The sequence below is a fragment of the Ciconia boyciana genome, chromosome 6, assembly GCF_034638445.1.
Source record: "Ciconia boyciana chromosome 6, ASM3463844v1, whole genome shotgun sequence".
NCBI classification, from domain to species: Eukaryota; Metazoa; Chordata; class Aves; order Ciconiiformes; family Ciconiidae; genus Ciconia; species Ciconia boyciana.
In genome coordinates this window covers 33,671,022-33,887,014 of record NC_132939.1, presented here as the reverse complement: position 1 = coordinate 33,887,014, position 215,993 = coordinate 33,671,022, and the positions used below count along the sequence as shown (strand labels likewise).

Below are 215,993 nucleotides of genomic sequence, written 5' to 3'. Positions count from 1 at the left end.
GACGGGCAGCAGCTTCTGGTAATTCTTCAGCCCATTTTGCTAATCTATAAAGGCTTAGCCAAACTGGATAAGTTTTTAAAAATCTTTGCAACTTGGTGGTTTATCCAAACCAAACGGGCATCTCCTTGCATGTGCTCCAGTAAGGTGGCTGGGACGGGGCCCCACTCGTGCCCCACACCAGTACCGGGCAGGCGGAAAAGGGGAAGCCCGGCCGCCGGGGATGCCCCGCTGTGGCATGGCTGCTGAGTCGGCCTTCAGTGCTGGTCTGTTCCCCATTTCGCTCAGCAAATCCTTTACGCCCTCCTGCAGAGAGCACCTCCCCAGAAACCAGCAAAACCTCCCCGGGGGAGGCAAATCTGTAGCCCAGGAGCTTTATTTCCCGGTCAAACACAAGAAATGCCAGCCCACGGTTCGGGATCCCCGTCCCACACGGATGCCTGCCAAGCCCCATGGGGCTGGAGGCACCCGCACGGTTTTCCCCCACCGGCACACGGTGCCTGCAGCAGGCGACGTGGCCATGGCGGTGGGTGACTTGCGGGAGGACGGGGCAGGCGGGCGGGTTCATGGTCCCCACCGCTCCCCTGGGACGTGCCGCGTCCCGTGTCGAGCACCAGGAGACGCAACGCAGGGTGCAGCGTGTTACTGGCCTGAGGAAGGGTTCGATGACTAATTAGCTCTTTTCCACTTCTGCTGTCAGTGATACATGTGTCTCCCCAAATGTACTGTAGTTGCTGAAAACATTTCTGAAATAAAATGCCACTGAAAAGGGAACTGTAAAATCCTGCGCCTCACTCTGAAGGTGTGGGTTTTTTTCTCTGAGAAGAGGCTATGGAAAAATAGTACTATCTTACAAAACAGAACTGCGCCTTTGCATATTTAGCTTTGGATCTGCTGGTATTAGAGACAAAGTCGCATTTTATTACTTTTTATTTCTTCTAGCCCTGCAGCACCAACACAGACAAGCCATGTAATGAACTGCAGAATCTTTTCTTTCTTGAGCACCAGAAGTGATTTTTTTTTTTACTGTATACTGGTTCACCCCTAACTTTGCTAACACACCGTAAGCCATATATAGCATTTTGTAGCTTCATAAAACTTGCAATTTTTTTTTTATTCAGGTGTACTGCTTTCCAGAGTTAATCTCTATGGACTTTAATTAAATTTGTGTGGCCTGCTGTTGATTTCATCCTCTTAAATTTTGCGGGACCTTGCCATATGAGTTTGTACATAATTGTTTTTCAGTGCAGACCTGTGCTTGAAATCCGCTACTGCCTGCAATGTTCTGGTGCCTGGGAAGGAAGGAAGCGCTCCAGAGCTGCAGGTCCCCAGTGGGAACACAAAAGGGTTAACTGGCTGCTGCCTGCAGAGACTATTTCATGGGACTCTTCAGATCTCAAATGCTGAGAAGGGACATGAAACAATAATCCCTTAGAGAACATGCTAAATAATTCAAGGCTAGTTAAAAAAACCCAACAAAATAAATAAAAACAACTTTAAAATATTTTGTTGTAACAGTTTGGCCTTTCTTAATATAGCTTGGAGGAGCAGGCTATCTGGCTGCTTTCCGAAAGTCCTTGTTATGGTATTTAATGAACCCTAGGGATCATTACGCTATAAATATGCATCATGTTTACAGAGATGCATTGGGCAAGCTATTACAATGCTAGAGGTTAAAAGTCATTTCCATGGATTCCCAACCAAGATGAACTCATCCACACCCCTGAGGTGAATAGTATTTAAACCTGTGTTTGTATAAAGAAGGCAGTCAGGCTTTCCAGCACCTGGAAAATGGGCAGGCTTATCTGTTAGTTCGTTCGGCTTTTGTATGTAAAATTGTCTGCAGGAGCAGCAATCGATAGTCAGTGTCCTCTCCGTCTCAGGGCTAGTCGCTGCTGGCCAACATCTCCTCCGCTTGCAGGCAGCAGCAGCCCTGCAGCTGGGGGGAAGCCCAGCCCAGAGCTCCCCCTCCGCGCTGGGGGGCCAGGCTGGGAGCAGCAGCCATCTCAGCATGTGTCTTCTGGGGGAACCCTTCGGCTGGTTCCCCTCAAACCACCGGGACCTGCCAGCCAGAGCCGGGCAAAAGTGGTAAATACACCGTTAAGACCCATTTTTAAACTGCTGCTTGGCTTAACTAAACTAATACCCAAGCAATGGAATATTCTAATAGTACCTGAATTAAGCAGGATATTTTTAACACATATACGCGTATATAAACACACACACCCACCCACGGAAATATAGCTGGGGTGACTCTGTTAAGTTTTCTGAGAAAAGGACTGTGGGTTGAGACCAAATGCGGAAAACATTACCCAGAAAGTGTTGGAGAAGGAAGGAACAAAAAACCCCTACGCCTCACGTGCAGTAAAAGTGGCTGCTACGTCCGTCGCAGACACACACAAACAGGAACAGTTTCCCCGGTCGTGCCTCGGAGAGACCGCCAGAGAGAAACACGGTGCCTCGCAAGACTGAAAAAAAAATGCAGTGGGATTTCAGACAAGAACCCAATAATCTCGTATCAACCTGCTGCAGCAGACCAGGGCAAACGCTAACTGCTAACGGCCAGCAGACCAGGGCAACAAACAACCCTGCGGAGAGAAAGTCGGGTTTTAACCATTGCAAGCGCTCAGGCCACCTCATTTAAAAGCTGTACCGTGCAGTATAATAGCTACAAAGTTCAGACTGCTTTTCCTCCCTGGCAGAACAAGTTGCTTCTTGCTTCCACCTTCTTCCTATTTCCGCATAGCCCACAGGCACACCGGAGTGCCTTTGGTTCGGAAAGCAGAGCATTCCTTCTCAGCGTCAAAGGGGCACAGAGAGCATGTGGCGATCGCTTCACACACACACACCGAGGTGCATTTCTTGCTAGCGGCTTCCAGAGCTGCCTATGCGGCTACTTGCCCCTGCCTGCTCTGCTCATCAGCACACAGAGGTGTGTACAGCCATTAAACTAACATTACATCACCTGGGATGCTGGAAGTCGGCTGCCCAGTTCCTCGCACGGGGGATGCAAGGCTCCGCCAAGCTCCTTGGGCGTTACTTTTCTTTCTTCCTTATTTCATGGGTTTGTTTTTTTTTTTCCCCCCTCTTTCAGTATTTGCTTCCAAGAAGGGATTAGGTGTGATGGGTGTGGGGTGGATTGCACCGGCACTGCTGTGCGAAAGAAAGGGATCCATCCGTAGGAAAGACGTGGGTTGTTTATTAGCAGCTTGCATGACTCCAGAAATCCCGAAGCAATATCCTGGACACCAGCAGCACAATGACTGCGCAGAATTACCCTCCACGAAATGGCAGAGCAGACCCAGCTTCGGGCATTACCGTGGCTCCGAGGACACTTCATTTCATGTCTCCGATGGAAAGCTTTTGTAAAAAGTCAAGTACCCACATGGGATTAGAATAATAATAATCATCTCTTGCACTTCAGTATAAAAAATAGGGTGTGAAATCAAGCGGCTGATCAGTGGCCACAACTATTACCACACCGAGTCCTCAGCTGCTTTATTCCATTCAACAAACGAAAATATTTTGATGCAGGCCCTACAACACCAGGAACATAGTGCTTCGTCTTGCTTTTACCCACAGGAAAAGCGGAACGTCAACAAAACCAGCATTTTTCTGTCAAAGACCTGTGGAAACTGCTTGCCCGGGCGGAGAGAGGTGCTACAGGAAACCCGGCCAGCCCCCAGCCCCGAGCCGTGCCTGGAGCAGAGCGCAGCTCGCCCTTGCAAGCTGGGGAGCTCTGCAGTGCTCACGGGAGGAAATAGCTGCAAAAGCTCCTTTTTATCACTGTACTCAGCAGCTGCGCCTCCAAGTACATAGCTCTGACCTATTTCACCAGCTACCTGCACCAGTTCTACACCAGTGTCAGCCCAGTGACGTCATTGGGATTACTCCACCCCTGCATTAGATAAAACTCAGGCCCAAAGAAGATTCACTGGGGAGGAAGATGCTCTTTTGACATATTTCCTACCCCAGCCACCCTTGCAGGAGACCAAACTCAGTTTTTACTACATGTTTGTTCATTTTATACATCAAAGTATTTGTCTTTTGGGAGCTCTCAGCACCAAGCCAGGGTACTGCTCCTCAGTGTGTGTTTCCTGCCTCTCCTACTAAGAGATCCCAGTCAACTACTGACTGAGTTGCAAGGACTGATGTACCTAAGTGACACGAACACCGGTGCAAGTGCACTGGATTAAGGGCTGCTGGGGTGAGAAGGGGGTGCCGGAGAGGCCAGGGAGCCCCGCCGGCAGCAGGGTCAGTGGCTTGGCTGCAGCACCGCGTGGCCATCGTGCCTTGTCCCTTCCTGGTCAGTCCAGAGATGAAGCAGGGTATAGCTCCCAGGAGATGGAGCAGGGGGGAACACACCCAAAGCCTTTCTTGTTGGTGCTGTGTTGTATCATCTTTCCTGCTTTCGCCTCCTAATTGAGCTATTTTCTTTGTTTTCTCTGTTTCGTTTTCTTTCATCTGCTTTTCCTGCTTGTTACTCTCACGCCCTAACCTCTTCTTTCTGCTCTGGATATTCTCTTTCCTTCTGACCCTCTAGATCCTTTGCAGCTCCTTTACTCCCCTGCATCTCTCCCTGTGCTTCCTGCCACGACCAAGGTCACACATGTCCTTTTCCTTCTAAACTCACTCTGTTCCCCTGTCTTCCGTTTTTCACTGCTTCAGAATTTCCTCCATTCAAGTCTCCCATTTGTCAGTGGGCGTAAGGATCTTCAGCCAGCCCTTTCGCTACTAGCTTAGGGGATGCTGGAAGCCAAGCCAGCAGAGCCTCTGGAGCACATTAAATGAAGCAGAAGGTGAGATTGGAAAGATGGCCAGAAGCAGAGCGAGCGTGTGGTGTCAGATCAGGGAGATAAAACCTTTTATTTTAACTGATACGGCTGCCAACAGCAATCCGGTCCACTGCTGCCAGCAGGTAGGTGTGCCACCATGCCTCAGCAGGCAAGCCAAGGGATTTTCATACCTCCTGCAGTGAGGATCCAGATAGGCTGTACAGGCAGTTTAAACCTAAAGCCATCATTGCTGTTGACTACCCCTTACATAAAGCTATGCTTAGAGCTCAGTAAGATTGCAAAACCAAGCTCCTATATTTAGAAAAAGCCAGGCTTATGCTACTGGTGAAACCTTAACTGGTGAGTCCCTGCCAAGCACACGTTACAGCGCTTTCTTGCCCAAGACCCCACAGGAAGCCTGTTGCAGAGCGGTGCCCCGGGACACAGGACAAGGCCGTGGGGGCTGCAGAGAGCCCTTCTGCCCTCACCTCCCATCCTGCACTTCAAACGAGGCGGGCGTCTTGCAGAGCAAGTAGTATGTGAGCACGTAATTACAGACTGTGCCATAATGCATGCTCACAAAAGAGCTGAATTAAGGCTGAACAGGCAGTTACAAGCACCATTACATCATTAGACTAATCTCTCCTTGGCTGGCCGTGAAGGACCTCATCCTGTTCCCACTGAAGCCAAAAGACCATACCTCTATCGAGTTGAGTGGAAGCTGGCTTGGGCTCGCCCCAAGGCTCATTCATTGCTGTTAGCTGCTAGTTGAGGCTGTACCCTTGAACACATTAAACTTTTCATGCATAACTCATACACCACACCTAACACACTTTCATTCAAGTAGAGACTTCAGCCCGGGTGCTGTGGGTGGTGGAGTGTGAGGGGAACTTGCTCTGCCGCCACGCTCGCCCTACCTGTTCAGCCTGTTGAGTTGTTCATCGCCCTCAGCGGCTGCTCACAGCTGAGCAGGAGGTGGAGAAAGGCTGCTCCTGCCCTGCACAGCCCGCAGCCCAAGCACTCCGGCCACAGCAAGCTGATTAAGTCTGTTTTCCCACCCTGGTGCGTACGTGAGAGCGGGGCAGGGGCGGCTGGGCAGTCGGAGCTGGGCTGCGGTGGCAGGTACACCCTTCCCTGCACCCACCAAGCCGTGCCTCCCAGTACAGCCAGCAGCCCCCGAGCAGCCGGGGGACAGCAGGGGTTGAAGGGAGACGTGCACCGCCTCAGCATCATGTCGCAAGGCCAGTGCCGTGCTCCTTCGGGCTAAACGGCTGCTGCGCTGTGGGTTAAGACTCCCAGAGCAGATCTCCTTACCTTTACCACTTCCCCAACCTATCTGGCTCTCCTTGCAGGACACTTGCCTAAATACATGCATTTTTTTTCCACTTCTGCGTCCTTCATTTTAACCCCGAAGTGTGATTTTTGATAAGGGGCTGAATGTCTCAGATCTACAGAGGACCCTCCAGTGGGGGATAGCCTAAAGGCGAGCAACCGTCCCATGTGAACGCGTGTTAACCTCAACCCTCTTGTTTGTTTCTTCCAAATATTGCACGCAGTCATTGGAATTTTCCTTCACAGCAACCTCACAGGTGGCCTTTTTATCACCTCAGGAGACCTCTTGCCATTTCTGACATCTCTGCCCCTGTGGCTTCCCGTGTTGCTGATTTTAGAGTTGCACACATCAAAGTGATGAAGACACACCTCACTCTGGGGACAGAGCAGCATTATCACTCCACAAAAAATCATGTGCAAACTGCCCAGTTCAGCCACTGCCCTTGAGAAACGAATTATTCCTCAATCTGACAGACTGAGTATGCTTTTCCTGTTATTTCATCTAATGTTTTCCTTTGTTTAATTTAAACTGATCTGGTTTAGCTCTCTTTTCTTGTATTGTATGAAAGAACTCCCATCGTCGTCTTCTGTTTATCCATGAAGGAATGGATGAGGTCATTTTATGTTACTCTTCATACCATCATTTTGAAAGATGAATGCAAGTGTTTGTGGATCTGCATTTTACACATGCAGAAGACAAGGGGAAAGGGACAAATAAAAAACAAATACAAGAAACTGAAAGGAAAAGGAGTGGAAAGGGCAAAAGAGAAACTCAAATTAAAAATAGATGAAGCATACGTACACATGTGTGCAAGTTCATGTACACCGGCATGCTCTTGCCGTCACCCGAGAAGCCTGGTATTAAGGCAGTTGTTCAGCTGTTTCTAATACATAGCATAGAAAAACTCTAGCTGGAGAAACATTTTGTTTTAACAGTGAGTCATCCATGAGAAAAATGTGGGTGTAGTTTTCAGGGAAGGGGCTGGGGAAGGTTTTATGAACTCTAATTTTGCAAACCCCCATATAGGAAGATGCATGAAGTTGATCAAGACACAAAGCGTGTCCCTCCCTCCCTCCCAGACATGACGGAGGGTAATCAGCTCCCATTGAGAGCCTGATTGCACCACTTGCCTTGTGCTGGATCTGTCCTGCCCTCCAGGGACCCCCTGGAGAGGGGCGGTGGGAAAGCTCTGGGTTGCCCCCACCAGGGTAGCCCCAGGCACGGCCACCGCTGGTACCAGCCTTGGGCAATACCTAAGGCAAGGACCAACTTGTATCTGCCCTCACCTTGGACGCTGCTGATCACCTGGGATGTTTTCCGACACTTCCCTGACCAAGTTTTTATACAGATCTGACACATCAGTGCTTATGCTCATGTTTTACCTAAGCATCAGCTGGTCTTGAGGGCCAGACTTCTGCTGTTGGATAGATGACTTTGAATCTGGAGTAATTCAGATTTACTTTGGTGTCAATGAGACCTGGTCAATGAGACCAGGCCCCCAGGCCTGAGGGTTTCCTTCCAGCCCCTTCATCAGCACAAGTACCAAACACATACCATGAGCCATTATCCCAGCACATCTGTAGGCAGAGGCTGGGAACTGTAAACACCTTGTCAGGTTGTGAAATCCCCATTGATTCTCCCAGAGTGTAAACACCATGGGAAGAAAGGTGGCTACTGCCTGGGAGTGACAGCCTGAAGATCAGGCTTTCTCCCTTGGCTATCCTGTAGCCTTTCTATGGGAGTTTAAATTCAGATGTCCTGGTTTTCTCAACAATTACCCAGAGTGACTAATAGAGACCAGTCTTCCCGGGAAGAGCCGAACAGTATTCATGGGTGCTGCACAGAGCACTCTTGACGTTAACATTTTTCTGGTGGGCAAACCTGCTAAGACCCAGAGTTACCTTACTGTTAATTATTCCTTCGTGTGATTCAAGGAGGCACAGCCAAGAATAGCAGCAAAGTGAGCTGCAGCCCACTTACCAGGACATAAAGCATAATGGTAAACTCTATGAGAGCGTCAAATCGCCTTCTGGGGAGAAGGTAAGGGCTCCGTTCCTTGGGCTAATTAAAAAAGGACTGACTGACAGGCACCGCCACCAATATTTTGTAGGCAACGATGCTTTTTGGCTTGTTTAAGATGGAGTATCTGGCTTAACGAAGGGGAGGGTGACTCCTGTAACTCTGTTATACCCGTGTGACTGTAGAGAAATGCTTTTTACTCTAATTACATTATTCCTTATATACACCAGGGTTAGTGGGAGAGAATTTGTCTCTGAGTCTTTTCCATCTGTTAAGTTCCATGGTTTATGATTCACTTCAGAAAAACAAGGGTGGTTGAAAAAAAAAGTTGTTTTCAGCTGTGTGGTGATGAAATACAGTAACTGAAAATGCTGTGGGTTTTGAGGTTGGATTTTGTGATTAAAATATTGTTAGGTTCAGGATAGGATTGGTTGGTAAAATGAGTTACAGTAAGACATTGTGCTTTCACCTCTAGAAAGCTGAGTTCAAGCCCTGTTTAAGATCACAAAACCAGTAAGTAGTTCAGGATGATTAACAGTTTCTGAACGGGCGTGAGGCAGGACAGGAACAGCCGGGGGCTGGGAAGGTCCGGTTTGATTCCCACCACCCACGCCACTGCTTTGGGGCCCCAGCCTCAAGCAGAGGAGGGCACCGCAGGCAAAGGAGACCTCTCCTGGTGTGGAGATAAGGGGGGCAAAGATCAACATTACAGGAGATGCTGTGGGTCTGGATGAGGGCTGTGCAGCTATGTGGCCGTGGCAGGTGCCACATGAAGCACATGCCCTGCACAGGCCACCCACGCCAACGGTAGAGGCTTGATCCTGTTTTGTCCCGGCCACCTCGGACAGCCTATGACAAGCAGGCATGGCCCTGCTACTTCTGAAAAACAGTGCAACATCAGAGGCTCTTGGGCATTTCTTCCTACCTGAGGTATCCAGTTCAACCCTTAAAGCAATGACGTTCCTCAAGACCATTTTGCAATTTGTTTACGTTAAGCATCACAAGCTGCTGATTCAAACAGCCAAGTTGCAGCAGAAACACTGCCAGGAACCCTCTTGAGTTCATTTTCCCCACACGCTTTCAGTTTTAGCCTATCTTAACAAGACGTGTACTCTCATCAAATACGCAGCTTACATGCATGCAGGCCAGACAGCTGTAATGGGCTTCAGCGCCTTCCGAACTGCTAAACGGAAAGCAGTGCAGCAAGCAGATTTGCAGCTCTGCTGTGGAGCTGCCAAGGCCAACCCACTAGCCAAGTACCACTTGCACTTGAAATAAAGCATAGATAGGGTGTAAGTGGTGCATCGGTTCTGGTCTGGTGCTCTGCAGTTACTCTAAGTGCAGTTAGTGTGGTTACTGTTAGCAGAGGGTTACAGATCTACCCACGAGTTAATAGCTGTGTTCAGATCTTCTTATCTAGTTATCTGGAAATAAAACTGAGCTTTTTAAATAACATATTATTGGGTATTTTCTGTTACTTCTGGGATTTTGTAAAGTACTGTCGCAGGGTTTTCTTGGTTGGTTTTTTCTTCCATAATTTCAGTGATTCCTAGAATGAAACAAGAATCTGATCCAATTTGAACTTTAGTACCCTTTTGTACTAAAAAGTTTTCTTTGAGCACTCAAAGATACTCCCTCAGTTGCTAAAGTTTATCTGTAAGCTTGGCTTACACAGGGAGTTACAAACCCATTCAAAACCACAACATGCTTCCAAAGTGCTTTAGGGAGCTGGGTATTATTTGATCCATTTTTTTGGACTGGTCCCCACAGCTGCGTAGAGCGAAGCCTGGCTCTAGCCCTGTCTCCCTTACGGTAACCACCAGCCCACAGCACCATTCATAGGAACTTCTCTCAGCTCGGCTTAGCTAGTCAGTGGTGCAGAGGAACTGTAGTTATTTACTTTTTCTTGAGTAAAGAAAAACCTATCCAAGGCTCTGGATAACCCAAAACGCAATTAACGAATCCATTCAATTTCTGCAATAAGAAAATACTGGGTTCAGTAGGACACCAGTCAGGTGGCACTGCCAGAAACCCCTTTCAGTCCTCCCCTCGTCCTGGGGAGCAGGCTCATTTCCCCCACAAAACTTCAGGCTCTCCAAAATTTGGCTTTAGGAGTAGCCCTGGAAAACCAGCAAATTCAGACCAGTCCTGGCAGAGGCAGGGGCTTCCAGCATCCCAGCGTGTCCCGGTGCCCCTAAAACAGAGACCTTCTCTTTTCTAGCAAGGGGGCTCCAGTGCAGAAACTCCTGCTGCGAGCTGCTGTGACAGTATGGAGAGGGAGAGTCAGACGCTCATTAAAGCCAATTGTGGGCCATTCAGTTTTTTATAGAAAGCAACCAACACCCAAAACTGCACCCAGGAACCCGTGAGCCATCAGAATACATCCTGGAGGGACATGGGCATCATGCGCTCCCAAGGAGATGAGCCCTTGAACAAATGCATCGCTGTGCATCTGCAGTAGCCGCCATCTCCAAGAGAGTTTAAGATGTGACCTCAGGAAGGAGCATTGCAGCAGCCTCAATCTGCCATCTCGGGAAATGTGGCTAACGCCCTGTCGAAGGGCAGCGTTGCAGAACTGCGGCATCACACGGCCCTTTCCACCAGAAAAGTTCCCAGAGTGTCATTCACTAGACTTTTGCATCACTTTTCCTTGCACTCTCCCAGGTTAAGTCAGTGTTTTCCCAGCACTCTCCATGGGATAACATTGCACAACTCCAGGGAGGCTTAAAGCACTCTTGGGAAGCACCCAGGCTTGGCCACTGGCAGATGAGGATTCTCAGATTAGACAGCCTGTTGGTCTAATCCAGTACATCCTTGCCTCCGTTCAGGGCAGAAGCCCCACTTTCCTCCCAAATATCATCGGCTTGAAATGGAAAAGAAAGGTGGAGCGTGCATGACTGCTGAGGTAGCACAGCCCACTCACCCTGCCAAAAGATACGGTGTCCCCGGCAGTGCCGCGACGCCTCCCTGCCCCGGCAGCAGAGAAACAAAATAAGCGGTGAGAGGAAGCGTGGTTACAAACACCCAGGACGCCCTGTTCCCGACGGCCTGGCTGGCGTTGAGGGACGGATGGCGAGAGCAGCCTGTGGGAACGGGGTGTGCTGTGGCAGGCGGGTGTCCCGCACCCTGCTGCCAGGCCCCACCTGGCACTGACGCAAGGAGCAGCGTCCCTGACAGACACAACCAGCTCCTCCAGGCCGTCCTCCTGCCTGCTGACGGGGGACCGACGGCCAGGCCCAGCTCGGCACGCCCCTCTCCCTTCCCGCCTCTGCTCGGTGTGTCCTGGGGGCTGCCACCGCCCTGGGTGGCCTCCAGTCATCTGCGACACCTCTGCGAGGTGAGCCAGGCCTGCAAAGGCGCTTCTTTGTGCCCCGGGGCACAGAGCGGCACACCTCCCAAAACCCTGACGTAGGGAGAAGCGGGGTGATGACTGAGGTGTCACCGGTTCCTTCCATTACAGACGGGCGTAGGCACGGCACCATCATGGTGACACTTCTCCCAGCGCTTGCAGCTAAAATGATCTCCAGTGTGCAGGTCAGGGATGCGTTTCCCACAAGGGAAAACTGGCAGGGGCCATGATATTCCCCCCCCCCCCATTTTGAAAGCGGGAGTGGGGACCAGACCACAATGAGGTGGGTGTATCTGCACTGAGGGCTCCCAGTAATCTCTGTTTATCGCTTTGCTGCCAGACACAAGGTACAATTCCTATTATAGCTCTCATTTCTATGCCCCTTTGTTTAATTTAAGTGCATCAATGCAACCTCACATCACAGGCATGTGACTGAAAACCTCTAATTGGTGCTGAGTCAGAGAGAGCAGCTCAGCAGTAACTCAGCACTTAGGATCCTGGCACCACTGGATCCTGTCACGGCACAAAAGCCAGGACAAACTCCAGCACTGAAGCATTACATGCAGTCGTTGGAGCCACATCCACCCATCGCACTGCAATTCCGAGCGACATGGAAATTTTGCAGCAAACGTCCTGGCGATTCCTGGTGCGCGTGGATGGCGTGGGCAGGGAAGGACACGGAGGGTGGGAAGGAGGCAGGTGCTGCAGGCGGCCGTGACTCACCTGCACGGATCCCACACAGCTGCTGGGCCACCTGCGTGAGGAGGGCTGCGCTACGGCCATGCCTACCGGCTCCCATGTGCAGGGCTAACAAAAGCAGAAAAGCTCCCTTCAAGGGAAAGGGCCGGCATTCAGGCAGGACTCACACTTCTTTCTCCCAGTATGCAACTGGTGTCAAGAAAAAAATTCCTTTACACTTTTTAAACTCACACTTTTTAAACTCATATTTTTTAATTTTTTTTTCGCTTGAGAATACCTCAAGGGAAATTCTGAATACCTCCCTGTTTGGGTTCATTGGTATTTATATCTGAGCTACAGTAGCAGAGCTGTGTGAATAATTGATTAATGTTCCAGGCAGATCTCAAATAAAAAGAATTGAGTTTCCTCATCGAATGGAACCTGCTTTTTTCCCCCAAACAGTAATTCTCTATTCAGGAAAGCACCCAATGCTTAATCCGTTTTCCCCCAAGAGGGTTGTTTCATTTAGAAATTATTAAAATGTAACCAAACTATTTCAAAAAATCATTTTAAAATGAAACCCAGCATTTAGATAGTGCTGCACCTAAGTACGGCAACGGTTTTGAGCATTTTCTGCTAAAGCTATTTGCAAATACAATACCTTTTTGCTGGCCTGAAGTAGCACAGAATCGATTCTCTACACAAAGTAATGTGCCCAGCGCTACTTGAGATTGTTCTCTAGGTACAACATTATTCAGGTAACAGTCAGGAAAAAGGCCTGCTTGACGTCGGTGGAAGCAGAAGAGCTTTGTTTGCTCAGCGCTTCACCGCGCTGACTTTCCTCCTCTTGTCAATGCAGCTCCTTCGGAGGGCCTGGCGAGGCAGGAGCGTGAAGGGGAATTCAGTTTCCATGACTCATCCATTCCTGGGCTGCTGCGGAGACAGCCAGCAAGTGGTCAATCGGTGGCAATTGTCATGGGGAGCTGGTGATGTGGATGCTCAGACCATCAGCATATTTCACAAGAGCCATTCAAAGGCACTTCCTCCTCAGGAAAGCAGGACCAGAAACTCTCTCTAAACCTGAAAAAGTCCTCCTGTATTTCTTACCAAACCCCCATCTCAACCACCTTCCACTGTGTTGTTTATTTAACAGTTATTGCTTTATAATAGTTTTAGCAATAATGAGAGTAAATCAACCAAACCACTAACTGAATAATATAGCAGGGCCAGGTAAGTGTCAGCGATGTATACATCGGGCAGAGAAAAACCAAGTGTGCTTCAGAGGAGGAATACTTTAGAGGAGAAGACATTTTAAAATTATTCCGTCTTCTCATCAAGTCTTTCTGTAAGCCTTCCCCCTGTGGCACATTGCATTCTCAGTGCTCCTTAAAGTTCACAAAGACCAAGAAATCTGTTCAACAAAATAGAGAATAGCAGTACGCCTCAAAAAACACTTTAAGGTCCCTACACTTGTTCTGGGAGGCTTCCCACAGGTCCCACGACACAGCCGGATTTATCTACTGCTCTATCTGAAGGGGCAACTCTTATTTCCACCAGACCTTTTTTCCAGCCCTTCACTTGAGCCAGGCCTTCACTGCATCAGTAAAAAAATTTCTCTTTTTTTTTCTTTCATCGGGCAGTTTTCAATCCTTTGGCAGCAGAAAAGACTTATAGCAGTTTAAAGGGTCAAATATTCAGAGCATCTCTTCCTTGAAGTTCCAGCTTTACTTTTTGGGGTGGCTAGGAGAGGTCTTTGATAAGCTTCAGCTGACTTCTGTGTTATACTTGTATTCAGGAGCACGAAAAAAACAGACATATGCCAGGTAATTCCCATGCACATATCCTCAGCACACTGCATCCTGTGGCAACAACAAAACCTTTACACATTGCCGAAGTAGCTCACACTCGTAATCTGGCTGGTTAGTCACACCGTCCGCACGGCTGCTGGAGATATGCAGGCGTGCTGGGAGGGTAAGAAACCAGCAGTTTATGAGTGCAGCGAGAGCATGGTGAGGATGCAATTACTGTGCTGGAAGGCGGAGGCCTCTTTTGCAAGCCAGCTCCCCTCGGGCTCGCAGGCGGTGGCCTGCCCGCAGCTCTTCAGACCAGCCCGAGTCCTGCCTCCTGCGCTGCCTGTCCTGAGCATCTGGGGCCGGGGGAGAGGGTACCAAACAAGCATCCACCAGACACGTCAGCTTGACCCAGTCTTTTCAGCTGTTCTCTCAGGGGATTCACTTTGTTCTGGCAGATACACAGGGAGGACCGGGGGTACGGTGCAGGTCCCTGCGGCCAGAGTCGCTGTGCCACCTCGCTTTCCCGTGCAAGGGCAGGGGATGTGGCATCAGCAGAGAGCTTGGCCTTCGTGGCAGCTCCCGACTCCCGCCACCCCTCCACAGCCCACCCTCTCCCGTTCCCCACGCCCATGCAGCAGATGCGGACAGCTGAAAAGCCGGCAGAGCAGGGTGGGGAGAGGGGAAGGCGGGGAAGGCGTGCTCCCCCCGGGTCACGGCACGGCAGCGCGGCCCACCGTGCCGTGCATCGCCCCGGGGAGCTGGGTGCGGGGTCTGAATGGGGGCTGTAAAAGGACACTTAGCATCCATGTGCTGGATGGCCCTCCTCTTGTTGCTATGCATGCATTCAGCGTTTAAATCCGGCTTCATTTCCCTCTGAAAGCTTGCATTGCAGTTAAAAAAAGGCCCAAACACTAAAAGCAGGGGTTTTTTAAGAACAATTTAGTAGTACAGCAAACTCCAAGCAGGAGTAGGCTCACTTGTGCTAGGTGCTGTACAAATACAAAGGCAGTTCCCGAATGAATATGGCCCCATATGATCGTCTTTTGTCCAAGACGTAAAGCGGCAGCTCTGAAAGGCTGGTAATCTTTTTCCATGGTGCTATCCAGGTCTGAAATAAGTGGGGTGTGGTAAATCCATGCTGACGTAAATGAGAGAAGGTGTTTTGAAGAACCCAGGACAGGGAGAGCAAATTAAAACCAGAGCAGTCTGGTGAATATTGCACAAGAAAAGCTTACTCTCTTTTCTGTTTCTTATTTTTGTGACTGCAGAAATTCCCCTCATCTTCAATGAGAGAAAGGAGGCCAGGGGGCCAGAGCCAGCACGCTTTGCCATGGTGAACCAGCAGTAACCAGTGACTGTGACTGTGAACCAGCCATCCTGAAGCTTAGGAACTGGAGATTCGGAGCTCCAGCTGGATCAACATATGGCCCCTGTCTCTGATAGGGATGAACCCAAACCTCACAGCCACACACAACTGTATCTGGGTCAGCTGGGAATGGGACTCTGCACCAAATCACCAGTGGCACTGCTTCACCAGTGGCACCGCTTCTCTCTCCTCCAGGCAATGACAGTGGTTTGGTTTGGCCTTTTTTTTCCCCGCTCTCAAAGCTGCAGAAAGCTGTGAAGCAGACTTTTTCCACTTGCTGAGGACAAAAACCTCCTCTGCTTGCTGCATTCGTTTGCTAAATAGCATGATAGCCTGTGAGAAACATTCTGAAAAAGTTGTTTGGGCTTGATTTTTATATTCTTCTTCCTCTAGCAAAGTGCCTGCAGGTTCAGTACAAACAGATCAACACAGTCAAGCACAGCTTGTAGCCTAGCTACATACTTCAGCCTTTGCTCTGAACTACTGAGGTTTTGGATGATGTCAGTCTGGTCTCCTGAGGGCTGCTGTTGTCATCAGATAGTGAGGTCGATAAGGCACATGTTATGATGAGGCATGCTGTTGGGTTTAACCATAGTATCGTGCATGAAGTAGCCAAGAAAGCGGTGCATTTCCTGGTACAGTGCCTTGATAAGGCTCTCGCTGCTTCATAGGTATTTCCACCACACTGTCCTCTATGTTCAGCATGCAACAGATTGCTGACAACCTGAAAAGCCAAACAGTGGCAGGGTTAAAAAATCCAGTTCCTCTATCAAAAACATGTTTTTTACGGACTTTTTGTTTATTTTCCTGATCTCAATTTTGCCTTCTTTTTTTTTTTTTTTTTCTTTTTATTTAACCTTTTACAAAGCGGGTAAAAGCAGTATCCAAAACAGCTGTTCAGAGCTGGACAAAGTACAGTCAGTGTGGAGCAGGATTTTTCCCAGTCCCTCATCTAGCACTCCCCCACTGGATTTGGGAAGCACCTGAAATCTAGCACAGCCTGTGAGCTAGGGGCCCTTGGCTGGATTTGAAGGCTCCAGCCCCCACCAGCCCTTGCTTCCATGCTGCTCAGATGCTCAGTCCTGAATTGCGGTTTCTTCCTCTCTTCCTGGTTTACTTTATATTGAATAGTATGATTTGCTTTACTAGCAGACCAAATGATAACAGTTCAGGACCAGTTCTATGTGTCAGAGAGCACTGAAAAGGAGTTTGTACATTGCCTTTACCTGGAGCTGGACTGGATTTTACTTTTCTTAGCATTCATGTTTCTTGTTTACTTTTTGTATTTCACTTAGATGGAGCAGGGGAACAGGCTGGATCCCCGGTCACCCTTCACTGCCAGCCAGGAGAAAGAGTCATGGCAGTCCTAATCCTACCAGTGGGACCACACAGAACAGATGTGTAAAAATTGAAGTAATCCACAATTCTGCCAGCTCTGGCCTTTTCACAGGTAATCTCTATGTACCGGAAAAAGGGGAATAATGTACTTTTTCAAAATCCTAATTATACGAATTATCATCTTGAACCCCACTGTCTACCAGTTTTTAATGAAGAAAGAGCCCGTTTCACTACCTAAATAAATCCTCTAGGACCCAGTGGGGAAGTATAGTGCCTGTGTGTTAATGCGGTAGCAAAATCCTGACCTGGCAAAGGCATGATCTGTGCTGTCTGTAAGAGCCATAAAAGCCCACGGCCTTAGCAGTGAGGAGGAGAGGTCGGGTAGGACGGTACTTACAGCAATGCAAGGGCGTTGGGGTTTTTTCCATCCCTCAAAGGAGATGAACTCAGCATACCCTTTGAACTTCTTCAGGCCTTTTAGAAAGTAACTCATTACGAGCTTTTCAGCACATGAAGGATATGAGGTCCTAGCCCTGCAAAGCACAAGGGAGGCAAAGCCGGAGAAGGGCACCTTGCAGGAGCAGAGCTCCTCATTTCAGCAGGCTGGAGGAGCTTGATGGGCTTCCAGCTTGCCTCCTGACATGGTCCCACCAGTCTCTGACTCTTAGTAGAGCTGGCAACCTACAGGGCCAGGAGACAAGTGGCTTGTCTACACGTCGGGGGAAATTTAAATCCTTTGGTCTAGCCAGAGGGAGAGACAGCACACATCCCACTGCTCCGTCTCTCCCCGCAGGAAGGTGCAGGCAGAGGTGCCCCCAGACAGTGAGCAGCGTGTTACAGCCCTCGACTCAGGGAGTGGGTGCTAAGCACAGTGGGTGGAGAGCAGGGCTGCAGGCAGGAGGAGGAAGCACAACTAGGAAGCGAAACAAGCATCTGATCCTCGTTTGCCAGCAGTCTGCTCCTGCTGCATGCTGGTTAGGCTAGCCTCAGCAAACGGGCAGCATTTGCTCTGCCCCAGCTGCCCCTCGCTGCTTCCGCTTCCAGAGCCCCCTCGGCGGCAGGATGGCCACGGCGGGCTGCAAGGTCTTTTCTGCCAGAGGCAGCGACAAGCGCGGTGGGGGCAAAGGGCCTTTTCTCTCCCATGTGAAGCCAGTGGCCTCCTGCTGAGGGCCGGCCCCATGCAGCCGCTGCGCCCAGCCCTCTTCTGCCCACAGCGGCACTGCCTGCTCCAGAGCTCAAACCCAGTCCAGACAGGCTGCTGCCTGTCGCACCTTTTGAAGCCCATCTTGTGTTCGCTGTTGCCCGCAGTGCTACAGAGAAAGCATCGAGTGCGCTTTGTATCCGAACCAAAACCACCATCTCACACCCTCCGACTTCGCCCACTTACACCTCATGCCCTCCTCCGCTCACTTTCCTGGCGTGTTCAAGGCTTAATTGCTTGTGGGACACAGGGTTATGGTCTTATCAGCCCAAGTGGTTTTGATTGCTAATCATGTTACTTGTGATGACATAGTCATACATTGAATAAGAAAAAATTAGTGGAAGAGGAGATAAAGGTGACCTAGTAAGCATGCTGTGGGTCAACCATCTTTTTACACCAATTTTGATAAGGCCTCTTATAAAGATTGTTGGAGGAAATAAATAGCATGACCCAAAGGGCTAAGCTTTTTATGGACAATAAACCAGTGACATGATAGGAAACAGCATTACAGGTTGCCCCTCCCTCTTGGAGTCAGGAGTAAGAAGGATCCAAGAATCTGTACCATCCCGTCCAACACGCTGACAGAAATATAGTGCAGGTACCATTGCTGGAAAAGTGTCTATCTGATATTGCTGGTTGTCCAGCTCATCTGCTCCTTATGGGTATTTAGATTCATAGTTTCTGTTTTTAGCAACTAAAATAAGATTTTATTGTGTTTTTTTTTCTTTGGATACATTAGGCATCTAATTTGTCCTCTTTCTTTACCACAGTTGGAAACCAGATTCTCATTGCTGAAACCCTAACACAGGTCAAGAGCGATTCATAAAACCAGCCAGCCTGCCTTTCAGCTGCCAGATAAGACAGATGTTAGAGAAAATATTTTACTTGCAGTACACCCAGAGGTGATCCAACATCCCTGAAAGAGGATTGTCACTGCTTTGTCAAGGAGCCTCCTTTTCAGGGCAGAACTTGACTCTAAAATATTAGTGACGTGGTGGCCACTGGTGAGGGACGCTGGACGATTTAGTTGATTTAAATAACTTGACAGAGTTATTCAGAACGGTGAAGCGGCACACAGTGAAAGGCTTGCTGTACTTTTCTATACTGACCAACACTAGGAAACCAGGCAAGCCAGCTGCTGATACAAAAGGGAGATGAACATTTCTGACGAACAAGAAGGGACTGTTTCTTTTCCCACTGCATGTTGGCCCGTTGGAAATGAGCTGATCAGGGAGGTCACAGGGCCAAACTCTACAGCTGAATTTTTTTAAGGCTGGGTAATTTTATGACCACTGTTAAGCGCTGTAATTTATGTAAACCAAGATAATGATAAGTGGAAACAAATCAACTCATGTTTCAAAGCTTATGTTCCCCAGGGACAGGGATGAGCGTCTCTCCTTCAGGAAGGAAAACCAAAGGGCAGGAGCACGGCTTCCTCTGTGCGCACTGGAGGGGGCCCCGGGCTCCTCCAGCCTGACAGTGGGGCGACCGCCCAAGGATCCTGAGTGCTGTGGAGCACAGTGCTAATACCAGAGCTAGATATTATGCATATTCATACATGCAACCCAGTGGGGATAAAGTCCCAAGAACCAGGCACCCACCACCGTCAGGCTGTGTGAGGGGAGCCAGGACATCCCACAGTAACGGAGCAGTGCCCTGGTTGGCAGCACAATGCTGTGGCAAGAGGTCGAAGTCTGTATCCCGTTGTACTCCTAACAGAACCACTGTAATCTGATACAGCACTTTTCTCCTGTCGTCATCACAGATTAGGCCAGGAAGGTTGAATTTGCCTCCACAAGAACCAGAGGCAGGACAGCATCAGTGAGAGCAGAACCAGGCTGAAAATGAAACTCCAGGGTGGGTTTAGGACATCCAGTTTTTGAGCAGGCATGGGAAGAGAGGAGTGGAAAGGTTTGGAAAAGCAGATCCCGTGGGAACAGGCTGGGGAAGAGCGTAGCTGGCAGAAAAGCTGAAAGGCGAAACCACACGTGCTGTTCTGCAGGGACTTCACCTGGAAGTTGGGCTCCAGTCTCGTTAACCAAAGGGGATGGGACACGAAGTTAATGGCCACAAACCCCTGTAGGAGACATTCAGGTTAGGTATTAGGCTGCATATAGAGAGGTTAAAATAGCCTGAGCGTTGAAACTCCCTGACCAGGGAATGCTGTGGACGCATCGGCGCTGGAGACGTTCAAGGCTATTGCTAGACAACTCTCTGTGCCTGAGAGGTGGTGTGGGGATAATGAGATCAGTTCTGTCATCGTTAAGAGTGAAGGTCTGGATGACTCACTAGAAGTCCCTGCCAACCTGGATGATACACTGATAACCCCACGGGCCGCCCACCTCTGGCCTCCATCACGAGACCGCTGGCCTCCCCCAGCTGCCTGCCCTCAAGTTCTTAGAAACTGTGCACTTTTGAAACAAAATTTTCAAATGTTTTGAAAACATCTCCAATTCTCTTTTCATCCACATTGAAAATGTTTTTCTGGTCAGAAAAGTGCCAGAAGAAGGAAAATATCTTGGTCAGCAGATTCAGTCTATGAATCCAAAGCCACATTACCCAAACTTAGAGGAAAATGATTTTAGGGAGCCTCCCCTAGCTGTTTTGGCTGGGCACTCTCAAGAGGGGGTGAATTAGGTTTGTTCTTGGCTTTTCAATCCCATGATAAATTTGTAAGTCTAATCATGGGGAAAATGTGCTTATTTGTAAACACGGCACAGAAGATCTGAGGCCGAGAGAAAACAAACAGGGAGCCTCTTTGCGCATTTTCAGCGCTGTTCCTTTTCCAAGCAAAAGTGCACCTTTTACGCTCTGATGTTTGCCTTGAACAAAACCTGTCCTCATTTCTTGTGACTGCAACTTCTTAGTAAACCAGGACTTTGCTAGTGCCCAAAAGCCGTGGCAGCATCTCCAGAGCTGTGAAATGCAGAATATTCTCTCCATGTAGCTGTGATCAAGGTAAATCACGATGGCTCCCACAGAAGACTGCTCAAGAAATCTCTTTATAGCAAACACAGCAAGAGCTTCAAGAAATAACTTCACTGGCGTTTGTTCCATATTGCTTAATATCTCCTTAGGGGCCGTGGCTACCATCCCAAACAACATTTCTATGGCTTGCGTGGCTACATCCTTTTCCTGTGAATCAACGTTGGCATCTGCTCATCCAGAGTATTCAGGAGAAATATTTGCTGTTGCCTGGAGACTAAGACAGGAGAAAAAGTATCAGGAGTCCTAAATTATTTTTGCAGCTCTTTCTCTGATACTGTGCCACTGCCAGACAATCCCCTTCACTTAGCAGTTGTATATCTAACGGGGTTTTAAAACCTGTGGAATAGGTACAGTTATATTTGCCAAGTGCCCGAAAATACCTGTAAAGTCCTCCCAGGCCCACGCGTGAAAGGCATCATGTAGAAGTACAAAGTGCGTCTACTACATAGGCCAAGCGGACTCCATCCGTCGTCGTCAGCATCGTCATCACTTGCACCTTCTGTCCTCTCTGGGAGGGAGATAAACCCCGCAGAGACAAAACGACTCCACTGAAAAACGTCCAACCGGTTCATTTGCCAACCGGTGTTGTGGTAGCACCAGAGGTACTGCAAAGATACCATACCTATGGCTTTGCCTCTGCCCAGCTGGTGTGGAAGGACTTTAAATACACAGAGAAATGCTGAACCCTGAAATGTTTCCACCGACCCCAGTTGTTAAAACTTTTCACATCACACCGACAACTGCTCACATATGTGGGGGATGAGGAAACTTCCTTCCACCCAGAGGTGCAAGAAAACTCTGGAGCCGGCAGTCACGTGCTCCACACAGCCTTACAACCCGCAGGATCCTGCATGGAAAAATTTCACTTCCATGTGTTGACTAAGTTAATGTGGTGGGGATAGTGGGCGGACATAAAATGAAACTATGAAAAGAGATTAATTTGCAGCTGGAGCCCAGGCAGGGAGAACTCTGGTCCTCTGTTTGCTCAGAAAACGGCAGCTTTGACCAAAACCCGGTCAAAAAGAAGAGGTTCAGGCAGTGGTAGTAAAAAAAAAAAAAAAAAAAAAAATCAAAACCGGCGGAAAAAAAGCAGCAAAAGTTAAGCAAAGCCTCTCTGGAAATTAAGATGTGGAATTCAAAACATTTGCAGTATAATAAACCCAGGCGAGCCCATAAAGCTGCACCAGCCAAAAGGAGCTCTGTTCTGCCTACGAGGAAAGGCGAAGCGGCATCGCGCCTGGCAGCAGCCGCCCCGCAGCCCCGCTTCCTCCCCGCCTCATTGCAGAGCTGTCTTGCTCACTGCCCTCGGCTATGTTTAACGCGGCGTCTGTTTCCACTCTAACCCCTTCAGTTTGGAGGGGGAGGATATAAATCAGCTGCGGAGCTGCCCACAGGGCTTAGTCACAGCAGGTATTGGTTCAGGGTGTCTTAGAGGAACTTTTTTTTTTCTTTTCGCTGGAAGTATTCTAGGGAATAAGCATCGGCTTTGTGAGGAACAGGCGTTGCTTAACAGGCCACAGAGTCTCCAAACAAAGGACATTTTACATCACCGCGCAGAATCATCTTCTAACATTTGGGGCTGAACTCAGCCTCGAGCGCGAGGGCTGTTCCACGAGTTCCCAGCAGACGCTTGCAGCGTCCCCGCTGAGCCAGTCTCGCCGTCCCTCCTGGTGTTCCCAGCCCCAGAGAGACCCTCTGCGATGGGTGTCACCCCTTCCTCCCAGCTGAACTCCTTCCCAGCCCTAGTTTTGCTGGTTTTCCTCCTGTTTGTGGCTGGTTCATACTCCGCAAACTGCTTCTGCTATGGGCTCCTCCTGACCCCTCTTCTGTGGGGCCCAGGTAAGGAAGGCACCATTCTTCACTCTTAATTTTTTTTGCCTGTTTCCACTTCTCTCACCACGCTTCTGCCTGTCACCAGAGCACCTGGTCACTCATCACACCACCTCCCCACAGCAGAACTGCCTCCCCGGCGCCACTGCAAGGTACAGGACCACACGTCTTGATGTTTGCCTGTTGTTACGTAGGGCATGAGGAGCCTCCCTCAAGCACAAGCCCCTCGCTCCCTCCCAGGCAGGTATTGGGGCTGTGCTTTTGTGTCAGTGCCGCCTCTGGACATGTCTGCAGCCTCCAGCCCCCACAACACCTCCAGCACTGAAGCCAGGAGCCTCTTTGCTCACACAGTGATGGCTGCGCCTTCTCCCAAAGCCTCTTTCTCCAGACTCAAGCACATGCTAGCTTTCCCCAACGCGGGCCACACAAATTGCAGCAATTAGCAAGTGTAAAGGGCATGCTGTGGTTTTTGCATATATTACTGCATCTTAATACTCATTCATATCCTTGGGCATAGTCACCAGATAGTATCCAGCAGGCTACATTATCCAGACCTTCACCTCAATGCCGCTGCTCCTGAGCCCCGCAGGAGAGACCCAGTTCAATAGCCTCCATGCATCCAAACACCATTAGTTAAGAAGTCTTCAGACCCGAGACAGCATGGCTTCTCTCTCACCCTTGCTATCCCCATGCTGTGTGGACTTGATCGCTAGCTCTTGCCTTGCTCCCCATCTCTAACTGACCCATCATTTCCTGCCACCTCCCCTCTGCTGTGCAAGGCCTGGCAGAGCCCGGTCTTCCCTATGTGATTTGCAACAGCAGTTCCAAGGCCCATTCTCAGACCATTGCCCTCCCTGCACAGGAACTGTACAGACTGAAAATTTGAGCCAGCTTGTAACAGTCCTCCAGGCATATTTCTACTGTGGTCCACTTCTCCAAGTTCTTTCCCTCTCTGCCTCCCAATTTAATGACTATGCTGCTGAGGCAAATTCTGTCAGGACCAGGAACTTGGAGCATTTCAGGGTTCTTTTCAAATGGTATTTTTGTTACCTGCAATCTGGCACACCATGCCTATGTAACAAGTGACGCTAAACAAAGATTGGCCAAAACTAGATAGTAAAGTTCCCAACTGCCTTTAAAAACAACAACAACAAAGACAATAACAAATAAACCCTTTGCAGCCCTCACCTACAGAGAAGTTTGGGAAATGAGGCGGCCTCTGTTTCTACAGCCCCAGATTGCAGAACTGAAAATGTTTTGGTACAAAAGCCGCATCTAGCCCATAGCAAGGGAGTAGCCAGTACAGGTGCTGGGACACGTACAGCTGTGGTACGAATTAGGAAGGAGGGAGGCAGCTACTGGAGTGGGATTGGAGCCACCTGGAGCTCTGCAGATCAAAGTCATCACGTTACTCCTTACCAAGAGGCAACTGGCACAGCCAGCCATACACGCTGGCTGTAATTTCCAAAGACAGCTAGACATGTTGAAGGTGGATAGCACTAGAGTCGCCGGACTTCGAAGCCAAAAAATAAGTGACAGCTAATGCCTGCAGCCCAGAGGCATGGACCCAGTTTTCTTACAAGGAGCCCACAGCAAGCATCCATGACTATAACAAAAAGTACGTGAGGAACAGCAAGAGCCACCATAGGCGCCCCCTGCCCCACAGTAAGAGCTGTAAGTGCAACCTGTGAAGTGGACCAAGGCACGCTCTGCCATGCCATCTTACATGGGACAACAGGTATCTTGTCCTTGTGAGTGCTTCTCTCTGCCCTGGCACACCAGGCATGTCAGGAGTAATGGCACGGTGCACAGGCCAGCCCTTTCCTGGCCACTCTGAGAGTCCCGTGCACTAAATCAATGAACCAGAGCATGGAGGAGCCCTCAAGTCAGAGCAATGTGTATCTCAAAACCATCATGCCAGGAAAGGCTATTTACCTTTCTGAGCTTTGGCTAGGCTATTACCAACCATGGCGACCTGCTAGGGGACACAGATGCTAACCCTAACGAGAAACAGCATGGACAACTCATCCATGGTAAATCCAAGGAAGGAGGAGTCCCTCCAGACTAGTTGCTGCCATATGCCCAAGCTGCAATGAATGCTAACGGTAGCGGATCAGGCAAATCCCTGCATTGCTGGAGGCTCTTGCGTGCTCTCTCTCTCTCTCTTACAAACTATTACAGAAAGTAAACTTCTGCTGCGGCCTGTTCTGCTCTTCTCTATCCCCTGCATGACCTAGCTAAAGGTTAGTTTCAAAAACCAAACCACTGAGTGATAGAGCATTTATCATTAATAAACTCACAGGAGAAAAACAGTGCTGACTTCCCAGAACCAGTGCAGTAGAAGGACAAGGGAAGTACACAACTTCTGGGAGCGAAGACCTACTTTTAGCACAGCTTCCCAGTTGTTTGCCATACCAATAGCACCGTGCAACTAATACAGCTATTTTCTTCATCAATTATTAACTGGGCAAAGACTATTTGTTTGAAGAGCTGCACAGAAAGTCCAGAGAGGAAGTGAGCAGTTTCAAGCTCCACATGCACGCCCTGCGATAGGCTTGGGATCCTCTCCAGATCAGATGTGCCTCACTCTTCAGGGGCCAACGGCTTGACTTCCAGCAGCGAGGAAGGAGGCAGGCCTGGGTGCTTGCTGCAGCTGGGCACTGGTCTTCCAGGCAGAAGCCTCTCTCTCATGTGGGCCCCATCGCCTTTGTGCCCAGGGGCAAGGCTGCAGTCAGCAGAAGGTATCTGAAGGCTGTTGAGCAGTACCAGGGCTGCGCCCGAGGCTCTTCTCTCAGGGATCAGCACACAGACCGCACCGCGTGCTAGTTACGTCAGCATCTGCCGAGCAAACTCCCCATACAGCTTTTGTACTGTTCATGGGAACCAGCTTCTACCAGCCATGCTCCTCTTCCACCATCTTTCCTCTACCTCACCTTTATTGCCAGACCACACAAGAAAGCGTGTTGCACAAAGCCATCAGCAGGGAAGGTATGTCGGTGTAAGCCTTGAGGTATCCTGCAGCTTTTGTTTGGCAGGAACTTTTTCAACATGAATTAGGAAACGTCTCTCCTGAACACTAAGGCATGTCAAGACAGCTGAAAGATCAGTGGTTCAGCAGCAATATTCCACCCCCAATTTGGAAGAGAGCTGGAACAGTTTCAGATGAAGAGCGCCAAGCTTACTCCAGAGAGCTCAAAGGTGAAAACACAAGACTTACACCATGAGCAGCACTAGCAAAGAAGTGTCCCTAAACAAAACCCCTGACTTCAGAAGTTTCTGGGATTGCTGACTGGTACTTCAAGGGGTATGAGGGCTTGAATGCAACAGCAGGGCAATCTGCATGTACACCAAGACTTTGCTGGGGATCCATGTTCCTCTCCCATGCAAAACACCAAACAGCTGCTCTGCCAAAGCAGACCAGTACCACTAACAAGCCAGGCCTGAGATTTGGGAAATCTGTACCACTTTAACAGCCCACTTTAGCCTCACTCAAAACACACATAGGCCCTCCTTGAGGGCGAAGAAGCTGTGCAGGAACACAGGGCACATAGGGAACAAAAGCCAATCCAAGGTTTAAGCTACACTGATAAGAAAGAAGTTTGCAGGAACAGACCAAGCGACTCAAGATGGGAGAACTCTGTAAGAGACTGAGAGGGTGAGAGGCCACCAGGGTAGGTCACATCAGGTACCTGCTGCCATTTATCTGTGCACCCATGCGCTTGCAGGGCTGACCCATGGAATCAGTGAGGAATGATGGAGGGATGCCTGAGCACACGGTGAGCACCTCAAGGGTCAAGAGGAGGGAAGTATCTGCATTTGAGTGGTTGTCTAAAACTAGCCCCTCGATTTTTGCAAGTAAAACCAGCTCCACTGTCAGTTTCTTGAAAAAACGTGGGGTTTATTGATTCAAACTGCAAACAGTCGTTACAAAAGATTCTCTTTTAAATAAACTCACACAAAGAGGAAGAAAAAGCAATGTAGTGAACAGTAACGGGAAAAAAAAAAATTACATTCATTATTCTCTTTGTGCCAGTCCCATTCACCTTGGCAAGGAAAACTCCAAACTTGGAATACAGAAACGCAAAGACAAACTGTATTTGGAATGTCTTCAGATAGGCACTTTGAGCCCAAGGCTTTTCTCCTTGAAGAATCTATACAAAAAAGAGGAAGAAAAAAGTCTTCCTTCCACGCTGTCTTGCAACAGAGCTCAGGTATGTACATTCTAAAGCCCAGGTAGGCAAGACCCAGGGGAGGGGAAGAGGAGAAGAGGAGGAAAGGCAAAGAAGCACATTAACTCAATTTGCAGTCCAACACAAAAAAAAAAAGGGGGGGGAATTCTAAAATAAATAATCCAAACACAGTTTTTGCATTTTTTTAAATTAATTTTTCATTTTTTAAAATAAAATAACCAAAAAAGTGTAAAGTTACAAAAAATGTCATTGTAGTATAATATATTAAACTGTGGGGAAAAAAGGAAAAAAGACACTTCACAATCTTAAGATTAATATGGAAGATCATAATTTAAACATAAAAGAATATATTCTATGGATTCATCATCCCGATAAATATGAACAAAATTAACAAAAAAGCATAGGTTTCGGCAATAAATACGTTTTGATAAGTTAAATAAGCTTTTTTTATATTGTTGTGCAGTGACAAGCAAAATTTGCCCTCCAATTTCTGAAAAGTTATACAAAATTAAAAACCCGGAAAAAAAATAATAAAAAGCTTGGCGTGAGTGCTCTAAGATAGGTCTAAAGTACTCTAGAGCAAAACCATTAAAGCTATGTCTACTGGAACTTTGTTTACACGAACTTGTGTGTGTGTGGAATGACTTCTGTCAGCCCCACCCCCTCTATTTCTTTATTTGTTTTAAGATGTCACATGAATACACGGGGAACTTTTAGCACCAAAATCAAGTCTCTCATAGTCCATCTGGTTTTTGTTTTGTTTTCTTCCTCCCAGTCGAAGTCCCACTCATGTTACAATCTTTGTCCGTTCTCAGCTTTTCTTCCCGCAGACCTGAGCAGATCCAGGCAAGATTAGTCTTTAAGGGGAGGGGAGAAAGAGGACTGGATGTTAACGCTTGCCCACATGCCTGCAGCCTAGCGGAAACTGGCCAGCCGGGAAGGGGCTGGGAGAGGGCGATGCAGTACATGGCCAGTGGAGGGAGCTGGATCCGGACATTTCCTGCACATCTGGAAGTGCACAAGAGCTGCTGGTGCCCTCTGCAGCTGGAGAGGTAATACAGTCACAGTGAAAGTGTTTAAAGGCACTAATTTTGTAAACGTTATTGCTTTTCATCGTAATTTGGCACTTAAGGTTTAAGCCAGTGGGTCTACGGCAGGCAGGTGGACATGTTAACATCCAGCTCGGACTACTGGGGACAGGGTGGGGGGGAGTTCAGCTTAACATTGTAATAGAGGTGGGGGGGAGCAAGAGGAAACCCCAGATTAGTCGTCGGAGATGGAGAGTCTGCTGAAGATGGGAAGACGTCTTGAGGTGTCCAGGATAGGGGAATCTGAGCCGCTGTGGCTGCTGCTGGAGCTGCTCAGATAGCCCTCCTGGTCAGAGAGGGAGTCCTGAGGACTGGGCGGCGAGTCAAACATGTTGGGGGACTCGGACATGGGCCTGAACAAGAAGGTGGTGGTGGAGCTCCCGCTGGGCACCTGCACCCCCATGCTGGGGGCAAAGAGACTGACCAGCTCCTGGCTGGAGAAGGTGAAGGGGTTGCTGGCGCAGTCAGGCAAGGTGGGGGAGCCCAGCAGGTCGTCCGCGCTCAGCATGGGCGGCGGGGTGATGGAAGTGGGGCTGTCCAGCAGCCCGCTGGCAGCAGTGCTGGGGAAGCCGGCAAAGCTGAAGCTGTGCTGCAGGCGGGGTCTGTCGGTGACGGCGGGCTCCCGGCTCCCCGCCACGGCACGGCGCTCCTCCGCGTTGTGGATGAAGTGGCAGCGCGGCCCGTAGGGGCAGAAGCCGATGGTGTGGAAAGTGCGGCAGAGCTCGGTCTTGTACTTGGGGTGGCGGGTGAGGCTCCGCAGCTCGTGGATGCCGTGAGCGAACTGGCACTTGTCGCCGTACTTGCAGGCGCCGTTCTCCTCGAAGGGGCGGCACAGCTCCGTCTTGTAGCGGCTGGAGTTGACCTGTCCCCCGGGCTGCTTCTGCTGCAGCAGGCGCTCGCCGCCCTCGGAGAAGGAGCGGTCCCGGAAGCGGCTTTCCCGGGGGCCCAGCATGGGAGCCGGCTCCCCTTTCAGGCTGCTGAGGAGCTGGTTCTGGTGAAACTTGGAGTTGGGCAGGGTGACAGAGTGCCTCCTAGGGAAACCCCCGCCGGCCGGGGTGCCCACCGCCTTCCTGTCCAGCAGGCACCCGCCGACACCCGAGGGGCTGTAATTCAACATCTTGTTGCTCTGCGGGGAGAAAGCAAGGGCCGGTCACTGCCACCGCCTCCTCCGGCGTCCCCACGCAGCCCCGGGGGCCTCCCGCGGCACGGCACGGCACAGCGCGGCGCCCCGCCGCCTACCGCCTGCGAGCAGGGCGGCCCGGGGAGCGGCGGCCGCCCTGCCCCGACGGGCCCCCCTCCGCAGCAACCGCGGCTTCAGCCCCTTTCGCCGCTCCACCCGAGCACCCCGGGCCGCCCCTCCCCGTCCCCCCGCGCAGCCGTCGCGGAGGGAAGTAACGAAGCGAGCCAAGCGCCAGACGCGGGGGAGCCGCTGGCTACATCCGAAAAAACTCCGAGGCCGGAGCCCTTTTCTGGGAAAGCCCCCCGGGGGACAGCGGCGAGCGGGAAGGGCAGCGCGCAGCGCTGGCGCCCGCCCCACCGCTCCCCCCGCAGCGCGGCGGCGGCTCCCGCCCAGGCCCCGCCGCCCCGCTTCCCCCTCCGCGAAGCTGGGCGAGGGGCGGCCGAGCCCCGCGGGGAGGCAGCCCGCCCGCCCGCCCGGCCCCGCGGCGGCAGCAGCGCCGCCGCCCGCCGCGCCGCGCCCGGGCGTGTTGCAGCGCGGCGGCCCCGGGGGCAGGGGAAGGGTCCGGCCCCCCCCCGCCCGGCGCCGCGGCTCAGCCCGCCGAGAGCGCGGGGTGGTGCCCCGCGTCCTCCCCTCCTCCGGAGCGGCCGAGGCGGGAAGCGCGGGCGGCGGTGGCGGAGACCCCGCGCCCCGGGACGGGGCGGCCGCGCTCGGCCCCCGCCCTGCGCCCTCCGGCCCCGGCGCCAGACTCGCTCCCGACCAGAAAACGAGGAGCCGAAAAACCCAAACACGAAGCCCCAGGAGCGGAAGAGCCGCGAGGCCGGAGGAGCAGCCCCCTTACCTTGCATAAAACTTCGCTCAGGTCGAAGATGGTGGGCGACACCAGGGCTGTGGACATCTTCGGCGAGCGAGGGGGGAAGCGGGTGGGGCAGCGGCACACAGACACGAGGAGTCACGGCGTGGGTCAGGCACAGCCTCCAGCGCCCCGGCTCGCAGCCGCCCCCCGCCGCTACCGCCGCTGCTGATACCGCCGCTGCTGATGCCGCCACCAGCCCGGCCGCCGCGCCCGCTCGCCGCTTCCAGCGGGCTCGGGGAAGGCTCAACTTATAAAGTTTCGGACTTACCCCGGGAGGAGGAGCCGGCGGCGGGAGGAAGGGGAGGAGGAGGAGGAGGGCAGGGTGATTGACACCGCGACTGAATCACCCGGGCGGGCAGGCCCAGAAAAACTTTCGGGAGGAAGAAGGGGGGGAGGGAAGGGCGGGGGAAGAAAGGAAAAAAAAAAAAGAAAGAAAGGGGGGGAAAAAAAGGCGGCCGGGGGCTGGCTGCCCTCCCCCGCTGCGGAGGAGGCAGTTGTGCGGGCTGCCGCGCGCCTCTGCGCGCCTGTGTGCGCGCCTCTGCGAGCGCGTGTGCGCGCGTGTAGCGCGGGGCCCGGCGCGGGGCGGGCGCGCTCACCCCTGCCTGCGCGCGGCGGGGGCCGCGTGCGGGGCCGGGCCGGAGCGGCAGCGGGAGCGCGAGCGGGAGCGGGAGCAGGGCCCGGGCCCGCCCCGCAGCTCCCCGGTGCGCCGTTCCGCCGCGCCGCTGCAGCCCCGGTGCAATGAAAGCCCCGGCGCCTGTGAGCCCTGCAGGCAGGGGCGGCCGGGCGGCAGCCGAGCCCTGCGCCGGGTTTCACAACTCGCAGGACTCCTCTCCGGCTGCGGCCAGCTGGGTCCGTCCACTCGGATTTAAATTGGCTGGGTCCATCTCGGCGCGGCCGCTCGCTCTCGCGTTTTTGCAGGCTGACTGTCTCTGTGTTGATTCACGTCGCCCCCCGCCCCCAGCCTTGCTCCTTTTTTCCAATTTTTATTGAAACCTGGCAGGCTCTGCGAGGGGAAATAGCTCACATCCACATTAATTTAAATTGTTAAAGCATGGGTTTGCCCTTTAAAAGGGTGTTTGATAAATTCTGCCTTTTCTCCCTGTATAGTCCTCTTCCAGTGCCCAGAACTCGAAATTGTAAAACTGAAAAAAAAAACCCAACCAACCACGTCTCCGAGCAAATAATCTGTTCCAGATTTTAGTAGGCAAAGTATGATTCATACTGATATCGATATGGCGGGGAGGAGGGGGGAGGACGGCGGCAGTTTCTGTGTTAAAAAAAAAAAAGCAAAACACTTCAAGGCTTGGGTGCCTCAGCGTGAAACCTGCTGCCCCTAAACCTTTAGCCCCAGCTGAGGCAAGGCTCGCCCTAACTATAACTTTAGTGGGTGTTTCATCTAAGGCCAAGCGACGGCATCTGGGCCCTCTCCCCCGCGCAGGCGGGCGAGGGGGGGCCCTGCCTCGCCGCCACAGACTTTTCCTCCTGCCCCGCGCTCCGGCTTGGCTGGGAGAAAAGAACCCCCTGCCTTGGGCAGCACAACGCCCACCCAAGCGGCCATCGCACAGAAAACTTCAAACAAATGATCCACTTCCTCTGCTGTTTGCTTTAGAGTCGCAGGATCTGGACTTTGAGCTGGCGGCTGATCTTTTTCCCCTCCTTCGGTCTTCAAGAACGGCCAAAACAACCAACCGAGAGGAACGCCCACAGGCTCCGGCTATTCCAGATTTCTTCTTTTTTTTATATTATTATTATTTACTTAAGGAGAGCAATCGGGTTCCTCGAATATCCTTCTCTTTCTAGTTTCTTTTTTTTTTTCCTTGCCTTGGCCAGAAGCGAGGAGTAACCGGGGGAGAGACCAGCCTATTCTTTTCTGTAGTTGTTTACTCATTCTGTAGATGGTGCTTGTTCCCAGGGCTCTGAGCCTCTCTATAATTAAACCCATTTTAATTGTTAGGTTAGAAACGTCATTTCGGGGACTTTCCAAGAGTTGCCGAGAAAGCCAGCCGAGATAACTATTTCACTACTGAGTCGTTCCCAGCCCGGTTTTCGCCCCGGTTCCTCCCCGTCGGCCGGCCACAGCACGAAGCTGAGTGGAGGGCTCAGTGCGGGAGAGCAGGGAGCCCAGGGCCGGCAGCCGCACCACCAGCACAGCTGCCTGCCCCTGCCGCTTTTTGCATTATTCACTTGCCCCGTGTGCATTTGTTTTGGAAACTTGGGGTTTAAGGTTGCACACTTCCACGGATCGAGCGGTGAAGGCTGAAGCCGAGAAGGAATTTTTTTCCAGTGATTTAGCTTGGCAAACCCCGACGCCATGGTGGTCTGCTTTGCATTGGCTGCGCACATGCTCAGATCAGGAATTTAGCTGCTCACCCCACCTCGTGGCTAAAAGTCAGAGCCCTCCAGGCCAGAGGGGGAATTTGTGTGGGCATGAATTCACACCGAGCGGAGGAATGAAAAAATCGGAGCCTTGCACCTCCCGCCAGAGCCATGCCAGAACTTTGATAGATGCAAATTAATAAAGATAGATAGGTAAACGAGTAAATGAAAGTCAATTATTAAAGAAGATTACTGAAAAAGTGAATGAATGCAGTGCCATGCTCACTAGCCTTCTCGTGTGGGTCAATCCTTCCAGGCCCAGCACATTCCAGTTGGGATACTACAGCTGGGCCCGGGAAGCAGGAACAAATGCCCAGGACTTCCAGAGCCCTTCCCAAATCTGTCCTCAGCGCAGGAGCAGCTTCTGGAGCATTCTCGTTCCCTGGTTCTGATGCAAGGAGATGCTAAACTTGGCTCAAAATACAGAGGGATAAGAGTCTTCATCAGACCTGTGCACACATTTAACGGAGGAATTAAGAACTGCTTTCCCGAATGAGAGCTGAAACGGGCTGGAATGGCCAGAAAACAGGGAAGAAGCAGGGGGCAGCGAATTAAATGATAAAGGCAGGAGGTTTAAAAGAGCAGTTTTTCCGATTGTGTGCATGTATAAAACTGTGGGCTCGTTGGCACATGATGCTGTGGAGGTCAAAAGTATAAACGGGGTCAAAAAAGCAATTCGACAAATTTATGGAGGAAAAGTCCCTGGAGCTTTACTAAAGGCAAAGGCAGACTTCCACAGCACGTTGCTGGACAATGCACAGCAAAAGTAGCACTCTCTCATTCCCCCGTTTTTCCCCCTAAGCATTGGCTGCTCTTGGAGGTAAGAGGAAGGCCACAACAGACCATTCATCTGACCCAGTTCAGTTATTTTTACATAGTTAGGGTCTACTTTTATGCTTTATACTCTGTCTAACCCTGATGGGCTTGGAGGTGCACCTCGCAAACTTGGGATTAGCTGTGCAACGTCAGATTGTTTGGGCCAGGCAGGAGGAGGTCAGCCCTGGGAAGTACAAGTCAGCTATCTCGTCCCTGAGCCGCTGGGCACGGTTTCACATGCTGGCCTCTGCTAAAGGCTGGAGAACAGCCTCGTGGGGTGGCTGCACTCCTTGCCCAGTTTAACTCCCTGTCAGGGTAATACGAGGTTACTCTGAGCAGTGAGTATAAACTGAATCCAAGTGCCAGCTTTGCCACAAATATATGTGGTGATGTTACAGCTCCCGTAGCAACAGAAGAAGATTGCTATCTTAAGACACCTCCACTTATCTTCACCTGGAGCCGTTCGGCAATAGGAAGCCTGCAGGTCTGCTTGCGTCAGAGTTACTGAGCAAGAACGTGAGTGTAAAAAAGCCTGAATTGTTGAAAGCAAGGCGGGGGGTGGTGGTGGTGGTTTGGTTTGCTCCCCCTCCGACCACCCAGTTCCCAAAGGTGCAAGCTAGGAAAGGGAAGTGCTTTCATCGCGAGCAAGGCTTTCCCTTGTGAGTTTCGGATGAGTTAGGCATTTCGCTCCCCCTGAAGATGGGAATCTTCAGGTAAATAGATGTGTCTTTTCTGCAGCAGTGCTCCGATGTACGGAGGCTGGGGACGGAGGAAGGACAAACCGCCTGCCTTTATTTCTGCTGGGGGTGTAAAATGAGCCGAGGCTTTCTGCAGTCGCTCTTCTATTCATCTCTTTTGGGTCTGGTGCTATTTTTGTTGGCTGTGCCCCCGGAGGTGGAGGTGTGGAAGTGCCTTTCTGCTGGTCTCTGCAAGCGGGTGTAGATGTTTCCTCCGCTCCAGGCACCTCCTCAGACGCTGTGGCCTTTCGGGGGAGTAGGCGGATGTCAGCATGGCCATTCCCTGCCTGTCCCTAACTTTTTAATCCTTCCTTTTGTTTTGGCCTTGTGCTCCTTCCATGGAACATCTCTGGGTAGCCACTGGGAGGTGTGAATGGCTCGGGATGGAAACCACAGCTTGTAGGTGCGCCCTCTGCCAGGCTTTTCTGGCACCCGAGGAAGCCCGGCCTCTGCCTGCTCCCGAGCGAACGGGATATTACCAGCTGCTCGGTGAGAAAACAAATTCGCAGAGATACAGGAAAGTGTGTTAAGGTGGTGGGAAGCAGCAGGAGTGAGATTCCTGGCAGCTCGGGTATGTAAACATTCATAAAATAGAGAGTGTGTGCATGTGTGTACTTTGTGGTGACAGGAAACCCAAGAAGCTAGCTCCATTATTTTTGCTGGAATTGGTAGCAACGGTGCCAGACAAATATTACAAGCCCTTAATCCTCCTGACTTTACACCTGTGAATGACCTGAAGACCATCCAAGGCGATCTAAATTACGGAACATCTTTATTAATTAGTAATGGGGCTTGGGATCTGATTTGCTTGTTCATAAAGAGGGTTTTCTGTTTCTCAGTAGCTCGGATGCTGGGCCACCTCTGGGGGAAGTGAGGGGAGGGGCAGACAGGAGGTGGAGGTAGTGTGTGGCCTCTTCTGAAAGTGTCACATGGATGTGACTAGCCTGCCACAAATTTAGCACTGGTGGCACTGACAAGGTACTGCAGTGGAAAAAAGCAGAGGTGTCTTTTTAGCAGATGCAGGGTAAGGAAGTTGGCTGAACTTAATGGATCTAAGTTATAATTTCCAGTGGAAATACTAATGCAATTAATATGTTTCCACATAGCAGGACAGCAGGCCCGTTAGCACGGGCTAGTGTTTAGCTGTTTGTCACGGCTGCTCAGGCGGCTGGCCCAGCCACGTCCCAGGGTCCGTCCAGCTGCACCCAGACACGTGCAGCCTGTGCTGGGGGTGGGAGCAGGGTTGAGGCACAAACCAGTGTGGAAAATAATAGGTTTGAGGGGCTGGAGGAAAGGAGCATCACCAGGACCAGCTGCTGCATGGTTGTGGAAAGTGAAGTTACCTGAAGAGGAACCTCTGCCCCTGGCTGGGGTGCGGGGTCACTGCACCCTGGCTCCCTGTCAGGGCACCCACCAGCCTGCCCGGGGTCTGCACACCCTGTCCAGACACAGGGCACAGAGCTGGAAAGCCCAGCAGCCCCCTCCCGCAGCACCGCAGGCCTCCCTGCCGCCCACTTGCTGCTGGCACCCACTGCCTCCTGCATAGAAACCTCCCTCTTCATATTGGGGTTTGCCCATTCTCAGTGAAGTTGCAAACCCTTTAGGGCAAGGAGCAAGTCTCATCTGATCTCTCCTCCCTGAGCGAGCTGCAACTGTGTGGAGCTGGAGAAGGGATTTCCATCCTGCTGGTGCAGTAACGGGAGCTGAGAAAGCACCCCAGCCTGGCTACAGCAAGGTGAGGGATGGAGCAAGAGATGTTTCGCACCACCGGTGCAGGAGAGCCGTGAAGCAGCTGTCAGGGAGACCAGTGTGCCATCCCGCTGGGGGTCCCCGGAACAGCACCCTGTCCCCCTCCCTGTGGGGAGCCCACCCGCGTGGGACAGCCTGCGCAGCCGCGTGCCGGCACCCTCTTTCCTCCGGGCCGGAGCCGGGCACGTGGCAGTCCCCGGGTCCCTAGCATCCCTGCTGGGCCCAAACTCAGGAGCTGATTATGGTGTACAGCAAGGGCACAGCTTCAGAGAGGTACCTTTAACCTGGCCTAGTCTGCACAGAGCCCTGTGCCTGCCAGGGCAGAGAGAAGTCAAATACCTGTCACATAAATTAATTGTTGTTCAGGTTAAGGGAAGTGCCAGAAGCTTTAAAGAGGCTGTTGGCAGTTTCCAGAAAAAAAAGCAAGTGACACCTGCTGCACATCAAAACAGCAATTGCCCTTGTATTGATAGGGTGGTTAGCACATGAAACAGAAGTGATCGGGGACATGGAAAGGCACAGATCTCAGAAACCAGCACAAATTCCACATTTTTTTCAAATCCTGCTTCCACGGTCCCAAGCCCATACACAGCAGGGCAATAACGCAGCACAGCGATTTCTGTTGGCCTCTGCCTGTTTCCAGCTGGAGCAGCCCCGGCCGCTGATTTATTCAGCAGACATCAACCGGTGGAATGTTTCCATGATTTTTCCCTCCAAAAGAATGTGCTAGGACTAAATGCTTTCACCTTTCTTTTTTTTAAGGAGAAGGTCTAAAACTACTTGGGAGCCTCTCGGATCGTGACATTTGTCTGACATGCGATACTGGTCTCAGAAGGTGCTGCTTGCTGTGCTGGTGGCAGCTCACCTCCAATAGGCCCAGCTATAACCCTCTGAAAAATACCATTTTGGCCCTTCGCGGTGGAACTTGTCATAACCTTGTTTCCAAACACATGGGTTGCACTCCACACATCTTACAGCTCCATGAGATATTTGCATCAGGGAGGAAGCTTGCTTTCCCGCCTATCCCGTCCCATCAAAACACACTTTTAGCACCAGGCAGGAAGCCAAGGTCAAGCCTCCTTTTCTTTTTCTTTTTTTCTGTTCCCCCTGCCTGCTCTGAATACATTGTGATATAGACTTCAGTTCCACTATTATATCTTTTCCCACAAGACCGTTGCCTCATTCAGACCACAGCGGGGAACATGCTTTCATCTCTGCCAGCTAGGCATGGCTGGAGCATCCCATGCCCGTAGGAGCTGTGCAGGGAGGACACGGAGGCGAGGCTTTGCAGATTCTCATGCACGGAGGACGAAGGGGTTTGGTCAGGTCCAAATCTGGGAGGGCATTTCCAGGAAGCCTCTCCCACTGCCTCCTTTGTCAGGCCCATAGGTAGCGAAGGACGTCGATGAGGATGGGATTCCTCTCACTGGATTTTAGGTGCCTAAAAGTTAGGTGTCTAAACCTAATTAGTCGGACAGCCTTCCTGCATAGTCAATGGAGACAAATAGGCACCTCTAGTGTGTGATTCATCTCACCTATCTTGAACATTTATCTTGAGAAGGGCTGACTCACTCAGCAGCCAAGGGCTCGCTTCTCTTCTGTGACTGTAAAGGCAGATCAGCAACTTGCTGAGGATTTGACAACTAAATTTTGGATGTCCCAAGTTAGGCAAGGTGAGTCCTACCCCCAGCTGCAGCAGCGGCTGTGGGAAGCATCATCACTGTGCTCCGGCTTCGGCACCCCCCCGCCAATTTCCCTCAGAGGGTCCTTTACCAGCCCTCCCCAAGCAGGGCTGTCCAAATCACATTATCAGTCCTTATCACATTATCAGACCAAGTTAAATATTTATAAAGCACCTGGGGGCATGGTCCATGTCTTTCTCGTGTTTGTGTATTCCCTCGAGGAGCGAAGCAAAGCCTTTCTCGTGTTTGTATATCCCCTCGAGGAGCGAAGCCCCCGTGCTGGTTGCAACCCTTTGCGGACTGGTGCAATACGGCACCGTGGGTCCCTGCGCCAATCTGCAGGTCTTGACGAAATGCAGTTGGGAACACAAAAAGAGCTCACGGACATTGGGAAATAAGCAGGAGTGAATCATAAGAGTCAGGAGAAGCTACTAACGTGTGGGAAAAAGGCAAATGTGCTACCTCGGCACAAACATATAATAAGGAAGTATGTAATAATAATTATTGTTATTGTAATATGGTCTGGGTGAGCATTTGGGAAAAAGATATCTAATAACCGACAAGCGACGTGGCTCAGTTTGTTTTGATCTGAAATTCAAACAATGGTTGTGTTTATAAGGCAATAATACTCAGGGCACAGAGCACTGGCACTGCACCAACTATGCACTCCCCAAGTCGGGTTTATATAGGTCATGCCAAACAAATAATAGTGTTCTTCAATATAATTACTGATTAATTATGGAGAGAGAATGTAATTGAGTCTGTTTGGTTTTCAGGGAGGCGTTAGATATGGTAAATTCATACATTTGAACTTGGATTGGGAAGGCTTTGTGCGTTCGCCTAGCTCTGCTGCTCCGGGAGTCGGCAGTAAAATTCCCGCTGCAGCCTGCCCCGGCAGCACGGCACCCTGCTGGCTTCAGCAGGCACTGGTGCTCCCGCCGCCCTCTGCGGACTCTCTTAGCGCCCTTTGAAACACTTCACAGGTAGACTGGGAAACTAAACTACTGCTAGACTGAGACCCGGATCCAAACGTGCTGGACCTGGCATTTAGCTCAGGCAATTGGACCCACCCCATCAGCTGCCTTTGATCCCAGGGGCACCGCAGCCCCTCCACTTCTGAGCCTTCTGGTCTGTGCCCCGCTTCTGGATGTGTCTCTTTACACACGTTATTCCACTGTTATTTCAGGGGAAAGCGGCAAAAGCCAGAGGACAGGATGGCCCGGCAGTGCTCACCAGCTCCTTGGCCCGATGCTCACACTTGGGCACGGGGTAGTTCAACGGCGGTGTCCTCATCCTGGGAAGACATCTGTGGGGTTGGGCAGTGGTGGGGCCATGCTGCCACCCACCATGGTGAGGGGGTGCGACCACCACTCGGGGTATCAAAGGAGAAGAGCCAGGCTCAGCTGGTGTGAGGGAGCACCGGGGGGGCTGCTCTGGGGGCTTTTGGACAGCTTTCCCACATGGCCTTGCCCGGGGTGTGGGGAACTGGCATTTCGGCTGCAGAGCTCTGCTTTCCCCAGAAAGACCTGGGTAGCCCTGCACCAGTCTGAGGTGTTTCCCGCTGGCCTCTGCCCTGTACAGGCCCCGCACATGGGGATGGATGATGGTGCCCGCTGTGGCATCCTCAACACCTGGCATAGCTGCCAGTACCGGTGACGGGGCTTTGCTCTGCGTGGCACCTGGACCCAAGGGTTTTGCCCAGGAAAACACAACGCGTTGTGGCACAGCCATGGAGTCAGCACCCCTCATCTCCATCACCGGCCCTGCTGCTGCTCCCCACAGTGCAAAGGGCAGACCCCCAGTGTCATCCCTCCCGCCCCGCTCTGGGGAGCAGCTGCATTTTTAAAAAAGACCAGGCTGGGCACAGCATGAGGCTTCTAGGAAAAAGGGGGCCGTGCCAGCCGCACCGGTGGACCAGCACCCAGTGGAGAGAGCACTGATGGAGCACTATTTTGCAAAGATAAATCATGCCCCACTGGTCAGTTGACTTCTGTGAGCTTCTGAAAAAGCTGATCAGGAACAAGTAGAGACTACAGTAAATACATGCCCTGGTTTCAGCTGGGATAGAGTTAATTTTCTTCCTAGTAGCTGGTATAGTACCATGTTTTGGATTTAGGATGAGAATAATGTTGAGAACACACTGATGTTTTAGTTGTTGCTGAGCAGTGCTTACACTAAGTAAGTCAAGAACTTTTCAACTTCTCATACCGCCCTGCCAGCGAGGAGGCTGGGGGTGCCCAAGGAGCTGGGAGGGAACACAGCCAAGACAGCTGACCCCAACTGGCCAAGGGGATATTCCATAGCATATGACGCCATGCTGAACAAAAAACCTCGGGGGAGTTGGCCAGGGGGGCGCGGCTGCTGCTCGGGAACTGGCGGGGCATCGGTCAGCAGGTGGTGAGCAATTGCATTGTGCATCACTTGTATTGTATATTCTTCTATCATTATTATTATTTTCCCTTCCTTTTCTGTCTTATAAAATTGTCTTTATCTCAACCCACAAGTTTTACCTTTTTTCCAATTCTCTCCCCCATCCCACCAGGGGAAGTGAGCGAACGGCTGTGTGGTGTTTAGCTGCCTGCCGAGTTAAACCACAACAGTCCTTTTTGGCGCCCAATGTGGGGCTTGAAGGGTTGAGATAATGACAGATCTGACCAGAGCGTGTTAAAACAAATTTGTTATAAACATTCATTATATTAGGTTAATAGTTGCTGGTCATAATGTTGATTTATGTGCTCTCAGAGTTGTTGTGCTTGTCCTCGGGGTTGTGTTATGTAACACCTCACTTGCAGTATATGCTCCCTGTTGTGCTGTTTATCATCTCTGGGGGCTGGATTGAGGTTATCATTTTGCTGTACTTTGTAACACTGGCTTATGATCTGATAAAATCACTGGTCATGAGACTAATCTGGTATTTGTACTCAGCATTGCCATCACCTCCATACTTTAGGAACCATCTCTCGGAAATTATTAGTAAATACACTCTTTACCTTTTCTCCTCAGAGAGCCAATCTATAGGGGAGACAAAGCGGGGATGCTTTCCCCTGTTCCTTCACCTTCCCCTTCTTTTCCAGGCTAGTTACAACAGCTCTTGAGAATTTTGAATATCCTTGGGATGTTCAAACCAGCATGTTCCTATTGCTGTGTCTCCTGAATGTGTTTCAGGTCTTGTTTAAGGTTAAACAACTATTGAAGAATACCACCCAGAGATCTACCCAAGCCTGGATAGTTATGAGTGGCAGGGTGTGTGGGATAGTATGGGCAAGTACCTAGGGCAGTGGGCACCTCCAGTGTTTTGGAACTTCACCCCGAACAAGTGCAGAATCCTGAAAAACTACTAAAGTATTTGGAAGAAGTACGCTGTCACCCTGGCAGCTCCAGAGAGACACAAATCACTGCAACGTGCTGGGGCCTGGCCCATGCCTACCGAGCCCTGCTCAACACTATTCGGAACCCTCAAGGGGAAGAGAAGGTCTCTGGATCTGACGACAAAATGACAGGCACTGCGGCTACTCCAACCCTGGCGACAGGCACTGTGGCTGAACCAGAGAACCAACCCGTGCCGGTATCAGTTGCCCCTATACACAAGAAGAAATATTGGATGTGAAAGTCAGCTCGTTTAGTAAGGGAAGAAGCTCCTACTAAGAAGGGGAAGGAGGAAGAAGTTGATGAGGCAGGCTACTCCAAAGTAGGGCCAGAGAAGAGGAGGAGGAAGAGGCAGAACTCATAAACGAGGCAGTAACCACCTGATCCCTATCCAGCTATATCCCATACCTGTGAGATATGTGAAAAGATTTCAGCCTTTGTCCAGGCAGGCACACGGTCACCTGGCTGCTCCCATGCTGGGATAATGGGCCAGGAGCCTGGAATTAGAGGGTAGGGAAGCCAAGCAGATGAGATCCCTTTCTAGGGAAGGGGGCATTGACAAAGCAATTGGAAAAGGGGCACAAGCCCTCAGCCTCTGGAGGCGACTCTTGTCAGGTGTGAAGGAAAGGTATCCCTTCAAGGAAGAGGTTATATGTCACGCAAGCAAGTGGACCACCATGGAGAGACGTATCCAGTACTTGAGGGAATTAGCCATGATGGAGGTGATTTATGATAACCTGGACAACAAGCAGTTACCCAAAGACCCAGATGAAGTCAGGTGCACATGACCCATGTGGCGGAAGTTTGTATGGAGCGCAGCCATCGTCATATGCCAACTCATTGGCAGTAATGACCTGGAAAGACAGAGAAGGACAAACGGTGGATGAATTGGCTAGCCAACTCCGGCAATACGAAGAAAGTCTCTCTTCCTCCCTCTGAGCCTGCATCTCAGATGTGGAGAAACTGTCCCGGGAGTTCCAGCAATTCAAAGAGGATATGCCCTACTCCCCACCTGTACGGACCAGTATCTCAGCTATTAGGAGTCAGCATTCCTCTGTTGAAGAGAGAGGATATAGAGGGTACACACCACGGGGCACCCTGTGGTTTTACCTGCATGACCATGGAGAGGACATGAGGAAGTGGGATGGAAAATCTACCTCGACCCTAGAGGCACGGGTATGTGAGTTACAAGGAAAAACAATTACACAAGGGGGTTCTTCCAGGAAAATTGCTGCTCCAGTTTCCAGTGAGCAGTTCCCCAGACAGAGCAGAAGAGCTGATCCTACTTCCGATTTTAATAAAGGGAGTTCTGCTTCGCATTTACAAGAAGTGGGTAACGAACACTATGACCAGGACTAGAGGGCCCCTGCCTCCAGCCAGTGTGGATTACTTGTTTTACTGGACTTGTGGATTACTAGTTTTACTGGACTTGTTTTACTGAACTTGTGGATCACTAGTTTTACTGGACTGTGTGGATTCGATGTGGATTCGATCAGACCCACAGGAGTATAAGGCTCTAGTAGATGCCGGTGCAGTGTACCCTAATGCCATCAAGCTATAAAGGGGCAGAACCCACCTGTATTTCTGGGGTGACAGGGGGATCCCAACAGCTGACTGTATTGGAGGCCGAAGTGAGCCTAACCGGGAATGAGTGGCAGAAGCACCCCACTGTGACTGGCCCGGAGGCTCTGTGCATCCTTGGCATAGACTGCCTCAGGAGAGGGTATTTCAAGGACCCAAAAGGGTACTGGTGGGCTTTTGGTATAGCTGCCTTGGAGACGGAGGAAATTAACAGCTGTCCACCTCGCCCGGTCTCTCAAAGGACCCTTCTGTTGTGGGGTTGCTGAGGGTCAAAGAACAACAGGTGCCGATCACCACCGCAACGGTGCACTGGCGGCAATATTGCACCGAGACTCCCTGATTCCCATCCATAAACTGATTCATCGACTGGAGAGCCAAGGAGTGATCAGTAAGACTCGCTCACCCTTTAACAGGCCCATATGGCCAGTGCAAAAGTCTAAAAGTCTAATGGAGAGTGTAGACTAACAGTAGACGATTGTGGCCTGAATGAAGTCACGCTGCCGCTGAGTGCTGCCGTGCCAGACGTGCTGGAACTTCAATATGAACTGGAGTCAAAGGCAGCCAAGTGGTATGCCACAATTGATCTTGCTAATGCATTTTTCTCAATCCCTTTGGGAGCAGAGTGCAGGCCACAGTTTGCTTTCACTTGGAGGAATGTCCAGTACACCTGGAATCAACTGCCCCAGGGGTGGAAACACAGCCCCAGCATTTGCCATGGACTGATCCAGCCAGCACTGGAACAGAGCGAGGCTCCAGAACACCTGCAATATATGGATGACATCGTGTGGGGCAACACAGCAGAAGAAGTTTTTGAGAAAGGGAAGAAAATAGTCCAAACCCTTCTGGAAGCTGGTTTTGCCATAAAACAAAGTAAGGTCAAGGGACCTGCACAGGAGATCCAGTTTTGAGGAATAAAATGGCAAGATGGGCGTCATCAGATCCCAATGCATGTGATCAACAAAATAACAACTATACCTCCACCAACTAGCAAAAAGGAAGCACAAGCTTTCTTAGACATTGTGGGTTTTTGGAGAATGCATATTCCAAATTACAGTCTGATTGTAAGCCCTTTCTATCAAGTGACCTGGAAGAAAAACAATTTCAAATGGTCCCCTGAACAATGACAAGCCTTTGAATAAATTAAGCAGGAGATAGCTCATGCCGCAGCTCTTGGGCCAGTCCGGGCAGGACAAGATGTTTAGAATGTGCTCTACACCGCAGCGGGGGAGAATGGCCCTACCTGGAGCCTCTGGCAGAAAGCACCAGGGGAGACTCAAGGTCAGCCCCTAGGGTTTTGGAGTCAGGGATACAGAGGATCTGAAGCCTGCTATACTCCAACTGAGAAAGAGATATTGGCAGCATATAAAGGAGTTCAAGCTGCTTCAGAAGTGGTTGGTACTGAAGCACAGCTCCTCCTGGCACCCTGACTGCCGGTGCTGGGCTGGATGTTCAAAGGGAGGGTCCCCTCTACACATCACGCAACTGATGCTACGTGGGATAAGTGGGTCGCATTGATCACATAATGGGCTTGAACAGGAAACCCCAGATGCCCAGGAATTTTGGAAGTGATCATGGACTGGCCAGAAGGCAAAGATTTCGGAATATTGCCAGAGGAGGAGGTGACACACGCTGAAGAGGCCCCACTGTATAATAAACTACCAGAAAATGAGAAGCAATATGCCCTGTTCACTGATGGGTCCTGTCGTCTTGTGGGAAAGCACCGGAGGTGGAAGGCTGCTGTATGGAGTCCTATATGACAAGTCACAGAAACTGCTGAAGGAGAAGGTGAATCGAGTCAGTTTGCAGAGGTGAAAGCCATCCAGCTGGCTTTAGACACTGCTGATTGAGAAAAATGGCCAGTACTTTATCTCTATACTGACTCATGGATGGTGGCAAATGCCTTGTTGGGGTGGTTATGGCAATGGAAGCAGAGCAACTGGCAGTGCAGAGGCAAACACATCTGGGCTGCCGCATTGTGGCAAAATATTGCTGCCTGGGTAGAGAACCTGGTTGTAAAAGTACATTACGTAGATGCTCATGTACCCAAGGGTCAGGCCGCTGAAGAACATCAAAACAACCAGCAGGTGGATCAGGCTGCTCAGATTGAAGTGGCTCAGGTGGATCTGGACTGGCAACATAAGGGTGAATTATTTATAGCTTGGTGGGCCCATGGCACCTCAGGCCATCAAGGAAGAGATGCAACATATAGATGGGCTCGTGATTGAGGGGTGGACTTGACCATGGACACTATTGCACAAGTTATCCATGAATGTGAAACATGCACTGCAGTCAAGCAAGCCAAGTGGTTAAAGCCTCTGTGGTATGGAGGACGATGGCTGAAATATAAATATGGGGATGCCTGGCAGATCGATTATATCGCACTCCCACAAACCTGGCAAGGCAAGCGCCATGTGCTTACAATGGTGGAGGGAACCACCGGATGGCTGGAAACATATCCCATACCCCATGCCACCGCCCGGAACACTATCCTGGGCCTTGAAAAACAGGTCTTATGGTGACATGGCACTCCAGAAAGAACTGAGTCAGACAACGGGACTCATTTCCAAAGCAACCTTGTAGACACCTGGGCCAAAGAGCATGGCATTTGAGTGGGTATATCACATCCCCTATCATGCACCAGCCTCTGGGAAAAATCAAATGATACAATGGACTGTTAAAGACTACACTGAGAGCAATGGGTGGTGGGACGTTCAAACATTGGGATACACATTTAGCAAAAGCCACCTGATTAGTCAACACTAGGGGATCTGCCAGTTGAGCTGGCCCTGTGCCATCAAAAGTTTTCCATACAGTAGAAGGGGATAAAGTCCCTGTCATGCACATAAAAAATATGCTGGGGAAGACAGTCTGGGTTATTCCTGCCTCGGGCAAAGGCAAACCCATCTGTGGGATTGCTTTTGCTCAAGGACCTGGGTGCACTTGGTGGATAATGCGGAAGAATGGGGAAGTCCAATTTGTACCTCAAGGGGATTTCATTTTGGGTGAGAATAGCTGATGATTTGAATTGTATGATGTTAATTGCTATATAAGATTGTATATCGTCACTACTATGGTTGCTATATGCCATAGCAATGGTATTACAGTAAGAATCACCCAAATTACTGAAGAATGAATTTTGATGAAACCGAGCAAAGTGTAGCGATGATAAAAACAGACAAGTGCAGTGGTGATGGAACCAGAACTGCCTTCAGCATGCAACAATCCAACACCACACACCATCTCTCCTGCCCTGAAGGACTGTTATAATAGATGGAGTCCAAATTAATGGACTAAATGAATTCAATGGACATTTTAGAGGGATGGCCCATAGTCTAAGGGAATGATATCTATGTGTATATATCAAAAAACAGGAAAGGTGGTGGTGATAATTGGGATGTATTGGAAAGTGTGAGACCTGGGCATGATGTACATGATATAGAATAAGGGGTGGATATTGTCCTGGTTTCAGCTGGGATAGAGTCAATTTTTTCCTAGTAGCTGGTATACTGCTGTGTTTTGGATTTAGGATGAGAATAATGTTGAGAACACACTGATGTTTTAGTTGTTGCTGAGCAGTGCTTACACTAAGTCAAGAAATTTTCAGCTTCCAATACTGCCCTGCCAGTGCGGAGGCTGGAGGTGCACAAGAAGCTGGGAGGCGGCACAGCCAGGACAGCTGACCCCAACTGGCCAAAGGGCTGTTCCATACCATATGACATGGTGCCGAACAAAAAAACTGGAGGGGAGTTGGCTGGGGGATCATGGCCGCTGCTCGGCAACTGGCGGGATATCGGTCAGCAGGTGGTGAGCAGTTGCATTGTGCATCACTTGTATTGTATATTCTTCTATCATTATTATTATTTTCCCTTCCTTTTCTGTCCTATTAAATTGTCTTTATCTCAACCCACGAGTTTTACCTTTTTTCTGGTTGTGTCCCCCATCCCACTGCGGGATGGCTGTGTGGTGTTCAGCTGCCTGCTGGGTTAAACCACAACAATATATGCTTTCAAAAGGTTTTTTGATAAAGACCTTTCCAAGAATGAAACAAACTTGGGCAGCCATGGTATGAAAAGTCCCGTCATGGATTGTAAATTGAGTCAGAGCTGATAGGAGGGGGAAAAATCCATTAAAAGTAAATGGCAGTGTTCCAGCGGGGGAAGAAAAGCTTACTGGGGTGGGAAGGGGTGGTGGGGCCACGCCTGGAGGAGGTGAAAGCAGCCCTCCGAATACCATTTCAAAAAACCAGAAATGGGGGAAGAGGGATAACAAGGCAACAGCATTTGCTGCCAACAGAGAACCATGTATTATAACTGCAAGCAAGGCTCAGCAGGGCTAGGAGGAACTCCAGAAGCTTCTAACTAAACTCGGAAATGAAACCACAATGACAGAGAAAGTTCAGTGCACACCAATGCCAAAGCTAGCTGTTTCAGAAGAAATTGGGCAAGCCTCTCTCTCTGAATTAGAAGTTGTCTTGCGGGGTCAGCAGTGGGCGTGGGCAATGCCTGTTCAAGCATTGCATGTGAAAGACCTGCACCATAGGTCAGCATGAAAAATATGTCATTGTATAACCTGGTCACACATCATAGTCCATGTCCGCTTGCCCACTTTGAAGCAGGACCTAAAGAAACATTGTAAGACGGACCATGCTGAGTCAAGATCAAAAGTCCACCAAAGGCAGCATGGAAGGACAGAAACGGGATCAAAGGCAGAGCTGGGTGGGGGACTTTTTTTGTGAAGGGAGATTGGGGAGTATAATATTATTTCATTTGCACCAGGGAAGCAGAGGGCTACAAAACAATGGTTCCCTTTAGTAACAACTGGCTGATGCTTACGGTTTATTTGTGCCGCGCAAGTTGAAAAGAAAGATGTAAAGGTGCTTTTAAAAATAGTTGCAAGGGAAGTTTGTGCTTTGCCACTGGTCTGCCTCACAGTACTGTTCCCGGCTGGATGCGATCTGCTGATAAGCTCGTACCTGGCCTGAACTCAGCTCTGCGTGCCAAGCGACCCGTAGCAGTGTACCTGCTCTGGCTGGATCGCCAAGACCCACTTTCGCAGAGGCTGGATGCAACTGCCTTGTGGGCAACATCCAGCCCTGGGCAGCAGCTGGCGAAGCCCAGCCTGTGCACTGAAAGCCTGCTCAGCATCAGCGTCCAGCTGTCACGGAGGGGGACCGCACAGCGGGGACCAACGCAGTCCCTGGCAGGGTGTGGTGACACCAAGACCCATGCAACAAGAAACGGAAGGGGGGTGTGTGTGTAAATAATTTACTAGTATGACCTAAATGCTACCAGGCCTTTGTTTATTTTTATGAAGTCAGTAAAGAACCATGCAGATTCTGAGACTGGAGTTTGGGGACCAGAGGCTGAGAGGTGACACAGAGCAAAGGCATCTGACCCCTCCGTGCGGGAAGGCAGCTGGGCTGGGAGCGGAACACTGCCTTCCGAGTTTCCAACTTTTCCTGCATACAGAAAGCTTTGCGGAGAAATGAGAGAGGGAGAAATGCCACAAATCTACAAGTGGCTGTCCCAGAGAGGTGGGAGCTTCACCACACACTCTGTGGAAGGACCAAGGAGGGGAGATCGTTTGCTGGATGATGCCTGTCACGTATTTCAAGCAGGGTTTCTTGCTGCCCGCAGCTGCCAGTGCTGCACTGGGGCCCTGGGTCCATGGAGAAGCAGGCTTTTGGCTGAGAAACAAAAGTGAAGCCGGGACTAATTGGCATCAAAGAAGAGTTAATCATGCTCCTCATGAGAGCAGAGACGTTGGGCCCGGTGTCTGGGCTGCCTTACAGTACAGGTAGTGAGCGCTGATGGGATGCCACGATGCCCTGCTCCACGGCACAGTTTCCTGGATGTTGCCAAGATCTTGGAGATCGACAGCAGGGCGCTTCCTCCTTACAAATCCTTTGCTTTCTGTAAGGGGATAAGAGGTGTTGCACACGTGTGAGACATTGATTGCTGGCTACTGGAGTTGTGAGAAGAGGAAGGCTACTGCTCCTACTTGCTCCTACTTTTTTTTTCTTTAACACTCTGCTCCATAGATCGTGTGGTTATAAGAGAATCTCATTTTTCAGTTAAGAAAAGCATGCTTTTCCTGCTAGCTAGTGCAGAGGAAAACATGAAAACTCTGGAGTATGAGCCAAAGACTAAAGAGTCAAAAGGCAAACACACAGAATTCAACATTATTGGTTTTAATTTTTTAAATTATGTTTTTTAGGTGACTGACAATATTTTGGAACCCGACTCTCAAACATTTGGGATTAGCTCTCCTAGAAAGGAGAGGACGTTGCCCTCTAGTGCCACTTGGGAAATGCCAAGATCCCAGCCCACAGCTCTGCGGGGGAGGTATTACTTGGCAAGTACCTAGAGCTTAATCAGAAGTTTGGGACCACCTTTGGGGAGATCAGGGAGAAAAGCAGATCGGTCTTTTCTCTTTCAGCTCTCCTGCGTGTGGCCGGTCCAGCTGGATAATAGGTCCAGCAGTAACTCCTAGCAGCAGGATACTCTCACCTTCAATGGCTACCTGACGTCCTGTGTGAAATCAGAGTTCAGCCAATGATACAGGCACTTCTTAGTGGACAAGTATCCACACAATGTAATTTCTGCAGTAAGTGGTGTCTTCGTGTCTGCCATGACCATTCTCCCTGCCAGCCCAGCAGAGAGGATTGAAATTACCCGGAAACAAATTTCTCCATCAACGTGTCCTTCCAGCTGAGGCTTTGCACTGCCCTGCAGTAACAGCACATGCACAACCTGTGCCGCTTTGTTTCCTGCTGCAGTTTATCTGTGGATGGACCGTTGCTGTCTCTGGGCCTACAGAGTGAGCATTGTTAGACATATTAAAAATTAAAAAAAAAAAAAAAAAAAAAGTCTTCTGACTCCAAAATTCACTGCCTTTCAGTTTGTCTACATCTAGCTGAGAAATTGTACCCACTAATTGTTACTGAAGTTTGCAGTTGGTTGACCCACCAGTACAGTGCTGGGATGCTGGGTGGAGTTGTGCAGCTCCTCCCAAGTTCAGATGTGTTCAAGATGTGCAGCTCAGAGATGACCAGTGTGTCACCCTAATATCATTGATGGATCAAAACGCCACAGATTCAAGCTGTGGTGGATATGACAGTGTCTGTTGCAAATGCAGCTGTTGAAAATGCAAACCAGAATATCTCAGTGCCACTGAAATGGTGAAGACCCATTGAGGAGCAGGCGTGGGGGTGGTGGATGGCAAAGGCTCTTCTGGTGAGCCTGTTCAAAAGAACAAGTCTGCTCACAAAGGGAGGGTCCCACGGTCACCTCCAACAGTATAAGCAGAATGAAAAGCAGCAGCAGCAAAAGCCAGTAATGCACCAAAAGCTAAGTGTCGAGGCTAAATCAGGCCAAAAACCATCTGTGCTGGTGAATGAATATGCCAATCTAAGCCACATTTCCTGAAGCAGTTGAACCCCCAGCCACAAAGCTCGTCCCAGGAAGAAGGGCTGTTGCAATGACGATGCTATGGAGGCAGATAACCCTACCTCATAGCTGAGCTGTATACGGTTATGGCCAGTTCGCATTTGTGAAGTGCATGCTTTTCCATCTCTCCTTAGTACCAGAAAAAGCAAAAACCAGGTGTTTCTGTGCGTGTGTGCACTGGTGAGCGCATGTACTAGACTAGGAAGAGCGTGTGTGTGTTTGTGCTGGCTTAAGGAATTGTGTACCTGCATGAGAGCAAGTGCTAGTGAACATGTGAACGAGACACTGAGTGGCCATCATGCAGCTGCGTGTGAGCATCCTAGACCGCAGAAGAAACGGCGTGCGCCGGGAGAGGGTGCGGATTACGCAAGGGCAGGAAGGGCTGCGCGAGTGCTCGCGTATGCAAGCCGTGGGGAGCGTGGCCTGTGCCAGCGGGAGGGCGGAGGAGCAGCGGCATGCACACAAGCACCCACGCGCACGGGAAGGGAGGCGAGCGCCAGCGCAGGACAGCGCGCAGGGCACCGTGGTGCTGGAGGGGAGATGCAGGAAGGCTTTTTCCCAACTGTTTGTGCCACACGGTTTTGCTCAGCAAAGAGTTAATGTGGTGAAGAAGAGTCTAGAAGGGCTCCTGCCAGCTATAAACAGAGCGATCAGCATACACAGGATGTGGCAAGCAGCTAAAGGCGTCCCGTTATTAACTTCACTTTTATTTCAAGGGGATTCACTTCTCTGTTCTGTTTCCCATTTGGGAAGTGAAACCTAAGATCATGGTACCATTAAAAAAAAATTGGTCACAGCTCATTTGTTTTTCTACTTTATTCTTTCTTGTCTCTTAAAAAGTTACTTTGCTTTTCCTTGAACGGAATTTATTGAAATTGCTGGTAACACATTAAGCCTTCACTCTCTGTTTCTCTCCTGAGGAATTATCTCATTTGCTCTCACTTGAAACTGTTGACTCTGAGGGGAGTGTTTACACCTCATGGCGTGCTCACAGTATGGTGCAACCCGGAGCAGAGGGAACAACGCGGGTTCCTCCGAAGCACAGCCAGAGCCGGCCTGTGCACTGCTCACAAGGTGCTTTGTAAACACTTATTCATTCTTGCACACATGCTCCCTTCCCTCCCCCATCAGGTGAGGAAATATTATTGTCACCATTTCACAGATGGAAGAAGTGAAGGCAGATAGGTTTGGTGACTCACCCGCAGCCGCTGAGGCAGATCTAGAGCTGAGGTGTTAAGCTCCCAGCCACCCAGTTTAACCCAGCAGGTCACGTTCCCACCCAGGGCTGACATTATAGGTAGTGCCAGCTCCATCTACCTGCCACCCACTTGTCCTGGGAAGCAGTAACACTCATCTCCACGTTTGCAGAATGAGATCAGATTGCTGTGGCTTACTCCATGTGATGGTGTCATCAGAGCGTGATATATTATTATGATATCATGATGTTGTTATGCCTGAAACTAACGCAAGGCCACGCACGGAACAGAGGTAGGCAGCTGAAAATCAGCGACCGTGTGCTCCTCAACCACATCACACACACACACCCCCTGTACCAGGGTGTTGGTTGATCCCACCACGCTGCAAGGATCTGCAAACGATCTGCATGCTGGGCAGGGTCCCCCCGCCTTCTCTGTTGGGGCCTGGGTTCATTTCTGCCCCATACAGTCCCCGTGCAAATGACTGAGGTAGGAAAGATGGCTCCGTGAGGCAGTAGAAGGAAAATGTTTGCCTCTCCAGTGGAAATGGCTTTCAAAGCACATGGTCAGTAGATAAAGATCATGGTCCCAGTTCCCCGGTGAGGCTGGTTGTTTTTGCGTGCTGAGCACTCACTGGAAACCAAGCCCCCGAAAAGTGGTTCAACACAAGCGCTCGGGAAACGGAGCCTTCAGTGTCTCATCACGACTGAACATCCAGGGCCACATGTTGCCACTGTTTGCTTCTGCTTTGCTATTTAAAATCCTTGCCGATATTGTTATCCTCTCCCACACAGAATCAAGAACAACAACAGCAACAATAAAAAAACCCCGCTGCTTATCATCTTCGTTTGCTTTTCACACTGTTTACACAGGGCATGATTTCACTCATGCCCAACTCATCGCAGACGAGTCAGATTACTCAGTTCCACTTTCCGAGACAGGTTCGTCTGGCTGGCTGCTTCTCAGGCCCCGCAGGATGCTGCTGCAACCAGCATCGTGCTACTGGAGGGGAGGTTAGCTTTCTTGTGCTGTGCGAATCTTAACTTTCGTTTTTAAATAAAACACTTGGTATTTTCTTCTTTTGAATATAACCTTTGTAACAGGTCATTCCAATGAAGCTGGTGTTGCTTTTTGTCTTGCCACGTGCAAAACTTGTTTGCATTGCCACAATGAAGTTTGCAGAAAGATCTTCCTTGATTTCTGTGAGGTTTGGACCCATCTCTCAGGGGCTGTTACTGCACCTGTTGAGAGCAACAGCAAAACGCCCACTAATTTCAAGATGTGAGAGATCAGGGTCTCAGAAGTACTTGAGAGTGGGAAGGGAATGCGTCTGAGTGCCTGGACTGTTCAAAGTTCTCCCTACATTTCTTCCTCCCATGGTGTGTGGTTTTGGGGCGCGCTGAGACTTTACAGTTGTAGGGAAATGGAGAGGCAGAAGAGTCTTGAGCATCTAGAAGGAAGATGGCTCGCTCTTCTTCCTCTGGCCCTCCTTTAGGGACTAAGTGCCACCCAAACTGTGCCAGGGACCTGGGTTGTAGAGGGTCACGACAACACCTTTCCGGGCAGTTCTCTCTGGAGTTGAGGTTTCCTTTCCGTACTGGGGGTTAAAAGGGAGTTTTCAGGACGTGGAGGAAGGCAGAGCGGCCAGCGCTGTGACCAGCGGCAGGAGAGCGTGGGCTGGTGTGTGGAAGAGCCTCGAGTCAGCACCTTTCGTCCACAGAAACAGAAGACCCTCTGTTGTTGAACTGGCAGAGAGTTAATCTCGTAGTTAAAATATTACTGGGCTCTACCTGCTCTTATCCTTCCACAGTGCAAGGGGCAAGGGGCTTAGCAGGTCAACTGGCTGGTACCTGACAGCAACCAAAGGGACCTGGTCAAGGCCCAGAATTTGACCTGTGCCTCCTTGGTTGGAACCTTTTCCACAGTTCATGTCATTCTTTTATAGCCCTTGTTCATGCTTCAGTGTGTTTTGTGCTAAACAGAATAAAGTGAAAACCCTGCGGAGAAGAAAGCCCAAGCCAAAGCTAGGTATGTTCAGCGCGGGCTCCATCAGCTGTCCTGCAGTAACCCAAGGGTGCACAGAGTGCTCATGAGGGCAGCCTCAGTATCACTGGCTGGTAAATGAAAGTCGAGTCCTTAGAACAGTGCCAAACACAGTGCCTAAATTTCAGGAGTCCCTGATGGGGAAGACAGCTGTGCCAGCTGTGAGAGACAAATAAAACGACTAGTTGAGAAGGAGTCACTAATTCAGAGCAAAAGCCTAGGCAATACCCCGCCGCCTTCTCCTACAAGGCATATAGCCAACACCCCGTGGCACTAGTAATCAGAGCCCTGGGTAGCACGGGGCTTGTTTGCTGCTGGCATTGCCACTGTGCCTACCCTAGTCACAGATCTCTGCTCCCAGACCTAAGCCACCAAGACTGCAAGTTACAGTTCTGCTGGCCGAAACCTTTCTAAATGGGAATAGGGAGCGATCCTTGCTATCTCTACAGGTCCCAGCTCGGCAATGCATGCTACACCCATTCATCTAAATGCAGAATTAGTTCTGAAACTAATGATAAGGCTTTAAATGCCGTCACACAGCTAATTTATTTCCCCACTGTCCCAAAGTGCCTCCCAGGTGCTGAAAAGCTTAGCTGCCAAAATCGCCATAGCCTCTGCTGACAGCCTCAGCGACGCAGCTCTGCATTGCATCATCTTTCCTATTCGTGGCGGCCCCCGGTGCTTTCAACCATTAACGTCCTCAGCCTCAGAACCCCCAGTGCTTTCAACCATTAATGTCCTCAGCCTGAGAACCCCCAGCAGCGGTGGGGCAGCCGTTCTCGCCCTGACGCAGCTGAGAGGACCAGAGGGCCGTGAGGAGAAGCGACTTCTCCCTGCTCGCAGGGGAAGTGGGTGCTGGAGCACTACCCTCAGCTGATGCCTCCCGTCTTTCATGCGTGTCTTCCCGCCTCAGAGCAACGTGCTTTGCCATGATGTCAGTGGAGTTACACAAGTGCAAACTAGGCGTGAGCTCACACTACAACACATTGGTTGTGCTGAAGGCACAAGGTCATCCCACCCTTGGGAAGGAGAGGGAGGGCACGGGTGTATATATGCACACATGAGCACACCTCGGTTGCTGTGTATAAACACACGTGTACACACGGAGCTTCCATTTGGAGATGTGCCCCACGTGGCACGTGTCTGTGCAGGCAGAAAAACATCACTGCCCCAGTTCCTGCAGCAGAATTGTTTTTGTTTTTCTCTCTCGGGTTCTGGAGTTACTTCTGGTTTGCAAAAATAGCACTGCTCGAGGCAGCCTTCCTGATAGGTGGAATAGTTTCCCCTTGAGAAGAAACTGGTGGAAATCCCCTCTCTTGAGACATTTTTAACTTTGCCAGAAAAACGTACGATGGGAGTGACTACTCTAACTAGTGAGCTGACTGGGATGAGCTAATGGGTTTTTCCATGTCTGCTGTTTGGTTCCAGGGATTTCCATGAATTGCTGTCAGGACAGAAGAAGGCAACAGATTGCAACTGTGGGATCTGCTGTTTCAGCTCCGCTGACACGTCATTCCCTCAGGACACCCAGTGACCTGGTTAATCTAGTTCTTTGCTTCTGACTTCTCCTCGTAAATGATTTATCAACTGGCGTGGATCCCTGTTTGCTTAAGGAGGCGTGTGACGACCTCTAGCAGACCGGCTGCACAAAGCTACGGCCCGCGTTTGGCACCTGGCTGCTGGTCCCAGCTCGTGACCCTTGGCACGGGGAGCAGAAGGACAGGGCTCCAGCGGAGCCCGGTGGCAAGGGCTGATGCAGGGAACTGTGGGTAGTGTTTACATGGCTCGGCGGAGAGCGCCGGTGACTAAGCCGTCAGCTCGTCAGCGTGGGCGCTTGCAGGCCTGCCTCGGCCTGTCCTGACCCCCAAAATATGGAGGTCCTGACTGGGCGGCCGGCCGCTGTGTTCGCTGTATACAGGCTGTAGGGTGCAAGTCATGGGAAGCATCAGCTGTGCCAGAGCCAGCCTTCGGGTCCGTGTGCTCCAGAGAAAAAACAACGTGAACGTCCACCACCTTGTCCATCCTCACAAAGTAGCATCAGTGGCAGTGACACCGGTGTCTGAACCAGACGCAGCTCTGGAGGTCTTCATCATGCACGCACATAGGTCAATACGTGCGTCACCGCACACGGAACACTGCTGCTAAAAAAGAAGATGGTACGGATCTAAACTCAAGCACTCAAGCCAGGGAGGTGAGGGACGATCCTGCAAGCTTTACATCCTGCCTTTGTACGTGAGGCTAAAGGAGCATGGAAGGAGATCAGATACCACAAATTGGGCACCCCCCTGAAAAATTGTCTACGGGCAGCTCCCTGCCTTCCCTCCAGGCCAGTTATTGCTGCTTCCTGCTCTGATTGTTTCAAATCCGGTTATCTTGAGTTATGCCTGTTCTGACAAATACGGTGCAGCAGAGGGGAGGTCCTGTTCCCGTCGATGCTGTATGCATGCCGCAGATCGCAGAGATTAGCATGGGAGGAATAGCTCAGATGAGCTGCTTGAGGCAGGTATTGGGAAGCTTACAACAGAGCTGTGTAACGATTAGAAATATGAAACTGTTTAACAAAATCTTCATTTTGGAAGATACGGGGCCATGCTGAATTTCCAGATGGCTGGAGGCTGCTTCACAGGGGCAGCACCCAGCAGCAAGGGAAGCTGAGGAAGCCGACTCCAGCAGCGGCCGTGGCAGCCCCGCTCCCAAGAAGCACAGTGTCACACCACCCGAGGGCCACACATCATCTGGGAGGCCGGCTCAGGCTGTGGCAAGGAACCTGCAGCCACATGTAGGCAGAAGCATGGGGTGTGTTTTCTTCTCGCATAAGGGTGGATCTGGAGCAGCTTTCAGCTTCCCGGGACCGGAGAGGTGGTTTTGTTCATAGCCCAAGAGGTACAGCTCCTTTTTGGGGCACATCGCAAGCTTCCTTTCCTTGTGCCTCAACAGGAACCCCTCTGTTCACGCACCACGTGCTCCCACTCTGCACCTTGTACAGCACGCCAGCATCACAGAAGGACAGACAGCTGGTGGGATGTGTGAGGGCTAATACCACCTCACCAGGAGCAGCCATAGCTACCCTGTGGCTCAAAATCCAAACCCATGTCCCCAAGAATGTATTCAGTCTAGGCTGAGCCCACACATCCTATGATATCCTAGTCGTAGTTGCAGAGCAGAGAGGCGGGACAGGGAAAGAAAAGAAGGCTAGCAAGTTATCCCAAAATCATATTTCCAACATTTTAATATGGGTGGATGTATTTTAGGTATAACCTTCAATGTGAATTCTCAGGTGCTGGTAGATTTATATATGGGTAACTCGGGGTTCAGGCTTAGTTTCAAGCCCAAACTCACTGAGTGTTCACACCACCTCTTCTGTACACAGTCTTGCTCTCCAAACAGCAGAGAAGAGCCCGATCTATGTAGAAACCATGTCCTTACCTGCCGCACAAGTACTCCTGGCTCAAACCTCTTGGCTTTGCAAACTCAAACACGTTTACTGAGGACAGCACAGATGTAGAGCAATGCAAGTGCAAAACTCCCCAAAAGCATTCCCCGGTCCCTAGGGTGCTGAAACAAGACCCGAGTTTTCTCATTGACCTCTTTTGTGGCAGGTGCACAGATTTAGCAACGGCACATTACAAAGAGCACCCAGAAACTCTTTGGCAGAGCAAGGGCTGGAACCTGCCTGCTTCCTCTCATCTCCAGTCTCCCAGGTTGGGGGAGAGATTGCTTCCAGGTGCCTGGCTTTGTTCTGGTCCTGGCAATGGAAGGCCATTTTCTGGTCCCTTCTCTGTCTATTAAAAGGAGTTTTAATTTGCATTTTTGACCACAACCAAACAGATATTTTCATTGAGCTGTTCACGCAGAAACCATTTTATTGAGCTGTTCTGGTTTTGGTGTGCTAAAATCACCCAGCTGGCAGAGCACTTCAGTGCAAGACAGAAAAGTCACATACCTCTCAGTTGGGTCTTACCACGGGAGATCCTGCTGGGATGCTCCGGTCAAGGCTACAGCTACCTGCTGTGTAGTCAAGGCATCCTCCTTTACCACCACTGTTCTGGGAAGACTGGCTCAGAGTTCAGAGGCAGCTGATCCCAGTGTCTAATCCGGGTCCACTGCTGATGAAGTTCACATTAAATCTACTGGCAAGATCTAACAAGACTGCATGCAGAAGGGCAGAGTTATGGATGAATAGAAGTGAAGGGAATAATAACCTGCTTTTCTTGGACCTGGTCCAGTATTCACTAAAGGGATTTCCATGAGCATTAGTAGGATTCAAATCAGACCATACATTTCTTGCAAATTTTCTTCTGCTTTATTAAAGCGGACCCCCCCCCAACTAAAAAACTATTCTAAAAGTTGTTTCCCCTTTTTCTTATGTATTTATTCTGCTTTCTGCTCCTTTCTGGCACTGGGAAGAGTATATCCCACCTCTGACAAGACCGTGATCTGACAACTGCCCGTAACGTGAGAAGTGGATTCCTGAGCCCCCCAGCTTTGCTGGCCGTGAAGAACGACTGACTCGGCCCTGCTCCACTTCAAGGCTTGAACCTTGTACTGGGCACCAGCACGACAGAATTACACAGCGAGAGGATGTTCTTCCTATCTTATGATCACCTCCACAAACTATCAATTAAAAAATGTCACATTTCTGTACCCTGTGGATGTCATCTGCCTTATTTGCGCACTTTGTTCGTGCAGGGTTGTGACACACGCTTCCCGCAAGTCGTCTAGGGAGTATTACAGGTATCGAGGCACTTAAAGATGCCGGCAGAGTGCCTAATTGGATTTCAAAAGGCACTGCTCCTGCCGCCTTTTGATTTCAGTGCAGGTTGGACATGTAAACCCCAGTTCCTGTCTCGAGGTACCAAACACCTTTAAAGTCCGGTTGACAGCCTCAGTCCCCTCTTAGACTACAGCACTTAGCTCTCAGGGTGTTGCAAGGATGGAAGAAGTAATGGCTATGAGTTCTCAGGAAATACAGAAATGGGGTCAACTAAGTAACTTTTAAGTCAATTAGAAAGACAGTCTATTAACACTTTCTGCTAATACCCAGCTTTGATAGATTCCCATGATTCCGACTGCCAGCATCTCCATTCACACAAGGAAATATTTATGACCCTGCTCCCTCAAAAGGCTGGTTTATCTTATTTAAAAAAGAGAGAGCATGAAGATACATCCATCAACATAAGGGACATTAACTCTCCCTTTTTGTCCCCATGCTTAAAAAAGAAAAGAAGCATTCAGACCTTAAAGTGGAAAGTGAATCACACAGAGTGGCTGTGGATGGGAGCCGTTAAATGCCTGGCTGCATTTTTTTATTGAAACAATAAAGCAATTTACTGTACAAATAGCTTTGGCAAAGTGGGGTTTAGGTTCTGTCGAAGTTCACAGCCCTGTATCCCTAAAGGTCAAGTACAGCAGCAAAGCCTTTGACCCTTCTGAGCACTGAGGAGGCACTGGCTCTTACCCCAGGAGAGCTGCTGGCACATCAGGCAAAGCACACATCAAATGTGCGCAAGCGTGAGGCCTAAAGGAGCTACCGCATCTCTGCTTTGATTTCCGTGCAACTTCGGAAATGTCAGGACCAATTCCCCGGTAACAATTCCCGGTCCATTCCAGGCAAGGGCGAAGTCCAGAGGGAGGCAAATCCATAGTCCTCATTTTGAACAAGAAGAGAGAAAAAGCAAATCCAGTTTGTTTTCAATGCAGTCTTGGCTGCCCGTAGGTTTTGGTCTGAACTACTAAAGTCTGAGGCCTGTCTTTATGTCCCATTTTTGAAAGAAAGGCGTTTCTGTATTTTTCAGCATTTTGGTGTGTGAGCAATAGGGCTGCCATCTAGAGGCCAAAGTGACTTTCCAGCACATTCCCTTGGACAGCAATGACACTGGCCATAACCAGCTCCTCTTGCTACCTCCTTATAAAGGATTTCTCATTTCTAAATAAAATTGCTATAGTGCAAAGTACTTCTCCATCCACATCTCTCATTCAAGAATAGCATATCCTGCCTTAATCAATCCAGCTTAAGAATGGGCTATATACATAATGAATGTATCCACCATAGGTATGAAGGACAGTATGAAACATGAGCTATAAAGCAGAGCTTTGCAGAGATATTTGAGGGGCTCTCGGGAGCTCTAGGCTTCTGGCAGTGGTATTAAATGTGTGCTTTTGAAAGAGTTATAGCAGGGAGACTCGAGTATGGGACAGGACTTTGTGTTGCCTTCCTAGTCACATCAAGCTCTATAGCCACAGAGTGAGCATGATTTTCATCTGCTCATCCCATTGCTACTCTTCACTACTGCCAGGCTTGGGAAGAGTTTGCTCTGGAAATGCCCGAGAACTGCATCTTTGTTGGTTCCGAATGTGCTTTTCTCCCACCTCTACAGCAATCTCATTCCTCTCTGACAACAAGCGGTGGGACCAGGTCTACTGAGACCAGCAGCAAGCTCTGGCTACCTAGGCCTGGACACCGCCCTTCCCAACCTGTCCCTGACCTGAATACTGCAAGTCAAACTGATCCAAACTCCCAGCAACTGGAACCAGTCTGAAACTTGTCTTGGGGGTTACAGCCTGTACAGAAAAGTCACATCTCAGCTCACGCTCCTTCCCCGTGGCTGCTCCGCTGCCTTGATGCCTAATCTTCTCTCTAGTCTGGCTTAGGAATGGCCTCTCGCCGTGCGTTTCCCTACAGCAGGCATGGGAGTCATTTAATACTGCTAAATGTTAAAAGGAACCAGGCAGAGGACATTCATGGCAACCTATTGCTCTCCACAATGCCCCATGCTAATTTGAGGTGTGTTAAACCCTTCCACCTCCCACACACCTCGAGCAGCCGAGCAGGTCGAAGTGGAGCAGGAAAGTGAGGGTTGCACGGCAATACTCCGACCTTGCAGCTGGAGAGCCCCGATCAAATGCCCTTGCACAGCACTTCAGTTTTGCTTGCACACCGCCTGCCCTGTGCCCTGCACCCGCTGCATTGCAAAATCCCCCATTGATGTGACTAAGAGTCACGCTCTGCAGCCTCAGCTTCGGTTTCTACCTCTCACAGCCTTGAAATGGAGACAGGGAAGTGTCAGACGCTTTCTGTTCTCCTTACCTAGGACTCTCTGACCATGGGTGTTTTTGAGTCCAAGGAGCTGGAGGGACCTTTCAGTCAATACTATCGCATGAGTGGCTAAATAAAAACAGATCTCAACCCAGTCGGCCCTGCTTACATCAAGGAAAGGGGAAGCAGCCGTTGACTCCAGCAAGCGCTAGCAAAGTTCTGCAAGAGGTGGCTAAAAATAGGGCTGCCCCCTACAACAGTTCCGTCCTGCCTTTGACACACTCGCAGCTTTCACATCCCATCGGCCTCGCTGTTTCCTTGTCGCGGGCTTGCCTCATGCCCCAGCGTCACAGAGCAGCCCTTCCTGCCTGCAGACAGCCTCAGGAGCTTTGAAGTGCGGGCAGCTCCCTCCCACCTTGGTGTAAGCGGTCACTTCCCCTGCCCTCTTTACGTGTATTTCAGTTGCAGATGAGAAGTTGGGCAAGCCTCCAGTGACCGTCTCGCCCTAAGAAGACACTAAAAGTCCCAGAGATAGTGAAGACTGGAAAAGCTTTCCACAGTGGCGTGTTTTCCCAGTAAATGAAATGATGGAAAGTGTTTGCTTGAATACCCTGGGATAGCATTCCCAAACACTGCCTTTTGATTTTGGTGCTTATTCTTGGAGAACTGGTAGCTGAAAATGGCCTGAACCTGCTTCTTGGAGTAAAAAGGAAAACAAGTGAACCCAGGATGTAGAGGAGGGGATGTGAAGGGGAACTCTTCTGTGTGCTCTGAGGCTCAGGGCTGAGCTGTCCTTGCCTCTGGAGCCAGGGAGGTGGCTGTTAGCAGGCAAATGATACCGTGTGGATGTCGGATGATAGCACGTGGAAGATGGAGGTGCGTTAGCAACGTACTGTAGGAAGAGCAAGAGCGTTACCAGTTCTGCCAGTGCTGTTCGTGAGAACAGAGCTCAGAGCAGATGGCCATCATCACTGTTAAGCTAAGGAGAAAGAAATGAAGTGTGTTAACCCAGATGCAACGGAGACTGTTGAAAATGGCCTGTGCTGTTTGCCCAGGGTTTTCCAAATCCTGGGAAAGTAATGCCGGTGGGAAGTTGGGCTGATTGGGAGCTCATTAGCGTTTCTGTCTTCTCTGGTACCGGGTACCTGTTAGCAGGTACCAGGAAGGACAAGGCAGCACATGCTGGACTCCTGGTAAAAACAAATAGGATCAGGGAAATACAAGACCAGGGCTTTGCCGCCTTCTCTGGACCACAAAACGATTAAGCAACCTACTGCCTTGTTGCCACACTGCAGGAGCAGGGGTCCAGGCAGTCTGGGAGCTGATCCACTCCTCCAGGAGTTTCGAGTCTGGCTGTTCCGGCCTCAAGTTCTCAAGCAGAGGGATCTGGTCTTGAAAGAGAAACACTTCAGAGCCCCCAATTCTGCTCCTAGGTACCAGGGGTGAATCAAGAAAGCCAGTTGAGTCCCCTTGCTGTAAAAGGACTGATGATGAGGGAGAGCTGGGCCCCTTCTCTAGAGATGGGGGATGCTCTCTTGGGGTAGCCTCTATGGAGCCCTGAGGTTGGCAGAGGACTGGAGTGTGGAGAGGCTGCCTCGGGGAGTTGGCTTGGTAAGTGCCAGAGGTCTCTGGAGTGGACCACACCTGGGGAAAGAGCCCGCAGCCAGCCCGCAGGACAGCCTCCGGGGAATAATAGCCCTCTTACAAGAGGGCTACTTCAGGGCACTGGGTGGTAAAACATAGCAGAAAAGCAATCCACTCAGAAGTCACACCCAGACAGCAAGAAATTTTCTCCAGACCAAGCCAAAAGCTATTTCCTGAAGCCTCTTTGTCACCAGACTCCTTTGGAGGAGTGGCAAAGTTCAGTGTACACCTAACGCTGGCTAGAACCAGGGCCATGGCAGGAGAAGGGTGCAGCCCCAGTTCTGGGTAGCTCCTGTGGGTACACGTGGGGAGGGGAGGGGAGGGGAGGAGGATGCTGGGGGTGGGGATGGCTGGTTCCTCAGCAGACAGTTTTGTATTTCTCAGTCTAGTGCAGAAGAGAAACATTTGTAAGCTCTCACTACTTCTAAGCCTTGCTAACCACTCTCCTCTCAAGACTAGCCTGTGAAGATTTCCTGGGTGGTTGGTTTGTGGTTTTTACCGTTGCAATTTAGTATCTGGATCTTAATTCAACCTCTCCATCTCCCTCCCCTGCCCCGCCAGTGGTCACAAAGGCAGGCCCAAGGGCCCCTGGTGAAGCTGTGCCCCCGTGTCCTTCAGAAGCTGTTGTGGGGATCTGGGCAGCTACCCCGGGGCCGCAGCTGGGCTGGAGAAACAGGGCCGCAGCCCTTCGGGTCAGTCCCCACGGTGGCCCTCATGACAGAGGGACTTCAAGGGCTCGAGGCAGTGCCAGGGAGTCAGAGGGACGGGACGCAGGATACCTGTGTGCACAGACACGGCTTACAGCAGGTCCTCTGAGCGAGGTGCACATGGCTCAGCTCCTCGGTTGATTTTTGAGCCCCCCCTCCCCGCTCCCCCACCTCTTCCTTCCGCTCCCCTGGCAGGTGAGCGTGCCGGAAACCACGCGAGGGGAGGAAGACAGAGTTTCCAGCGCTCTAGTCAGGGCTGTTGTTATGGTTTGTTTGTGTGTGCGCGCGCGCGTGTGGTTTTTTCCACAAAGGCGAGGGTTTGGCTCAGCGGCGCTATTTTAAGCCGGATTTCGCACGGCTCCCCGAGAAGGGGCACGTCCGCGCGGCGGGGTTACGGCGCCACCTGGCGGGGCGCGGCCAGCCCGCGGCGGGAGCGGGGCGGCGCCGCTGCCGGCGGCCGGCACGGAGGGGCTGCCCGGCGGCGGCGGCGGCACTCGCCGTGCGCTGGCCCTCGGCAAGAGCCCTCAGAGAGCTGAACGCTCTTTGAAAGCACAGCCTGCTGCCGTGCCGCGAAGCGTCCTGGGCCGTGCTTGCTTCACGTGAAGTTCTGATGCTAAAGCTTCCCTCTGTGAGTGCATCGCAGCTGGCACGCTGAGACCGAATTGCCTGTACGCTGGACAAACCCCACTGTTACTAAACCGCACCGTCATGGTGAAGAAGCGTGCGGGGCAGCTTTAGACCCAAGTCCAAGACAGCACTGGCTGCTGCGTAATATCACAACACCTTCCCTGTGAGTACAAGCATAAACCACTCTCACCACTCTCTTTTTCCACATACAGCTACTACTGCTGTTCGGGTAGTATAGGCAAATGTAGGGTAGGAAAGTGCGCAGCACAGGCTTGCAAGGTCTTAGCCGAGCTAAGTAAATTCACTCACAGTTTGCAAGGTGTTCGTTGAGAGATTTGGGTCTCAAAAGTTATATACTGAGTATCATCCATTCTCCCTGGGAAATACAGCATAGCGTGATCATTTTGGTGTTCAGGGATAAGAGATACGAGCTACTGGACTAAAAGAAGTTCAGGAGGCTATGTACAATGAGCAGATGTGGATTTTAGACCATCCAAGTGCCAGAACTGGGGAAAGGTAAAGCAAATTGAAACAAATGGAGGGCAGGTCTGGGCAGAAAGCTTGCAGCAAGCATTTTGGCAAACCTGGAAGACCAGTCTACATGATCAGCAGCGTTCTTGTACAGTGCTAGAAATAGGCTGTGACAATTTGGAAGAAAAGAACAAGGAAGCTTTTTAAACACATAAGAAAACTTGGTTTTTTGAGCACATAACTTTTCAGTTAGGCATTCACAGGAACTGGCAGCGATGCGGAGAACATGGCAATGGCCACGTGTGTAAGAAAGAGCAGAGCTGCTTGCTTATACTTTTTGTTAAAGAGCTAGTGTGATCTGAAGCTTTACTGGGAAAAAGACATAGAAGGAACAAAGCCAAGTGCAATCAAAAGCAACGCTTCAGGCTGAAGCACTAGATGTTGGGTTTAACTCCAGCTCTGGTAAATTCCGTCTTTGGCCAGAGGCATGGAAGGGCGAGGCTGTCTACAGAGGCCAGATACTGATTCTCTGGTGGTCGGTACCAGCAGGATGGCAGATTGCCCATGGCCTAGGCAGGCACCATCTGCTGCCCCTTTTGGAGAGCTCTGGCTGGTGGCTGGAATGCTGCTCGCCTGGACTCCTGATGTCCCGAGGCACTTAGAAAAATCCCAACCAGAAGTCATGGTGGTGAGTGGGGCCTAGACCCACAGTCCCTTTCACCGAGTTTGAGGAATAATTCTTTCACCTGTAGATGTGAAATGCAAAGATTTCATCCAGTTTTGTCTCTTTCCCTGTATATCTTTTCCTTAATTTCCTTTCCTGTCATTGCAGTGCCAGCATCTGCTGCAACACCTCCACCCTATCCCCAGCTAAAATCTGGCTCAAATTTTAATATCAGTTTGGGGTACCTCTGCTTTCAAGGCTCTACAGTGGGAACATTTTCAGATTTTAATGACTTCAGCTATACCAATGGGTGCTCATTTCCTTTAAAAGCGTGACCTGCTACATCTTACCTCTATGAACCACAAAGTAATATCGATGGACCTCTCAGGCACAAGGAGAAATCAGTTGCCTTAGAATGCCAGAGAGGTGGCTGTTGGGTAAAACAAACCCAGTGTCCATGTAGGATCCTGCTGAACCTCATCTCAGGGTCTCCAGTGATGTATCACATCTACATACACACATACAGAGCAGTTCTTGGTCTGAACTGAAACATCCACTGCAAGCATATTGATCTAGATCTTTCCAGCTCAACCTGCCACTGCTAAATGCCCACACAGTGCACGGGTTTTCTAGAGTGGAAAAGGAGATAACAGGGAGAGAAGACATTCATCACTGGTTACAGGGAAAAGCCATCACACAACACAAAAGTATCATTCATTACCAGTGAAACTCTGTCTTTTATTTTAAGCCCTGCATTAATCTTGAAGAGCAGGTTTTACCATATACTCTTCTCTCCCTCATCACTCCCTCATGGTCCTAGGCCCAGCAAATCAATAGTAGTGATTGTCCTTTGAACATCTTGAGACTACCCAGACATACAGAGCTGCCATTAGCTAGTATTTCACTACATATAATTTGGCCTTGTTTCTAACCCAGGCCCCCAGCCTGTTAACCCTTGCACTTTCCTCTTGGTGCTGACTCTATCCAAGGCCTGAATGGCTCCCTTATGTGGAGTCAGTGTTTCTGCAGTATCCCCTCCTTTAAGCTGACACGCATAGAGCACTCTGCTTGTGCTGCTCCCCCAGCTATAGCCCTCTGCCAGGCATAACCGTTAGCTAATCAGCATTTTTGTCCTAGTCGATCACCCCCAGGTGAAAGGCTAACAACTCTCTTGCAGGTTTGCAAAGAGAGGGGGTGGAGGGATAACTGATTGCAGGGCTGGTAAAATGGGAAATGTGCCCTCAGGTACTGTACACACAGAGCATTTAGTCTTCCAGCAAACAATGGCTAAGGAGGGGGAATGAAGGAAACAGACTGGAAATTACATGCTTCCAAAACCCGAGTAAGAAAACTAAAGCCACTTAGGAACTGTACAGCGCTCAGCTCTACAATTAGGGTGCAGCAGGAGGAGCAGGCAGAGCTGAGAACGTCCCGCTTCAGAACCCATCATCCTTGACCCTCTCTGCTAGAGCAATGGCAGAGCACTGCGGGTACAGATCCCGGGGTATTTCTTCCTACTCGGAAGCACACTGCTACTTCACCTAATTTTTGAAAGAGAAACTTTTTCTCTCCCGAGAGGAACCCAAACCCTTCCGAGCCCCTTTCATGGCTCCACAGGCCACGAACAAGGACAGCCACTAGATGGCACGAGTCAGAGCTGAGCCTGCCCCTGAGGAATCCTGGCCTCCGCCGCGGGCACATTCCTCCTCCTGACCTCTCTTTTTGCAACCGCAGGTGAACACCCCCACCACTTGCTTTCCTTTTCTCATCTGTAAAGCGGAGATGTGATGTGGCCAAGTATAATAAAGTTTATCTTCACAAACTGCTGGGATACCCTTGGATGAAGAGCCCTCTGTTAAGTTGACAAAAATGTAATTAGTAATAAAGAAATGCCATAAACGTCACAGAAAATACACTCTTATTTTTAGGGTGGGATGTAGCCAGTTGCCGAAATGCAACTAATTGCAGTGCTCAACTTCCAGCTGAACCCTGTGCTGCAAGCAGTTGCATGCTGTAGCATAAGGCTTCCCCTGGGAGGAAAATGCCCTCTGGTAAGAGAAGCACAAGAAATCCTGGACGGAAGGAGAGTGACAGTGGTTTGGAGACTGACTGCTCGGAGAACAGAATGGGAGGATAAAGTCACGAAAAATAGGATACCTGTGTTTGTGAGGGAGGCAAACTGAAGGATCACAGGGGAGTTATACCCCAGGTTGTAATTCCACTTCCTCCCTCCTAGAGAGGACTTTTGGAAAAAGCAGTATTGCAGGAGACCCAAAGCACCCACTTCTGGAGGTGGCTTCTGGAGGATCAGATGCTGATCAGGATCCTCCTCCAGCTTCTGGAGGACCAGAGCTGGCACAAGACAAGGGGCAGGCACAGGGATGGTAGCTTGTCTTGCCAGCAGCAAGCTGCTAGATTGTCCTAGCCATATTGCCCAACTGCACCCCCAAGGTTCAAGTGGAACCTTTGAATCTAATATAAATGTAACATTTGTATCGTCTTATGTCACCTCCATTTGCTGAGGAGGAATTTGTGAAAACTGCTCTTCAAGGATCAGGTTAGCAGAATAAGGGTAGGAGTAATGACAGATTTACTTGTAGATGCATCGTGACTTCAGAGCTTTGTTCCTTTCAGCTTTGCAGGGTGGGGAGCAGCAGCTTTCTGCCAGTTGGAAGGGATGATTCCCAGCTCTCTCATGGAAAGTGTCAGATGTTGGAACATGCTGCCTGTAAAAGATATGACTTTAATACATTAAAGAAGTCTATTTACGGTTATTTTAAAGTGGAGCTTACATTCCTGCACTCTGTAAAGTTGGAACTAAGGCACCTGATGCAGATAAGTAATTTGTTCCAATGCAGTCTAAAAATGTTATATTTTTAAAATAATCTGGTTTCTGAAATACATTAATAGTTCAGCCAAATTTCAGACTATAATGTGTTCCCTAAAGAGTCTACCAAGCAAGCCTATGTCTGCTAATCAAGATGCCTACCTGACTCGTAGATACTGTCTTCTCACAGGAGCACAGGTACGACTTTAGTTTTCATTAGACCTTTTGCTCTTCAGCAGAACACCAAATATTTTTAAGCAAAACAAACAAGCACACCTGTTCCCCAACTTTATCTCAAGATCACCTGCTGGTGGAAACCTCTAAATTTGAACTGTTGTCATGAGTATAAAGGTTGTATTCCCTTCTGTGGTCTATCTATACCACTCTGTAACACTGAAACTGCCACCTGTCAAAACAAACCTCCCTCTTGTCCTTTTCTTCCCTTCACAGCTTCTATCTACCCCAGTCTCTCTTCTTCCCTCTCAAGACTTTTCTACACTTGCTGACCACCAAGCAAGTATTTTATTCAGGCTGCTGAACCATCCTTTTAAACCCTCTGCACCAACTCATATGCCCTAAAACTACAAATTCCAGATTGGGTTTGCTCCAAGCTGAGGTCAGACATGACCAACTTAGAGTGGCACAATGAGTTATCCTTCATCAAAGCAATTAATGAAGTGTACAGAGTTGTAGCTCATTTTACATGCCAGGTAAGGTCAAAACTTCCTAGTTTCAGGGTTTACCCCAATGAAAAATGTAGTTTTAATTTCCAACTCTACCATGTGCCAAACAGAACTGTGCTGCTCTGAAACCTACTCAAAATTGTTAGGACTTCCGGATATGATAGTATTGAGGTTTGGTTTGGGGTGTTTTTTTTTCCTAAAGGCAAAAAAAAAAAAAAAATCCAATCTGCTATTCATAGTCTGTCTGTCCTCTTTAAAAAAAAAAGAAAAAAAATGTGGTGACACAGCAGGAAATGGGGGGGAGGGGGTAATCAGACCACCCTTCCGCCTTCTCCCCCACGTACATTTTAAGGGCTTAAGCTTTTCTGACAAGGAAAAAGCCATGGAAAAAAAAGTCACGTGCACAATAAATAAAAATTTGGGCTTCAAAATCCATTATTTCTGCAAACACTGAAATTAATACACCAAAAGAACCAACTAAGAGCTGAGTAACCAGGCACTCAACCTCTCCTTTAAGAAAACTGTTTTTAGCTGCTGAAGATTCCTATCTTTACCCTTCAAATAAATATTGAGAAAGCTGCCAAGTTCACATCTACCATAAACAAATCTTTCCCCAGAGAAAGATCAGATTTAATATTCGTAGTATTTCAAAAGCTCACCTTTTCGTCACCTAAACACCTTTGTATATCTCAGGGGAACAAAGAGCCACTGCTTGCCACCTTGAAAAACATGTAAAAAAATTAGCGAGAGGTCTATTTCCGTCTTGTCACATTGCACTGGTAACACCACCCTACAATCTGCAGTCCTTAGTTACCTGTTCTAGATTTAGAAACCAGTACTAGAGTTAACTTGTACACAGCTGGGTTGGCAAAGGTGTTGAAACCACTATGATGCCAGCACAGAAAAGAAATACTGTCATAGGTGTTTCTACACTAAACCTTTATCAGTTCAATCACACAATTTAAAATAAGTTTAAAAAATGTACTTCTAACCAGTATTAATAGCAACACAAATCTATGGGTAGACTGGGCTTTGGGTTCAGAAATAAGCTGTATGTATTCATGGTTGCAATCACAAAAACGATTATAAACTTGCTTACAACCTCAAGGTGTTTGGAGGGAAGGGGAGGCTGGTTTTTTGGTCTATATTCATCTTACTGTTGCCACCGCTGACTGAATCAACAGAAAATTATGGAAGGGAAATGACATTATTGTACAATAAAGAATCAAGAATTAATAAAATTCACAAGATCTACATTAGCTCTATATTTAAACAATTTGCAAGGTAAGCATGCTGCAGTCAGAAGCATTCAAGATCTCTGATACTGCACTTGCCAATCTCAAAGGTACTAGGCTAGGCAGTGGACATTTTTGGGAGTTTTTTCGTAGCATAACAAATTTACTAAAGCAAGCAACACTGACATTTAACTCAGCTGAGCAGACCCCAGCCTTCCCAACAGAGTCCTATCTAGTAAGATTCCTCTGCAAAGTGATTTCTATTTGTTCCTTGTGTTCTTTCTGAACTGCTAGCATATTCAGATCACATTAAGCCAAACACGCAAAGAACATGATTAGCAGTAACCTGCTCTAGAAAGGGCATCAGCCTTTAAGCCTCAGTTGCACAGAAGTCGTGTGGGCCGCATAAGAGTCTCTGGAACCGTATTTCAAAAGTGACAAACGATTTTAGCTATGGGAAGATTCCAACACCTATGGCCATTTGGTTGTTGGTTCTTCTGTTGAACTGGTGGACGAGGAGGTGTCACACAGATCTGTCTGCAAGGACTGCAGAAAGACTACCACTTGCCATCCATTCAAACAGCCATTGATGGCTATGACAGTAAAATCCTATCCTGCCCTCCTATTAGTCAGCATCTGGTTACTTACGTGTCATAACTGGTTTCTAGCTTACATTCTGCTTGCTTCCATATGGGTACACCTTCAAATAAACTTCCTTGTGATTATGTTTGCAAGATTGTAGGAAGTGAACAACATCAACAGTAACATTACTAAACAAAACTGCAAAGTAAGCCAGAAAAAGGTTTTATTTTATTAGGAATGGTACATTTAAACACATGTAAGCCTTTGGGATTAATTTACATATTTTTCCGAAAATGTTTCCCTTCTTTAATGATACAGAAGTTAAAAAAAAATCATCTAATTCCAAATTATAAGAACGAACAGTATCTGCAGCGGAAATTTCTATTAATCAAAACAACTGTGCATTCAGGAGATTTAAAGAAATTATCCTCTTTACGCTTTAACATGATTAACTTTTCCTGTCACAACTGACTACACTTTTCCTGGGATTTTTTTCTGCTGTCATTACTAAAATAACCTTCCTTTCCATCAAGACTATTGCTAGTCATACACACATTATTCGGTATCATACTTTTGGGTATGAAAGCTATGTCACTTTTATAAACATCAAAAACATGGACATGCATATTGACATTTCTGTGCAGTTTTATGGAGTCACCTGTCAAATAAGGCCTCTACATACAATACCACATACTAGTGAATTACTGGAAAATTATTATAATGGATCCCCAATAATCCTGACATCTGGATGGTACATCTCATTTTAACAGGAAATTCCAGCTTTCATTACTGCTTAACATTGCATTGATTCACTATCCAAATGAGCAATATTCAACTGACCGATGTGTATTCCTGAAAGTCTGTTGCAAATTAAGCATATTATCAAGGTCATTTAAAGCTGGAACTTAAACAGCTTGTTAAGCCAAGCAACAGGGAAAACTCTAAACTAAATTCAGCTGGTCCATTCATCCTCACACAGAAAAGTAGCCACAGAACCTTAAGGGAATAAAATCTACTTCCTGTTCTCGGACTTAATACCAAGGACAAAAGCTAACGTAGTATTTTGGAAGTCAAAGGCCTTGAAGGTGGAGGGGAAAGTGGGGGGCAAGAGAGGGAGAAAGCAGCGTATTGTCTCATCCCATTACCTCAGCATTATATGTACATAATATATCTATGATAGAAATGTTTACTAATAGCAGGGGAAAAAAAAATAAAAAATACTTCCCACTCCAGACTTCACTGAAAGGAGAAAGCTGACAGCCCCTCCTCACAGAGATGGCCTATTTGATGACAGGCACTTTGGCAATGTAAGAGGAGGTTACCCTTTCATCATGTTAACACTCCCCCTCCCAGTTCTCATGTATAATTTGTCTCAAGTCTTCAAGAAACTTGAATCAAATTAAATGCATTAATACATCTCTAAGAGCAGGTTAACTACGGCTATGACCAGAGCTGGACCTAGAACGAGATTTTCTTTTAGAAGAAGAGGGAGATGGGGAAGAAGCTAGCAAGCTGGAGCGGTGGCTTTTCTGGGAGTAACTCTTTTTAGGTGTACGACTGCGAGAACGAGACCGGGATCGAGATCGGGACCGGGATCGAGAGCGAGACCTAGACCTGGACCTTGATCTGGACCTGGACCTGGACCGGCTGTCCGATCTGGAAGATCCTGTAGATCTGGACCTGCTGCGAGATCTTGAGTAACTCCTTGATCGAGATCTGCTTCTAAGAGAAACACAATTAAACGCTGTAGTCTTACTTCCTACTAAATTTAAAATACTCAATTTAAATTCTCAACTATTTTGTATGCACAGCATATCCATCTGAACATCTGAATGTGCTACGCACAGCATTCAGTTATTTCAGAGTGCTGCTAGATTTCTGTTATGCTCCATCACAACAATATCTTCTTAGGCCAAGGCTAGCAGGAACTGCTGGCCTTGACATTCTCTGCTAGCTTGGCAAAATATGAACTGCCTAATAAAAGATGTCTTCTCCCTGCCCCCACCGGGAGGAGACAAACAAATTTTTTGCCATTTATCAAGAAAAGCACAGAAATGAAAATTCATACGTGTAGTATTTATTCTCTCTAGAAATGCCCATGTAAATTAGTTAGGGTTTCTTTCAAGATGCTAAAAAAGTCTCTAAAGGCATGGAACACCAGCACACTTTAAGGCCTGAGAGTTTAACACCTTCTCTAAGTTATGCATCCCTTTTTTCATGAAAGAAATGGATTTATTTTTAAGAGATAATGAAAGAGCTGCAGCTAACGTTTTTTTAATAACTAAATGGCAGACCTGCTTTGGGAATAATGCAAGCAAGCTATCTCTTTTTATTTTATTCTCATGAAAATGGTGGCTTTCACAACTATTTGGGAGACATTTCACAGGACTGTGAAGCAGCTTTCCATTAAATTAAAAGGCTTTTAATACCAAAATGCATAGGTTTTTTTCAAAGTCCTTTAATTTAAATATCGTTTTATCTTTTTTAAAAAAAATTTCCTTACTCTCATACAAAAGTGTTCTATTTACCCTGTTTTCAGCAAGTTAGTTCTTATCTAAATCTGTTTACACTGCTAGAACGTGGTTCTGTGCGGTGATATTTAGCTTGGGGCCAAAGAATTAGATAATAAAACTTTGGCATCAATACTACCCAAATCCATGCCCTCAGCAGAATTGTATCAGGTCAGGTGACATACCTATGCCTTCTATGATCTTCAGTCAGTTTAATTCTGCGTCCATTCAGCTCAGTGCCATCCAATTTTTCCAGTGCACTCTTCATATCACTGTAAGATGCAAATTCCACAACCCTGTATACCATCAGGAAAAAAAGAAGAAGTTTCAGAGAAACTGAAAAAGCAAGGAGAACAAGTTTGGACCTTTTTCAATCTGTTGATTCACAGCTTGATGTTTTATCTTCTGAAAGCTAATTTTTAACTTGGTTAACAGGAAAATATGACACTAACAGTCCTAGCCATCCATACCTTTCACATCTTCTTAAACATTACCAGAACTCTCATCTGCAAAGAGATGGAGAAAATCCAGGAAGCTACACAAACCTGCACCAGCTGAGGAATTATCTTTCAGTCCTCCACTAAACTGCATTCTAAAGCTGTCCAAGAAACAAAATAAAACTTGCAGACTCTCCTGCCCTACTTAGATTTTTAACAGTGAAGAGAAAAATCCCCTCTTTTTTTTTTTTTAATTTGTTTTCCTCTCAAAAAAAGTCTAAGTTGCATTTGCTTGCAGTGGCCCTAGAGCACTGTTTTGCCAGCACAGACGCTCTATTCATACTTCCCTCTCTCCTGCTTTCTCTTGCAGGTCCTTTGTAGTCTGCAAAATTAAGAATGGAGAGCAGGCAGCTAGGTATTCCCTATGGAGATTGGTTATGTTCATTTCCCATGACTTTGACTGTTGAACCACTGCAAAGCAGCCACAGACAGGAGGTATTTTAGCCTCAGGAGTCAGATCATAAATGATTATACATAAATAACCCTATGTCAAAGACAGCAGAACTCAACTGTTGAAAGATATTCTCCCTTCCCCTTCTGCTTTGACACATTGTTTTCACAGTAGAGAGTAGAGACTGAGTTCAATACCACTTCTGAACTCCGACTTACTGACAGTTTGTGTTTTGTTTTTTTAAATTGGAGAAATTTCAGCATCTAATCCACACCATAGATTCATGTTTCATTTCTTTTCTATTACAAGGATAATCTTGCCTTTAACAGTTTCAGTTATCATACAGATTTAGACACAAAATGAACTTACCCTTCATTCCTGTTGTTTCTGTGTGCATCCACATAGGTCACCTCCCCTGCCTTTCTCATGACATCTTTCAAGTCCTGCAGCAAAAGTTAATGTTTTAGCCTTAAATAGGACACAAATGAGTCAGCTAGCAGTAAGTAATACCCTCCTAAAACTTCCTCTGCTAAAACTGCTTAATGCTTTTATATTCTTATATATAAATACATACAATTTAGAAAAAAGTTTCTGAAACAGCCTATGTAATAGCAGCTACATATAGAAAGGATCCCTCATTTTTACAACTACAGTGAATAAAATATTGCTTTTAAAATAATCCTGCATCCCAAAACCAGATGTTATGAAAACACAACGCAATACTTAAACATATGCACTGAAATCAGAACTATAACAGATGAAAAGCAACGTAGTATTAAATGCAAATTTTCATGACTAACACCCCAGTTAAATGACAATCCAATATACGTAGACAAATTCATTCTATATGCTCACCTCCCCCAACTTCACAGCAAAATTAAAAGCAAAGAGGTGTAATTACTACATAATGAATAATTTTACAAAGGGAAAAAATTCTTATATTTCACTTGAATATCTGTCACACTACAGTGCCACGTCAATAGACACCCTTGTATTTAACTTAATGGAGGCTAAACACGCAGGCACGGTAAAATTACTTGCTCAGCAATAGGATAAAGTACAAACAAATAATGTAAAAGGTCACTAAAAAGCTAAACATTTGTATAAGTTAAAGCAGTACTTTTAACCAAATAGTATCTGGTATTTTATAATCCCAGACTACTTACCGCAACATGCCACAAGTGGCAGATGATATAAGAAGGTACCTTAAGCAAAGAGTTGCTTGTCCAATACCTAGCTGGCCAAGAGGAACTCTCTTACATGAGAAAGGCAGAGTGATGGCTCATAGCAATATGCTTCACGGAGGTACCAGAGGCCCTGAAAGCACTGGACATAGTCTCCAGTCTCCAGAAGTGGCTAAAGAACCCGAGGATGATCTGTGCTAGCCAATCGAGATCAAACCCAGGCAAACCAAGATCTAGATCGCCAAAAAACAGGAGTGTCATAGGAACCAAAAGGAAAATTCAGAACAGGCCAAACCCTAGAATTTCAGCCACTAGAAAACCCCCAAATCTTTGGTTCTTTTTCCTCCACACAAGAAAAATGAGGGTTAACCAAATCAAGGTTGTTAGAAGAGGTTCAAAATGTACTTGGTTAGAAATGTGCTTAAAAAGAAAAGACTACAAAACAAAAAGCCAAGAAAAACTTTAGAACATTTGCCACAGAGTATAAGAAGGTTTAGTTTTATCTCATCTTTTAATTAAAATTCAATAATTTTATTTTAAAACCTGGCATATGCAAACTAGTAGTTATTTTCCTTGTTTCACATGTGCTTATCACAAAGAAACCTTAATAACAAATGAAAAATGGGCCCTACAGCACCATTAAAAGTAGTATTTCAACATCAGTATGTTTATCCCAATTTAGAGATGAAGAACAACATTTTGGCTCTGCTCAAGTCAATGAGAGCTTAACCAGATCAGGACTGGTAAGGCAAAAGGAAGTTAGAAAATGTTAGCCTACATAATTATTTTCTCATTTAATAACTTTAGGCTTTAAAATAGAGGCCTCCACAGACTTGCCACACTATACGCTGAATCCTAAGGATCATAATGAAATATCATTTCTAATAGTAATGTCAACATGATTAAGATGCCAACATTATTGCTCACAAGTGAGTAAGTGTGCATGTGTTAGAAAGACTCAGAGTATTTGCTATTATTAGGGGAATGTTTTAAAGTTATCTGGTTTTACTTAACCAGTGGAACAGTCAAATTTTATCCTAAGTTTACTGTGCTGGTTCACCTTAAACAGCACAAGAATACCCTGTTGACCTTAGCAGCAAAGGAAAATAAGGTGTAGGACAACCATAAACAGGAAAAACAGATATTAAAAATTACATCTTGATGTAACACAGATCTGCTTTTCCCAACTGCTTGAAAATTCACAGATACTGAAAAACTAATGAGGGTGGTTGCGAAGCTCTGAACATGCAGAAATATATGCTTGCTAAAATAAGGAGAATTCTGACAGTTTGTCTACTACTTAGATATGAGATTATCTATTAACAATAAAGTCAACAATTTGAGGAAACTGATCTGAATACAAATTTTATCTGTGGTTTGTTTTTAAATATCCCAACACAGTAACTTTTAAAGGAGACAGAAGTTCTCAAAGCATGGGGATCTGCGCACACCAAAGATGAAATCATGCGCATAAGTTTTAAAGCAAGGTTCCATATCAATTGTGCTTGCTAGAAGCTCAGGGATTAGAAAGAAAGAATAATGCCACTACTGTTAATGTATTAGCTATTTTAATCTGTTGTGTAAGTAGCATAGTTAAAAGAAGTTAAAACACTATAGTCAGTATCAAAGCAGTACAGCTTCAAAACTAAATGAGGCTTGCATATGGATGTTAGCTTCAAATGATTTCTATTTAGGCAGGTATCAAGAAGTAAAGTATCTTATGCTAACTTATCATATATTTAAGAAAGTCATTAAAACATTTAATTAGAATCCTAAAGATTCATCAGTATGAAATCTGAATTGGGTGGGCTTCAGTCTAAAATGGTAAGTACACATAAAGCCATTATAAATATTCACAAGAAACAATTTTTTTTTTCAAGTTATGAATTTAACACCAAACAGCATTATAGGATTTACTCCCCTCAACGCTCCATTCTAGCTTACTACTCTGCTCCCTACTGTTGTTTCCAAGCACTGTGTTTTATAACAGTCTCTTCATATACATAACTGCATAGCATACCCAGAGGATATTTAGATGAAATCCACTTGCTCATCACATCAACTCAGAAGTTGTTTTCTTAGTTATTCAATAATTAACACAACTGTACAATTATGAACCTTTTGAACCTGTCATGCAGAAGATAAACAAACCTAGTTCAACCGTTTATCTGCATGGACTGTACCCAAGCTCTTATGAAACACATTAGTGGAGCTCCAGGCAAGCCAAACAGCCTCCTCATGCGGATTTAGCTGCAAGACCAAGGCTTTGAACATTCAACATGTTCTACTGCATCTTTCAGTACCCTAATTAAAGTCCCTTTATTCAAAGAATATAAAGGTTAATGAACAAGACTAAACTCCACTATTCACTTACCTTTTGTAAATAGCATCTGTTGCTATGCCCTTAAAAAGTAAACTTTCTATAGACTGTATATTACACAGAACACAACTAAAGGAATTTATTATATGGTTATTCTGTTAAAAGCCAGCTAAAAATTAGCAAAACATTAGCAAGGGGTGGGGAAAAAAAAAAAGAAAGGTGGTAAGAAAGCTTCAAAAGACCATTACTGAAAGTTTGGGGGTTTTTAATAATATCTACAGTAAGCATACTTTACACAGTAACTTTCTTATGATTCCCTTTATTAATGACATATTACCAGACTTCTCAATCATGCATCATGTCACAAAAATATTTTGCAAAACATAAGAAAAGACCATAAATTTCACTCAAAACAAAGGCATGCACTTCCAGGTATAACAATACAAAAGGATGACGTGGTTTGAATGGATGCTATGCTTAAATAATTTCGAAACAATCTAGAGTCTTCAGAAGTTTTATGAGTTGGTAAACACAAGTAAGCAAGAATCAGTTCCCAAAACTACAAAATCTAGTTATAGAACTATTTGCACAGCTGTGAAACAAAAGACTTCTTTAAGTGTCTGAATGCTAATTTTTAGCAATCACTGAAGCTTTTTTGCTTATTTTTTATTCAGGTTAAATATTTATGATGGCTTTATTAAGAAATTAGGCTGAGAGCAGTCTATTTACAGGTTAGGAAAATAAGGTGTAAAAAAAGAAGATAAGATGTTAACTCACCTGCCAGCTGATACGGGACGATAGGTTTTCAACTATGATCCTGTGTTCAGTACGAACAGGAGGTCCGTACCGGCTAGAAGAGTTCAGAGGAAAAGAAAAAAAGGAAAAAGTCTCCAGTGTAAGGAATTTAGAACTTAAGAAATCTGATGTTTTCTATAGTTTGCTGAGAGATTTAAGTATTTTCCTTGTTGCTGGACTGTAGATTTGATTCTCCCTAATCAATATATTTAAGAGTCCACTACAAGAAGAGAGCTGCTACGAGGGGATTAAAAAGGATTTTGATGAAGAACTTTATACCAAGGCAGTCAATATAGCTGCCATTTTTTCCAGATACACCGAAATAAGTGCCTAGTAGAATGACAATAATGTAAAGAAAATTAGTTTAATTTTGGTATTTGACAGGCTTGGCTCACACATATGGTTTTGGAGGATATTCATGTAAAGGGTAATTTATTTTATGTTTTTTGGTTGGTAGGATAAATTCTGCTTTATGTCAGGGAGATAGAAGGCACAATTTAAAGGCATCTTAGGTCACGCTTCTAAATTCCAAATCACTTATTAATATTTATAAATGCCACCATGACCTATATTAGATATTTTTGTGGGTAGAAATATTCTTATTTTAGTAAAACGAGAGCTAAATAACTGGTTGCTCTGAAATAACTGTGGCAGTTTACAGTTCCTGAATGAAAGTCAATGTTTTTTACTTAACCAAAAAGTAAAGACCCTCTCAAAAATGAAAGTGTGGCTTGAAAATGTTCATACAGAAGAGTAAGACATCTGGAAAGAACACTGCCCTTGCAGGTCATTTATGTTGCCAATCCTAGTCATTCTGAATCCAAAGGGATCTGAGAACTATGGAAAAAGGTATGCCAGCCTTTTGACAAGTAATGCAGGATTCTAACAATGGCACTACTTTGTATTACTACAAAAAGATTCAAGAACACTGACCTTAGAGAAAATTATTCTCATCTTCTCCTATAGAAACATAATCCTAAATTGTGCGTATTGATTTGTACACTGAAGCATAGGCAATTTCATTTCAGTGCATACCTCAAAGTGTCCCAATTTTTTTCAGAACATCCAGATCTTCCAGGCATTTAAACAGAGGTCCCAGAGTCCCAAAACTGGCAGGCTGAGTCTCATTTTTCCATTATTGCAAACCGCAGTCTCTTCCTGTCTGGCATCGGCAGTCTGACGTCATGAACATGACTACAACGTCAGATGCCCACGACCTTCAATCACACTTCCTACTTTTAAAGTCCACTTTTAGCCTGGACCTCGGACCAATTCTACCGCATCAAGGTTACTGCCACTAAAGAAAAAATAATCTAATTAGCATACTTGCATATGCAAATTAGATGCTCCAGACACTGGTTTGTAACTGGCAGCAATTCTGACTTTGAAACAAACGCAGAGGTTTATGTCAGTTTAGTCTTCATCTTTCTTCCAAACTCTACTCTGCATAGGCCACAGCTATAAATGTTTCGACAGAGTAAATTATACCATACATATTTTACTTCACACAGGCAGAGATAAAGTACAAAGATGTAATGTGTAGTTGTTTGGTGGAATATATGCAAATCTGCAGAACTTCCACAAACTCCACTGCAAGCTGTCGCAAGGTTCACCACTGGCTCAAATTATTGAAAGTGAACAACTCCACAAATACTGTATGTCCACTACAGGTAATCTAGATATGAGCTACGTCCTCTTTTTCAGATTCCATTGTTGGACAGAGGCTCTCCTTCAGCAAGGCACCTGCTCAGTCAGCAAACTTAGTTAACTGGTATTTAAACACTTTTGCACACACCAGTGTCTTGTGCCCTAGCACTGTTTCTCAAATACAGTTCCTCTTGTACGCTGTGCTGAAGTAAGCATTTTGATAACCATACAACTGGAAATGTGAAAGCTTGGTTAGACAGTAAATACCTTGAACTATTGCCCTACAATAATCCTACTTAGCCTGTAAGCTCAGTTTAATGACAAAAGCCTCAATAGGGAAGCTCTGGCATTTTTCTTGATTTAGTCTTAAAAACAGCCAATCCAACTGCAGCATTACTCCTTCACATCATTTACACAACAGCAGGAAGCAAGACCAATGTAGTGCCTACAACATGGAGAGGGAGCATTTCATAACAGGTTTGTGAACCTCTGCGAGCCAGTTAAACTGCTTTAAAATCCACATTCTCCTCAGCCAGAGGAGGTAAATAATAGTAATGGACCTCCAAGGTTTGAGAACATAAAACTTCTTTTGTGAAGCTATACAAGGAAACAGAGCTGGAACCCTAACTCCAACCACAAGAAGAAAACAGTATTTCAGTACAGTTCTTCAGTTACTCTGTTTGTAGGAAACAAGAGTCCAGACCACCTACCTAGATCCACTCTGCGACTGGTAATAACTGAACCGTTGTGGGAATCTGCCCCTTCCTCTTCGGGCTCGAGCATGCTCAATTGTAACCCTTATGATAGGAACAAAACAAAACAAGCAAACAAAACATAAAACACAAACTTTAAGTATTTGACACTGACTTAAATCTTTTGCAACTGGAAGCACATGTGCACAAACAAGAATTATCTTGCCGTTGCAAGCAATGATTTATAACACGGCCACTGGCACTTCTTAAAGAGCCAGAACAGTGGTATTCTCTTGTCTCATTCATCTCCCTCAGACTTTCATGACAATTGTCATGGGTCTGTAATTCAGACTGAAACAATTAAAACTGCTCAACCAGAGCCCAAGAGTAATCACAGAAGGAAAAGAGTACCAAAATGTAATAATAACCTAATGACCTAAACCCAACTTCCATAATCAGAAAAGAAGTTGATGATAGCCTCTCATCATTTGGAGTGTTGCCCTTCAGTTTGCAACAATGTGGACTACAGTCAAGGTATGTTACAGTAATTTTTATTTTGAAGTCAACAGACAGATAAATAGCAAAAAGATAAGTTCAATTCACTTTTACTAATATTTCTAGTGACAAGACCTTGAGTTAGCTTTGAAGGAGAAGTAAATGCAAGTGGAGACAAGTCAGCCCTGCTCCAAACCACCCCTCCTCCTGTCCCAAATTATCTTTGCCTTCCATAAGACTGTAGCCAGGATCCCAATGAATCTCTTTAGCTGAAGTTATGGAAGGTGTAGCCCACCACAGAGCCACAAGAAACAGGTGTCAGAGCACAAGCTAATGCACTGTATTTGGATGCAAAGCACTTTTGCTGCTCTCAAGGGAAATTATGGTATCAAGCTTACCTTTCGTCACACAACTCTTTACCATTTAGTTCATAAATTGCATCATCAGCATCCCTGTGGTCTTCAAATTCCTAGAAAGAAAATAGGAATAAAGAAGTATTTTCCCTCATAGTATATTCAAATGCTAGGAAACATGTTTTCTTTATAAATTTTACATTTCTGAAGCAAGTATCAGCCAGAACTTCGAACAAGGAAGTGGATTCCTAGTACATTTATGACTGAAAAGCCAAGATGTTCCCGTTCATGACCATTTCTTCTCCCTCCACCCCGCAAACTCCTTTTGCCTTCCTCGGTTGTTTCAGTATAACTATTTGCAGGACCTATATAAAATAAATTAATTAAATGACCTGGTTTATTACAGAAATATCTAAAATACTTTTTGTGAGAGAGGCGGGGGGATTACTTCAACACATACAGTTTAAAACACAGCCCTACATACAAAGAAATCCTATGTAACAGCACAAGCTGATGAACTGCAACCAAAAGCAGGAGCGCTGTGTGCTCCCAAAACCCTTTTAAGAGTGCTGGGGCTCATTCAATTCTTACTGAATTGGCAAAGAAAGAGTGAAGCAGAAAAAAAGCCCTTCTGATTTTTTTCTGAGCGAATTCGGCTCACTAGCCTGGCAAAAAGGTGCCTGTGTTAAAAGAGTGAGAAACATAAGCCCCTTTTCAGCACTGGCCACCTGTGGGTCTGGATCAGCTATAATATGCAATTCCATATACTGTTGCAACGGAATCTGTCACTTTGCTTTTGGCAGCAATGCTGCTTTAGTCAGCCTGAGTAGCCTCTGCCCACTATCCAGCCCACTGATTCTTGGCAAAAGATGTTTGTACAGCTCTGCAGGAAACTAGGTCAAGAAACCTATCCAGATGAAAAAAAGCACACTTTGTGCAGGAGGTGGGGTGAAAAAGACAGTGTTATTTTTCAACTAGATCAGCTTCCCAGGTAGGTTCATTATGTGGCTGAACAACTGTGGTAACACCATGTAAGGCAAAGGGAGAAAGGAAAGAAATAAAGCAGTGAGAACAAGCAGCTGGGTAGGGACTGCTTGAACCAAGAGCGTGCATGGAGGAAAAAAAAAAGTGGAACTGCAGCTTGAAAGCAATGAACAACAGAGAAGAACCCTCTTGAGTTGAAGAAAGCATTTGCGTAACTATAAACAGTTTTTCAGAAGCGATACTGGCTTAAGCAATCTTCCCCCCTCTGCACTGAAATGTGTTTCACTACGAAGTGAAACATCACACATCTTGCATGATGATGCAAAGATTATCTTGAGGAAATTCATTTAGGCCCAGCATTTAAGAGTATCAATAGTTAGGACCTACAACTCCCATGATTTCAGCTAGTTTCTAACAAACTGAATGACTGCGAGTCTATCTAGCTTTATATACTAGCTTTATGGTGTGAAGTTTGAAAACATTCTGCACTGAAATCTACAGAATTTAAGTAAATTTAATCAGGTTTCAAAAATCAAGCAATGATTTCAATCAAGCACAATGAAACGTGCTTTTAATACTACAACAATGTTAAATCAGAATCGCTTGGTTTTGTAAGAGGTTTTATAAATAGATTTTAAATAACCGAAAGCAAAGATGAACTGACAGCCCATCACAAGTGAGGTACTGCAAAGGATACTACTATTCAGTGTATTTATATCTGGATGACAGGACTGAGTGCACCCTCACCAATTTTGTAGCCAACACCAAAGTGGAAGGAGAAATAGATATACCAGAAGGAAAAACCATCACACAGAGAGACCTTGACAGGCTGAAAGATAAGGCCAACAACAATCGCAAGTTTTAGCAAAAGATAAATGTGAAGTCCTGCACCTGGGATAGAATAATCCCAAGCAGCAGAACAGGCTGGGGTTTCCGTGGCTGGCGTGTAGCTCTGCTGAAAAGGACATGGAAATCCTTGTGGAGAGTCAGCTAAGCGTGAGTCAGCAGTGTGGCCTTGCCACAATGAAAGCAAACCACGTCCTGGGCTGCATCAGTAAGAGTACAGCCAGCAGACCAAGGGGTAGGATTATTCTACCCTACTTGGCATTTGTTAAGCCACACCTGGAACACTGTGTCCAGTTTTGGCCCCTCCAGCTCAAGACAGACACTGAAAAATTGGAGTGGGACCAGCAAAGGGCCACCAAAACTGATCAGAAGGTTGGAGAACAAAGAAAGGTTGAGAGCGCCGTGTTTGTTCAGCCTGAAGAAAAGGCAGCTCAAAGGGGATCTAGTCAGAGTCTTCCAATACCTAAAACACGGTTAGAGAGATGATGGAAATGCTTTCCTCATGTGGGTGCACCGTGATGGGACGACAGGCAAAGGGGGGGAAGTTTTGTTCAGATGTAAGGAAAAAATTCTTCATCATGAGAACAATTAAATTTTTTAGACAGACTTATGCGACGATTACTCAAGCTTATTAGTGAGCTTTGAAAAGAAAATGCTTCTGCCTAGGAACTGGAGAAAAGAGGAAGGATGGTTGGCTGGCTGACTCACGTACAGGAGTTGAACAGAAGTTGTTCCTGAATGAGTCAACAGCCCTGCCCAGGAAAAGAAGAGGAATGCTCACAGAAAGGTGATTGAGAAATAGCAGCAATTGGAAAGGACACACTAAATAAACTCAGGCTCACATCTAGATGGGCCATTTACCTCCCGACTTTAAGAGGCAGGTATTTACCCACTGGCAGTCAACGAGGAGTAGCTCATACTGCAGGGCAATCAGGAACCGGCACATGCAGGAGTCAAGAAGTAATACTCGTATGAAACTAAAGTAGGCAAAGCCTGTTTTTTTGTTCTTTTCCCATAGCTTCACTCAAGGGATTGATCTGGGCAGAACGAATGGCATTCAAGCTTGCCATAGTGCAAGGGCAGTATCAACCTTTCCAGTTTGAACTCAGTGCTGCAGAACAGCTAATTCTCAGTTCTCAGGAGATCATAGTTAAGAAACAGGCCAATCCTGAGTCAACTTGGGAACCTGTAAAGCTGTAAAAATTTGGACAACAGTTTAGGAGCATAGAGCTCTAGAAAGCAGTGGTAGGAAACTAAGATCCAATGAACTGTGTATTTAATTTCATAGTCTGACAGACACATACACCCTGTGACCACATATTGATAGCAAATGTGCCTAACTTTAGCTGCACAAGAGTTAAAAGCTGTGCTGGTTAAATCCAACAGTAAGCACCTATTACACCCGTTGTCTTAGCCAACTACTTTGCTTTTATGTCAGGCCATTATTTAGAGATACGACCAAGCAGACTAGAAGCAGTGAGAGAGGAACATGAGTGACTCTGTATAAACTTTTCTCCAGGTCAAGACTTTGTCAAGTTTTGTAATGTCATAACAGGATATTTATACTGTCTTCAGAAATAAGGGAGAAAATTTAAATCCATGGAAGACTATGATCAGACAATGCATTTAATATAGCTAGAATATTACCAAGATTTTGAGCAAAATCTGGCCAAACCCAGGTAAAACCGTAATCCCAACATCTGAAAAGCAGTCTGAAATGTATACTATTTTCCATTTCCCATTGGAACTATCATGTTCTTAAGCATCTTCCCTTCCTTGACATCAGCCTAGCAAGGCTAGTACCTGCAAGCAAGAGAAAGAAAAATAAGGTACTACTTACCACAAATCCAAATCCATTTTTAAGATGGATTTCTCGTATGCGTCCATATCCTTTGAAGAATTTCTCCACATCCCGTTCCCGAGCACGTGAGCTTAAGTGTCCAACAAAGACACGGCAGCCACTCATCTTAAGGTTGATGCTAAGAAAAAAACCAGCACTGTTTATCAGATTAACAAACTTAAAATAGGGTGACTAAGATCACTTTTACATCTCAGAAATCTTGGTTAAATGGGATTTGATTTTATCATCCTCCAGGTATATATGTTAAAGACCCAATTCTTCTCTATAGTCAGAGAAGTGAGAAAATCCTGTCTTACTGAATTCTAGCAGAACCTACACAGAACTCCCAGCTTTGTCCTTTTTAGTCATACAACTTAAAGACTTCTTGTATCTGAAACAAATGTTTTTGTTTGTTGCTGCACTAATAATGCTTTTGTACCACAGAGCATGAAAAAACCCACTCTATAAGCTCCAAGATTAATTTGCTGGGCTAGCAACAGTTTAAAAAAAAAGAAAAAAGAACAAAACTGTTATGCTAATCATTGGAATAACGACATAAAACATTCTCAAACGTTTGCTTTCACCTGAAAGGATTGCTGCAATAGAAGTTATATAAGCATCCGAAAGATAAATGGTAGTAATCAAATTATTTCGATTTGCACTAACCATAAAATATCTTATTTTAACAGTCTATCAAGTTATGAAGAAGAAACATTTTGTTATTATGAGATTTCAACAACGGCAAAAACAAAGACTATTTCAGATATTCAGATTTTCAAAACCATCTACTGATCCAGGATACATAATTTGAGATCTTTATTTTAGGGAAGCTCCATTGTTTACCTCGAGTATGTCACTTTTTCAGTTTATGTGATCTAGAAATTTTTAAGTTCTTGTGACTGGAAAATATTAATTATTTGGCTCAGCTTTCCATCATACAAAAAACAAGGAATCCAAGCCCTAAGGAGTGGAAATACAATGTGATCTTATATTACAAGACTGGACTGTAAAGCAGACAGAGGAAACAGACAACATATCACGTTAGCTGTGAAAGTAGTTCAAGACAATTTGGATGCAGTACTTTGAATCTGCGTGATTTACCTTCTGTGTTAATACCCATTAGGTTTCTATTGATTAGCGTCTTCACTCGGGCTCACTGTGCCACCAGAGAAGTACCAGAACTTTGGAAGACAAGGTGTAGAGTTTCGTACGGGGTGAGGGGTAGAAGTGTGACAGCACTTACTTCGCCTAAACTGTCCCCGAACCACCAACCTGAGGTGACAGCTATTTAGTCACGTGAAAAGTTCCGTGCTTCTCCTACAAGGGCCTACGTTGCCCTTTGTAACCATTCCCTCCTTTGTGCCCACACTTGCATTTTTATGCCCACATGGAAATCCAGCTCAGAGGACTGATTCACCTCCCTTCCAGAGTAGCTAGTCTTCCGACAGACTGTTTTCCCGATGCACCCTTACCACACAAACACTAGCAAGGCCAGCAGTGGGTATTAAGGGAAAGACAGCCCTTTGCAGAGGAAGGACAGACTTACATAACTATGTGCTTTAAAACACGGTAAGAACAGTCACTCTGGCAACATTACTCATTTTGGGTGATTTGACAGATTAAAACGACTGCATAACTGCTGTTCATTACTTTTAGTTCTTAGTTCTAGAAAAACAAGGTGGGGAGGAGAGAGGAATAACAGAAGGAAATGAACATGGGGTGGATGGAACTGACTGCCTGAGAGTACCACAGATACAGCTAAAGCGTGCAAACTACCTGTTCATGCATTATTTACTCAAACATCAGGGAGCACAATGGATTTGAGATCTGTATCGACACCTGCAAGTCGCAGCGCTTCACACGTTGTTCCTAGCACAATGCAACCGCGTTTGCTCACTAGTGGCTCACAAGATCAAACATGCTGGCCTAAAAGCACTCGGGAAGCACGGGACCGCAGCAAAAGACCATCTGCTTGTTCGCCTTTTTAAAAAGTCGAGACGGGACAGGGCTGCGCTAGACTCGCCGCCTCCCCAAGGCAGGAGGACCCTCTCCTTGGGTTCACCGCCACCGAGGCGTCGGCCCACCCAGTGGCGATCGCCCCTCCCGCTCTTCGCGGCGGACGCGAAAGCTTTACACTCACCTTCAAGCCCCGACGGCTCCCAGCCATCCCTCCGAGCACAACAGCCGGGATCAGCCCTCCCCTCCGCAAAGCCGCGGGGCAGCGATGAAGCGCGGCGGCCCCCCGGCCCGCTGCCGTCGCGCCTCGATCACCCAACCGCCAGCGGCCCCCCGCCGAGCGCCCGGGCCAGCGGCGCTGCGCGGCGCCAGCGAGGCCTCCGAGAGCAGCTTCCTCCCCCTCAGCCCGGCGCCGCCACAAGGAAGGCCGGGCCCGTCCCCGCCCCGCAGCAGGGCCCGGCTGCACCAAGTCTGCTCGCAACTCGACCTTCCCCCGGCCCTCCCGCCACCGAGCGAGCCAAGGAGGGGCAGCCGCTCACCGTCGCCGAGCGCTGAGTCCTGCGGGCCGTGAGGAAACCACTCTTCCCGGCCGCGGCGGCAATGGCTGCCTTGTTCCTCCGAGAGACCAACACCGCCGCGCGCCCCCAACGGATGCTGCGCAACCGCCAACGCCCGACTCCAACTCCCGGCGTGCCGCGCGGCAGCCCCCGGCCGCGCCCCGCTCCCGGGGCGGCACCGTTGCACGCTGGGAGGTGTAGGCGCTGGGGCCGGTCCGGCGGCTCCGGGCCCCGGGCCCTGCAGCCGCTGGGCTCGGACAGCTCGTTTGAACAGGCGTTGTGGGGGAGCTTTGTGGGGATGGGGGTTCCCGAGGGGGCGGCTTCTCGCCGGGAGGAGAGGGGTGCCGGAGGGGTGCAGCGGGTGGGGGCAGGCTGCGGCCCTGTCAGGGCGAGCTGCGAGGCCGGGGCCCTTGGGTCAGGCAGAGGCCGAGGGGCCTCCGGCCACGACCAGGCCCAGGCTGCGGGGTAGGAACGCGCCGGCAGCCAGCGCTTGCCGTGGAGCACCCTAAGGTAAATCACATTCCTTTCCCGATGAAGCGATGCTGTGCCTGTGCACCCTTGGCAACCTGCTGCCGTCCCCCGGCCATTCTACTTCCTGCTGAACTAACTGCCTGTGACTTTTGACCAAGACATGGCAAAAAAGACGGGTATCTACTCTGGTTGACATGTGGAGGAGCAAAGGCACACGTCCAAAGAGTTCATCGAAGTGTTACACATTAGCTCAGCAACTACAGTTCTCCTGCCAACAAAAGTTGGCTGCGGCCCGCCCCTAACTACCACCTTCTCCTCTTCGGCACACAAAATTACGCTGCTTTGGGTAAGACCGCAGTACTGTTACTGTCGCTGACACCAGGGGGAAACCTTGGGTGGGGAAAAGTGTCTAGTGAAGATACAGGCTTGTATGGAGGTGCTAGGCAGAAGCAGTTTTTCCATGCGTATACCTGCAGCACGCTGCTTTTCTGGTTTATCAATGCCTGAGATGTATTCATTTTATGGAATTCTTACAACGTAATTCATGACAGTTCACCGTATGATGATCAAGATAAAAATTGTTATCTGTTTCTTCAGTATAGCATAGCTTGTTAAATCTTCACCATCCCGATGCTTACAATATAGCTACAGTTTGTTTTGCCCATTTTTTCCCCTCATCTGATAGCATCATGTCTGGATTTCCTGATTTAACTTGGAGTAAATATCTAAGTTACGTTTATGGCGTCGTATGTTAAATTCAGGCATCATTCAAATTTCTTGCCCTCTAATTATTCTTTAGGATGGAGATAACCTATACGTTCAACATCCATAATAAACAGAATCATTTAGGTAGGAAGGGACCCCTTGACATCACCTGGTCCAACCTCCCAAGGTTGCCCAGGACCATGTCCAGTCAGCTTTTTAATATCTCCACAGATGGAGGCTCCACAACCTCTCTGGACAACCCGATCCAGTGTTTGACCACCCTTACAGTAAAAAAGTGTTTTCTTGTGTTCAGATGAAATGTCATGGTTTTTAATTGTCAGTGGATGCTACTGAGAAGAGTCTGGCTCCCCCCTCTTCATTTCCTCCCATCAGGTATTTATACACATTCAGCCTTCTCCGAGCTGAACAGTCCCAGCTCTCTCAGCCTCTTCTTATATGAGAGATGCTCCCAGTCCCACAGTCATCTTTGTGGCCCTGTGCTGGACTCGCTCCAGTAAATCCATATCTCTTTTGTAGTGGGGAGCCCAGCAGAGGACACAACGCTCCAGGTGTGGCCTCACCAGTGCTGAGTAAGAGGGGAAGGACCACCTCCCTTAACCTTCCAGCAACACTCTGCCTAATGCAGCCCAGGATGTTGTTGGCTTTTGCCGCAAGGCAACTGATGTGAACTCTTTTTGTTAAGAATGGAGTAATGTGACAGCTTAACAAAGCTAACTGTGGTTGAAAAAGAAAAAGTGGGTAGCTGTAGCTGGGGCAAGTATATCTTACAACTTTGAACACAATGTTCAGTTGTAAGGCTGTTTTACTTCTTTATTTGATAAGACTGTCCAGGACACTCAAAATGGCAGCCCTGTGACTCTTTCTATGCAAATTCTGCGTAGGTGGCAGAGCTGGACTATTACTGGAGTAGCACCAGAGTGTGTGCCTGTGTGCCTGTGTGCTTGAATTGCTGTGTAAGAAGCTCAGAAGCAGAAAAAACCTCCTTAGGTGGCAGCCTTGGAATGGTATGGGAGTAATAGGGATTTGAGTTACTGGCAATAATGAAGGTAAGTCATGCCAGAAGCCCAATTAAAGCTTTTTCGGTTTTATCCTGCATCTCTGCAGCTTCTGGGGTTGTATAAGTGGGGAAGAAAGCGGCTGTGCATCTGGAATGCAGCTCTGGCTGCTCTGGTGGTGCCTAAGCCAGGCTGGAGTCCTGCTTTCCCTTTCTTGGTTGTGGACACTCGGCATGGATGGTAAAAGGCATGAAATATATCATTAGAAGAATCTGCAGTGTTGCCTCTAGTGTGTGGGTAGCGTTTCTGGAAGCTATTATGTGCAAAATCAAATTTCATAATAAAGCTGTATTTTAGTTTCCTCATTATTTTGGTTGCACAAAAAGATCGGTCTCTCAGAAGACCATCTGAAAGCCCCCTGGGAACTATTAGCATCCACACCTACAAATGTAAACAGATACTCAGCTGGAATCAGGATACTTAAATACACAATCTCTTTATTGCTGAGGTAAATGAACTGCTTTCTTGCTTCCCTGAAGAAGACATTTTATTTTCTCTGTGGCAGAAAGCAGGATGCTGTGGTTCCGTACCACAGATTAGAGATTATGCCCTATTCAAGTAAGAAGTAGCAGGAGAGAAATTCTTCATGAAAGTGATGGTGGTGGTGTTTGAATGTGCTTAATAATAAAGAAGGTATAAAATGCTTTCCTAACTCTGCAGTTTAAAGTAGTCCTTGGTGTTAGGCAAATCTGTACAACGAAAGCCACAGGGTTCATACAAAAAGCCACAAGAGCAATTAAGGAACTGGGGGGAATGGTCTGGGAAAAGGTTTGAAATAGTTGTAGGATGACTGTGGCACTTAGACTGGAATGCGACAGAGCTGGGCTCAGTTCTCTGCTCCACCACGGACCCTCCCCTGCCCCGAGGACCGTAGGCAAATCGCTTCTGGCTGGAGACAATAACCACTCAGTTGCGTTCACTGCAGCACCTAACTCGGAGGTGCCAGCCACCCAGAAGGAATCCAAGACCTAGAGCTAGGTCCCCACTCTCCCTGCACAGGGCACAGGGGAAGGTAGACATCTGCTGACCAAAAATATCCATGTGCTAGTGAGTGAGTGAGGAGCTGCTAGGAAGCGGTGGCGAGAGATGTAGGTCTTAACATCCTGCCCCTGCTCAGCACATATGCACCTGCCTGCAGCTGGGAAACCAAAGCCTTGTTCCACTTGGGATCCACAGCTCAGAGTTGTCTCAAAGAAAAGTGCCAACATCTGTTTCTAGCAAGGACTAACTGGGACTTGCTCTTTTCTTTAGCTGTCGAAAGGCATGTGAGACCAACACCTACGTTTTGTAAAATGGCCTATTGTTTAAAATACCCATCACTCTGGAGGCTTGGGTCCGGTGTCTTCCTCAGACTGAAGATTCAGGCTCCCACCCGCCACAGAGTGCCCTAACCACAGTGTGAGCCTGCGACGGTGGAGAAGGGAGGCTCCTCTCATTGAAGCCCTGCCACTATGGAGCAGACAATGGAGGGAGAGCAAGCGTAAGGGCAGACCTAATGGTTGGGGTGCTGGGAGAGGCATCCTAGGGCCTGTTTCCCACCCTGAGGCTTTGTTCTGTATTTTATCCTTTGACTGTTTGTCGTGGTTTAACCCCAGTCGGACCACACAGCTGCTCGCTCACCCTCCCCCACCCTGGTGGGATGGGGGAGAGAATCTGAAGAGCAAAAGTAAGAAAACTCCTGAGTTGAGGTAAGAACAGTTTAATAATTGAAATAAAATAAAATAATAATAATTTAAAAATTGCAATGAAAAGGAAAATAACTAGAGAGAGAGGAACAAAACCCAGGAAAAACAAGTAATGCAACCGCTCACCACCCACCAACCGATGTCCATCCCATCCCCAAGCAGCAATCGCTGCCCCCCGGCCAACTCCCCCCAGTTTCTATACTGAGCATGACATCATATGGTATGGAATAGCCCTTTGGCCAGCTGGGGTCAGCTGTCCTGGCTGTGCCCCCTCCCAGCTTCTTGTGCACCTGGCAGAGCATGGGAAGCTGAAAAGTCCTTGACTTAGTGTAAGCACTGCTCAGCAACAACTAAAACATCAGTGTGTTGTCAACATTATTCTCATATTAAATCCAAAACACAGCACTGTACCAGCTACTAGGAAGAAAACTAACTCTATCCCAGCTGAAACCAGGACACTGTTTAATAGAAAATACCTAAAAAATGCCTCCATCAAGGACTGAAATGCAGCATTCCTTCTGCAAACTGATTGCCTAAACCATGAGGATATGGGTTCACACTTTTTCTCCAATTGCTTGGGTGCTTATTCTTTATTTCACAGAGACAGATGGAGTGAGGCTGGGAAGATTCTTCCTGGCCCAGCCTATTAGGTTTCCTGCTGGTTAGGGTGTAGTGCTGGGAGGTGGGGATCCCCTGAGGAAGGATGAAGCGTTGAACTTGTGTTACTCTCCTTATGTGAAGATATTTTAGGCAATTAGGCTCTTACGGAGCAAATGGGTGGCAAACCCACCCGGAGGCCTTGCAAAGAAAGCAGCCAGTCTTGCTGGTCAGTACTGCTCTTTGTGCACGGCGTGAGGTTTGCAGCCCCCAGTGATGCGGGGTGTTTGCGAGGGGAAAGCTCGGGCCCTGATGGGGCCTCTCACAGGGGACCAGGTGTCCAGTTGTTTCAATGGCCTGTTCCAGGCCTGCCCCGAAGCAGAAATGTAGGCGTGCAGAGAAGGCTTAGGTGCAACAGGGAAAAGCCTAGTGAGCAATACCTCCAGATCTGGGCAGCAGCCGAACAGAGACTGTTTGGATCACAACTGTAAATATAGGCTTCGCATTTCTACCTTCTAGTGAGATCTAGCCCTTTTTCTCCATGTGCCGCCTTCATCTGCACGGTGGGAATAAGACTAGATGTTTCCCACAGCAGTAGTGAGAGATTATGTTTTTCTAGACAGTATGAGGATTGGGGTCACTGAGGTATTGCGATAGCTAGAGGGTCTTCTCGATGTTTTGCTTAAATGCTTGCTAGGTCACTAGGATGAGAACTACTGACAAATAGCAAAAAGGTGTAAACAAACTTGCTGAGAAGAGGTAAGACAGGGATGGGATGTAGTGCAGTTTCTACCAACATATTTTCATGCATGTATGTCCCAGGAATCAAAGCAGAGAACAAAACTGAGACACTATTTCCTGACTGTCCTGTGGTGTCCAAAGACAGGGCAGGAATCCGTTTTAATATTTTATTGGTGAGATGTATAGTCTAAAGTGGCTGTAAGTCTTCAGAATATAGAAAAGATTAATTTTCTTCTTGCATTTTCAGTGGATTTAAATTGCTGAGATTTAAATTTACCTAAAATAGCCTTACAGAGCATCCTTACCTGTACAAGAGCTAATTCATCCAACTTTATCCCTCGCAATGGCTGACTTTTCTACTGACTGCAGCACTGAAAACATTTTCTCAGTGCATGCTGGGGAATGTTCTGATTACCTGTTTGTCTCATGATGTGCCCTATACTTTGTTAATCTAGGTTTATTATGCTAAGACTTTCCCAGCAGCTTAGAGCTAATGCAGTGGATTTTAAGGGTTTACACAGCAGCAACTCTTTCAGTAGCCAGAGTCACCTCGGCAGTTTGGTTAATTCAACAGGATTAAGCTTTCTTAGTACTTGGCTGCTACGGGGGTAGGGAGAATCTGTCCTACCCCAGCATCTGTAGTGCATGTAATGTCATACAAATAATTTTCTTGTTATGGTCTGAAAATCATACCAGCATTCTGGTTCCTTAACAAAGTCATTTTAGTTCGGGCTGTTCCTTCTCCCAGCCGTTACAGTCACCCTCTCTTTATTCCTTGCCCTCTCCATTATTTCCCTGATAAAACCAGTCAGTCTGATTCGGCTGGATGGATCCTCTGTGGATGTATGAATACTTCTTTGAAACCAAGTTCATTCAAGGTTGCAGACCAGTTTCCTTTCATTGTCTTCTGAGACTCCTGGCTCTGCTCCTCCGCTCCAAAAGCAGATGCTGGCAGCACTAAAGACACGCAACAGTCACAAGATAGATTTGAGAGGCTTTTGGAAATGTGGTTGACATTCTGGCAGGCAAGACAGCCCCATGTTGTCTGAGTACTGATGTGCTTTTTGCCCCTGTGCTGTCAGGCAGTCATGCAGGGGCAGGTACCGAGATCTCAGCAGCCAAAGATGTCAACAGCCATGAAAGGGAAATGGTTAATTTCCTGGCAAAGCATTATTTCAGTTTCTGTGGCTGAAAATATTGAATATGGCAGACTGATGAAAACAGTTCATCCCTGAATGAGAGATGTGAGCTTGAAGCGGATTGTCCGCTTCTTCTGTTCTTGGCAGGGGAAGGGGCAGTCACTGAGCTGCAAACAGCTGCTTCCAGAAACGAATTTCATCAAGGCTGATGTCAGGACTTGGCTAAAGAATGGCATGTTAGCTGCAAAACCATGAGCCTAATACAAAAAGCTGCTTTCAAATTTCAGCATACTAACTGCCACAGGCTGTTAGGCCACACGATTGCAAGATACATCTTGTGCTGCATATGAGGAAGGTGAACGTGTTGCAGCATCCGAGTGCTCCTCCTTGGGTGGGGTGGGAATGGGGAGGCCGTATCTAATGCCTAGAGGGAAAGACCAGGTCACGTAAGCTCTAGCCAGTTTGTCAAAGGCCATGCCACCTAAGCAGAAGAAATACCAGTACATGTGCCTAAAATTTTAGACACACTTACTGCCTATATTTTGAACTCTATTCAGCTACTCAGAAGCACAGGTGAGGCCTTTCTGGTGCTGTTAACACCTCAACTTCACCAAAGGATGCAGTGCTGTGGTGCCAATAGAGCAACACTAGCAAGGCTGAAGCCCACACACTGCCAACAATTTGTGGTGTGAGCAGGGATGAGCCGCCTGTTTTCCTTCTGTCTCGTAAAACCATGAATACTTACACCCTGCTGGGGTTTTGTGTGAAACCTGGTCACAGAGTGCAACACTACCACAGCTCTGTAAAAGGTTGTTGTAAAGACTTCTGGAATCTCCAAGCATGGACTTGCAGAGCGCCGTCACTGGGATCATTCCAAATAATTTGGCTCCATTCTCAGAGTGGTAGCAGACCTGGGCCCAAGGTGACGGCCCAAGATGCACCTATGCTCTTTTCCCAGCCCTATTTCAAAATAACACGGGTCTTTTCTCCAGACAGTGGTCATTTAATACCCCAATGGATATTCCCACCGCCCCCTGGTATTACTGTTTAAATAAATAAATAAATAAAGTATGCATTAAAAAAAGTGTATCATTACATCTTCTGGGAACGGGTACAACCCACAGAGAACCTCAATTTATTTGGCAGTGCAAATGTCCTTTTCCAGGTGCAGCAAACCAAGGACAGGGCAGCTACTGTAGAAGAGGGTTATCAAAGCAAGGGCAATGGGTGCTCTGAGGCAAATTTCAATATAGATTATCTGCTCATGCCCGTAGTCATGTCTCCACTGTTTTAGTTTTCAAACAGATAACCTATGTTATGTACATTAAAACACGGTAATGGAATCAGTACTCTGTATCTTTGAAGAGGACAGTCTCATTTGTAGCAACATAGTAGTGACGTAGCTGAAAATGGGCCTGTAGAGGAGCTTGCAAGTGGATTAAATACTGATGCGGCTGCAAGTCCTACATTACTGACAATCCATATTGACCCTGCCAGGCTTCTCAGTATCATGGGCTACAACACAGGAAACTCAGCTTCACCTCAACTCCAGCACTCATTAACAACGCAACTATAGGGAATTTATGTGAACTGCCTCTGCTTCAGCCTTTGAAGACAAACTATGGAGAGTAGAGTCTGGCCTTGTCTATGTACGAAGCTAAATGGCACTCACTTGCGTACCCTCTGCAAACACATTATCCAGCCTACAGGAAAATGCAGGTCTTGGTAACTCCTGGAAGAAGTGTGGTAGCAGACATTAGCATCCCCTCTCCCAAATACAGTATGCAGATACTGTCAGGTTGGGATACATCACAACACGCTGCTGTGATTTTTATTGTGTCCTACTCAAGGTCAGGAATAAACCAGAAAGCTGTGCTGAACCCCAGCCCACCATGTACAATGGCCTCCTCAGGACTTGGCTCTGCCCTCAAGAACAGAGGTCAATGCTACTGAGAGCTGCAGGAACTCTTTGTGAATCTGTGCATGAATTCTCTGCTCCTGCAGTCATTACTCAAAATAAAAACTGCCTTTGGGACTAGAGACAGCAGTATATAGTTATACCTAAAAACCACTCACTTGAAACATGTCATGAAGCAGTAATGTAGTTTTTTTGCTCCTAACTCCATGTTTCTTAAAAAAAGTTGTGGGAGGGCAGGAAATGCACCTGTAACATGAGATGGCTGGGAAGGGATTAGTTGCTTCCCTTTGCTGATTTTCAGGCACATGCGTGTGTGTGTATACTTTATGACTCATTAAAGGTCCCAAAGGAGTTGTTCTGAAGGCTGGTTTCTTTCAGATGTCCAATACAAAGGTGATCTTGAGGGCTCTGGAAGAATTTCTAATGTCAGAAGATGTGATATCAAGAGCAGTGAGATATTCAATGCTGAGCATGGAACAGTGGAGGAATTTTTTATAGATGGTTCAAAATACAGTGGTTGTTTGCACTGGTCTAGTAACTAATTCTGTGCTGGTTTTTAAGGAGTAACAAGAATATTGTTCCTAGAGATGTGGGTGTATCAGGGATGGTTAAAAATTATGAAAGACATTAATTTGAAGTAGTAAGAAAGCTGTGAAAATTCCAACATCATTCAACGAGAATGAAAAGGTTAAGGGGGAAAGGAAGCTTACCTTTCAAGTATCGTAATTTCAATTTAAAAACCATGAATTTTGGATTCTCTTCGTCATGTTTGTGTTTCAACTAAATAGGATGAAACAATTTTACTATACAAATGAATAAAGTCTAGATTTGTTATCACAAGAAATTTTTAATATGGTTTGTGACAAGCAATATCAAAGTTATCAACTCTCAAGCTTCATGTTCTGAAACCAGACAACTCTCAGCAACAAAAAAAGTTGTGCACTGATAAACATAGGAGGCATATTGTATTTTTTAATTAAATATGAAAACATGAGCTGTGTACATTATTTTTTTCCCTAGAAAACACAGCAATTTCAAAAGTTTATCATAAAATATTTTCATGAAATGAGTGAACCAGCAAACACATGCACTTGTGTGCCTTCCCCCCTCCCAAGATAAACGTGATAAAGGAGACATACGCAAATGTAAAAGTTAACAGAACAAGTGGTGTTTTGTTGTTGTTTGGTTCTTTTTGGAAAGGATGGAATGTAACATTGTGCTCGACTTTCTATGTCACAACAAAAAATATTTGGTGCGATATTTTAACATTTTAAGTTTCAATCTGGTGGAGAAAAATACCTTTTTCTATAATAAAATATGTCTGTTCTTTTTAAAACTTAACTTTTTTGCACAAAATAATTTTGTAAACTGTCATTTCAAGGGCAAGGTAGGCGGTGCCATGTCAATATCCTCCCCCCCACTTAAAAATGTGATCTGTTATCTGAAGCAAAACAGGGAAACACAAAAAAGAGCGGAGCAGAGGCTGCTTTGCAAAGAGAAAGAAGGGCGTGTCGGACGGGGGAGAGGGGAGGGAGCGTGTGGTGGGACAGATAAAAGTTAAAGGTCACTTTCACCGTAGAGTGCCGTGGAGAAGGACATGTAGTCCAGGGCACCGGGTACAGCATCACGGCCATTGTAGGGTGCCATTCTAGCAATGCAATATTCAGCCTGATCAGGAGGCAGTTCCCGCCGTAATTCATCCACAGTGATGTAGTTCTGCAATGAGGACAAACGATAAGGCGATGGTTACTTCCAGAAAACTGACCTTCCTCAGAGGGACAACCACCCCCTGTCCTCCCAGGGCAGCAGACAACAGTCAGGGACAGGACCCCAGCAACTAGACTCGTACTGCACACCCACACAGGGAGCTCTCTGCGCATATGCCTTGGGAGGAAATGCAGTCACTCCCTACCATTTGGACAAGAAAATGGTTTTTACAACTGAGAGAAAGATTATTTTTGCAGGAGAGATGCTGGCACACCTAAAGAAAAGACCTAGGGGTAAGTCAGCTAAGTTGTTCGTGTAAGACTGTGTCTTCCCGTTGACAGTGGAGGTCCTGCTGAAAGCAAATGGGAGGAAGCAGAAATTTCATTTGGATCCTGTCCCTCACAGGCACAGGGTAACAGCTGCTTGTGCTGCTTGGGAGTTGCTGTTCCCTCTCTTCAGACTAAGGAAAGGAGCCATCCCCACTAGCTCTGGTTGGTGGCACCAATGCAGACAGCAGACAAGCAAACACTTTGTATTGCTTCCACAGTTCCCCCAACAATCCTTGCCTTTCACAGCAGACATTTTTAGTAAGCAAGCAAAACTTCTTATGTAAATTTGGCTTCTGGAGACTCACTGAGCTGAGCTGAGGTAGCTTGGCTTCTTTCCATGCAGTAAGTAACAATAGCTGCCTGTTTGCTAACCAGTATGTTGTCTTTAGCTAACTGACTCATGGGCATCTGCAGTCGTCTGAATAATGGTTCAGGTTTCACACCATCTCTCCCTCTCCTGTGACTTTTCATTCCCCCCGCCTTTCAGTTTAATGATTGGAGTGAGTAAGAGGTATTTTTCTTCATAATGAAATACTGTCTGATTCATGTTATAGTCACTAGAGCATATTAAATACTCACAAATATACTTAATGTACTGTACAGAGTAAAAGAGTTAATAAGTGATACTGCATCCAAAAGTACCTATTTATTCAGTGATTAGCTTATCTGAATAATGTGGAATTTTCAGGCAATAGGACTGGCTTTAGTCAGGTACATGCCTAAAGGATGGATATCATGGGTTTCTACATTACAGATTATGAAAAGATTATTAGTGAAACATGGAAACCAGTACTGGATTTAAGGGTAACTCATTACAATCTGAGAAATGGTATCCCACATTTCAAGTGAGATGAATAAAATCATTAGCAAATATAGAGATATATTAATATTGCATGTACATATTATTTGTTCAATTACATAAAAGATTAGTGGGGAATGTTATATAAGAAAACTAAGATTACATAATTTTATCAGCTTGTTCCACTGATGATGCAAATTTAGAAAATTAATACTTTTAGTATCATCCTGTGAGTTTTCCTACTTTCAACCAATTTCTATGATTAAAAGATTCTCTTCTTGCAGCATATCCTCAATGAAAGTCTACTACTAATTGTATAACAACTGATAGTGACACATGTATATCTGAGAAAGATCATCTCAAGTTTACAGCTGTCACTAATTAATAGTTTTTCAAGACTAATCAAGAACCATCTATTGAATTTGTTAATACATTTTAAAATAACAAATCACAACCAAGCTCTTAATTAAATTTTTAAAGCAAGAGTGGGCAGCCAAGTTCTGACTGACAGCTGAACAGGACTTTCAAGTGCCTTGGCAGGCTGCTCATTAACCCACACTTTAGCCCTGCACTCCTCCAGCACTGCACAATGTTCCTGTGAAAATACCCTCCACGCTACAGAGTGCTTCCCTCAACACTTTCTCTCGGAGACCAGAGAGAAAAAGGAAAGCAGGAGCAATGCAGATGCAGGAAAGGAAGGTGGGGAGCCTGACCTTATCTCCAGCCAGGATCTTGAAGGAAGCCATAACCTGGTCAGCAGTATCTGTATCTGCTGTTTCCCGGGACATGAAGTCGATGAAGGCCTGGAACGTCACTACACCCAAGCGGTTAGGGTCGACAATGCTCATGATGCGGGCAAACTCTGCCTCTCCCTGGAGAACAAGACAGTCATGTAAGCCTGGACATTTAGGCAGCAGTGCTATGAAAGTGGGGAGAAACTGTTCAGCAGCATATCCCACAGCTAGAAAAACAAAGCCAAATAGAAACCACTACTGTGTTTTTTATCAGGTTATTCTTTTTTACCTTGCTGTTAGGTACAAATGCTTCCCACTCATTTGTCCTTTGGAATAAAATAATTCTCAGCTGTGCTCTAGGATAACATCCAGCTCCACCTAGCTCTAGGACAATGCTCCTATCAGGGAACAATATCACACAGACTTCAGGGGAAGATGCAAATTTCTCTGTAATACATGTCATGCTAGACGGCTGTAGCAATATTTGAAGATCTGCGTTCATCAAATCCTTTTACTTTCATTTACTAAAAGAGAACTTTTACAGTTCTTTTCAGCTGCCAGAACAGAAACCACCAGAAGAAATGTCTCTGGGGTCTTTAATAGTGTCTGGTTCATCTTAACAAGACAGACTTTGGAAAGAAGGACTTGCATATCTGGAGTGGCCCAGGGAAGTAGCCTTTACAGCAAACATCCTACAGAGAAGTTTGCTACAGAAGCCAAAACCTTGTAGTGTAGTTTTCTGCCCCCCCCCCCCCCCTTTTTTTTTTCCCCATATAAACAGAAGAGCATCTATTCTCATCTCTGGGACTCCTTCCTCCCCAGGTAAGGAGGAAGGGAGAGCAGAGCCGAGTATTCTCCTGGGAACAGGCTCTTCAAACACATCTAGAACAGTATACCTTCAAGAGTAATTAAGGTATCTAATCAAATGTTACTGCACCTTGGCACGCTACACTGAAGAGTCTGTATGTATACTGGGCTGATGAGTAAGATGAAGAAACACTGCTTTGCCTGACATCAGCAGCAAATATACTGAGAGTACAGCTGAATATTTTTGCACTATGCTCTTCTGCCCTTTGATGAGCATCAGTCTTTGGTGAAGCTCTTCCTGTTAGTTATCGTGCCTCTCAAGGTGCCACATGTTACTGTTCTGAATATGCAGGTACCCTGGTGAGGGAAAAGCTTACAGGGAGGATGACTGGAACTTGAACTTACTTACATGTACAGGAAGAGAGATGTGAAATAAATGGTAGGAATGAGTGGAGCAGCGTTTGAGTGTATTCAGAAATCAGGTCATGTATACTTCCAGATGAGTTCAACTGATACTTAGGGCTGGGGAGGTTGTGTGTGCTGTGCAGAGTGCAGGTACCGATACAAGGAAGTTGAATGTTTCTTCCACTTGTAGCTACACAGTTTGATAAATATAATTCTTATTCGAAATACACAGGAATTAGACAATGATTTCAATTTTTTTTACCTTCAGCTACTGCTGAGAGACAAGAATTTTACATATACAACTAATACTAGATTTAACATCCGTTACTGATAGTCCTGGAAAATACGACTGTATTTACCTTGATTCACTACACATTCTCCCTTTATTTTTGATGGTGCCTACAAGAATCACTTTGAACAGAGTGAGAGGGCTCTACATTACCATATTGTAACCCATGGAGATAAGGCAGGCTCGGAAATCTTCACAATCCATCATACCAGTCTTCTTCTACAGGGAATGATGCAAAGACGGAAAAAGCCAAGAGAGAAAAGGCAGACCAGTCCAGGGAGAAATGAACCCACAGGAGACATTACAAAGAATGAGTTTCAGGGGGGAGGAGATGGAAGGAAGGATTTACAGGACAATGAAAAATAATAGAAGAAAGGTAGTTTGTGAAAACATGAAGAAGCAAAGGTGTTTTTGGAATAGTTTACACACAAGGAACATATTGATGATGAAAAAAAGGAATGAAGATATCAAGCAAGACAGATTGAGGGATGGACAAGAAAAGGAGCATTAAGTGACACAGAAGTAAATGGAATAGTTTGAAGACATAAAAGGAATGCTCCCAAGACAAACAATTAGGGAATTAAGAAGGAATAGATACCAAAGTACATTTAGAGAGGAAGTAGTATAGAAAAGTGACGTATATATAGCCAAACACAAGAACAGGAATGACAGATGGATTAAGACAAACAAGAAAAGAAAGGAAAAAACTGTTATTTTTTCACAGTTTAACATCTGGCTGTGTTCACCACTAGCATTCAGTACCTGTGCATCGTTTCCAATATCGTAACCCAAGCTGATGAGACAGGCTTTGAATTCCTCAGGGCCAAGTGTGCCGGAGTGGTCCTGGTTATGCGGTGTGCCAGGCAGCAGGACATGCAGTGCCAGTGGGGTGACGGTGTGGGGCAGAAGGAAGGGAGACACAGAGGAGATCAAAGGGAGGTGGAAGGACAACAAACAGGTGCACCATGCAGTGGGTGAGGAGAGAGGGAGAGGAAGAATGACATGCAGATAGAAAGACAGGGAAGAAAAATAAAAAGTGCACAACATTAGATATCACAATGACATTTCAGGATGTGCTAAAAATGCTCTTGGAACAGTTCCTTCTCAGAGAGCTCGTCACATCTTGAGAGCATTTGAATGACAAAAACAGTTGATGCTCAGAAGCCTCAAGATCTCCATCTCCCAAGTGAATTACTTGCGTCACTGCTTGTTATCCATAGTGCCAGAAGCCCTGTGTTTCACTAGTAACCTGGAGTGCAGGTAAGCAGGCAGAGGCAGAGGGAAGCATTGCCTTAATCTTCCAGTCAAAAGTCCCACTAAAGGAGTAGGTGAGGGCAGGTATGTTTGGCAACACACCCAAGGAAGCTTAGCTGTCAGGGCATCCCAGGAACAGACAAGGAAAAACAGCTGAAGCTCAGGGGAGCAGTGTTACGGCTGTATTTATGAGACCTCCACGTGAGGTGGAGCTTTGACTGGTAAAGCTATTTCAAGTGCTCAGCTCTGCAAACAGCACTGCTGTACAGCACAGCACAACACAGCTTGGCAGCTGCTCTTCCCTTTGCTCATTTCCCACTCCCCCCGTGTTTGGATGCACCCATTAAGCTATACACAAGCTACCACAGGAACTGAGAATCCACATCCACCCTGCAGAATTTTAGCTCAGGACAGCCCCCAAGCACTGAAGAGCTCCTGCCTGCCGCCACCATCTCTGGCCAGATCAAGAAAGCTACAGACAGGATGGTGGGGCCAATTCCAAGCGACTTTCCTCAAAAAATCAGCTTTTAAAGTCAGCATTAAGCCTTCATAAATCAAATACACAGTTGAAGATGGGAAACCCATGTTCTCTCTGCATTATCGTTCAGAATGTTGTGGAGGAAGGGGCAAACGATATGAAGGTCAAAATATAAAATCTGCAGGGCTTTATGGGTCCCTCTGCTAAGAAAAGAAGTGATGGTTTTTGTTTTTCTTAGGCAGCTAGAGAAGGGCTGCAATAGCCAGTGTTCAGCAATCTGAAAGCGTTGCCAATCTCTGAGGGCAGGCTGCAGCCCTGTTCTCTGGAGACCTTGCTGGTGCAGCAAGTGGTGAAGAGCAACCTATATTTGCATCACTGACTCAGTATCTCTGCAGGCTGCTCATGGATTTCCAGACAACATTGAAGGGGTTGATAATGGAGCCGGTTTCAGGCTTGGGCTGCTGCTGTCTCTGCTTCCCTGCATGACACCTTTGTGATTCAGGTTGTAGACGGAAGAGCTGCAGACAGGCTGGCAAATTGAGGGTCGGGGAATTTCCTTTAAGGAATTCCTTTCTTATTCACCCATTAGTGCCTTGGCATGTATTTCCACAGTAAGGCAAGGCAGTCTTTACATCAGGGTTTATCTACGTCATGCAGTGCTGTGGTGTGTATAAATCCTCCTGTTTGCTCCATACAAGAGCAATGCTGGTTTCTTCAATACACGTTTATGTGATGGTATGTCAGTGTGGAGGACAGTTGCTCCAAAGAATTTTATAAATCAAGACAATAATCTGCTCTCTGGAGAAGATGAGGTAAAAGTCTCATTTCCTAAATAAGCCTTCAAATTTTTCCATACTTTAGCTTTATCAGGAAACTTAGCAGTTTCTTGTGAAGATATACTTCTCCCAGCCTAATGATTGCTTAGCAGTCTTCACAGGAATGACTGCTCTGCAGGAGTGGTGTTTTTAAGAATGAAACATCTTCTATCGATCTAGTTTTACCACAGTGACTGTTTTTTATTGCACTGTCCAGTCTACATGGAAGCTTGCAGGTTACCAAGCTGCACTCAGCACTGACTTACCCTGTCGAAATGGTTGAAAGAAGCCCGGAACTCATTCATCTGTTCCTGGCTGATTCCTTTGGCATCACGGGTCAGAATCTGGTTTTCCACTTCGTTGATGGTTCTAGCAATTGTTGTTAGTAACTGTTCCCAGCCCACTCGGATATGCTGGAAAAAGAGGACAGGACAATTTTTAAATTAACAAGTAGCTCTTCTGCCCCTGAGGCCAGTGGATCGAATGTGCCACTTGTTGCAAATTCCTGGTGGCCAAGGCAGGAGAAGTCCATTTGCTCAGAAAAGCTTCCTTCTCATCTGCAGTGTGAGCCAACCAGATGTTTAAAATCTGAAATCTGACTGAAAAGAACATTGAAGAGGCCAATTCCTGATCTTAAGAAAGTCTTGGTCCTATTGCAAAGTTCCTTTGCCTTGTCAGAGCAACGTATTGGGGGCCTTTAACACAAATGAGAATCAAACCCAGTGCTTCTAGGACTTAGTTGGGCAGAAAACTCTCCTTACCAAGAAAATAAATAAACCATAGTCCTTGGAAGACACTGGTGCTCCACTGCCTCTTGCTCTTGCTTAATGGAGAGCTGGCCAGAAACCAAAAGACAGATTTCAAAGCCCGACTGTGTTCTGCTGGACTCATGTTGAACTCAGATTGCTTCCAAGAAACCTCATGTTGTCAACAGAAAGCCAGACTCCGATTTTAAAAAGCTTTTGTTGGACTTTTTTTCTTCTGCCAGGCTGTGGCAGCTCAAAATCACCAGCACTCCCCTGGTCTTTCTAATCCCAGCTAATAGGCTGCCACAATCGGGTGGCAGGAGACATGAGATGAGCCAATTTTTCAAGCAATACTGTTGATCTCATTCAGGTTATTTGTATTGTCTATATTTGGAAGGACATTGGAATGGGTTGGCATGAAGTACAGCAAGGCAAAAAAAAAAATTCAGTGACATGTTGTTGCATGCTTGGCCACATTGTCAAGCTCTCAATTTTCCTGAGAACCATAACATGTTGCCAGAGCTAGATGCGGCTGATGCTAACTGGCTACAGCAGATGAGGCTGTGTTATCTGCTGCCAAAACTTTTACCTCCATGGTGTAGTTGGTGTGCTTGTTGTCAAAGATAAGCGCTTCCTGGATCTGTTGGTGGTCTCCTTCCAACTGGTCAATCTTTGGTTTGTAATTCACAATGCTTTTTTCATACTGCCGCAAGTGGTTGAGCTGGTCCTCCAGGGTCCCATGCATCTCTATTGAAATGCGGCCAATCTCCTGCATTAGCAAAGCCAAAGGAGTTAGACCCCCATTGGAAGGACAAGCCTCAACATGCTTGACATTTATTGCAGCTATTTCACGCTCACGCTCACGCAGGATGATGATTTAAAAAAAAAAAAATCTAATGGAGCAGTTACTTTAAATGAGCTGAGACAGTGTCAGCAAAAATTTTAGCAGAGCTCTGAACATTTTCCAAGTGAGGTGAGTCACATGAGATGTGTCTAATACAAGGATACAAAAAAAAAAGGAAACTGCAGCCATAAACTAGTAATGTACCAAGCCCAATCTTTTTCTGATGCACTGTCTGCCACTAACTTAGTCCCTTCATACAGACATATTTCTGTAATTGCTCTCTTCTTTACAGCTCCTGCCATCAGTAGTAGCTTCATATTTTTCTATTTCATCAACTCCAATTCCTTTAACTCAAATCTTACCTAAAGAGAGATGATCTCCCTTAAAAATATGTCTCCTCTGCTGATGTTTGATATGCTAATTGTATTTATTTTGTCACGTGTATCAAGACCATTGCTGTGAAAGCAGTTACACAAAATATGCTTCTGATGTAGGGGCTTTAACTTGCTGCATGTAAACACAACTCTATTAAAATACCAGCGTTCCCCATTTTAAGTCACGTTTTTTATCTCGGTACTAAAGAGTTAGGGGAAGAAAAGTACAAGCACTTCAGTAACTGATACCAATCTTGGGATTCTCCATATTTTCTATGAAAGTTTCTCTTGCTGTAATCTGAAGGAAGAATGACCATGACAGTGATCAAGAAAGACCAAGGATAAGAATATCAGTGAAGATCACGGAGGAAAACAGACTGTTCCAAAATGAGCAAAGCACTACCTCCATCTTGGTCTGGATCCAGGGTCCAATGACATTGGCCTGTGCACCAAACTGTTTACGAAGTCGTTCATTTTGCTGCTGGCGAGCGTGTTCTTCCATCAGGGCTTGATCCCTTCTGGGAACCAGTTGCCGCACCTACAGCAAAGAGTGACAAAGTGTGCAGTTTATACATACAAAGGCACATGTATAGTAAATGTAGAAATTTTGCCGCAAGGAAGGGAGGAGTGGGTGTTTGCACTGAAAACAAGCAGTCATATGGTTTAGGACACAGTGGGAAGGCTCATGGAACGCGAATCCTATCTGCTGTAGGATGCATGCCACAAACTCATCTCAGGCCATGAAAGACCAGAAGACGTTTCCATTCACTACTTGGGTTTTTGGTGACTCATGTTAACCAAATTGCAGGACCCTGTTCAGATCTCACTTTGGTGATCTCGTTTGGTAGTAAGAACCATCAGCACAGCTGGCATAGAGAGTAGCTGCTCTTTTAGGATTACAGCAAGGGAAGGCTATTTGGCTGCAGAGATAAAACATCTGAAGGGTTGAACGGTGAAAAAGGATACCGACTCACGTGCCATACTTACTTGCTTGTCGGGTCAACTGAGGACTGAAAACCTCAAAGCTTTTAATTTAGCATCTTTCTTTATAAAAATAGCAAGTAAAAGGGATCTGACACCCCTTAGGTATTAATATGAAAGATCTCTTCCACTTTCCAAGCACATAAGCAATTGAGCCGAAAACAAATGACAAAAAAAAAGCAAGCTCAGCCATAAGCGTGAGAGGGTAACTGAAGAGTAAATAATCCACTTCCTGGGGCTCCAGTGATTGAGCAGCAGCGTCCTCCCACACTAACTTGCAAGGCTGGAAAAAACTCACATGTTCCCATTTGCCATTGATCTCGTGTGGGGTGATCGTAGTGTAAGGATTCGTTCCTGCCATGTTGACGTGGTATGTCTGGACAATCTTTGAGACTTCATTGTGGATTCCCAGGATGGCCTGTCGCTCCTTGTCGGCATCTGGCAAAGTAGCTTTGAACTGTTCGTGGGCTGTGGTCAATCCCTGCAGAAGGAAGGCAGCAGCAAAGGGAGGGTAAGAGCATTAGTCACTGAATAGCCTCTTCAGCAAATGTATCCCTAGAGAAGTGACTGCAAAAGCTTGCATATTCCCAGGATACAAAGCAGGCTACTCTTTTCAGGTTCTCTCAGCATCACTAAACAGGCTGTTTTAAGTAGTTAAATGACGTGAAGTCTTGTTTTCCCTCCATTTCTGTCCCATGTTGACCAGTGACAGACATCACATCCCAAAAAATGGTGAAATAATTCTGGCTCATAATTTAGGGGGATTTCTCCAACACTGCTCAGTGACTGCCTGTCAGCCCCTTTGGGAAGAAGATCTGACTACTAGTATTACTTTAAAGCAGTCATGTCTCACTAGTGTAAATGCGCCATGTTTTTCCTCTCCCACTAGGTATGTACTAGTTCTATACCTAAGATAACTCCAGATGAATAATATGTGTCAGATTCAGTCTGCTCAAAGTCAGTTAGAACTAGATGAAGGTCTTCCAGCCAACAGTAAACTTGCATAGGCAACACATGCTCCTGCTGCTGAAAACCAGCTCCTTCTCCCTGAACACAACAGGCCCTTTCTGTTCCCCATCTTGCTGCGGTGCCCAGATTGTGCTCCAAGGACCGATGGTGGGGGCACGCTTGCTGGTAGTTTGCGGACAGCTGACCAGCCTATTGGTCCGGGCTCATCTCCCACTGCTTCTACAGGCCTTTAAGGTACTTCATCCCAGAAGCCTGGAAGATCAAGACTAGGGAAGCAAACGCAGGGAAAGAGGCAGCAAAACAAATGGGGGACAGAGGGGCATGTGCAGGGATAATCAAGGGAACAGTGTGGACAGAAGAGGGAATGAAAGTAAACTGCATGGCTGACCACTCTTACAACATACACGCTGTAACTACTTTTTGTAAAATTGCCTCCTTACATGGTGACTTGTTACTTTGCAGCTGCTGCAGTGGCCAGAGAGATGTAATGCAAGTCTGGGGGGCTGGGAAAGACACTGCAAACAGTCACAAAGAGATGATGGAAGTGTTTAAATGCTGTTCAGGTTTGTTCTGCATTATGAAAGACTTAAAGAATCCCTTTGCTCAGGAGGGAAGGGTAGAAGAAACAAGTAGCAACTCAGTAACAGAGCTGGTACCCGGCTAGGGCTATTTCACTACCCCTTGGCCCCCCTGGCTGCCTCGTGTCCCCTGTAGGTCTCCCATTCACTCCCTCACTGATGGTCACGTTGCTGTCAGCCATTCCTGCAAAGAGCTGACTGGGATTCTTTTCATGAGCCCATCAAGCAGGAGAAATAGAAGTCCCCACTGCAACCCAGGGAAGAGTAATTCCTGCTCTCAAGGTCTGAAAATTAGCTGTAGATACCTCAAGTTGCTTTCGTAACGCCCTTTCAGAAGGGGGAAAACTGAGATACTGTCTCTCTTATCTTGCAGGAGGCAAGAAGACTTTTTCTTCAAATGGTCATCCAAAGCAGACAATTCCGATTTTTCTTGTGCTCAGCAGCGAAACGCAGCTGGCAGCTCAACAACTGCTCTCACGGCACATCCTATCACATGGGACCAAATGACCTGGACATGACATTACAGAGGACAACTGATCTGCAGAACCTGTGAGCAGCACTAAGCTTTGCTCCTGGGGTTAAAAAAAAAAACCCACAAGACCCTGAAAGATTCTCTCAATTTCCAGGCTTTCATTAATAAGACTCTGGAGTTACACTGAAAAATCCACTTTCAGTTCTTTGTGTCCAGCTAGGATGGTGTTAGCAAGTTTCATATCTATTCAGACCCAGTTTTTTGGAGGAAATCAAGGAAAAACATACTCTTTTTTGTTTCTCTTGCTAAGGCTCACTCATTAGACCAGAAGCACCAAAACATGACCTGCAAATTTGGCACCACTAGGAATCCAGGAGACCCCTGACTTCTCTCTATTCCAGCCTGACTGGTGCAAATGACAGCTCTGTACCTGGATCTCCTCAATGGTGTGAACAATGAACGTGTCCTGAAGGTCCTCCATGGCCCCTTCCATCCAGTTATTGAAAGGGGCAGCTCGTTTGGCATATTCCAGGTACAACTGGTCAATTGTTTCCAGTAGCTTCTCTGTCCTCTGGGCATGCACAAAAAAAGAAAGAAAATCAGGAAAGATGGTTAGAGAAGAATAATCATATAGATATATGGGTTGTCTGAGCTGCTTCTTCCTGTCAGACCTCCTTGGTGCTCCCAGGACAGCACTACAGTAAAAGTCTCTGCTGTTAAGAGATTATACACAGTATGGATTTTTTCTTCTGAGGGAAAAATTTGAGGTCCTTTGAAATAAAACAAAACAAAGTCTTTTCAAGCAGAATTAAATCCAAAACACAGAAAAGTAGAAATAAATCAATAGCCTGAGCAAACAAAGAGCACCATAATTGGGCTGTAAGGGGAAAAGCAGGCTAAATATACTGAAATGTAGCCCTTGTTTACAGTCCGGGCTGCTCTAGGAGTGCACAAAAGAGCTGAAATTGGTTGTTCATGCCCACTGCAGCTTGCTTCCCACAAACGACCTACCCACGTAATCCCAAAGGTCCAACTTGTAACATCTCACCTCCAAGGCTTCTCTACGTTTCTGGGTTAGGGCACCCAGATTATCCCACTGATCACAGATCTTCTGGCACCTGGCATTGACACTGGGAGAGTCATAATAGTCCAGCTCACTATAAGGGGTGGGGAAAAAAAAAAGGACAAGTAGTCAAATAAAGACCTTTTGGAGGAGAAAGAGAAGCCCATTAGAAATCTTTATCAGCCTTGGGGTCAGATTCAGACAATGAGCTTATGGTCTCTGCAAGTAAAGCGAGCCAGGAAGACAGCAGTATCTAGTTTTGGAGACACTGTATGTTATGGTACATCAAACAGCACAGAACAGGAAGAAAAACAACCACCACCCAAGGCTGCCTGCCTGATAGGAATAACTTGGCACTGGGGGAAACGAGTATAGACTTTTGCTCAAACTGGGAATAAGCAGATTATGAGCACAGCAATATGCTCATCTATTCTGCTTGAGAACATCACGCAGGCTAACTACATGGGTCTTGTACATCAGGATGGGCAGCAAAGATTTTATTATGAATGCAAAGAAACTGCTTAAGATTGTTCTAAGAGTTGCATAGTACGGGTGGCAAGGAATAGCTACATTACGCAATCCATTCATTTATTTAGGACAATCCCAGAATTACAGTGTAGGTTTCTCTCCTATATGCCTGATGAAGTGCTTTGCTGAGATCTCTATAGGTTGGCACTCATGGAAGATGGGCTGGTAAGAACATGGCTGGGGAAGGGAGAACACGGGGGTAAGCTGAAGCTTGTGGTCTTGTATTTCTTTGTGCTCTTGGTTCTGCACACAGTCAAAGAGGGAGAAACCTGCAGGCAGAGGGAGACCAGCCAAGATGGGAAGTGTCAGCCTCAAAAGAGAAAGTAGAATAACTCACTGGGCTACTGAGTGGCCCTGGGCCATCTGATGAGCATTTCTCTAGGCAGTAATGCAGGCTTAAACAGTTTCCTCTTGTCTCCCCTAGCCTTGTTTCTTCCCACTATTGTATTGCCCTCTTGAGGTGTGTAGGCACAACTGTTGGTGGAGTCTTGTGGTAAACTAGTCAGGAAACTGATTTGGGCTAAAAATAACTTCTTTACTGGGTTTTAAATCCAGATCAGTTCTTTGATCTACTTTGCTGCAGTGCCAGCACTGCAGATGAAAGAACTGCTTCTGAAAGCCTGACTTGTAACACACCCATGCTGGACTGCTACTGCTGGGGAGGGGAACGTGCCATGCCCCCAAACATGCCTGGCATGGGCAGCTGCAGTGACTTCCTTCAGACCCTCTCCATCTCCCTGGCAGTGTATCTCTGGGGGAGAAAAGAGTTCAGCCATGGCTTTTCAGGGCATGGCCTCTTTGCTGATGGCTTTTGGAAGGATGGCAGAGCCTGCTGTTCTCACGCTTTGGAAGAAATCACCTCTCCCCCAGCTTAGGGCCCAGCCTTCCCTGTTGCTCTTAGAGCTGCAGCTGCTTTGGCTGGCGTGTAGCATGTACTTTGGAAGTGGCAGGTCAGCTAATGCTTGTTGACTAGCCAGCCTCAGTTTTTATCTTACTGACATGGAGGATTGCCTTGAACCCTCCTCCCGTTCCAAGGTCAATCCTCCAGTGGACAAGGGAGCAATTCTGTAAATCTGTGTTGTTAAATGGTCTTGATCCAATAATCCTGATTTTTTAGAGAAAACCAGTCCTTCAGCCCAAGAGTACTGATCTTAGCCCAGACACTAACTTGAGGCCAGGGTGATATATAAATATTTTTAAAATAGGAAACAAAGTCAAAGCCAAGTTGTTCAGAATGCTTTGCAAAGGAAACATGCAGGGTTTCAAAATCTCTCTCCCTGTGCTGCAGAGGTCAGCTCTTTACCTGCCTGCTATCCCTAGCAATCAACCTCCCGCCCTGAGGAGACCCCATTTCTCCTGGTTACCCGAGTCACTCGTAACTGCAGGAAAAGGAGTGGAGGTGAAGGTTTCCAAGCCAGGGGAAGCAGGGAGGGAGCTGAGTTGCTGTGAGGATGCCCTGGAGCAATCGCTGACCAGAGTGCACATGGTGCAGTGCTCTTGGGGCAAAGCACCCAAGGTGACAGCAGAGGCCACGATGGGCTCAAGCATCAGCAGATTTTTTTCCTGCCAGAATAAGGAGGATTTTTTGATAACAGAAAGCAAACTGAGAGCCTGCTATCCTCTGCTGTTTCCTTCTGTTCCTGGAAAAGTATGACGGTGTTACAACTCTGAAACCTAGCAGGTACCAGTGGCAGGTCAGACTCTTTAGGAAAGGGTTCACAGCAGCATAACAAGCTAGAAGAGGATGGAAACTTGGCTTGGGAGTATAGTTCTGCCGCCCCCTCATCAGCACCCACGACTCATCCATTTTCTGGCCTGCTCTTCTGGTGCGTCCGGATACTGGAGAGCAGTATCCTAGATACTGTTTGGAAACACTGGGACTTCCCAGCATTTTTGTATTGGGATTGATTTACAGCTCTCCAGAGGACAGAGGGCAAAGCTGATTAAGCCTCCCTGGCCCCAAGGATGGGTGGGACGTGCGCCGGGGTGCCGTACTTCAGCTCTTGTGCAATAGCAGCAATCTGTTCCACGCGGTCCTGGTGTGCAGCCAGGTCGCTCTCAAAGGCCTCGTGTTTCTTCAGCAGGGCCTTTATCTCCGAGAGGGTAGCAGTTTCGTAATCCTTCTGCTGCAGCATTGCTTCCTTACCTGGGGAGGGAGCCAAAGGACAGGAGAATGAAGGACAGGACCCAATGCCCCCAAAGATAGCTCCTCGCCACCGAGGCAGCCCTGGAGGCCCTCAAAAGGGCATTTGCCCCACTCCAGACACCCTGCCCGAGGCTTACCCTCACACATGCTGGCCTAGAGATGCACAATCCTCACTTTCACACCACGGAGTGTGAGTTTGCCATTAATAACAGAGAAAGGCACATAGTGCAGCTCAAGCCAGTGCTGTCACAGTTTATACTGGACTCATCTCAGTATGTGCAAACTGGGCTATGCTCGTCCTGTAAATGCCAACTGTAGCATTTACTGTATGGTAACTTTTCGTCTGCTCTGTAGTTCTTTTCTATCCAAAGTCCTCACTTTGCAACAGTTATGGAATACCAATGTGGCCACATGATGTAGCAGAACAGAGATCAAGCTGATTTTCATGCATTATTTTCTAATAAAATAAGAAATTAACCTAGCATTCTCGAGAGGAAAATCTCATGGAAGGACCTGTGCATGATCCATCTTTTCCTCCCTGCATAACGGACAGCACTATGTCAGGCAACATGAAGCGTGTAGGCTGGCATTACCATCTGTCCAGGACTCATGAATGGATGCCTTCTGCCGGAACTTCTCTGCCAGGTGATCCAGCCTCTCTAGCCTCCGGATCTCATTCAACAACCACTCCTCATAGCCCTTCTCAGCCTGCTCTAGGCCACCCCAGGCATTGTTTATATCCTAGAGACAGGAGCATGAGAAGAAAAGGCAGGTTAGAAGACTTGGGGGAAGATGTATGTCAGCATTAGTCTCCATGAGCTACATGGCTCCAATTGGTTGGAGGGAGTGGATGTGGGCTTTTAATCTCACAGGGTTACGCAGACAGGTCAGGAAGATGAAGTGCCAGACTTAAGATAAGCAGGACTAGCAGTGTCAGGATATACCTGTCTGCACGAGAGTCCCTCTCGAAACACTTCCCCACATGAAACTTCAACAAAACCCAACCATTTTTCAATTACCAAAAATGAGAGGCACCCAGACATCTCCTCATAAAGACATGCAACTTGTGAAGAGCCTCAGAGTCTGGTTTAGATACAGGGAAACAATGACTGCTTGATCCTCTCTTATTATGGTCTCGCTGAACTATATTCTGTAGGGTTCCTACCACAGAGTAGCTCACTCTGAAGGTGGGCATGCTCTGCCCACCCATGGGCAGAAAAGGAGTCCCAATTTTTAGGCATGGTTGGGGTATATATGAGCAGTTACCCCCAACTCACCGAGACCATTTTCCCTTCTGAAGGCATGAAGGCTGGCCTGTTGCTGAGCCGCAGCTTGGTCTGCAAGGTGTTGAAATTGATCTCAAGTTGGCACTTCTCTTGGACCTTGGGGGGCTTGTGCAGGCGGCGGTAGTCCCGAAAGTCCTCCAGTTTCTGCTGCATGGCTTGCATGGTGTTCTCTGGGGCCCGGTTCTCCAGCCAGGGGATGGTGCGACGGATCCACTCCAGCAGCTGGAAAGAGCAATGACAAGAAGCCTTGAACTGAAAATTGTGTTAAAACTACAGGTGTGGCTCTGATCTCATTAGGGACCATTTACTTTTGTGTTTGCTGTCAGAAAGATTCTGCCACCAGCAGGGCTTGTAAAGAAAAGTTTGCCAGTTTTTTTGCAAGTACTTTATTTTTTTTTAATGTGCAGCCCATTCCTGACCACACTAAGTAGTACTGCTTGTTGCAGTACTGCCAATCCAACATGCTTAAGGCATAGCTTTTGCACAATCAGGACCAAACTATGTCCTCAGATTACGCTAAAGCCTTAGAGTTTTGCTGGACTGTTGCATAACTAAAGGATGCTGTAAGTCATATTATCTCCAGAAGGGCCTGACAGGAGGAATCAAGTTCTTGCCTCCCGTTACACTTTTCCCACTCTAGCTTCCTTGAAGTCAGTGTTGCTCTTTGAATAGCCCTGTTTAGCAAACCTATTTGGGGAGCTGGCAAAATGCTAATGCAATGGTCAGTCTATAGTGTGAGTGGAGTAGTGTCCTATGCTTTTCAGACCAGGCTGAAACCAGGCTCGTGGGCTATGTTTGCCCTTCTGTTCTTCATCTTCCCTTCCCTACTTATCTTCCACAAACACACGCCAGTCCACATTTGGTCACTTCTGTAGTTTCACAGCTGTCAGTCTGTCAGCCTTCTCAGTTAACCAAAGCAGCCTCCAGCTTGTATCTTACACAGATTCTTTCAAACTATCAGCAAATATGTATTTCTTTCCTCAGTTATCTCTAACTTCCATTCTCTCTGATCCAATTCCTGACTTCTGCAGTAGATCGGCATACAATTTGTATGAAAGATGTTATGAAGTTGTATAGTCCTGAGGAATGCAAGTTAAACCAGCTTGATTCTTTTCCTTTAATTTTAGCATTTCTGCGGCTGCTCTTAATAAACGGAGAAACTCAAAGCTGCTCTATGGAAGCTTTCTGTTTTAAAGTAGATTGCTCTTGCCTTTAAGGTAAGTTCAATCTTTCATTTTTCTCAAGCTAGAAGAGGGGAAAAAAAAAAAAAAAAAGAATTTTCCAGGGAAACATGGGCCAATAGAATTCCCCAAGATTAGCTCTTAGCATTAAATGCAATTCCTTTCCACATACCACCACCCAGAAACCAACAGCACCATGGACACCTACATCACTGGCCAGTTTTTCGTAGTCTTCCATGAGCTGTTCATTTTCTTGGTTGACTGCCAGCACCTTGCAGATACGATTTGCTGCTGTCTCCGCCTGACGAAGAGAAGAAAACAGAAAAAGGGAAAAGTGTGAAAAAAACCCCCAACAAACAAAAACCCAAAGCTTGCAGCTTAGCTTCCTGCTACGTACCTGCAGGTCAAGTCTCCTACCTTTGGCTCTAGCAACCTGTCTGCGCTTCAAAACATCTGTCCTGACCTCTTTGCTTTCCATCAGACTTTCTATAATAATGTAATTTTCCCTTCTGAGGTGAATACGTTCCTTCAGAGATTCTCAGCTCTACTGATCCCACCCTATGTGTTGTGAGACAACCACATTTCTATGCCTTTTCTGAAGCTCCTCCTAGGAGAGGGCCCTGTTGTTTGCTTCCTAACAGAGGGACCCCGGCTGCCTCTTTACAAAGACAGGGGGTTTCTGCCACCACCTCCACTTCCCTCACCAGCATTCACAGCTGCAACACCAGTAACTTGAGTGGCGTCAAGCTGATGAGACTCTCTACATGCTTTTACCCCAGGAAAGAACTACCTAAACAGAGTTAATCCATAGACTGGACTTTGGAAAATTCCTAATTTTGTTTGGAAGACAAAGTGGTAGATGCTCCTCTTAACCTTAAATTCTGCCCAGCAGAGCTGTCTTTCAGCTTTCTCTGTATTTCTGGCACTCATTACAGGGCCACCTCCTCCAGCATCTTGCCGCATGACACCTACCGTGTATTCAGGGTCTCATGATCCAGCTGAGAAGAGGATTCCCCCCCCCCCCCCCTTTCTGGGTACCCTTTCTGCTTACTCTTCCAAAACAAGTCTCACCAAAAAAGAACCTGTTGTTACTATTTTGTTCCCCCCCCCCCATTGTGAGATGAAAACCTTGTTCTCTGCAGGGAGCTGAACACGTTAAAACATGAATTTGGAACAAAGTAAGGATCAGAAAAATCCCACCTATGAACTCAGGAGCAGCCAGTCTGCCCTGGGGTGCCATACATGCATTTGGCATGGGGAACATACAGCAGGCTGATCCTTGCACAGCATATATCTGTGGATATCAGCTCCCTTTATCATTATCATGGTGGGTGCCATGCCACAAAGCCTTGGAGGATGTGCCCCTGTGATGGGTGTCAAGGGATTGCTCAGCACCCTCTTACCACAGTACAGCAATCGCCATGGTGCCTGGGGAAGGTGCTAGAGCTACCCACAGGACCCCTATGGAGTAGTCCTCCTTACAGAGGCTAAGTGGAGATGAAGAGAAGAAGGCACATGCCAACACTACAACAGGCCAATTGCAAATGCTGTGTCCTGCCTTAAAACCATGTATGGGACTGATGCCAAAAGAAGTTTTGCTGAGCTTATAGCTGGCAAGTTTCAACCTTCTTCTATTTTTAAAAGGCCTTTTATTATCTGTTTATTCAATCTCCAAGGCCATTTGAGAAAAATCCTCTAATTTTTGCAGCTGATGCAAGGCAGCAAGAATAGCAATAAAGTCATAGGCTATACAGTCATGTATGGGTTGCCAAGGTCCTTGGGGATCTGGCAATCTTATTCATTTGTAAGAAGCTGTAAAAACGTATATTCGGTCATCTGTCCCTTCACTAAAGCAGGCCAGCTAGCAGATACACAGATATTAACTAATTTAAAACACATAAGAGGGACCTGTACAGGAGAAAGCAATTTCACTTTAAAAAAAAAAAAAATCTGTAAAAAGTGCAAACGATGGTTACATGTAGGAAAGCTTGTACTTTGATCAGTTTTTAACTGAAGTTTGTACTTTAATGGAATGCTTTTTGATATCCAGAGAAAACTTTATAGACATGGGACAAAATAGTATGTGAAAAAGATGTTGCCAGAGCCCTACCATGATGTGCCTAGTGACTGCAGAGAACTGGTGGTGCCAAATGTTTATCTCAATCATTCCAGGAGAGGAGCTCCCTGCAAACTCTTAACTTTCTTCTTTTTACACCCCAGGAGCTCAGTGCAGCAGCAGCCAGCTGTGCAGGAGGGACCCCATTTCACAGAGGCATATTTACATGTATCCAACAATAGATTTCCTCCAGCTGCCCAAGTTTTTAAATATGTGTGTGTATATATGTGTGTTGAACATCTGTCCAAACACAAAAGCCCTCTGAATGTCAGCAATTACGACATTATTTGTATTATCCTAATGGCTGAAGTGTAGAGCCTTTCTCTCCCCTACCAGTACTTGCTTCCCAATGGTTCTTGCCTACTCCAGACTGCTCTATGCAACAGTGTGCTGCTGCTGCTGCAGCAGGAAAGGCTCTGTGGCCACTGTCACCATTAACGTCATGAGCAACATGTTACACTGACTTGCTCTGAGCAAGGTAAGACAAAAGGATCCCAGTGCTTTCAGGTAACCTCCGCAAATACCCCCCACACTGCTGCTAATGAGCTGATCTGTGGTGACGGCAACCTCAGTGAAACACTTTCAGGTAAAAGAAGAGTGACACGCTAAGATGTTCACATGAGGCCAAGGCAGCTCCCCCTACACCTTCATTAGTGGAGTGGAAAAAGACATTTTGGCTTCCCCACACTACTAAAGGCATTGATGTATTTAGGGTGCTCACGCTGGCTCCAAACAAGCCAGGATGCCCACAAGGCATGGAGCAGCACTGAGAAGATGCATACCTGTATTCTCAGAGAACCTGTGTGAGCTGATCAGCTTCAGGGCAGCATCATGCTGACACTTTATACTACTTGCACTCAGAGACTGTGGGGAGGGCAAGCCCAGGGCATTCTGCTTGATACCACACTGCTGTGTGATACGCATTTTGGTGGACTCAAAAGAGAAATCTGCATAGGCAAAGTAGCAGTAATTTCTCTGCCTTTTGTCTTTTCTGTACTTCTCAACCCCGACTTGGGCTGCTTAGGATGGAAGTGGAGTTAGCTGTCTCTCTAGCTCATGGATCCAGGTCTCTTTGCTGAGGAGGATCCTAAAGGAAGGCATTCCCACAGTGTGCTATGTAGGAAAGATGCCTGCCTGTTGCTGTCCTCTTGCCTCAGAGGACCACTCCAGAATACTGTATGCCAAACACAATCTCTTAATAAAATGGTAAAATGTTAATTAGAAAGTTTCACCCCAGAAATCAAGTTTACAAAATATTAAGCCAACCAGTAGTTGCATGCATTTAGTGTGAAAGTCAGAAGCGGTTAGAAAACAAGCAAACCAACCAAAGCAAGTATATCTACAAATATATATATATATATATATATGTATAAAAATGGCATAAAGAAAAAGCAGCCATCTACACACACGTCAGGCTGGGGACCCTGTACCTTCAAAGGCTCAGTATAAGAGAGTGAAAGAAGCAGAAAGCGGCTCATGGGACTTCCCCTTCAGGACTGGTGGCAGTAATGAAAAATCTGAATGAAAAACGGAGCGATATCACAGTAAGTCACCTAACCGTGCACAAGGCGGCAACACATTACAATCTGGGCTGGGGCTTGTACTCAGTAATCACTTTGCATTTGCCCGGGGGTTTGAATCTGTGTCACTCAGCAGCTGGCTAATGTATGGCTAGGGCAGCTCCAAAAAGGAGCTGTGCCTCTCCTGCCAGGGCACAGTTGAGTTGCTGGCCCATCACCACTGCTAAAAAAATTAATAAATTATTAAATCTTTCCTCTTCCCTATAAGCCAGTTAGACTACATGGGACTGAAGCTTTAATAACTGAGAAGCTCCATCTCTAGTTCTTGCCTCAGCTACTTGGTTCAGGTCCTGAAGCAGTAAAAGGTTGTTTTCAGTTATCTCAGGAGACCTAGCATCCACCTAAATTGCTTATGAGAGCATGGGTCCTGCTGAGCAGGTTTCCAAATCGTGGAATGGGTGCAGAGAGAAGACAAAGGGATTGGTGAGGGGCACAGCTGCTCCTGCAGCAGGCCACAACCCTCCTCATATTGTGGTTTGCTGTTTCCTTAATCTGTAGTTCTTCGGGTTAAGCAGACAGCATGGAGCAGTCCCTCAGGGGCACCTGGCAAACAGCAGGCCTTATCACCAGGCTGGCATGAGTTCTGAGATTACAGTCTTCCTGGGCAAGTATCAGCTGGCTGGCGCTTGCAGCCTGGTCTGAAGGGTTCTGAACTATTCACAAAGCAGGATCCTAGCAGAAAAGTCATGACTACACAAATTATGCCAAACGGGCAAGTCTACTGCACTGCTGTGGGACATATTCCCACTTCCTTGGAAACAAGATAGTATCACGTAATTTACATGAAACAGGGCAGAGAACAAAAAGCTTGAACTAAAGAGCTGCTCCCTGGACCCTACTGCCTGCGTTTGCCCTCCGAGAGCCAGCATCAGCATGGTATCTGCATCAACGCTGTGAGCATCAGCATTGCTTTGTACAAAAGAGATGGGCTCTTCCTGGAGTCAAGTTAGCCCTCAAGCTGGGCAACACATGGCCTGTGTCTCAAATAGAAAAGGCCTAGTGAGAGAAAGAAGTTGAGGCTGGGGGAAACAGGGAGATTTTACATCTGTTCATAACATGAAGAATGCAGTCTTGAACTTCAGATTTTATTGTTCCAAAGCCTACAATCTGAAATTAGCAGTGATCTTGTGGATAAGCTGCAGCCCAGCCAGGCTATGGCATGGGAAGAAAGGATGGACCTTTTACTTCTATTCAAAAGACTGCAGGGAAATTGCTGTTTTGGAGGAAGTTTGCCCAAAGGCAAACTGTGACTATTTGGTTCCTCTGAGGACAAATGTCCCAATGCCAGGCAAAGAGATTCTGGAGTAAAGAGGAAGCATAAGAAGAAGGACTGCAGTTATGGAAATGGGCAAAGCAGAGGAAAGAAATAAAACATACAGGTGGTTTGGGAAACAGAGGAGAATGACCAGGGTGAAGCAAGGAATGGAGAAGCGTGTGAGTTTGGGAAAGCTCTAGGCCTGGTAGGAATGGACTTTGTGGCTGGAGCACAAAAGTGCTATGTAACCAGCTCACAGGTGATTCAGCCTAGGAAGAGGCCACTGACCTAGCAGGGGCTGAGTGTGGAAGGCAGGACGGCAGCCCAAGGGGGACAGGCTGCGATTTCCTGGAGTAGGCTGATTTGGCTGTGGTACTTCTGGAGGCACATCGCCTGGCCAGGATGATGCCCACTAGTCACTGAAAGGGTACTGACTCTGTCAGAGTAGACATTCATTCATCTTTCGATGCCAGCTTTACCTAAATGCTTTCTCCACCGCTGGGGCGTGAAACTGGAGGGAAGGAGGAGCTCAAGTCTGTCTGAAAGGACATTTACATCAGTTCTCCAGCAAGACTACAGATGGCACATCCAAGCGCATCACTGGATGCGTTGGGCTTCCCTGCAAACGCCCTGGGGTGGATGGGGGGTCTGGCGCGTTCCTCGGTGGAGAGGAGCGGTGGGCAGGGCAGGGAGCGGGGAGGGGGTTGTTAGCGGTAAAGTCTCACCTTCTGTGCCCCTGAGAAGGCGTGGTAGTAACATGAGACATAGGTCATTATGGCCTTCTCATCCGGCCTTAGCGTGCCTATAATATCTGTGCAGAGAAGGAAAAGAGGTTGAAAGGATAAAGTAAGAAGCAGCACATAGAATAAAACAAAACAGTCATGGGTGGCGTGAGAGAGGGGGAGAAAACTTCCCATCATGCATTGCAGGACAGGCCAAACAGATTTCCATGCGGAGAGCTGGGAATTCGGATCAGAAGGTGGCTAGCAGTGTTGGCTTGTGGCTCAAAGCGGCACCCCTCCCTCCCACCTCCCCAGTACAGGGGGATCCCGAGCTGAGGATCTGGGCTCTGCACCTTCACAGCTGTGGTCCGGGGGCCTGGCCCAAGGATGCAAATAGGCTGTTTGGAGGTTTGGACGCCCGCACTCAAGGCCTTTCTGTACGCCGAGGAGCTAGAGATCAGAGCCTTCCTACGCAGTGCGCTTCCTACACTCTATCTGCTCTGCTGCAACATGCACTGCCTGTTCCTACGGCATTGAAGTACAGGCGGCTGCTTGGTTTTGGCGAGAGATGTTTACAAGGTTTCACCCACAAAATGTTTTCCTTAAGTGACTCCATTACCAACAGGAAAATGGCCAAGACAGACACAGCAAGGACTCAACTGCCCGATTTCCAGCACGGTGGGTGAGAAAAGAGGAAAAAAAGAAACAAACGAAAAAAAACAGGCATCTCAGTCATGATAAACAATGCTCTGTTTGCAAAATCACCACAGAAATACTCGTTAGACATGCTTTGTAAGCCCCAGGTGAACTGGGGCTGAATTTGTGGCACAACTTGAGAAAGCAGCAGGTTCAGACCTTGGAGCAAGGGTGCAGGAACCTGCAGCATACATAAGGTGAAAGACAAAGCTTTGGGTATTCATTGAGCCCTCCATAAAACCACTAAGTCAGCTCTGTTTATCCGTCTTTGAAAAAGGAAAAAAAAAAGTGAATAAGTATCAGCATTGTTTCCAGTGGGGGCAGGCTGCAGTGTCCTGCTGAGCAGAGCATCTATGTGGTGGTCTCCAACTTTGTGAGACCAAGTATCCTAGCCAGATTTCCCAGGAGCAGGGGGTGCAGGTCCTTGGCCATCAGGGCAGCAGTTCAGAAGGCAAATAGAGAAGGCAGTGCTTCCCACTCCCTCGGATTTGTGTGCGTGCCAAGGTGCTGGCATAGGTAAGTGCCACTGGAAGTATCACTGACTATAGGGAAATGGGACTCCTGGCTCCCTTGCCCCATGTATTGTGTCTGGGGCACCACTTTGAACCAACAGCCAACTCTACCAAGAACATAATAATAAAGATGCCCGTAGCTAGAGAGGAGAGAGAGAAAGAAAAAAAGGTTTGGACATTAGCAACGGCACCAGGTGTGCTCTGTGGAGGGAGCTTGGGATCCTGCGATACCTTCTGGGCTCCTGAGAAGGCGTGGTAGAAGCTAGAAACATAGGTCATGATGGCTTTCTCGTCAGGACGGGCAGTTCCAACAATGTCTGTCAAAAAAAACCTCACGTTAAGAGCATAATCAACTGATGGGAGGAAAGCAAAGGAGAAGGAGAACCACAACTGTCCAGGAGGTCTGCTGGGGTATATGCTTGTCATAGCAACTCCACAAGGCTTCCCAGCATTCCCCAGAAGACGTGTGTGTCTCAGAAGCCAGGATCACCCTCCTGGTTCCCCTCCCTCATGACAAAATTGCTTCCAGGGTCTGGCCAGGCTCATGCAGCCATATGTCAGCATGTCTCAGCACTTCCTCATCCTGAGAACACTACTGTGAACGGTGGGTTGAATCAATCCAAGCTGGAAGCAGGTTGACATGGCTTTTATAGACATATTATACTGCAATTCCTCCACGCAGTTCTTCAGGAAAGATCCTTTCTCCCTTCCTTTCCATGCCCCCATCCTCCATTTCAACACAATGATGGCTTGAATTTCAAAAGGCCCTTTCATTAGTTTCAGGGGAAACTCAACACCTCCAGAGATCAGAATTAATGGTGTGGAGGAATGCACATTAGCTCCACTCCATGAGGGAGGAGAGTGATCAGGAAAGAGCAATGAGAGCTCCTGCAAGGGGCCCTCTTCATCACTGCTAGCTTTGCTGAAATCTGAGGCTAGATCCACTTATTTTGGAGGTGGCTTTATTTCCTACAGAATGGCAGGAAGCACTTGAATCTACTCCAGAAACCTCATGATTTTTTTTGTGACCTCAGCATGATGAATGCAGGGAAAAGCAAGACTCATCCCTGGGGATGGGAAATACTACCTAAGAATAAGAACATCCTAGTTACCCAAATACAGGTTCACTGGGTTCAGCTGTCCTGTTCCCACCTTTCCCCCTTGTTCCTCTCACTCCCTTATTTAACAAAAGCCTTTAACTGCTTCTCCTTTCCAAATCAAGCCTGAAATACAGCTTCTACCATTGAAACCAGCTGGCTTCAGGCAAACAGCCAACAACCAGTGAACTATTTCGGGCTGTTGTTTGTACTCCAGAGTTACAGTCTTCAAAGTCTATTGCTAAGCTGGTCCTGACAAGGCTCTGAAAAGTAATCCTTGCTGTCCCAGTGGCCTCAGGGAAGCAGTCAGTAGCAAAAGCACGTCTGAACAACATGGATCTCTGCCTTGGTCTCCAGACCGAGTCAGTGAGGGATCTTCATGCCCAACACCTCTGAGTAGTCAAGAAGCAGTTTATAATACTAATATCATGCCCCAAACTGGAAGATTGCCAGCAATGTCAGAAAGAGCCCAGAAAAAAAACCAAACCCAAAACATTCTGAAGCAAAAGGAATGCAGTCCTACACCATACATTCACTCAGTATTAAGCCCGATTCTTGAAAGGGAACACTTCAGTCAGCAGTGGGCATAGCCAGGTGTTACTCATCTCTACCTAGTGCATCAGCCCCAGGTTAAGATCTCCACACCAGACTCAGGGGCACAGGAGGAAGAGGGAAGCAGAACATGTGATTCATTATTCCATTGTAACTTTTTCCCTATACATTTAGTACATGGTGATGGAGGGAGCATTCAGAGGTTACCGAATTCTTGTACAATACAAGTCCACCTAGAAGAAGTGGGAAATTTCTTGAGAAAAAGCAAGTTAAAAGCCACTGGATTCTACTTTACCTTCTGCATCCAGCATCTTGGGAATATCCAGATATTTCTCAGCCACATCAAAAGCTGTGTTTAGATTAGTGAGAGGATCATCCTGGGAAAGAAACAGAGCCAGAGCATCAGCATCAACTTGTAACAAGGTACACAGCATTTCTCTCAAAACAGAGCTATTGTGCTTGGTTTGGTTCAGGTAACTGCTGTCCAGCCAAAATTATGTGTGAATCCTCATGTAGCAGGATGAAATAATAAGCTTCCTTTTGAAAGCAGAGCCTGGAGACTCATGATATGATAATTAACATACAATCTATGCACTTGCAACAAGAAGGAATAATATATTTTGTCTTGAACCTAGTTTAAAGTAAAGTTAGCTTCACACCACACTGATAGTAAACGGCCATATCTCACATTTATATCTCATGCTTATATTAAGTTTGCAACTTTCATTTTAAAGAGCTGCAGAGCAGTGTATCTGTTAGAACATCTAAGCAATACTAAAATAGTAACAACATCTGCAATGGGTGCTGTCCTTAGCTAGCGTACAGTTTGTTGAACACCAGTTGAGTGGGAGGAAGAGAAATGTTTTAACAAATCTCTACAAAATAAATATATATAAAAGTACCCATTTTGTCTGAATATTGCTTTTCCTCCTAGGTGCTGCACAGGACTTGTAATTTCCTTAGTACATTTCTATTCCTCTATACATAAACCTTCTGCTGTGGCAGGATGCACTTCAGATACAGACATCAATACACAGTAATCAAATCCTAAACAAAGTTAAATGTGACTTATCACATCATGAGTCATATCACAAAGGTAACTAGATTTTAAAGAGCCACACAAGAGAATATGAAACGCAGATGTCACTGGAAATGAAAGACCTCTGCAAATTGTTTGAATCATTCAAACATAATAATCAACAACAAGACACCTACCAACCTGTAGAAGACCCTCATACAAGCCTGATTCCTATATTCCTGTATATCCATGATACTTATTCTGAAGGATCAATCAACTTTCACGGATGACAAACGACATTTGCGCTATCAGTTTCTACTGTTGAGACAGGTGGCTTCTGCTGGAGGAAGGGTTGTGCATAAACTGCTAGTGTTTAGTCACCACATTTGCTAAGTGTCTTTCAGGAGAGAGGAAGGATGGGGTGGTACTGTTCATATTGTTATTTGTGCCACTCACACTGAGACCCACCTTAAAAATTAGGAAATAAGGAGCATAATTATTTCACCTTCTTTCTAGAGTGGCCTCCATGTTCTGTTTCTTTTCTATTTGAGATCATGTGCCTTTGCTTATTGCACTGACTTGGAAGATTAAGCTGTGCCTGAACTCTAATCAACAGGCAGTTTCCTTTGAACCCACCCAGCATGAAAGACGAAGCTAGGCAGGCTTGGGCAGACAGGGTATGGGCACACAGAAAAGTTCCTTTCTGGCACTGGTCATTATTTAGCCCTCGGATTACAGCCTTCATGAAATTAGGAAACTGAGCTATTCTGAAAAGCAGTTTCCTGCAGCATTTCCCTAGGAATTAATGCATGTATTAGGTTGGCATCCCATATCAGCATCATATTCCTTTGGGTGAATGTCTCCATTAGACAGCAATGTTTCACCTACCAAAGTAAATCACACACAGAGGCCATCAAAACAGACGTGACCAGTGATCTGTATTTAGTCCACTGGGACAAATCAATATTAAGCGAGGAAATGTTGCATGGGCACGCTCTGATGAAACCAGCAGCTGTCACACATGGTAACAGGCCCCCATTTCAGTGTCAAATAGTACTTCATCCCTATATAATACACTTTCAGTGGTGACCACATCAGATATATCTGTATCTGCCTCTTCAGAGTTTAACAGCAGTGCAAGCAGGGGATTTTTACTAATCCTCCAGCCACAAGGAACGACCCTATGCCATGGAATTAGAGGCTGGTACCATTTCAACTTCAGCCTACTTGTCTCCTGTGCCTGCTGTGGAGAAACCTCTATGAACCCAAAGTGTAACCAAAAGCCTTATTTGAGGAGGTGAGACTAGCTGGTATAAAACATACCTTGTTCACTATGTGTAGACAGGACCTTAGCTCCATTTAGGAAAGAAAAGTAACAGCCTTTCTTTCACTCAAGTGCAGGAGCATCCAGAAATGCCAAGTGGCAGCTCCCTTGCCAGTTTTCCCCTAGCCCATGTGCCATTTTCTACTTCTGTAGAAACGTCCCCACTGTGTACCAAATTTCAGGCTATGCTGACCATGACCACCATGGCATTGCTAATGCCCTGACAGAGTGTTTAGTGTTAACACAGACCCTTCCTTAGCACAGACCCATCTGAATGAGCTGCCTGAAGATCTGTCAGCTTCTCCTGGAGGAAAGGGAGGAGGCAAACTCCCTGCAGATAGCTTTCCTATCAGTTTGCAAGTAACAACACCAGGAGCAACGTTGCCAAAGGTTAAAAAGAAATTTTAAGCTGGAAGTTGGGAGAGGTTTCCTGATGGGAAAACTTACTGGGCTTGGGCACTCCCAAAGGAAGGGCTGGAAGTCTTAACATGCGGGAAACTGGAGAGTCACCTAGATGAAGCTAGCAGAATTCTGCTTCATATGTAAGAAAGATGTGTGGTCACATAGTCTCTTGGGAAATGAAGGTAAAGATAGGTAGCTTGCTTTCAGTAGCACTAAGTCCAAGACTAGCTCTGAGATGAGTAGAGAGCTAAACCTGAGCAAGACCCTGTTCCCTGTGGGAAAAGCTTCAGCCTTCATGGACAGCAGAGCTGCTTGTCACAAAGATGATGCTTCTTTGTGCAAGAGACAGGGCTTCCCTGGGGGTTTGTCCAAGACTACAACAGGGTCTTGAGCCCTATGAAATTCCTCCAAACTCAACCGCTTTCAGTTCCATCCCATCATACACCAGCTAATCATTATTTCAAATCACCTGTTTCAGTTGACTCTCATGAAAAGGGATAAAGTAGTAAAGACTGGCCTGTCAGCTCCAAGCCTTACAGTGCAGCACTGCAGCACCACAGCTGCAGGCATACTTTAGGGATCCAAAGGCAGCAGAGCAAGCAAAAACCAAGTCACCTGTCCCCTGATTCCTTCCACAGCTGAAACACTGACCCCAGAAGAGCACTGATCCAGATGAGCTTCTGCAGAGGTGCCTTGGTTCCCACTCTGCTTACGTGAAGATAGAAATGGCAGAGACACGAAGAGGAGCAGTAACTTGCCAGGCTCTAGCTGGGCCAACCGCAAGGAAAGCGATGGTTTTACGATGGAGGAATTACATTGTTTTAATGGTGGCAGACAGCAAACCTGCCTTAAACAGATGCCCACCTGGCACGTTCTCTGCTTTTGCTGACTAAAGACTACCGGGGCTCCTCCTCTTTCACCACAACCCTAACTCACACGGGGAGTCCTTCCTTCTCCAGCTACTTCCAAGTCCTTGCAGCACACAAGGTTGCCATGGCAATTATTGCAGTGTGACATAAAAAAATATTCTATTAACTAGCAATCAGGAAAGGAGATGGAGGGGGAGCAAAATCGAGAGAGAGCAAGCACTTACTATATCTGCCAGAGTTGAAGACACTAGGAAAGAAATCCAACTGGTACAACTCATGTTTTCAGGAATATCTGTAACAAGTGCATCCAACACAGCAGTACACAGACCACGTTTCTATATGGACTGTGGTATATGAGGGGGTGTCTGAGCCACCAGTCAACCATAGTACTTGATAAAAAGATCTTAGATGTGGCTCACAGTTGAGCTACAGTTGGCGGTAAAAGGAGGAAGGGAAACCCCATCTTCTGCATATCCCTCACATGCAGACCATGAGCTGAATCTCAAGATATTATCTACAGTGAGCTGAATAATAGCAGACAGACCTGCACTGAATAGAAACCATCCAACCAAATAAGTAGCTGTGGTGTCAGGGAATCACTGACACCAAGCTGGGTGGACTTGCACCTTTTATTTTGGGGCCTGGACTATACAAGCAACTTCAGCTAGGCAAGTAGGCAGAAAAGAATTGTGCTTGCTCCACTAGCTTGCTAGACTAGGAAAAACATCTAGGAACGGGAACTTAATACAAAACTGTGCTGACAAAAGTAGTTGCTAACTTTTGGGAAGAAGACATGCAGCTACCTTCTGCTAGCATACACTGCCAATACAGGGTCTGTAGCATAGACACAGCCTCTGTGAAGGAGCAGAAAACACTAAAACTGCACAAGAATGTTGCCCAAAAAGAACGTACAGTGCAGACCTCTTGGCAGCTTGGACTGATGTTCACCTCTCTATCTTATACATATGTGTGTGTCTGTACACAGAAACACACACAACATTGCCAAAGGCACACACAACTGAGATGCCACTAGTCACTCCCTGGAGCTGGACCTCTAATCTACTATCCACTGCGATGGCTGCTTCTCAGCAGCCTTTCTCATGTCTTTCTCTGCAAGATAATTCCCCTGCAGAGCCAGGGATGATTCAAAATGTTGGGGTTGGTTGGTGTGTTTGTTCGCTTGTTTTTGAGGGAAGGGGGAGAGGGGAAGTAGGCTCCAAGGAGAAGGCTCCAAGGGCAAGAATCAGCTGAATTGAGCCAAAGGGAGGAGAAAGAAGTGATAAAGGAGGAAACAAGTGACGGAAATAGTCCAGGCAAATACTGTGTTTAGGAAGGTGCCATGTTTATACATTCTACAAATGGATTTCAAAGATCTAGCATAAAAAAGGCAACTTCCCTTCAGTACACATCAACTGCCAGAGCTAAAGGCTAGGCTCTGAGATAAATTCTTCCCAGCTATTTGCTCAAGATTTCAGCTATGGTAGAGTTCTCAAACATGCATTTAATCTCACGCCTTTAGAGTAATCAAGGCAGAACAACAATAAAAATGATACAGAAAGAGTCAGAAGACTGCAGGAGGGCAGAGGGAACCTGATGAAGGATGGGATCAAAGGCAACTGGAGAACAACAGATGCTGGTTCCCTTTAACCTTGCTCCAAGGAGGACAAATCCCTTCCCATCTACATTGATTTTGGCTAGGACAATCACCCTCTCTTTCATCTTAAAAAGCCTGCAGGCAATATGACCAAATAACTTTCTTTCCCTCACTCTCATTTCACTTGTGTTTGGCTTAGGGCTTTGTTGATAATGGAGAGCACTGTACCATTTACCCGGCTGGGTTTGTCAGATGCACATTGCTTAGCTGTTTTTATTTTCCCAAGATCAGTCACTGAAAATGTAGCTCTAATAATTCCTTTTTTTATTGCTGCTGTTTATGTAAACAGGTACAGTCTCTCCTCACTGTTTATTCACCATGTGCTGACTCCAGACACTAAAACTGATCAGATAATTTAATTGACTGCTCTGCAAGACAGTAAAGATCTAAAAGGTTATTGAAAAGCAGATCAAGCATTGTACAATTCATTGCCTCAAGGATGCAGCTAATTTGATTAACTCATTTACATATTGCCTATTTGCACAATGATCCAAGAGCCCAGGTCTATTAGTGATGGTCTTCTATTTTTATTTCCCTAGCTAACATCGAGCACGTACGCACTTTATAACACACAGCCTGTGAGATCCGATGGTCAAATAAACTTTGTGTATTAGCCCCAGTAACGACACATGAATTATGCTCTTGGTGACATTTCACTCCACGTGTGCACAGATATAGTGAAAATGGATTTCACCAGACTGCAGGAATGCCAGTAGGATGAGAACCCAGTTTGGTCTTCCATCGCCATGCTGGGTCAAGACACTGCTGGCAGCACAAACCACTGAACACTTATTCTCATCATCCACTTCGCAATCTTGTCTCCAAGACACACAGGAAGCAAACTCTGGAGCAGCTAGATATCATGCTACAAGTGGCAACTTTTAAAGTAAAATTGAGTGTTGTGGCAAATGCGTTTCTGGCACCTGATACCTACATGCTAGGAGAAGCCCAATACTGCAGATGGCTCAGTGCTAAGCTGGAAGCATGTGACAAACGTCCAGTAGGGGCACACAGACCTCTCAATGAGCTTTTGCACTTGAACACCAGGTAACCGGTTTCTATCCAACTCTCCACAGAAATGTTAAGTCTGATTTGACTTGCTAGTCTATGACATTAGCACAGAACTAGTCTCACATTTGGTGTTAATGAATTTGTCAGCTTTTGCTCATCAGCTGGGATTGGGGCACATGTGTCTCATGTAAGGTAGTCTGAAAGCAGGGAAAGTCAAGCAGGAAGCTCATTAAGTTCACGCTTCACTAAGAAGCCTGAATGTACTGATTCATTCCTCCTTCCTCTCCCCCAATCCTGCAACTGCCAGCTCGTGCTGAAGTTCTCCAATTATGTTTATCAAGCTAATTCTTCTCCCTCTCTACTTCCAAGGAGCCAAGCATCTGGTCTGACAAACAAATTGAATTGTACCTTTCGTAGCTTCCCGTAGTCAATGAGCTCTGGACGGTGTCTATGAATTAAAGCGCAGAAACCGAGGCCGTCTTTCCAACTACGAGAGAGACAGAAGAGAGCACAATGAACAGTGCTCAGCAAAGGAGACACACAGTGATGGGCATGAGCATGAGGGAAGGCACCAAGGCAGCAGGACGACTAATTCTGGTTCAGTTACTAGCTAACAGTGCTTCTGTAAGTGCTGGGAAGGAGACACATCTTGTACCTGCATGGGACTGCAATAAAGATTCCTTTCAACCCCTATGAAAATCCACTGTGATTAGGACTTGCCCTTTGCATTGCCACCTCCTTTTTGCCAGTTCTCTGTGCATGTCCTGTGGAACACGCAAGGACAGGTGTAGAGCTCAGGATTGAAAAAAGGTGTAGATACAAACCCTAAAGGAGGAACAAGTGCATGCCTTAGGGAAAAGGCAGATGCTCATAGCTATCTCCACTATAGTACCGGCTAGCGTGGATGGCACTTAAGCTCTCAAAAAAGTGCTTTACATTTATATGGTTTATACAGCTCTCAAAAATGTGCTTGAAAAAGCAGTATTATGCAGAATCTTCACTGGAACATCTGCCAGTTCAGAAATATTAAGAGCAGAGCAAGAAAACCCCTCATCCCTTCCCAACTCTGCCATACTACAAAGTTTCTGGTGCAGCCCTTATTTCATGGCTCCTAAAGTGTTCTGAGTTTTCACAGAGCAAAAGCTGTCTTGCTTAGCCCGTGGCACATATGCTGCTCTCAGAGGACTTAATGCTCTGAATAACTTTACAAAAGCAGCAATTGTAACCAGAATGAGGAATTGGGATATAGGTACTTGGATCCTCTTATAACCTCTGTCTTTAATTTCCTAGGCATCTCTCTGGTCTACGCTGTTACTGTGTAATGTGCATCTGCATTGCCTTGGGAGGCCTGCCAGGAACATCGCTGAATATACTAAGAGACATATGAAAATAACACAGATTGTAAAGCTAAGTTCTTGCCTGTAACTCACCTGATATGGAAGTTCTGGATGTTTACATTTTTGTAGGGGGCTGTCTTCCTCTGACACCATAACAAAAGTCCTTCTTTAGCAGATGTCTCTAGAGAAAGCAAGCAAGCACACCAATTAACTAATTTGGTTAGAAAGCAGAAGTCTCTGGAGCATATGCTAGAAAAACATGACCAACTCCTCTTTGGTAGAGACAGCACTGAATTGTGCTTTATTTAAATTCACTTGTCAGAAAATTCCTTGTTTGGAAGAGTCTTTTGGGATAGTTTTGTTACTATTATTTTCTTAATGAGGTTCTGTAATAAGGAGATAGCTTTTCAGGATTAGAGAGGAGAGTTTTGTAGGACTTGTAAGAGACAGGTCTATTTTTAGTGCTAGTCCCTGAATCAGCCTGCAAGAAATGCAATAGATTCCAACACCAAAGTTGGTTTTCAGGCTTAGCCATCCTTCTGAGCTGCTCTTAAAATCTCTTACAAGAAGATGTGAAAAACTCTTCTCAGTATACCTGAACCTGGCCAGAAATGTCAGTGAGATGACAGGGCAGCTTGGGAAGGGCTGCTCCCTAGAATCTTTCAGTGACTTACCTAAGAGCACATTCTGGGCCTTTTAAGTGGCAAAACCATTTAGTTACCCCAGTTGTTCATTGTTGAACAGTGTCTGGAAAGAACTAAGATTTACCTTCCACTGAGATATCCTGAATGGCAAAACGAAGGATAATGGTCCAGATCATTCCAAGAGTCATTTTAACATTGCCATCCACGATTTCTAGGGACAAAAAAAAGGAGAAAGAGAAGGAATGGAAGGCATGAAGTTGCAAGTGTAAATCCTATTAAAACAGGAGCATTGGGGAGCATTCCCTTTTGCAGATGGGAGAATTGGAATTCCAGCTGAAAAGTGATCTTCCCACCTCCCCAGATGCTCTGTGGGTACAGCACAGTCTTGCCCAGTAGTACCCAATAATCAGACTGGTTCTCTTGCAGTATAATACTGAGTGTAAAACAGACACCGATGATCCAAAAGACCAGGAATAAGAACCAATTTAGATCAGTGTAATTCCCCACGGAGCCTAAAAACACCTTGTTCAGGTTTAATTCCTATCCCTTAGAAGCCATATAAGCCAAACTGGGAAAAAGAAAAGCCTTCCTCCCTTACTCTGATATGTCTTCTCCAAGTCACCTATACAACTGCCCCAGCGTAATTATACCAGAAGAACCAGTGAGACTTCCCAGTCCAGATGAGCTCTGACAGCTGGCTTTGTCGTGTGAACAAGATACAACCAAGAAAACCAAGAAACATCAACATTTTAATTTCAAACAAGCCTAAATGCTCGTTGTTTCAAACAAGCCTGAATACACCAGACTGCCTGTATAGGACTTCTTTCAGTCATCTAATTGCCAAAAGACACAACAGAGCATTCCTCAAAGTACATGCATCTTGCTTGAAGAGGAAGCAAAGACTCATGCTGACCAGCCTGAGCAGACCATAACATAAACTAAGATGTTAAGCAGATTGTGCTTTATTGCTCATTGGACTCTGCAATATAAATCTGCAAGGGGTCAACAACTTGGAGGGTTTAGAAAGCGACTGCTTGCATGTGTGAGGTATGATCTGTTTAGGATGGGGGATCAAGGTTCTGGGGGGGAGGCACTGGGGGAATAGTGGCCCAGAAAGGGGCTTCCACCATGTATAGATTAGCGCCAAACAGTCCAAATGGTGAGCATCTGGGTCTCAAGTGCTGATCCTCAGCATCTACAAAAATTCCACACAGACTATATATACACATTATAAAATTTACAGCCTTCACTTTTTTGGATAGTGAAACTAGCCAAGCTGCTTTCTCCTACTCATTCTCTGGCAGGTTCCTGCATGGCAGAAGGATCTTTCACAAACAACTGACAAGTTACAAGAGTATTTTCAGTAAGAAAAGGGTTAGAATTAACCTACTGTTTGGAGGTAGAATAATTCAAGTCCTAACAAGGCTGCCAGAAACCATTTTTGTAATACTGTAGACACCTCTGTGTCACTGCTTCCATAAAGCTGCCCAGCAGTAACACATCATGCTCTGGGGCAAGTAGAAATTTGCAGTGTAGGCAACTGCCACCTGTCTGGATCCTGTCACAAAAGTGACAATATTTGAAATTTTCCTTTTAAGCCATTAAAAAAAGTTTTTCCTCTTATGAAAAATTTTCAAAATGTGAACCTCAGTGTATTCAAAACCAACAGACAAGTAGCATGCACCCCAAACACGTTGTTTCAGAAACCGTGTCCATCCGGTCCAAGGTCCTGAAAGCTTGTGATTTAGCGATACGTGGTGCAACTTCCAGTGTTAATTAGAAGGATAATCTCTGATGTGCCTTGACATACATCTGCATAAGGGATTTACAGATTTAAAAGATAGAAAATAAGACACACCACCTTGTTCTACTGCAGTACACCCCTGGGTCCACTCCTTCCTGCACTTAAGAGTACACACAGATATCTTGGTGGGGCATCAGTTTGCCCAGAATTAAATAGCCAACAACTTTTCACTGCAGTACAAAAGAACTACAATTATTGTTGCTGGCATGAAAAAAACCTATGTTTGCCTGTTGACAGTTTTCTCACAAATGAATTTTTTACAGATATTTCGGGGTCAGGGGGTTGTCCGCCAGGCTGGTGTAAGGAAGTGTCATGTGATGGCAAGTATATCCAGTTCTGCACTTTTTGCATTCTCCACCCCTCCAATAAGGCACCACAATCAACTTAAAGGAAAATCCTTACTATTGTTACAAATACCTGAGACACTACAGCTAAAATATGAAAGAAACCATCCGTGTTTTCAGCTTGTTTGTTTTGTTCATGTGACAGATCTTTGTGGGGATTTTAAAAAAGCAAAAAACCCCAATGCTTGTAAAAACCACAGCAGTTGGCAGGAGGACCCTAGGGTATATTTAAGATCTGAAACTAAATTGAGCTTTTTATTTTAATGGACTAGATTAAAATCTGATGGCAATGCTTTAATGTTGAAAATGCTTTATGAACACTAATAAATCAATCAGTGAGCTGAAACAGGTAATTAATATTACTGTTCCATGGATTTTAATTGGAAAAAAAGGTCAAGATACTTACATAAAACCAGATGGCGTTAAGTTGCTAATGTGGCATTAGAACTCAGCACTATGCTCTGGTCACATTCTCAAATTCCAGTTTTATAAAGTTAGCTGGTGGAGTTAAGGTGGAAAGCATCTCTTCTCCCCCAGCCCTCTTCATTGCATTACTCATTTAAAAAGGAAGATGTGTGCTCCCTGTTCCCATGTCTGATTCTTCCTTAGCAGTGCACCAAAGCAAAGGTGCTCTGGAAGAAGCCCAGAATATTTCCACCACTTCATCTCTACACATCATTTTACTTTTTCTTGACACAGAGAAAACCCACCACCTACCAAGCAGATACTGATGTCAGTGAGATTAGTGAGCGATCTATCCTGGGATGCAGATTTAACCAACCATACCATCCCCAGTCCTATTTTTTAATTATTTTAAATAGAGTTAACAAAACTGTTATTATTTGTTAGAAGCAGGCAAGCATTTTTCATTTCTAGAGCTAAAAAACTTCTCCTGGCAACCTGGTTACAAAGTCAGCCAGCCTGATTAGAAAGGCCATATGCTCTTTGGCCCTCACTCACTCGGTTTTCTACCCCTACATTCCTCAATGCCAACCTTCTTTTCCTTTAAGATCCCTTCAGCGCCCTTCAGCTGCTGCCAATCTCTTTCTAATATAGTGGAATATGGCCAAGAAACAAAAGTGAAAAACATGGTTGCAAAACAGGTTTGCATGAAGCCTTCTGCTTCCTGGTGATGAAGAGAAAGAAACTCCACAGGAATTGTTAAAAAGTTGAACGTAACACTACAAAGCTAGAACAATTTAGTGCTTGATTAAAGATACCGTGTTTGTTCCCTGCTTATACAGTAAGGAGTAAGCGGAGTAAGGCTCAGTAATGTGAGAGCAGTTCATATATTAAAAGGCTAATAATCAGACAGTATCTTCTGCCTGACTGTGCTTTCCAAGTGCTCCTCCTTGGCAGGACCTCTGCAAGCGTTGTCTGCACTTCCTCCACCACCAGCAGCTGTTCTCTGAACAGCAGCAGCAAGTACATGTTATTAATGTGATTTACATTCAGCCTGGGGGTGGATCAGTTGCTGGCTAAAGCTGATGAGGCATCTGCATCCACTGGAAGGAAATTTTTTGCACCAGTGAATATGCTTCCACCAAGCTCCCATTATTGTACCAAATACCACGAACAAAATATGCAAAAACTGCAGTACTCTTACCCATTTGTTCGACAGACAATTAAGGGCCTGACAAATATTCAGTCCTTAGGAGCAAGACTGGCTGGCTACAAAGATGTGGCTTTTAAAATGCCACCACCTTTTTTAAATGCACGAACTCAATTTGAAAAATGCAAAAATGATTAAGCTTACTTTTCTACCCTGGCCTGGGTATTTAAAAGCAGAATCAATGCTACAGAAACTGTTATCCCCCCTAGCTACTTCTGAGTTGCCTCTGGCAACAGCACAGCCTCTGGTTACCCCATGGAGAGAGGGAGTTGCAGGGGATGAACAACTGGCAGGGTAGCGTTATGATCTGGGAATTGGAGACATAGAGCAACAATGGTGACATAAAATAAAGGCTGCTCTGCATTTTGTTTATCCTAACAAAAGCCAAATAAAGCAGGACGAGCATCCGTGCCCCTGTCTTCAGAAAGCGTGTTGCTAATGATGGTCCAGCCAGATTTAGGACAGGTGGCTGGCATTGATGATGGGGGTGTACATCTCAGCTCCCTAATAGTAAGCGGGCAGGAGATAGGGACAAATATACTGCTATGTTTCACTCGCTGACATGGAGAGACCTTATTTTCCCCCTCTTTCCACTGTCAAATGTATGCTTGCTCTGCCTGCTGCTTCAGTAGGTGTTTTGCTCAGATGGGACTTATGCAATTGGTGAAATCTCTAAGCTTTATTTCTCCTTTCACTTGCGCAGGTGAGACTAAGGATCAGTTCATCCAAAGTTATCTTTATGCTGAACTGAGCCACATCTACCTAAGAAAGCAGCAGCTTCCTATGCAGATTAGAGGTGCAATTAAAACAGTCTTAAGGTCACATACTTGACCTATTCAATCTGTTAAATCCCAGGAGCACTTGACACCAGTATGGAATCTATTACAGCAAAAGAAGGCTCCTGAGGTGTCAGATGACAGCGAAATTTAAAAGCAGATGAAAAACCGTTTGGAAGCTGCACCAGGCCAGAGCCTTCCTTGATCCAGATTTACACAGATCTACTGTATGCCACAACTGCTTTGATCCTATGGACTCTGGCTAAACAAAGATGTTTAGAATCACCTTGAATTGTTACAGTCAAAGATGGTTGTAAAAAGCAGCTCTTAACCCTCATTGCTTATTCTGTTTGCTTAGTTCACCCTCCGTTTAACATGGACATGGAATATGTCCTGCACTCATGCTGTGTGTAGGAAGTCCTCTTTCACTGGTTCTCACTCACTGGGACATGGCTGCAGAGCTTCACTTCTAAACAGCAGAGAGGGATCTTTATTTGATGAAATGAGATAAATGCCATGAAAACATTTTTGCTGGCTTTAACTCTGATTAAACACAAGGTTTCACAAGGCTTAAGCCAACCTGAGAGTCTCCTTGGGATTCTTTCTGGAGCTTATTTTTTAACCACAAAAAAAAAAGTTAAAGCCAGGACATTGATGGCCAATGCCATTTGTGTAATGTATACAGAGAACTACAGCTGGGCTGCAGACCCTTCACACAGGACCCTGCTGCCCAGCAGATACCCAGAGATGGAGCAAGCCACCTGGAGGTGAGGAGTGTGCTGCCCTAGCCAGTACCACCGCACTGTTGCTTTCCCCGGGAGGAAAGCCACCTGGAAAACTTCCTAGATCAGTCCAACCTGACTGAGGCATTTACAGCTCATTTTCTTGGTGCAGTGGTATGACTGCCTCATTGGCTTTTATCTTCTACTTTGCTGCTGCATGATGTCTTCTTAAAGTCTGAAAGCAAGCCCTTAAAATTCATGCTCCAGGAAGGTTTATAATCCCTTCCATGGATACAGTTACTGCTGTGCTGTTCAAAGTAAAAGTCCATTTTTATAGCTGATATGTAATTTACTGTACACCAAGCATCTGGATGGACTGGGCAGAAGCCCCTGCAGCAAGTTATGTTTCCTGGTGACAACCAGAGTGGCCTGGGCTTGGTCTGGGTGCACGGACAGGCGCTGGGGTGGGGGAGCCCATGCTGTGATCACACTTCCATGACCTGAGCTGGCATCACAGCATCGGCCCAAACTCTCTGTATAAAAATCAAAGCTAACTTTGGTCTAAACTTTAGTGCCATGCTACCTTTGGTAGTATAAAGAAACCCATATGGGTTCAACATGTAGCTGCATGGGCATCAGGACAAAGGAGAGCCAGAATGTTTGGCAGGGGAGGACAGGATCACCGTTCAGACTGATATCAATCATGACTTCTGTCACAAAATGGCACCTCACAGCCTCTTTCTGAACAGGGTGACTTCTGTGAATCCATACTGAATAACTGGGCCCTGAAGATCTTGAGTCACAGACCGTTCTACTTGCCAATGATTTCTAAGTGCTGTGAGGGTACAGTCACAGCTGATTCAGGAGCAGAGATCAAAAAAGAAAAATCCAGTGGAAGGAGAAGAAAAGGCAAACTACTGCCAGGGAGAGCAGAACCAGAAAAAAAAAAAAAGGGAATAGAGCAGGAAGGTTTTACACATGCTCTAGACTCCCAGAAGGATCCAAATATCTGTCTGAGATCCAAATGACAGCAGGAGCTGTCATAAGGCAGAAGACCTCTTACTCCAGGTCAAACTTCCAGTTTGAAAAGGGTCCCATATAGATATGGACTACTGTATCAGACACTGGATGCTCATCAGTCTTTTTTGGAAGGACCCAAAATGACCTTAGATATGCATTTGTGCTAAAGACTAAACAGTACTCAGGGCCAGCAACACCCTCAGGTTGCTCCTGTGGGAAAAGCTGAGAAAACTGAAGAAAAGTTTTGCATGCAAAATATCAATATCATTGAGCCATTCATCTCTTGTATATTGCTCTTAAATACCAAACACAATAAAGAAGTGTCTACAATGTCCCTTGACACTAGTTTTAAATTATTCCAAAGTCTCCATAAAGGTAAAGCAGTACGTTGAGGTAAAGGTATCAGTGAGGCAAACATAAGCACCTGCAGCAGCTGAGGTATTCTGCCTGATCTGACACAGAACAAGTGGACCATAGGATGGGCACATGTCTTGGAGATGTCCCCAAGAGCATGCCTGAAAGGCCAAAACTGGGGACAGCATGCTGACACTGCTCTGACCTCCTGGGTTAAGAACAGGCAGGGCTCAGCCCTGCAGCCCCACGACTCTCCCGGAGGAGGAATGCTCATCCAGAACTGTATCACGGGCTCATTTCCTGGCTCTGTCATGAGTTTCCCTGGAGAAACCACATATTTCCATCTGTAAGATGGAGATAACAAACTTGTCTCATTTTCTGTGGTCACTGTAAAGACAAACCTAGAAATACCACAGAAGCAGAGTGTCTCCACAGCAACAGTGACAACATGAGTCCATAGGCAGGACGCACACACAGGTCCAGAGCAGAGGAAAACAAGTGTCGTGAAAACACAATCCGGATAAGATGACAAGTTGTTAGGGTTTATAAAAGAGCAAACTATGTTACTAACCTGCAAGCCCTTCTAGTCTTGGGTGACATATCTGCAAAACACCCACCATCTTTGCTGAAAAAAAAAAAAAATCCTACACAACTCCCTGCTGTCTGCATGATCCGCAAGTTCATCTTGAGGGCATCCCTGGTGCTGCCCACAATGGTCTCTACACAACAATACACAGGCTTCCAGCCAGAGCACCCAGCCTGCTGGGATGCACAACAAGAAGCCTGGAAGCCCTGAAAATTTGAGCCTCTGGGGTCCTTGACCTGTGCTGGGGGCTGCACTTGGCTTTGACCCATGGGATGTCCTACAGCAATAGGGGATCCTTCCCAGCAGCTCTTCCACAAGGTAAATACAAGTAGCTGCTGTTCTTCAATTGAGACTTTTCTTAATTTGAGAAAGAAACATCCCAATTAATTTGTTTCTGCCACTGCTCAATGTTTTCCTTAACTCATGAGAACCAGGAGAAAAGCAGGAGGACCTGACCAATAAGCCCAAGTGGGAATCAGGTTTGGCAGCTTGGTGTGAAGGTAGGATTTAAATCCAGAGTGAAGGCCTAATATAACCCTTTTTTTCCTCCATGGCTTATTCTACAAGGACATGGTAGGACTAGGGAGGCACAAAGGGAAATGACATGCAGCAGTGAGAGAAAGGCAACGGCTAAGCACAGCTCGGGGCCAGACAAATCAGGTGGTTTCTTTACCTTCTGCTCCAATAGATACTAGTTTGACTCCTTTGCTGGCAATGAAATCCAAGGCCTTGTTCACGTTGGATATTTTGTGCACTCGCATTTTGCCTCTTTCAGGCTTAGCCAAACGTTCACCTAATAAGAAAAGAGGAAAAAAAAAGCATTAGAAAACACTTCTGAACCCTTTCTTCCCTGGTGCGTGTTTCCCCATGCTGGTGGCTCCCGCTGCTCAGCCAGGCAGAGGGTAGACCTCCCTGCACCCTTTCTCGACAGTGAATGTGGGACAGCCACACTCACTGTTAAGTACCCCCTGAAAGAATCAGACAGAAAAGCATATTTTTTTTGCATCTCAGATAATTAAATAACAGAGGAACTGTCAGCATTGAGTCCTTTCCATAGCAGGTTTGTATCAGAGGTGAAAAGGTCCTTCAAAACCACACTGAGCTAGGCAGTGGAACTAACCTCCGTACCATTAATCGCAGGTAACGATGCCGGGAAATAGCACAAACTTCCCTCCCCCACGAAGACAGGTGAGGAGCTCCCCTCCAGCATTTACAACACCCAATCTACAAAGCGAATCTCTCCTTCTTGGAAATCCCTACAGTCAAATATGAGGGTGATCTTGTATCTTGCCTTTTCTTTTCCCCAGCCAGAATACAGACCTTGCACCTCTCTAGTCTCTGCACTGAATGGCCACAACTGCCTGTATCAGGTAATAAAATCACTTCTTTGGCAAGTGGCCTTATAACTGTAAGGACTGTCATCTCAACTCCTTTCCATGACATGTCTGACATATTTCTAACTCTATGCAATGGTCTTTATACAGTGGTATGCATTTTAGATGTTTATAATGAGGCAGAGAGAGGGAAGCAGCGTAGCTCCGAGGTGAGGGCAGGTAAATCTCTGACAGAAATGAGACTTGGGGCAAACGCCAGCTCCTGACAGGAACAAAGCTGGAAGATTTGGAAAAGCACTTTCTTGACCTTATTTATTTGAAAGAGTTGCATTAAGTACAGGCATGCCCTTCTTGATAGGCTGCCTGTAACTATGCTCACAGTTTACTTTTACTAACACTAACCCAAAACACAGAGTAAGCAAAATTAAAGCTTGGACAGAAAAGTGGAATTTTCAAAGGAACCTCTGCTAGAAATATAATTAGACAGGACATCAGGAACCACCTGTATGTGACACACAACACCTAAAAATTAGCAGAACAGCCACTTTCAGATCACAAGCTCCAGAATACAAAAAAGATCTAAACAAAATGCAAGCAGGTTTTGCACTTTGGAAAAAAAGTTATGAGATAATTAAAAAGAGATCAAATGGGCAAGTCTAGGCAAGTAATTACTCATCTGACCTATTCAGTTCCAAAAGTCTCCTGCTATATCTTGAACCTGAATATTTAAGTCAATGTGAGCTGACTCAAAACCTTTATTTGAGGCTTATGGGTGAGAAAGAAAAGTACTTTTTAAAGAACTCTTTTTCATACTAAAACTGGATGGCTTGTTTCCTAACAAAGGAGTGAGGAAAAGCTAAAAGGGAGAAAAATAGATTATCTCCACAGCCATGCCCTAACAAAGAAGAAAAGTCTGGAAATGAAAATCCTTTCAGTCACTACTGTAGGCTGGTGTCATTAGCTCTCAAGCTTAAGGATAAAACCAGATTCACTTTCAAAATGAAACACTGATGTCTGACAATTTAAGTAAAAAGATGTATTTATGGTACTACTCCCATCGTAGGATTAAAAAAATCTCTTTTGCTTTAATGGAGCCTCAAGTACACGTCATGGTACGTTGCCTTCTTTTTCCATTTGGATAATGCTAGTCATTCTAAATAAAAGTAGAAGCATTTTTTGTGACAGTTCCACAATGACATTTTTACATGTAGTTTCACAATAGACTTAAGCAGACTTATACTGCCAAATGTCAACAAATGGGTTGAGCCAGCTAAAAAATAACCATTTTCTTCAGCTGATGTGACTGTAAACTAGCCTTGCAAAAAGAAAAATAAAGAGAAGAGATTAGGTTTCTGTTGGAACAGCAAGCCGATCCAGTTCACCTTGTGGCCGCATGATGTGCATTGCCAACACAAGGGAGAGCATCTGAACTGCTCTCCCTGGGGCTGGGGAGAGCAGAATTGTTCCCTCTGACAGCAATGCAATCCTCAAGCAGTTGATGGTGATTGCAAAACTGCAGTCTTCCTCTCTCAAATACCACACTAGGATATTTGGTTTAGAATAATTTTTTCTGGGAACTTAAAAAGTCCCAAAACCCAATGGCTTCAGACTTGGACTTTATTACAAATTCAGATTTCCAGAGAAAAGCTTCATCTGGTTCCATGCCGTACATTATTAATGATGTAGACTGTTAAAAGGGAAGCCTGCTAGAAATATGTTCTACTTTCAGCTATTTGCATCATTGCTTTATTTCTCAGTACTTCTCCCAGCTGAGACAATGAAAACGGTCTACTCACTTCCATTCTCTGATTCTCATGTACTAGCCCAAGGCTGTACTTTAAAAGCCAAACAATGCAAGGAAGTGTTGGCTTAGAAGTTGTTTACAGCAAATTTGTTTAGGAAAAATTTCAATTAGTCATTCCTTCCGTTTGGAGGGGAAAAAAAGCCTTATAACTTTATTTTAAAAGTACTAAACATGAGCTTAGCCTTTTTCACTCTTGTAGTATTATTTTTAAAATGGCTTTGTCAGGGGAAGGAAACACATGTGGTGAAAAATGAAAGTGTATCTTTTGGGGCAATTTGTAGGGGGGGCCTAACTGTTCCTTCGCACCACAGAGGACAATGGCAAAGGACTCGCAATGAGTAAGTCCCAGGACTGTCCATGGAGCTTCCCCCACTGCACAGTGGCTGGGGGACCGAGGGGCTCTGGCTGGGCTGGAAAGGCATCCATCAGCAGCACAACTCACCACCAGAAGGTAGAAGACTGAGAAACTGAGGTGCTCTCCTCTTGCAGAGCATCACTACTTCCCATGCTTTGGGAAGTCGCGTCGGATGGGAGAACTGCTTCCTACCTGTTCTAGCTGCCTGGCAGCAACATGTCCCCAAGGACACACAAGAGGGTCTGCCCTGAAGCAGGTCTCCCATAGCCCCAGTGGTGCAGTCCCTCTCCCACCCTAGGGTCTCCAGCAGCTTCCCTGATGCAGCTTCCATTCCCAGCACAGCAGCAGCCACCACTGCAGCAGGGGCAGAGGGAGATAGCACTCCCGCACTCCCACACACCCCAGCCGGGCAGCTAGGTGGAGGAGGGGCTCAGCTCCGCACGGCTCTCAGCCAGCCCAGCCCAGCGCTCTCATGGCTGAAGGCTCTTATGGCCATCACCCTCTGGGTTAGGGGAAAAGATCAGCCTGCCACAGAGCAACCCTGCCCACGCCAAATTCCCGTCAGCAGCTCTGCAGTCCCCCAAAATACGGGAAGAGGAAGGTGTGGAGTGAGCCAAGAGCTGAAAGGAAAGGCCAGAAGCTGGAACTGGAGGGCTAAGAGCCATCCGGAGACTCACCCTTTTGGCAGGCGATCAGTGGGAACCGTGACAGGAACATACAGGCAAGCCCTTGCCAACCAGCAGGAGACTCCTTACCCCCATGTGGCTCCTGGGCTGGGCTGCTGCTTCCCCAACTATGGGCCAAAGGGGCTACTAGTGGGGCCAGCAGCTGGAAGGAGGCTCCGTAAGAGCAGCAGGGCTCACAACTGGAAAGGGAGCTGCCAATGATGGAAATGAAATGGGAAAAACACAACTGTACTAAATTTCTCTCCTCTATTGCCACTGTACCTAGTAGAACTGCACTTCTAGCTTCTGCTGCCTCTAAGGAAAGGATGCTCAGTACTTAGTGTGTGAAGGACCATGGCCTCTGGTGGGATGCAGCCCACTGCTGCTCCCCATGCCTTTGCTGGCTGGTCATCCAGCAGCAGGCTGCGGGCACAGAGCCGCTTTGCAGCAGATGGGGAAATGCCATGCCCACACCACCAGTGTGCTCAGAAACTGTTAGCTTCTTCCCAAACTGAGGAAGGTCCGAGAGGCCCTGCTGGTGAGCTCCCAAAGGGAGAACAGGAGAGGAAGAATGGGAGATGAGGCAAGGAAATTAAGCAGTGTGAGATATGAGACCCCCTGCTTTAGCACTGAGCCTCATCCGCCCTCCCCTGTTCGTGCTTCTCTCCCCTGTCTTCCAGTTCAGCAATTAGAAACTAAGCCCCAGCTTCCAGGCTGCAGCCTCTCCTCTGCAAAGGAACATAAATACAGGAAAAACTAATAGGACTCTGCTACCTTGTTTCTTACAGGCACGGCAGAAGCAATGTACTTGCTGCAAAAGCTCTGGTAATATTTTGAACTCTGACCCCTCCAAACCACCAGCATGGGCAAAAACCCTGAAGTTTTATCCTATATTCATAAATTCTGAAAAACGCATATACTGATAGCATCTTTGCAGGAGCTGGGGAAGCGGAAGGAAAAAGGACAGAGAGAAGGCAGTCTGAGTGCTTCTATCATGGCAATTTTATTGGAAAATGTACCAAGAAGGTCAGGCGTACAAGTCACTGGGTTGCTACTACTGGCTATCAAAAGCCATCAAAAGAAAAGTGTGTGACCGTACAACCCCAGTTTCATACATCCAATCTTATCCCCCCTCGATGCCTCCCACAATACTTTACTAAGGTATTTATTTCATCAGCACATCAATAGGGATTACTGCTTATATGAAATAATCCCTGGGAGATATCTGTCAAGTAGTGGGACATTTGTGATGGAGTGAAAACAAATCTGACCTAACGTGTTCATGCCACTGTTTTTATTTCAGACTGGTTTTTCTGGGATTTTGCTTTTCTTTGGGATTTTTTTTTCCCCTGAAGGCTTGAGCACTGAGCTCAGATTGAAACTAGAATGGAAAAACTTCAGTCATAGCTGAAACTGAACGACATAGAAGATTTACTGGTTTGACTCCTCTCTTCCAATAACTTCTATCCTATTCCCACTGTCATGTGGCTTTGGTATGATTTGCCAGTGCAGCATTCCCACACTCTTCCCAGAGCTGCTTTGTCAGCCCTGCCAAGCAGTAAGAGCCGTTGCCTGAGCCTTCACAGGAGGCTGTGCATTCCTGACAGGCAGAGGAAAGCAGAGAGGCAGGAGCAGGAATGCAATGGGAAGCCTGCACAGGCCATGAGGCTTGGAGTACATTCCAAAAGCACATTAATGGTCACTGCTGGAGACAAGATATTCATTAGGGAGAAATTTGTTCTGAATCAGAAAGCAGCTGTTCTTATATTCCAGCAAAATCTGCAGCATTACAGCCCTTGCTGTCCCTATTCTGCAAGAAAGGGGGAGAACAGATTTCAGAACGGAGATGCTCAGAACACTCGAGAGCACCACACAGAACCTCTCTCACCTGAAATGACTTCCAGAAGTAACATGAGTTTAAGACCATCCCTGAAATCTTCCTCTATGTTCTCAATCTGTGTCCCAGCCTTGCGGAGGTGAGAATTACACCATGCTGTAAATGTCTAAAACACAGGAAAGAAAGACAGAAAGAAAAAAAAAAAAAGAGCAGTCAGTAATCTTCCCAGAAGCCAAACAACAGTTCAGAACCAAAGCAGTGCTGCTAGGTACCATGACACAGATTCAAATGCTGGTTAGGTTATCGTCTTTCCACCCATTGTCCTTGTGGAGCACAAGCATTAGTACCTAAATATTCAAAGAAGTTGCAGGGTGTTCCCATGACAGAGGGAGTCTGAGAGAGACAGTCACTTCACAGCTCCAGCATGTCTGATTTTCTGGAGAGGCCCCTACATTTTGTGTTTGGTTTAGAATACCTTGAAACGGATTTTAAGGCATGCTAGGTGCTCAGAGTGCTAGGGACTCCAGTAGTACTAGATGACACCTCTTATCATAATATGAAGGAGAACGGACAACAGTATTCCAGATCTTCTCATCTCTAGACAGGTGCTTGAGCAAAAAAAGGACCATTCTTCTACAGCCAACTGCCTCTGGTCTACTCCATCCCCAGCAAACACTGCAGCCCTTAGACAGACATGGAGGGACAGCGTGCTGAGCCCCTCAGCCACATAAACCACATCCCAGTAGTGTCTATCCTGCTGACCCCGTTCTCTACGACTTGCTGCTAAGCAGACCTCCCTCCCCTGCGTGACTGTCCCACCTTCCCTCCCCCCTCACGTGGAGGAGTAAATGCTTTCTGAATAATGATGCTGTCACCTGTCTCAGCAGAAGCGCAGGTCCTAGAAAGGATAAAAGTAAGCATTACTTAGCAACACTACTGTCTAGCACAATCCCAAACTCCCACTGTTTGAGAGCCTCTGGCAGAAGGATCATTGCAGCCACTTCAATGATAGAAATCACAGCCACTCTGTAATTAGTGATACTATGCACCACCACTGGAGCAATAATATGAGTTTGAAGTACAGGAAGGACTGAGGTCCAAAATACAACACAGCCAGTGGCATTCAGGCTAAACAAAACTCTTTTTGGAAATGCCTTCTGACCTCAAGTGGTCAGGATAAGAGGATCTCTCATATGAGAGAAATGAATTTCACCACAACTGATGACAAGACACATTTTCTGTGGTTGCCATCTGTCAGCCCATGTTCTGAACAATGGGCATGTGGGGCACTGACGGGGAAGAGACCATCTCATCCCAGAGATGTAATAGTAGGGATTATCTCAAAAGAGCACCACGTGAACAGGTCTGAAAGAGAAAAGTGCTAACATTTGACGGTCAAAACACAAGAAGCAAATATAAAACACCTCAGACACCTCAGTGTGGCATGGTCTTAAATTGGCAAATCAAAGAGCCCAACCTGGAGATGCAGCTGCTCCCATTTGTTTGACACAAAATAATGTTTTAAGAGTAAATGGTAGCAACTAGTTCTTTTAAGGCAGACAAGTTTGTCCAAGTGCTAATGAATGCGTTTCACAGTGTTTGAATAGGACACCAAGTAAACCCTTTCCTTTGTACAAACTGACAACCCCTCAATCACTCTTTAAATAGAAGGGTAAGGTTACTCAAAAAATGAGCGGCTCCAAAAGCTCAGTGCTACCACAAGGAAAGGAGGTCTTTCTTCCCTCCCTCTCCCAGATGTGCTCCGAGAGCCAATTCAACTCACTGACCCAGCAAAGAACTATTTACTTTCTTTGGTAAGGCTAGTCTTCTGCTCAGTCAGTGCATGGAGGCAGTTCAGCAGAGTCTAACAAGCCTCTGCAAGAGAAAATTGGGCATATGTGGGCCAAGCAGGAGGGTGGAGTGGACCACAGCAGTCATGCCATCTTAGGCTGTTGGGGAACCACAGCAGAAAAGACTCAAATGATACTGAAGCATGGCATGCCAAAAATTTAGAAATGCTTCACCGCTACTTACACCATGCACAGGATTTCAAAAGAAAGATTACCCCAAATGGCAAAGAGCACCAGGGCTTGTTCTTATTTGTCTGGAAGCTGGGCTTCCTTGACTAACCTGCTCGCATTCATGCTTACACAACTACAAATAGCGTAGCAGAATCTTTCATTGGAAAAAGCCTCGCTCAACAGCTGCTGAGCTTCCCACTGCTGTGTTCTGGCCTTGCTCTGCACCGGGGCTGTGGGATGGAGCAGGATAACAGCACAGCTGTAAATACTTTCATGGCAATGGCCCTTTGGACAGATGCATGTATTGTGAAAGTCTGGGATCTCTTTTTTCAAGATGGCCTGGTTTCCTTCCAGATTTGGAAGCTTTAAAAAAAAAGTCATTAAGCACCTTTTATTGCTTTTTATTGTTATTCCCCCGAGAAATAAAAGTGGGTTGGTTTTGTTTTGGTTTTGTTTTTTTTTCCAAATAAGAGTGATTATATTTGAAAACGGGCCCTGTATCCTGAAGTACATCTTTTTGGCACTGCTTTCTTCATTCCACTGCCTGCGTTGTGCTATGTGAGAAGAGGTTCATTTGTTTGGCTCCCTTTTGCAGCCAGGCTCCTTCACGCCTCCAGAGGGGCAAATGAGAGCAGAGATGCTTTCAAATGCTAAAACATCATCACATATCAAAGTATGAGAGCACGTTATGTCAGGAAGGTTGTGGGTGCCCATGAACCTCCTTCTCATATTTGGAAAACAAAGCAAGACACCTAGTCTTGCTTTGACTGGTGACTTGTCTTGCTTTGACGCAGGTGACTGGCCCTGTGTCACATTACAAAATCCATGTTGAACTGTGGAGGAAGCCTGAGATATAACTCACAGGCCACCAGACTGCGCTTTTATTTCTTGTATGACTTCTTGCAAAACAAAACTGAAATGGCTTTAATCAGCGCAAAGCAGATCAGAAAGTTCTGCTTTAAATCACAGATAATCCCAGTATAGCTGAACTGGGCATCTCTTCGCACATTTTGAGGATGGAAGAGGGTGACCGGGTCTACATTTCTAAGAAACACAGATTAAATTAAAAGCAAACCATAAATCTTCTAAACTTTGCATTATTATAAAGCCTGGCAGGATAACCAGATCAGTGAGAGTATTTTTATTGCTGCAAGAGTCACCCAAGGCTTGGTGGAAAAGTCCCAGAGCCAGCACTCCAACTTCTCTGCTGGAGCCATCTCCACCACATCACAGCCTCAGACATGCTGAAGTGACACGACTCTGCAAAACGTTGCCATTAGCCATCAGTGGCAGAGCTGATGCCTCAGCTCCTCAAGTACACAGACCATGAAGGGTTAATAGACAGAGCACACAGTTCCCACTAGACAACTCCCAGCTGTGCAGACATTTTCTCAAGGCACCCTTCAGGTCCTACATGAACTCCAGTAAGCATAATACCATAAGGAGCACAACAGCATATGGGAACAGCAACAACTAGCAGCCCAGTGTGGATGCATTAGGCCATTTTACAAGAAAGCAGGATTGTGCTTTTAATAATTGCAATGGGATTTACAAACTATATTCTTCACAAACCAACACAGAGCAACATCCATCAAAACATAATAATCAGAAAACAGCTTTATGTTGCATTTGCTGCATATACTGCACAGGAGTAAAATTATCTTCTTACTTCAAAGTAGTAAATTGGGAGGAGATTTGACAGACAGATAGGAGAAGGCTGGAGAAATGTGGCAGAAAAGTCAGGGAGACCAAGAGAAGAAGGGAGAGCTGAAATTTTTGCTGTCCGCTGGGTCTTGCAGTCCTGGCAGTCTTGTTTGGAGCCATTTTTACTGACTTGGCTTCACGCATCTGCACAGGATCCTTTTTGTTATTCTAGGAAACCTACTGAAACCACCCACTCGCCCCATCCACCTTCTGGGCAACGCAGCCGCTCCTCCCCACGCCCTGAGTCACAGCTAGCAGTGGCAATCAGCTCAGGGCGGCCGGTAAGCTCTGCTGTGCTGCCTGTCACCAGCAAACAAGCTTGCAAAAGCTGAAAGGGCTGCTGAGAGCAGCCAGCCATCTTTCTGGCACAGGCCCAGCCCTGGGAGCAGCCAGACAAAAAAAACCCCAAACAAAACAAAACCAAAAAACCAGCTGTGTTTGCTGGGGTGAGGTGAGGTGCACCCCAGATCGGAGGGCACTGCCAGGTGGGAAGCACAGTCTCCTCAGTTGTGAGCTCAAACTACTGCTCTGAGGCAGCAGATGTGCTTTCTTGCTGCCTGCAGACACAGAAGCCTGGAGATTCTTCTCGCGCTTACCTCTAACTCCCTGTCCTAAAGATGAGGAAACAAATACTCTGTTAATCTTGAGGCTTACAGAGATTTCACAGAGCTGGAAAACTACTTACTGTTAAATAGCAGCACAAAACCATACCATCAACTGGATTTTCTTCATACAAATCTCACACTATAAGTTTTCTATGGTAACTGCACAAGAGGTGCAAACAGAGCACCTCTGTGTGTTTCTTGGCCCTTGGATCCTTCCATACGTTGTACTCTTAATTTCATTTTTGGACACGACAGATAGCCAGGACCCCCCTGCAGGTCTGCCTCTTGTTCAGTGTTCACAATGGAGGATGCTTGATGAAGGAGCGCATGTGCGTTTGCATGTATATGCATGCATTTCTCATGCACCTCCTGCTCCCATCTAGCTACGATTTGTAGCTTCCTTTTTTTAAGCCCCCAGCTTCATCAGTAAGATCCCTGACACTGAGATCAACTCCTACTATTTGTGTGCTGGGTGCTGTACAAACAATAGGGCCTTCATATTCTACCACAATATAACCTGTCAGATAGTAAAAAGAATAACAAATGTTACTAAAGGCAAGCAAATATAATTAACTGTTCTGCTGCCTCAGCATACGAGGCAGGTTTACTGCTGGGTAACCTCTACAAGCTTACCTGCATACCTATTTTAACAGGCACGCACACCCTTTTTCTGACATGACATGAAAAGTCCCTACTTCTTCAAAGTTCACTGTATTAGCCCTTGCCCAGGTATGAGTTAACTAAAAACAACAGCCAGGTGATTGCCAGAGGTCCTGCAGCCAAAGCTCTAATGAGATCCTACCTTCAGCTAGCTACTTCCAGATATCTCCCAGTCCTGCCAACTGCAAACCCACCTTTGGTTCTCCCTGTGTTACACATGCATGCACACACACACTCTCTGGTACTCTTTGCACTTCCCAAACTTTTGCTTTTGTTCCTGAAAGCCAATAACCTTTCCTCTTCACACTATCCTTTCCAAATTCAGTACCTTTCTGGTACCAAAGTGGCCCAGGCAACATTCCTGAAACCTGGGGAAGCAGGACAGTAAGTCAACATTTTTAAGTTTAAAGAATGCTTCTGCCTGGAAAGCAGCAGTGCTGTGACACTGCTGAGAGTGGATCTAGAGAGCTCTTTGCTGCAAGAAAACAGTCATAAGGCACTTCAGCCACTGAGCAATTTTAGCAATGTAAATGTCAAAGCTACCACAACCACATAAATGACAGATATTAAAAAAAATAAATGGGCAGTTTTATCTCTTTGTGGCTGCGACAGTGACATTCCAGCTTTATCTGACCTTTCCAGATGCTCTTTACTTCTCTCCTTTCTAAATCACTCTTCCATGTAGCCCTGCTTTCCATGGGTGAGTGTAAGCTTTCTGACACAGCCAAGAGACTGCCATATTTGTGTAACAGCCCCGGAGAAGCTGTAACTGAGCCAGAGCAGTGCTGCTTGCCTCCTTTCTGACAGGAGAAAGGTCTGGCTTAAGAAACCAGAGAAAGAATTCACTGGAGCACTGCCTCTCCAGAACACCACCACCATGCTCAAAGGGAGGCAGTGTTCATGGCCACCAAGGCACCCCCCTTCCTTGTGTTTATGCTGGGGCATGAATTTTAAGCAAGTATTTCAACACAGCTCTGCTGTTAAGATGTGTCCACAAAGGTTTGGCTCCTGTTAAGAAGGGGATGGAGCTGCTAGCACACAAATCTCAGCCTAGTAGCACAGTTTCATGCTGTCCACACATGTGCTCTGCAAAGTGAGGTCTTGAACAGGCTGAAAGCTACGGGTGCTAGCCCAGGCTTTCTTCCAGTGTTGTAGGGGAAATGACAGGAAGACTCCCTTTCCAGCCACCAGAAAAGAAAGCAGGATATTCAAACAATACATCGTGCACAGCTGGAAAACAAAATCAATTTACCCAGCTGCAAGTGCTGCTCTTCTGCTAGTGGTGTGTTCAGAGGAGTGCACCTGGGCTTCTGACTGCACAGCCAAGGCTGCATTCCCTGCCTGGCCTAAAAGCAAACTCTCCATGGCGCCTGCTTACTACACCACCATACATTACAGGACTGCCGAGATACACCTCCTAATTCTTGCAACAAATTCTACAGCTGATTCCACGCTGCAAGGAATTTTATTTAAATGAAATTATCTGGAACAATGACTGAGGCACTCAACTAGTAACAACTAATCATTTATTAAGAGCAGGCAGAAAACTGCTGCACACACGGGTTTTTTAAGCAATAGAGTTACTAATAAAGCAGTTCCAGCTGCCCCAAAATGGGATCCTTTCCATCTTGGTAGTCTGGGAGCTGAATATACTGTATCAAGGAAGGAGGATGCTAACCCACAGTCACCACAAAGCTCTCTCTCTCTTGCTTCTTGAAAAGACAGACTAAGCCATCATTAGCTTATTAATCAGAAGGTTTTGGACTGAAAGGCTGGGCAAGCCATGAAACAAATCTCAACCATCCAGTCCAAGTTTCCCTGCACTCAGCACTAATTCATTACCAGCATTAACCCCCTGGGTCTGACGTGATTTTCCCCTTCCTGGTGCTATTGCTCTCCAACAGTTTCTGTGGCGCCCCTCCTCTGAATCCTCCTTTCACACCTTAAAGCACTTGGAATAATTGCTGGGGTCTCGTGGGTGGCTGCTTGTCACCCTCCCCACACTCAATACAGACTCAAAAGACAGGCTTGGTTGCAGCTTCTTTTCCTACCCAAGGCTGTGGTATAAGCTGACAAGGAGGTGCTCAGTTAATTAGGGAGTAATTACAAAGTAATCCTGGATCCTGTCAACACCTTGGCACAAGAAAGGCCAGGGCTGGACAAGACAGATGACACCAACACCCAGTTTTCTTCACTAGGGCTGTTGAAAGGGCCCTTCATGAAGTACAACTGTGATCAGATAAGCCAAAACACAGTCTCTTGGCCCACTGAATAGTTTCTGTGCCCACAGGCTGCAAGTGACAGAAGCTTTATACACATATGTATTAGTGGTTTTCAGCTGCAACGGAGAAAGTGCAGCCCTACAGCCCTCACCTCTGTATACTACACTTTTTGGGTTTACTCCTTGGTGTACTTGGATGTCTGCTAGGATGCCCCAAAATACTCAAATGGCTGTCCTCTCCCCACAGAGGAGCTCTAGGGGTCGGAGATCCTCTACACAAACCTCATCGCAAGCCCAGGGAGCCACCCAAAGTGCCTTTTGTTTGAACTGGAATTAAGAGATCAGCCACCATTTGCCATACCCTCCAATTTCATCTTCTGACCTGAAATACCTCCACTGCGCGTTGCTTTGCATTTGAAGCCACCTAACAATTTTTAAAAGAAGAAAGGCATTTGATAAACCCTTTCAGCATTTACTCTCTGAGCCCATTCTCCAGGACACAGGGGTGGTTCAAAGAGCTTGGTTTGTGTTGAAGAGTTACACTATCACCAGCTGACCTCTGAAGAATTACAGGTGTGATGGTCAATGAGACCAATGATGCACAATGAAGAGCTTTGCTTTCCAATGGAGTTGGCCAATTCTCTTAGAAAGGCCGAAGGAATTGAATAGATATTCAGAAGGAATCATTACAGACACTCGCAGTGCCATTTCACCATCTCCACAAAAGGAGTTTAGTACCATTGGCATCAGTAGTAATGTCCTGTTCTAGTTTAATTGTAGCCACTGAGTTCCAAGTGCGGCTGAAAGAAAAAATATAGCCCATGATGCTTCTGAAGTACTACGTCCTGAAAATGGGAGGTATCATTACATTGTACTGTGTTACAAGCATCCACCTAAAGAATCATTTGGTGGCTGCGTAAAGAGTTACTGAAGGTGAAAAGGAAGACTGTAAGTTTACTTGCATTTCCCAACTCCAGGGCACAGCCCCTGCAACTTGGAAAAACAGAGCTCAGTCACTGCTTCTTAGCCACTTCCCAAAACCTGTCTCTGCAGCTCAGGATGAGAACAACACTACAGCAGTAAGAGCCCGAGCCCCAGCCCTAACTGTAACTGCGTAAGCCAGGCTAGATCCCACTGGGAACATGAAGTTCACCACCAAAGACTCTCCTTGTCCAGAGGACCTAGGAACCATTGCATAGGGCAAAAAAACCCCTCCTGACAATCAATTAATCCTTTTGGACAATGGCAATGAATCAGCACATCACTTGCAAGAAGCCCAAGTAAATTCAGTGTAGGAGTTTTCATTTTTGCTCAGTGGAATACAGTTCTCACCGTCTTGCACAATTTTTAATTCTCCTCTCCTGGAAGACAGGACAAAAAAAAAAGCTGGAGTCCCTTCCACACTGCTTTTCCACTGGCATGGTATTAACTGCTTTGGAGTCAGAACAATCTCTTATTAGCTAACAGGCTAAAGTGGCGAGGGCAGAAATCTCAATCCAGCGCACTTCCTGTCCAACACAGGGTAAATATTTGTTCTTCTCTACATTTGTGCCTCTGGAGCCTTTGACTCCATTTCTGCTACAGAGCTGCACCATTTCAGGAAGAATCTGCTTCTGGCATTTGAAAGCTACTAACCATTAAATCAATGAGTCGGCTGGCATTTCAGATCAGTAAAGTACAAGCTCTCTTTATTCCAGAGTTACCAGGGAGCACTAATAGCTAGGAACTTACAAGAAGTCTTCAGACATGCAAAAACCATGCAAAAAAACTGTATAAGGAGATCAACCAGCTAGAAGTATGGTCTTTTAGAGTTTATTGTGAAGGTCAGACTAGCAAGGCTCTTCCTTATGCTCTTCTCTCTCCTGTGAAATCAGCTCATAAATGTCAACTTGCTTCAAGCTCTCTCATAACAAAAATTAAACAGAGCTTGTCTCTGCACTTTATATGCTGAGCTTCCAAAATGCTTTATAGCATTTAAAGATATACTGGAGAAAATAATTTTACTGAGCACTAGGATGCAACTATTCATAGACTGAAAAGTGGCAACAAACCACCGAAAGCCACTGTTCAATTCAGGGAGGCTGAACTCCAACTGTCCAGCGCAGGATTGGGCCAGGACACCAGAATGAAAACCTTCACGAGCAGCCTTATGTCCCTGATGGCAGGCCTGCACTTTACATCTCATCGCCCAAAGTCTCTCAGAGGGTTTATCCAGGCCCAGTACTGATTTCATGGTGAGATGTCACCCACTCGGTCCCAGGAAAAGGCTGGGGGGGCAGATGGCAAACACCTCGCACTAACACAAATTGGGATGTGTGGATCCGCTCTAGCCATGGCTTGCCTGAGAGCATAGGAGAAGGGTATGGGATTTCTTTCAACTAGAAACAGGGCAGGGAAGCGCTCTTCCCTCAGTGGATTCACATTGCTCCATAGGCAGATGTAAATACAACTGCTGAGCTCAAGATTTGTCTTGTGCTTCTGCTCTCATGGGGTGGGATGGGGGGGCTATCAGTTTATACTAAGTCCACAAAGCCAGCAGTGCAAGAGCTGATCTGGCTGAAAGCGCCCTTCTGCAGTGTCAGTTCAGAGACATTTGGGACTACCCAGAGCCCTCGTGTCCATCTCACATGCTGCTGCCCTAAGGGGCTGCTTCCTCCAGCTTCCTGGGAGGACTCCCAGGTGTTGCTTTTTCTGTGGCTCTTCTTTGGCTGTTTACTTTGCTGATGAAGGGGAAGGCAGAAGAGGAAGTTACAGCTTCATTTATCCAGGCCTTCTATATACAGAGCTAAGTAAACAGGTTGAATAATTGAAACAACGTATTTGCCTACAGCTCTGTATGGATGCTACAAAATTAGCACAAAGCGTTGCTCTGGGCTTTTCAGGCTACAGAACTTTAGTGACTCTGCAGCTCTGGAAGGCAGAAAAACCTGAAATAAGGTTTTCTAAGGGATGATGGCAAATGTTCTGGCTAAAAGAACCTATAGCTGCATTTCTAGTGAGAAAGGGATTCCAAAGCAGCGTATGGCATGAAGCCTGAGAGCTCCCTGACAAAGAGCAAGGAATCAGAAATGATACCTGTATCCAACAGTTTCTGAAGACTACATGGCATGGATGTACTATGTATTTGGGCTTCACTCCCATCACTGGTGACACAAACTCTTTGCTACAATGTACAGGAAGAAAACAGATTTTTGGATACAACCGTCCCCTTGGCCACCATCACTGTCCCTGACAACATGCTGTCAATGCTGAGTTCTCATGCTCATTTGCAGCTGTGAAATGCATCACTCAGCTCAAGAGGATTCTCCTTTTGAACAAGGTCTGCAATTGTTAAGATCATTCACTTGATATGGGATTTTCCAAAATTAAGAAAATAGCTCCTGGGACAAGATGACTGTGATGCACATGTACTACCAAAGAAGTAAGGGCCATGAAGATTGGTAGGGACCTTACTGTGCTAGGGACTACACAGACACGGGGTGAAAAGCTGCTCTGTGCTCCAAAGCACTTTCAATATGAGACTCAGAGATGAGACAGTGCATCTCAGAACAACGAGGCAGCGTTAGTCAGGGAGCTTGGCAGTGGCCTCAGCACACCCACAACCTACCTCTTCCCGTTCTTTACCAAGATCATAGTAAACTAAAGAGAGATTTAATCCAAAAAAGACTGACCCTATCTGAAAAAAAGCTACAAACAGTTTACAATCCCTACAAGCTACATAACTGCGTCTGAACAGCAGCCTCCTATGCAAGACTGCAGGACTCATCCCCTCACACTCTCCAGTGTTTGGTGTCGTCATGCTATGTTTTGGTGCCATCACCTTGTTCTCAAAAGCTACATCCTGCTGCTTGGTGCAATTTGGTCCATGCAGTTGGTGCTGCTACCCTAACTGGAGGGGAAACAACAAAACTCTGGTTGTCTATAGCAGATTACCCCTAAGCGACAGAGGCAGCACAAACAAGAGCAAGAAAGCATTTGTTTCAAAATGTAATGAGTAGAGATTTGGCATCAGGGGCTGATAGAGGTGAGAGCTGACATCTCACAGCAGAGAGATAAGAAGAATGGGAGAGGCGACATGGGGCCTTGAAAACAAAGACAGGTACCTCATTTAACAAGGTGAAGAAAGGGGTGCTACTGGAGAGACATGAACTGAAAGGCACATTTATAAGTGATGGGTGACAAAAATTATTGCTGCAGCTGTTTGGGTGAGTGTGATTGGATTGCTTCATGGAGGTCAGAAAAAAAGGATGTTGCAGTTACTCAGACATAAGATAATTGAGAGCCTGTGTGGGAGCTGTACGGGAGATCCATCAGCCATTCTGGAGGGAAATGAAATGTCAGGAAATGAAAGGTAGGGAACGTCACATCTATTGTTGGATGAAAGGATTTAACTGATCTGGGTGTAGGCAAGATATTGAATGTTTACATAAAGGCACTGCAAAAAAAGTCCCACCGCTATCCCACGCAAGCAGTAAATGTCTTCTAAAAGGCAAAATATGGAACTGAGCCTCGGGAACTCTGAACAGGGACCACCCAGGCGCCCTCTCTCCCTCCCACCTCCACCCCTGTGACACAGGCCAACAGAGAGACCGTGAAAAGGTGGAGCTGCTCCTCTATCTACCCCTAAGTAGATGTGCTCCTTTCATTCACACAGAGCAGCAGGAGTTGTCACTTTTTACTGCTGTTACCTCTGTGAAGCCAGCACAGGTAATCGGGATGGTGCTGAGATCTGCACCTTCTCATGTATGAAGAGAAGTAGGTCCTTACTGTGGTACAAGCTTGCCAGTTTGCCCGCTACGTGTCTCATTGAACCTGCAGGCCTTCAACAGTGCACAGACAAGCAGCATCAGGATGATCAGATCCTCAGTGAACTACTGTGAGTTGACCACACACATCTCTCCATCCAGGCTGTAACTCTCAGGTGGGTGCACACGTTTGCACAGCTGTAGGTTCAACAGTATTTTCACCTACAGTTTAAATACCCAGCATAGGAAACAGCTAAGAACAACACAAATTCATATGTATCAGTGTCTGTGTGTCCTGTGGTTGTGGGGAAGGGTATTTATTAAGGTAATGGTCATATTTAAAATTGAATTGCATCGTGACTTATTTTTAATTGGATAACGAAAGTGCTAAAGCTACTGTGGGTGGTGACATTATGAAGATGGTCTTTTCTGGGATCTTAAGACATATTCCTTTCTGAGGCATGAATGTGTCATCTAAGAGCTAGGATAAAACAGGATTTAAACTGTCTACACTAGCACTGAGTAGCAAGCTATTTCTCAGTGTGCATCACAGCCCAAGGAGTGGTCTAGTTAGCGAGCATCCTCATGGGCCCTAAGCATGCCACTGCAAGTTTCTAACACCACCTTACCACCACATGCACTGCAAGCGATGGGATCTCATACCTTCACCCAGCATATATAGCCCTGACTGGTACTGAGGTGTACTTTGAGGGATCTGTGCCAAGACTGTGGGTACACCTGGACAGCACAGTAAGAGCCAGCATAGAGGTGTCCGAGTATCTGAGCCAAGGTACCAGAAACAGCAGTGGTAGGAAAACACAGCTTGACAAGGGCTATGCAATGTAGGAGCCGTACCAGGGGTCCAGGGCACAGGCCTATGTAGCAAGCATAGGAACTAAGGCTCAGTACTGCAGCGGAGCAAAGAAGCAGGGGAGGTCTGGTCAGGTCTTCCCAGCATATGTGTTCAGACCAGGATGGAGATCTTAAAGCAAAGTAAGAAAAAAGGCAGTGGAAGATTAAAAATTATGATGGAGATAATTACAGCAGGAGCTTTGTTCCAGACTGCTCTGGTTCAATGTTTCAGAAACCCCAAGACAGCAGCAACTGCATTAAGAGAGATGGAGGCAATGCTGGCTCACCCAAGATAATACCTAGCTGAGGACAGCACAGCACTTCTCTGCTTCCCCCAGTTTGCTGTCTTTGCTCCAACCTCATGCTCCTTTGCCCTGCCTATGGCCTCCAAGACTCCAGACTGGGAATCTAAGCAGAATATGACGTAACTTTAAGGGGACGTAGTCTTTAAAGGCTTTCTTGATCTCATGACCAAAACCTCATATTTTTATCTATTTTGACCTTAATTATTTTGTCTTGAAGCTGTTTATGCAGTTTATCAAAACAAGAAACTCTCTCTATAAGAAGTCAGATGTGGGACTGATACCAAAGATTAAAAGGGAAAGAGAAACATTCAAGTGTTTGTTTTTTTTTTTTTCCTTTGATCTTTTATTCAACCTGAACCACTAGCAAAGGCAGGTTCAGTTCTTGGTAGCACAGTAGCTATGAGCTAGTATCTATTGGTATAATTTATTCTTTAAAAATCTTGTGCTATGGTTTTACAGTCTAATTTTCCAAAACTTTTATGAAAAGGAAAAAAGGAAGTGAGGCTTAAAGACACATGCACCAGGAATCTGAAAAACTGTGGGAGGGCGTTGAGCCTGTTAGAGTAGATGCGCTAGGTAAAGCCTGGGAAACACAGTTAGCAAATTTTCTGGACTTGACCCAAAGGCTACCAAGGAGAATGTTTCCACTGACTGCAAAAGGTTGGGATCAGGCCCTGTGCTGCAGGGGTCAGTGGCAGAATGACAGAAAAAGTCTGGTGACTCCAACCAAGTCCAAAGGAGCCATAAGGAGCTGCTGCATTATTTAAAAGAAGACATGCAGAACACTTTGCCAGATGCTAATAGGAAAAATTTGATCTCTTTTTAAACCTAGCAGCAAGATTTTCACTGTCCTGATGACAGGAAAACCTTTGGGAACATAGGGGGAAACACACCGCAGAAAGAACTAGGAGGAAAACACTGCTACCAGCCAGTTCAGCCAATTAGGAAACGTTTGCTGTTTCTACTTTTCCACCTCAAAGAGCTAGAGGCTTCAAACAACGCTCTCCGAGAGATGTTGAGGGGACACCGGGGAGGCAAGTCCCAGAATCGTTTGCCCTGGGCAAACAGACATCCCCATTGACTGGCAAGGGCTTGGGGACCAGCCCAGGACCACCTTCTGTAAAAGTCACATTCTGCTCCTCAGTCACCCTCTGGAAAGATGCAACAAGCCCAAATGTAACCTAGATTAGTAACACCACACTACTGTATCTGGCTGGGGAAATTAACTCAGCATGCGGGGCAGTCAGGAAAGCATATGAATAATCTGAAGGTAGGAGCTGGAGCTGTAGCAACTCCAATGCCTGAGGACAGAGAGTGATTTAAGCCCTAGCCACAGACACGTTCACATTCTTGCATTTGCTCATTTCTAGGAGATGAGGTCAAAGAGCTCACCACAGGAGAGGACAGATGATGTAAACTGGATGCTGAGTGCCAGGACTAGGTTGGTTTGTTTTTTTTTTTTTTTTTTCACTGTGCTCTGCACATACCCAGAGTCTTTCCATTTATAGGAAAGGCCTTTGGTATAAAAGGTGCATTCTTCAGTGAGCCAGAGGAGGAGGCATCATACTGGGTATAAAAATGTTAGCACTGTTTCCAAAGCTCAGCAATCCCAGTTAAGGGATGAGAGGAAAAAAACCCAATGTTTTCCCTCTCGAAGGAGGAGCTTTCAGGTGGGCAGAGGACTGGAAGAGAGATGAGAGGAGAAAAATCAGGTATTTTCCTCAAGGAAAATGAATACACCTCTGAGTTAATGGTGTCTTAGCTATTTTCAATAAAAACAGCTAGATATCAATTTTTTTTTACCAGCTTTAGGCTGGAAGAAAGAGGATTGGGACAATTCTTATTTGCCATGCCAAATGTCCCAAGATGCTGTGCATTAATGCAAATATTGTCTTGGGAAAGAAAGAAGATGGAAGAAGAGTAAAATCCCACCAGAAACAAAGTTAAAATTCTTTTTTTTTTTTTTAGACATTTCTACATTATTTAATTTAAATTGTTAGGATATTCCCTTCCTTTCTGTAGCTCCATTTCAACCCTAACCATAGTCCCAGCTATCTTCTTACTAAATAGTGAGTGTTCCCAATTGATAGCTGCAATTTCACCTTTTTTAGAAAAGTGAGCGAGTTTCAGGATAGCTCTGACAATTTGAGATATTGGCTAGAGTGAATCAGAAACATCTTTTCGCTGCTCTACAGAAAAGGACCTGTTTTCAACAAGGGTGCATACAAGAGAAATACTTTTGTCACGAGTTGGAGGACTTTGCTTCAGCAGTGGAGTTGTGATGTCTTTCAGGAGCCATAGTTCAGATGCCTCATGCTCCCATTTTCTTCTACCGTGCAGGAATTCATTTAAAGGCATCTTCCACAATAAGCTACCAAGTAGGGTGGTACTTTACTTTACAGGAGTCTGACGGGTGCAAATCATGGGAAATGCAATTCCCTTTGGAAACCACCTCATAGACACAGTTGTGCTGCATATCCAAATGTATTTTGCAGAAGGGAAATGAAACTGTCCAAAATATTGGGATTTGGGGATTTCCAGTATTTGGCGTTTTTGTTGGGGGGGGGGGGGGGGACACGACACGGGGACGGGACGGGGGACATGACACCAAACCACAAACACCAAAACCCAAAACCAAAGTCACCCCAGTATTGCTTTTCCCCCATGGAAAACACACTTTTCACTAAAAAAAAAGCTGTAATACTACAGTTAAGAGTATACACAGTTTTAGTCAAAGAACATTTCTAACAGTTTGAGGACTGGCCCTTTGCAGTAATTGCTGAACATCTCCCCAGGTACCAGTGTTTCCCAAAGCATCATCAAGAGAACAGGGCGCGCGCACACACACACAGTGCTGCCAGTTTTGCCATCAACTGTGCAGTTCCTAAGTGTAGAAAAGGTATTTTCTCCCCCCTGCTAGCAGGTTGCCCCCAGGAGGACAGTCACTGGGAAATGAACACAGCAGTTCGAAAGACAGTGGTTGGCTGGAAGAGGATGGCAGAGAGGCAAGGGTAGGGTTTAACTTTTCATTCATCTGTAGGAAGATGCATTCAGTTATAAAGGGTGTCTGGTAGTTGAGGGGAACTGATTTGAATGGGATCAGGCAAAGATTAATTATTACTTGCCTTTGCTGCTGTTTAAAGAGAAGGCATGATAAAAATTCCGAGATGAGAACTGCTTCTGACTCGTCCTGGGACAGGAGGAGGAAAAAGGGGAGGTGGGGACTATTTTTGTGTTTTCTTAGATAAGGGAAATTGTAAAAATAGCTAGGGGAAGAGTTTATTTGTGTTATGAGCTTTAATCTCAGTCTGGCGGTGGTGGCAACAGGCTTTGGTCCAGCAGCAGCTGAGAGAATGACCGACTGTATGAAAAATTTGTATTATACATGAACATAAATCCAGAATTTTCCATTCCTCTTTCTTCTGCCGGGAAGCATATGGCATCTATTCTCAAAAGTTTCAAATAGCAGACGCTGAAATTATCACTAGCCCTGTGGGCTAGGAATTACTTTTTCACAGCTCTAGGTCTAAAAAATGTGTACTTTATCTTTGATCATGATGAACTCTTGCAATACATTTATATTATTACTGAACTCAGGAGAATTTTTAACCTCCCCGCCTACCAAACAGAGCACAGGAGCTCGCTGCTGAGTCCAACAATTGTACTTTTACAGCATACGTGACTGGAGGTGCAGTCAGTCCTCAAGGAGGTACACTGCAGGATGCACAAGCTACCGGTGGAAGGGAGCATTTGCATCTGCTACCACAGACCTGTTCAAAGCACTACCTGTGCAAAGCTCTACTACTTTCTGACAAGTAGCTTGCTCCACTAATGCTACTATGTTCAGGTTTCCTTTTGGCACCCGGCTCTGCTGAAACTGCTCAGAGACCACAAACCACACTTTAATAAAGAAAACACACACACACACAGAAGAGAAATTCCACAACTAAAACCCAGCCATCCTTCTGTTCTTTCCACCTCCCACGCGGAACTTCAACCTTGCCTTTAGAACAAGTCAGAAGTGACCAGCTCTGTTCAAAGCATTAAAGCAGCCAGGACACAGATGCATCAGCAATTTCATAGTCTTTGTAAGTAGCCACTGGTCATATGTCCACATAAACTCATAATCAGGGGACTACTGCCTCCATTTCTAGGCTGAGCAAAGTGGGAAGCAGCCAGGACAGCAAGCATTGTTGGAAGAGTCCTGGAAGACAGAGCGCTGTGCTCAGACACCTCGGACCCAACAGGGCACCCCTCCGCTCTGCTCAACAGCCAAGATGGGATTAGTTAAGGAGGCCAAAGGGAGGACATGGGGGTAGCTGCAAGGCATACCCTGAGCTCAGAGTCCCCCAGAAACGAACAGCTTGAGCACCCCCCCTCACTACGTATCGGAGAGCTTCACTGTAAACACACCCTCTACTGAAGCAGAGAGCAGTAATATAAACCAGATGCTGTAGGGAATTTTTTCCCTCTTCGCCTGCACTAAATTTAAATACTGAGCTCTTCTTTTGCCAATTCGTTCTTAAAGGGCCTGTGTGCCGCCCTTCATCTCTAGCCCGCTTGTCTGAATTTAACGGAGAACTCCGCAGCTTTCCACGCGCTGCGACCACCCTGGGAAGCACATGTTCTTGAAGCCTTGAAGGCTGAGACCTGGCTTTCTAACTGCTCTGCCAGGAGCCCTCACAGCTCCTCTGCCCATTCACCTGGGCATGAAGGGAATCTTGCAGGTGAAGTCATGGCATAAAAGCACTGCTTGTTGCTCTGGCCGCATAAATGCTAATGGATTAATACAGTGCCATCCATTCACTTGGGTTCTTCCAAGCTAATGGAGGAAGGAAGGGAGAGGTGCCATGGAAGATACACTTCCGAAGCTGGGCGTCGCATTGTAGCGCACACTGCCTACTTAATCAACAGGACACATCAGCACATTTCAGCGTTGTGCCATGCCTACAGCTAAATTTAGGAGAGGATTTCTGGGCTCAAGACTTGCAAAGCTGCAAGAGCAAAAGAGTTAAAGGCAGCCTGACATGCGATAGGCTGCTGAACACTGCGGTACACCGGGCTAATTGCACACCATCCAGTGCAGCAGAAGCACACAAGCAGCAGTGTAATTGCACACTGGGTGACAGTGTTTCCCAAAAGCTGTTTTTCCAGCTTTAACAAGTGGGTAGGCTCAAAAAAACTTCAGACATAGTTTTTAAGACAACTCTACCCTGCCCCACTGCTGAACATTGCTACTCCACTAAGAGATGCAGCAAGGGGAGCACGTGCCTGAACCACAGCTGCTCCACCTCTAGGTCCAAAGTCTTCTTTCAAACCAGGTTTGAGCCCTAGAAAAGAGTTTCCCCAGCTTTGAAGTATATCCTACTCCAGGTCTTTATACTTTGAAGAGAGATGTGGTACAGTCAACACAGGAGCTTAATTCCCACCTCATGTATGACCAAGAATTGCACTTAGCTTTCAAAAATTGTACCAGACCTGATCAACACAAAGAAAGTCCCACCAAGAAGCTAGTTTAATTGTGGTGCCAAGAGCAATCCACTAGCCTTCTATGCAAGGTGACCAAAATGAGTATCCCATCACAGGCCTTGTCCCCCAGGCAGAGTAATGGAAATCCATTACTTAAGGACATACAGGTCTCATTGCAAAGGGCAGGAGAGGACAACACCCTAGGAGTACTGCTCCTCCAGACAACGGGCTCCACCTGCATTACCACCATCACACTCAAATGGGTCCGCTACCATAGTACAGCTGAACTGACTGCACCTGCCACAGGCATTAAGTCAACCTAAAGCCTAGAGAAAGCTTTAAGTGATCATAGCTAACCATTAAAATGGCATCAAATTTAAACACCATTGAGGCTGTGTCCCCATCCCCCCTCCCCTTTGTTGGGCTATCAAATCCCACAGCTGCTTTGGTTATCAGCAGGGCTTTTTTTCCAGGAAGGTGCCTTAGCCTCCTAGCACCACTAAGCATTGGCTGTCCTTGGCAACTCAAACAAATCACTAGTAACGTAACAGGCAACATGCCATTCTTGAAAGATGCAAAATAATGCTAGTGCACCCTTTCCTATGTACTGTTGTATTAAATTTCTATTTGGTTTTGGCTTTTCTTGAAAATTAATGCCTCACCCCCAAAGCCAAATATTAACATATTTATTCTTCGATAACAAGCCAATCAGTAAGCAGCAGAACTAACAAAGTCTGGCTTCCTACACTGCTCCGGTAGTGCTCGCTGGTGTCTAATAAGGAACAAACCTATTTGCCTTGTCCCATCCTGCCACATCTCCAGAAACTAGCATGCAGTTTGTACCTTTCTTCTCTGTTGCCCAACTTATGACTTATTTTCCCTGACTTTGCTGTTATCACATCATTGACCCTTCGAAGGCAAATAGTCATAGGGCAAGAGGGATATTCTTTCCTGGAATATAAACTAGCTAGAAGAGGGAAAATGAAAGCATGAAGTGGCCAGTCTCCAACATGAACTAAGCGGGGGGATTACCCAACATTTCATACAAGCACAAATATCACCTGATGTAATTATTAGTGATAGAGAAAAATAAGATGATCAGTCAGGTGAAAAATATTTTGGTTTATAAAGCCTAGCTGTGAAGAACTAATTTAATCAAAGGCAGGTGAGTAACACAATGACAAATAAAAGTCACTGGTGATAAATCCTCAAGGATTCACTTGTATTGGAACTACTCAAACATCTTACTGGATCCTAAATTAATTCAAAATAAACTGGGAGAAAACAGGGAAGAGCCCTGAACAGCTCACCAACTCATCTGCTTAATGCACAGCAATACCCTAGAAGCGAGACTGCAAGTACAGGTGAGGAAGGAATGGGATGAACAACAATTATGGACATTACAATAACAGCACACTGCTCCGTGCTGCGCCTGCACGCAGAGCACAGTGGGGCCCTGAACCTGCACAACCAGAGAGCAAGACCAAAACATTTTTGTAAGCAAACTCCTTAAATCATCTGAGATGTTCAATTTACTTCTGCTTTACAGTTCAGTAGGAAAGAGCAGAATATAATTATGCAGCAATTGTTCCATACATCTACAGCAGATTTTATGTAGAGTTTGACTTAGGTGAAGGTCAGATCAATATTATGTCACTTACAGCTGGTTTGTTTAGCTTTTTTTAAGGCAATACAAAGTAAATCTTCCCTTTCCTGCCCCTCCCTTGCCACTCTTGAAAAAGACATTGTCAAGGTACAGAAATAATTGTTGAAATCTAGACTTTCTGTGGACATTATGGTTGCATATTAACTACCAGTGAGAAATGCCACCGACAACAGCAGCTCTGAGGGTAGCATGGGGAGGTGCCCTTCTCATACACAGAAGTGAAACCATTCAAAGGACGGGGTGCTTTTTACCTTGCGTACTGCAAGTTTTGAAATAGCCTTACAAAGATAGTCATTTTGGGTGGATAACAGAATTGGGCTGCTTCAAAAAGCAGTGCTTCAGCACCCCCTATAAAACAGGGCATCAAAAACACTGTGAACCATCACAACACATTATTTGCCTAAACTGAGTATGCATGCAATCATATCTCTAACCCATATCCTTCCTGAGCTTTTTTTTTTTTCTCATCTTTCTCATAAGCTCTGATCTCATCTGAAATGTATGTTATTTTAGTTACAAGGTCCCCAACTTGCATACGTTGCTCTCCAAACTCTCAGATGTGGCTCCTGACCACAGGAAACAATCTGTGGTCTAGCCTGTCAGGAAGAACAAAGTACAAGAATGCCCACTGCTTTATACTTGCACACAGGTAGCTGGAACCACTAATTTTACCTAGAAACTCTCCAGGACATGGACTCATCTTGTTTTCTGTGATGCATGAAACACTCTGCCGCACAAATTAATGGCCAGTAAACCTGTGCACTTAATGGCTTTCAAAATAGGGGGCACCCATTAAAGAACACAGAGGTGCTCTACAGCAGTGGTCCCAAGCTACCACAGAAGTCTGTCACCCTGGGGCCCTGACACAGCAGAATGGGTTTTTTTCCCTAGGGACAAGGGAAACATCTAACCCCATATAATTCCTGAATGGCATTTGTAAAAACAAAACAAAAAACACAAACAAACAAAAAAAACCCCCAAAACAAAAAACAAACACAAAACAAAAAAAGCCACCACCACACAAAAAACCAAACCAAACCCAACCCCAAAAAAATCTGTTTCTCTGGTAAGTGGCATGGGATTTGCTCAACCCAGGAGCATGATAAAATTCCAGGCAGTTTTGAGCTTTCTATGGCAATTTTGGAAAAGCCTATGGGCCTAAGCAATGTGCCATCAGTAGACTGAAGCTGAACTCATCGAGATGCTCCCCATGACCAGCAATAGGAAAGGAGTTCCCACAGGACCAGAGCACCATCCTGGGTTTCTGTCATCCCACGATCTTTGAAGTCCTTTACCAGTACTGCAATTTAGGCTACATGGGATTTTTTTCAATCCTGGAAAAATCACTTTGAGGACCCGCAGAGTATAATTTGCACATGTGGTACAATGCACAAGCACCACAAAGTTGTGCTTTCCATATCCATACTCTCAGCCATTGTCTCTGTTTCTGAGCAGGCTCTTTTGGCAGCGCCCACTCAGTATACCCCGAAGCAGATATAGATGGATGCCTGCTCAGCAGCCTTAGTTACCAGAGCTGGTCTCTCAACTCTCACCCCTGCTTCCTGACACAAGTCAGCTGATTTCTTATATTAGCAGATAACACCTGCCAAGTTCCCCGCTTGGTGAACAGAGACAAAGCTACACTGAGGAAGCCCATATATTCACAGGGTGCAAGCATGGCCAGCTTGCTTGCAGGGCAGAGCACGCTCTCGCTGACGGGGAAGGCAGCAGGGTGGCAATCCCCTCGTCTTCTGGACAGGCCAGCACCCAGTGCTGCCCCACCAGAACAGGGGGATTGAGATGGGCACGCAGCACACGCTGTCCTGAGGAGGCTGGCAGAGATGAGTCACCACTGCAGAGGTATGTGGGAGGCAGCAGAGCCACTGGAGTGGGGTGGGGGGACACCCTCATTTAGGGACAGGGCACCAAGCCGTATTGGGGGAGAGGGGCAGCCTGTGCTGGGCCAACGGGCTGCTCTGCTGAGCACACAGGCCAGAGCTGGAAGAAAGAGAGGAGACTGCTACCAAAGAGGCACAAGCCACAGGGAGAAGCCAGTGCAGCATCACTGGTAATCAGGGGATAGAGACAGCCTGGGTCTCACATGCACCGCAAAGGCCCTGGCAGCCACACAGGACCAGGGACAGGCCTGGCCCCAGCAGCAGGCCTGCGTACATCCTCCCATCTGCTTCTTGCGAGACACCATTTGCTTTCCACCAACTGCACAGCCTTTGGAAAAGCAGATGTATCCAAGGAGCACTTTTTTTTTAAAACAGGTTTTTTTTATTAGTTGCAAGGAAGAGCAAGTCAGTAACAACAGCACAGGCTTCCCCAATATCTGCCAGCAGCACCTGCCTCTTCCAGCAGCCGTGGAGAATCCCCAGGGCCTGTTTCACACTGTGCTCGTCAGCACAGCTATGAAGGAGACACAGGATATACCGGGTACAGCAGCTACAGCACTACGTCTGTAACAGAGCAACACACACCCCTTGGGTAGCTTGGGTGTCTGAAACCCCACAGGTTCATCAGAGCAATGAGGTTGAAGAGGGTCCCACTCCTGATGTGAAGGATAAAATGAGGTCTCTGCCCAGGGAGAGGCAAATGATTGACACAAGACATTTCACTTGAAGGTAGGATGAGGTAGCGGGGACTCTACCTTTACTTGGGAGCTACCATGGCTTGCAACAAAGAGGATTCCTGGTAACAAAGGACACAAAACCCATACAGAGCAGCCACAATGACAGAACTGCAAGTCCAAAGCACAGCAAGTGGCACCGATGCTCATACCAGAGCTGCTGCGACCCATCACAGTGAGGGACATCCTCTCCGGTGTCCTCCTAGTGCAAGAGACAGAACTTGCAGGAATATCTTGGATTCAAGCGGGAAGAAAATTTCAGAAAAAGATAACACCTTGCTGAAAATGTTTTCCTGTGAGGCTCTTCTGGTTAAAATGTGGAAGCTCTCATTTTGGAGAACTTCCACTTGAGCCATGTTGTCACCCTAGCAAAACACTGATTCCCCCCTGCCACATGCTATACATTTGGAACAGGCAAGGAAAAAAGGGCAGGTACTTAGGAGACAGTGCCCTGGTTCCAGCTGAGCCCTGGCCTGGAAGGGCAATGAAAGCACTATAAAACCTTACTGCAATGCTGGGATACTGGGAAAAACAAAACCTTCGCCCCAAGACTGGGCAAGTAGCCTGGGCAGACAGCTACTAAGCTGTACCCTGACTCCTCCTTACATAACTTTTAAATCTATTTTTGCATAGAATTTAATAATCAACTAAAAAGGAGTCCATAAGACATGTGTCAAGCACCCTCTTCACAGATAACCCATTAGAAAGGCTCCTGCACACTCTGAGGCATATCTTGTCCCAGTTCAAGGTAGGTTTCTTTTGCCTTTAATCATTTCTCCCATGAATAAGTAACACCTAATGAAAGTGCTCTTAACCTGACAGTGTTTGTATTCTGATACCCAACTGCTACTCATATGCCTCTCCTAAGACAGTCCCTTGTTAGAGATTACAGTAGCAAGGGCAGGAGATGTGTGGAAGCAGACATTGCCTAACATAAGTACTTAAAGCAGTTGTTTAGCTTAGTACCAATTTCTTATTTCAGACTTTAGGCGTAAAGACTGCTGGATTAGCTCCCTTCATGGAGTCTCTTAAACAGTGTTCTCTATAACATGTGCATACCTACACATGACAAAATTAAAGCTTTCTTCACTGTAGAATCATCCTCCATTCAGGCAGCTCCACAGCCGATACTGCTTGAGCAAGCACTTCTGCAGGCAACATACAGTGTGTCACTTGTCATTTTGCCCTGTCCTGCCTTGTACTTAAGAGCAGACACACCAGTACCTCATTCACACTTGTGCTCACACCACCATCAACCTTGGTGCAGTTCCACAGGAAGGAAATCTCAAATGTGGTATTGGTTACAGTCCTCTCAGGTACATCATTTATTTTAGGGGAAAGGGAATGGTTTCATGATGGAGAATGACTAAGCCAACCACCATTCTTCAGTTACCATGGTTGGATGTCCACTCAAATTCATCACTGTTGCCCAAGGATTGGCCACAGAAGTTACTACTACGTCAAGCTCTTTGACCCTGCTGCTTTGTGTTGGGAAGCTGCCTAGAGATATCTACTACGCACAAAAAGCCAGCAAGTGCATTTATGAAGCTAGGGGATTAGATTGAACTTACTTTAATGCATATTCATAAATGCTCATATTCTTACATGTTTGTGTAAGAAAATGCCAAATCATTTAGTCACAGATAATACATCAGAGTACAGCTCATCTCCTAAAAAGAGTGCCTTCCGTACCTACCATTCCTAATTTTGCTGTTGCCTCACAATTTTCCTTTGCAACAGTTGCTAAGCAAAACATTTGCAATTCAGCTTACTATCACAACTGACACATGGTGATTGGTCCTAATGGTTACACAGTAAAATGCATGGCTGTTGAGTCTTGTTCATTTTTTGATGTACCCTGTTTTTTTCAGATCTGTAACACTCGTAATATTTTGTTCTTTACCTAGGGAATGCCTAAATCATTTCTACTGCAATATATGCATGCATGGATACAGTAAGAATAATAAAACTAGCAGATCCTGGATCCTGCATCATATTACATTTTAAAAAAAAGGCAAACCAAAAAAAAATCCCACACTGACAAAAAACAGATAACCCAAACAGCAGGACATGCAGTTTGTGTGCAATCTACAAGTCATCATTGCCATGATGCTTGTCATCTGTTTTCTCAACTAAGGAATCATCTGAGTGAGGCAAAGTGCATGCAGATAACAGATAGCAATGTTAGTTACCACATGGAAGTCAAATTACCCCAGCACAAACAGCCAAGGAACATTTATTGCCACTTGTTTCAGAAGACCCAAAACCTCATTCCAGCAATATCTGTACAAGGTCTGTCAATATCTACTGAAAACAGATATCTTGCTAGCACCCTAAGACACCCACCACGAGTCTTCTCATTAGAGGAATCTGGGATTATTTCTGGAAGTTCAAGTAGCTTTGTTTCTCCTACAATAATCCAGTTCAGTGTAGGACCAATATAGAAAAGTTAATTCAAGACAGACTCAAACTGCTGTATTTTTAATATTTGTGGCTAAGAAAGTGTACCATAGGTTAGCAGTCACAGCTAGCATTCAACAGAATAGGAAGCAGGAACTCATCTCCTTTCCTGCTGAAGTACAAAAGAGTAAACAAAAGCCAATTTTGTTGAGGAAAAAAAGGAGGGTCCTTCTGACATTACTAACAGACACATGGACAGGTTTATTTCAAGCTTGTGCTTAGACCGGGAAACCTCTCCTATTCCCCTTCAGCCCAAGAGCTTCCTAAGCAGGTAGACCCCAATAACAAACAGAATGGTCAAGAGAAGTTCTTTTTCCATTAGCTTTGGCTTCATCACGGGGGGGCGGGGGGGGGGAAGTACACCTCTCCATCCTTCCTCTTCCATGTCTAATTCGTATCAACTTCATCCAGGGATGAAGATCAGATTTTTCAGATAAGACAGAAAGAGGGTGATAGAAAGACCTTTGGAAGCATGGGGAAAAACAGACTTCTGCAATTCCTAAGAGATAATAGTCTTCAGAAACAGCTCTGGAAAACAGCAGCAATGCAGGTTGCTGCCATGTGTTGAAGCTTTAAGGAGGACAAGGTAGTTCTTCACAAGTGAACTGGTACCAGACTGAAGAAGGGAAAAGCCCCATGCTGTGTACGTGTATGGGCAGAAATGAGTTTGTTAGGAGAGAGAAAGAAACAGAGGGATCTGCCTTGTGCAGGAGTAGTAGGAAGGTAAATCATACCCTGCCTTGGGCCCCATGGAAGTTTGCTACAGTTATGCCCCTGCTGATAGCAAGGGTAAGCTATAGACAGTGCTGCACAATTACACCTTCCCTCTTGTCCAAAACCACCTGAATTTTATGCTTTGTTCTCCACCACCACAACTGTTTGAATTCAGTTCTGGCCAAATCACTGAGTGACACCCATCCAAACCCTTATGCCAAGGGGCACGGTCCCATTTCCCAGACTGGTCACTGTCAAGCCTGGATAGCTTCATGCACTAAACTCAGACCAGGGTCCAGCCAGAACCTCCTCTGGTAGAGATCAAGTTATTATGGCATAAGTCAATTCCTGGCAAAACTCCCCTGGCTTTAAGCTTACACCAATGATGAATGCAGTTCAGTCCAATCCAGTCTTTGTTCCTAAAACTGTCCATTTTCTGCTCTCCCCATAGCTCCCTCTGAGGGCTGCAGGGAAAAGCAGGTCTCTGCAAGAGAGCTGATGGCAGACTGCATAGCTTCACAGGAATACCAACATGAAACATTGTTTCAGGGTCTCTGGTTAAGTGCTAATCTTCTTCCGGATTTGGATGCCAGCCCTGATTATGAAAAGTATGCAGTAAACAGAACCGTGCCATGCGATATGTGCACTTATCCCTCTTCCTGCTGGCAGCTGCACGTCAGCACAAAGTTGCAGTGGGAACAGCAAAATAATGTCTCCACAGACTGATTGGCCTTTTGTCCTCAGCTTGGTGCTTGCTGCCGTCTCCTCTGGAAAACCACGTCCACACAATGGAAGGTTGCAGAAGGATGAATGCGATTTCCACCATAACCAGTTCCTTGGAAGTCTGCTTTACTGTGAGTGATCTACCCCGCTCTGACCCAAGCATATGGCTGGGCACCAGCCACAGCCCTGTCCAACAACAACACCGGTCTACGTGCAGCTTCACAGGGAAAAGGCTATGGGTAATTAAGATCCCACAGTGGGAGGCTCAAGCTGATCTTGTCTGTGGGCCAGGAAGAAATAATCCCACTCCCAACATGCTGAATAACCAGCGGGTGGGCTTGAGGAGCAAGGGCACAGTTGTCCCAACCCCTTCCTCAGCAAGCAATCACACGATTGTTACACACTACAGTAGGTATTGGCCACTGCCCAGGGGCACTGCGGCTGCTGTACAATTATCCGGTGCAGTGCATCGCACGCTGTGCTCTAACTCCAACTGCTGCCACACGTTGTGCAGTTATGACCATGCAACCCTACACCAGCACCCACCACAGCCTCGGAAGAGAAAGTGACCTGAACCAGCAGGCTAGAAGCCAGGTAAGTAATGAATGTCAGCCCCTCTCTCCCATGGGATCTTCTTCCCTCCCATGGGATCGCATATCCTATCATCAAGGCACGTAGGATCTAACCTTTGCAGGACTCTTCCTTCCTCTTATGCAGTCAGATGGCCACAGAGCATTGTGCTTGTAAGGGAAACATTTTCTTCCTGCGCAAATCAGGCAATCCAACTCAGAAAGTGGAGTTTTCACAGCATTAAGTTCAACTTGGTACTTAGCAAGCCTAGCTACACTTATTAGTGGCCCAGGACCTCCTCACATCCTACCTCCTACATCCTATGCACTGTACTGGCAACTGCCAGAGGAAGTTAGTCATTTCCACATTAGACTGTCTCCCATGCCATGAGCCAGCCAGCCCATTTCTGCATGCAGGTAAGGTATTGTTAAGTGAATTAGAATTTATTTCTTCCCTTCTCAGCTGCCAAAACAGCTAAGCCTCTTACATTACTTAGCAGGCTAGTCTCTAGCACTTTTTCCTGATACTTAAGAACCCAACCCTGATAATTTAGAGCCTGTCTCCAGCTCTCTGTGTGGTTTCTCTGTATTTAGGACTGCTGTAGGCTGAGCTCCACCCCGGAAGACTCTGCACAGAGCCCTGACATGTTCATGCTGCTGACTTTGAACTACACTTGAAGCAACAGTTGGCAGAGCAATACAGGTCCATATGAACAGCGACCAGGCAGCAAAAGCAGATCAGATCAGAGCACTATGCATTTGCTAGTGAATAAAGAGCCAGACAGCCATCAGTGGAGCAGCTGCAGCAGAGCATCTCCCTGCTGACAGGGGATTCCTACTCAGCTCACTGTAGCAGCAGCCAGCCCTGTTGCATTATCCCAACAGGGAAGCACCGGCTCCCAGGCATGAAGAGCCAACCCACAGCACAGCCCTTTGCTCCCCAAACTCCCTACAGCAGCCTTGCCACTCCTTAAAGATGGGGATCAGACTACTGGTACCTGTTCGTGGAAGAAGTCTGGTATTCTGCAAAGCAGCATGGCAAAGTCTTCAGGTTTTGAGCTTTCAGACTTGGAGGGCTAAAGACTGCACTTGCTGAGCAGCTTTGTTTCCTCAAAGCTTCAGCAACTGGGTTTGTGTGAACTGCTCTGAGCTCTGGAAATCTCTGCAAGGCCTAAGAGGAGGCAGCTAATGTTCCTGCATAGGCAACAGAAGCAGCTTCTTTCCCAGCTCAGCAGCTGCGGCACAGCAGTTCTTTGACCAGCTATTAAGCACTCGCTTCCAGAAGGCGGGAAGCTGCACTGGACTTGAAAATGAGACAGATGCCAAATCCCAGTCCGGGGCCAGTGCTTGGGGAACCAGGCAATGTGATGTTCAGAACACAGATCCACCGATATTTATTTCCACAGCAAAAACAGTTAAGAGTTTGTTTTTTTTCTTAGAGCCTCTCCAGCTCTTTCCCATTCTGTTGCTGCTCCCTCACTGTGGGGAGCTATCTAGGTGTAACTCTTCTCCCTCTTATTGTTTTGGTAAATTAATTTTAACACCGATTAAGTTCTTTCATCCGGTTCACAGTTCATGTCCACAAGCAGTTATGCTGGAGCAATGCAGAGGCTGTGCCTTGCAAGGGAGGGAAGGAGCAGCTGGGGACATGTATTTCTCAGGCAGCTATTGCTAGTGCAGCCCCCTGACTCTATCAAGCCATAAGCATAGTCTCACTGCTTCCAACATTACTTATTTGTGCCAAGCAGATTTCCATTCCTCCACTCCAAATCCCTTCCCCCATAATCTCAGATACCTTGCATGGCTAGAGGTGGATTTAAGCTGCATTCCTACCTATGGAGAGTTGGCGGACAGTTTATTCTTTCACATGCAGACTAGAACTATCACCTGGTCCAAGCTGCAAAAATTCAAAGAATTTGGGCAGGGCTTAAAGAAAGTGAGAAAGCATTGCTTTGCTTTCCAACCTAGTAAAAGTTATTCAGAAGTCTGGAACAGAGCACAAACCTCAAAATCCTTTGGCTGCTGGAGACAGGTCCCCTCTGCATTTGCTGCAGCTCCAAATACCATATTGCTGAGGGACTGGTTTCATGGCTGGCATTGACCACTTTTATTGACAAGCTGCCATTAAAGTGGGCAGTCCCACTCTGCACTCACCTTTCACTTCCCCCACCCTGCCACCTCCTTCTTATCTTAACCTTAGGCTCAGCAGCATCAACTCTGTCATCTGCTGAAAACTCACTTTTCCATAGCATGCTCACGTACTGATCACGGGTGCATCCAACTGAGAACGACTGACAGATAGACACAGTCAGACTGGACTGAAGATTACAAAACTGCATCTGGAGTGAGTCTTGCCCCAAGTAAATGGATGAAGAGAGAACACTCAGCACTTGCATATGCAAAAGTTAAATAAATTAGGTGCAAACCAAGATTTTAGCAGGTCTTTGGAATAATCATGGACTGCCAATTTGAATATACCTTATGTCACCCTCTGGCAAACTGTCTAGAATACATTTTACAGACTGCAATTACACAAATACACAATTTTTCAGCCCTTTTGTAAGGCTGCAGAAGCACAAAAGTTCACTAGCCAAAAAACAGATAAGTGCTACAGAAACTACATTCAGAGCTCTGGAGCATGTTATCCCCAATATACATATGTAAAATATTTTGCCCACTCATATCCTCTTGGGAAGGCAAAGCAAGGAGCAAATGGAGGGTAAATTATGCCCCAGTTAGTTTGATAGAAACAGGCATGTCTAGCTAATATTTCTATTTTCTTCTATGAAGATCGGAAGGGTAGTTCTGGTGCACTGTAATTTCATGACAAATAAGCACCCTTACAAAACCTTGTTAAGGGTTCACATGAGAAGAAGTCATAGGAGAATGTGACTTACCAATCCACCACACAGGAAGGTCAGAAAGGAACAGAAACCCAAGTGAGTTTTGCCAATGCCTCGCTCTTTGCTATAGCATCAGGACAGCACTCACACTTAGAGGCACACTTACCCAAAGGACACCTCTTACAGTGTACTGCACCCTGGCACTGATGAAGAGCTTTGCTCTTTGCCTGGACAGTCGTTCCTTTGGATGGGTAGATGGAATTCACACCTTCGATTCCCACAGCCTGAATGTGCCCGGTGCAAGCTCTCCACTAGCTCAAGCCTGCCTGCTGCTGCTGCCCTGCTCAGAAGGGGAGCAAGGCTTACTCAGTTAGGGGCTGCTGGAGCCCACCACCAGTGGGGGACTTCCAAATAAGCTCTGAAGGAAAAATGACACCAGCAAAATAGTCTCTACATGAAAGAGATGAATATAATTCTTAAAAACTTATTAACAAAAAGTTTCAAAAGCTCTTTCCAGCACCACATAATTTTGTTAATGTATCAGAGCATGAAAGGCAGCAGCCCACCTAAGCAGAACAGCAGTCTTCAATCCAAAGCATATGAGATCACTGAACACAATGGCAGAGTAAGATGGGAACACAGATTTCCCTTCCCAGCTCCTGTTAATGAAGGTGGGGCAAGGAAGGGAAGGCAGAAGAGGAGGGAGAATTTGGGATAGGGAAATATAGGTAGAAAAACAGATATCAAGGAGTACCCATCAGAGGCTTTAAACTCAAAGCAAAATTTAACAAAAAAAAATAGCATGCTGGTGATTTTATTCTCTTTGGCTGTGCCCACAGCAGAAGCTTCCTACAGAATACTGTTGTGCTACACTAGCAGAGTTGGAAGGCTGTGGAGAAAGGGACATCTACACTTGCAATTTTGTAGCAGCACGCTGAAGCAGACAGCTGAAACTAAAGATGACAGAAATACATAAGCACCACTTTAAAGTGGTCTATTACTAGACTTCATCCTGAAGAGAGACTGGGAAGCACTCAACAGTGTGTGCTGATAGCGGCTGCACCAGCACCTAAAACCAACAGCAAGTCAAACGCATGGTGCTAGTGCAGAAGAATACGGAATTGAAAATAAATTGAGTCAAGTGGATTGTAAGCAAGTACCACAAACAGGGAAGCAACTTATGTGCTGTAATCAGCACAAGTGGTCTTAAGATATATACTTAAAAGTAAAAAAAAAGTCTATTTAAAATCAGCTACCATCACTTCAGTGCTCACGGCCTTGCAGCATCTGGGAACCACGCTCACAGATCAGAGTTCTGCTGTGCAGGGCACTGTACAAACACAGCGCTGAAACACTGTCCCTTTGCCCAAGTACCATGCAGGCTACGAGCATGGCAACGGACTGCAGGAAGGTGCAGATAGATGCAAAGGCAGAGTGCAAGGCAACAGGCAGACACTGCTCAGGCCAGCAGGAAGAGATCTTGGCATATCATGGGGCCCACCACATAGGTCTCTGGCCACTGACACTCTAGGACTTGCTCCTCACCTTACTGACTACTCTGACCTACATGGCAACAAGTACATTTTCAATCTTTCACACAACTCAGTGACAACAGCAGATTTCTGGGGCAATAAGGTAAGTACATAGACAGCAGCAGCAGATGCTGACAGCATGCACAAGATCCAGAGGGATGACAACATCTCTCCCCTCCTAAGCTAAATCCAGAGCACATGAAAAACTCATTCTCATCAGAGGTTGTTTCTCTATTCATTTCATCTGCCAGTGGCCACCATGCAGACTGTGCATCTTACAGTGCCTCTATTGCCCAGCACCACACAGGAATGAAGCCTGGAAAAGCAGCACGATAATTGCTTAACAGCAAAATGAAAACCCTGGGATGGGAGTGGGTTTTGGGATGGAGGTGGTGTGTGTTCTGTTGTTTTATTGTTTTTTGGTTTGAGGTTGTTTGGTTTTTTTTTTTTTAAGAAAAAAACCCCTTATCCTTAGGCCAAAAAAACTTCATTTTTCTGACCCCATCACAGGCCAAATACTGCAAGTGAATACCTTACTCAGCTGCTGAGTACAGCATGCCTGCCAACTGATGGCTGGCAGCTGGGCAGCTAGGTATTTTACCACTGCAGGGCCTTTGCTTGCTGCATTTGTGTGTACTCACCCACCCTTGACCCTCCTCACACAGCAGGGCTCTCCACTTTAAAAGCTGCCCACACTTGTTCCTCACCACAGTCATCCTCCCCCTCAAGAAGGAAGAGCCTGAGTTACAACAAGCTTCATCTCAGGAGGTAAAAATCAGGAAGAAGAACAAAGGCTGGAGACAAATGCACTGGTACTGCCCTCCTGTCAGGGTATGAAGGGGAGGGCAGGAGAAGCCTTCAGGAAAGCCAGCTCATTGCTCCCAAAAGGAAAAGTGGCTGAAGAACACAGCAGAGGGATGTGACTGCTTGAAAGCCCCAAATCCTGCAGAATGAATCTGCAGGGCCAGGAGCTGAAGTCTCTTGGCCTTGCCTACGAAGTTAGTAATTTGGTGGGTGGGGGAGAGCACAGACACTGTGCAAAGAAACAAGAGGGTATTCTGACAGCAAGAGGAGACATTGAGCCTGCAGCAACATAGACATTTTCCACCATGTAATAAACCAAATGTTAAGTACTACTACACCACACCTTCAATGCCACCAGCTGCCCTGCAAGTTCCACCCAACACCAGCATCCTCTGACACAGCTTGCAAAGAGAAGGCTCCTTTCTGACAAAGGGGCAGCAGGAGATCACCATAAGCTGGGCAGGCCAGCTCACCTCCATGGGCTCCTGAGCTTCTCCCTGCTGTGGGAAGTCCACATGGTGCCATCCAGGGCTTGGCATAAGAGGCAGCGTGGCCTGTGCCAGGCTTGCCCTGTGTCCCCTGCACCCACCCCTGGACTGTCCCCTGCACCCAAGTAATTGCCTCTCACAGGACTGCAGGCAAAAGTTGTTCCAAGCTCTGCAGACACAGAAGAGATTACGCTTCAAGTGTTTTAGTTACTGTAAGCAGTTCACTAATTACAGTAGTAATGATTGGATTATGGCCAGTTAACAGCTTTAAAGAAACAAGCCATTATAGGAGAGGGAGGGAAATACTCCTTTGGGTCTAGGATGGAAACAGCTTTCAATGGTCCACCCTGTAGGAGGCTGTCAGTAGCTGGCTGGGTCAGACCATTTGCAACAGGCTGCAACAGCAAGGAACAGTGTAATGTGTCACTAAATGATACGCTGGCACATGAAAATTATCAGTGTTGGAGGAGGTGCGCTTGCAGGAACAGAAGGTCTCCTGTTCATACGCTGGCCTTGTCAGCTCCAACACCTCTGCATGACTGGACCCAGAAGACATGCTGCAGGCAGGTGTGTGCATGTTAAGTTCCCGACACAGTATCATGCTGGTGATGCTTTGTTTCAGCATGCAAGGAATTGTGACTACAGGCATTTTTTAGAAACTCTTTAAGAGAGACCTCCTAGCTCCAACCAAACAGCCAAATGCAAACACCCACAGTATCAGAAGCCAAAGGCACTCACCAGAAAGAGCAGCTAGAAATTTCCTTTCACTAGCAACTACTGCCAGCACTGGAAGGACCACAGTATCGGGTGTTAATCCCTTGGTCCCTCCAGTTGCTAAAAAGGAACATGTACAGGAGGAGGTCCCCTGCACACTTGACTCTCACACCTCTCCTTGTTCTTCCGCAACATCTGACTGCACAGCAGTCTTTGTGGAAAAGCAGCTGGACCAATGGATCCCTGCAAGAAGTCTTATCCCAATGCACAGAGACTGCAACAAGAAGGACTGCCAGCTCTGGAAGATGAAGTTTTTTGTGGTCATGCCTTTTCTGTGGAGGGCAAGAGGTCCCAGATGCACAGCCTCCCCCTTGAAGGGCACCTTCTGCCCTGCAGCACCTTCCACAAAAGAGGAAAGGAATATCCTGTTTTACAGAAGTAGTCCCCAGTGTGTTGAAACCACGATGAAGGGAACAATACTCATTCCCAAATGACTACCCTGATGGTACTGCCAGCAGTACGTCCCTGCGGGTTGGGTAGCCCTGCCTAACCAAGGAAAGCCAACCCCTTGCACCCCCACCACCCACTTTTTCCTCTTCACCTGCCCTAGGAAAAGCAGGTCCCTACACCCCTCGCCAGCCCTCACCCACAACAGCCACCCCTCAGTGGTGACACCCCACCATCATGCCCCCTGCGCAAGCTCTTCTGTGCCTCCCCTCACCCCCTCCTCAGCAGTATCTTGCTCTGCTTGGTCTCCTTGTTCTCCTCTCCCTTCAGAGGTCTTCAGCTGAGGACTGGCAGAAACTGAGTTTGGTATCGCTGGCTGGAGGGTGAGGATTTCTGGCAGGAGAAAACCAGTGGAGCTGGGCATCTTGCCCAGAGTGAGTTCACACTTGGCTCACCACAGCTGGAAATAGTCTCATCCCTGGCCAGAGTTCCCCAACGGCCCAACAAAACCCTCGGGAAACAGCAAGTTTCCACGCGTTAGCCATTTTGAAACAGACTGGTTTGTGTTCATGAATGTACTCCCCTGCTGCCCCCACCCAGCCTTCTCTATACAGTGCAGCCGCCTGTGCAAGTGCCAAAAGGTGCTTGATGAGCAAGCACTGACGAAGTGCAAGGTCTCACTTTGTGCGTGGAGCCAGGTGTGGCCAAGACCAATGCTTCCTCTGGAGATGCTACTCCTGTACACCAATACCGCAAGCAGAGCTAGAGGGAAGGCAGAGGCTTCAACAAACGTACCCCAACACTCCTCTTCCCACCACACCCTTGCATCTGAGCTTCTGCTCTCCCCTCCCTCATCGGTGGGAGATCTCCACATCTCCCAAACCAGATAAGACATGTAAGAAACTCACCTGGAAGCATAAATACGCTTAAAAAGCTGGAACTGCTTTTGGCTGCAATCAAAGTTTTCCTTAGGAAATTAAGTATTTTCCTTTGTGATAAACCCTGGCATAGACATGGTCTAAACAGCTTTAAACAAAGTGTCCTTTCTTTGGCATTGTTTAGCAGTTAAGAAATTAACTAACTTGCTTTTTTTTCACCTGTGGAGCCAAATTTTAAATTTGGGGGGGGGATAATACATTTAAGTAGCAGAACTAACTCATCTATTGAAGGCTAGATTTAAATAAACTGAGAGGGATCACAGGTAAGTACACTGGGTTAGCAAGAGAAACTTGGCTGCTATAGAGCCAAGGAATCTGGCCAGGAAACAGGGCTCTGGGATGTACACATCACTTTCCGTGATGAAGAAAAGAGCACTCAGCTGGGATGCAGAGACCATACATGGTTCTCTCGCTCTCCATCTCTGAGGCCTTTACGGGCTCACTCCTGGAGCGAAAATGTAACAGCACAACTTCCATTTACAGCAGCAGTGAAGTTCGAGTGCTTAGCATCATAATGCTGCAGTGAGGAGTAGCAAGTGCCCTGGCTGCCTGATCCAAAGGCCATGGAAAGCAGAAGTCCTTCTTCTGCTGCCAGCTGGCCTTAGTTCAGTACCTCTGTAGGATGGGAGAGTTGTCCTCAGCGTTGTAAAAGGAAGCATGAGTATTGTGCGTGAAACTTCTCTGGCCATACAGCATTCTGCTCATGGAAGGAGCAGAGCGAACAGGCTGCCCCTCCATGCTGTGCTTGTGGCACAGAGATACAAGATATCACAAAGGTCCCTCTGAAAATGAGGGCCATGCATAGGATGCATGAGCAGAGCCCACCTGCACTATCTTGAAGGGCAGGCTCTACACCGCAGTAATGCACGGTCACTGCAAAGTCAAGCAGACTGCCACAGAAGCAACCAGCTGATACATCAATTCATCCCTGCCTTCCCATTGACCACGTAAGCCATCTAAGAGGATGTGGAACAAGTTGCTGCTTAAGAAGTCTGCCCTGCAGCCTCACTTGCCTATCAACTATCCACACTGGTGTGTTTCTGTAAGATTGCCCAGAAGTCCTGGATTGCTGGCAGAGACCTACTCGAACCCACTCCAATCTGAGCAACAGACAGGTGATATATGGAGACTCACATCAATGGTGTCCACTATAGTGAGTGTTAATAGCCAAGACACAGCCTTTTCACCTGCCAGCACTTCCCATCTCGGCTCTAATACAATGGAAAGGCCAGTTTTGCTGTCATTTCCCACACCACAGGGATGAACATATTTCCAGAAGGTTTTCAGTCTACATAGGTAGAATGACAAATCGAAGATTCATCTGGATGAGAGACCAAAATCCCCTCTGTTTATTTATGCATATCCCAGCCCTGTCAATGGGAGCTGTTTCAGTGCACTGAGGGTGGAAAAGGTCTCTGCAGAGCCTTATTCATGTTATAGTGCTTCAAAGCAGCAACAGATTTGGAAGAGGAGGGGACAACTGCAGGTAAAAGCCTGAGGTCAGTCAGCTGCAGTACTGGTACAAGGGCTGGCTTGCAAAGGCCTGACCCAGCCTTTACCAATAGGATACACACATTGCCAGCTGAGCAGGAAAGACACAACGACAGGAAACCAACATGGAAAAAAAACAGTTCTGCTTTACTGCCTAATAGGGAGCCAAGAGGTTAAACTGGCACCAGGCCACACCACAAACATCCTATGATCAAGTTCTGCTCTCATGCAGTGGGGGAATGAGAGCAGGGAAGGCAACGGCAGGAGGGGAACAAGCAGCGAGCTTTTTTTGCTAATCATATTAACGCTAGTGGTTTTGCTCACTTAAGCATCTTTGGGTTGGCTCAAGAAGTCCCCAGTTCTGTCTTGGGGATCAGAGTGACTCTATTGAGAGCCTGTATGTCAGTCTCACATGCCAGGGTCAAAATAAAGCAGTAAGTGGCTCCACAGACTTCAATAAAACAGATTTTTCTGGCACGACTAGCACCAGATAGGCTTGTCAGCAGCAGGACCTTCTATCTCACCACTCTACACCAACTCATCCCAACAGATCCAAGCTCTGTGTAACATGCTTCAGCCCCAAAATCTCAGACTTCAAGTAAATCTTATGCCTCTATAAAGAAAAGATGACTCTGCCTTTCTTGCTAAGGTCATGTTTTTCCCACCTAGCAGTTGCCAAGCATACTACATACGTTTTCCCCCCTACACACACAGTTCACCTATGGCTTTGAGGGGATGAGAAGGTTTTACGTTGCTATACAAGATTTGTAGAATTCATGCTAAGCACATTCCTTATGGTAACCATCATGTTTCCAATAGTCACGCATGGCAAGAAACCAGTTTTATGTTCTTTTATATAAGAAGAGTAAACTCTGTTGCACTCTTGCCCCCCATCCTCCTCAAACACCATTGCTTAGACTGTACAAAATACCTCTAAAAATCACAGCAATACATTCAGCAAGTCCCTGGGGCAGACAACACATTAAAGCAAGACCAGTCCACTGTATGTGTTGTACTTCAGAAGCTTCCCAACATTTCCCCAGACAGCTCTCCAGCCTCTTTTCTACAGTGACTGCTTTCTGCACCTCATCGTCAGAAAGAGCACAGCCATCCTCTGCTAGTGTAAGCGCACCCCGGAGAACAGCCTAAGTGTCAGGCACGACGGTGATAATCCACAGGCAGCTGGAAAACGCTCTCAGGCCTTCCCCAGCGCAGCCGTGCAAGTTTTCACCATCTCTGTCACTGCTGCTTGTGCCAACCTTAAGAACTCCAGGCCAAAGTCTCGAGTGGATCCCAGTGAGGCAGCACAGAAAAGCACACAGGCTCATAACCTGCCTGGGGAGGCCAACTGAACCCTGCTTCTCCTCCAGTGAAAAATGGATGAGACATGTTAGGCTGTAGAACTGCACCTCTCACACAGCATACATGAGAAGAGCAAGGTGCCTACAGCAGGAGCAGCCAGGGAGCGTATTACTACCATTCATGGTGGTCACCTCAGTGCTGGGAAGAGCAGGTACCATTCACTGGGTCTCCACTGTAATACACACAGCTTCTAAAAGTGTGATTCCAGTGTCCACGAACACTTTTACTTAACAGGTTTACCAGCCCACATTCTCACAGCTACCATCCAGTTACACTTGAATTTCATAGCCAGACATCACCACCTCATACAAAAACACCCGCTTCCTTCTAAGGGGACACATTCTCACCAGACAGCCAAGAAAGCTGAAGTTTCCAAACAGCTTCTGCTTAAAGATGCCCTACATGGCATGCCAGATGCCCCAAGCTATACCACCGAGCACTGCAAGCAGTCAGGGAGGAAAACAACGTTATCCTCTCTAGCCTTCGCAGTTATGCACAGCAAAAACGTCATTACCAAATCACATGCACAAGAATTTAAACTGGTTGCCTGAAGCAGTTAGCAAGAAATTCCCCAGACAGACACACTTTACATCACTGGGCTGGTAGCTGGATGCCTTTGAGGTGTTTCGCCCTTCCCTAGAGGATTAGGAGAAGGAACAGTTCAATCCAGTTTGGCGAGTATCATGTTCTCATGAGTTGATCCTTGGGATCTGTTATAGAGCCCCTCAGAGAACATGCAGTCTCCTTTTTAACCCATACCTGCTTTGTCCTTAGTTTTCCCCCTTAAATGGGATGCTGAATAGGTGGGTAAGTCACTGCAAAGCGCACATGCCTCATTCATCATGCACCAAGAGGTTACAATGAATAATAATGTTCTTGTTAAAAAACCCACAAGCGTACATCCTGATGAAACCTGATCCCAGAAAGTATGAGGCAGCTCTCACGCTCAAGGACAAACAACTGATCTACAAAGCCAGATATTTCCAGAGCCCCCTACAGCAACTTTTGAGTTTAATGTTTTGAAGAGCCAGTATCTGGCAATAAGCTACCTATATTAAAAAACAAAAGCTTGATCTGAAAGATAAGAGATATCTGGTGACCTATAGTGCCTGCCTGCTTGACTGTAAAAGCACAGTTGAGCAAGCAGCCTTACAAATTTCACCATTCTGCTTCTGTACCAGTACTGGTCGGTACAAAATAAGGCGCAGAGGATCCTCAGGTGCATCACAGCCACCTTTCCTACAGCAGACCCACACTGCAAAGACCACGCAAGGACCATCCCTCACTATGGCCCATCGAGTACTACATAGTGTCACTCACAGCAGGAGCAAAGGGACCCAGCGCTGTACATTCACCAGCAACACACATTTACCTCACTGCTGAATCTATGATGGTACTGAAAGAAATGTTAGCAAACTACAGACTGGATGTGGTATCACACCTCTGTGTGGGTCCACAGCAGCTACCACAACTGTAGCTTTCTGGAAATCTAGAAAACCTTCTCAAAATAGACCCTGTCTGGATGAGATTACACTCAATCCAAGGGAAAAGGAAGCTGTGATTGTGACTTTTTCGTTTTGTTGGAGATATTAGTTTAAGTTAGATAGGCTTGGAGGTGGGGGGTTCCCATAAGGGACCTGGGCTCTGTTTAACAGGTACTTTCTATCATTAACAACCCCACCTCAAACAGAAAGGTGATTAGCACAGCAAAATTAAAATCATAACAAGAGCAGTAAGACCTGTTGGATGCAGACACAGTAGGGCCGCAAGACCCATGGCTTTTTAGGTTATGGGATCACCCTTTTATTTATGTGTATCTCTACATGCCGTGCATGGCAGAGTGGCGAGAGGGATTCTGGGAGACTGACATTTCTAACAGGGAATTTCTGTAAGTTCATGAATAACTGTACTTAGTAAGTACTTCTTTGGGGCAGAAAAGGTGCTCCCAAAGTCTGTGCTATCACTGCTTCAGCAGCACTGTAAATCTGAACAGTGCAGTTCTCTCAGCCAGAGATATCATTTACTGCCACATTGCCACAGAAATGCCAACTTGGTGAGGCAGAGCAGCACTAGATAAAGACAAGGCTCATTCATTTCAATGATTCAACTTTTTTTTTTTTTAAAGAAAAGCATTACTATCAGCATTTAAGTTGTATATGGCTGTCTTCTACATGCTGCAAATTAACACTGCTTCCTGCTCATATTGTCAAGCCAGCAGCTGTCAGGTCAGAAAGCAATTCTGCATTTAAAGTTTCCCCCCCAGCTCTACAGTTTGGACAAGCTGCTTCAGGCCAGATTTTAAAATAAACCCTGAATGAGGTGCACCTTGAGCAACCAGCTCATGAAACGAAAGCTGCCAACAAGAAAGCAAGCCTGCTGCATGCAGGGCTGGAGGGCTGACCCCTACCAGCCCCCCAAAGCAGCACCAGCTTCACCTCAGCGTCATTCCTGACCTCCCTGGGACACTAAGGAGGCGGTAGCAGGAGGTTTTCCTTCTCACCACTACCCTTCGCTTCACCTGCAAAGACAAGCCAGGCATGCTGAGCACCAAGTGGCTCACCCAGTCCCTCAAGGTCAGATTCAGCTCCTTCACCAAAAGCCCTCAGGAAAAGTCTGAACACTGCAGCTGGCCATTTGTAATCAAGAGGGAGAAAGATCCTTGTGGGCACAAGTGACAACCTCTTGGCCAGTAAACAGCCACATCGGTACTTTTAACATGGCAAGCTTGTATCCACAGCTAGGTGAGACCGTGGCAATGGCTTTCAGCAAGTTTTGCTTTGTAACACTGGGAAACAGCAGGATTAATCTTGTTATGCCTTGGCTAGTGCTACTTTGAGGCCTGATGCTAGACAGGAAAGAAGAGAGAAGAAATAAAAGGCTATTAGAAGAAACTACTGACATGAGTTCAACAGTGCAAAGGGGAAAGTATTTTAATCCCCAGAAGAAACCCCCTGCTCCTGCACAAAAGGCTGTGCAGAGGCTTATATCAAGTGAGAAATAGCTGAATTTGTTCTGCACGTTGTATTTTTTTGATGCTTATGAATAGCAATGCTGCAACGAGCTCTTTAAAACCTCTTTGAGTCTCTTCTGATAGACATGAAAAATAGGCTTCACATGGAAAGCTGCTTTCCTCCCAGGAACTGTCACTCTATCCCTACATTGTAAAACAGTAACTTCCCAGGAAGAGGCAGGTGGGAAGAGGTGTGAGACTGGCATCTCTTCTCTGTATCACGTTCAAGAGGCCAAACTTCACCCTCCAAATATGAAATTCGCTCTGCAGCTCATCTATTTACCCATCTCAAAGCAGCTCATGAGATCGTATGTCAAGCACTACCCCAGACAGCAAGGGCAGTCGTATCTGTCTCTCAGCACAGGTAGGAAACCCACGAACCAGCTCCCAAAAACTCAGCAAACTTGTCATCCTTACAGCATGCCTGTTGAGGCCGTAACTAAAAATCAGCAGATCTTCCTGCTTCTGATGCTTGCCATAAGCTGTGCTGAGCCCATGCAGCCAGCAGAAGGGGAGCTGGATTCAATTCATCTGTGAGCAACATCTCTAGACTGTTTGCTTCCCAAGTCTCAATTAGTCCCAGCTGCGCGAAGCCACGCAGGACAGCACTGTGGCACAGCTATCCCCAGCCTGCGGAGCCTTACTGAGCCGGGACATGAGGGGCTGGGTTGGAAACGGCCAGCAAAACACGGCCGCTTCTCGCGCAGACATTTGCTCACTGGATTACTGGCTGTGCCACCACTTTAGACATGGTGTCTCCCCTCCCAGAGAGGGGCCGAGCATGAAAGTTTCAAGTCTGCCTCACTGGCTGGCCTCAGTGCTATAAGTAACAACAATTCAGTAGTACTTAAATCAGATTTGGTACTGTCTGATTTAGTACTTAAATCAGACAGATTTCCTCTGTCAGAAATTCTCTAGCTGTTCCTTAGGTTAAGGAAAACCAGGTGACTGTGAGTCAACCAGGAGAGACTGAGCCTGAAGAGAGCCTACAGGAATATTTGGGAGGCATGAATCTCTCCTGTTCACCTCAGTAAGCTATTAACTAATGTGTACAGTAATGAACATTTAACTTTAATTACTACCGTGATTTAATTTCACAGGTAAGAAGGGGTGACAGTTTTAATACACCATACATCCCAGGCTTATGCTTGGTGGATACCATTATCTCCCCACCTCTGAAGGAAGCAAGCCCCAAGACCCCAACAGGGCTTTCGGCCACATTCAGACCCCGGGGAGGGGAAAAAGACTGTCCCTCAATATCTGCACAGCCTGCTCAGGCTGGGGTCCGGTCATTGATCCCTCTGAGGGGGGTTAGCCTGATGGGCTGCAACTGGGAAGAGCCACCACTCCCAGACCTGATCTTCCTACCTACAGACACCAGAGGGGTGGGTGACGATAGAACTATGAGCTTGTACCCACTGCAGAAGGGAACAGCTTCAGCTGTCCATCGTCAGGAAGAGAAACAACCAAGTGACTCCACCACCAGAGAAGGACACCTAACTATATAGAGCCCTCCCGTTCAGCAAGCTGGAGAGTAACACCCAGCACATCAAATTCAACTGGTCGCGGCTGACCATCAAAAGAAATTGGCTTGGATTATTTTGAAGCAGATGTGTTAATTCCTTAAAACTCTGTCTTGATTTCTCCCCTCCTCTGAACATAACCCAAGTTAACAGAGTAGCTCTCTGTCCCCCTCTTGTGATAGGACCAAGAGGACTTAAAAACTCCTGGAGGGAGGTAATATTAAAAAAGCATGGCCTTTAGGGCACATACCACAGCTTGGGTTTTGGGACTTCTTTTTAAGCCAAAGGTTCAACCCCTGCTTCTGACAACCAAGTCAGTGTCCTGCTACATATAAAATATTTCCCCTCATGCCGCACCATGAAAGGCAAAAAAACCCCGCAGTATGACAATCATTTCCCCTCACAGCCTGTGAGCAATACTGCCCATCTCGCTCTGGGCCGTGCTGACTGTTCCTAGATGTATTAGCCAGATATTGGTGTACGACTGGAGACACGGATCACAGCCAGGCAGATCTTTTGAAAAGAAAGAAACTTCCCTCCTCAAAGGAGCAGAGGCTGGTCTTCAGATAAACCATCCAGCACTCACACCCCTGACCAAGATTACATTCCTCTCTTTCTCCTTCACTGAAATGTAAACTCACACGCCACCAAATCTTTCTCCATTAAATGCCCTTGTTTGTGTGCTTTAATTTCATGCTGTCTACTCTCACCACCAAGTCCCTCCAAGCGAGGAAACCGCTGACAGCAGCTCCATAGCTATCACCTTCAATTAACTCATCAGACTCCAGGGGAAAGACTTCTCAGTGGCACCATTTCAGACAGCTATGAACAGGAGAACCTGAAAACCCTTCATCTGGAAATAGAGGAGGGGGGAAGGAGAGGGGCTAAAGAGGAAGAAGTCTCACTGGTGTGCCCTCCTTCCCGGTTGCTCTCAGCTCCTTACAGGAAGCCCCGCACCTCGGGCTACATTATATAAATTAATATAGCATCTATGCATAAATAAGCAATATCCTCCCCTCTAGTACAGAGCGTTTGGGGATTCTCCTGCCTGCTCGCAGCTCGGGCAGAGGCAGGCACGATCCGACACACGAGCCCAGAGTGAAGAAGCGACTGGTCGGGAAGAGCGGTGGGAGCCTGCTGCACCCCGAGGTGCCCCTGCCATGTTAGCACAAGTATTGTTTCAAATTCTGCTTTATTGTTGCCTGATGAAGTGACTAAAACGGAAATGTTTGGGGGATTAGGATTCCAGAGTGATCTAATACAGGATGCTCTGGGTTTAAAGAAGGAGGGAAAAAAAACATATAACTAAGGAGCGGCGAGGCTGGCGCTCCTCCTGAGCTCCCCTCCCCACCGCCACCCTGTCGGTTTAAAAAAAGGGCCGAATGTTACCATTTTTGGACATGAGCTCCGCGCAAGCCCTGCCCTAAACCACACCATTCAAACGAGAAGCCAGTTACCGTCCCGCCGCCGGGCCGGCGGGGCCGGGGCGCGGGCAGCGGGGCGGCCGGCGGGGGCTGCGGGGGGGGCCCGCCGCCCTCCCCCGGGTCCCCGCTACGCCCGGTCGCACCTGCGGGCCGGGCCCGCCGTAGCGGGCCGGGTGCCGGTGACGGGGCGGACATCTGTTGCTCGGGGGGACCCGCCGCGGCACCTCCCTCCCCGCCCCGCCATCACCTGCCCGCTCCACCCGCCCCCGCGGCCCCCGCCGGCTCGCCTCGCCTCGCCACGCCGCGCCGCGCCAGCCGCCGGCCGGGCGCGCACCGGCCCCGCTGCGGCCGGTGGGGGCGGCGGGGCCGGGTCGCGGCGGCCCCGCGGTGTGTGTGTGTGAGGAGAGGGGAGGGGGATGCGCCCACCTTCCTCTGCTGCTTCTCCCAGGCCGGGTCGAGGAGCAGGTCCCGGTCCCAGTCCTCCTCCGGCTGCATGTAGTCGTTGGTCTGCTGCGGGTCGTAGTGATCCATGGCTGCTGCTGCTACTGCGGCGGCGGCCCGTCCCCGTCCCGTCCGTCCGTCCGTCCCGGTGGGCTGCCCGCTGTGCCCGGCCCCGCGGCCGCTCAGCCCGAGCAGGCGGCGGCAGCGCCCGCTCTCACCTCTCCGCCTCAGTCGCGCGCAGCACCGCGGGGGCGGGACGCACGGCCCCGCCCCCGCCCGCGGCCCGCCCCTGCGCCTCTCATTGGCCAGAACCCGCGGCCGAGCCTGCATTTCCCAGCGACAGCGCCTCGCTCATTGCGCGTCTCGCACGTCCGTCACAGTAGCCGGCCGTCACGATAGGCGGGCTGCCGTGGATTCACCCCGCCCCCAGCACCTCCCGACACCTCCCACGCGGCAGCGGCTGAGGCTGAGGGGGGCGAGCCGGGCGCGGTGCGGGGCCGTGGCCCGGCGGGCCGGGCCGGGGCGATGCGGGGAAGCTCAGTGCCGCTCTCGGGGCATTTTTCTCTCAACGGCTCCGCGGCAGGCTGGGGCGCGGGTACGCGGCAGGCCGTCCCGGGAGCGGGCCCCTCACAGATCTGCCCTCACGGGCGGGACGGCTGAGCGGTGCGGGGGTAGCAGAGCAGCGCGGGTCGGGGCAGCATTTTGTCACTGGATGTTTTCTTGTCACACAGCTGGTGGCCTGTGATCCCGGCCCTGACGTGTTCAGTCACAGCTCTGCAGTCCTGTCGCCACCCCACTCGAGATAGAGCTTCCTCGTGGGGTCATGCAGGTGTGCCGGCACCTAGGATGCCAAAAAATAACTATTTTCTCTTGCTCCTGACTGGTAACCGCTGGTCAAGGTTAGGATTACCAGCACTGGCGGCCGAGGCTTCACACCTGGAGTCAACAGCTGCAGCCGTGCGATGCCACAGCCGCCTTGCATGACCCTCCTTGCACTGTGCGGCACCAGGCCTCCCAGACACATCTGCCGCTTTCTGCCCACAAATATCCTGTTTAACAAGAAAACGCTAAACTGAGGTACATTTGGCTCATCTAGCAGCTTCCTAGGAGAGAAACACAAACTGTTAAGGGGCGTACTGATACACAAATGCTTGATGTGGGTTTCTGTCAGTTAAACAAGTAGAGGGGGAAAAATGACAATAGCATTAATAGTTTCCCCTGGTAGTCTCACTGAGAAGCAGGATGGTATCTCACAAAAGTGAGAGAAAGCCCAAAGAAATGCCGCTCCACAACACCATCCAGGGCAGAGTGAGCCCATGTCCCAGTTCATCCAGATTCAGAGGAAACAGTTTGTGGCCCATGAATTTAGGAGAGAGGGATGCTGCGAATGGACTGGAAGGATGCTGCAAAGCATCAGGGTGAATTGAGCAGAAATGCTCAACATCAGGCAGGATTTAGCCCTGGATTACACTAGTGAGCTCCTCTTCCAAAAGAGAGGAATTTGTTTTCTGCTTCTTACAAACATTGGAGGTGAAATTGGATATCTTTTTTCACTTCTTGGCATAAATAACTGCGCAGAACATAATGGACAGGTGTTCTGTATGGTCCTCTGTCTTCATGTGTCATATGATGCTCCCTGTGTACACTTTCAGACTTCATAAACACAAAAATAACGATCAAAGCTGTTCTGCACTGTGCAGACACTGTTGCATTTACACTGCCATGAGTCGCTCAGGGTAGAAAGATAATTTAAATATATAGGAACAGTAATATCTACAATTTTCAAAAGCAATGTGAGAGGTTTCTATTTTGAGACGATTTGGGAAACCAGGCCACGCAGAGCATCCCAGCTCAAGGGAGCCAGATCTGAGGAATCCAGGTCTATCAGGCACTTCGGAAAGCCTCCTGGATGCACTTCATGATGAAAAATGTTGGGGAATGCAAAATAGTCCTATCACTCTGGAGAGATGTTAATGGACTTGAAGGAAACTTCACTGTTCGGCACTGCAGAGGGGTGCAGATCATGATGGCTGTTTTTTGACAAGCAGAGTGGAGGAATTTACATTGGGGAAATATATAAATCATCAGGGTTTGAAGAGAAAAGGCCAATTTTTATTTCTTATAACAATTTGATGAACACCCAGCAACAGAAGTTATGAACCAACAGCCTGACCACATGACAGTTTAGAGACAACAAACATGTTGTCCAAAAATTTTCCTATCTTCTAGTTTTTCTTATTTATCAGGACACTTCCAACCTGAGGAATCTGGAAGAATATGGGAATTCTGGGGCAAGATCTGGGGAAATAAAGGGATGAGGGAAGCAAGCACATTCCTTGAGAGAAGTCTTGAGCTTTGTATTTTAAGGCAGGGGGTCCTATTGTATTAATTCCCCAGCCTTGTAGTTTAAGAGCCCATTATTGAAAGCCACTTTTCACACCTTCCCAAATGTGGCAAGAGCTCTCAGCTGGCATTCAGTGAGTGAGGATTTTCAGCATTCTCCAGCAGATGCTCAGCACCACAGAGATCCAAGCCCTAAGACATGCGATGGGTTTCTGTGAGGCTGAATCTTCTGGTTGCTGCCTCTTTGGTTCTTTGGAGCTGAGTTACAAAGAAACTGTCCCCATAATCATAGGTTGTTATTCTTCTTACCTGTATAAAATACACCTAGTCATCCCTCTTACAGAGGTTGGTGGTACTATTAATAGAAAAATGTTAACAACTGCCAATATCAGCAGCCCCATTCATTTACCTATCTCTTCTTGCACAGGGCAGAGGATAGATTAGATGATTTAATGTACAACATCAATGCAGTAAAATGTAATGAAATCAAGAACAACTGTGAGGTTTCTAGTGTATTAGAGATGCTCTCCTAATTGTCACTCCCATTTGTATTTCTAACTTCATGATCCTCACTTCTCAAAATTCTTGCCTGGATTTCTGGGAAATACCTTAATTTTTCACTCCTACCCCATACCATTTCTTAGCTTTTCACAGACTCCTTAACAAAAGCAAGAGAATGTTCCTGGCCAGATTTTTGTGACCTTACAGGCAATAGTGAGGGGGGGGGAAGATTTTTTCTAAACTTGGGATATTTCCCGGATCCACTTGACCTTTGCCCTTGCGAAGAATTGTACCAGCACCACAAAGGGGAAGAGACGAGCTCGTAATGGGAGAGGGAGGCACAGCAGCAACAGGAGCTACAGAAGCCGGTGCTGCTGATGAGGGAGATGCCTGTAACCACAGCAGTACTCTGGTTTTCCTTATTTAGTCTCCTAGAGTTCTCTTCTCCTCCATACAAGATTGCTGCTGATTTCCTTGGGCATTATTCAAACCTTGCTGGACCAAGTGGGTTTCCAACAAGGTCTTTCCAATCCAATGAAGGGAGAGTGGGTTTTTTTGTAGGGCAGCGGGCAGAGCCACCGTGGGAACAGTTGGACATACATCCTACTTCATCCTGCAGCAGATGAAAAGAGGAAGGAGCCCAAGGGCACTGGAGTACTTCTGGTTACTGTTTGCTGCTCTTTCTCTTGGTGCTTAGCATATTAGCTACAGGTCACGAGCTTCCCTGGGGGAGATACCTGTTTTCTTGCCAAGAACATCCATACGCTTCTGTAACGAGGCCCAGCAGGTGAGCTCGGTCACTGTACAACAATGAACAAGGCTGTGTTGAAGTGGCCCTTGACTTTTGTTTTGGGAAATCTCACAGCCAAGTTTCAGTGCTTATATTCTGCAGATACACAAAAACTTTGTAGCTCTTGGATTTAGCACGTAAATTTGAACTGCATGTTGGGCTCTTACAGTAAAGAATTCAACAAGTTACACTCTTTTTCATAATTTCCACTTCCCCAGTCCAGTTAAAAACTCAGCACCTCTGAAATGCAGACATGAATTTGGTGGAGTTCAGTGGGGTATACCATGCTTCATGGGAGACTAGGGAGGGGGGTGTCTTGTGCCCAGACATTGGGTAAAACTTGTGCTTTTAAGACGTGCCATGGTCAGCCAGGCTGGAAGTAAGGCAAAAAAAGGAACAACCAAGGCAGGGATGCTGCATTTGGAGGAGAGGAAAAAGGATCCTGAATAAAGCTCCCAAGTACAAAACATCTTCTCTCTCCTTCAGGGCCTCTTCACCTGAGTTGTATTCCTCTTCTACCCTGCCTTCACCATCATAAGTCCTCTTTCCCTTTACTTCCCTTCCCATTTACCTGAACTTTCAAACCTGGCTCCCCAGCCCTGCACCCTGGAACTAATGTGACTTCTGGGACTGCACAAGTACCTGGAGAAGGTGTTATCTCCTCCTTCTGCTGACTGAGGGTCAGCCGTGCTTGTTCAGAGCACGAGCTTTAAAGCCAAAGTGACTTACAGAGCTGTCTTCACACAGTAAGCATTTGCTAATATTGTTTGAAGTGTGTCATTTTGTGAAAATGGTGATTACTTCTCCTCCTGTAAAAACATTGATTTTACTTTTCTAGCAGAATATACCCTAGAGTTCTCCCTTTGCTTTCACAGCGTCACTTGAACAACAATAGGATCAAGAATTACACATCCAGTCCCGTATCCCTGTTATCACGTACGCACTGTATCTACTTTCATCCTGCCAGGCAAGTTGAGTACTTGACCAACATTGCCCATATACTTCCCTTTGCTTCCTCCCTTCACCCCTGAAGAGGAAGGCGTTTGCTGCTCGGAAGTGTGTAGGAGCATCATGCGCGAGTGAAGCAGGCTCAGCTCGGGCAGCTGCTGAGCTGGTTCTGCAGAGGAACACAGAAGGTAAAATCATCCAATGGCACCTGACCTACAGAGTCATGTTAGATGCCCATGAACCACACTGTACAGTGAAATGACTGCTTCCGTGGGGTTAGCATCCTTAATCTACGGTATAGGCACAGAGACTTCCAGTCACCCATGGTCAGAGCTTCTCGTTTTCATGTTTTACCTGCTAGTTGCCCTGTACTGAGGAGCAGGTCTTTGTGGGTTTGTTTGCTCAGCCCTTTTGGTTTTCTGTATCAGCCTTTAAAGGACATCCCATTTCATGGCCCTGGCACAGTACCCCTGTCTGGCCCAAACAATAAGGGGGCTCGGGGACCAGAGATGCTAAGGACAACAGCATTTTTCATGTTCCTACAAAAGACAGGGAATGGATTAAAGTGTAGAAAAGAGCACGCTTCAAATTGGAGACCATAAGCACACAAACCCCTGACAACTGGTATATCCATGTACTAACCAAAGGCTTGATCCAGGCCATGCTCAGTGCAGTCTCTTCTGGTGGAGGCAGCTGAAGGGGGAGAGGCTGCCCTGCGGCGCAGGGGAAGCCATGGTGCAGCAGAGGCTGCAGCAGGTACCCACCTCCACGAGCAGAGCCCTGAAAGGCAGATCCAGCCTGTGCCTTCCACATGGCCAAGGTAGCAAGAAAGCAGGAGAGCCTGCTTACTTCTGGAGACTGTGGATGAAATCCAGGCTGGCTCGTTCCTGGTGCCACCAAGGGGGAGACTCAGGTTTGAGTCTCTTGTTCTCACCCTCTGGCTGAGCGGAGCTTGACAGATGATGTGCCCATGATGTCCAGATGCAAGAGGCAGAGTTTGTTGCTCCTCTCACTTCCCAGGTGTCAAAACTGGCTGTGGAGCAAGTGTGACAAACTTTGGAGGCAAGCGTTGTGAAGTCTTTCTGGAAAGGGAACAGTGGCAAGATGGTAGTGGGAAGGCAAGCACAGGGATTAGTCTCTTTCCAGCTCCACCCTTGCCCTCACGGAAAACCTTTTCTTATGAGAGAGTCACTGAACTCTCAGACCTGTCATTATTTAGCCCCAGCTTAAAAACTTCACTTAAAATCCCTTCCCTTTACTTTGATGTTCTCCATAATTGCAAGTCTGCGATTTTCTAGCACAATGCTTGAAAAAACCATCCCTCCCCCATCTCCAAGTATCACTGGTACAGCGGTATCCTCAGGCTGTTTTCAAGCAGAACCCCTTTCTGGCCACAGATTGGAATGACTTTCCCGAGAGTGAGCCAACAAACGTTTAATTTCTTCTGAGCGGGGCAGCTTCCTCATTGTACTTCAGCAACAGCACGCTGCACCAGCTTCCTTCCCACGTGGCTCTGCCGCTAACCTGTGAGCCTAACATTGGCCAGAGCAGCAATAGTCATTGCTATGCCATCTATCACTGCTCCGGGACGCGCTGGGTCCGTTACAGTTACAGCTGGTACAGTTAGGGCATGCAACAGCAGGTCACAGTTGTTGCAATAGTGTGTCAGCAATCCATGCCTGACCAAAACCACTGCTATGCTCAGGTATGTTTAGAGCAAGGCGCTTTGGGGATGCTTGATTGAGCTTTCATGTGCTGTCTCAGTGGCCTGCACCCAGCTGGAGACCCCAGGCTCCATCCATGGTGCAGTTTTGCAATAGAGAAGCATCCTTGGAGGGGATCTGCAGGGTATGTGAAGCAGCCATGGGTCTGCTCCAGCGTACACTGGGCCTGCCAAGGATTATGCCTCAGAAACGGATTACCAGAGAGCTCAGTGCTCTGGTCACGCGGCCCCTCCATCCCTGACAGGCTGCTTATGCAGCGGCTGCGGAGAGCTGGTGTAAGACCTGATCATGCATGAAGTTCATTTGCTCACAATTTTTGCTCCCTGCACAATGCAGGCCCGGGATGATCCCCCAGGGGAACCATGGAGGGTGATGGATGGTAGAAATCTAATACAATGCAAAATCCGACACAAGCAGGCAGTCTTTGATTCTAGGTGGAGAAGTTCATGGTGTGAGATGGCATAAGTTTGCATTGCATTGCTTTTGAGGCTATGTTAGTTATATATGCAGAGCAAACACAGAAGCACAGGTATCAACAGATCTGGAGAAAGCTGTAGAGCCAGGGAACACTGTGCAATTGCAGCAGCATGGCAAGGTGTGTGTACTATGCAGGCCAATGTAGCACCAGAGCCGCAGCTCTCTCAGGCCTTCCCCAGGAAATCCAGAAGTGCACATACACAGCAGTGTTATTTGTGGGACATGAGAACGAAACCTTCTGTTCCCCTTGGCATTTGTAAGGCCATGGATGGAGTGCTCTGTCTGGCTCTTGTGTGCCAGTTTTTAAGAAAGATATACATCAGTTGGAGAGAGTCCAAAGGAGAAGTAACAAGAAGGCTCAGAGGTCTAGAAAACCTGACCTTTGAGGGGAGGCTGAAAGAATCAGGCTTGTTTAGTCTAGGGATGAGAAGAGTGAAGTGAGACACAGTAGCAGACCTCAAATATGTAAAAGTTTACTGCAAAGCGGAAGACAGTAAACTATTTTGCCGTAGCTGCTGGAGAATCTGTGAACGGTCAGGATAGCAAAGCACTTGTGTAGACCACCAAAGGAAGCTGCTGAGTTTCCACTGCTGGAGGCTTTAAATAACAGGTAGGACAGCTATAACAAAGGCTAAACTCCAAGGACAACTGATCCCACCACGAGCCTGGAGGATGAACCCTGTGTCATCTTTTGGGATCCCTTCCAGCTCTGTTTCATAGCCCTGCAACACAGTCAGCTTCAGAGGATAAGACAGTACTATGAAGCAACATGACATGGTTGTAAAGAGACTAACGATGGAAGAAAAGCATTTACAGCTGCAGGGAAAATGTAAGGATGTAAAAGCAGACATACAGAACCTGACCTAGACAGTCCCATCAGATGCCCATGTGTAAAGCACATTGCAGCAGAACTGCAGCAGGAACTTGACTCAGCTGAGAGAGGTGACTAAGGTGAAAGGGACTGTGGGAAAAAATACAACCACACATTTATGTACACTTACATGGACAAAAACTGCTTTAAATCCACTTGCAGCTCTCTCATAAAGGAAGTGGCAGTTCTCTTTTGTGTTGCAGCCACCAGCAAAATTCACCATCACTACTCCAAATGCTGAGAGGAGATGCTTCACTCCTAGTTTTGACTTTCAAATACACCTCTCATGGCCCCTCCATCTCCTCATGCTTTTAGCATTGTTTATTTCAGTAGCGAGATGGGTCACAGACATCGGACTGCAAGCTATACTCACAGTCAGTGCTTGGGTACGAGGCCACAACAACAGTTCATAAAGGGCTGAGAAAATACAGATCCATATGGCTGAAGGGAGGCCCACCCTCATCATCAGTGCAGCAACAGGACATGAGTGCTCTTAAAATAGGAGGAGGTGGGTGATGGGTGTGGGTTAATTCTTACCTGTTAGCTGTGGTCTTCAGGACGCTAATCAAGGCTCCTGTAATATCATCTAGTGCTCCAAAGGCTGCCCTGGGAGATCAGGGATAAACAGCTGAGGTCCAGGTTTTTGGTGTTTTCTGTACCATGCCAAGCCACCCACCTTCACCAGCAGCAGAGGTGGCAGAGCATAGCACAGCACAGCGCGGTGTGGAGGAAAAGCTCACTCCTTTCAGAAAAATAGTTGGTACAGCTGGAAAACACACCAATAGCCTTCCAGGCATGCCAGCTTTTTCTCAGCACATAGTGGCCCAGCAGTGAGTGGGGAACATGATACTAACTGAGTGAGGCTGGAATTCAAATTCAGACTTGTCTCAGAAGTGGAGCAGGACGCATACACTGAGCCTAAAGCCACCACTCCATTAACTTGCCTTCCCAAAGTAGAAGGCAACTTGCTGGAGCCTAAAGTTGTCCCATTGTACAAGGAGGGGCAACCAAGGGCTGTGCTTGAAGAAGCTCCTTCATCTCACTTCTCTGGCTGGTGCAGGGAGCACCTAGGTGGTCAGCAGCCTGCCGGCCTCCACAGAGCAGGTTAAGCTTTTGTGCTCCACAAGCAAAAACTGCTGCATAGCAGCAGCTATGGGTTATGCATGCTTCCGCACAGAAAATCATTTTGGGTTCGTTACGCTTTTCTCCTAACTGGCTCATTTGCCTTGCTGTTTCTTCTCTGTACAGTGGGAGCAACCGTGCACAGATACCTCAAATCAAACTGCACAGTGCAAAGTTACCCCCTACGTCAGAAAGCTTCTTATTTGGGAAGCAACAGCAAACCTTATACCCTTATATTTGCAGTAGCTCTACTGTCAGGAAGGTGACATTTGTGGAGCAATATGTGCAGTGCTGTACAATGGAGCTTGAAGAAGACACACAACAAGCAAGGAAGCGCTGGTGGGCAGCACCAACAGCACACAGCAGGACAGCCATTCAGCAAGAAACTAGATAAGCTGCTCTCCCCAGCTTCCTTTAATCTCTTCTCTGGTAGGATTTCCCCCTCCTCGCCATCTTCTCACATAACGTACACCTGTGATTTTGCTCGTAGGAGGAGGCTCCAAACCAGCAGTGCAAGTCCTGGGCTCCCCTGTAGTGCTTTGCCTCTGTTGTTTTTTCTGAGCAATAACTACCCGCTCATGCCTTCCCTCCAAGCCTACCATAAAACTAGCTTTGAAAGACAGCAAGTAAAGAGGGGATATGAGAAATGCAGATAGCAGCGCTTTCAGACCAAGGGAAGGAGGATCTCGGGGCAGCCCGCCTGCCACCACATTCAGGCTGGGCTGCTGACTGTATGCACGCCCCATCTGTGCTCTCTGTGGCTGCAGCCCAGCAGTCTGGGCCAGGGCTCACAAGTCATCTTCACTGTTTAGAGAGAGTTTGTCCCATGAGCAGGTCCTCCCTCATCCCCAAGAGCTCCTTCCAGGACATCCTGCTCTCCATTTATATAGTCTGCTTTTTAATTTTTTTTTTTTTTTTCTGAGAAAGCCTTAGCTATTTCCTCAATAGCAGAGAGGGAGATGAAGGGGCTGAGGAATAATAAATAATATGAAGTGGTGGAGCAGACCTCACATTAAGCCTGAAGTCCACCTGTCAAGACACCACTCTCTCATGTCTTTTGTTGGACCAACCAATTAACCCCTGTGGGTACATGTTCCTTTCCTGACCTTTAGGAGATCAGGAAGAAATATAGAAAATGCTGCTTTTGCCTTTTTTTAGCAGGGCAGGCATCAAACAGAGGCTTTCCCTGCAGTGTTGCTCCTGTCATGGGAAGGACAGATGCACTTCCATGAGGGATGCCTAGGAGTCAAACCATAGGCTATTATAGGACATCATTTGAAGCTTTAAACAGGGGTTTAGTGCAGTTGCTGTCCAGCCCAGCAGGTGCACCTGGGGGACCTGACGGGGTCCCCCTGCATAAGCAATGCACACAAGCCAGATCACCGCAGCGCTTGCGGACCAGGCTCACTGCTACCTGCGTGCTCTATCCCCACCTGCAGCCGCGGCTGGCACCTGGTACAGGGATAAGAGCTGAGCACCCACTGGTCATCCTGGTGGGCCCTGCTTCCCCCCTGCCCTGGCTTTCCCTCGCCCCTGCCCAGAGCTGTGCCTGGCCCCAGGGCTCCTGGCTGGGAGCCTGAAGGTTTTTGCAGCCATCTACGGTAAGGCTGGCTCCCGCGGGACGGCTCACCCCCCCGCAGCGCGGTGGTGGGGAAGGAAAGGTGGAAACCTTCCAGCCTTGTATGGAGCGTGGCGGCGGCTGAGCAGCGGTGGGGGCGATGCCGTGGGGCGATGCCGTCCCACTGGCCGGGGGGTCCCAGGCCTGCACCGCCTGCTTGGTGCTGGCTCCCCGGGGCAGCTCCTCTTGCCTTCCCTCCCGCAGCTCCCGGCCCCTGCCGGGCTCCCTCCCGAGCCGAAGCGGGAAGCTGTTAGGACCGAAGCTGAGAAATGGAGGGCCAAACTCAAGCTGGGGGCAAGAGGAAGAAGTACTGAGTGGGGAGTTTGAGGGTGGTCTGACTGCTCCAGACATCTGTGCTGGTTAAATAACTGTCTGGGTAAAGCTGTGCTGCTTTATGTTGCCCTCCAGCACACGGGCAGGAAGCTGTGGTGCTTTCCTCTCTGGAAAGCGAAAGCTGCCCTTACAGCTCCCCTGAGTCTTCCCCTGCTGAAAAAGGAGAGCCACTTGTTAATATAAAGGAAGATGCGGTTTTCTCCTGTGTTATGACCAACAGCAAACTCACCATCATTATTCCTGGCCAAAAATACCCCAAACATCCCTACCCCATCCTCTTCACAAGGCAGAAGTGGACAGGGGTTCAGTACTTGCACTTTCGGCTGACCGGGAGGCAGCCTGTGGGGGCAACAGGCGCTGGGACGCACAGAGCACACGGGCATTCGAGAGGGAGAACAACCCTGCCGTGGCCGTTAGCAAACTCATAGCCATTCATGCTGCTGTGGCTATGAAATGGAGGTTTTCAAACATAAGAAGTGCTGCACCTCGGGTTTCTATCGCCTGTGTGCCGGAGGCCCAGGGCAGCAGGTCTCTGACCCTATATATTTAGTGAGAGCAGTGCTGTAGGAAAGCTTGGCAGCTTTGGGGGTGTGGTGGGAGCCCCACCACAGGCAGAAGGGTTCTGGCCTTAGGGCTGACGCAGTGGAACCCGCTCCCCCCTCACCCTGGGCGAGGGAGGGCCTTGGGAAGAGGCTGTTGCCGCCTCGGCACATGCCTAGCACAATTCCTCTGTCACTGAATCACTAGCCTCACATCTGTCCTACACAAGCCTTGGCCCAAAACACACTGGATGGCAAACATCTGCTTTTCTTCTGTTTGCAGGGACGAGTTGGAATCCATCTCCATGACAAGTGTCTGGGAAAGGCTACAGGTATGAAGGCCAGGCTCTCTGAAGCATATCCCCGGTGTCGTCTCCCCGTCCCCAAACAGCAAAGTGCTACCTCATGGGAGTCATATCTTCCAGATGAACAAACCTTAAAAGACAGAGAGGCAGAGCAAAAGGCCTTGTTTTCTCTCAGTCTCATGGTGGCAGCTGCTGCCTGTCCTTTGGAAGGAGAGAGCCAGCCTCACCTGCAGAGGTGGCCCTGTGGCTGTTGTGTATCCTGATGCCTGACCACAGCATTTTTCCAGTCAGCCGAGGTCACTTCTCCAGCCAAGATGCTTGTTACCATGGGCTCCCCCTCCATCTCCGCATTTTGGCAATGTGCAGCCTGACCCCAAGCAGGCACCACCACCTCAAAGTCATTGGACAAGAAGTGAGGACATCCCCATCCGGGGAAAAGAGAGGTGATGAGAATGAGCCACAAGGTCAGTGTGCTGGGCCCTTTCTCCTAATCACTCATCTCTAGCTTTTAAAAAAAAATGACCTCATCTCACAGGGTATTTTTACTGCAGTAATTCCTGTGATAACGGAGCTTGCGGGTATTTGGAAGCAGAGTTATAGCTGGGGTCAGCAGAAAGTCTCTCACGGTTGATGGCAGTGCACAGACCCTGGGAGCATCAAGGATCTTTCTCTTGCAGTAATCATTCCGCAGGTTATGTACGTTGTACCTGAATGGTTACAGCTGGAGAAGCTGAGCTAACGAGGCACAAGCCTCGGAAATGTTCCTTGTATTGTTGTGGTAAAGAGACACAGGCACTCTCTACCCTTCCTCATAAGGTTAAGCTAGAAAGAGCATCTTTCAGGTACTGCATCAGCCAGGATTTTGAAAAGTAGTGATGAAAATAGAAGCCTGGGAAGAAAGAGAAAGTGACCTGGTCTTACTGTAAGACTCAGCAGCTCTGGGACTGAGTTTGTGGCTCTATCCTATTCTTCTGAATACCCCTCTGAGACCCAATGTCCCTGCGACACACTGTTCACAGCGCTGCAGCCTGTCAGAGAGGAACTGGAAATGGCAAGATACTGAGATTTTGTGAAATATCCTGATTATTTCTTATGAGGTCCTGTTCCAGGTCCTCCACTGTTTCAGATGAACTTAGATGGCTCTCGAGATACCCCACGGGTGACAGCCCTAGATTATAATCTGTCTTTCTCTATAGCAACACCCACATAAAAGAGAAACCCTTGTGGCATAGTCTGCCTGGCTGTTTATAAAGGCAGTTTGTTCCTTGTTTAATGGTAAGTAGTTTCTGAAGGGGGAAATGTGAAAAAATTAAGAAGGCTGCCAATTGCGTAAAATGAATTGACGATATTTGTTTGTGAAATACAGTGAAATATATTCTTTTCTACTGCAAATCATTACAACCGCTAATATGCACAGTTCTGTGTTTCCTAATGCTCACAGGCATCTCAGGTCCAGAGCCAGAAATATGCTCTCGGAGAAACAATTCTAGTTCTCTGCTGATAGACTTCTACCCACAGCCAATGGAGCATCTTTGAACCCCTCTCTCTGTTTCTTTTAGGTCCAAGTGTACCTAAGTGCACCTAAAGTACCTCAGGTACCTGGTACTCTGAAGACTAATGGAAATGGAAAACAAAAAAGTGTGAACATTTGACTAAGAACCTAAGGGAACTTACATGCAAATTATCCATTTGCAAACCACTGCCAAGGCAGTGCCAAATTTAGCCCTAGCACTACACAAATACAAACTTGGTTGATTAAGAGATTTTGCTGGGAAGTTCTGGTTAAGTTCTGTCCTGACAGCACCTTGTTGGGGCACCCTGTGATTCTTAGCAGACAAAACTGTGAAACAATTTCCATCATAGGTCTGTGCATAAACTCTGTTCCACATACTCATAATTTCTGAAACATACAGCTTCGGGATTAATCATGTTTCCAGGCTCTTTACTCAAAGATGATTTTCTGCTAAGGCAAAAAAGTAACCAAACACGCCCCTCCATCCCCCTGGATTCCTAAGTCACCATTCTTTGAATGACAGGCAATACAAAAAGTACACAACTGACATGGTAGAAAATAAATAAGAATACTTATCTATCACTTGACTCAAGCAAGGCTCCATTTTGGATTTTGAAGGGTACCCAGGTCTCCCTTGTGCTGAGTTCAGTTTAGCACCATTGCTTGACTTGAGTGACAGGAAAGCAGAGAATATATGAGCTTAAGGTTATTGGAATATCACTTTATAACATGGTCAAATAGTGTCTGCCAATAGTAGAGCTGAGTGCAGCTCCCAGCGTGGTGGCATCTACATGCGCACCCCCTCCGCCCAGGAACTTAGGCTGGGGCTGTAGAGCTGCTGAAACAGGCTGTGTGGGTTTTGCTGGAACACATAAATAACCTCATTCCTCTCTGATTCTGTTTTCTTAAACCAGCAAATTAGCCACAAGTTACATAGCTTTAGCTAAAAATAAAATGTAAATATCATGGTGTTGTCTGCAGACGTCTGGTCTCTTTGTGCATGACACCTGAGATCCCTAGAAATGAAAAACAAAGCAAGGGCACAAGGCTCCCCATTTTCTCCATGCTTTTGCGGTTTGTTGTCTCTGGACATTTGTCAGCACTGTGCAATTGCTGAGTTTCCTCTCCGGGGCCGGTTTCCTTGTTTCCTTTCAAATAGCTCCAGGGAGAGAAAGCCCGACCCCTCCTGTATGACCACCACAGAGGAGAAGCGATCCCAGCCCAGCTATGCAGGTTCTTCTGGGGTATGACCAAGGCTGACGGTGCTTGCACATCTTTTGCAGCGCAGCGATGGCACAGCGTCTTCACCGATGCTGGCTGGTCTGAAACGAGTCCCCTGACCCTTCTTATTTTGCAGTACGACCCGTCTCAGCGCAGTTGCACCCCAGCCCTTGGGCACTCTCTGGGAGTGACTCCCATTTGCATCATAGCTTTTGCACTCAAGTAATGAAAACTTTCACAAGGGAAAAAAACTACCCATAACAATAGTGGTAATTATGGAAAGAGCAATTAAAAAAAGAGAGAGGGAGAAAGAGGGTCTGGGCCTAGTCCAAACTGTGTGTGCCCAATAGCAAAACTGCCATTACCTTGAACAGGACTGAGTGCTGGCATCTTCGTGATTCCCAAATAAAGCTACAGAAGCGGCACACCTTGGATTTACAGTAGCGCTTTCTCTTGTACCTGCTTATCTGCTTTGTTCATTTATCTGTGACTTAGCATTTATATTTACAAAATGCAGCCCAACCAACAGGTTTCTGGGAGCATAGTCACAGCGTACTGCATACATCTAGCACACCCTGAGAGAAGAAACCAGCTCCAAGAGCTTCTTAAACATCAATTGACTTCAGCTCTGCCAGAGCGTTGGTGGGAGAAAATTAGAGATGGGTGCGAATGGCTGAAAAAGTCCTGCCACCGTTCTCCAGCCTGGTTCAGCAGAAGTACCAACCTCCTTGCAGCAAACTCGTCCCTCCTGACAGCAGGTCTGCTTCCCTCCGTGCTCCGCCTGCACAATCAGCCCAGAGATCCCCAGCTCTCCATGGCCACCATTGACGCGGATGTTTCAAAACAAGGACCGCCAGATCCCCTGAGCACAGCCCCGCGCTGCACGTGCTAGCACCCTCTCGCATTTGCACCATCCCCTTTTGTTAGGCACAAGGTGATGTTCAGACCAGCTTGGAACCAGCGTGGGTCTCTGTTTTCACATAAGCCTGGGATGGATGCCCTGAAGAAGGAACAGGGCCAGTATCTGCCTTCCACCTCCCCTGGAAGAGCAGAAGCAGCATTCGCTTGACACTCGGCCCTGCTGAGAAAAATTCAAGTCTCGCATTTCACTCACTAACTACAGACATGTCTCTTGCTCCTTCCAGCTCCAACAGGGAGGCTTGGGAAGAGCTGCCACTGCAGGGTGTTGCCCTCAGGGAGGACATGCACATGCATGGGTGGGAGGAACTGGCTGAGCCGCAGGGCCGGAAGGGTTGGCTGGTGGGGAGCCCTGCACCAGGGGAGGCCCTGGGCTTGCTTGTTCGTCATGGTTTGCTTAAAAACAAAACCAGAAAACCACATCAAGTCCCAGGTTTATAATGTAAAAAGGCATCAGGAGCTTGAATCTCATTCTGTTTTAATGTCTGTGAAAGTTCAGGACAAATTTTTCTGTAGGCCAGTAGGAGTCTGTCATTCTTGAGTACCATCAGATAATTCGGGTTGGAAAGGACACCCAGAGGACATCTGGTCTAACCGCCGGCTCAGAGCAGGGCCAGTTTTGATCAGGTTACTCAGGCCAAAAAAGCATGATTCCGCTAGCACTTCCTTATTCATCCTATCTGCTGGCTTGAGAGACTGGATTGTGTTTTTACCACATTTTAGTCACACTAGCAATGCAGAAACCACTGCAGCTCTGCCCAGCTAAGGAGTCAGGCTCTGTTTTATTTTTTCCCCTGGTTTATATAAAAATGGCAATTGGTAAGAGCCCAAACTGTCCTCAGCTCCACCAGAACAATGGCCATTGTTCTGGAAAAAAGCAAGTCATGCTGAGCCCCATTATGCTACTTCTAGTAGCCACATTGTCTTTGATAAAAATAACCCAGGGCTATTCTTTAAAAAACATGCTCTGGACTCCTCATGAAGGACAAGGTCTTTTGATAAAAAAACATATCTGAAAGACAGTATCTGCCATAGCGTGGCCTCGTAGCACCACAACTAAAATACTGCTGGTGACCCCTTCTTGTGGTACCTGGGTTTTGCCTTGGAGATCTCCTGGCCAAACAGAGAGTGTGCTGGGTCTGCGCTGCCCGGAGACCAGGTAAGCTTGTGGTCCTTCCCTCGCAGCCCTCTGGTTTTGGCAGGAGTCCCGTGTCTTGTAACCGCTTTTGCAGGAACCCGTGGACCAGGCAAGGGAAGATGTGATGTCTGGCTCTCCATCATGCAGTGCTGGGTGGAGTAAGCAGCGTTTCGGCCAAGCACTGAGACCAGGTGAGAGGAAACACGTGGAGAAGGAGAGGCTGTAAAGAACCAGAGAAAGGGAAGGAGGAAGGACATCAGGCCATGTGCTCCCAATGGGAAACTTAGTGGTGTTTGGGTCTGTCTGGTATTAGGAATCTAGTCCTGCCTCCTCCATGGAAACTTATGACTATGTGGAAAACCTCTGCTCTCTTCAAAAGGAAGTTTCTTGCCCTCAGTGTCATAAGTAGGACCTGGGTATCTCCCCTGAATGCCCAAAAGGTGGACAACATCTCCTGCTGGTGTGAGACTGGTGGCAGACTGGGCAGGGAAAGGGGCTGGTGGCAGATGGGGCTGCCTGCTGCCCTTGCCCCACACCACAGTAAAGAAGTAAAATGGGAAATACGCAGAAGCAGTGGCATGAGGGATGGAAGCAGGAGGGTTTTGATGGGAAGGTTAACCACGGAGCACATGGAGAGACACTGTCTAAAGCGACATGTTGAGAGAAGCTGAAGACCACACAGACTTCTTGCAACTGCGCAAGAAGTTTCTAGCCAGGCTCTGAAAAGGGTATGGAGGAAATAGCTGGAATTTAACACTTGGCGTGCCTATGTTTTATACCAAGAAGTAGCATTTTCCTCTTTGCTTGCAAAGGAAACAAGCCACCTTAAAACAAAGGTTTAAATGACTGAAAAATCTCTTCTAGGCAAACTTTGTGGGTGTCTGGTAAGAGGCAAATGAATCGGTTTGATATCGTAGCATCTTCCTCCACTGTATTTTAAGAGGCATAGAGGCTGCTGCTTTCAAGAAGAATTGCCTGAAGGAAATGACAAATAACTGATAGATTGAAAGGCTTATGCCAAAATCTTCCCTCGCTTTCTCCCAATTCAATGTCAAAGAGAGGTCAAAACTAGGGCTGGCACAATTTGAGGGTCCCTAAAGACTTTGGATTTTGTCGCTTTGCCCTACAGTTGGCAGATTCAAGCTTCCAGTCAAGTGTTTCTAAAATTGATGTTGTATTGGTGTCAATACAATCCTCCAAAGCACAAAATAGGACACACTCGAGCAAGCAGGCAGATTTCCAAACTGTCTGGCCCCTTTACATCATTTCCTCCTCATAACTCATCCTGCGTGTTGTACCTCTGACTTGCACATCTCCGGCTTCCTTTAGATAAGGGAGAAATTCTTCTCGTGTCACGTGAACTTCTTCAATTTTATCGCTAGTCTCTCAGATAAGGGGCTCACATGAAGCAATCCTTGCCGTGCTCACATTCCAGTCTTCCAGCAGAACATGGAGCTTTTCCACCTTATAAGGACGAGTTTCACTGCTCATTCGAAAGGTGCTGCAACCGCTTTAAAACATTTCTCAGCCTGAGTATTGCAGAAGGAAAGGTACCTGGTACCCACCCTTCTGGATTAGCAACCTGGCATTCCTGGGATGCAGACTTGTGCGCCTGAGCAAAAGGCATCTGGGAGGCTATATCATATACTTTTTTTTTTTGTAGATAGATTTTTGTCCCTCTCCCAGCCTAAGCCAGTGCTGGCTGCAGTGAATGCAGCGAGTCAGAAAATTTCTGCAGCAAATCAGGAATTCGTTTTGTAGATGGGAATTCACTTTCCCCAAAGTCCGCTCTCCTCGTTGATGGTTGAACTCCAGGCTCTCAGCGCATGTCTGCTACTGCTGCCTGAAAAACAACCAAGCTAATGTGCTTGTATCTAGAAGAACTCCAAAGCGTTCCTTTTTTACTACGTGTGAGGAAAATTGGAATGTAAATGCATTAACAAAATAAGTACTGGTGTTTAAAATGAAGCAGAGAAACCAGATGCTCTGTCTCCCTCTTTATGCAAAGCAAGAAGTAAGTGTCCCACAAAACATCGAATGATCCCTGTTGTACGGAGACCAGGCTGCCTGTTCAGACTTTTATGCAATAAAATGGACACTTTAAAATATACCAAATATGCAGTTCAGCCTCTTAATTTCTTTCTTTTTTGTTTTGTTTCCAGTTCTCAGGTTAGAAGTCCTTGCTCCACTCATAGAAAAAAAAAATCTGTTTTGGAAACCAAGGACTGGGAAGGACGGGAAAGGCTCCCTTTTCGCAGCTTATTTGAACAACCGGGCTGCAATGATGAGTGATGCACTATAGACCGTTTCATCACGGGCCATGCTGTTCTCATGAGGCTTCCTATTTCTCACAAGCGTCCCCGCTCACGGCAAGGAAAGCTCAAGGGCAGAGCTGTGGAGGGTGTCAGGCTCCTCTTCCAGTGCTGGATGGACGTCGGGCTGTGCGGTGCTGTCCTGTGAGAGCTCAGCTGGTTCCTCCTTTCCTCCCCTCTGCATTTTCCTTCCAGACCCGCCTGCGTGAGGTTTCTCTGTAGGACAGGTCAGGAAGGGCCAAGGACAGACCTCGGGGTTACACCGAGCGGTGGAGAGGCAGGAGGGTTGTCTCTGGGTGGGAGCGAGGGCGGATCGGAGAGGTTGGAGGCTACTGTCCAACTCCAGCTGCTTCAGCCAAGATCGACGCCAGGAGAAGAGTAGGTTATTTTTAATTAAACCAACAACAGAGAAGGACCCATGATATTGTTCTTGAATGAGAACTATTTAAAGGAATAAATCATCGCCATGGAAACGGGGAGCTTTGCCAGAGTGAGGCAGGAAATGAAGTTCGATGAGAGATACCCAAGGAATTTTCAGCCATGAGAACAGCAGTAACTGCTCACATTGGCGTTGCACCTTCAGGCCAGGGGACCTCAAGTTGCCTTCCTGAGCCCGCGAAGCACAGGGGAGTTGATGGACCCAGGCACTTGTGGTGGGATGCAGCACCTCTGCGAGGTTGCCCACCAGCACCACGTACGCCTGTCAGGTGGGACAAGTAAGAAGAGAGCCTGTGACAGAGCCTGCAAAAGGGCTTTGGGAAGTAAAATTAACTACACAGGGATTAGACCAAAATTAATCCCGAGGGCTTGAAAGCCTTGAAATGAGTTAGCAGCCTGGCTGCTTCTCTAAGTCCTGATTAGATCCAAAGGCCTGTTCTTTATCTTGAAGTCCTAAGAGGCAAGGACAAGAGCTTAGCTGAAAGGCAACAACCCCTTCAACCCCATTTAGCAGTTCCTTATGTCCCCCCACTCATCCTACCACTATAGGGAAGTTATGGACTCTCCGTTCCTGGCTGTTGCAATGGTTCATCAAAAATAAGTCTCCTAATTGCATAGGGTGGCTTATACAGCCATCACAAACCTACCGGCATCTAGCCTTCCTCCCTGCGCTGTCAGGGAGGCTGACTCCTAAGCAGGTATCTTTTCACTCTATACATTTTTGGCCTTTTGTGGGCCATTTCCATGCTCAGGAGTCCAACCTGGGCAGCTGTCGCCTCCTCCATTGCACTCAAAGTCAAGCAGGATATATGGGCAGCTGCTCTGTGTTGCTCTTTGTTGGGTGCCTCTGTTGCAATTCCAACCATGGTTGAGTGTGCAGGCAGAACCAAAGTTGAAGGCATAGAAAACACTGAAAAGAAAATCCAATTGCATAAAACAAGCTGGAGAAGTGACATCAGCAGTACTCCAGGCAACGATACGGTGGCAAGAAGGCTTAGGGAAGCCTGAAGGAGCAGCACCACCAACATCAGAGGAACCAGCAGCCTCCATCCTCACTTGAGAGCAAGTGCAGTACTTATCTGGCCTCCCTGACACTTATCCTAATATTTCATTTTGTGACAAGAAACTCCCATCGCTCCTGCATGACAGCCAGTCTGTGGCGAGGGTGCTGGTGACCTCGGAAGTGATCCCTGATTAAGTAGCAGTCATCTGCCTGCGAGTCAGCCTGGAGGCTTGCCGTCATGAACGTGTGTCTCTAGGCGCTTTGAAATCCATCCTGAGCAGCAGCTCTTGGGTGTGATGGAAAATGGTCTCTGTGGTCAACGCTTTCATGGGATCTAATGCCAGTTGGAGATCCCAGGATTAGTCCTTAGTAGATTAGTCCTCCAGGTGGACTGAAGCAGAGCTGGGGAACCTGCTGCACCTGAGAAGCAGTTTGTTAGGTGCCTAAATGCGGGGGGGTGTCCTCGACTTCAGCTATCTCGTTGTGCATCTCCTCTCCTCTTATGGGAGCCCCACAAGCACCCTGGAGACACGCTGCACCGCAGCGTCCGTGCTGGGCTGCAGTCGCCAGACCCAAGCCAAGAAGGCAGCAGACCAGACGGAGGCTAATATTACTCTTCCCAGAGGTTCACTAGGTCACTGCTTCATCTTGTAAGCAACTCCAAATTTCAGGGCAGTGAGAGAATTGTTTATATTGGCTACTTGTACGAATGCTGAAAAAAAAAAGGGTATTATGGGACTTCTGTTCTTTAATTCCAAAAAGAAATCAAACATGTCTAGACTGTTGCATGCATGTGGCTTTCTTCCAGGCTTCTCCCACCTGGAGCAATAAGCAGGCTGGAAATTCTCCACAAAAGAGTTTTCAACACCCATTTAAAAATGCTCTCACCCCATGCACACTAGCCGGTATCGACCAGCCAAATCCTATTAGGAGGCAACGTCAGATAGGGAAAGAGCTTTCAGGCGCAGGTCACAGAAAGCCTCTGTGGTTTCCTCGCTCCCTTTCCACAGAGGGAGACTGAGGAACGGGCTGGCAGCTCGCCCACGGCCAGGGCACAGGCAGCGCAGGGGACGTGGCTGCCTGCCCTCCTGCCGGGGGGCTGCGGAGCGGCAGCCACGCACCCACCCCACGGGGCACACGCTGCCCTCTGCCAGCCGCAGGTCCATCCCCAGGGACTCGCCCCTGCATCAGACCGTATGGAACAGGGCTGCAGTTCAGGCGTGGTTTTGGTCTTTGTTGTTATCTGGTGAACTTGAAATTGCTGCTGACAAGAGATGTCAGAGCTGGCTGTGGAGAAAGACGTTTTCCCTTTAGCTAGGAAGCGGCCCGAGTTCAGGCTTCATTCACGTCGGCTCACCGAGGAGCCGCGACGGCAGAGCTGGGGGAGGACCAGCAGCCGGGGAACGGGTGCTCTGCCCTGCAGCCCATCCAGCCTGTCCTGTTTGATAAGGCTGACGGCCAGGGAGGTAGGAGGGTTGTGGGAAACAATTAGCAAAAGAGACAAGGGAATTTCCATGCTGATTGAAGCCTGAGGTCTACCTCGTCTGGCAGCAGCCCCAGCAAGGTGGTTCAGAGGGAAGTGGAGAACTGTGTGGTCAGGCAGACGTGAGAGTCATGTACCTTAAGTCAGTCTTGGCCTTCTGTGAGGTTTCCTGAATCTCATAAACACTGAAGCTCAAGCTACCATGACCTATGTTGTGTTCAATCTTCTTCCAAGGTTACCAGTCCCAGACTTTTCATTTTTTCCCCCGTATAGAAGGGAAGATCCTTCTTAGCTGTAGACGTTTGTAGACACTGTAGACATTTGTCCAGCCGAGGCTGAGGTGAGACAATGAAGTACCTGCAAAACCAGTCAGAGATGGGAACAACTGCAGGAGCTGAAAGCCCTGGAGCCCCGCTCCCTCCCTTTCCTTAGCATAGCTACAGAGCTACCTTTAACTGGTTTCCCTGCTGCGTGTCCTCACTCACAAACCCTCAACGCTTTGCCGTCACCATCACCAAGCCTTTCCAGAGCTGCCAGGGACATGGGTAGAGGGTTTAGCCCCATGTGGAGAAGAGGGCCAGGGAAACGGGCAGTGGCTTTCACACTTCTCTAGTCCAAAAAAGCCCAGATCATGTAATTTTCTGGGCACGATGCAAAAGACAAATATTTGAGAGAGGTTTTGAGAGAACTGCTTATACAACAGTGAAGAGCTTCTGAACTCAGACAGCAAGTTTGGTCCCTGTTTGAAATATTGCTTAGCGCTGGTGGAATTTTACTACACAGCAGTGGGGTGTAAGTAGTTCTAGATCACCAGATAGGAATCTTTCTAAAGCTATAAAACTTGAAATAAACAGAGAGCTGGGGTCAGACTGGGTCAGTTCCCCAGGGCTGGGGACTATGAAAGAAGAGCCCCCTGCTCGGGAAGGGGGTGCTGAGCCCGTCTGCTGGCGGCGTGCTCTGCCTGACCCCGCGTGGAGCTGGCGGTCTGCACGGCGGAGGGCACCGGCCCTGCAGGTAGGTTGGGCAGCCCTAGTCCTGCACGTACACTTTACGGACCTGCTAGCAGCTTTTCACAAGGAATGAAGGTAAAGGAGATCTCTATTTGCTGTTTTTTGGATCTCTATTCTTGACTGTATCCACTGCAGACAGGTGAGGAGAGGGGCTTGGACCATGCCCATGTTCTGTGTCCAGGGTCCACCTCCACGAGATGAGGGCCACCCCTGCCTTGCTTCACCACAAACCCACTTTTAAAGTCCCCAGGTTCAACCTTCGGCCAGCGATGTTTTATTTCCCCAGAGAGTCTGTGCGCTCCATCCTGAGTGCAGAGCGCTCCAGCCCTGAGTTGGCTGTGGCAGATGGCACCGTGGGATGCAGGCTGCAAAGTGCCTGGGGTGAAAGGGAAGCCACACGCGGGTCAGCACCTGCCCGAACGCCGACACAGTTGTCGGGGAACAAGAGCCCTCATCCGCTGCCTGCCTGCCCAAGTGAAGGAGAGGACCGACACCATTCACCCGGCATTGCACATGGGCTGGCGTGGCACAGGCTGGCTCTGTCCACCCTGCCACCGATCTGCCACACTGGTGGTCCGCATCTCTCCTCCCTTTAACTATCGGAGCTGCCTAAAAGCGCAAGCAGCCGCCTCTCAGCAGGCCCCAGACATGCCCCTGCGATGGAGAGAGTCAGGAACCATCCTCCCCAGCTACCTGGGACCGCAGTGGTCCACGACCCACCGTGCCACAGCTCGCTGCTGCTCTGGGAGTGCCGCCTGTCCCCAGGGCCAGCACGGCACTACACACCAGGGGAGGCTGGCCAGGGAAGGAGGGAAGGACGGGAGCCCTCTCTCCCCCCCATGGGATGCTCGTACCTGAGCTTTTCCTCCTCCTACAGCAGGGCCAGCTCCTCTGCTGGGATGGAGGCCACACCAGTTTGGCCGTAACTTGGATCTCTGACCCAGGAGGAAGACACAGACCGCAAATGGGCTGTGCGGGAGCAGACGTTTCCCATCTGGCAGAGCCGACAGCTCTTAAGCGGATGGATAACAGTGTGGTTACACAGATACGCTATGTCCAATCAGCTATTCATATATAATTCAGGATGTATGTGATGACATGCTTTAAGCCCTATAGAAGAATCCAAGATACGTATGAGATTACCGAGTACGTACTTTGACGGGTTATCCCAGCCCACTGCCTCGGTGGCATCCTCGTGCTCAGCACCAGCCACATCCCCTGTCCAGCATCGCTCCCCCGCCACTGTGATTTTCCATGGCTGGGAACAACCTGGCCAGAATAAGGCAAGGAGCAGGTAATTATCATCATCATCATCTAAAAACGATTTCTTTGGGAAGCTGAGTAATTTGATCAGATCCTTCCATCTTCTTCTACCAACTGCCGAGGGCCAAGCACACTGCTTTCTTCACCAGCAGGACATTGTCTTGTTAATATTACATGAGTTATAAAAGGATGAATGAGTGATACCTATAATTTGATTCCATTTCCTGCATGGAAAAAAAAAAATTAGATTTATTTAAGAAAAGAAGAACAACTGAGTTATTATTCATCATAGAGCTCTCCACTGGGAAATGCTACAGAGCTAAGGAGAAAAAGCCAGGCCCCAGAGTCAGCTCTTTGAGTTCAAAGTAATAAAATTTCTCCAGGAACATTCATAGATCTCTCACTAACGTTAATTCAGCCTCTTCCTCTGTTTATGCAATGATGAATTCTCTGACTGATTAAATCAGCTCCCCCATCATACTTTTCATGAGAAGGGAACTTAAATCAGTTCAGTTTGTTGAAGTTAGTCAAGTACCACCTTAAACAAAATCCAAGTTTTTGGAGAAAGATCCTCAAGCTGCTACTTTTCAGAGATGAACCGATAACAAAGTGCATAATAAACTCAGCGAACATCACCACGACTGTTTAGTGAATTAGTTTACTATATCTCAAAGAGTTTGAATACTACTGTGCAAGTATAACACAGAAGAGCTTCTGTAGTCAAAATATCTGTATATCCCATCTTTCCTCAGTCTGTCACTGTATAGAACTGGACACCCCATGGGTTATTCAGAGAGCTGTCTGCATTCATAGATTTAAAAACATCAGTTAGAGACTGGAGTAACAAGAAATGGCATGGCCTCAGTGCAGTGCTCTGAGGGGCCCCTCAGAGACAGGATTCAATGATGTTACGATCAAATTTGCACTATTATCTGTCTCTTTCCCATCTCCTCATCTGGTCATCATTTAGCACCGGTGAAACTCCTGTTGCCATCTGGCAGGGTGCTGCCAGCATGGCTGGCTCCAGCTGCCCGCTCGGCAGAGCACGGGCTGAGCAGCACAAGGGGTAGGGGGACAGTGGAAAGAAACTGCAAAAGAGAAGAATCACAACCTGCATTAGTAAGAAAATGGGCTGAAAGGGGCTTTTGTCTTTGTACACAAGGCAAACGTGGCTTTTACATTCACCTAAAGAGCAGGTGACTGGACCAGCCAGCTGCAGTACCTTAGGAATGGCTCACATGGGCTTAACGTAGCTTCTGACGGATGCACGCAGCCTTGTGACCTGAAATGACATCTGAAATGCTTTTTCAGGAGTTCCTCTCTCTGCTTGCCTCTCCAGTACATCAGGCAGGTGAGGGTTCACCTCCACAGAGCATTATGCATCACACCATTAACTTCCAGCAGGAAATTGGGCTGTTTAATACAATATTTACAGGGACTAACATCTGTACTAACATCTCTGTGGTGCAGCCGCAGAAGATGCAGAAGAGTCAGCACCACCCAGCCACCCAGCCACAGCGCTGCATGCAAACTTTTCTCTTTGTGAGAACCCCCCCGGTTTGACTTGTGTTGCAGCAGCCAAGGTGATCAACCGCATGGCAATTAAATGCACGAATCGTTGAAACTGCTTGGAGTCTGGTTTCATTTAATTTTCCTAAAAGATGTTAGGAAAAGGTAACATGGAGTTGCCTGTTTTATAGCCCTCAACCATACAAGTTCCTGCTTTTCTGGCTTCCCATACCCAAGTCCGCCAGGTCTGTTTCCCTTTCCCATGCTTATTCCAGCCATGACATGAGATCCACGTTTTATGTCTCCTCTTACTTGCCAGCTTCCCGCACCAGCTCATCCCCAGCCCTGCCTGCTTCGCTAAGGGGAGGAGATACCTGTGGCCCGTCTGCACAGCGAGGCAGGTGCACCTTTCTCCCCAGAGTCGGAAGATGGGGCGAAGCGAGGCGTAGCATTCCCATAACCAGCTCCCAGCAGCCAGGGCCATCTCCAAACTTACACCTTTCCTCTCGCAGAAGCCTGTTAAGAAACCAGCACAAGCGGTAGGTGAGCGCAAAGAGAAAAAGCCTCGTGATTTATCTTTTGTCTAACAGCTATTCTTTTTCTCGAGAAACAGGCCCAGGTTTGGCCTAAATGAGCACTTATTTGGTCCCTGGTAACAAGCACCATCCAGGTTCTTCAGCATCAAAGTTGCTTTCCTTTGCCAGCATCAGCCCTATTTTCCCTTCATCAGTCCTGCCCAACCCACCAAGAGGCTGTTCCCAATTGAGCTGCCTCGAGTCTCACCGCTGTGTTGTACAAATCAGCTATTTAACCTTTGACAGGCCAAGCCTTCCAAATACCAGATCCTTTTATCACGTCTAAGATGTAAAAGATAGGGGTTCCTGCACCCTGCGAGACAGGCTGCAAGCACAGTAGTAAAGCTTTTCCATACACTTCGTTTCAGCTCATCAGGGCAGCTCCGCTCTCGTTGCTGTGAGCAGGCAGTGGCTTCGGGGTTTAACTGATGCTGCCACAGCAAGCGTGTTTAAACAGAGTGGCATGTGTGTGTGTAAATGTATAGCTATACATTTTCATAGAATATAAACATATACAGGCAAATGAATACAACCTGAGTCAGCTGAATACAGAAAACATTTTTTACACTTTTGCCTTCTCTCTGGAGGGCTGAAGGCTGTGCTGTGTTCAGTTCCCTCACGTTAGGGACGGTCCTGGGGGGCCTCAGCAAGGACGCAGCCCCTGGTTCAATGCCTCAGGTGTGGTCAGTCCCTCCACCCTGCTCTCGGCATCCAGCCTCGCACCCCGGCAATGACCTGAAACCCAGCCTGGCCAGGAGGGCGACGGCCGGAGGAGCCACCCGGGCAGCCTTGTGAGATATCATGGGATCTACGTGCAGGGGTGGCTGTCACTTGAGGGTCAGGACTAACGAGACCAAACCTTGCAAGGCTGAGCCTGGCTGATGATGGCAACTCTGGGCGTTCAGCACCGGTTCACCGCCCCAGTGCCATTTTCTTGGGTGATGCTCTTGGGTCGTTAAACATGTATGTCTAAGCGCTACATAGAAATGCCCAAGTCTTTGGTCAGTTCTCCTATGGCCCATGGGTGCCAAAATGGTCTGGGGTGCCCCAGGCAACAGAGCCTGATCTAGGGCAGGCTGCTGGGCACGGCAGGCTGAAGAGCCCCATCCTCACTGCATACCTTTCCTCCTTGTAATACATGCTGCAAAGGACATAGTTACCTTTGTGCATGTTGCCCAATTATTAATAAAGATATCAGTAATAAAGATATCAGAACCCATTTCAGGTCCTGCTGTCAACTAAAAGTGTCTCTAATGATTCCCTGCTTGGGGTTAACGCTGGAAACCTATCACTGAGCCAATGCTGAATGCACTGACCATATGTTGTTCCAGTTTAATAGAGAATGCTTGGACCTTTCAACACTGAAAACAGGAGCCCAAGCATTATTGCAACTTCTACATTTATCAGCCAAACCTGAAGGCTCATAAAATATGCTTAGCTCAACACAGTCCATTTTCTATGCCATTCCCTATCAGTTTGCACTATTAATTAGCCACAATGATATTTTCTTGCTTCTTTTTTCGCTCTTGTCCCATATCAAGCCTTCCATTGTTCTGCTGGCGCTGAAAGCAAGCTGATGGGACTAGAATTAGGTCATCCCGTTTCCACGGCTGCTTCCCAGTACCCCAGAGCTCCCCTGAGCCCCAAGGCCTATTAATAAAAACCCCCGCTGTATTAGCAGTTCAGAGATCTCTCCGTGAGGTTAGTTGAAAACTCCTGAGTGCAAATTATCCGCTCCTGGTGGTTTGAAGATACCCAGCAAGAGCAGCAGCTGCTTTCCTGCGCGGGGGCATCTCACCTAGGGATCTGCACCCCCGCTGTGCACTGCTGCCCACCCTGCGTTACTGCAGACAAACTGCACTGCCAGCTAATCCTGGGCAAACAACAGGTTCCTTCTGGTCTGGATTTAATTGAACACTCATTCTTGCCCTTTATTCCATTTTTTTTCCCGTAGGACCTTTGTTTTCCTCATTACTTGCCCACACTTCCAATGTCTAATTCATATTTATTGCAGTGAACTTTCCCTTTTCACTGTTTGCTAG

General features: G+C 47.0%; 3 protein-coding genes and 2 long non-coding RNA genes across 10 annotated transcripts; 1 reads left to right on the top strand and 4 right to left on the bottom strand.

The window, feature by feature from the left end:
- Positions 1-26,544: 26,544 nt before the first annotated feature.
- On the bottom strand, positions 26,545-30,290 carry ZFP36L1 (ZFP36 ring finger protein like 1). Its single transcript, XM_072864863.1, has 2 exons — positions 29,964-30,290; positions 26,545-29,071 (listed from the first exon to the last, which is right to left on the bottom strand). The coding sequence occupies exons 1-2, from the start codon at positions 30,018-30,020 to the stop codon at positions 28,121-28,123; spliced, it is 1,008 nt and encodes a 335-aa protein (XP_072720964.1). The 5' UTR covers positions 30,021-30,290; the 3' UTR covers positions 26,545-28,120.
- A 39,364-nt stretch (positions 30,291-69,654) lies between these two features.
- LOC140652601 (serine/arginine-rich splicing factor 5-like) lies at positions 69,655-86,654 on the bottom strand. 4 transcript variants are annotated; one of them, XM_072863556.1, is made up of 8 exons: positions 86,498-86,654; positions 84,003-84,141; positions 80,378-80,448; positions 79,503-79,589; positions 77,128-77,200; positions 73,216-73,289; positions 72,144-72,254; positions 69,655-71,170 (listed from the first exon to the last, which is right to left on the bottom strand). In XM_072863556.1, the coding sequence occupies exons 2-8, from the start codon at positions 84,126-84,128 to the stop codon at positions 70,879-70,881; spliced, it is 834 nt and encodes a 277-aa protein (XP_072719657.1). In that variant the 5' UTR covers positions 84,129-84,141; positions 86,498-86,654; the 3' UTR covers positions 69,655-70,878. The 4 variants fall into 4 exon arrangements, with proteins under 4 accessions (XP_072719657.1, XP_072719659.1, XP_072719658.1 ...); XM_072863558.1 differs by having other exon boundaries at positions 69,655-71,167; XM_072863557.1 differs by lacking the exon at positions 86,498-86,654 and adding an exon at positions 86,143-86,369.
- A 212-nt stretch (positions 86,655-86,866) lies between these two features.
- LOC140652603 (uncharacterized) lies at positions 86,867-89,913 on the top strand. Its single transcript, XR_012042874.1, has 3 exons — positions 86,867-87,332; positions 87,923-88,084; positions 88,229-89,913. It is a non-coding gene; the product is annotated as an uncharacterized lncRNA (long non-coding RNA).
- Positions 89,914-95,674: 5,761 nt separating this feature from the next.
- Positions 95,675-188,232, bottom strand: ACTN1 (actinin alpha 1). Of its 3 annotated transcripts, XM_072863555.1 has the most exons (22): positions 187,983-188,232; positions 143,686-143,800; positions 138,313-138,432; positions 130,546-130,632; positions 129,871-129,958; positions 128,849-128,927; positions 122,458-122,539; positions 120,745-120,830; positions 113,841-113,933; positions 112,443-112,673; positions 111,759-111,906; positions 111,015-111,165; positions 108,477-108,585; positions 107,859-107,999; positions 105,708-105,890; positions 104,832-104,966; positions 103,800-103,979; positions 102,731-102,877; positions 100,680-100,760; positions 100,071-100,136; positions 98,396-98,554; positions 95,675-96,563 (listed from the first exon to the last, which is right to left on the bottom strand). In XM_072863555.1, the coding sequence occupies exons 1-22, from the start codon at positions 188,085-188,087 to the stop codon at positions 96,405-96,407; spliced, it is 2,745 nt and encodes a 914-aa protein (XP_072719656.1). In that variant the 5' UTR covers positions 188,088-188,232; the 3' UTR covers positions 95,675-96,404. The 3 variants fall into 3 exon arrangements, with proteins under 3 accessions (XP_072719656.1, XP_072719654.1, XP_072719655.1); XM_072863553.1 differs by lacking the exon at positions 100,071-100,136 and having other exon boundaries at positions 187,983-188,231; XM_072863554.1 differs by lacking the exon at positions 100,680-100,760 and having other exon boundaries at positions 187,983-188,231.
- A 1,053-nt stretch (positions 188,233-189,285) lies between these two features.
- LOC140652602 (uncharacterized) lies at positions 189,286-208,781 on the bottom strand. Its single transcript, XR_012042873.1, has 4 exons — positions 202,668-208,781; positions 196,189-196,257; positions 192,934-193,661; positions 189,286-192,748 (listed from the first exon to the last, which is right to left on the bottom strand). It is a non-coding gene; the product is annotated as an uncharacterized lncRNA (long non-coding RNA).
- Positions 208,782-215,993: the final 7,212 nt, after the last annotated feature.

Excerpts from the sequence above, each read along its gene's own strand:
- ZFP36L1 (XM_072864863.1), bottom strand. The coding sequence starts at position 30,020 with ATGTCCACAGCCCTGGTGTCGCCCACCATCTTCGACCTGAGCGAAGTT. Across the intron at positions 29,072-29,963 it reads TGAGCGAAGTTTTATGCAAG|AGCAACAAGATGTTGAATTA; the intron begins GTAAGGGGGCTG and ends TTCTCCCCGCAG.
- ACTN1 (XM_072863555.1), bottom strand. The coding sequence starts at position 188,087 with ATGGATCACTACGACCCGCAGCAGACCAACGACTACATGCAGCCGGAG. Across the intron at positions 108,000-108,476 it reads AACGTAGAGAAGCCTTGGAG|AGGACAGAGAAGCTACTGGA; the intron begins GTGAGATGTTAC and ends GTGCATGCCCAG. Across the intron at positions 96,564-98,395 it reads AGATCCTGGCTGGAGATAAG|AACTACATCACTGTGGATGA; the intron begins GTCAGGCTCCCC and ends TCCTCATTGCAG.
- LOC140652601 (XM_072863556.1), bottom strand. The coding sequence starts at position 84,128 with ATGAGTGGCTGCCGTGTCTTTGTTGGACACTTAAGCTCACGTGCTCGG. Across the intron at positions 79,590-80,377 it reads AAAGAGTTGTGTGACGAAAG|GGTTACAATTGAGCATGCTC; the intron begins GTAAGCTTGATA and ends TCCTATCATAAG. Across the intron at positions 77,201-79,502 it reads CAGTCGCAGAGTGGATCTAG|CCGGTACGGACCTCCTGTTC; the intron begins GTAGGTGGTCTG and ends GAACTCTTCTAG.